The sequence below is a fragment of the Mustelus asterias genome, chromosome 4 (assembly GCF_964213995.1).
Source record: "Mustelus asterias chromosome 4, sMusAst1.hap1.1, whole genome shotgun sequence".
NCBI lineage: Eukaryota > Metazoa > Chordata > Chondrichthyes > Carcharhiniformes > Triakidae > Mustelus > Mustelus asterias.
This window is the reverse complement of record NC_135804.1, coordinates 59,145,295-59,433,652: the sequence shown is the minus strand read 5'-3', so window position 1 is coordinate 59,433,652 and position 288,358 is coordinate 59,145,295. Positions and strand designations below refer to the sequence as shown.

At 43.1% G+C, this 288,358-nt stretch overlaps 3 protein-coding genes across 4 annotated transcripts; all 3 read right to left on the bottom strand.

Moving 5' to 3' along the window:
• Positions 1 to 33,755: 33,755 nt before the first annotated feature.
• On the bottom strand, positions 33,756 to 40,582 carry LOC144492299 (tapasin-related protein-like). Its single transcript, XM_078210287.1, has 6 exons — positions 40,125 to 40,582; positions 39,708 to 40,025; positions 37,653 to 37,964; positions 36,191 to 36,301; positions 35,652 to 35,695; positions 33,756 to 34,383 (listed from the first exon to the last, which is right to left on the bottom strand). Exons 1-6 carry the CDS (start codon positions 40,177 to 40,179, stop codon positions 34,321 to 34,323), a joined length of 903 nt encoding a protein of 300 aa, XP_078066413.1. The 5' UTR covers positions 40,180 to 40,582; the 3' UTR covers positions 33,756 to 34,320.
• Positions 40,583 to 48,237: 7,655 nt separating this feature from the next.
• Positions 48,238 to 225,641, bottom strand: LOC144492741 (tyrosine-protein phosphatase non-receptor type substrate 1-like). Of its 2 annotated transcripts, XM_078211120.1 has the most exons (8): positions 225,381 to 225,641; positions 224,867 to 225,187; positions 224,250 to 224,561; positions 222,734 to 222,844; positions 221,566 to 221,609; positions 220,374 to 220,475; positions 219,672 to 219,773; positions 218,908 to 219,474 (listed from the first exon to the last, which is right to left on the bottom strand). In XM_078211120.1, the coding sequence occupies exons 1-8, from the start codon at positions 225,439 to 225,441 to the stop codon at positions 219,445 to 219,447; spliced, it is 1,083 nt and encodes a 360-aa protein (XP_078067246.1). In that variant the 5' UTR covers positions 225,442 to 225,641; the 3' UTR covers positions 218,908 to 219,444. The 2 variants fall into 2 exon arrangements, 1 of the variants encoding a protein (XP_078067246.1); XR_013497631.1 differs by lacking the exons at positions 218,908 to 219,474; positions 219,672 to 219,773; positions 220,374 to 220,475; positions 221,566 to 221,609 and adding an exon at positions 48,238 to 48,322 and having other exon boundaries at positions 222,477 to 222,844.
• LOC144492742 (tyrosine-protein phosphatase non-receptor type substrate 1-like) lies at positions 63,737 to 68,664 on the bottom strand. Its single transcript, XM_078211121.1, has 5 exons — positions 68,426 to 68,664; positions 67,912 to 68,232; positions 66,995 to 67,306; positions 65,577 to 65,687; positions 63,737 to 64,849 (listed from the first exon to the last, which is right to left on the bottom strand). Exons 1-5 carry the CDS (start codon positions 68,484 to 68,486, stop codon positions 64,830 to 64,832), a joined length of 825 nt encoding a protein of 274 aa, XP_078067247.1. The 5' UTR covers positions 68,487 to 68,664; the 3' UTR covers positions 63,737 to 64,829.
• Positions 225,642 to 288,358: the final 62,717 nt, after the last annotated feature.

Below are 288,358 nucleotides of genomic sequence, written 5' to 3'. Positions count from 1 at the left end.
GTATTTTAGCCGTGGCGTTGCATTTGTTAAATCGGATTGCATGATCCTGTTATATCTCACTGTTGCCTTGACGTTGCTTGTCTCTCGATCTGTTTCGCAGATGCTCTTTCAATTTTCCTTCTCTTGTTTCTTTTTTGCATATATCATCTCTTAACTTCTCACCCTCACACATGAGGACACACTTTCAGAATTCTCCACGCTCCGCGTTATTCACCGTGTCTGCTTCTCTATCTTTCATTTCTTTCATTATTTCCTTTCAGATATGGGGTGGGCGATGCATGATGGTGCGATAAGGATTGCCGCTGACTACTGATTCGGGTGGCAGATAAGTTATTGAAAATTCATATTTATATATTCTGTACGACTGTTGTTTCAAGTCCCTGTGTGTCTCTTTACTTTTTTGTCCTTCTGAGAGCTGTCTGACATTTGAATGTCTTTTTTGAACGGTCAACATAACACAGACGACATGCCTGGAGGCCTTATGTTTGCTTCAAAATGCAACGGCTTTTAAAACTTTGTCGAAGCGGAAGATAAATGAAGAGATTCTCAATCTGTTCAACGTGATTGCGGAACCATACAAAGCAGACAGCTACATTTTCAACTAATGAGGACAATATTGTTTCTCTTCTCCGTCTCTCACTTACAAGTGCATATCTGAGTAAAACTTCCTCACGGAACCAAGAAATGGCCGCCCTGTAGAATAAGGTAAAGATGACGGCGAGAAGCAAGGTCACAGTGTTCACCACAGAGGACTGACCTGTGGTTGGGGATTACAACTGATCATCATTATTTGTTTATGCCGGTTTCTAGCCGGAATTTATTTCACTTGGTTGCAAGTAAAATTTAATCTCGATCACATGGTTCTACCGTCGAGAAATTGAGCGTTTTGTCAGGCGGGTTGGGGAACATGAATGTGACCTTCTAAAACTTGATGGGGAGCACCAATGATGCTGAAATGAATAAATTATGTTAGGCAACGTTGGAGAAATACTTTTATCGATTGTTATGCTGAAGGCCTTGGATTACTTAACATACATTTAATTTTGTAACAAACCAGAATGAACTCATGCAATTTAATGACAGCAACCCTTATCCAGTTGGGAATTGTCTGACACTGTTTTGTATTCTTGAAACATACGAATACGTTGCAGACAGGTTAACCGAGAGCAAATGAATGTTAGATGCCAGAGCTTGCTTTCTCTGGTTGGACAGTTTACAGACACGCTCCACGTTCCCTACTGGCGCTCGGCTCTTGAATTAAGATTCATCCTTACCGTATTGAGATGATACCATAATATTCATATATTTTATGTTTCTGTAGCGTGTTTAAAGTTGTGTCTTTTCTCAAAGCTATCGGTATGTCTGAAGGGAACAGAACAGATGCTGAAAAGCATCAATTTAACCCTCCAGCATTTACTTAGTATGAAGCTAATTGCTTTAAGTTTCTAACTAGAGAGGACCCGAGGGCTTTTGATTAAAGTAAATGAAGGTTAGATGTAAAGCTCATATGGTCATGGGATACTAGAATGTGGAGGAGCTAGTTTGGGGTGAGCAGAGAAAAACATATTTCTTTGTTCAGTGGCTGGAGAGGGCTGTTTAAATATACAAGCTGCTCTCTCTGAAAAGTCTTTGGATCCTTCATGACTGTTACCACAATTTCAAGCAGGTGTGCCTGAGTTTGCTAACTGCAATTAAACTGGGGGTCAAGTCTATGGGATGACTGCTGATAACTTGGAATTGAAATAGTGATGAGTTAGAAATTAAGACTTGTTTCTTTTCATGTTAAACGAGTGTTCAATAATTGCAGGTTCAGTGCTGCATTTTGTTGGAGTTATCCTTAAACTGGGGTGCGAATTCAGCCTGTTTTGATTTCTTTTAAATCCCAAATTTGTTACTGGAATTGCTCTGCAGGCGAGACATCCTTTCCTCGCATTTACGTTCAAATAGAAAAACTGCTGGAGCCTAGTCTTGCTTCACAATATACCTTGATCTTCGGGTCCAATCGTGATTATATACGCCAATCATTTTCAGAAGCAGGAATGTTTTCAACATTCACGTTATCGAAATTTCAAAAGTCCTCCTGCGCTTTGGTTGAATAATTTGTCATTATTAACAGATAAATACTTTCGCTAAAATCAAGTTCAGGTAATAAAAGGCGTACTTTTATTTCACTTTCGCAATCTCTCATAGTCATTTTGACGCATGGCTTCAAGGGAAGCGTTTCAAACTATTTGTTGCAAACCATGTGCATCCTCAGCAGCTCACTGGTCTCAGCAGCGCCACCTATCAATAGCGGTGCGTCCTCCAAGACAGGTAAGTCGGATTGGAGATACTGTCCAGGTTCTGCCGAGGCCAACTGGTGACCTCCCAATGTAGCAGTGGAGACTCCGGGTGGGGAGAAAGATCCGCTGACGTGTGAAGTCGCGCGTAATTGGCCATTTTCATGCCCCAAGTGCGCCCCGCGCAAATCAGTCCATCTGGCACCTTCCCCTGCGCTGGCAAAATGAACAGGCGGCAGGAAAAAGAACGAAACGTCTGTGAAACATTCCCGCGCCACTTTACCTGCCTTCACACGCCCTGAAATTTCCCAAACTGATGCGAAACCTCATCCAGAGTTTCGGCCAGTCAACCCATCATTTCTGGAATATAACGAAAGGGATTAGGGTGCAATCGAAAATCGACTCCAGCTCTTTGCTGGCAGTGACACAATCACAGAATTTTGAACTTGATAAAAATACTATGAACAGGTATAAGCTAGTGGAAACCAAGATCATTCCTACCTGTGCATACACACGAGAAATAACGTTAGAGAAAAAGCATCTTCAAATAATTGGCCACTTACCGAAAATAAATATGCGGGCGATTGCAACGAAGGCACGGGTTCACAATTTAGCTGATGAATTCTGGTGAAGTGAGATATCGAAAGCTTGTTTTTCAGTCCACCCCTGGTCGGGGAGCTGAGGCGGGTGGCCAATAGAGTGAGCAATACCGGTCGGCATCTTGGGTCGCCAGCTCTCTTCCGCAGGTAATATTTACACGAATGCTTTGGGTGGGCCGAGGGGTAACGGAGTGCGGCAGGGCTATGATCTTTTAACCATCCGGTTGGAAACGCGGTAATGGTAATAGACTGTGGCAGGAAGGAACACGTCCTTTCATCCAAATGGAAAGACGTCTACCCTAATCAAGCAGAGGCAGCATGGTTTCATAGAACGGAAACCGTGTCTGACTATTTTTTCAAAGTTTTTCGAGTAAGTCTCAACCAGAGTGGATAGAGGGGAACCAGTAGATGTGTTGAATTTGGACTTCCAGAAGGCGTTGGACAAGGTACCTCACAAAAGGTTAAGTCATAAGATCAGAGTTCATGGTGTTCAATGTATTGGGTTGGATAGATAATTGGCTGATGGGCAGGAAACACGAGTGGGGATAAGGGGTTCTTTTTCAGGTCGGTGACCTGTAACCAATGTGGTTCCACAGAGATTAGTGCTGGAATCGCAACTGTTCATAATATATTATGACTTGAAGGAAGGAAGCGAATCTATTATCGCCATATTTGCATTCAAAGAACAAAGAAAAAAGAACAATACAGCACAGCAACAGGCCCTTCGGCCCTCCAAGCCCGCGCCGCTCCCTGGTCCAAACTAGACCATTCTTTTGAATCCCTCCATTCCCACTCCGTTCATATGGCTATCTAGATAAGTCTTAAACGTTCCCAGTGTGTCCGCCTCCACCATCTTGCCTGGCAGCGCATTCCAGGCCCCCACCACTCTCTGTGTAAAAGACATCCCTCTAATATCTGAGTTACACTTCGCCCCTCTCAACTGGAGCCTGTGACCCCTCGTGAACGTCACCACCGACATGGGGAAAAGCTTCCCACCGTTCACCCTATCTATGCCCTTCATAATTTTACACACCTCTATTAAGTCTCCCCTCATCCTCCGTCTTTCCAGGGAGAACAAGCCCAGTTTACCCAATCTCTCCTCATAACTAAGCCCCTCCATACCAGGCAACATCCTGGTAAACCTCCTCTGTACTCTCTCCAAAGCCTCCACGTCCTTCTGGTAGCGTGGCGACCAGAACTGGACGCAGCATTCCAAATGCGGCCGAACCAACGTTCTAAACATCTGCAACATCAGACCCCAACTTTTATACTCTATGGCCCGTCCTATAAAGGCAAGCATGCCATATGCCTTCTTCACCACCTTCTCCACCTGTGACGTCACCTTCAAGGATCTGTGGACTTGCACACCCAGGTCCCTCTGCGTATCTACACCCTTTATGGTTCTGCCATTTATCGTATAGCTCCTCCCTACATTATTTGTACCAAAATGCATCACTTCGCATTCATCAGGATTGAACTCCATCTGCCATTTCTTTGCCCAAATTTCCAGCCTATCTATATCCTTCTGTAGCTTCTGACAATGCTCCTCACTATCTGCAAGTCCTGCCAATTTTGTGTCGTCCGCAAACTTACTGATCACCCCAGTTCGACACAACAATAGGTGGAAAAGCAGGTTGTGAGAGGGATGCAAAAAGTTATGAAGAGATATTAATAGGATAAGTAAGTGGCGACAAAAAGTGGGAAAAAGGAGGATAATGAGGGAGAAAGTGAAGTTCAATTTGGAGGGGAGAATTAAAGAACTGAATATGATTTAAGTGGAGAAAAACCGGCGAAACCTGCAACACAAAGAGACTTGTAGATGCTTGTGCACAAAACACAGGAAGCGAGCACACAGGGATTGGAGTATAAGAATCGGAGAGGCTTTTTGCAACTGTACAAGGTACTGACGAGACCACACCTGGAGTACTACGAGCGGTTTTGCCCCCCTTATTTAAGCAAAATTTTAATCCATTGGAGGCAATTCAGCGATGGTTCACTAAGACGATCCCCGGTACAGAAGGATTGTCTTATGAGGAAAGTTTAAACAGATTGGGACTCCACTCATTGGAATTTCGACGAATGAGAGATGATCTCATTGAAACATAAAGGTTTCTGAAGGGGCTTGACAGGGTAAATGCTGAGAGGATATTTCCCCTCATGTGAGAGTCTAGGATCAGAGAACATAGTCTCAGAATAAAGGGGAGCCAATTTAAGAATGAGATGAGAGTGAATGCCTTCTCTCAGAGGGGTAAGACTCTTTGGAACTCCTTGCAATAGATAGTTGTGGGACCAGAATACTTGTGTATAATTAAAGCTAAGATTGATTTTTTTCCCACAGTAAGAAAATCTACGATTCTGGGGAAAGGGCAGGAAAGTGGACGTGAGAATGTCGGATCAATCATGATCCTTTTGAATGGCGGAACAGGTTCGATGGACCGAATGGCCTATTCTTGTTCCGATTTCGTTCGGTTGTCATAATCAGGAACTCAGGAGATACCTTTCAGGGCACTGTGCAGAACTTTTGTGCAACAGATGTTATTGTGTCAACCAACTGACGGCAGCGGCGCGAAAATTATGCACAGACTTTGATATTAACCAATGTTTCGCTGGAATTGCAGAACTAGAACTGAAAGTGCAATGTATATCAGCTGCTGGAACCGAAATTGGAAATTCGGACAGTTGTTCGTGGAGAAGTGGGGTGATTTCCCCATTTGCTCAAAAGCGAATCAATGAACAACTAATCAAGCATGATGGATGGCGATTGAGTTTAGAGAGTAAGACTGACCAGGCACATCTAGGACTATAATTTGGGGACTGGAAACGTAAGGATTGTGAACTGGGTAACGTATTAACGAATGACCAGCTCCCAGAATCCTCGCAATTTTAGCCAATGTATAGGAATGCTAAGTTCTTTTCTTGCAGCTTTAAAAAGGTAAACTCACTTTCTGCTGTGATAGCTGATTATTTATTAGCTAACCGGTTGAAACTAGTTGAAACTCTAGCACAAGTTCAGTTGACTATAACTACAGGCCTCTTTAGTATATCTCAGGAAAATTGAGTGCATCTGAGGGAATTTAGTGCAGACCTGAAGCTTGGTAAGGAGTAGAGTTCAAATTGGCATCGAGTACATAAAATCAGTATGATGAATACATGGCTCAAAGACTACCGTGGGAGAAATAGGTTTCAGTTTGTGGGCACTGGCACCAGTGCTGGGGAAATTGGGGACTACACCGTTGAGGTGGTATACACCTGAAATGCGTTGAGACCAATGTTCTTGGAAGCAGCATAACTAGAGAAGGAGAGAAGGGTTTGTGCTAAATAGTTCGGACATGTGACAAGTATGGTGTTTTATATCAACGACTGGAGACAATGTAAGCAAGGAACACAGCAATATGGGAAATAAGAGTCGGGCAATGGCAGGAAGGAACAGAGAGAATAACCCGAAGAAAATACCAAGAATCAAGACCAAAAGTTGCAAATGGAACAAAAAGACAAAACTAAAGGTTATGTATCTGAATGCGCAAAACATTTGTGACAAATCAAACAAACTCATAGCGAACAGTAAAGCAAATAAATATGAACTGAAAGCCATTGCGGCATATGTGGCTGCAGGATGACAAAGTGGGGTGGGCCGGGGGGGGCGGGGGAGGGGCGGGGGCGGGGGTGGTGGTGGTCCTGAACATTGAGGGGTATAAGACACTCAAGGAGAATAGAAATCTCGCTAAACATGAAAGGGTAGCACTCTTTATCGAGGATGGCATTTGGTGCAATAATTTAAGATGACCGCGGTTTTGGAGATCAGGGTGTAGATCGCTTTGAGTGGAGATGAGGAACAGTATGGAAAAAGTTACGAGTGAGAGCGATTTTTAGGCTCCTTAAAAGTAACCACACTGTAGGACAAAATATACACAAATAGATATTGGGTGCTTGTGATAAAGCGCCATCAATAATCCACCATGACTTCAATCAACATATAAACTGGGAAATCGATTTATCACAGTAACCTTTATGTTGAGTTCGTGGAATGCTTTCGAGATAGTTTCTCAGAGCAGCACACGCTGGAACCAACGAGCTAAGAAGATACTATTAGACTTGGTATTGTGTAATGTGAGACGATTAAATAGTGGCCTCAGGTTCACACCGTTGTAGCATCGACAATAGTGTGAGTGAGTTTTATATCCAGCATGAAAGGGAGAAGAGTCGGTCTAAGACTCGTATTTTAAACATAAATGAGGGCAATCATGTGGGTATGAAAGCTGGGCTAGCTCGCGTGAACTGAGATATTAGGGTAGGGGGGTAGATCAATAGAGAACTGGTGGCAGACATTTAAAATATTTCAGAATACTCACAATGTGTATATTCTTACTATAACAAAAAATTCTAAACGGAGGATACGCCATCCATGGTTAACCAAAGAAGTTAGGAAAAGCATTAAACTTAAGGAAAAAAACATATAAGTGCACAAAGATGAGTGACAGGTCAGATTATTAGTCAGAATATAAAGAAAAGCAGATAATGACCAATGACTAACGGGAAACTTAAATTGGAGTATGAGAGGAAATAGCTAGAAATGTAAAATGAATGGCAAGGGTTTGTACAAGGATGTAAACAGGAAACTAGTTTGTAAATTGAGTGTTGGCCCTCAAGAGAGTGACAGTGGGAATTTGATAGTAGGCAAAGGATTAGCAAATAAATTAAGTATTCTTTTGTTTCTTTCTTCACGATGGAGGGCTAAGCAAACATTCCAGTTATAGATGTAAATCAGGGGAGAGTGAGCAACTTGATGAAATTCCAATCAATGGAGAAGCAGAACTGAGGCAGTTGATTGAGCTGCAGACTCATCAGTCTCCTTATCTCTTCTCCTGTTGGACTTCATTCTAGGATCTTAAAATAGGTCGCTAATGTAGTAGATGCGTTGGTGCTAGTTTTCCCAAATTACATGGATTGTGGGAAGGTTCCATCAGACCGGAAAACAGTAAACATAACCCCATTATTAATACAGGGCAAGAGGCAGAATGCAAGAAACTATAGGCCAGTTATTTTGACGTCTGTCGTGGGGAAGATCTTAGAGTTGTTCATTAAAGAGGTTATAACGTGGCAGTTAGAGAAACTCAAGTTAATCAAGAAGAATCAGCACGGTGTTGTGAAAGGGAAATCACGTGTAATTAATTTATTAGAGTTCTTTGAATGCATAATATGCTGTGGATAAAAAAAGGAGCCTGTAGACGTATTGCATTTGAATTTGCAGAAGACGTCTGATTCGGTCCAAAATCAAAGGTTAACGTGGACGATAAAAGCTATTGCGGATGGCATTTTAGCCTGCTCAGTTGATTTAGCTGGTTGGCAGAAAACAGAGAGTTTGCATAATGTGTCTTTCTCGGATTGGCGGGAAGTGATGAGTGGATTCGCCAAGGGATCTGTGCTTTTCACGATCTCGATCAATGACTTAGATTAAGGGAGTGAAGACATGGTAGCTAACTTTACAGGAGACACAGGGATTGTTAGGGAAGGTTGTTTTGAAGAAGGTATAAGGAGTTTGCGGAAGGATATGGATAAGTTGAGTCGGTACGCAAACTCTGGCTGATGGAGTATAATGTGGGAAAACGTGAACTTGTTACCTTTGGGAGGAAGAATAAAAACAAAGAGTTATTTAAACAGAGAACGACTGCATGATTCTAATATGCATAGGAATCTATGTATTCTCCTGCATGAGTCACAAAACGTTTGCATGCTGCTGCAGTACGTAATCCAGAAAGCTAATAGAGTACTTTTCATTATTACGAGAGGAACTAAATGTAAAACTAAGGATGTTATGCGTTAGTTATATAGGGCATTGTTGTGAATGCATTCCGAATGTTTTGTACAGTTCTGGTCTCGTTATTCGAGGATAGATGTAAATGGTTTAGAAGGGTTCAGAGGAGCTTTACTCGCTGATACCTAGAATGAGCAGGTTGTATTATGAGTATAGGTTGGACGCCCGGAAGTGGTTCCACTCGAGTTTAGAAGAGTGGCCGATGACTTGATTGAAGTATGTAAGATCGCGAATGGTCTTGGTATGGTGGAAGGATAAGTGAGTTCAGAAATTGGGGCATTGTTTTGAAATATGTGCTCACCCTAATCGGACAGATATAAAGAGATAATATTTTATCCTCAGAGGGTTTAGCGACTTTTGACCTCTACCTCAGAAGGCCAGTCAATATTTTTAAAGCAGTGATAGAGTTATGTTTGACAACGGAATCAAAGGTTATCGGCTGTAGAAGATTATGTAGGTTTCGAAAGGCAGACGAATCAGCAATTATCTTATTGAAAGGCAGAGCAGCCCCGAGGGGCCAAATGACCTGCTCTTTTTCGTACGCCCTGTGCTTATGCGCTTCTATAGACCCGACCTTTACGGAGGACGAGCAAGTCAACTGAGCGAAATTAGACGTATATAACGGGGCTGGGGAAGAATGTAGTTCCCAAGGCCCATGACGGAAGGTTTACAGGCGGACGGTGAGGCGGCATGCGGGGGTAGCGGTGGGAACGGGGGTGGTGTCGTGAAAAAAATAAAATTTTCCGGCGCACAAACCGAAAAAGAAACTAGTTTTTTAAAGGCCGCCTGCCACTTTTCCCGATGGCGGGTTCTAATGGTTGCCGGGAGGCGAATTGAGTGCAATTAGAAGCTATAAGCGGGCGGAGGATTTTCCACTGGCAATGATGCAAGTCTGGAGTTCGAGGGCCGGTAGTAAACAATTGAAAATTGTGCAATGTCAGCCGTGCCTCGGCTAACTGAATTAGGACGCACTGTGCAAATGGAATCAATCTTTCCTCCAAATCAAGCCGTCTGATTCGTGTCTCCAATCCGGGAGTGAGAAGACATAGTGATACGGATTGCCTCGAAGAAATTCGCAAGATGTAAAGCCGCCAATCTTTGATCAATTGCACCTAAGAGCCACAGAAATGAATAGTGAGTGCTTTATTTGCAAAGCGTTCTTTCTGTCAGGTGATGTGTCACCTATTGGCAGGTGTAGACTGCCTACCTGTGAAGCACATCAGCTTTTTTCTATTTTTTCATGGAATGTGGTTGTTGCTCACAAGGCCAGCAGACTGCCTACCTGTGAAGCACATCAGCTTTTTTCTATTTTTTCATGGAATGTGGTTGTTGCTCACAAGGCCAGCATTTGTTGTCCATTGTTAATTCTCCTTGAAAATGTGGCGATGAGCCACCTTCTTCAACCGCTGCAATCCTGCTAAGGAGGCTATACTCACAGTGGTGTTGGGAATAGAGTTCCAGTTTTTGACGAAGTGATAGTAAAGAAACGGCAATATTTTTACAAGTCAGGCTGGTATGTGGATTATTGGCTCGGAGGAGGACTTGTTGTTTGAATGCGTCTGTTGCCCTTGTCGTTTCAGGTGGAACGAGTCGCGTGTTTGACAAGTCCTTCACTCACTCGCAGTTTCACTTCCCTGCTGCCAACCTCAGAGCAACATAGGAGCAAAGTATCAAGTTACGAGGCATTCCCTCTTCAGAGTGTCTCATACATGGGGCTTCCCACAAGAACATGCTCCAGCTGCAGCTGGACGATCAAGTATAGGAGCACCAGCTGTCTTCTGCGCAAACCGAGGTCATGGCCAACGAGATGCAAGTGGAAATAGCCTAGATCCCCTACAAAATGTCTAAAGGCAATGGACTAGCTATCCCGACATGTGCTTAGACGGTTGCCTCATTACAATCAGGCACTGAGGTCAAGAGGTTGCTGGCAGCTTAATCCTCATGGTGCAAAGTTGCCTGCACATTGAAACATTACACCATGCATTGCCCAATTTCCGACATTTGGATGCAGGCCCCTCTGCCCTCCGAAAACTACGTGTCTTTCTCTGACTCTTGCCAAGTTATTTTATATTTTCTCCTACAAGGAACGGAAGCAATGAGGTGGAAGCTTTTGACACAGTTTGTGCTCAGAAAGGTGGAGCGCGAAATTATATGTATGTATGTTTGAATCACCATCGTGATTTTTAACGTATGCATGTATTGAATTGCTAAACACGGATGTGGTATGGATGACACGTAACAGAAAATATTTGAATTTTAATTTCAGAATTTACCTAAACTCGCAACGCCACTTTTGTTTCCTGAAAACTAACAGGGGTGCAATTAAGATGGATAGTAAAGAAAAATCAGTGGATAATTGTTGGTTGGTCATTCTAACGTATCAGATAAGTTCAGAACGCAAGCAGTCATAAGTTGTACACCATGGTCAAAATCACTCATATTATAATGGTACACTTTGATTAGGGCTCGTTGGGGCTCCACGAAAGTGCCTTCCGTCTTCTCATGGTTGAAAGCTGCCTGCACATTGAAGCATAAGACCATTCATTGCCAAATCCCGCCAGTTGGAGGCCGACCCCTCTGCCTTCCCAAAACTAAGTGCCTCTGACTCTTGCCGAGTTGTCAGATATCCTCTCGTGCATATCTGTCAGAAGGCATTTGAGTGAGTGAGGATGAATGTGTTTGTTGGCTGCTCGAAAGGGTCTCTGAGGTGTCGTAAGTGAGATGAATGAATGGACCTGCAAGAAGCGCTGTGCTGAAATCGCCTCTGGAGGAGAATACCGGGCAAGTCAGAATGTCGGACTTGACAATAGTGGGAAGAATGCAACTCCCGATGCCATCTTTAGGTCTTAAATCCTGTTGATCCACGGTTTACGGCAAAAGATCGCACAACTGCTGGCCTCTTCCTCAAATACCTTGTTCTATATTTGCCTTCTGAAAGCAGCTGCCATCACCCCCTGCTCATATGCGATTTCTCCGCTCCACAATTGCAAATTTCCCTCAGCTGCACTTGCAAGCACAGTACAACACCTGAAAGCAAACCTTTCCATGTCCGCTCACTATTGTTTTGAGTGCTGCATGCTAAAGAATAAATGAGAACTGATGAGATTCGCTGAAATCACTAGGAAATCAAAAATGCGTTCCTTTACCCAAACCGTGAAAAAGTGTGAAACATGCCATCACGGGTAATGGTTGAAAAAATGGTAAAATGTGAATGTAAGTGGAAGCTAGACAAGCATATGTGAAAGCAGAGAATAGAGGGTCACGATGATCCATTTATGTGAGGAGAAGACGGAAGATGCTTTCGTGGAACCCCAACGGGCCCTAATCAAAGTCAACTGTTATAATATGAGTGATTTTGACGATGGTGTACAACTTATGACTGCTTGTGTTCTGAACTTCTCTGAAAAAATAGAATGACCAACCAACCAACAGTTATCCGCTTATTTTTCTTTACTATCCATCTTAGCTTTCAAGAAACAAAACTGACGTCGCGAATTTACGTAAATTCTGTAACTAACACTCAAATATTTTCTGTTACGGAGTGGGAATGGAGGGATACCAAAAAATGGTCTAGTTTGGACCAGGGAGCGGCGCGGGCATAGAGGGCCGAAGGGCCTGTTCCTGTGCTGTATTGTTCTTTGTTCTTTGTTCTTTGTATCATGCATAACACATGCCTTTTTTTTAGCAATTCAATACGTGCAGAAGTTACAAAACACGACAGTGATTCGAATTTTAAAAGCCTATATTCTAAACCTGCAGTTACAGGAACACAGATGTCATTGCGAAGCATCTGACTGCAAATTACCGCAAACTATTATTAACAGCGGCAAACGTTCAGTTATTGTAGAGAATGATCAATTGAATCAGTTGCTCAGAATGTCAGCGCGCCTGGTTCTTCTCTGCCTGAGTCTGCAAGGGAACACTTATACTTGTACATTCCCATCCATTGTCCCAAGTACTTTAGTTTATAAAATGCTTCCGAAGCAACATCCACAATTATTTAGTAACTCGTAATTTCGTATTGGAAAATATTTCCTTTCTCTTTTACTTTCACGTGTGGCATCTAATATGGCTAGCTTGGAATTGATTATATTTTCTGACAGATGCGGACCAAATTTCGTTCAGAGTGACTCAAATGCCCAAAGAACAGATTGCAGCCAGAGGAGAAAACATCAGCTTCGCCTGCGAGTTCCCCAGATCCCGGACTATTCGAGAATCACAGTGCATTGGTGGAAACATGGGGAGGTTGAATACCTTAGAGAAGGCGGCAATGGCAGAAAACGATTTAGCCTGAAGAACAATTGGTTCAGTATCTTCCAGTTGCTGGACGCAAATTTCTACGACTCTGGAGTTTATCACTGCACTGTGATGTGTCAAGGAGGTGTACAGGGAAATGGAACCCGATCACAGCTAATTGTTTATGGTAAGTGTGAAAAACAGGAGAGTGGAATAATCGTAAATATACCGAACATAAACTGAGCTATTTCATAATTTTTTATTGCACGTCTTTGTCCTTAATAGCATGACTATTATTACGCTTCACGACCAATTGTTATAACCGTGTTCTTTTAATCGAACTGTTACTTAGACATTCAATGTCACAGGCAGAATATTGCAACATGTATCAATACTATGCAGGTAGGCGCCGGCTCCAAAGACATTCATACATCTGATGGCTGATAGCCAATGTTCGGAATGAATTCCAAGCATCAGACTGATTTTAATTATTTATTTGATGAGCCCCTCCCAGCATATACAAGGTTCTTGGCCTATTTTTGAAACGCAGATCGTTCCGCCTCCCAAAACTCCAATAACAAAAATTACAGAGGAATTGTGCTTCTGAAATCCCTGTGGTTTACCTGAACACAATATAGTTCACCAGTTGCTTGCTTTTGGTTATGAAATCAGTTGGGAACAGAAACTGTCAGAGAAAGGAACTAATGAAAAGTGGAATTTTTTCAAGGAACAAATACTGGATGTCCTTGATAGGTATGTTCCTGTCAGGCAGGGAGGAAATGGCCGAGTGAGGGAACCATGGTTCACAAAAGAGGTGGAATGTCTTGTGAAAAGGAAGAGGGAAGCTTATGTCGGGATGAGGAAACAAGGTTCAGATGGCTCGATTGAGGGTTACAAGTTAGCAAGGAATGAGCTGAAAAAGGGGCTTAGGAGAGCTAGGAGGGGACATGAGAAGTCCTTGGCGGGTCGGATCAAGGAAAACCCCAAGGCTTTTTACTCTTATGTGAGGAATAAAAGAATGACCAGGGTGAGGTTAGGGCCGGTCAAGGACAGTAGTGGGAACTTGTGTATGGAGTCAGTAGAGATAGGCGAGGTGATGAATGAATACTTTTCTTCAGTGTTCACCAAGGAGAGGGGCCATGTTTTTGAGGAAGAGAAGGTGTTACAGGCTAATAGGCTGGAGGAAATAGATGTTCGGAGGGAGGATGTCTTGGCAGTTTTGAATAAACTGAAGGTCGATAAGTCCCCTGGGCCTGATGAAATGTATCCTAGGATTCTTTGGGAGGCAAGGGATGAGATTGCAGAGCCTTTGGCGTTGATCTTTGGGTCCTCGCTGTCCACGGGGATGGTGCCAGAGGACTGGAGAATGGCGAATGTTGTTCCTCTGTTTAAGAAAGGGAATAGAAATGACCCTGGTAATTATAGACCGGTTAGTCTTACTTCGGTGGTTGGTAAATTGATGGAAAGGGTCCTTAGGGATGGGATTTACGACCATTTAGAAAGATGCGGATTAATCCGAGATAGTCAGCACGGATTCGTGAAGGGCAAGTCGTGCCTCACAAATTTGATAGAATTTTTTGAGGAGGTAACTAAGTGTGTTGATGAAGGTAGGGCAGTTGATGTCATATACATGGATTTTAGTAAGGCGTTTGATAAGGTCCCCCATGGTCGGCTTATGATGAAAGTGAGGAGGTGTGGGATAGAGGGAAAGTTGGCCGATTGGATAGGCAACTGGCTGTCTGACCGAAGACAGAGGGTGGTGGTCGATGGAAAATTTTCGGATTGGAGGCAGGTTGCTAGCGGTGTGCCGCAGGGATCAGTGCTTGGTCCTCTGCTCTTTGTGATTTTTATTAATGACTTAGAGGAGGGGGCTGAAGGGTGGATCAGTAAATTTGCTGATGACACCAAGATTGGTGGAGTAGTGGATGAGGTGGAGGGCTGTTGCAGACTGCAAAGAGACATAGATAGGATGCAAAGCTGGGCTGAAAATGGCAAATGGAGTTTAACCCTGATAAATGTGAGGTGATTCATTTTGGTAGGACAAATTTAAATGTGGATTACAGGGTCAAAGGTAGGGTTCTGAAGACTGTGGAGGAACAGAGAGATCTTGGGGTCCATATCCACAGATCTCTAAAGGTTGCCACTCAAGTGAATAGAGCTGTGAAGAAGGCCTGTAGTGTGTTAGCTTTTATTAACAGGGGGTTGGAGTTTAAGAGCCGTGGGGTTATGCTGCAACTGTACAGGACCTTGGTGAGACCACATTTGGAATATTGTGTGCAGTTCTGGTCACCTCACTATAGGAAGGATGTGGAAGCGCTGGAAGGAGTGCAGAGGAGATTTACCAGGATGCTGCCTGGTTTGGAGGGTAGGTCATATGAGGAAAGGTTGAGGGAGCTAGGGCTATTCTCTCTGGAGCGGAGGAGGCTGAGGGGAGACTTAATAGAGGTGTATAAAATGATGAAGGGGATAGATAGATAGAGTGAACGTTCAAAGACTATTTCCTCGGGTGGATGGAGCTATTACAAGGGGGCATAACTATAGGGTTCGTGGTGGGAGATACAGGACGGATATCAGAGGTAGGTTCTTTACGCAGAGAGTGGTTGGGGTGTGGAATGGACTGCCTGCAGTGATAGTGGAGTCAGACACTTTAGAAACATTTAAGCGGTTATTGGATAGGCACATGGAGCACACCAGGATGATAGGGAGTGGGATAGCTTGATCTTGGTTTCAGATAAAGCTCGGCACAACATCGTGGGCCGAAGGGCCTGTTCTGTGCTGTACTGTTCTATGTTCTATGTTCTATGTTCTAAATCACTTCCAGATTGACAAAGTCCTTAGTTATAACAGCAGATTATTTGTCACTGTCACTGTTATAAATATGGAGGAAGGTAGTGGGCCAAATTGCCCCCAAATATTTTTGATTTGATTTGATTTATTATTGTCACATGTGTTAACATACAGTGAAAAGTATTGTTTCTTGCGCGCTATACAGATGAAACATACCGTTCATAGAGAAGGAAACGAGAGAGTGCAGAATGTAGCGTTATAGTCATAGCTAGGGTGTAGAGGAAGATCAACTTAATGCAAGGTAAGTCCATTCAAAAGTCTGACAGCAGCAGGGAAGAAGCTGTTCTTGAATCCGCTGGTACGTACCTCCGACGTTTGTATCCTTTTCCCGAAGGAAGAAGGTGGAAGCGAAAATGTCCGGGATGCGTGGGGCCCTTAATTATGCTGGCTGCTTTGCCGAGGCAGTGGGAAGTGTAGACAGAGTCAATGGATGGGAGGCTGGTTTGCGTGATGGATTGGGCTGCATTCATGACTTTTCCTTGCAGTCTTGGGCAGATCAGGAACCATACCCAAGCTGTGATACAACCAGAAAGAATGTTTTCTATAGTGCATCTGTAAAAGTTGGTGAGAGTCGTAGCTGACATGCCAAATTTGCTTAGTTTTCTGAGAAAGTAGAGGCGTTGGTGGGCTTTCCTAACTATAGTATCGGCATGGGGTGACCAGGACAGGTTGTTGGTGATCTGGACACCTAAAAACTTGAAACTCTTGATTCTTTCTACTTCATCCCCATTGATGTTGACAGAGGCATGTTCTCCTTTACGCTTCCTGAAGTCGATGACAATCTCCTTCGTTTTGTTGACATTGAGGGAGAGATTATTGTTGCTGCACCAGTTTACCAGATTCTTTATCTCATTCCTGTACTCTGCCTCGTCATTTGTCCAAATTACAAACATGAAACATTGAATACCAGAACGTTGCAAATTGTCTGCTGAATAACTCAGAGTCCTGGACTTGCTAACTCCCGTAGAAATTAATTGATGCCTTTGTTTATGAGATATCTGGTGAGATATGTGCTGAGGATCTGCGAAAATTTTAAAACAAACAGGAGATTGCTCTTTCCAATTGTGCTACTATCATCAAATGAATAAAGCGAAAGCCTAATGTCTCGCAACGTTGCGCGGTGACCGTAATTGGTTGATTTTCTATTTCGCAGTGCCCCCAACCCCACTGAAGATTCTTTCCAAACTTTGTGAATGGAATCCCGCTCTGTCTTTGACTCTTTTGTGCAAAACGGCTGCATTTTATCCGGACAATTTCACCCTAATTTGGTATAAAATGGCATAGAGATTGCATTAGGCATACGCAACAATAAAATGCAAAATCCCGAGGGACTCTACAAAGTCTCAAGCTCTTTGGCTGTGGTACAACCTGTTCCACGCGACGCCAATTACACCTGTTCGGTATCTCACGCCTCTCTCCAAGCTCCTACTGTTGTCACCCACGCTATTTCTAAATATAACCAAGTTACCAGGTCGACAGATCGAAAAGAGGAAAGAATTGCTGTTAATTTGGTGAAGTGACGTAATCTAATCTTTGTAACTGTTAATACTGAAGAATTAATGCACGACACTGCCTGGGAAATATTAAAGAAAGCATTACATTCACTGTTTTAAGCATTAAATAATGCATGTGAACACCATGCATTTTAAAATCAAGCTATATCACATGCCAAGCAAATGATCTCAGTCCACCCGTATTTATTTTCCATTTATTTCATTTGACATATAACGATTATAATCTGGAGAATTTAATTTCTATTCCAGAATTTTGCATGCTTGTTTGTGTTTTTTTAAAGTTTGCTCACTGTAGCTTCCAACCTTAACCTCCCCAGAACCTCAACCTTTCCTTCATTCCACAACCCCCAACTCCTCCTCCCCATGGCTCACCATCCATCATCCTCATCACCACTTCATTTCTATAACATATTTCTGAAATTAAAGCCATAGCTAACTGCTGCCCTTCATTCACCTACAGCGGGATGAATTTGGCTCTGTATCATGAATCTCATTTAAGATCGGCAGGTAGCCTCGTTACAGTAAAGGTTGCTCAATGAATCAAAATGTTAACAATTCTTTCGCCAACAGAAAAAAAAGACCACTCGCCCGTTCATCTCCTATACGTTTCAGTGACCCTTAGTTTAGTAAAACACAGAACCGATCGTTGAAATTGTTTATTGGCCCAATTATTGCAATTCAAGATGTTGCGCTGACACTAAAGAAACGCTTGCGAAAATGCGATATAATTCCTCAATGGATATGGTGTTGAATAAGGAAGGTCAAAAACAAGAACACGGTTAATGATTATTGACCTTTGATCCCTTTCGCATTCCAATGCTTCTGAAACAGTGTCCGAGGATCCTTCAAATCCTTTTCGTTGTTCAATCCAAAATGTTCGATCTATTTATGGAAGTTACTTCAAATATTACACCAAAGAGTTACAATTTGAACGTTCTTATTGCTGCTGTAGAATAGCGAGTTCTTGAAATTGCCCCTGCAGTTCAAACAATAAACTATCTTCGGGCCTATTTTAGCTAGCTATCCGTCATAACCAATGTTCTTATTAATCTCACAGTGAGTGCCGTTAACTCGCTTTAGCTCTGGGTTCCTGGGTGTGCTTAGGTTGGACTTGGATTTTTGTTTGTGCAAATGGTCGTCAGTGCGATGCGATTTCAACTGCAAAATAATTAAGGCAAAATTTTAATTTGAAGCAAAGTCTCAGACTGTATGATAGCCTCCGCGAAACAGGGGCCAGGGAGAAATCCATTGGGACTTAAATGTGAAAACAATGACATTCCTGTTTTCAGAAGGGGCGAATGCTTCAAATGCATTTTATAAAGCACAAATTCTCACAGACTCAGAATAGACATTGAGATCATTTACTAGGTGTTGCAACGAAAATTTTCCTTTTATGGAATGATAAATGACATGTCCCCTGACACATAGTCATGTGATCAATCATTGTCCTGTGGAGGCGCAACTACCTTGACTGGAAGAGTTTGAAGTTCCGACCACAATAATCATTCCACACACCAGCAACAGGATTCGGCCATACGGCCACTCGAGCCTGTTTCCCATACAAATATATCATAGCTGGTCTCCCACCACAACTGAAATCTCCTGCCCTATTCCTTATTGCTGACTCACATCATGTTCAGAACTTCTGTTCGCGACAGTGGCTGAGATTTCAAACGTTATTTGCACAACGAGAAGCCGAGGAGCACTTTCGGCTTTGTTGTGACTCTTAAAATGGCTTCGCCATCACTGGAGCTTGTAAATATTCCATTATTTCAACGTCACATTTCTTTGCTTTCCAGAAAAAGTGTGTAACTGGACGAATCCGCCGTGAAGAACCGATATATTTATTCACTTATAGAGGCATACGGATGCAATGTCAAGAAAGATTAATATATTGGATAGGTTATAATCATGTCAAAGCAATTTACGTTCAATTACTAAAACTGTGATCGATCACAATGTGGCCTTGAAGTGCAAGTTAACAATATACGTTCCATTCGGCGAATCAATGCTAGTTTTAAAAAGATGATTTAACAGGGAGTAAAACCGCGTGTTTCGTTGAAAATACGCCTAGTTAGGAATTGATGGCTTCATTTCTTCAGTGGACTTAAGAAACATACATTATAAAAAATGCGAACACTTGCTTTAACATTTTTGTGGAATGCAAGTTGACTGCTTTAACTATTAATTATAGTAGCAATATGGAACATTAGACTCAGGAGCTGGAGTAGATCATTCAGCCCTGCGATCTCTTCCGCCATCCAACAAGATCCTGGTTGATCCGATTTTGTTCTCAACTCCACTTTCCTGTATGTTCATACCCCGATAATCTTTAATTCCCCTGTCTATCAAGAATATGTCAACTTGAATTAATTCAATGACCCAGCATGCACTTCACTCTGGGGAACAGCATTGTCTATACTAACGACTCTGTGAAAGAAAAAGATTCCTCTCATCCCATTTTAAAAGGGAGGCTTATCCTTGTTAAACTGTCTCGCCGAGCACTGGACTCTCCACAGATGGGAGCAACCTCCACGCATCAGCCCTGTCAATTCCCCTCAGCATATTTTTCCATAAGATATGTCCCTCGTCCCAGGAATGAATCTTCTGAACCTTATCTGAACAGTTTCTAACGCAATTATGTATATATATTTCAAATATCAGAACCAAAACTATACACAGTATTCCGGATCTGCTCTCAACAAGGCCGTGTACAGCTGCAGTACAACTTCCCTCTTTTAGAAAAAAGGGCAAAGAACAAAGAAAATTACAGCATAGGAACAGGCCCTTCGACCCTCCAAACATGCACCGATCATAACGCTCGACTTAAGTAAAACCTCCTACACTTTCAGAGACCATATCCGTCCATTTCCATCATATTCATGTATTTGTCCAGACGCCCCTTAAAAGTCACTACCGTATCTGCTTCCACTATCTCCCCGGGCAGCGAGTTCCAGGCACCCACCACCCTCTGTAATAAAACCTGCCTCGTACATCTCCTTTAAGCCTTGCCGTCGCACTTTGAACTTATGCCCCCCCAGTAATTGACTCTTCCACCTGGGAAAAAGATTCTGACTATGCACGCTGTCCATGCCTCTCATAATCTTGTAGACTTCTATCAGGTCGCCCCCTCAACTTCCGTCGTTCCACTGAGAACAAACCAAGTTTTTCCAACCTCTCCTCATAGCTAATGCCCTCCATACCAGGCAACATCTTAGTAATTTTTTTCTGTACCCTCTCCAAAGCCTCCACATCCTTCTGGTAGTGTGGCGACCAGAACTGAACACTATATTTCAAGTACGGCCGAACTAAGGTTCTATAAAGCTGCAACATCATAGAAGAAGAAATCATAGAAACCCTACAGTACAGAGAGAGGCCATTCGGCCCATCGAGTCTGCACCGACCACAATCCCACCCAGGCCCTACCCCCATATCCCTACATATTTTACCCACTAATCCCTCTAATCTACGCATCCCAGGACACTAAGGGCAATTTTAGCATGGCCAATCAACCTAACCCGCACATCTTTGGACTGTGGGAGGAAACCGGAGCACCCGGAGGAAACCCACGCAGACACGAGGAGAATGTGCAAACTCCACACAGACAGTGACCCAAGCCGGGAATCGAACCCAGGTCCCTGGCGCTGTGAAGCAGCAGTGCTAACCACTGTGCTACCGTGACTTCCAATTGTTAAAGTCAGTATCCCAGCCGATGAAGGCAAGCATGCCGTATGCCTTCTTGACTACCTTCTCCTTCTCTCTTTCAGTGACCTATGTCCCTGTACACCCAGATCCCTCTGCCTATCAATGCTCTTAAGGGTTCTGCCATTTACTGTATATTTCCCATCTGTATTAGACCTTCCAAAATGCATTACATCACATTTGTCCGGATCAAATTCCATCTGCCATCTCTCTGCCCAAGTCTACAACCGATCTATATCCTGCTGTATCCTCTGATGATCCTCATTACTATCCGCAAAACCACCAACCTTTGTGTCGTCCTCAAATTTACTAATCAAACCAGTTATATTTTCCTCCAAATCATTTATATATATTACAAACGACAAAGGTCCCAGCACTGATGCCCGAGGAACGCCACTTGTCACAGCCCTCCATTCAGAATCGCACACTTCCACTGGTACCCTCTGTCTTCTATGACCAAGCTAATTTTGTATTGCCAGTTTACCTCTGATCCCGTGCGACTTCGTCATCTGTACCAGTCTGCCATGAGGAACCTTGTCAGAGTCCTTACTGAAGTCCATGTAGACAACATCCACTGCCCTAACGTCATCAATCATTTTCGTCACTTCCTCGAAAAACTCAATCAAGTTAGTGAGACACGACCTCCCCTTTACAAAACCATGTTGCCTCTCGTTAATATGTCCACTTATTTCCAAGTTGGAATAAATCCTTTCTCGAAGAATCCTCTCCAATAATTTCCCTACCACTGATGTAAGTCTCACCGGCCTGTAATTACCTGGATTAGTCCTGCTACCCTCCTTAAGCAAAGGAACAACATTGGCTGTTCTCCAATCCTCTGGGACCTCTGCTGTAGGCAGTGAGGACACAAAGATTTCTCTCAATGCCCCAGCAATTTCCTCCCTTGCCTCTCTCAGTTTTCTGGGGTATATCCCAACATACCCTGGGGACCTCTCTACCTTAATGTTTCTCAAGAACCTCAATACCTCAACATGACTCAAACTATCTACACATCCTTTCCCAGACTCATCATTACCAAGTCCTACTCTTTGGTGAGTAATGATGCAAAATACTCATTTAATCCATTGCCCATTTCCTCTGGCTCCACGCATAGATTCCCTCCACTGTCCACTCCCTGGCTACACTCTTGCTCTTTATATATGTATAAAAAGCCTTGGGATTTTCCTTAATCCTGCTGGCCAATGCTTTTTCGTGACCCCTTTTAGCCCTCCTTACTGCTTGCTTAGGTTTCTTTCTATTTTCCTTGTATTCCACGCTTGTTTCGTGTGTTACCCAGCCTCCTAGCCTTGACAAATTCTTCCTTTTTCTCTTTGACTAGGCTCACAATATTTCTCGTTATCCAAGGTTTCCAAAACTTGCCAAACCTATCCTTCATCCTTACAAGAACGTGCCGGTCCTGAATCCCTATCAACTTACACTTGAAAGCCTCCCACATGCCAGATGTTGATTTGCCCTCAAACATGTGCCCCCAATCTACATTATTCATTTCCTGCCTAATATTGCTGTAAGTAGCCTTACCCCAATTTAGCACCTTATCTTTCTGCACCAGTACCTTAAAGCTTACTGAATTGTGGTCACTGTTCCCGAACTGCTCTCCTACTGTTACCTCGACCACCTAGCCGAGCTCATTCCCCAATACCAGATGCAGTATGGCCCCTTCCCTGGTTGGATTATCTACATGCGGTTTCAAGAAGCTCTCTGGATGTTCCTTACAAACTCTACCCTATCCATGCCTCTAGCACTAAGTGAGTCCCAGTCAATGTAGGGGAAGATAAAATCTCCCACCTTAACAACCCTGCTACTTTTGCACCTTGCCAAAATCTGCCTCCATACCTGTTCTCTTATCTCCCGCTGGCAGTTGGACGGCCTAAAGTACACCCCCAACATTGCGACTACACCCTTCCTATTCCTGAGCTCTATCCACATTGCTTCGCTGTATGAGCCCTCCGAGGTGTTCTCCCGCAGCTGCGATATTCTCCTAAACCAATAGTGCAACTCCCCCACCCCTTTTACATCCCCCTCTATCCCGCTTGAAACATCTGTATCCTGGAATGTTAAGCTGCCAATCCTGTCCTTCCCTTAACCAAGTTAAGGTGACATCGCCTCACTATAACCATCAACATTCAATTTTCGTTCCTAATCATTTAGCGGCACACCAGCTTTTTAAGAATCATGTGTAGAACACTCGGGCCCTCTGTGCTACAGAGCTTTGCAGTCTTTCTCCATGTAAATAGCATTCTGCGAGTATATAGTGACCAGGGTGCTAATATTCGCCTTTACGCATATCAAAACAAATTACACTTGTGAAATTGTTTTGCAGCTCAGGTCAATCTGCCTATTCTATACTCAGTGGTGTGGAACCTGCAGAAGAAAATAAACTGGCCACAGAATCAAACATTTTAGTTCCGGCCTATGCAGAGAGCAACAGAGGGGATCGTGCATTGTGCTGCATTAGATTTGAGTAGAACCAGAAAAATTCCGAGACATAACCATAAAGACAAGAAAACCGTCTACACTCCAGTATGAATGAGTAATAGATGAGAAAAACTATAGATCACGAACTTAACGTTGACGATCATGAGAGAACGAAGGGCATATATTTCTGGTAACTTTGGATATATGTTTTTTCAACGCCATTTTAAGTTAACATTATTTCTAAATGGTTATATTACAGACACAACGCACGACAGAACGACACGAGCAGACATACGCGACTCTGGCATTTGCCAACTCAGAAAAAAGGGAAAATGCAGTAAGATGAAATGAGCACGGAGTATGTCCAGTTGCAGAGCGAAAGAAAAGCAACAACCGAGACACTCTGTACAGAAGTAAGAATCAAGTAGCGATTAACATTTCTCTGCTATATCATTCCAGATGTGTATGAACGGTGTGATATCATCCTTCCAAGATGTAAGATAATTCCAATAATAGTTCTGAGAATGTTGCCTTCCACTGTTAATTACTCTTCGATTTGCTGATGAATGTTGTTTTTACTACCTTGCAGAAAATGGTAGCTACTCTGTCATAGCTTATGGTTATATCTGTTTTATTTAATTGATGAGACGTCTCTTCTCTTTCCATTGCAATGATACGCTAAGCACGTTGCTATTCCTAACAGCATCCATGACTGCTGGAAAAACATGGGCACAGTAAGAAGTCTCACAATATCAGAAAAAACGTGGACCCGATCTCTTACAAAACAACAAATCGTACCCATTTTGCGATTGATACTATAAAACCTGGATATTGTTTTATGTCTGGCGTTGCTGCATTATGACTTCCAGTCTCGATACGCTCCTGATGTGAAACGGGTGGAGCTCAACTTTATAAATCCGTCCACCAAATACAAAAGTAGCTGGTAGTTGTACTTCGTCACTCAAACCTGCATCTACACACGTGGCCGTGTAAAATCATACAAACGTACATGACGAAAGGAAGGCCTGGGGTCCATACAGTTGATATTTCGAAAGAGTGTAGCAATTCATCTCAACTTCGAGCTTTTCCCCAACGCTCTGCCGTTTTTCGCCTTTTCAAATATATATCCAATTCCGTTTTGAAGATCCCAACTATTTGCTTCGAAGAGCTACTAAACCCCATACATCCATATCGACAACATTACCTTTATCTATCCTCTCCGTTCTTTCTTCAAATAATCCTACAAGGAAATAAAACATCATCTGTATTTTCTGAATCACGGTATGCTTGACTAAGTTAGCCCAGTTTTCTGCCATTCCACATCGAATGACAAAGATCTGCAAAATGCTGGTGAATGTACAACAAATTACATGTCTATGTTTCAGATCACTTCATAGAATCATAGAAATCATCATCATAGAAAACCTACAGTGCAGAAGGAGGCCATTCGGCCCATCGAGTCTGCACCGACCACAATCCCACCCAGGCCCTACCCCCACATATTTACCCACTAATCCCTCTAACCTATGCATCCCACGACTCTAAGGGGCAATTTTTAAACTGGCCACTCAACCTAACCCGCACATCTTTGGACTGTAGGAGGAAACCGGAGCACCCGGAGGAAACCCACGCAGACACGAGGAGAATGTGCAAAAATTCCGAATGTGCAAACTTCGAACGGAGTTTCGCGACTAAAAATCATTTGTTGCTTCAAATTTGAGACCGAGCCTCGTCGGTTATTTTGAAAATTAATGAATCGAAACAGGAGTACAGTGGTACAGGAATCGAAAGGTGAATATTTGGCTATCGGTCATTCTGAAAATCCGTCGGATTTAGCATGGAGTTTTTAACATTTTGATTTTAGAATCATAGAATCCCTACAGTACAGAAGGAGGCCATTCGACCCTTCGAGTCTGCAGTGGCAACAATCCCACCCAGGCCTTATCCTCGTAACCCCGTGTATTTAACCTCCAAATCCCCCTGACACTAAGGGGCAATTTAGCATGGCCAATGCACCTAACCAGCACATCTTCGACTACACTAATGTGTTGCTAACGACTAACGAGGGCGAATTGCTTTTTCGAATGAAGTAACGGATGTGGTTGAGCTACTCTGCTCAAGGCAGCAACACATCTAGTCTTCAATTTAATTCTGTTGATCGCAAAATGTAGTAAGCCTACCAGGCCTTGAAACGCAGCATTAAGTTTCCACGGAAAGTTTCGTTGTAATTATAACATCATTTCATGATCACATTCAACAGATATTCTATTTCAGGTCTGTGAGTTGTTACCTACCCCACTATCGGTACAGGTGAGAATGTGTAAGTGTTTCGCTTTAATCAGGTTAGCCCACCTATAGTCATTGAATTTTCATTCATTGAATTGGGACTTTTTTTCTCATTCATCCACAAAAAAAGCTTCCGCACATTTAAGTTGATTAAATTGATTGCTCCCGATCCCTTATTCATCGTTCTATTCCCTCATTGACTCCAATCTGTGGGCGAAACAGCGAGTGGGATGACAAATGGGCGACGAACCAAGCGGGGACGTGCCAGCGAGCGAAGCGACATGCTGAACGAAACTGCAAGTAAGGTGATGAGTGGGAAAGCGAGAGAAGCAGCAAGTGAGGGCGGCGAGTTGGGCAACGAGCGAGGCAAGAAGGGGGCTTGTGTGTGGCCTGAGCGATTGGATGGCGAGGGATCAGCAGGCGCATAATGGTGATGCCAACGACAGTGTGCGTCCGCCGACAAGCGGACTGTGTGCCATTTCCATTCTAGGTGCATAATAATGTTGTCAGCTTGTACTCATCTTTGTAAATGAAGTGAGTCAAAAAGAATGCACGACGTAGAGCGAAAACTTAATGCAGTAAACTACAGTCACCATTTTGTAGCCACCCAGTGAACTCAAAATCAAACGCTGTTAATCAACCCGACAGCCCATTGAAAAAGGCAATACAGAGATCATTAAAGCAGCAGACAATCCTACCCTGTTTGTCTTTTAAGGCAGGAAGTAGACGTTTTATGCATTTGGCAGCAAGTAGACGCTATATGCATAGCTTGAAATACAGATTGTCAGAGGCCTGTAGACTGGCAATTGATTCATTTGTACAACGCATGTCCCACCTATTCGCGTGTGGTGAAGGACACGTGTTTTCTCGTTCGGTAGGCCAATGAGCAAATTTCGGAAATCTTTGCCACAACTTTAAATATGCATTTTAATAATACTGAGATAGAGGAAGAAGCCATTTTCTTAAGCAATTAATAAAGATGAGCATTAAATTACAATAGGATGAGAGTGTGTTTCTGGCTCAGTCCAAGGCTCCGGTTGTTTACTCACTCATCCTCATCCGCTGTGAGATTGGATGTGAGTACACTAGAATTTGTGGTTGAGAATATGTGTGAGCCCTAATACTGGGACTTATTGGCACATTCGGACCCCGCACCCACCACTACCCCAGCCCATCCCTCCCCCCTGCCTTCCCCGTCAACTTCGTCTACCCCCCAAGAGAACATTTTCGCACCTCCCGACATCATCTCTCAGCTCGCACAACGGTCTCACACAAGCTGACACAAACTCTCTTCCACCGTCTTACATTCTCTCATAAAATCATAGAATCCCTAGTGCAGAAGGAGGCCATTCGGCCCATCGTGCCTACACCGACAACAATGCACCGCAGCCCTATCCTTAACCCCACATATTTGCTCTTCTGATCCCCCTGACACCAAAGGGCAATTTAGCATGGCCAATCAACCTAATCCGCACATATTTGGAGTGTGGGAGGAAACCGGAGCATCCGGAGGAAACCCACGCAGACACAGGGATAACGTGCAAACTCCACCCAGTCACCCAAGGCTGGAATTGAACCCGGGTCCCTGGCACTGTTAGGCAGCAGTGCTAACCACCGTGCCGCCTCATCTCACCCCCATTATGCTCACACAGTCCTCCCCGTACTCCCACGCCCACCTCTCGTAATCGCGCACACACTCTCACATTCTGATGGTAGGACAAATTTTGATAGGACAAATTTGAATGCAGATTGCAGCGTCAAAGGTACGGTTCTGAGGAATGTGGAGGAACAGAGAGATCTTGGGGTTCATATCCATAGATCTCTGAAGGTTGCCACTCAAGTGGATAGAGCCGTGAAGAAGGCCTATAGTGTGTTAGCGTTTATTAACAGGGGTTTTGAGTTTAAGAGCCGTGGGATTATGCTGCAAATGTACAGGACCTTGGTGAGACCACATTTGGAATATTGTGTGCAGTTCTGGTCACCTCACTATAGGAAGGATGTGGAAGCGCTGGAAAGAGTGCAAAGGAGATTTACTAGGATGCTGCCTGGTTTGGAGGATAGGTCTTATGAGGAAAGATTGAGGGAGCTAGGGCTTTTCTCTTTAGAGCGGAGGACGTTGAGAGACTATTTCCTCGGGTTGATGTAGCTGTTACTAGGGGGCATGACTTAATATAGGTTTGTAAGATGATGAGGGGGATAGACAGAGTGGACGTTCAGAGACTATTTCCTCGGGTTGATGTAGCTGTTACTAGGGGGCATGACTATAAGGTTCGTGGTGGAAGATATAGGAGGGATGTAAGAGGTAGGTTCTTTACTCAGAGAGTGGTTGGGGTGTGGAATGGACTGCCTGCTGTGATAGTGGAGTCGGACACTTTAGGAACTTTCAAGCGGTTATTGGATAGGCACATGGAGCACACTAGAATGACAGGGAGTGGGATAGCTTGATCTTGGTTTCGGAAAAGGTTCGGCACAACATCGTGGGCCGAAGGGCCTGTACTGTGCTGTACTGTTCTATGTTCTATCTTCTATTCCCCACTTTCCGCTAAAGCGATATCCAACCCCTCTCTGAAAATCACCAAGCTGCCCTTACACTCTCTACCCCTTATGCTCTCTACCCTGTACCACCGGTGGCACACATTGTCTCTCCCCCAAAAACCCTCCTCCCCACTCTTACCTCTGTCCCTCTCAAACTCTCTCTCACACACACACATATTCTTCTGTCACTTGCTTACTGAGGCATCAGTGGCTCCCACTCTTGATGCCTTATGGTCGGCGACCCAGGCCCATCAACGGACCTCCTAGAGCTACTCCCTGGTACCGTTGCACCCTGGGCCCGCGCCCCGGCGCTTTCACTGCCTGGGCCTTCCTCGCTGTCCTTGGCACCACGGTGCTCGGCTCCCCGGTACGTTTCGTTGGTTCCTTGGCCTTTCATTTTCGGGGTCCCACTTCTTTTCTGAGCAGTTCTCGGTTCCCTGGCACCGTTCTTTGGGTCCGTGGTCCTTGTTTGCCTCATTGTGCTCCTTTGATCTCTGGACCGTCACTCTCCGGGCCCTACTTCTTGACTCTTTGGTGTCCACCCTTTGGTTCCCCAGATCGCAGCTCCCCTGCCCTGGGCCTTCTGCCCCCGAACTCGCCGCCGTTGGCGTTTGCTGCTACTCCACTTGCACATTGGTTCTCTCCCATATTTGCTAATGAGAGGTTCGTGAGCAGCAAACATGAAAAAGCAACGGAGGAGAATTCCATGTAGATTCTCCCATGCTTCCATTCAAACTTACCTATTTGACAGTTATTTTGAAAACCCGCTACTGGGGTGTATAAAGGGGCTTCGAGCACCGCGTTTGGCTGTCGCACGTTGGACAAGTGTGACTTATGCAAATCTACAGGGTCTGCCACTTTTGCAAATGAAGGTTTAAGTAACTCCGTTTCACAATCATCTAGCAAAACGCACTGATTAAAATATGAGCAAGTCCTTTCACTATGTTCTGTAGATTACCTTCTCGGTTGAATATTGTGCCGTTAAGTATGAAGAACTGATGATGGCCAACTGCCATCACATCAGAGAAAAATATCTATTTCGAAAGATCTCTGTAACTCGCCTGTGACTCAATGGACAAATGGTCGCCGTGTTAGGGACAAGGTCAGAAAGTCCAAGGTACATTATAAAGTTAGCCTGGACCGCAGTCTTTTTTGATTTTGGCATTAGGGGGAGTATAAGTTGTTTCGCTCCATGTATGATTTGATTAACGCAATAGGAAACTTTTATTAAATCAAAGTTTAGTTTACAATGCAGTTAAAATAGAACAAAAAGAATTAACAACGTTTACCAATTGAATTACTTAAATATAATAAGATATAATTCTTAACAGCTAGCTATCTCTATAGTTCAAAAGTAAGCAATATCCCCACAAACATACATCCTGCTTCAGAAGTGAGCACAAAAACAGATCGGCTGACGTGGGTGCCTGTTTCCAGCATTTTAATGCCCCTGGACCGGTACAGAAATAAACATGTCTTCTGTCTCCCAAATGGCAGCCTCCAAATAAATAATCTTACATCCTAGCAGATCCCAGCCTCCAAATCCAGAAAGAGACAGCGACACATTGAGAGCTGCCTCTCCCGAAAAGTCCAAAGCAGCAACTGAGCTGATTTCTCTGTGTAAGAGTTGTGCCTCCCAATCACGTTAATGTTCCTGTCAATCAACCTAATCAAGCCCAACTCTGAAAAGCTCCAGAACGAACAGCAATAACAGAATTGCATTTGTCCAGAGTAAAACGAAATCTTTAGCAACTAAGAACAATTATGCTGCTGCAGTAACAACCGGGGCTGCTGGCTACAGACAAATTAGAACTGACTTTGAATTTGGTAAACATCTGGAATTAGAAACCAGATGGCAATTCACTAATGTCCTTTAGGGAGGGAAACCTGCCTTCCTTACCTGGACTGGCCTACACATTACTTCAGATCTACAACCACAGTAGTATGGTTGACTCTTAAATGCTACTAAACAAGGGAAATTAGGGATTAAAATAAAGCCTGCATAGGAAATAAGAAACAAATACATTTCTTAAAGGCACAGTATCGTCATATCCAGAAGTGCAGTAGACCGAGCCATGTAGATGACTCATTACCAGTTCATCATTTTTATTAATTTGCAGGAAGTGGGTTTCCCATGGACGTGTCTATCCATAATTTCCCTTGTTTAGTAGCATTTAAGCGTCAACCATATTACTGTGGTTGTAGATCTGAAGTAATGTGTAGGCCAGTCCAGGTAAGGAAGGCAGGTTTCCCTCCCTAAAGGACATTAGTGAATCAGATGGGGTGCATCTGATTTTTAATTCCAGATGTTTACCAAATTCAAATTGCACCATATCCTGGGGCCCCCAGAGCATTGCCCTAGGTCTCTGGATTACTACTCAGCTGACAATGCTAATATGCCGCTGCCTTCCCTTAGGTTTACACTTCCAGCAATGATGTGAATCCAAACTGATTGTTGAGTGTTAAGTGATTTCATTCTTTTAATTTTTTTTCTCTCCACTGTTCCCTCCTTCTCTCTAGCTCCATTCCACGATCACAGCTTTATTGGGCTGCTGCTGTTTGGTCTGAAGATTGATTCAAACTGACAGCTCTATTGTGAATGGGATATCTTTTTGGTTCCAGCAGATTAACAGTGCTTACTTCTAATGTTCAAAACAGAGTAAGAATACACCATCAGTTAAATTCACATGCAGCTTCAGGGAGGTTTCTTATTGTTAAGCCTCTTGAAGTTCCAATTTGTTTAACTACTGGGAGAGTTTTGCCCAACACAGAATGTCCGCCACACATAGCTGTCTCCGACCTTGCGGTTACTCCCGAAAACAGAAGGGCATATCTTATTGGTTAAGTATAACATAGTCAGTTAAATATTCAATCGTGTACGGATTGATTGTGGATGATCCTTTAATGATTTTGTAGTTAAGGACAATTATTACAGCACAATAGATGTTTGCAATTCCAAAAACATCATATATGTTTTTTAATTTGTTCATGAGTTGTGGATGTCCATAGGATATAGAAGCAGAATTAGGCCATTCGGCCGAATTCTGTTCCTTCATTCAATCATGACTGACAAGTTTATCAACCCCATTCTCTGGCCTTTTACCCGTAACCTTCGAACCCATCACCAATCAAGAACATATCCATCTCTGTCTTAAATATACCCAATGACCTGGACTTCACAAGCTTCTGTTGCAATGAATGCCATGCATTACGACCCGCTGGCTCAAGAAATCGCTCCTCATCTCAGTTCTAAAGAGTCGTTCCTTTATTCTGAGGCCATGCCCTTGGATCCTAGTCTCGCCTACCAATGGAAACATCTTCCCCACATCCACCATATACAGGTCTTTCAGTATTCTGTAAGTTTAAATGAGATCTCCACTCATCCTCCTCAAATCCATCGAGTACAGATCGAAAATCCTCAAACACTCCTCATCCATCAAGCTTTTCATTCCTGGGATCATTCGTGAACCTTCTCTGGACACTCTCCAAGCCAGCACACCTTTCCTTGGATACAGGGCCTAAAATTGCTCACAATGTTCCAAATGTGGTCTGATCAGAGTCTTACAAAGCCTCAGCAATACATTCCTGCTTTTGTATTCGAATCCTCTCGTAATGAATGCTAGCATTGCATTTGCCTTCCTAACTATCAACTCAACCTGCAAGTTAAACTTGATCTAATCGTGAACTGGGACTCGAACGACCCTTTCCACTTCCAATTTCTGAATTCTCTCCCATTTAGAAAATAGTCTACACCTCTATTCTTCCAACCAAAGTACATAACATCACATTTCCCACGTTCTATTCCATCTGCCATTTCTTTGCCCACTCTCCTAACCTATCCAAGTCCTTCTGCAGCTTCCCTGTCTCCTCAATACTACCAGCCCCTCCACCTATCTTTGTATCATCTGCAAACTTAGCCACAATGTCCTCAGTTCCTTCATCTAGATCATTGATGTGGAAAGTGAAAAGTTGTGATCCCAACACTGAACTGTATTGAACTATTCTAGTCACCGGCTGTCATCCTGAAAAGGACCCTTTAACCCCACTCTCTGCCTTTGGCTAGTCAACCAATTTTCTCTCCATAATGGTACATTTCTCTAACACCATGGACTCTTATCGTACTCAGCAGCTTCCTGTGTGACAAGTTATCAAAGGCCTTCTGGAAATCCAAGTAGATAACATCAACTGTCTCTCCTTCGTCTAACCTGCTCGTTACCTGCTCAAGGAATTCAAACAGATCTGTCAGGCATGATCTTCACTTGATGATACCATGATGATTTCGCCCCATATTACATTGCATTTCCAAATATTCTGAAATCTTATCCAAATATTGGACTCTGAAATCTTGCCAGCGATTGAGGTCAGGCTAATAGGCCTGTAATTTCCCATTTTCTGCCTCCCTTCTTCAACATTAGCGATTACCCTGTCCGCTGGGGTCCTTTCTGACTGAAGTGATTCCCGAAAAATCACCACTAATACCTCCTCTTCAGCTATCTCCTTCTGAACTCTTGTGTGTAGTCTATTTGGTCCAGGTGATTCATCGACCTTCAGACCTTTCAGCTTCGCGAGCACATTCTCCTTAGTAATGGCCACCATACTCAACTCTGCCCTCTGGCTCTCTTGAATTTTTGTAACGTAATTGGTGTCTTCCGCCGTGAAGACTGATGCAAAGTGCCTGTTCAGATCCTTCAGCATTTATTTGTTCCCCATTACTACTTCTCCGGCTTCATTTTCCAATGGCCCATTGTCCACTATTGCCCCTCTCTTCACCTTTATATATCTAAAAAAATACCTCTTGCAATCTTCTTTTAAATCACTGGTAGCTTATCCCCATATTTTATCTGCTACTCCTTTTTTACTTTTTTAGTTGTCCTCTGTTTGCGAAGGCTTTCAAATCCGCTGGCTCCCTACTAATCTTCGCCATATTGTATGTTTTAATGCCCCTGACTTCCGTCGTTAGTCATGGTTGCCTCGTCCTCCTCTTAGCATGCTTCTTTTTCCTGGGGATTAAAGTTCATTCGTGAAACAGGTGGGCTTTTACAGGAATCGTTTCATGGTCATCATTCGACTTTTAATTGCAGATGATTATTGAATTCAAATTTCACCATCTACCTTGGTGGGATTTGAACCTAGATACCCGAAGCATTACCCTGGATCTCTGGGTTACCAATGCAGCAGCAATGCTGATCTTTTGCAGTCAATTGTAATCGTTGGTGTAGCTCGCAAGTTTCACATTAATAACAAGCATTTCCTGAGCCACTATCGTGTTTGGACATAGATGTGTTATCGCAGTGAGTTTTCTAGTCAGCACCAAAGCAATGGTTCTGGTCTCTGACCTCAAAGAATGCTGCCCAAAAAGATGCAGCGATCTCTGTTGCATAACATCCCTCTTCGTCGATGGTAGTTTACATCCAAGGTCAAGTCAGGGAAATACCTTTTGCTGTATCATTGGCAATGCAAACAAACAAGTAAGCAGCCCACCACACTGAATTATTCACACACAACAAACCAGGAAGATTAATTTTTCTTTTTCATTTGCAGACAACAAAATTAACGGTCATGATTGGGCTCAGATACAAGGTAAAACTTTAAAATATTTTTAAATGTATGGCATTTTTAACTTGTTGGTGAAATTTTATATTCCACAAAAATATAAGATTCAGATTTCAGGATGAGCTCGGGTGTTTAGCAGTAAGAATAAAGTAAAACGCTTATTAGCGAGGCATAACCTTTTCCAAGGAATTTTATAAGTAGGGTAACAACCGAGAAGGGGACGTTCCCATCACGTTATGATTCCATGCAAATTGCAGTCTTTGATTACCTTACAAGCCACGTTAAGCTGAAGCGGACATTCACTGACAGTAAATTATTGACATCCGCTTTGTTCTGCTCTAGTGAGAACTCTGCCGTAATTGCAAGCGTAACGTAAAAGGCGTAAAGAAATAAAGTAAAAGGCGAGTATTCGCATTAATTGAAATTTGGTTGTGTGTGGACATTCGGCACTTATATTTCTTGTCGTACATTCCACGTGGCTGCGCATTCTACGCTCTTTTCCTTGCCTCTAGGACTTCCTTTTTCTAAGAACCAATTAGTTCGACTTCTGCGTAAGTCAGCGGGTTATCAAATGCGTCTTGCGAGGTCTATAAAGAGATGTTTTGTAAAGTGAGGTGTTAACTTCATTGATCCACAGAATACATAATAAAACGGAGTGATTTCATAGTAATATTTGAGTCGTCTTTAGGTTAGCGAATTTACATGTTAGGTCACCAAATTAGGCAAATTCTTTCAACTGATGTCTTGTCCCCTAAAATATGTTTTTTACCCCAACTTCACTGTGGCTGCTGATTTCGTTTCAAAATGGTTGCAACGTTGTGAAGGATAGACTATAGGAATGTTCATTGCATTCACTATTTCACAAGTCAATTGTTTGATGTAGCACTGGAAACTGAGAATCTTGCATACCTGTTCTTGTACCTGTCCTTGGAGCGGGTTTTCTATTTAGTCCCATACACCTGTATTTTCCCCCCACACCAAATTATTTATTTTGTTTTTGAAATAGGTATCACTTTCTCTTGTAATTTTTTGTATGAATTATGCTTCCAGCAGTTCCGGTATGGAATTGCATGCTCTAGCACTCTGACTGAGAAAGATTCTCCTACCTCTCTGTTCTTCTGGTGATAATGTTCGATTACATCCTCTCATAACCCACTCATTGTCAGTGGAAATAAATTTCCCCATTTATTGGCGCAAGAGCTTCAAAATTTCAATTTTTCAATCAGATATTCATGATTTTAGATTAAAAATACCTCGTGTGTCAAGTTGATCCTCAAAACTAAAACCTTCGCCGAAATTAGCAATCTAGAGACTTAATTATTAATGAGATCCAATGAACCTCAACCTAATTCCAAGCCATGAGTAATATTTTCAGCCAGCGATTATGTGAAAAATGATAAAAAATTTACTGAGCGTCTTTCACGACCACAGCTCGTCCAAATGAACAACCGATGAGTCCCTTCGAAGGATTGCCATTGTTGCAACAGAGGACATATTGCAAGCTCCATCCAGCAGAAGTATTTTCAGGTGAACTTCGATACAAAAGCTCGAATTTAACAGCCAGAAACAGGCTGAAACTCTGAAATGCTAATGCTGCATCCGCCTCCAAGACCTCGACTAAACTAACTTTGAGTGCCCCAAGTGCGGATCATAAACGTAAAACTTCTGTTTGGCACTAACTAGACTAACATGAAACATAAAAGCAGAAATTAGCAAATGCTGCAATTCTTTTTATTTCCAGTAGAGCCAGCAAAATCTTAGAGGACAACAGTCCCAAATTTCAGATGTTCTCAGCTCAATATAAAATGTGCACATTGCATTTAAGACATCGGTCAGAAGAGTGTTTTTAACTTACAGATTTGTCACGGCTGTTTGCTTCATCTGTTCTCTGTCTGCGTGCTAAAGCGCAAAATCCAAAACGTCATTGTCAATGATGCATAATATGATTCAGCAAATAAACTGATAATTTCCGTGAGGATAAGACAAGAAAGCATCATTAAACTCCGCTACCTGTGTCTGCGCGAGGGATGCTGGATGGCAAATGCTAATGCAAAGCTATTCACTACATTTTTAAAAAAGAAATCTCTGCCTAAATGATGGGGAAACAATATTGGATAAATTATTCTCGGAGTGTGTCAGAGAGGACATTTTTGAATTGGGATGTGTTGGGAGGTTGCGTTCTGAAAACACAATCTATATTTAAACGCATACCAATCTGAAATAAATACTCGAATCAATATCGCAGACAAATTTAAAAACCCAACAACCAACTGAAAGCTTCCAGTGCCAGTGGAAAATTGAGTTCATAGTGGATCAATCGTCTTTTGCTGCTTACTGGCTGCTGCCTGTTATTTCTGATTTATATTTTAATTACGTTCTAATACGATATCCTACCTTTATAGTTGCCCAGCATTCTCATGATGATCAGCAGCAGCAAAACCATCATTGTGAAGCCTGCGCACCCAAAAATCTGTAAATAAGATGAGGACGAGGTACTGTCGCGACCTGAAAGATAGACAAAACTTCCAAACTTGGAGCTGTGGATGTGTCATCTGCAGTTACAACCGCAAAGAGATCCCGATATTGAAGAATTTTATTTGATTTGATTTGATTTATTATTGTCACATGTATTAGCATACAGTGAAAAGTATTATTTCGTGCACGCTATCCAGACAAAGCATACCGTTCATAGAGAAGGAAACGAGAGAATGCCGAATGTAGTGTTACAGTCATAGCCAGGATGTAGAGAAAGATCAACTTAATGCAAACTAGGTCCATTCAAAAGTCTGACGGCAGCAGGGAAGAAGCTGCTCTTGAGTCGGATGGTACGTGACCTCAGATATTTTTATCTTTTTCCCAATGGAAAAAGCTGGAAGAGAGAATGTCCGGGGTGCGAGGGGTCTTTAATTATGCTGGCTGCTTTGCCGAAAATTGCCGAATTGTTCATACTGGGGAATCAGAATATTTTTTGGTGAAAATTCATTTCCCGCTATTTGAAACTAAACGATGCATGTTAGGATGGGGAAGTGACACATCGCACCATTTAACCTGTAGAAAACTAAAAGAACAAACAAAGAACAAACAAAGAACAAAGGTTATCAGGAGAGGTGCAAAAACTGCAATGACTAGTTGTCGTCCAATTTGCGCTGTCGCTCAAGACGAATTTCAGGGGGCGACGATTTTCCGGCTGTGCTCGCCCCGAAAACGGAAAATCGCGGCCGAGGTTAACGGACCTTCCCATGGTCCGCCCCTCGCCGGCTACGATTCCCATGGTGGGCGGAATGGGAAAATTATTTTTAACTATCGCCTCACCGATACTTAGTCCCGGTATTTTTTTCACACTCGGTTACTATCGCTGCAATAAAATATTAATATTTTTGTTTTACTAAATTCGGTAATTCAAGTATTAATTCCCCTTGGCATTATGTGGAGTTGTATCATGACTTCTCGATGTTAAGGATTTCTCTCCAGGTAAGAGTAGGCATGTTATTTTTCTCCACAAAATGTAAGTGTAAAACTTTACCCACGGTGCCAACACACCATTTAAATTCCAAATCATTTGGCTGGTATTTGGCCCAACCGAAACCGCTTTTTCACTCCCGACCATAGATGGAAGTTTCCTGCATTTAAAAAGTTGTTGCTACTCCGAGGAGCTGGTCGGTCTCAAAATGGAAAAGTAAAGGCCGTGGAAACAAAGAATACATTTCACTACTTTAAATATTGACCTTATCTTACAAATGTATTTTGCATTTTATTGCCACCGCCGTCACTACGGTGAAATATACAGTTCGCTCACTTTCAATAACGTTCGAATTTTTTGCCTTGTCATTTTTTTCTATAAAAACTAATATCATACCTGGTTTACAATTGGGAACTATGTAACTTGCCATAGCCGGAATCTGGAGAGCGGCATCAGAAACTAGGCAGACATAAACAGTCCCTCCCTGGACAGGCTGTGCCTCTTCGAAATAGCTGGAAGCTTCATACATTCCAGTTCTGCTGAGTTGTTTGGTGGTGTGAATTCCATTCTCAATGCTTCCGTTATTTTTGTACCAAATGATAGTTAGACCCGCCGGGTAAAATGAAGCCATCTCGCACACGAGCGTCAAAGAACCGGGTACATTGCTTGCAGATGCGCTGGGAACAATCGTCACGGGAGTTGGGAGAGCTGGCGAAAGATCGAGAAATAAAGTTATAAAATATAGTATATTCTGTAGAGTAGCATTCACTTTTATTCAATTTGAGCTAAAACAGCTTAAAGAGCTATCAATCTGTTTATTACTGTTGGAATTAAAATATCGCTCTATAATTATTGTAGATTATTGCATCATAGAGTGTAAAGAATGCCAGTCGGCTTATTGTGCCTGCGGTGGCTCTTTGCAAGAAATATGCAATTAATTTCACGCCTCGGCTCTTACCCCAACGCAGCAAATGTTCCACTTAAAGTACATATCAAATCTCCTTTTAAATTTCTATTGAATTCGCTTCTAACCAGCTTTCAGGTAGTGCATTCCAGATCTTATGAACTCGGTGCAATTGCACTGTGTAGTTCTCGAATCTGACTTTCCTGTTTGCCTGGTTAGGAAGAAGAGCGCAAAAGCACGGATGAAGCGTTGGGGTTGCTCTTGTAGTGAATGGGAAATGCCTTTGTGAAAAGTTTATTTGCTCTCAATTAGCAACCGAATGAAACTTCCAGAAGGCCCTCAGACTATGTCGCTACTTACAATGAGCGGAGGAATTGTGATCCCACCCCATACACATCACCCATCCTCTTCTGGACTACACTCCGATTGCTAAACGGGGACGACATAGTTCTATTGTGGGTTCGTAATAAAACAACAAAATTTCAATCTTGGATTGAACAAAAGGCGACACGTTCATTTCACTGTTTAATTCAGCGTGCAAGGTGTATCTGAAGTTTAAGAACTGCGACGGATAGACTTTGCACAACTCAGGTATAGATTTATCAATTTCTGTACCGGTGGCATATTCGTTTTTGACGGGATTTGGGAAGATTCAGGTTATTGCGTTAGTCAGTCAGGAAGTGATCAAAGCTACCGAATAAAGAACTGAATGATAGCCAAGCATTTGAGAACTTGATTCTTCAGACTTGGAGCACATGGTGAATTCCATAGGTCAATGGCGGCACCCTTAAGTCTGAGAAAGTTCTGAGTTCCACGCTGTATTCCCCTCATCTGAGAATATAATCAGTGCAAACTCTTTAGTATATTACGGAGGGAGTGTTGCACTTCAAAAAGTGCAGTGCTTCGGAGGAGATAAACTCTACGTAGCCCCAGCACTAGTCAGAGAAATACATTGACATCGTCCCCTCTCTTGGCTAGTAAGTATTCCCCGAAACACTGTCAGTAATTATTTGATAGTTTCTCCTTTCTGTTTATGGAATATTGTGTGCAGATCTGCTGCTAGGGTCGTACATTAAAACAGAAATACGCTTGTAAAACTCTTGGAAACACCACGTGCTCTATATAGACATTCGCTATAAAGCAGGAAGAGTATGATTTGTGTTCTGGTTGTCATTGGACTCAATAAGAACACTTGTATCATGATGTTTATTTTTTGATAATAAGCACTATTTTAAACTATTCGAAATATTATTTGTACCGAAATTAATTCAAGTTGTTTCACAATCTGCATCCGCACTTGAATGACCTGAAAACGGTTCCTGTGCAGGTTTGAACGCATGAAAGAGCAGAAATAATGATTACCGAAGCAACTAAGAAGGTGAAAAGAGCATCTTTATTTCATGCCTAGAATCTTTCTATTGGAGCAATTAATTTCCAATGTAACTATTTAAGAATCGACCAAGCGAACGCTGAAGGGATGCTAATCTTCATTATTTATTTGAATAAACTTGAGACTATGCAGCCTAGCGTCTTAACACTTCTCTTACCACTGACGACGAGCGTTGATCCACTTCCATTTGTGAACCAGTTTCCCTGAAGTGTCACTCCGCAGTAATAGACTCCAGAGTCCTGAATACTGATATTCAGGAGTTTAAAGGAAGCTCTTCCATTCCCAGTGGCAAACCATTTCCTGCTATCTGATCCTGGCCGCATCAAATCCTTTTCGCCAAGTTTCCACCAATGAATGTTCACATCTAAATCGTCTTGAGAAGTAGGAAACGTGCAGTCAAATGCAATATTAGTCCCGATTATCGAATAGATATTTTCAGGGACCTGGGTCACTTCAATCAGAGGATTGGCAGCAACTATGAAAAAAAAATGAACATTCGTTTTACTTATTAAAAAAAAGACAGAGCGAGAGCGAGACACAGACGTAAAGACAAGGAGTGAACGATAGTAAATACCAGTCAAGATAATCCAGATGACCTGTGCACTCTGAAGCACAGTCCTCGATGCCATTTTAGCGATAGATACTGGACGTATGAAGATAACACGAAAGTCTCGATCTGAGCAGAAATAACGCAACGTAAATCCTGATGGGCAGTGAGGTGAAGACGTATGAGACGATACTCTTATGATTCTGGTGCCATCGGCCGAGTTTAAAGAGTAAGCAGAAGGCGTATGCTTCAGGTAGATGATTTAACCCGTGTCACATCAAAACTCAAGGCAACTTCAAACTTCTTTCGTAAGGTATATTTCAAGTTCCATAATACATCGTACTTGATTAAATACTTTTGCGGAATCGTTTGAGCTTTCCAATGCAACTTGGTGTGTTTTATGGGCGTCTGTAATTGTGAAAGTAAGGGTCACAAAAGACCACGTTCAATGCCACATGCACCATGTGTTGCAACTTCCTTTATATTCAGAAACTGCAATTCACGGGCAAGTTCAGTATCGGGGTTACAACGCGTCAGATGGAAAACAAGAATAATCAAGAGGCGGTTACTATTGATAGTAATTCGACTGACACAAAAACAACAATCATCCCATTATCAGAGGAAGCAAAGTACGAGCACGGTTTGGAAGACTTCAGGAGGAACGGGTCTTGAATTCAACAGTCTGCAGAAATTAGCTAAAGTTTCCTGGTTAATATATTCACAACACAACAACGGGAAAAGGGGCAAATAGTTGGAGCCATGCGATATAGAAAATTCATGATGTTCGGGGGGTGGCGGGGGGTGGGGCAAAGGGACAGGCAATAGGATTAAAAATAATTGTTCAGGGGAGACCTAATGATGTGGGAAATTTCGAACCAGTTAATAAGGTTTTTAATAAGACACTGACAGGACTACCAGTAAAGAGTTAAATGATTTTGGAGCATATTAATAAGTTAATGATGGAATGGTTTGCACATATATGAAATCAGCAAGAAAGTTAAAGAAGTAATTATGATTTTACAACATATATACTGGTATTTTAATGTATTTTAAGTATTGTCTAAATCATCGTTCTCTTCAGGCGAAAGCAGGTTACCGCAAGGGATGATAGTAAAGACGAATAGTTTAGAGTCAAAGGCCTGGGAACCCGTAGTTAGTAAAGTTCATATCAGGAAAGTTTCTTATGCGGGAACACATATTGCAACATGAGTAGGTTTAATCATTGTCTAGCCTTAAGATGGGTCGTGCCGGGACACGGGATCACATGTCAATCCAATTTCTCAATGATCCGGTGGGAACGTCCACTTTGACCTCTGAAGTAAGCGTTTAGGATAACCAGACAACAAGGAAGTGACTTTAGTCAAGATGAGAGTTAAGATTAAATTCGGATTAAATTGACGAATGAGATATCTTCACGCTGGGTGGTAAAATGCAATTGGCTGAGGTGAATTTTTTGGATTATTATTGATGAATGTATATTAAATGTAATTGATTTAAAACTAATATAAGGCGGGAATGATTGATAAGAAAAACTGTAATTTATCAGTTTTTGACTGTATACATTAGATTCACCAGAGAGGTTCTATCTCAGAGCTACTTAACCCTTTTGATGATCTCCTTGCAGCTGCTTGTTTTTGTTTTGAATAAATGTTATGTCTTTGTACAGAGATATCTGCGTCATGAGTTTTGTATTGTCTATAGTTAAGGCAGTACCTTTCATCTCGATTTATCCCACACCACATAACAACTCGGCTGTTGCTATGCCTATCTGTGTCCGAGAGGTTGCAATCTGTCAGCATCTGTGGGCATGTTCAACTCATAATATCATTGGACTTAACAGGCACCTCAGAGCTGCGGATGCATAAATAACGTTTCGGCGCGCAATGTTATAACACGGTTAATTATAGTGATAGTTGTCGTCAATGTAAATCGTTGCCACCAATGTATTTCCAGAAACCATTACATAAGAACTTAGGTTCGCATTGTTACAACATGAACACTGAATAATCATGTGTTGTTTAATAACAGACATGTCTATACGATTCTAGGAAAGATTACGACTTAGGAGTTCATTATCATTGTGTCATGAAGTATCATGTTGTCAAAACTGATTCCCTCTCTCGAATTCAGCAAGTAATTTAACACATGCAGTTCTCATATGTCTCACAGTCGCACATTATGAATTTTAGGATATTTATTTTAAATGAAGCGACATACACGGAAGTGAAATTTCAGATTGATTGATTAAATGTAGTGCAGTTGGCTGGGCTGCACGAGCCGATGTGAAACGCGCACTGTGATGGAAATTCAGAGCAGCATCCGGCTAGACACGCAAGCTACTTTCGACGTTTTGTAAGGGCGATGTTATTGGCCAGCACGTTACAGCAGTACGATCCCCGCCACTGAACAGGATGAGAGTAGCAACGTCAAGGGAATGCAATCACCTCCAATCTCTTCTGTAAATATCACACCATATTGACCTGGAGGCACATTACACTGCAACATCTTTAAGTCAATATCCTAGATTTTACAAGCCAACAGGTAACATTTGTAGAAAAACAAGCAATCACCAGCCTGTATAACCTTGCAATGCCACCTGGATGCCAAAAGCCAAAACATGAAAAGCATTAAGCCACACAAGACTGGTCCATGATGGAAGAGACTTGAGGTACCGAAGTGAGGACAACACTCTGAAATAATTGAAGAGATAATTGAATGTTGTAATAGGGGAATCGTTGGTGTTTAGCTGGTAGATATAGATGCACCAAGTGATGTTCCAGCTAAAGCTACATGTTCAAAAGGTTTAGATTTATCTGCGCATTAGCTTCATCCCTGCTGCATAACTCAAGCCATTCATAACAACTGGAGATGACATGTACTGTATTTTGACCAACTTTGTGCTAAAAAGCATTTGGGTTTCAGTTCCAGCTCTTACGGTTATGTCAGGTAGGCCGGATAGAACAGCGTTTATATTGCGTCCTTCTGGCTTGGAAACAATCAGGTCAAAGAGTGAACTGGGTTTGGCGTCAATGCCTTGCTGGGCAAAAAGCGCTTCCAACAAACCAACATTTCAACTGTTGAAGAAGCTTGACAAGGAGAAGTTCCGACTTCTTAGGCATCCTCATTGTGTACAGTAACATTGACAATGCCCATACTTCGCATCAACTATATGTCAAAACCAAGTAACGCGAGAGTGCATCGACACACTTTTGTTAGTATTCTGGATTAGCACTTTTAAATTGTGATACAAACAAATGCTCTATCAACGTGAATCTGTCTGTAGACCAAACAATGGAAATTGCGCGGTTGGAGACCCAACAGTACATCACAGACTGCGATAAAAAGAGGGTGAAAGGAGCAAAAGAAAGATGGGTAGATAGAATAATTGGGGAAAAGAATCTAAAATCTAACAATCGCTTTAGATCGAGACCTCGCCTTGCAATGTTAACACATGCTTGTCCAATGACTTATTTCATTTTAGGGGCAACACTAACAGCCATTGAAGGTGGGAGCTTTAGCAATTTTGCTGTCCCCAGTCCATTGGTGCATAACGAGGTTACAAGATCTATTACAAAACCAACTGATCTTCTCCATGCACGAATTTCAAACTAAGCTCACACCATCTGAGATTAACTGTAGAACTCCAGTACATAAACATATGTCAACGGACATTAGGAACCCCACGTGCTGCAATGTTCAGCACCGGATTTCGGGGACTCCTTCTTCGCCGAGCCACCAGCGAGCAGTCAGAGATGTTGAGCGATCTGTGTTTCCTCTGAGGATAATTCGAGATAACAGATCGCTATATCAAATGGAGTTCTTGAATTTTAGATAAAAACCTCAAATGCAAAATAGTTAATAGGCCAAAGAGAAAGAAAGTGCTCAAATAATTATCAGGGCGTGTTTGTATCAAAAGAGTGTGTTCCTGGATCCTTCAGGAATAAGGCTTAAATGGCTTTTCTTTGAAAATCCGAAACTGCTGTAGATGTGCTTGACTGTAGATGAATGAACAGGTGCCTATCTAACTGTCTGTGGTTGAAAGCTAAATACACATGCAGCTTCGTTCTGCCTTCATAGACTGGAGGGAAACAATTTTGTGCGGCAAGCAGCATCGCTCGATCTCGATTGCAAATGCCATCGGCTTACGGCTAAAGTGGATGTAGTCCATGCGTCAACTGTTTACAAAATACACACTCTGTAAATGTCATGCTACCTATCTTTTAATTTAGGCCACTTCTATCAGCTCGGATGACGCTGTCAGTGAGATGCGTGGCTATTTATATTGTGCCCTGCTTCTTATATCTAGAAATTATGTATTGGGAGTAACTGAGAGTCCAACTTCTCACTCTCAAACTCGTAACTATAGTATAAAATGCATGAAACGACATATCCACGGCATCATGCATACAGGGATAGTAATTGGTGAGAAGGATAAACGAGTTTGATGGGTAAAGATAGAAGCAGCTAAGGAGTGGATTTCACCCCTTCTGAGACTCCCAAGACGGTTTCTCATTGTTATGTTCACCTTTTTAATAATGTATTCACTTTAATATTGCTGATTGGATGTTTTTTCAATGGGTATGCACGCAGACTGTGAATTGGGCTTACGTGTCTGTGCGTCCGAGCGTAGGTAGTCACGCGTGTATTTTGGGCATTAATCGAGCTTTTGTTTGTGAGATCCAAATTTTCCACTCCCTTGAGTGTAATAAAATGCAGTGTATTCGTAAAGTCAAAGCACAATCTTCCAAACTGCCCATAGTGCTTTCAGTAAAAAGCAAAGAATGGTCATAATGCAGATGAAACCGAACAGCAAGATGTCCCATAAGAAATCATTTATAAAATAACTAATTGGTCGATAGTGATTAGCAGCTCTTCTCTTCAAATTGTTTCAATCAAAAAGTGATTAAGTTAAAATTGCATTCACTTTTGACGTTTTAGAAATGTGTCCACAATTTAAAAGCTGGATGCCATGTGATCAGTTCTGACAGCATTGCAGACCACTCCATTCCATGGCGTGCTAAATCTTCAGTGTAGCTAAATAAACGGCCAGAGGTCGTACTTGGGCCAATGCACACATTGCATAATTCCTGTCTCTGGTAGTCCCTGAAACCTTGGAACACGCTACCTGCGGAGCACAGACCGTGGTAGGAACCTGCGTTTGGCGGCCTTTAACGCGAGGAGGCTGTTGCGCAGCAGCTGCAACACAATTCTGGCTGACAAGGAAGCCCTCCCGTTCTTACCGTCTGCTATTGGCAGGAATTTCAGGTTGATAATATCCTGCTTAGCCACGTTATGAAGGCACTTTCCTTGGCCAACAAGTCCCGGTGTGGAGTTCAAAGCGGGAATTTCTGGTGCAGATGTCGATGCGCCGCAATAGGGGCGTGATATTGGAAGTTGAAAATACAAAGAACAAAGCAAATTACAGCACAGTAACAGGCCCTTCGGCCCTCCGCGCCTGTACCGACCATGCTAACCGACGGAACTAAAACCCCCAATCCTTCCGGGGACCATATACCTCTATACCTATGCTATTCATGTATTTGTCCAGACGCTCCTTATAAGTCACGATCGTATCTGCTTCCAGTACTTCCCGCGGCATGGAGTTCCAGGCACCCACAACGTCTGTGTAAAAAAACAAGATAGGAGCAATTTCGCCACCTTAACGTGGCGCAGTTATAGATTCAGATTGATAATGAGATAAGGAAAGTTTACAATGGTAAATATCAAACATAGTATCCGTGTCAGATAAATATTTTCTGTTTCTGCAATTATACAGAAAAGTGAGGCGCAATAACCGTCGCTCCGCAACACCGGGTACATTTTTACATTTTTAGAGTGTTGCAATTAACAGCTAAATTTAAAACTCGCATTGCTGCAGCGGAAGTGAGCTATCGAGCCAAGTCGAGCTGTAGAAACCAGCCCGCCAGTGTTAATGTTTCGCAATGTTTGTCGATATAGCAACAGCACAAGGCAGAACGCTTAGCTGATCGCTTCCATGCGTTAACTTTTTCACTGCTGGCGCGAATGTGTCTTGTTTCATCATTTAGTTATCGAAAGGCTGCTGAAGCATGTGCTGTTGTTGCACGACAAAGCCTAATGCGATAATAATTTGAAACACAATCGTATTAACACAGTTGTAGAACATTTCCTTACATGCAGTGGACACTTTAATAACTTGAGAAAATTTGACAGACCTTTACAGAAACACAAATTCATCAAAACCCGATGAGCACCCATTTTTCAACAAGCAGATATGCTTGGTTTCTCTTACGTAATTCTTTGAGAAATAACAAAGGTGAAAAAACAAAGGACATTTGTGGACATGACTTACAGGGGCTTTCGGAAAAGATAAGGAATCAGTAAAGAGGGCACCACATGGAAGTAAGTTGAATCTGGTTACAAGTATCATAAAAACCCTACAGTGCACAAGGAGGCCATTCGGCCCATCGAGTCTGCACCGACCACAATCCCACCCAGGCCCTACCCTCACATATTTACCCGCTAATCCCACTAACCTACGCATCTCAGGACTCTAAGGGACAATTTCTAACCTAGCCAATCAACCTAATCCGCACATCTTTGGACTGTGGGAGGAAACCGGAGCACCCCGGAGGAAACCCACGCAGACACGGGGAGAACGTGCAAACTCCACACAGACAGTGACCCGAGCCGGGAATCGAACCTGGGACCCTGGAGCTGTGAAGCAGCAGTGCTAACCACGGTGCTACCGTGCCGCCCACGGTAAGGTAGAAAAGAAAGCACATTATAAAAGCAAGCTTCTAGAATTAAAATACTTTATGACTCGTGTTGCACAGCCTAATTTGGTGCTGTTCCACTTTATGAGGCATGTGAGTCATTGATTCATCAGAATTCAGGGATTAGCATTCAGTTTTGAAGCTATTATGTAATAGGTAGGAGAGTGTGGCGAATGTGAAACCCTGCAGCGGAATACTGATAGTCATTGTAGTTTGGACGGTTAAGTCCATGTAGAAAATTTAAAAAATGTAAATGTAGAAAGTAAAAAAAGTTTGAAGATGTTCATAATTAGGGGAGAAACTGAAGAATCTTAAATAGTTAGATTCGAAGTCGGGCAGAGGAGCACATGCCTTGCTGTGTGACGGCATGACTGTTGAAAGGTGCTACCATACAAAGAGACTCTTTTGGCTGCACCAGAAATTCCCGCTTTGAACTCCACACCGGGACTTGTTGGCCAAGGGAAGTGCCTTCATAACGTGGCTAAGCAGGACCGCGACGAAGTAACAACATTTATATAAAAAATAACCCACCCGCTCGTCACCAATGTTCACTATTGTTGCACTTTCCTGTTTACCTGGAAAATAAGCAAATGAATTTCTTTCAATGGTTACGATCTGTAACGATCACTTTCCATAGTTGTGCCTTCAAAAGTATTTTTAGAGGCTAGATAATGTTTAACACACACTTGGATAAAAACGCACGCACACAATTACGCAAACACAGACACTCACAGAAACACGCGCAGAAACACACACGGACGCAGGCCACAGCGGAGATGAGAAAAAAAAAGCTCTCTGGATTCTAGTGATATTACTAATGATGAAACTGAAAACGACCAAGTATTTGGTTGGCCGAGCACATAAAATGTCCATTTCATACAAATTAACAATGGTTTAATGTTGGATGTTAAACTACATGGACAAGGCAGTGCGTCATACAAGGGAACAATCGAACTGTGGGGTGTTCTAGTCCACCGCACAACGGAATACAATTTTGATCATTAATGATAAAACCCAAACGTTCGTTCAAAGAGATACGGAGTGATTATTCATTATCGGGGTAATGCATCAGGTAGAAACTCGGAATAAATTTGTTCCTTTAGCCTGTAAAGCGGCGGCTCGACCATGTTGTTTATGGAACTATGTGAGAATATTAACCATGTCGAAAAAGTCAAACTGCTATCTTGCTTCATTCATTCTCAAGACGTCGGTGCCGCAGACGAGCATACTTGTTGTCCACCTCCGGCTGTCGTTAGCCAGATATGACTAAGTGGCTTGCGTGGCCACTTCAGAGGCTATTTAAGAATTGACCATACTTCTGTCGGACTGGAGTCACACATAGTTCAGACCGCGTTGAATCTGTTTCCGTCTCTAAAGGACATTAATCAGTTACTTGATATTTTGTGCCAGTCCTCAGATTTGTCATATTTTGCCAATGCCAGATTTTCACATTTTAAGTGAATTATAAATCTTCTCCATCTGGACACTGACAGGATTTACCATCTGCCAGAATGCGGGCATTACCAAATGTAATGTACAAATAATCAGATTCATTAAATCCTAATTTTGAGACAACGACTACGTTATAAAATCAGTCCCATTTGCCGCTCACGATTTCGGTTTTTCTTGCATCCAATAAGTGACAATTGCGCAATCCTTATGCTCACAACGCCGCCGAGCACAATCTCTCCGTTCCCCTGAAGATTTGCATAAAGGGGTACCTACCTGTATTCTTCAGACAGACTCTCGTCCCAATTATGACCATGAATATCAGAAAAGCCAATCCACCCACCGTACATCCAGAAATCCAAATGTAATGATATTTACCATCAGGCTCTGCAAAATTAAAATGATGCTGAGAATTTATTTCGGACGCTACCTAAAAAGAAACCTCGAATTAATATTCTCTCAGTACAGAAGCTGTCAGACCTGCTAAGATTTCCCAGTATTTTCTGTTTTTGTTTCAGATTCCAGCATTCGCAGTAATTTGCTTTTACCTCGAATTAATTTGTTGGTTAAACTAGTGCTCATGTTTTCTGCAACTGGGTGATATGTTTCGGAGGAGAGCATTACTTCAAAGTATTCGCAATTTACCATATTAGATTGATGTCAAAATAATTCATTCTCACAAAGGATAGCACAACACCAGAATTACCTGCGAGGGAGAGTACCAATTTGGGGCGCGATGAAAATTCCCTTCGAGAACATTTCGATGGATCAATAGGCTTGTTCTTGCATTTGACTTATATTTTTCTTTTACACTATTATTTAATAAAATATTAGTAATTCAATGAAACGAAACGTGCCACTGCTATGAGAAATATGGACTTTATTCAGTCCCTTAATGTGCAAATTCAATGTTGTGGAGTATGTTAACTGAAGTAAGAAGCAGTAGGAAGGGAAAGCAATGCATGGTTATTTGCTAATAACAGAACATGTTAATTAATTAACCTATGAATCGCAATAAGTTATACTGCAGATCTGGGCTGCAAGCAAAATGAAATACTTCAAAAGGGCGTTTTTGCTCCTAACCGCTGGGTCATGAAGAGGCATTGCGACCTGCCCACAAGACTAACTTTGGACCCATTCACAGTGGGGCAAACCAAACAAACTGCCACTCCTGGTTCTGCAGCCGGTGTGAGGAAAACTGGTCCTGGAAAATATAAAATCAGTATGAGAAGTGGCCAAATGCGAATGTTTAATAATAAGCATTATAAGTAAAATAAATAGATGGAACGTTTCGGCCGCTTGCAACTTTGTCTTTTGAAAAAATTGGAACCTGCCGAGCTTCAAAAGGCAGGAGGACAACAATGATACTACTTCGCTTTGACAACAAGTTTGGGCCAATAAAACTTCACACAGAACCATTCAATCTTCTCTTTCATTTTATATTTACCGATATTTTATTTTAAAATTATCTTCATGATAATTGAGGTCAATAATTTCCAAGAAAGACCCTTTTCTGATTTAAAAAAAACTACTAATTTCACTTATTGGCCTATTGGCCTCATACCTGGGCAGGAGTTGGTAACAATGTGAGTGGCAATGGCCGAAGGCCGGAGGGAGATCTGAGTTACCAAACAGATGTAAACAGTTTCGTTCTGCACAGATTGCGGCTCCTCTAAAGAGCTGGAAACTTCATACAGTCGTTCACTGTTCTGCTGCTTGATCGGATTAACCACCGTTGTGATGTTGACACCATCATTATACCAAAGGAGAGTCAAATCACTCGGGTAAAACCCAGGCGTCTGACACACACGAGTCAGGAACGTAGATGAATTGCTTGCAGGATGCTTAGGGAAAGCTTTAACGGAGTTGGTGCAGCTGCGAACAAAATATGGAGAAAATCAGGTTAGTGGAGAGACGTTCAGAGTAAGGAATGACAGAAGAATTATATCCCCATTCGCTTCCCTTTATGTTGGTAAAAATAGGTCAGTCAGCAGCGTCCCCAAGTGAAAAACAATCTGTCCGACACCGGTAATAAAAGCAAGGTTATATAGATTTATGGAAGCTCATACAGGCGAAGAGTGAAAAGGTTAGAATGAGATGATTTCAGTGGAACATACATGATTGTAAATGTACCTGGCAGGGTAGACTCGGCGAGGTTGCTTCCTCCGGCTGGGGAATCTAGAATACGGTGGACCAACCTCAAGATGAGAAATCTGATGTAAAAATTACATTTTGTAATGAATCAAGTAACATTTTACTCAAAAAGGTAACAGATCTGAGACTGTAACTTTGCGTCTCTCTTCGTAGACATGCCCTGAATGGCTGTGTATTTCCAGCAGTTTTGAATAACACAGCAAATAAGATGTCACATTCCGCTGCCTAATTAGCAGCTGAGCACAGAGCTTTACAGCATCAAAGGCAGCACAATGAAACAGTGATAAAATCGAGTGCTTGATGTTCTTGGTCATTCCAGTCATTTACCGCAGACAGTTAAGCTGGATCCTGTTCCATTTCCACTATTTTCCCCCTGGCGGAACACTGCGCAGTCATAGATTCCTGAGTCCTGGAGAGTCGCGTTTCGCAGCTCAAATAAATCACCTCCTTTAGTTTTGAAATCGAATCGTTTTCTGTCATCGGTTCCATTTGTCATATATTTATTCTCACCCTGTTTCCAGTAACGCACCTCGACATCCACATTGTCATGAGAAAGGGGAATTCTGCAATAGAAAGTGATGTTTGTCCCTCTCAATATAGTTATCTGTTTAGGACTTTGAGACGCGTTGATCGAAGCTCCCGGAGCACTTGTTAGAAAATATATTGAAGGTTTGTATTAAGTAACAGTATTCAGTGTGAAAGGAGAGACTTTGGAATATGTTTCTGTCTGGAAGACAGAGACCGGAGATTTTGACGGACGGACGAACGACTTTTAATTCAATTGACGTGGGAACAATAAAATATTTGCTTGTTTAATGAGACAGTTTGGGTAGAGAATATCCCAATACTCGCTGAAATGACCTTCGGGAGAGACAGGAACGTGAACAGAAGGATCACATTCGACAACATTCCGTGATAAAGGTTCAGTTGATGTCTGACTGCAGTGACCGTGTGTTTATCACTGTGTGAATTGTCTGCTGAATATTTGATCTGAAAACCATCGCAATGACGTTTGACACCCTGTACCTGTTTGTTCAAAAATACGTTTCGTCTGTGACCGCACCTGCAGCACGATCAACTAAAAATAAGGGTTTAAAAAACGGAGTTTCAAGAAGGAACATTTACAACATCAGCTTGTTTTTATATCCACCCGCCAGCACCCCGCCCCCCCCCCCTTCTCCCCGCCGCCCCCTTGACGCAATAACATAGAATCATACAGCGCAGAAGATGCCGTTCGGCCCATCGAGTCTGCACCAACACATATGAAACACCTGACCTCTCTCCTAATCCCATTTATCAGCACTTGGCCCATAGCCTTGAACGTCATGACGTTCCAAGTGCTCATCCAGGTACTTTTTAAAGGTTGTGAGGCAACTCACCTCTACCCTGCTACCAGACAGCGCAGTCTAAACCGTCCCTACACTCCGGATAAAAAGGTTTCTCCTCACATCCCCCATAAACCTCCTGTCCCTCCCCTTGAATTTGTGCTCCCTCATGATTAACCCTTCAACTGAGGGGAAGAGCTGCTCCTTATCCATTCTGTCTATGCCCCTCTTAAACTCATACAACTCGATCAGGTGCACCCCCTTCCCCCTCCCCCGCCCAGTCTCCTCTGGTCCAACCTCTCTTCATAACTTAAATGTTCCATCCCAGGCAGCAGACTGGTGAATCTCCTCTGCACCCTCTCCAGATAAATCACAGCCTTCCAAGAATGTGGCGACCAGAACTGCACACAGTAGTCCAGCTGTGGCCTCACTAAAATTCTATACAACTCCAACATCACTTCCTTGCTTTTGTGATGTATGCCTCGATTGATAAATGCAAGTGTCTGATATGACTTTTTCAACACTCTATGAACATGTGCTTCCAGTTTCCGAGATCTCTGGACAAACACCCCATGGTCCTTTTGTTTTACAGAACTTCCTAGTGTCGTGCCATTCATTGAGTACTTCTTGTCCAATTATTCTTTCCAAAGTGTATCACCTCACACTTTTCAGGGTTAAATTCCATCTGCTACATATCTGCTCATTGAGTATCCCATCTACATCTCCCTATAGCACAAGACACTCTACCTCACTGTCAAGCATCAGGCCAATGTCTGTGTTATGCACAAACTTATTAATCTTACCCCCCACATAGTCATCTATGTTGTTTATATAAATGGTGAATAGTAGGGGACCTGTGATACGCCACTGGACACTGGCTTCCAGTCATTAAAGCAGCCTTCTGTCACCACACTCGGCCTCTTAAATTGAGCCAATTTTGAATTCATTTTATCAATGTACCCTGTATTCCATTTAATTTCTTTATAAGTCTCCCATGTGGGACTTTGTCAAACGCTTTGCTTAAATAAAAATAAACTACATCAACTGCACTCTAGAACTTAATCACCTCCTCAAAAAAGTCAATCAGCTTTGGTAGGCATGACCTCCCTCTGACAAAGCCATGCTGACTATCTGTAATCAAGCCTTGCCTCTCTAAAGGAGAGATAGATGCTCTCCTTCAGAATTTTCTCCAGCAGTTTCCCTATGACTGACCTATGACCCACTGGTCTGTGCTTACGTGGCCTACCTCTACAACCCTTTGAACCACATTCATTCTTCTCCAGTTCTCTGGCACTTCCTCCGTGGCCAGAGAGGAACTCAAAATTGGGGCAGAACCTCGGAAGCCTCCTCTCCTGCCTGCCACGGATGCCTGGGGCACAATTCATCTGGACCTGGCGATTTGTCCCCATTCAAGCCTGCCAATTCCTCCAGTACCTTGTTTTTCCCTATGTCAATTTGCTCAAGAACCTCACAGCCTCTCCCTCTGTGCTCCATATCTTCATCCCAATTCTCTTGGTGAAAACAGATGTGAAGTATCGGTTGAACACTCTGCCAATATCCTCTTGCTCCACGCATACATTGGCCCCTTGCTCCAGAATGGACCCTACTCTTCGCCTGGTTAACCTCTTCCCATTGATATATTTAGAGAATATGTAGGGATTTTCCCTACTTTTACAAGCCACAGCTCTCACATATCCCTTTTTAACTTTTCTAATTGCTTACTTACAGTCTGCCCTGCACGTTCTGTACTTCACTAATGCCTCTGCTGATTTGGTCGCCTTGTATCTGCTAAAAGCTTTTATTTTCCTTAGCATCTTGTCCTGAATATATCTGGTCATCGATGGTTCTTTGGGTTGCTATTCTTTCTTAACACCCTAGAATGAACGTGTTCGGCTTGTACCACCTCCCCCTCCCATTTCTTTATTGAACGCCCCATTGCACTTCTGTAGATTTCCCTAATAGTAGCTGTTCCTTTTCTACCTTGGCAAGATTCTGCCTCATTTCATTAAACTCTGCTCTCTCCCCCAAACCAAAAACATTTTTTGCAAGTTGTATGATTCTTTGTCCATATCAAGAGTAAATTGTACCATGTTATGGTCACTATCACTGAAATGATCCCGCCCCGCCCCCGCCCCCCGCCCCCCCCCCCCCCCCAACCCTCACCACCCCCACCATCCCCCACCCATCCACCACCTCAAACACCTGTTCGGCTTCATTCTCCAGAATTGGGCCCAGCAAAGCTCCTTCCCTTGTTGGACGCTCTACGTATTGGCCTCAGGTTCTCCTCTACACATTTCAAGAAATCCACTCCAGTCAAACTCTTTACGCTATGTTTATCCCAGTTAATGTTGGGAAAGTTGATATCACCTACTATAATTACCTTTTTGTTATTATTTTTACTCACCTTTGCATATTGAGCTCATTTTAGCCCCTCAATTTCCAACTGACTATCTGGGTGTTCATAAAAAACAGCTAGAAATATGACTTTATTTTTTATTCCTAAGTTCTACCCACAAACCTTTATTCAATGCTCCCTCGAAGATATCGGGCTCGATTTTACCATCGCATTGCATCTAGTTTCAGGCGCAAAAACTTGGTAAAGTCAGGCGTTAGGCAGGTAGCACGATCCGCACCTGCCTCCGCACCAGTTTCCCCTTAACCAAGGCTCGAAAATGGCCGCAATCAGTACCGTGCCCAAAACGGGCCCGACTGACATTGAAACGCATTTGCATGCATTTAAATTGACTTAATGGGCAGCACGCCAAACTCGACTGGCACTTCTCCCTTTACCACCTCGTTCGCGCATCCAGAATCGGCGCGAAACAGACATGCTCCATGAAAGTCTAATTCGGGCGCTACATTTAGTGAGGAAGTAGGTGCCGAGCGTCCCACGGCTCTCTGCTTGAGAGGTGGGGGGGGGGGGGGGGGGGGCGGAGGGGGGCGTGGGGTTTAGGTGCATTAATGCCCACCCACAGGCTTAGGCAGCGAGAATCGGACTCGCTGATATTTTTGCAGGCAGCGTGCGTATGGAGGCGTCTCAAAAGTCGGATCTGAAACACTCCCAGTTTCAAGCCCAGCACCTAGAATCAAAATGGTAAAATAGGGTCCACTTTGTTTTTGAGCTGGCACGCATACGCATCGTTAGATATACAGTCAAACTCTACACTACGTCAATATAATTAGATGGTCAGCTGTCAATGCAACTGTATCCGTATCAAACTCTTATTAGCTTGAAATAACATGGGTTATTTATACCCTCTGATTGCAACTGGGCAATAATTATCAAATTGATCCAAAGCAATATAATTAAACTGGTTTGTTTGTTGATCGCCTGATCTCTATGGGCCACATAAAGAACCAACGGGTCCTCCTACAGTGTACTAAAATTATTCTATTTTCGTGAATCACCCAAAATGCAATGTTGACTGACCTCTGGCATTTTTGTCGACTGCAAACCGTCTCCATAAACTTTTATCTCCTCTCATACACCATCCCCTACAACAAATACGAGGATTGCATGACCTTTTCAGTTACTAAACTTGAAAACATCTGCTCAGCTGTCTCCTTCGCATTCATTTCCCCATTTCTGCAAATGTCCTCTAAGGAATGCACACCCAGCCCTAAAATCACATTATTCTCCACTTTCCTTCCAGCCCCTCCACTTGCTGCCTTAGAGTTCATCATGAAACCAACCTCCTACAGTCTTGACTCTATTCTGACTAAACTGATGATAACACAATCCTCTATTCCTGCTATCTGTTTTAGCTGATAGTGTTGCCCGTTCTCCCTCTATGTAGGATAACTCACTCCTGCAAAGAGGCTGACATAATCCGTCTCCTCAAACGATCAATCCTTTCCCCCTTCATTCTTGCAAACCACTATCCAATTTCCAACATATTTGCCTCTCCAAGGTCCGTGGACGTGTTTGCCCCTTCAAATTCCTGTCCATCTTTCCACGAAATCCATGTTTCAGCCCCTCACATATCCCTCACTTCGCACAGTTAAGTCAGCATGGATTTACAAAGGGAAAATTGGAATGCTTCGAGGCTGGAGCTCGTAGAGTTGACCGAGGAGAACCAGTGGATGTGGCTTATTTAGAGTTTCAGTAGGCTTTCGGCATTGTGTCATAAAGCAGATTACCTGGATCCACTACATTTTGCCGACCGCCGCAGATGGTCCAAAGCAGACGCCATTTCCCTGGCCCTGCACTCAACCCTGGAACACCTAGATAAGAAGGACACTTATGTCAGACACCTATTTATTGACTACAGCTCAGCCTTCAACACCATTATTCCCACGAAACTCATCTCCAAACTCTGTGGCCTGGGCCTCGGCATCACCCTCTGCGACTGGATCCTGAACTTTCTAACTCACAGACCACAATCAGTAAGGATAGGCAACAACATTTCCTCCACGCTCATCTTCAACACCGGTGCCCCACAAGGCTGTGTTCTCAGCCCCTACTATACTCCTTATACAGCTATGACTGTGTGGCCAAATTCCATTGCATTCGATTTTCAAGTTTGCTGACGACACCACCGTAGTGGGTCGGATCTCAAACCATGACCAGACAGAGTACAGAAATGAGATAGAGAATCTGGTGAACTGGTGCAGCAACAATAATCTCTCCCTCACTGTCAACAAAATGAAAGAGATTGGCATCGACTTCAGGAAGTGTAAAGGAGAACATGCCCCTGTCTACATCAACGGAGACGAAGTAGAAAGAGTTGAGAGCTTCAAGATTTTAGGTGTCCAGATCACCACCAACCTGTCCTGATCCCCCATGCCGACACTACAGTTAAGAAAGCCCACCAACGCCTCTACTTTCTCAGAAGATTAAGGAAATTTGGCATGTTAGCTACAACTCTCACCACCTTTTACAGATGCACCATAGAAAGCATTCTTTCTGGTTGTATCACAGCTTGGTATGGCTCCTGCTCTGCCCAAGACCGCAAGGAACTACAAAAGATCATGAATGTAACCCAATCCATCACGCAAACCAGCCTCCCATCCATTGACTCTGTCTACACTTCCTGCTGCCTCGGCAAAGCAGCCACCACGATTAAGGACCCCACGCACACCAGACATTCTCTCTTCCAGATTCTTTCTTCCGGAAAAAGATATAAAACTCTGAGGTCATGTACCAACCGACTCAAGAACGGCTTCTTCCCTGCTGCTGTCAAACTTTTGAATGGACTTACCTTGCATTAAGTTGATCTTTCTCTCGCTATAACTGTAACACTACATTCTGCACGCTCTCATTTCCTTCTCTATGAACGGTATGTTTTTGTCTGTATAGCGTGCAAGAAACAATACTTTTCACTGTGTGTTAGTACATGTGACAATAATAAATCAAATCAAATCAAATCAATCAAATCAAATGTAAAGTTAAAGCCCATGGGTATTGCAGGTAACATCCTGAGATGGATAGAAAGCTCGTTAGCATACATGAAGCAAAACATTGACATTAGTGGGTCTTGTTCTGATTGTCAGGTAGTGTCCAGTGGGACACCGCAAGGATCTCTGCTAGGCTCCAACTGTTCCTATCATTTATTATTGATTTGAAAGTGTGAACTAAATGTATTATCTCCATAGTTGAAGGTGATACAAAGTTGGGTGGGAGGTTGAGCTGCGAGGACGACGCAGAGATGCTTCAGCGTGATTTGGACAGGTTGAGTGCGTGGGTATATATATGGCAGATGCAGTGCAATGTGGATAAATGTGAAGCTTATCAACTTTAGTCGCAATAATAGGAAGACAGATTATTACTTGAATAGTTGTAAATTGAGAGATTTGGATGCTTAACGAGATCTTGGTATCCTCGGTGCAGGTATAGCAGGCAGTAAAGAAGTCAAATGGCATGTTGGCCTTCATAGCGAGGAGATTTGAGTATAAGAATAGACATTTATTGGTACAATTGTATAGCGCGTGGTGTGGCCACATCTGGAGTATTATGTGCAGTTTCGGTGTCCTTATCTAAGGAACGATGTCCTTGCTATAGAGGGAGCACAGTAAATGTTTACCAGGCTGATCACTAGGATGACAGATCTGTCATGTGAGGAAGGATTAAGTAGGTTATGAGTGTGTTCATTGGAGTTTAGAAGAGTGAGAGAGCATCTCATTGAAACCTTCAAGATTCCAACATGGTTAGACAGGGTAGATTCAGAAAGAATGTTCGTGGTCGTGGGTTAGTCCAGAACTAGAGGTCATAGTTTGAGGGTAAGGGGTAAACCATTTATAACTGAGGTGAGGAGAACTATCTTCACCCAGAGAGTGGTGAATGTGTGGAATTCACTACCACAGGAAGTAGTTGAGACCAAAACGTTGTGTCATTCACAGAATCACAGAGTAACAGAATCACAGAATACTACAGTGCAGAAGCGGCCATTTGGCCCATCGAGTCTGCACCGACGCATGAAATGCAGTGGCCTGCCCACCTAATCCAACTTGCCAGCATTTGGCCCATAGCCTTGAATGTTATGGCCTGCCAAGTACACATCCAGGTACTTGTTAAAGGATGTGAGGCATCCCGCCTTCACCACCATTCCAGGCAATACTTTCCAGACAGTCACCACCCTCTGAGTAAAAAGGTTCTTTCTCAAACCCCCCTAAATCTCCCACCCCTCACTTTTAACTTGTGTCCCCTCGAAGCTGACTCTTCAACTAAGGGGAACAGCTGCTCCCTATCCACCCTGTCCATGCCCCTCATAATCATGAACACCTCAATCAGGTCGCTCCTTAGTCTTCTCTGCTCCAACGAAAACCACCCAAGCTTATCCAACCACTCTTCATAACGTAAATGTTCCATCCCAGGTAGCATCCTGGTAAATCGCATCTGCACCCCCTCCAGTACATTCACGTCCTTCCTATAATGTAGCCACCAGAACTGCACACAGTACTCCAGCTGTGGCCTCACCAAAGTTCTATACGACTCCATCATGACCTCTCTACTTTGTAATCTATACCCCAACTGATAAAGGCGTGTGTCATATACCTTTTTCACCACCCTATTAACCTGTCTTTCCGCCTTCAGAGATCTATGGACAAACACGCCAAGCTCCCTTTGTTCTTCAAAAATTCCTAGTGTCAGACCTTTCATCGCATACTTCCTTGTCAAATTACTCCTTCCAAAGTGCATCACCTCACCCTTTTCAGGGTTAAATTCCATCTGCCACTTATCCGCCTATTTGACCATCTCATAGATATCTTACTGTCACCCAAGACACTCTGTTAACTACCCGGCCAATATTTGCGTCATAGGCAAACTTACTGATCCTACCTCCCATATAGTCATCTATGTCATTTATATAAATTACGAACAATAGAGCCCCAGCACGGATCCCTATGTTACGCCACTGGCCACTGGCCTCCAATCACTAAAGCAGCCACCTGTCACCACTCTCTATCTCCTACCGCTAAGCCAATTATGAATCCACCTTGTCAAATCGCACTGTATCCCATGTGCATTAGTCTTCTTAATAAGTCTCCCATGTGGGACTTTGCCAAAGGCTTTGCTGAAATCCATGCAAACTACATCAACCGTACTACTCTCATCCACACACTTGGTTACATGCTCAAAAAATTCAAGCAAATGTGTTAAGCATGGCCTCCCTCTGTCATAGCCATGCTGATTATCCCCGATCAAACCTTGCCTCTCCAAATGGAGGTAGATTCTCTCCTTCAGAATCTTCCCCAGTAGTTTCCCAACCACAGACGTAAGACTTACTGGTCCATCATTCCCTGGCTTGTCTCTACAAACTTTCTTAAATAGTGGGACCACATTAGCTGTTCTCCAGTCCTCTGGCACCTCCCCGGTAAGAGTTTTAACAACATCAGGTTAAAGTCCAACAGGTTTATTTGGTAGCAAATGCCATTAGCTTTCGAAAGCTAATGGCATTTGCTACCAAATAAATCTGTTGGACTTTAACCTGGTGTTCTTACAACTCTTACTGTGTTTACCCCAGTCCAACGCCGGCATCTCCACAGCATGACCTCCCCGGTAGCCAGGGAGGAATTAGAAATTTGGGTCAGAGCCCCTGCGATTTCCTCCCTTGCCTCCCACAACAACGTGAGACACAATTCAGCCGGACCTGGAGTTTTATACACTTTTCAGCCCACGATACATCCAATACCTTGTCCTTCCCTGTGATAATTTTCTCTTGCGCCTCTGTCTTTCTCTCCGAGTTCCATCACTACCTCCTCATTTTCATGGGTGAAGATAGATGTGAAGTACTCATTTAACACCCTACCAATGTCCTCTGCTTTCATCCACAGATTCCCCCCTTGGTCCCTAATGGGCCCTACTCTTTCCCTGGTTATCCTCTTCCCATTGATATACTTATAGAATATCTTAGGATTTTCCCTTCTTTTACCAGCCAGAGCTTTCTCATATCCCCTTTTTGCTCTTGTTATTGATCTTTTAAGGTCCAGCCTGCACTTTCTGTACTCCACTAATGCCTCCGCAGGCTTATTCCCCTTATACTTATTAAAAGCCTCTATTTTCCTTCTCATTGTATTCTGAATGTCTCTGGTCATCCGTGGTTCTCTGGGTTTGTTACACCTTCCTGTTACCCCAGAGGGAACATATTGGGCCTGCAACCTCTCCATTCCATCTTTGGATACTCCCACTGCTCTTCTGTAGATTTCCCTACTAGTAACTCGTTCCTATCTACCTTGGCCAGATCCTTCCTAATTTTGTTAAAATCTACTCTCCCCCAATAGAAAACCTAATCTGCAACATGTCAATGTCTTTGTCCATAACAACTTTGAATTGGACCATGTTGTGGTCATAATCACCAAAATGCTCTCCCGCCAGCACATCAACCACTTGTCTGGCTTCATTCCCCCGAATTAAGTCCAACATAGCTCCTTCCCGTTGAATCCTTTACATATTGACCTAAGAAGTTTTCCTGAATATATTTTAAGAACTCTACTCCACCTAAGCCCTTAACATGATAGCTATCCCAATTAATGTTGGGAAAGTTGAAATCACCTGATATAATTACTCTCTTATCATTTTTATACCCCTCTGCGAATTGCACATATATTTGCTGTTCAATTTCCCGCTGACTATCTGGGGGTCTATAATAAACACCGAGCAACGGATGTAATTTCAGGAATAAATTAGATATAGCCCTTGGGGCTAAAGAGATCAAGGAATATAGGGGAATGTTGGGATCAGGATATTGAATTTGATGATCATCATGAATGGCAAAGCAGGCTCAAGGGTCGAAAGCCTGCTCCTGCTTCTAGTTTCTAGTTATGTTTCTGCTGTCTCGCAGCGCCAGGGGCCTGTTTCATTTCCGGACCTGGGTGACTGTATGTATGGAGTTTGTACGTTCCCCCGTGTCTGTGTGGGATTCTTCTGGGCGCACCACTTTCCTCCCACAAGTTTAAAAAGTAAAGTTTATTTATTAGTCACAGTCGGCTTACATTGACGCTGCAATGAAATTACTGTGAAAATCCTGGGGTCGCCACACTTTGACGCCTGTTCGAAGAATTAAGCATTGGCCATGCCTAACCAGCACATCTTTCCGATTGTGGAAGGAAACCAGAGCACCCAGAGGAAACCCACGGGGAGAACGTACAAACTGTGACACCAAGCCTGGAATCGAACCCTGATCCCTGGCGCTGTGCGACAGCAGTGTTAACCACTGTGCCAATTTGTCGCCCAGTCCAGTGATGAGCTGATTAGATGGATTGGCCCGAATGTATTGCTCCTCATTGTCTCAAGATGTGTGCGTTAGGTGGATTGGCTGTGATAAATGCGTGGGGTCATGGGGATAGGGCAGGGGTTGGGGGGGGGGGGGTGGTGGGGTGGCGGTGACCTTGGAAAAATGCTGAGTCTGTACAGAGTCGATGGGCCGAATCGCCTTCTGCACTGTAGAAATTCTATGATCCTATCAGCGTATTTCTATGATGCGCGGCTTATCCTGCATATTTGTAAATAAAGCTGAATACAACTTTTATTTGCAACACGTAGAACCATTTTCACCAGGATGCAGGTTTACTTGACAGCAGTATAGGATATTGCGTATGTACAACTAGTGGCTACAAGTTGATACATATGCTGTTTTGGTTTCTGGCTTAGTCGACAGGCATGACAAAAAGCCCTGCTGGTTGAAGCTTCTCTGCATCTCAGCTGCGTAGGCCATCGCCTTACAGTTAGATAGGCTGCACTCTCTATGCTGCGTTGCTCCTATTGTTTGAAAATTATGCGTTCTGTCCATGTCATTTTATCCATATGCATTAAAGCAGTCAATGGAGTCTCTAAAATTTAGTTCACCTCGGTTAGTTTGGATGACGCCATCTATACAGCCGATGTGCTGATATTTAGGTCTAATAATGATGGACTGGATAAACAGAACCCAGTCCATTCCCTGGCAAGTTTACATCTGCGGTCTGAAATGCATAGCTCGCTTTGACGGCAAAATCATGAAGTAAACAGCTTCTGATAGTGATCAGTGGGAAATTCAGCGAGTACGCGATGAATTAAGACAGAATGAAAGAATGAATGTTGCCATATTTTTGTTTTCCAAAACGGCTATCGATTATCTTTGATATGTTCGTCTTTCTCATAGGGTACGTATTTTAATTCTCTGGGACAAATATCTTTTCACTGGGCGTGCATACTGTCATCGCATTTGCCGTCTGTGTATTTTTTCACTCCACTCTGCGGGCACGTTCTCATGCGTCTCTGTTGAGCAGTATTCGCTTCTCTTTGCGAGCACGAACTTTTCCATTGTCACGACCGCAGCAAATTTTAGAGCGTTCTTAAAAGAAAAGGGCAATCTTCCAAACCATACAAGACACCTGAGTGTGAAACAGGGAATTATGGATACATTGACAGCCGCTTTGAATCGTTATTTATACATGTTAAACTGTTGCTTAAAGGGATTCTTGAGCATGAATATATTCAGGGAACTTCCCCGAATGTGACATCACAATTACCTTCGAACATATGCAAGGGTGACGCTGCGGATGAAGCTGAACAACAACACATCCCATCAGGTATTTTTCCACACAATACAGTGCTTGGGCAACATTAGTTGGCATTCGCAAAATTTGTTGTAATCGAAAGGCGATTGAATAAAATTTGCACAATTCCAACATTTTTTTGTCATTTGAGAAAAGGCGGAACGCTGGCACAGTGGTTGACACAATGCCCGGAGACCAGGTTCGATTCTGACCTTGGGTGACTGTCTGTGGGATGCCCTGTCAGAGAGTCGAAGCAGACTTGATGGGCCGTTTGCCCACCTTCTGCACTATAGGGATTCTATATATTGATTGCAGACTTCAAAATTCATCTGATTTTAGCTTTGGGTGTCTCTTTCTCGGCCAGCATTTACTGCCCATCGCTAGCAACTCCTGAGAAGGTGACAGTGAGCTGTCATAGGAAACCACTGCAGCCCCAGCATGCCCACAGAGCTGTTATGGAGGTAGTTCCAGGATGTTGACCCAGCGACGATGAATAAACGGCGATGTGTTTCCAAATCAGGATGATGAGTGACATGAAAAAGAACTTTCAGGCGGTTGCGCTCCCAGTTACCTGCAGTCCTACTTAACTATAATTTGATCATCATTACATTTCAGTGCGTTACACAAAGGCAAGTGTCACGAGTTTAGCAGATGTGTGCTAACAGATATGTATCGAGAAATAAACACACAACCTAAAAATGTGTTTAAGAACATACTCCTACATGTAGCATAATATTAGAAATTAAAAGATTAGGAAAATGCATGGGTCTTAAAGCGAGCCGGCTGAAGCTTCCATTTGTTCGTGAGTTAGAAAAGTTTACAATGGTAAACATGGTGTAGAATGTCCGATTAATCCGAACATTGTCTGTTTCTGCAAGTAAGCAGAATCGCTAGCATTATATTGAGAGGTAACACGAGGTACATTTTAATGTTGTAATCATTAACGTCTAAATTTAAAAAAGCATTACCGGAGCGAGATGAGCGAATGAGCATTTTCTTTATTTAGTTTTATAAACCCGCCCATGCGGTACATATTTCGCAACAATTGTTAATATAGCAAAAACACAAGCGGCGCGTCGCTACAACGTGTTAATCTTCTCAATACTCTCACAAGTGTGTTATGCTTCATCACCTAAAAATTGCATCAACCACGGTCAATATACACATTGGTGTGTCAATGTTAAGTCCGGAAATTCGGGCGCCTATTGTAACTGACATTTCGTTCTGTCGATTTTCACTACACTACAGTGTTACAGATAGAGCACAATTCGAGGCAGTTTCAACATCTGAGACATGCAATGCCAACTCGCAAAAGCAACGCTCCGATAATTGTATGTAATTAGAACAGAGCTGTGTGTTGATGAAACTACCAAATGTAATTTTCAGTATTTCTTTAACCACCTGCACCTCCATCTCAAGAAGTACCAAATGCTTATCAAAACAATATTTTAATGGACATGAAAGAGAGATAGAGACCTTTTATGAAATAAGTCGTAGTAAACAATTTCCATTTCCACAACATTTATATAAATCTAAATACTCTTCTTGGATAAATTATAAGAATTTACCAGCTCACGGTCCAGTATTGTTACTGATTTGAGCTAATCACTCAAATGACAAATCTTTTACTGATCAAATGTTGTATATATATATTTTAACTGAATTTAAACTCTCACAATCCCATTCCAAGTTTTACCCCATTTGCTCGGCATTACGACTCCACATCTTTGAACGATTGCTGCAGTAATATAAGCACGACATTTCCCTACAAATATAGTATGACATGTGTAACTGTGAGTGCCAGTACAAAGATCATTGGTAAAACAAAATAAAAATTATCATTTTACAATAATACCTGGAGATCGTTTTCTTTCCACAGAGAAATATATGTGGAATAAATTTTTAGGTAGACCAGTGTGTGAAGTGTCTTCAGATGCCATAACAAAGAATTGCATTCTACATTGAAGTGAACAATCCACATTTCGAGGCGGATCAAGTAGGATTACTATCAGCAGTGATTTTGAGGTATTAAATTTTCCGGGCTTTGTTGGAAATCCGAATCGATGAATTCATCAACATTCGCGTACAGCGACTGGAAAGAACGTTGACAGCATTTTACTTAAAAACGTCATTGGTGTTGTCCAAACCATATGATTCTTTACAATTTGTGGCAATTCTTTCACTATAACATTCTCAATTCAGCTGGAGTTTGAGCAAAAGATTTCTTTTTTTTTGCTTCAATTATTATTAATTCAATTAAATATTAATTGAATAGCTATCGTGTGGAGCTGCTCAGGAAATTCACAAGAATTGTTCTAAGAAAACAAGATATGAGCATAGATTGTTTAAATTGGGTCTGTTTTCCTTGGAAAATAGATGGCTGAGAGGAAAGTTTATACCCCCCACGTCCTGGGGGGTTATGGACAGGGCAATCAGTGAGAAACTCTTCTCCCTCAGATGTACATCAAGAACTACAGAGCACAGTTTCAAAATAATAGACAAAGTAATAGAAATTACGTGAGGATTTTGTACACCCAAAGGGTGGTTGGAATCTGGAACGAATTTCCTTAAAGGATGGTGGAGGCAGGTTCGATCGATGTATTCGAAGGGGAATTAGATTGATATCTCAAAAGAAATAACGTGCAAAATTACGGAGAAAACGGAGGGAGTGGGGTTTGGTAGAATGCACTTTCAGCGAATCAATGAAATCTGGGTGGGCCGAAAGGCCTCCTTCTGCATTCCAAAGACACGTGGGATTCCGTGAGGGCGCCCTTACCATCGCCCTGAAGATTTATCTCAAAATGAAAATTGTGGGTTACCTTTATTCTTCGAAATCAATTTCGCCCCAGTGATGATTATAAGCATCAGAAACACCAATCCACCCATGACACACCTAGAAATCCAGAGGTAATGATATCCACCATCAGAATCTGCAAGAAAAAAATGGTTGGTTCTGTGTTTTAATTTGTTTCTGCATTACCTATCCTTGGCTCCCACCATAATCGATTGGGTAAACTACTGCTCATATTTACAGCAGCTTTGTACGGCAGCCCTAGGAGAAGGACGTTTAAAAATAACCTCAAGTCATTTTTCTAGATCTGATGTGGAAAAACTACAAACGAGCAGCCATCCGGGATCATCTTTGTCTCCCAATAATTTTACATATAGTATTCCTATTAAAGACTTAACTCCAGAACTCCAGGGGCCATGACATTTACCACCATAAGCTGCAAGTAAAAGTAACTTACTTTCACAAAGGATGGCACAAGGCCATAAGTATCTGCCAGGGAGATTACCAGTTTCGGATGTTCTAAACATTGGCGTGAGAGGGTTAACATTCCGTTTGACAGAAGGACGTTTTCTGCAACTTCAATTTTCTTTGCCTCTTTCACTCTTATTTGATTAATTCGCGGCAAATTAGTGAGACTTGGACTTGCCAAGGCTGAAAGGAGTAGTTTTTGTTTCAATTCAACAAAATAAATGCTCAATTGTCTGCAGTTTATTAACTGCAGACGGTCACTACATCGGAAAGGAGATCGCTGTCAAAGTAATGCTTACCTTTCACCCTCAAATTAAATTTCGGTTATTTATTAATTAAACGGAAATAGCGATCATTAATCAGACGAGTTTCAGTTACATTTAATGGAAGCAAATCACAGTTAAAGTCGAAATGCATTTTATGAAATGCCTCCCCGTTCCAAAACGCTGCATAAAGAAAAATAAAAACAGAAACTGCTGTAGGTCTGGCAGCATCTGTGGAGAGAAACAGAGTTAACGTTACGGGTCGAAATTAGCTTTCGACAGAAACAAGCCCAATAGGAGTTATCTAAACGGCTGGCTTCTGACACTTTCACATGAGGCCAATAAAACAAACTGACGCTTCATTTTCTGTAAAATCGTGTGAGGAAAACTGATACTGGGAAAATAAAATAAGAGGTAACTCAATGTCTAATAATAGGTACATAGTGTAAAATAATTGGATGGGAGAGAAAACCCACTTGTCCTTTTTTCATTTTCAAACAATTAAGAACCTGCTGTGATACACCATTCAGTCGGAAGTCAGTACAATTACTTAGGTTTGACAAGATGTTTGTTTCAATATATCTTGACTGAAAACATAAGATTTCCTTAGGTTGGATATTTCGGGATATTATTTTAAAATTGCCAGTGCCAATAAACTCCAAGAAATGCCCCTTACTGAATTTGGAGATTGTTTCTTGGCCTGTTGGCCACATACCTGAGCAGGAGTTGGTAACAGTGTGAATGGCAATGGCAGGAGTCCGGAGGGAGATGTGAGTTACCAAACAGATGTAAACAGCTTCGTTCCGCACAAAGTGCGGCTCTTCAAAAGAGCTGGAAACTTCATACAGTCCTTCTGCGTTCTGCCGTTTGATCGGATTTCCCACCGTTGTGATGTTGACGCCATTTTTATACCAAAGGAGGGTCAAATCACCCGGGTAAAATCCAGCCGTCTGACACACAAGAGTCAGGAACGTAGTTGAATTCCTTGCGGGATGCTTAGCGAAAATCTTTAACGGAGTTGGTGTAGCTGCGAACAGAACATGGGGAAAGTCAGGTTGGTGGAGAAATGTTCAGAGTAAGGAATGAGAGACGAATTATATCCTCATTCGCTTCCCTTTATGTTAGTAAGAATAGATCAGTCAACAGCGTCCGCAAGAGAAAAACAATCTGTCCGACACCGGTAATAAAAGCAAGGTTATATAGATTTATGGAAGCTCATACAGGCGAAGAATGAAAAAGTTAGAATGAAGTGATGTCATTGGAACATTCAAGATTGTAAATGTGCTTGACAGGATAGATTCGGCGAGGTTGTTTCCTCTGGCTGGGGAATCGAGACTACGTGGGCCAGCCTCGGACTAAGAAATCTGATCTAAAAATTATATTTTGAGGTGAATCAGGTAACACTTTACTCAAAAAGTTGATGGACCTGAGACTTTAACTTTGCCTCTCTCTTCGCAGACATGCCCTGAATTGCTGAGTATTTCCAGCAGTTTGGAATAACACAGCAAATAAAATGTCACATTCCGCTGCGTAATTGGCAGTTGTGCACAGAGCTTTACAATATCAAAGGCAGCACAATAAAACAATGGCAAAACAGCGTGCTTGATATTCCCGGCCATTTCAGTCACTTACCGCAGACAATTAAATTTGATCCTGTTCCATTTCCACTATTTTTTCCCTGACGGATCACTGCGCAGTGATAGATTCCTGAGTCCTGGAGAGTCGCGTTTCGCAGCTCAAATAAACCACCTCCTTTAATTTTGAAATCGAATCGTTTTCTGTCATCGGTTCCTTTTGTCATATATTTATTCTCACCCTGTTTCCACCAAAGCACCTCGACATCCACATTGTCATGAGAAAGGGGGATTATGCAGTAGAAGGTGATGTTTGTCCCCCTCAATATAGTTACCTGTTTAGGACTTTGAGACACTCTGATCGAAGTTCCTGGAGCACCTGTTAGAAAGTATATTTAAAGTTTGTATTAATTAACTGTATTCAATGCGAAAGGAGAGATCTTAGAACATGTTTCTGCATGGAAATGCAGAAGAGGTTTTGAAGGACGAACTGCCTTTAATTCTATCGACTTGGGAACAATGAAATATTTATTTCTTTAATAAGACAGTTGGGGTAGATAATATCCCAATACCTGTTGAAATGATCTTCAGGAGAGACAGGGACGTTAACAGAAGAATCAGATTGGACAACATTCTGTGATAAAGGTTCAGTTGATGTCTGACTGCAGTGACCGTGTGTTTATCACTGTGTGAATTGTCTGCTGAACATTTGATCTGAAAACCATCGCAATGACGTTTGACATCCTGTTTTACGCTTGTTCAAAAATACGTTTCGTTTGTGACCGTCCGGCAGCTTTTGGAATCACCTGCAGCACGATCAACTAAAAATGAGGGTTAAAAAAAACTGAGTTTCAAAAAGGATGATTTACAACATCAGCTTGCGTTTTTACCCACCCCCTTGACGCGATAACATCGAATCATACAGCGTAGAAGATGCCCTTCGGTCCATCGAGTCTGCAACAACACGTGCGAAATACCTGACTTCCCATCTAATCCCATTTATCAGCACTTGACCCGTAGCCTTGAATGTCATGGCGTTCCAAGTGCTCATCCAGGCCATTTTATGAGGCAACCCGCCTCTGCCACGCTACCAGGCAGTGCATTCCAAACCGTCACCGCACTCTGGGTAAAAGGATTTTCCTCACGTCCCCCATAAACCTCCTGTCCCTCGCCTTGAATTTGTGCTCCCTCATAACTAACCCTTCAACTAAGGGGAAGAGCTGCTCCTTATCCACTCTGACTATGCCCCTCATAATCGTACACACCTCGATCAGGTGCACCCCTCTCCCCCGTCCAGTCTTCTCTGCTCCAACAAAAACAATCCACGTCTATCCAACCTTTCTTCATAACTTAAAAGTTCCATCCCAGGTAGCACCCTGGTGAATCTCCTTTGCACCCACTCCAAAGCAACTACAGCCTTCCAAGAATGTGGCGACCAGAATTCATAGAGTCATAGTCATAGAGTCATAGAGGTTTACAGCATGGAAACAGGCCCTTCGGCCCAACTTGTCCATGCTGCCCTTTTTTTTTGAAACCCCTAAGCTAATCCCAATTGCCCGCATTTGGCCCACATCCCTCTATACCCATCGTACCCATGTAACTATCTAAATGCTTTTTAAAGGATAAAATTGTACCTGCCTCCACTACTACCTCTGGCAGCTTATTCCAGACACTCACCACCCTATGTGTGAAAACTTTGCCCCTCTGGACACTTTTGTATCTCTCCCCTCTCACCTTAAACCTAGGCCCTCTAGTTTTAGACTCCCCTACCTTTGGGAAGGTATATTGACTATCTACCTTGTCTATGCCCCTCATTATTTTATAGACCTCTATAAGGTCACCCCTCAGCCTCCTACGCTCCAGAGAAAAAAGTCCCAGTCTATTCAGCCTCTCCTTATAACTCAATCCATCAAGTCCCGATAGAACATAGAACATAGAACATAGAACATTACAGCGCAGAACAGGCCCTTCGGCCCACGATGTTGCACCGACCAGTTAAAAAAAAAAAAAACTGTGACCCTCCAACCTAAACCAATTTCTTTTCGTCCATGAACCTATCTACGGATCTCTTAAACGCCCCAAAAAATAGAAAATGATAGCATCCTAGTAAATCTTTTCTGCACTCTTTCTAGTTTAATAATATCCTTTCTATGACCAGAATTGCACACAGTATTCCAAGTGTGGCCTTACCGATGTCTTGTATAACTTCAACAAGACGTCCCAACTCCTGTATTCAATGTTCTGACCGATGAAACCAAGCATGCTGAATGCCTTCTTCACCACACAGCACTCTTGCTATGGCCTCACTAAAGTTATATACAACTCCAACATGACTTCCCTGCTTTTGTAAGCTCCGCCTCGATTGATAAATGCAAGTGTCCCAATTACTTTTTCAGCAATGTACCGACATGTGCTTGCGGTTTCAGAGATCTCTGGACAAAGACCCCATGGTCCCTTAGTTTCACAGAACTCCCTAGTGTTATGCCATTCATTGAGTACTTCTTGTCCAATTATTCCTTCCAAAGTGTATCACCTCACATTTTTCAGGGTTAAATTCAATTTGCTACATATCTACCCATGTGATTATCCCATCTCTGTCTCCTTGCAGCCCAAGACACTCTACCTCACTGTTAAGTATCCGGCCATTTTTTGTGCCATCCACAAACTTATTAATCCTACCTCCCACAGTTACCTATGCTGCTGATATAAATGATGAATAATAGGGGACCCAGCACAGTTCACCACTGGACTCTGGCTTCCAGTCACTAACGCAGCCATCATCAAGTGTCATCATGCTCTGTCTCCTACAATTGAGCCAATTTTGAATCCATTTTATCAATGTATCCTGTATTCCATTTAATTTCTTTATAAGTCTCCCATGTGGGACCTGGAAAAAGGCTTTGCTGAAATACATATAAACTACATTTGAGGAGGTGAACTTAGTCAGCTCCTCAAAAAATTCGATCAACTTTGGTAGGCATGACCTCCCTCTGACAAAGCCATGCTGACTATCCTTAATCGAACTTGCTTCGCTAAATGAGAGATGGATGCTCTCATTCAGAATTTTCTCCAATAATTTCCCTATGATTGACCTGTGACTCACTGGTCTGTACTTACGTGGCTTTCCTCTACAATCCTTCTTAAATAGCAGAACCACATTCAAGGTTCTCCAGTTCTCTGGCACCTCCTCTGTGATGTGGAGATGCCGGCGTTGGACTGGGGTAAACACAGTAAGAGTTTTAACAATACCAGGTTAAAGTCCAACAGGATTATTTGATACCAAATAAACCTATTGGACTTTAACCTCGTGTTGTTAAAACTCTGACTGTGTTTACCTCCTCTGTGGCCAGAGAGAAATTAAAAATTGGGTCAGAACCCTGCAGTCTCCTCTCTTGCCTGCCACAGAAGCCTGGGACACAATTCACCTGGACCTGGCGATTTGTCCACATTTAAGCTTGCCAATACTTCCAGTACCTTATCCTTCCCCATGTCAATTTGCTCAAGAACCTCACACTCCCTCCTTCTGAGCTCCATACCTTCATCCTCATTCTCTTGGTGAAGGCAGATGTGAAGCATTCGTTGAACACTGTCTCACTCCACCTACAGACTGTCCCCTTTCTCCCTAATGGACCCTACTCTTTCCCTGGTTAACCTCTTCCCATTGATATATTTATAGAATACGTTGGGATTTTCCCTACTTTTACAAGCCAGAGCTCTCTTATGTCCCCTTTTAGCATTTCAAATTGCTTTCTTACAGTCTGCCCTGCATGTTCTGTACTTCACTAATGACTCTGCTGATTTGGTCTCCTTGTAACTGCTAAAAGCTTTTCTTTTCCTTTGCATCTTGCCTTGAATATATCTGGTCATCCATGGTTCTCTGGGATTGTTACTCTTTCCCATCACCCTACTTGGAACATGCTGGGCTATTTCCTATTTGAACAACCCCATTGTTCTTCTGCAGATTTCCCCAATTGTAGCTGTTCGCAGATTGCCTTCGCAAGATCCTGCCTCATTTCTTAAACTCCGCTCTGCCCAATCCAAAACCTTTTTGGGAAGTTGTATATTCCTTTGTCCATAACAAGCTTAAATCATACCATGATCTGGTCGCTACCACTACGCACACTACCAGCTCAACCACTTGTTCGGCTTCATTCTCCAGAATTAGGCCCAGCACAGCTCCTTCCCTTGTCGGACGCTTTACATATTGGCCTAAAGTTCTCCTCCACGCATTTCAAAAAATCTACTCCAGTCAAATCCTTAACATTATGTTCATCCAGTTAATGTTGGGAAAGTTGAAATCACCTATTATAATTATCCTACTGTTATTATTTTCACACGCCTTTGCAAATTGTACACATATTAGCCCCTCAAATTCCAACTGACTCTCTGGGGTTTATAATAAACACCTAGCAATGTGGCCTTATTTTCTATTCCTAAGTTCTACCCACAAAGCTTCATTCAATGCCCCTTCGAAGATAGCAACTCTCCTTACTGCAGTAACTGACTCCTTAACTAATAATTCAATGCTTGCTCCTCTCTTTCCCAGTCCTCTGTCTTGCCTGAAGTTTCTATATCCCGGGATGTTGAATTGCCAATACTGACCCTCTCCCAACCGTATCTTTGCGATGGTTATTATTACAATTCCACATGTCAATCCTCGTCCTTAATTCATTTGCTTTACCCGCAATACTCCTGGTATTAACGTAGAGGCCATCCAGCCTTGCCTTACTCCCTTGAAACTTGGTAAAGCTGTTCTCCCTCTGACTTGATTGTCTTATTGTATTATGCGGTGACCCTATTCCGCTCATAGTCTGTGTCCCCTGCTCCTGCCAAATTAGTTAAAACTCCTCCCAACAGCACAAGCAAAATGTCCCGCAAGGACATGAGTCCTGCCCTGGTTCAGCTGTAGACCATCCCGCTTGTACACATCTCACATTTCCCTGAACTCGTCCCAGTAATCCAGAAATCTAAAACCTTCTTTCCTGCACTAAATCTTAAGCCACGCATTCATCTGCGGTATTCTCCTATTTCTGTGTTCGCTACCACGTGACACTGGGAATAACCCAGAGATCACTCAACAAGAGATCGTGCCTTTTATTCCACTGCCTAGCCCCTAATGCTTGATGCAAGACCTCATCCTTCTTTCGAACTTTTGAACGATGTCATTGGCACGAACATGCACCATGACTTCTGTCTTATCACACTCCCTTTCAGGATGCCTTGCAGCAGTTCAGTGGCCTCCCAGACCCGAGCACCAAGGAGGCAACACGCCATCCTGGAGTCATGTTGACGGCCACAGTAGCGCCTATCTGTTACTCTGACTATAGAATCCCCTATTACTAATGCCCTGCTTCTCCCCACCCCACCCCCAGGCTGCATGTGGTGCCAGAAGCTTGGGTCGGTACACACTCCCTGGAGGAACGAGCGCCCTCATTAGCCTCCAAAATGGAGTACCGATTTGCGAGCGAGACCCCAGAAGACTCCTGAACTACCCGTTTGTTGCTCTTGGTCTGCCCGTGGATCAGCCGTTCCCCTGCTGCCTTCAGCTGTAGTGTGAACATATCTCTAAACGTGCTATCCACAATGCTCTCAGACTCGTGGATGATGCACAGAGTCCCCAGCCGCTGTTCCAGCTCGGACGCTCGGGCTTCCAGGAGCTGCACCTGGACACACCTTCTGCACACACGTTGGTCCCCGGCACTGGTAATTTGCCCGGCCTTCCACATGGAGCAAGAAGACCAGACCACGGCTTCGAGCTCTGCGGTCATCATCACTAAATCCTTTTAAGTTTCAAAACGTTAGAAGTCTTAAAAAAGGAAATAAATCAAATAACTCCATACCCTTTGCTTTAATTTGTTTGTACCACGAATTTTTACTTTCCACAATTTCTGTTTCCCCACCCAGCCTTCACTTCCGAAGTCAGAAAGGAATAAGAGAGAAAGACTCACCGCCCATGTTCACTCCTCCTGCCTTGGCCTGCAACTGCCCTCACTGACGTGTGTACAGTAAAGAGAAACAAGGCAGCAATACTCCCTCCTGCACTTTCCTGAACTCCCACACTCACCTTAACTTGCAAGCGCACAGAGCAAAATGGCACTCCGTGCTAGGGCATCGGGAATTTAGTTTTTATAGTCTCTGCCTCCCCGTTCGCAAAAGAACAGTCTAAACTGGTTTAATATCTGCCCTAAATTAATCATCTGGCTAGTCCACTAAGGGTCCTTGTTTCTACCTTTTTTAGATCTAAAGTACTTTCAAATCCAGCAATATGCAGTCGAGGAAAAATACCAAACATTTGTGTTAGCATTGCGAACAAAATTTAAGGTTAATTCTCTTCAAATTCTTCTAATCTCCCACTCTCACCTTAACTCCCAAGCACTCAGAGCAAAATGGCACTCCGTTTTCTCGGGCACTTCATTGAACCGTTATGAAATGAATTGACACCAAAGTAATAAGGAGATATCATGGGCGATAAAACGTCATCAAAGAAGTACCTAAAAGGAGGAAAAAGAAGTGGAGGCAGAAGGGTTCAGAGGGGAATTAGAGATTTTTGCCAGATGAACGCACGCTGCCAATGGTTAAGCAGTGAAAATTGGGGATGTTGGAGAGGCCAGAATTAGAGGAGTTCGGAGACCTCCGCCTGTTCTGTGGCTGGAGAGGATTACAGAAGGAGGAAGGGGACAGGTCATGAAAAGCAGCTTGAGGATTTGAAAAATGCAATTGCTTAGTTGGGAGCAAATGTAGATTAGCGAGCAGAGAGTTAATGGATGAGGAAACTTGATGAGAGGGAGAAAATGGGCGACAGACTGTTAGATAACCTGGGGTTTACATAGGGTACAGCGCGGGAGGCTGGCTAGTCAACTGTAGAGGGCAATGTTGCAAAGGCGATCGTGGATAATTCTGGGTTGATGCGAATATATGGTCAGAATATTCTTCGGAGTCAAACATAACACTTAAGTTCCAAGAAATCTTATTAACAACAGGCACTTGCCAAGGAAACGAGTGGAGTCGATGTTCCGGAAATGAATTTTGAGATTATAAGATTGAGTATAAAATGTAATTTGCTTCCCATTATCTAAATCACGTGAGCACATTTTTCTTCACCTAACCACTTTCACTGAATCTTGAAGACATCCGAATTACCTATCTGTTCAAATTTGTGTTCCCCCGCTTGAGTTTCGTGGCATTTCTTCCCTTCGGAGTCTTGGTGAAATATCCCATCCCTGTTTCCAATTACTTCCTAATGTCTGTTTAGAAGAACTTCAACATTCGTAAAATATTCCTTTGATCTCGAAAATGCGCGCGCGCCAAAGCCCATGTCACGTTCCTCGACCATATGATTGGACATGGACAGATGGCCCCACGGAATATGAGAAGGAAAGTTAGTTATTGGGAACTGTCAACTGGAAGAGAAATGTGCATCAGTGGTTTCTAGAGAAAATCCGTGCGAAATTTTAGCAGTCAGGTTATGCCACTGACTGAACTGTGAAGAAGCGCAAGAAATTTCAGTGGACCTCTGAATGTCAGGAGGCAATTGACAATCCGAAAACTGTGGTAGCCAACTGTGAGCGGCACGATGGCATAGTGGTGAGCACTGCTGCCTCACCGCGCCAGAGACCCTGGTTCAATTCCGGCCTCGGGTAACTGTCTGTATGGAGTTTGCACATCCTCCCCGTGTGTTTCCTTCCCGTGCTCCGGTTTGCTCCCACACTCCAAAAATGTGCGCGTTAGGTGGATTGGCCATGCTAAATTGACTCTAGTGTCAGGGAGACTAGCGGGGTAAATGTGTGGGGTTACGGGGAAAGAGCCTGAGTGGGATTGTGGTCCGTGAAGACTCGATAGGCCGAATGGCCTCCTTCTGCAGTGTAGGGATTCTATTCCATTCTACTCTTAATCATCTCGCCGAATTATGCAATTCAAAGTGGTCATTGATGCACGTAATGTGGGTATTGGTGCTGTACTGTTACAAGAAGACCATGAAATGATGAAGAGACCTGTTGGTTATTTTTCCAAACAGCGAAATGTTCATCAAAACAGATATTCGATCATGGAGAAGGAGGCCTTGAATTTTGCATTGGCATTGCAACATTTTAATATTTATGTTGCCAGCAGTTCATCAAACATAATTATTTATACTGACCATAATATATTGAAGCTTCTGGAGAAGTTTAAAGATGGAAGTGCAAGACTGTTTAGGTGGAGCTTATTGTTACAGACATTTAATTTGAACATTACAGGTATGACAGGAAGAGAGAATGTGATTGCAGATGTTTTATCACGTCTATGATTTGCTAAAAGGATAGAATATTCCGTGTTGGAAAAGAAAGACTGAACTGGACTATAATACTGTTTAAATTTGCATGCTTATATGTCATAAGATGTATACCTGATAGAGTACGAATAGTGTGAAAATAATAAAGGCTTTAGAAAAATGAAGCCATCTTTTCATATTCTTGTTTTTTTATTTAAGGGTAAGGTCTCATGATACTAGGTAGTAGCTCCAGATATAAATAATGTTCAATTTTTGTGTTTCTATATAATGTTTGAAATTTCAGTTCTATTCTACAGACAGTCGGTGTGCCTGGTAAACATTTAGCTTCAGGTTGGCAATAACAAGTTAATTACGCATTTCAGCTAGGAATTAGTTACTTTGATAGAGCTAATGGACTTTTGTTTGCACAAAACATGGACAGCATGGTGGCACAGTCACTAGCACTGCTGCCTCACAGTGCCAGGGACCTGGGTTCAATTCTGGCCTCGGGTTGCAGCCTGCTTGGGTTCCCTCCAGGTGCTCCAATTTCCTCCCACAGTCCAAAGATGTGCAGATTTGATTAGTTGGCCATGCTAAATTCCCACTTAGTGTCAGGGAGGCTATCAGATTAAATGCACGGGGTAACAGGGTTAGGGTTTGGGTGGGATTGCTGCCGGTGCAGGGTCGCAAAGCCGAATGGCCCCATCCTGCACTGTAGGGATTCTATTCTTTGAAAATATTTCTTAGGAAGTTGATTGACAGGGTCAAATGAAAGTGTGGTTCAAGTTCAGAACTGCGTCTGTGGCAGCAAGAAAGAAGCTTTTGCAATTGTTAATTGGATGGCTGCTAAAGTCAGAGGCATGTGCAGGCCATTCTTGAGAACTCTCTCCACAAAGTCTCATTAAAATCTTCAAGACTGTTAACACAGTATCCCTGGATTTGTTAATAATATTGATTAAAAGTGGTGTTGATCAATCCATGAATGGGGCTTTTTTGAAACGGGAACATTGATAAGCTAGAAAGAAAAGTTGCTTCCTTTGATTTTTAAATATTGCTCGACTGTTAATGGTTAAGTTCCTTCATTTATTAGAGTTATATTTAAATTGCGTTCTTAAATAATGTTTATTTTACGATAAAAGACCCATACTTTGTCAGTGGAATCATTCATGGAGAGAAATATCCTCTCCTCACATCTATGCTAAATATATAAGTCGTCGGGGTCTACTCTGCCTTCTTAAGGACTTGAGATTCTGCTCCAGTACCCTGAGAGGGCAGTGTTACTTTTCCCTAGGGTGTTAGAACTCAGCGTGCTCTGTAGCTAATCGTTGTAAAGCGACCAAATTAATTGTCTTCAGCTTTTTGTTCCATGAGAAGTCGCCTGTGCTCCCCAGCAATACTTACAACTATAGGTGAATTAAAATAATGGCTTGACTTATCAGAGAATCAGAGAATGTTTTCTGCACAGAAACAAATCCTGTCCGTGTCGACTCCGCACAAGCCTAAATAATCTAGTTTCATTTTCCCCATACCATATTTTTATATTTTCAGATAATTATCCAATTTTCTTTTGAATGTTTCGATTGAATCTGCCCCCAACACACTCCAGTACATTATAACCGTTTCCTGTTTTTGAAAAAAATCGCATGTTGCAGTTGCTTATTTTGCCTGCTGCAGTAAATCGGTCGTCAATCAGCAGAATCGAGATCCTTCTGTCACTATCTATTCTGTCCAGACTGCTCAAGAAATTGAAAACTGCTGTCAAATCATCTATTTATCTTCTCTCCTTCAAGGAGAACATTTCCGGCTTCTCCAATCTTAATTGAAGTTCCTCGTCCTTGGAAACATTCCCTTCTCTGCGTCATGTTTAATGTTTTCATATCCTTCCTTAAGGACGGTGCCCAGAACTTTGCACAATATTCCAGTTGAGACCGAACTAGTGTTTCATTCGGATTTACAGTACAGATATATTATTGCCTCCTTACCTAGATACCTATTTATAAAACCCAATATCCTGTACGCTTTATTAACCACTTCCTGAATTACATTCAAGGATTTGTGCACATGTACGCCCTCCACATCTGCTCCTATGCCTTTATTTCATAATGCATCTCCTCGTAGCAGAGTGCAAGGCTTCACACTTTTCTACATTAAATTCCAAATGCTATTTACCTTCCCATTTATTCAGGCCTGCCGAAGTCCTCTGGAAGTGTAAAACTACCCTCCTCATTTCAAAATAATTCAAAGTTCTGCGCCATTCCCAATTTTATAATTGCGCCCTATGCACCCAGGTTTATGACATATGAGATATATTAGGCAGTGCAGGGGTCCCCCATCAACTGTAGGGAACTCCTTTATAAACTTTCCTCCCGTACGATGAACAACCACCCAATGCAACTTTTCCTGTCGTTTCGTTAATTTCATATCCACTGTGCCACTCTCGCTTTTATTCCATCACCTTGATTTGCGCAGCACGTCAAGTTCCTTTTGAATGTCTTATGTACACCACAACAACAGTATCGCCCTTATCTTAGCTCACTGTTACCAGGAACAAAAACTCTCGCCAGTTAGTTTAAAACCCTTTGAATTTCAGAAGTCGACCTGACTTTTAATGCATTTTGCTTAGTGACTGTTAACATTGTCCCATTTATTTACATCACGCCAGGCCTCTGTCCACCAGCAGTAAACTACTTATTTCATAAAGAAACGTAATTAACCAAGCCTAGTCAGCACAAATTTATACAAAGTCTTACAAAATTCTCTGTAAAATAACAGAAGGAGTAGATCAATGAAATGCAGTAGATGCAGTTTATGTGTACTTTCCATTGCCAATGACGGTATGGATACATTGCAGTAAGAACAATATGCCCGACGGATACGAAGATGGGTGAAAGAGACAAAGTAAAATGTAAGCATAAATAGAAGCTTCTCGGAATGACAAGATGTGTCGAAACATGTATTACAGATGCCGTACTTGACTGCTTTTGTTTACTACAAAGATCAATGACCTTCTTCAGGAAATTGAGGCAGCGTCTTCATAATCTGCAGTTGAAACATCATGGAGAGTTTCTGAAGCAATTCTGGCACAGATCATGAAATGCTGCAGACGGCATTGGCTGTTCCAAGGGCAGAGAGCTGCTTGATACAGCATTCGGAGAACGAGGAAATACTGCGTTTGGCCGTGTAAAATAAGAGCATTAAATGCATTTTAAATAGTAGGAATAGTAATAGTGCCGAAGGGCAGAGTGACCTGAGTGAATGGTGGCAACGTCAACTTATCACGTGATAAAAGTGAAAAGGAATGGCCTTGATTTAGTATTTGGAGGCATCGCGAAAAATGACACGGAAGTAATATTCAGCAGATGTAAGAACTTACATAAAATTGTGGAAGATGGCAAGAACAAATTAAAAGGGGCCATCCAAATGGCAAAACATGGAATGTAATTATGTGGGAACCGTGCACCCCCCTACCCCGCCCCCATTCCCACCACCGACGCTCTAGGGATTGATCAGTGACTTGATAAGTTTTCAAGCCTCTGAGGCGTCATGAAAAACGAATAGTAGCGGAATATTTCCACTGCTGAGGAGAACGTTGTAAGAGTTTTAACAACACCAGGTTAAAGTCCAACAGGTTTATTTGGGAGCAAATGCCATTAGCTTTCGAAGCGCTGCTCCTTCGTCAGATGGAGTGGAAATCTGCTCTCAAACAAGGCACAGAGACACAAAATCAAGTTACAGAATACTGATTAGAATCTGATCATTCTAATCAGTATTCTGTAACTTGATTTTGTGTCTCTGTGCCCTGTTTGAGAGCAGATTTCCACTCCATCTGACGAAGGAGCAGCTCTCCGAAAGCTGATGGCATTTGCTACCAAATAAACCTGTTGGATTTTAACCTGGTGTTGTTAAAACTCTTACTGTGTTTACCCCAGTCCAACGCCGGCATCTCCACATCATGAGGAGAACGTTAACATAATCTGGAAATATAAAGATGGATGCGAAACAAAATATTCTTTCCGGGAAGCTGGTTCGGGAATAATAGATGCTCTTTGCCACAAAATGTAGAATCACAGCCAAGAATCCTTTTCGAAATGAATTATTTGATTGGAAACTGAATGGTTCATGCAGAGCCATTGTAGAGTACAGACTATAAGAACAGCCCAGCCTGAATCTCTTACTGTAAAATTATAGGATCCTAATGTGTGTTAACGCAAACAGTTGTCAAACAAACAGTGAGAACAACACCCATTCACTTTGCGTTGTATTAGCTCTAAAATCAGAGTTACACTTGTGTCATTAGAAACGATGGGCTGCGTTTCTTCCAATAACTAACTGCGCAATGTTTCAACTCTGCAATTTAAGTGAGATACTTCCTAAATAATTCATCGTTCAACCACGATAATTACGAGCTTTCTGTCATCTGATGATATAGCCACACTAAAATAGGACTTAATCTCCAATACGAAAAAGGTTTTCAACTCTGCACGATTATTGTTCACACCTATACTCAGCACTATACACCGACTCAACTTGATTTGATTGAATTGGAAAAGTATAAAAAAAAATTAGTATTGCTGGACGTAGAAGCTCTTAAAATTGCTTTCGTTCTGAAGACAACCCCCAATAAGCACAATTAAGGTATTTCGTTTGCCAGTGACCTGTAATTTTCTGGACGTATCATATCGAATGGAAATGGATAGTCACAGGGAACTTAGAGAAATGCACCTCCTGTGTTATCAGATGCAAACTGTGTTCTGAGGCTTCTGTGGGCCAGCAAATATATTGCAGAGTCCATTTCAAAAGAATCATCTACTCTAGACGTCAAAATACGACACACGCAGATCAAAAACCAGGTTTTGCAATTTTACGCACGAAAATTAATAATGCTTGATTGAAATAAGCAAGATCTAATAACATATATTTTATTGACCTTATACATGATGATAACTCAACAGTCAGCGTATTCATCCATTCAGTGCCACCGATTCGTCAAACTACACAAGGCAATCAAGGCAATCATAAGAACATAAGAAATAGGAGCAGGAAAAGGCCATCTAGCCCCTCGAGCCTGCCCCGCCATTCAATAAGATCATGGCTGATCTGACGTGGATCAGTACCACTTACCCGCCTGATCCCCATAACCCTTAATTCCCTTACCGATCAGGAATCCATCCATCCGCGCTTTAAACATATTCAGCGAGGTAGCCTCCACCACCTCAGTGGGCAGAGAATTCCAGAGATTCACCACCCTCTGGGAGAAGAAGTTCCTCCTCAACTCTGTCTTAAACCGACCCCCCTTTATTTTGAGGCTGTGTCCTCTAGTTTTAACTTCCTTACTAAGTGGAAAGAATCTCTCCGCCTCCACCCTATCCAGCCCCCGCATTATCTTATAAGTCTCCATAAGATCCCCCCTCATCCTTCTAAACTCCAACGAGTACAAACCCAATCTCCTCAGCCTCTCCTCATAATCCAAACCCCTCATCTCCGGTATCAACCTGGTGAACCTTCTCTGCACTCCCTCCAATGCCAATACATCAAATAACTATTATAGGCAATTCAAGTAAATTTCCACAAATCGTTAAGCAAAAGCAAATAAATTTCCACAAACCGTTAAGCAAAAGCAAACACTTACATTTTATATTCAGTTACATAATAATGTCATAAGTTACTCTTTTCTCACGTGTTACATTTAATCTTCTTCATTTGTTTTCTTTTGGAGTTTGACAGTTCTAACCCGCGAAGGCCCCTGTGTTCTGAGGCTTCTGTGGGCCAGCAAATATATTGCAGACTCCATTTCAAAAGAAACATCAACTCTAGACGTCAAAATACGAAACACGCAGGTCAAAAACCAGGTTTTGCAATTTTACGCACGAAAAATAATAATGCTTGATTGAAATAAGTAAGCTCTGATAACATATATTTTATTGACTTTATCCATGATGATAACTTGTTTAGTCTGAAAATTAATGTTTGGAAAGATTATTAATTGGTGTTCTTTCCAGTTTTATTGGCTTCTACACAAAGCATTCATGAGGAAGAAAAAAATGCACAGAACCGGAGCTGCAATACACGACAGGAAACAGCCAACCTTGTATTTATTATTCGTTATCACGGGAATATTATCGTAACACATCGGCCTGTGATAATCGCTGTCGGTCTGATCTCAGCACCGCCTGAGACTGCACGGGCCTCTCCGATTCAATTATAAGTTTTGGAGTGTACATGGTTCTACTTAAAGGTGCTGCAACATGTTGGCGATTTCAACCTGTGTTTCTTACATGGACCGGAAAAATATTTTAATATGCCTATTTCACTTCCCTGCATCATTTTACATACTACTGGTGAAACATTAAGCAGAATGGCTAGAGATAAAGCACAGAAGCCATGCTGAATAATTTCAAATAACTGCAAATCTGAATACCGGTTATTGCAAGTCGTAATTATAATTAAAATTTATAATTAGAATTTAAATTTAAAAATATCAAAGCGCTCGCCACACCAAGTTACTGAAATCCTTAAAGTTCCTGCTCCGCTTGAATACAGATTCGCTAACTTTTTTTTCCAAATATAGGTAAAGCTACAAAAATGATTACCTCTTTAGATTTCAACAAAACCATCAGTTTTGCTTTCTGCTCCGTATCTATTTAGAAGAGTAAACACTGGATGGCGGGGACAAATTGGTCTTCTGCGATCTCGCGAAAGGGACAAGAGCGAACCATCAACGCCACGCCTGATTTTGTTTTCGCAAAAACAGTTTCATTCCCGAGCTCCCGGTGTTAAGTATTTCTTGCGAGGCAAATACTTCCAACAATAAATAAATTGCTCATTATGCAATCCTTATTTTCTCATTTCAAACCTTTCCGGAGATGCGCAAATGAACGTGCAGGTTCTTGGCAGCGCTGCTGTCCTCCTTACGCTTTTGCCACGTGAATGACTGAAATTTAGTCATGAGGAGGTTTTTTAAAGTACTCACTTAGTTCGATTGTCAATTGTTGCAAACTCCTTACTCGAGAAGGTACCAAAATAGAACATGTTTTTCCAATTCAGATTTCGCGACTGTCCGAAATGCCAACTCCTGTGCAGGGCAGCAATGACCTGCAACCATTTCAGGTCTGAACGATACAAGGCTCCACACAAACTAACTGCAGTCTCACTACAGACTAGTTGGAAACTGTGCGAAACGATATATTTCATTCAGCAGTTGCTGCAAAGCGAAAAATGTCAGTGACAGATATACAGTTAATCAGATCCATTTGTGGTATGGTTTTACAATAATTACCGTGTTTTGACGTGAAGAATTTGTCACTGTTTGGGGAAATCAGTGGTTTGCTCTGAACAGAATATTCCGACTTCAATAAAATCCTCTCTCCATGTAGTACTAACTCTCACTCTCTCGACGCTCGGTATCTGACGTTTTGTATTAAAATCAAACGCTTACCGTTCTTAATCGGTATTTGGCAGTGCGCCCTAGTGATGATCAGGAGTAGCGGCGAGTGTTTTGCAAACAGGCTGACGAACAGTTCATTGGTTAATCTAATAGTGTTCCCAGGAACTATAATACAGAACGAGAAAAAAATTATTTCTTTCCATAAATTAGATCAGCAAACTGCTATCTCTGGCTGGAAGTCTAGTACTTTGGATCAAAGTCACAAGATAAGGGTTTGGTCATCTCAGGCTGCGGTTAGGAGAGAATTCTTCATCCAAGAGTTTCAAATCTTAGGAATTCAGTACCTCAGAAGGCTGTGAATGCTGAGTCAGTGAGTATATACAAAGTTGCAATCGTTAGGGGATCGGACTGGAAAGTAGAGTTGATGTAGAAAGTCAGTAATTATCTTATCGAATGGCCACGCATATTCGACGGGCCCTATGATGAACTCCGATTTCGATTTCGTATGTTCTAGTATACGTTATACATACAATAGTGGCAATTATCAACAATAAGGCTTAACTGAGAACATGTGTGCAGCTGATGTTATAACATAACATTAGGTTGAAGTATATTACTCAATTAAATCTAATATTTTCATTTCTATTTCCCATGAAATGTCGTGAACTATTACCATGAGTATCTTTATGTGCAAACTGTCCATTATATCCCTTTACGAATTCAATAATTATTTAATCCCTTTTTGGATTCCTGTCGTCGTACCTTGGCTAGATTTAGAACGAGTGTAGATGACAACCGCCGGAGTCTTGAGGGAGACATGAGATACCAAACACGTATAATTGGCGTCGCTCGGGACAGGCTGCGTTTCAACCAAAGAGCTGGAAACTTCATATAGTCCCTCTCTGTTTTGCACTTTACTGGCGTGTATTCCAAATGTAGTTTCGAGTCCATTTTTATACCAAGTGAGGGTGAAATTTTCCGGATACAACTCTGCCGTTTCACAGACTAGAGTCAAAGGCGCAGATAAATACCCTTCAGATGCCCTGGAGACAAGATTCAGTGGGTTTGGGGCCGCTGCGGAACACAGAATGAACAAAGGCGAGTAATGTGCTCGATTTGGATAAATTAAGTTTGATTCTGATATACATTCGTTTCATTTTCTTATAATAGTACAATTCAAAAACGCGGCCTCCTGACTTTTTAAATTTCTACCTATTGTATACGAACCTCATCCAAATCTCAGGATTTCAGGAATATTAAGTCGCCAGGACAGGGATAGAGGCAGAAAAAGAATCTGAAGTTAACAAGAATGGTGTACTTATTGGGAGATGAATTTTAACATAAATGATGTTCAGGATGGTGCGTGTCTCAAATGAGCAAGATCAATGTACTGATTGAATGATGCGTTTTATTATAAATGATTTTCATTCAGTTATATGTTTGGAAACTGCTGTGAGTTTCCACGGTCATTCAGCTGGCGCATACATTGCCTTCATAGTTGTTGTCAAATTCAATAATATTGATTCATTTCGCAGTACTCTGCGCGTGGCATTGCATGTCTAAATAACAATTCTATAGAGAGAGGACTATTGCTTGTGTTACTAATCATGTTAACACTGACAAAAATGGATCGGTGAAACAGTCAAAAGATGCTGTGTACATTTGACAAGTATATTTGACATTTACCATGCACAATTAGATGTGATCCGGTTCCATTTCCTCGACCTACTCCCTGACAGATCACCGTACAGTGATAGATTCCAGAGTCTTGCACTGTCACATTTAGTAAGCGAAAGAAACCGCTCACTTTACTTTTCATACCAAACCTTTTTCTCTTGTCTGGGCTTGAATGCAGGAATTCATTCTCACCATGTTTCCACCATAACACCCGTATCCAGGCTTGGGATTGAAAAATGGGGAATATGCAGTAGAAGGTGATGTTTTCTCCTCTGGATACAGTCGTTTCTTCTGGTGCTTGAGACACACTGAACGAAGTGTGGTCCGCAGCTGTCAGAAATTAAGACAACACACGTCAATTGAATTGGATACAACATAAAAGTGAAAGGCTCAAAACATAATCTAGACAGAGGAAATAAGGTTCGCTAAATTGACATAGAAATACTTCGGAGCTAATTATCAATTAAAGCAACTGGGGAAATGAATAAATTGCTACCTGTGTGATTAATCCCTTGGAGGATCAGGCACAGAAAAAACATTTTCATCATTCTTAGCAACGGATACAACTGTTGACTCTGCAGTAGCTACGAGCTTGCAACTGTGAAGAATAGTTTGTGGTTTACTTTCTGTGTTACGTCGCAATGATGCTTGACGTTCTATGACTCCGGATTCAGAAATCAACCTTGATTTGTTCACTGGGATCTTCTAATTTGTATACTTTTGCGATTGTTAGAATTCCACGTGTTACGGATAACAAAGTTAAGAAAAGCATTTGGTTTTCGTGGACAGGATTGATAATTGCACAGTATTGTTTCCTGTAACTGCAGTCTAAGCATATTGGATAACAGCGGGAAAGCCAAAGAGAGAAGTTAATTGATTGACCTTCGTAAAGGTTAAAGAGATTGTGAACAAGAAAAAAAGAGATTGCGCGTAATAGTCCCATGCAAAGATATTCTAGTTCGTGGCAAGTAAACGAAACAATTACGACGCAGCAGTCATAGTCATTGAGTTAACAGCACTGAAAGACGTCATCCCGCCCATCGAGCTCGCACCGGCCATCAAACGTCTATCTATTCGCATCCCATATTCCAACAAGTGGTCCGTAGCTTTGAATGGTATGGCGTTTCTGATGTTCATCTAAATGCTGTTTTTTATGTTGCGAAGGTTCTCATCTCTCCCACTCTTTCAGGTAGCGAGTTCCAGATTCCCACCAACCTTAGGGTGAAAGTGTTTTTCCTCAAATCCCCTCTAAATCGCCTGCGGCTTACCTTATTTATATGTGTCCTGGTTATTGACCCCTCTACTGTATTTGCCCTGGCCGAACGTCCGCTAGACCTCTGGCACCAGCCTAAGCTCACTTTCAAACTATTGGATCGCAGCCACGTGAGTTAAGTTGAATCTATTTCCATGTACTGCTTTAACTGAGATAAGCTCTTTTGTAATTATCGCCCTTATGGGCAGTGCCAATTACTTTAAATCTATGCCCCTGACATATGAACCTTTCTGTTAAGGTTAGATATTAACGTTAATAGATCCTTCACATGCATGCGATTCATAATTTTATATACCTTAAATTTACCTCAGCCTTATCTGTTACAAATAAAACAACACCAGTCTGGATTATCTCATAGCTAAAATTCTCACTTCCTGACAACATTCCTGTAAATCTGCTCTGTATCCTCTTTACTACGAACGATAGCTTGGCGTGCCTGTTAGTCAGAGTTGTGGCGTTGGCCTAGCTAGTGTTTAGTACATTTCCAACTTGACCTCCATGTTCTTATATTCGCTCCCTGGCTTAATAAAGGAAAATGTCCCATATGCACTTCAACCACTTCATCCACGTGACCTGCTGCTTTTACGGATCTGTGAATGTACCTCTGTTCTTCTACACTTCTTAATGCCCTACCATTTGTTGTGTATTGGGTTGTTTCCTACTCCCCAAATTACCTCACATATTTTCAGGCTGAATTCCATCTGCCACCTTTCTGCCCAGCTGACCAATTCATAGGTATCTTCCTGAGTGCTGCAGCTCCCATCTTTACTATCAACACACGAGTAATTTTATGTCATCTGAAAACTTCTTAATTATGCCAAATAAATTTAACTCTCGAGTTTTGGTATATACCCATGAGAAGCAAGGGACCTAGACCTAAACTCTATAGAATCCGTCTGGAAACGTACAAAAGACATCCTTTGACAAATGTTCTTTGCTGGAGGCTACATTGCTACTCATCTAATTTTGGATCCAATTTGCCACTTGACCGTGGCTCTTCAGGGACTCTGATTTTACTGACTCGTTTGCAGTGTTGAATCTTGCCAAAGGTCCGGCTAAATCCACATAGACTATATTGAACGTGCCACCCTCACTAGCGCTCCTTGTCACCTCCTCAAATAAAACAATCAGTTTAGGCGGACACAAACTTCCCTTAGTATGTCCATGGGGTTCTCACTGAATTGTACATGCATTTCTTTACTGACTATTTATTTGATTATCAGATATTTTTTTCCAATAAGTTGACCCAGGCAAGGTTAGGCTGTCTTGTCTGTAATCACGGGGTCAATCCTTTCCCTGTCTTTATACAAGTTAAAGTTTAATGCTTCAAGTTTATTTCTTAATGTCACAAGTAGGCTTATATTAACATGGCAATGAAGTTATTCTGAAAATCCTCCAGTCGCCATACTCCGGCGTCTGTTCCGGTACACTGAGGGACAATCTAGCATGGCCAATGCCCCTAACCAGCACGTCTGTGCACCTACCAGCACGTCTGTGCTGAACTGTGGGAGGAAACCGGAGCACCCGGAGGAAACCGACACAGATACGGGGAGAACGTGCAAGCACAGCACAGACAAGTGACCCAAGCCGGGAATCGAATCCGGGTCCCTGGCGCTGTGAGGCAGCAATGCTAACAACTGTAAGAGATAATTTTAGTTGTCCGTCGTCCTTTGGCACCAGGCCTGTAGCCAGATAGGTGAGAAAGATGGTAAGCAGAACTCGCATTATTTCCTGCCTTGTTTGTCTTAGTACTTAGGATAGATTTCTTCCAGAACTGGTTATCTATCCACTTTCAAAGATGCTATGCTCTCTCTCGCAATGCTTCTTGCATCCAACATCTCACACTCCCCCTCCTTTACTAAAACGTCGATATAAGGCCTATATTTTGACAACACATATATGCAGTATTAATTGAGAATCATGTTCAGGTCTTCCGCCATAACACAGTACATCACTTTTTAGGAGTCTTTGTCAATCTGTCACATTACGTAGCAATTCTCTTCCGCTCTTTACGCATTCATAAAGCACATTCCGGTTTTCCTTCATAATACTTGTCAGTATTTTCCACGCCCGCTCATTATTTCTTTAGTTCCCTTTTAAATGTCACACAGGCATTTTCCACACTCCTCCAAACCTTCTGCAATGCAGACCTTTCGTATGTGACATGGCCTATTTTGCCTTATCCTACACTGACATCTGGGGGGCACTTTGACATCTGGAAGGCGGGATGGTGCCGGCCAATCCATACCTGGAAGTCCCATTCTTTTTCTTTATGGAAATATAGTCATTTTGAAAGTTTCGGAACTCCCCGTGAATGGCTCCTGTTGCTCAGACACAAATATTCCTTCAAGAAACTGTTTGCGGTTCAACTTTTCCAAATATGATCTCGGTTTAATTTTTGGGCCTTTCACAAACGTTAAGTTTTCACTCTTGGTCTATCCTGGACCTTTCCCATAACAATCAAAGTCTAACTGATTTCTGATTATCATTGCCAAACTATTCCCCCACTGAGGCGCCTTTCGCCTGCCCAGATTCATTTCCTAAAACTAAGTCATTTGGAGTTTGCATATTACTGTCTTAAAACAAATTTCTCCTAAATGCAGTCTTAGAATTATGTACCCTCTATATATTTTATGTTGATATTATCCCGGTTAATAGAGGGTAACTATTACTATTATTGCCCTGTTGTTCCTGTTGAAAATATCTTGTCTAAATAAATGCCGAACAATTTTCCGCTGACTGCTCAGGAAGCCTACATTGCAATCCTAGAGGTTTTATTGTGCTATTTTCTCCATCTATTTAAGCACATGATTTAATTTCGAGATCCTCCGAGGTTTGAAGATATGCTTCTCACATAAAGGTTAATTGAGACATTGGATAGTGAAGTACAAGTGGTTATTGAGGTGGGGACTATAATGTAATTGATAAGACAATTGAATATGTGTTTTTTAATTTATTGCTTGGGTGTTGTCAAGGCTGCAAGTTCACCATTTAGTGCCTATTCTGAGTAGGACTTGAAAAGATGGTGTCGAGCTTAATTCTGCGATCCAAGTGATCTCGGAATGCTGCTAGATCGAGTTTCGGGATTGTTCTATCAGCGGTGAAAATAAACCAGGGGAAGAAGAGCGAACACATCCAGAGAGGTCCTACTATAAAAGCAAAATACTGCGGATGCTGGAATCTGAAACAAAATAGAAAATGCTGGAAAATCTCAGCAGGTCTGACAGCATCTGTGGAGAGAGCTGTCAGGCCCGCTGAGGTTTTCCAGTATTTTCTATTTTTGCATCAGAGAGCTCCCGTTGACCAGATAGACAGGTGAAATTGATTTAATGGCCTCCACCAGTCCTGCAACTGCAAAAGATATATTAAATGTCTGAGGCGCTGTTTGGCTTTATAAAGACTGCAATTAAGGCTACTAGTTTTCTTATTTAATCAATATTTCAGCGACGATAGATCAACGTCATTGTCTAGGTTGCCACTTGAACATTCAGGATGAGGTCCTGAGTCCTGCAAAAGTCTGTAGCCAGGAGAAATTAGCACTTGGGACGTGGAAGGAATTGGTTAAGAAAATAAATTAAGTTGTTAGCTTTGAAGCGGAGGTTTGTAGCCATTTATATTGGCAACGGTGTGCTTTTCGAACTGGCCGCAGTGCACATAGATAGAGAGCGATGCCTGCCAAGACCCGGATTACGATCTGAGGGCAGCTTTTTTTTTCAGTCGTTTTCACAGCCATTGGTGAGCTTCACCCGCAGATGGCCTAGTTGGTAGGTAAACTTATGTTGGATTGGAGAAATTTAAGGAAATCAAATCGGCAGCATTCCACTCATATCTTCCTCAACACGCCTCATTAGTCGAAACAAAACACAATTGCCTTTAATTTCGAAATGAACAGCTAGATTCCGTGCCCTGTAGGCACGAAAGTATTCTTTATTAGAGAGAATATATTTCATAATTTGGCCCAACTTTGAACGTAGAACATAGCACAAGAATAGGCCCTGTGACCAACCATGTTGTGCCGAACATGACACCAATTAAACTAATCCCTTCTGCATGCCCTTGGTCCATATCCCTCAATTCTTTGCATCTTGATGTGCTTCTCTAAAAGCCCCTCAAACGCCCCTATCGTATCTGCCTTCCGACCACCCCTGGCAGCGCATTCCAGGTACTTACAAGTCTCTGTGTAAAAAACTTGGCCCTCACATCTCCTTTGAACATTCTCCTTCTCGCCTTAAGTGCATGCCGCCTAGTATTAGACATTACAACTTTGGGAAAAAGATTCTGACTGTTAGCCTATCTATGCCTCTCTACTTTTCTCGACTTATATTAGGTTTCCCCTCAGCCTTCACCACTCCAGAGAAAACAATCCTACGTTGCCTTGCCTCTCCTTATAGTTCATACCCTTTAATTCAGGCAACTTCCTGGCAAATTTCTTTTGCACCCTCTCCAGGCCTCCATATCCTTCTTGTTATGTGGCAACCACAATTGAACGCAATACTCTAAGAACGGTCTAAGCAAAGTTTTATAAAGCTGCTACATTAAATCCTGACTCTTGTAACCGATGCTCCAACCAATAAAGGAAAACATATCATACGCCTTTCTTATCACCCTTTCTACTGGACTGGCCGCTTTCAGAGAGCTATGGACTTGAACTCCAAGATCCCTCTGTACATCAATACTGCTCAGGCTCTTGTCATTAACTATATACTTCACCTTAACATTTGATCTCCCAAAGTGCAGCACCTCACACTTGACCAAATGAAACTCCATCTGCCATTTTTCCCCCCCATACCGGCAACTGATCTATCTCCCGCTGTATCTTTTGACAACATTCCACACTATCCACTACTCCACCCATTTTTGTGTAATCTGCAAATTTACTAACCCACCCATCTACGTTTTCACCCAAGTCATTTGTATATATCACAAATAGCAGAGGTCCCAGTATGGATCACTGTGCAACACCATTAGCCATGGACCTCCAGACAGTAAAACACCCTCCCACCACTACCACTCTAGTGGCGGCACGGTGGAACAGTGGTTAGCACTGCTGCCTCACAGCGCCAGAGACCCAGTTTGATTCCCAGCTTGGGTCACTGTCAGTGCGGAGTGTGCACGTTCTCCACATGCCTGTGTGGGTTTCCTCCAGGTGCTCCGGTTTCCTCCCACAGTCCAAAGGACGTGCTGGTTAGGTCGATCGGCCATCTAAATTCTCCCTCAATGTACTCAAACAGGCACCAGAATATGACGACTAGGTAACTTCATTGCAGTGTTAATGTAAGCCGACTTGTGACACGAATAAATAAACTTCAAACTTCTGACTTCGATGGGGAAGCCAATTCTGTATCCAAGTGGGCAGGTCACCCCGGATCCCATTCATCTTAATCTTCAGGGTGAGCCTACCATGAGGGACCTTACCAAAAGCTTTATGGGCACCTACGTCACCTCCTTGAAAACATCAATCAAGTTAGTGAGACATGACCTGCCCCGCACAAGACCATGCTGAATTTTCCTAACTTTCCCAAATGCACATTAATCCAATCTCTAAGAATTTTCTCCAATAGCTTCCCAAACACTGATGTGAGACTCACCAGTCAATAATTTCCTGAATTAACCCTTTTTCCTTTCTTGAACAGAGGGACAAAATTAGCTACTCACCAGTCCTCCGGGACCTCTCCAGTGGTTACTGAGTACGTAAAGATCTTTGTCAGGGCCCTAGCAATTTCCTCTCTTGCCTTTCTCAAATAACCTGATGTAGATCCCATCGGATCCTGGAGACTTATCTATCTTAATGCTCTTCAAGTGGCCCAACACCACTTCGTTCTTGATCTCAAAATGCCCAAGCATATTAACATGCCCCACATTTATCCCACTATCCTCCATGTCCTTCTCCATGGTGAATACCGAAGCAAAGTTAGGGTCTCGCCCACATCCTCTGCCTCCAGGCACAAATTTGCTCCTTTATCCTTGAGTGGTCCTACCCTCTCCCTAGTTATCCTCTTGTTTTGAATGTATGTATAAAATGCCTTGGGATTCTCTTTAACCCTACTTGCCAAAGTCATTTCATAACCTCCTCCTTGCTCTCCTGCTTGAATTCTTTCCTGTTTTCTTTATAATCCTGACGGACCCTAGCCGATTTCAGCTTCCTAAACCTTACATCTGCTTCCTTTTTTCCTTTTGACTAAATTCAAAACCTCCCTCATTATCAAGTGATCCCTTAACTTACCATGCTTCTCCTTCCTCCTTACTGGAACATGCCGTTTCTGAACTCTGATCAGTCGGTCTTTAAACAACTCCCCATGTCAAAGGTCGGTTTGCCCGATATCAGCTGCTCCCAATTAACTCTTTCTAGTTCCTACCTAATTCTGTCGCAATCTGCCCTCCCCCATTTAGTTCCTTCCCACAAGGTCCTGATTTATCCTTATTCATAGCTATCTAAAAATCTAAGGAGTTGTGATATCTGTTTTCAAAATATTCTCCCACTGAAAGATTAGTCACCTAACCAGGCTCATTTGTCAATACAAGATCTAGGATGGCCCCTGCTCTCGGTGGACTATTCACATATTGTTTCAATAAACTCTCTTGTATGCACCTCAATAAGTCTGCCCCGTGTAAGCCTCTTGCTCTAAGAGAGTCCCAGTCAATATTTGGGAAGTTAAAGTCACCCACTATGGCGCCCCTGTTACTGCATCTTTCCATAATCTGCCAACATATTTGTTCCTCAATGACCCGGTGGCTGTTGGGGGCCTATAGTATAATCCCATCAAAGTAATTGCACCTTTCTTATTTTTGAGCTCTACCCATATTGCTTCAGTAGACGAATTCTCCAGTATGTCCTCCCTGAGTCCAGACGTGGGCATCTCGGAGACATGGATAGAGCAGGGACAGGAATGGTTGCTGCAGGTTCCAGGGTTTAGATGTTTCAGTAAGTGCAGGGAAGGTGTAAAAGAGGGGGAGGTGTGGCATTGTTAGTCAAGGACAGTATTACGGTGGCAGAAAGGACATTTGATGAGGACTCGTCTACTGAGGTAGTTTGGGCTGAGGTTAGAAACAGGAAAGGAGAGGTCACCCTGTTGGGAGTTTTCTATCGACCTCCGAAAAGTTCCAGCGATGTAGAGGAAAAGATTGCAAAGATGATTCTGGATAGAAGCGAAAGTAACAGGGTAGTTGTACTGGGGGACTTTAACTTTGCAAATATTGACTGGAAAAGCTGTAGTTCGAGTACTTTTGAGGGGTCGGTTTTTGTCCAATGTGTGCAGAAAGGCTTCCTGTCGCAGTACGTAGATAGACCAACAAGAGGCGAGGCCACATTGGATTTGGTACTGGGTAATGAACCACGCCAGGTGCTAGATTTGGAGGTAAGTGAGCACTTTGGTGACAGTGACCACAATTCGATTACGTTTACCTTCGCAATGGAAAAGGATAGGTATATACCAAAGGGCAAGAGTTATAGTTGGGGGGAAAGGAAATTATGATGCGATGAGGCGAGATTTAGCTGGCATAGGTTGGGGAAGGAAACTGCAGGGGATGGGCACAATTGTAATGTGGAACTTGTTCAAGGAACAGCTACTACGCGTCCTTGATAAATATGTACCTGTCAGGCAGGGAGGAAGCAGACGTGTGAGGGAACCGTGGTTTACTAAGGAGGTTGAATCTCTTGTGAAGAGGAAGAAGGAGACTTATGTTAAGATGAGACGTGAAGGCTCAGTTAGGGCACTTGAGAGTTAAAAGTTAGCCAGGAAGGACCTAAAGAAAGAGTTAAGAAGAGCCAGGAGAGGACATGAGAAGTCTTTGGCAGGTAGGATCAAGGAAAACCCTAAAGCTTTCTATAGGTATGTCAGGAGTAAAAGAATGACGAGGGTAAGATTAAGGCCAGTCAAGGACAGTAGTGGGAAGTTGTGCGTGGAGTCTGAAGAGATAGGAGAGGCACTAAATGAATATTTTTCATCGGTATTCACACTGGAGAGGGACAGTGTTCTCGAGGGGAGTACTGAGATGCAGGCTGTTGGACTGGATGGGATTGATGTTCATAAGGAGGAGGTGTTAGCAATTCTGGAAAGGATAAAAATAGATAAGTCTCCTGGGCTGGATGGGATTTATCCTGGGATTCTCTGGGAGGCTAGAGAGCAGATTGCAGAGCCTTTGGCTTTGATCTTTGTGTCGTCATTGTCTACAGGAACAGTGCCAGAAGACTGAAGGATAGCAAATGTTGTCCCCTTGTTCAAGAAGGGCAGTAGGGACAACTCTGGTAATTATAGACTGGGGAGCCTTACTTCTGTTGTGGGCAAAGTATTGGAAAGGATTATAAGAGATAGGATTTATAATCACCTAGAAAGGCATAAGTTGATTAGGGATAGTCAGCACGGTTTTGTGAAGGGTAGGTCGTGCCTCACAAACCTTATTGAGTTCTTTGAGAAGGTGACCAAAGAGGTGGATGAGGGTAAAGCGGTTCATGTGGTGTATATGGATTTCAGCAATGCGTTTGATAAGGTTCCCCATGGTAAGCTTTTGCAGAAAATATGGACGCATGGGATTGAGGGTGATTTAGTGGTTTGGATCAGGAATTGGCTAGCTGTAAGAAAACAGAGGGTCGTGGTTGATGGGAAATATTCATCCTGGAGTTCAGTTACTAGTGGTGTACCGCTAGGATCTGTTTTGGGGCCAGTGCTGTTTGTCATTTTTATTAATGACCTGGATGAGGGCGTGGAAGGATGGATTAGTAAATTTGCGGATGACATTAAAGTCGGTGGAGTTGTAGACAGTGCAGAGGGAAGTGGCAGGTTACAGAGGGACAGAGATAAGCTGCAGAGCTCGGCTGAGAGGTGGCAAATGGAGTTTAGTGTGGAGAAGTGTGAGGTGATTCACTTTGGAAGGAGTAACAGGAATACAGAGTACTGGGCTAATGGTAAGATACTTGGTAGTGTGGATGAACAGAGGGATCTGGGTGTCCATGTGCATAGATCCCTGAAAGTTGGCACCCAGGTTGATAGGGTTGTTAAGAAAGTGTACGGTGTGTTCGCTGTTATTGGTAGAGGGATTGAGTTTCGGAGCCAGGAGGTCATGCGGCAACTGTACAAAACTCTGATGCGGCCGCAGTTGGAGTATTGCGTACAGTTCTGGCCGCCGCATTATAGGAAAGATGTGGAAGTGTTGGAAAGGGTGCAGAGGAGATTTACCAGGATGTTGCCTGGTATGGTGGGAAAATCGTATGAGGAAAGGCTGAGGGGATTGAGGTTGTTTTCATTAGAGAGAAGACGGTTAAGAGGTGACTTAATAGAGGCATACAAGATGATCAGAGGATTAGATAGGGTGGATAGATAGAGCCTTTTTCCTCGGATGGTGATGGCTAGCATGAGGGGACATAGCTTTAAATTGAGGGGTGAGAGATATAGGACAGATGTCAGAGGTAGGTTCATTACTCAGAGAATAGTAAGGGCATGGAATGCTCTGCCTGCAGCAGTAGTGGACTCGTCAACATTAAGAGCATTCAAATGGTTATTGGATAAACATATTGATGATATTGGAATAGTGTAGATTAGAGGGGCTTTAGATTGGTTCCACTGGTCGGTGCAACATCGAGGGCCGAAGGGCCTGTACTGCGCTGTAATGTTCTATGTTCTACGTTCTATTCTCCTTGATTAATAATGCAACTCTTCTACATACGTTAACTCCCTCTCTATCTCGTCTGAAACATCGAAACCCGGAACATTGAGCAATCAGTCTCATACCTCTCTCAAACAAGTCACTGTCTGGCCACAACATCATAGTCCCATGTACTGGTCCAGGTTCTAAGCTCATCTGCCTTACTCATAACGCACCTTGCGTTGAAATAAGCGCACTTCAGCCCATCATCTTCATTAACCTATCCCTGCCTGTCCTTCCTTTCAGACTTACTAGTCCTAACATCCACCATCTCCTCAATTCTTCCACTTGCTGTCCTCCTGCTCTGGTTCCCAGCCGCCTGCCACTCTAGTATAAATTCACCCGAATAGCGCTTGCGAATCTCCCTGCAAGGATGCTGGTTCACCTCCTGTTTAGCTGCAACCTGTCCCTGTACAGGTCAGCCATGCCCCAGAAGAAATCCCAAATCATCCCAGAACGTGAAACTCTTCCCTCGGCACGAGCTCCATAGCCACGCATTCAGCTGCCCTATTTTATTATTCCTTGCCTCACCAGCACATAGCACTGGTCGTAATCCAGAGGTTACTACCCTCGAGGTCTTGCTTTCCAGCCTCTTTCCTAATTCCCTATACTCTCTTTGCAGCACCTCATCCATCTTTCTACCAATGTCGTTGGTACAAATGTGCACAACGACCGCTGGCTGTTTATCCTCCCCCTTAAGAATTTCTTGCAACCACTCAGAAACGTCCTTGACCCTGGCACCAGGGAGGCAACACACCATCCTGGAGTTTTGAACGCGGCCACAGAAAAGCTTGTTTGTATCTTAACCAGCGAATCTCCTAGAACTATCACTCGCTTGGACTTTGCCCGACCCTGCTCTACAGCAAAGCCAGTTGTGGTGCCATAGGCCTGGCTGCTGCTCTTTTGCTTCACTGAACGGTTATCACCCCCACTCCCCCTCCCAAAAGTACCCAAAACGTTGTACCTGTTAGCGAGGGGACTATGATGTGGAGATGCCGGCGTTGGAATGGGGTAAACATAGTAAGAAGTTTAACAACACCAGGTTAAAGTCCAACAGGTTTATTTGGTAGCAAATGCCACTAGCTTTCGGAACAGGCTGTCCCTTCGTCAGATGAGTTTTTTTTAAGACAATCGACAATGGTTTCATGGTCATCATTAAACATTTTAACATGTAGCAGGATGACCGGAAAGTGATGTTTATGAAGGATTAATGTCGAGACGTCAATGGGAGCAATATTAAAATATTGGGGTGTGGAGTTGGCAGAGCGATGTAAAGGGAATAACTGCTGTGAGAACGGGTTGTTTGAAAGGTTGGAGCCACGGACCGAAATGTTAATATTGCTTGACAGGCGATGGGGAGTGAAGAATGATATTTTACTGCAACGCTGGACAGTAAATATGTGGTAAATGCTGATGAATGCCTATCTTAACGTAGTGATTTTTTTCCAAGATTTTGTGGCAAGCATCTGTCAGGAAAGAAATTCTAATTTGATAAATTATTTCATCTAAAACGTGGAGACAAAAGAGATAAAGTTGCTAAATAGGGACAAATTAACTAAATTGCATTATATTTTTGTTTAATGCCTGCAGTATACCCAGGCAATTGGGTTCATGAGTACAAGATACCTGGGCAAATTCTCTCCGGGAGAAATGCGAAACTCATCTGAATTTTGGGCTACTGTGTAAGGCGATTGGCCGCCAAACGGAGCATGCGTTTGGTAAACTAAAGGTGGTTGGAGATGCTGTGATACAAATTGGAATGACACTGGACAATTGGCTGTAGCTGCAGGGAATAGCTGCAGCAGATTGGCATTTTTGGAGGCTACAGCACGAAAGCAGAAGAAAGTCACCTATGGATCCGATTTGCATTGTTATTGGGCCACCATGCCATGGCACACTATAGGGTTTCCTATTATCTGCCAATTGTATTATATTGTCACGGCGAATATAGTGGATGGGCATTCCATTTTCTCATTTTTTGTCCAAAAGCCGTAACGACAGCCTCATGTGTTCAATCTCAAGGAGCAATGCATTCAGTGACAAAACTGTGCCTTTAAGAATTTATTTTTGCCATGTTTCTTGCGCAGGATTTGGAGAGGAGTCAATTCTAATTACCAGTGTTGCTTTGACTATGACAGCCAGCCCACCTGTTAATTCTCTGGAAGTATAAATAATTCTAATTGCTGGAATGTTTGTTTTAATCTGGGCTAATGCAGGTGTGTTCATTTTTTGTGCTTTCCCTGGGGGTTTTCAGAGTCGTGTTTGATTAAGTTGATTGATAGGAAAGTCATGTGACTGGGTGGTCACAGAGCGACACAAACTCAGTTGCTGCTTGGAGGATCTTTAGAGAGAAGAAGGAGCTCTCTACCTCTCTCTTTCTCTCTCTTGGGTTTGAGACTGGAATCTGCCAGAAAATAAGTCTCTATCTCTGACGTTCTGCTGTTTGAGGACAGATTTTTTCGAGGGCTGCTGCATGGCATTCAGAAGGCAGGTATCTTTCTGTATCTCTGTCCAAAGGGGTTTAAAGGCCAGAAACCTAGCATATACGCGATCCTATATGTACTTTTGTGATAACTGATTCTGAAGAAGGATGTATGTCTGTGGGGATATTGGCTAAATTAGAACTATAGGGATAGCTAGCTGTTAAGAATTATACTTAATCATGTTTCAGTACTTCAACTGATAAAAGTTATGCGAATTCATTTTGTTATATTTCAACTGTGTTGTTAAATAAAGTTTATTTTACTAAAAGCTTCCTAGTGGGTTGATAGAATCACACCTAGAGTGAAACACCTTATGCTTCCACGAATGTCACAATCAAAAACATTTGAGTTCAAAGTAACTCCATAACATACCTTTGAGTTTCTGATTTTGTCCCTAACAATTCCTTTAGAAGTTCAACAGCATATAGAGACATAAATATAATGTTTGACGCCGGAAGTATATCATTTGACGTAAGGAAGAAATATACAAAGACAGAAAAGTGTTTTATGTCTAGTTTTTTCAGCTGTTTAAGCAGGGATATTGGGACATTGGAGCAAGTTAAGAGAATGTGCACAAGGTTGAATCCTGGGATAGAACTGGTGTCTTATGAGGAAAGGTTGAACAGATTGTGCCTACATTAGTTGCAGTTCAGAAGAATGAGAGCTGAACTTATTGAAACGTATAAAATTCTGAAAGGGTTTCAAAGGGTAGATGTGGAAACTAAATGTTTCTCCTCACAGATAAATCCAGAACTAAGGAGTATAGCTTCCGAATCAGGGAGGAATTATCTAAGATGAGATGAAGTGTAATTTATTTTCTCAGGGGTCTTTGGAATTCTCTACACCATAGAGCTGATCAGGGAGAGTCCGCATGGATTTTTCAAGCTAATTCATGCCAGTCAAAATAGATTTTTTGATGAAGTGTCTGCAGTAGTGAGCAGGAAATTCATATGGATGTTATTGATGTGGACAGTCAGAAGGATTGATAACGTTTTCGTATAGGAGCCTCCATGGAAGTTTTAAGCGGAGGGAATTAAAGGCAAATTATTCATCTGGAGAGGAAATTGGCTGCCTGACAAGAGACAGAGTACCACTCAGGGGCAGGTACCCTGCTTAGCAGGATGTGATGACTAGTGTCCTACGAGGATCTGTGAAGTGGCCTCAGCAATTCACCTATTCACTCAGTTTGTAAACAGCTTAGATGGTGGAATAAACAACCACATAACCAGGTTCTGTGACGACAAAATGATAGTCAGTTTAATGCAGAGCAGGTGGAAGCAAAAACGTGCAAAGGGATATTAATAGATTAAATGAATGAGCAAACGTGGTTTTGAATAGATGTCAATGTAGGCAAATTTGAGGTAGCCTATTTTATAGCTAAATGGGATAGAATAGAATATTTTCTAAATGGCCAAAGGCTCGATGCAATGGAGCTTCAAAGGGACTTGGGTATCTAAGAACAGAGCTCATTAAAATCTCATGAATCAATACAAAAAACGTTCAAAAGGCTAATGGAAAGCTAGAGATTTATTTAGGGGGCTGAAATACAAAAGGGCTGAAGAACTGCTTCAGAAATGCAAAGGAAAGCACATCTGCTGTATTGTGGGCAGTTTGAGCATTACTCCTGAAACAGGATATATTGCACTTGGATAGGTAGTGCAGTTTACCAGAATAAATAACAAATTTTACCTAGGCTGTGGATATTAAACTACAAAAAGAGATTTCAAAAGATTTGTGGATGACACGAAGATTGGTAGAGTTTCTGATAGTGCTGAGAATTGTCAAAGAATATAAAAGGATATAGATAGATTGGAGAATTGGGCACAGAAACGGCAGATGGAGTTTAATCCAGACAAATGCGAGGTGATGGATTTTGGAGGATCAAACTTAAGTGTGAATTACTCAGTAAATGGCAGAAACCTTAGAGTCATTAACATGCAGGGGGATCTGGGCGTGCAGGTCCACAGTTCCCTGAAAGTGGCAGCACAGGTGCTCAAGGTGATTCAGAAAGCATGTGGCATGTTTGTCTTCATCGGCCGGGGCATTGAGTACAAGAATGGGAAGTTATGTTGCAGCTATATAAAACCTTGGTGAGGCCGCATTTGGAGTATTTCGTGCAGTTCTGGTCACCAGACTACCTGAATGATGTGGAAGCTTTGAAGAGAGTGGAAAGAAGGTTCACCAGGATGTTACCGGGTCTCGAGGATGTTGGCGATGAGGAAAGGTTGAATAAACGAGGATTGTTTTCACTGGAAAGATGGAAGCTGAGGGGAGACCCGATAGAAGTTCGCAAAATTATGAGAGGCATAGACAGGGTGGCTAGTCTGAGGTTTTTTCCAAGAGTGGAAATGTCAATTAAAAGGGGCACAGATTCAAGGTGAGAGGGGGAAAGTTTAAGGGAGATGTGCAGGTGAAATTTGTCACGCAGAGAGTGGTGAATGCCTGAAACGGGCTGTCAGAAGAGGTGGTGGAGGCAGGCACATTAATAACATTTAAGAGACATCTGGATGCGTACATGAATAGGGAGGGAATAGTGAGATACGCACCGAGTAAGGGCAGAATGTTTTATTTTAGTTTAGTCGAGGCATCATGATCAGCACAGGCTTGGAGGGCATAAGGGCCTGTTCCCGTGCTGTATTTCATTTTGTTCTTTGTACTTTGTTCTATATGATTGTAACACCCAAAATTTGGATGGATATGGGTGATTTGATTGATGTTTTCAAGATTTTAGGCAGAACAGAGAGGCAAGTTGCAGCGTGTACGTGCTGTTTGGGGACACGGGCATGAGGGAACATTGTCTAAAATTAGAGCCAGACTTTATAGGAGTGAAATTCTACCACGAAAGTTGGTAGAAGTTTGTAACTCCCTCTCGCAAATAGCAGTTCTTGCTCGAGTAATTCAACAGGTCAGCCAGCATATGTGGAGAGAAAGAGTTAACGTTTAATTCCAATGCCATCTCGACTGGAAATATTAATTATGTTTCTCTCCACAGGTTTTCTCTGGCTTGCTGAATATTTTCTGCGCATTTTATTTTGATTTCAGCTGTCCAGTATCCGTTTTTGCTTTTGTGACCTAGGTCAATTGTTAATTTTAAACCTGAGACTGAGAGATATTTGCTATCAAAAATGTGTCGAGATATTGGCAAAAGTGGGTAACTGAAGATAGTTGACAATTGCCTGGCAAAATCCGAGAGAAGATAACTGGCCTGCACTTATTCCTGTGTTCATACATGCCGAGATTACACATCTCTCTGGGCGCAATGAGATGCACTGCAAGAATTCAACAAGGCTCCTTAAACAGTGACTTCCAAACACAGGATCACTACCAGCTAAAACACAGGGGCAGCAGATAGATGGAAACAACATCAACCTGAAGGTTCCCCGCAAGCCATTCACCAATGTGACTTGGAAACATATCGCTTTTCGTTCACTGCCACTGGGTCAAAATCCTGGACCTCCTCCCTCCGCAACACCTCCCCTTCCTCCCCATCCCCGCCCCACCCCTACCCCAGCCCCCGCCGCCTCTTGCAAAATGGATTGTAGCTGTTCAAGAAGGTTGCTCACCACCACCTTCTCGAGGACAATTACTGATTGACAATAATTGTTGGCCCAGCCAGCGAAGCCTTCATCCCTTTGATTAATAATATAAGAGTAAGCGGGCACGCATTGGGTAGCTGCAGAATAATACAGGAAAATGCACGGCTGTCCATATTTTTTGGAAGAATAAAAAAGCAGAATATTATTTACATAGAAAGAGACTGCAAAATGTTGCAGTACAGATGCATCTGCCCGTTCTTATACATGAATCACAATAACTTACAATGCAAGAGCAGCAAGTAATGAGAAAAACAATGCATTGTGTTATTGCAAGACAGATGGCGGGGACAAGTGGGAATTTTTCTCTCCAACAGTAGGGGGCATTGGTGCGACCGGACCGAGAATATTTGTGTGCAGCTTGTGTCATCTTCACCAAGATCGGTGGTGAGGATGAGTGGAGTTTTACTTTCATTGGAGCAGTTTAGAGAATGTTTACCAAACTTAATTCTGGAATGAGGGGACCAGATAATGAGGAAAGATTGAGCAGCTTGAGCTATACACAGTGGATTTCATAAGAATTATGTGTAATCTGATAGAAAAATAGACGATTCGGCGGGGATAGTGTTTGACAGGGTGGTTCTTGACAGGATGGATGCGAAGGGAATGTTTTTTTCTCTCGTGGGAAAATCTAGAGCAAGGTGGTACGGTGTAAAAATTAGGGTTTCCCACATTTAAGACAGGTGAGGAAGATTTGTTTCCTTCACTGGTCGATTAAACTTTGGGATTCCTTTTCCCAGCAAGCTGTGGAGGCCGGATCATTAAACATATTCAAAGCTAAATTAGGCAGAATTTTGGTCTACAAGAGAGTCAGGAGAATGTGTGCGAGGGGACTTGTTATGAAAGTGGCGTTTTAACCATGGTCAGATCAACCGTGACCTAATCAGGCGGTGGAGCAGACCCGATGACTTCATTGGTGGCCTTCTGTTTGTCCCGGACATCAGCCTCAAAAGCAGTCGCTGCTAGCGCACAGCGATGGGTTACCTCTGGCCTAAATGGACCCCAGTCCACAAGCCAAGCTTCCTGTGTCAGAATGAGTCTATGTTGTGGTTGACCCCCACACCACCAAATGCCACCCACCCTCACGTCCCCCAGCTGTAACCATCACCTTCCTGTTTCACATCTGTAGTCTCCACAAAGGGCGGAGATAGGGTGGAGGGGGCCTGGGAATGATGCTCCTTCGGAAAGTCGGTGCAGAATCGATGAACCGAAAGGCCTCTTTCTGCACTGTAGAGATTCTATGAACTGTTCTTGTGTAGTTGTCTTTGTTCGCTGTTGGTCCGTAAAGGTCCTTATACTCCTCAGAGGTTTTCCTTCCCGAGGTGGACAAATCCATGAACTCGAAATCCTTCCTTGCTCTCAACAAATGTCCATAATATGTCAAGGACTACCACAATTGTCTATGTGTCATTCGTTTTGGAGAGGGTGGGTTTTCTCTCCTTCTCAGGCACGATTAGACTTAGTAGCAAAGCTGAGTTGTGAATTGACTTGAGTTTTTATATAACGTTCAACTGCCTCTTATCTCAAGGCTCCAATGTCTTATCTCCTACAGATAAGAATTCCTATGCAGACATTCCAGACCTGTGCTTTTGTATACACAAGTAATTCCCACTGCAAAAGATAGTCTCAATATCTCAGTTTCTTGCTGAATGTAAAGTCATGCTAGTTCCTAATAATCAAGTTAGATTTTAAGAATTAGTATTCTTATTATTAACATAACATTAGCTCTCGTATTCTCGTTAATAATATAATCTCACAACTTGAAAATAATAATGGGAACTTATTAAATTTAATAGAAGTAATAGGGAAAGACGCCGGAGAATTCCCTGCTCTTTTAAGAAGTAGTGTCAAGGGGTCATTTGTGTTCACCTCAGAGGTCAGATTGAGTCTTGGTTTGATAGCTCTAACCGCTTTGGCAACAGACTGCCAGAGCTGATGACTCCGACATTCATCGATTTGCTCTTTGTGGAATAACCGACATTTTTCTGGAACAAGTAGCACATCGCTCGCAAACTCACAAACTGCCAGACACAAAGTTTGAAACTCTGTGGTTATTCTCAAAAAGGATTGTAATGACAAGATTTCAAACCCTTGAAGAGAACACTTATAATTAATGGGTTTTGTCAGAGATTTCAAACACCCACAGCTCATGCAAGTCGCTCAACATTTTTGTCCGACATGCACACTGTTTCATTCAAGGTTAAAATGAACTTGTGAAATATAAAGTCTAATAGATAATATTTTAGTCCAAGTTCAACATATTCTATATCTCACGCCCCCCGTCCCCCCATCACTCAAAAGTAACCGCCATTCCCCCACCGACGATCATTGTCTCCAAGGGAAAACAAAGTGACATTTGAATTTTCAGCAGACAAGTCAGGTAGTTCCTGCAACTTTTGAATTCTGTGCTAGATTCCTTCAATGGACGTGAAGAAATTATGGACGTGAAGAATATGTTCACATTAACCATTTAAGGTGTAAAGCACAAATATCTAAAAATGTTCATACCCCAAGTTTAATCGCCAAAATATGGGAGCTGTCTACTTTTACTAGCACCACTGATCAGCTTCGACTTTGCATGTGATTCATGTTGAATAGTTTAATGAGTGATGGAGTTTGAATCGTTAGATGCTACGAATGCCTGTTATACGGTCCTCTCAATTTAACTCATTTAATCAGACTAGAACAGTACTTTACGTTTTGGATTACAGCTGAATACTAGCTACAGCAGCAGTTTTCTTTAGTAGTGTTGTGTGCATCAGGTTGCAACATTGGCATTTCATTTCATCAGATCACTTGGGAAGGTAATGGTTTTTCAATTTCACGAATCATCACATTGCATCAACAGCAACGATTAAACTCTGAATCCAATCTTGGTGCTCAGAGTTCAATGGAAATCCGTGAGAGAGAATATCCTTCAACTGCATAAAGTAGAAACTAGCCAAAATCATTTCCACTATTAAAGTAAATCAGGCAGCAGATTAATACAAAAATTATCTGTGCTGTTTTGAAATTACAACTCAGAAATTATCCTACACAACTCCAATACTCAAACTTGCCAACTTCAAATTGAAAGTTACGTATTCCATTCTATTTCAGAAAGGAAATAATCCATAATGATTGAAATCTGACAACACTTGGGCAGCCACAACATAGGCACTTGCTTAATGCACAGGCTGATGCAGAAACAAAGATTCATCCTCTCACTAACAATTCTGTAATTTCTTCTAATAGTCAATAGTGGAAACGATCAGGTTCTGCCCTTTGCCTATCTTGTGATTTTGACCCAGTGAAGGAATGGCGATATTTCTCCAAGTCAGGATGGTGTGTGGCACGAATGGGAACATCCAGGTCATTGTGTTCCCATGGCATCTGTTTCGTTTGCCATTCGAGGTGATAGAGGTCGTGGGTTTGGTGTTGTTGGAGGATTGTAAATTCCGAAAGAGAATTCTCTATCAAAGTTTAGTCAACAAAATTATATAAGAAATAAGAGAACTGGTAATATGCAGCAGGTCAAGTGGCGACAGTGGAGAGAGAATCAGTCTGTTTCAAGTAGATGGCCTTTCATCAAAATCAGAAAAAAATGAGTGCCGCAGTTTTTAAGGACGTGCGGAGACCAGAGAGGAAATAAAACAACAGGACTGCGACTGGGTGAACAACAGAAATGATTAATTGGCAAAGGTGATAGTGCAAGAAAAAAGTGGTTACAATGGGGCAAGTGGAAAAACAGAACATGAGTCCAGAGGAACTGTAAATGGCAACAGCAGAACTGCTGCCAACACAATGAAATGGAAGCAGTTGCCCTGATCTGAAATTGTTGAACTCAATCTTGAGGCCAGAAAGTTGTCAAGAAATCAAAAGATTCCTCGAACCTCTGTCGAACATCAAGTCGAGCAAGTGTTGAGATCTTTCAGGTGGAGTTTCAGGAGTTAGGAAATAGATTACAAAACAGAACCACTCGAGTAATAATTTCGAGATTGCTCTCAGTGCTACATGCAAGTGAGGCCACAAACATGAAACTAGTGCAGGTGTGAGGACACAAATAGAAAAATAGTGCAGATGAATATGTGACTGGAGAAATGATGCAGGAGGAGGGGTTTGCAGTTTATTAGGGCATTTGGGCCAGTTTTGGGGAAAAGACACCTGTACAAGTTGGATGGCTTGCACCCAAGCAAAGCAGAGAGGTTAGCTTTTACTGGGTTGGTGTTTAAATTAAATTGGCAAGGGGCTGGTCCATAAAGCAGCAAGAGGGACCATAAATAAGGTCAGAAATTAAACATCCTAAATGGGAGCAAGGCTGATTTTGAGGGTATCAGGCAGGAACTTTCACAAGTTAATTGGGGGAGACTGTGGGAAGGCAAAAGGACATCTGATAAGTGGGAAGCTTTCAAAAGAGTGTTAACCAGGATTCAGGGTAAGCACTTTCCTCTTAGAGTGAAGGGCAAGGATGGTAGAGGTAGGGAACCCTGGATGACTCAGGATATTGAGGCCCTGGTCAAGAAGAAGAAGGAGGCACATGACATGCATAGACTGCTGGGATCAAGTGAATCCATTGAAGAGTATAGGAAGTGTAGGAGTAGAGTTAAGAGAGAGATCAGGAGGGCAAAAAGGGGACACGAGATTGTTATGGCAGATAAGGCAAAGGAGAATCCAAAGAGCATCTACAAATACATAAAGGCCAAAAGAGTAACTGGAGAGGGTGTAGGGCCTCTTAAGAACCAACAAGGTCAACTATGTGCAGATGCACAAGAGATGGGTGAGATCCTAAATGAATATTTCTCCTCAGTATTTACTGTTGAGGAGAGCAACGATGTTAGGGAACCTTGGGAAATAAATAGTGATATATTGAGGAGTGTACACATAACAGAGAAGGAGATGCTGGAAGTCTTAAAACGCATCAAGGTAGATAAATCCCCGGGACCTGATGAAGTGTATCCCAGGACATTGTGGGAGGCTAGCGAGGAAATTGCGGGCCCCTGAGCAGAGATATTTGAATCATCGATGGTCACAGGTGAGGTGCCTGAAGATTGGAGGGTGGCAAATGTTGTGCCTTTGTTTAAAAAGGGCTGCATGGAAAAGCCTGGGAACTACCGGCCAGTTACCCTCACATCTGTGGTGGGGAAGTTGTTGGAAGGTATTTTGAGAGACACGATCTACGGGCATTTAGGCATTTCCAGGCAAGGACTGATTAGGAACAGTCAGCATGGCTTTGTGAGTGGAAAATCATGTCTCACAAATTTGATTGAGCTTTTTGAACGGGTAACCAAGAAGGCAGATGAGGGCAGTGCAGTTAATGTTGTCTACACGGATTTTAGCAAGGCCTTTGACAAGGTACCGCATGGTAGGTTGCTGCATAAGGTTAAATCTCAGGGGATACTGGGTGAGGTAGCTAAATGGATACAAAATTGGCTTGATGACAGAAGCCAGAGGGTGGTTGAAGAGGGTTGTTTTTCAAACTGGAGACCTGTGACCATCAGTGTTCCTCAGGGATTACTGCTGGGTTCACAGTCATTTCTTATTTGTATTAAAAATTTGGATGAGAATATAGGAGGCATGGTTAGTAAGTTTTCAGATGACACCAAGATTGGTGGCATAGTGGACAGTGAAGAAGGATATCTCGGACTGTAACTGGATCTTAATCAATTGGGCCAGTGGGATGATGAACGGCAGATGAAGTTTAATTTAGATAAATGCGAGGTGATGCATTTTGGTAGATTGAACCAGGGCAGGGCTTACTCAGTTAATGGAAGGCCATTGGGGAGAGTTACAGAACAAAGAGAGCTCGGGGTACAGGTTCATCGCTCCTTGCAAGTGGAGTCACAAGTGGACAGAGTGGTGAAGAAGGTATTCAGCATGCTTGGTTTCATTGGTCAGAACATTGAATACAGGAGTTGGGACCGTCTTGTTGAAGCTGTACAAGACATTTGTAAGGCCACACTTGGAATAGTGTCACCCTTTTATAGAAAGGATATTATTAAACTAAAAAAAGTGCAGAAAAAATTTATTAGGATGCCACTGGGACCTGATGGTTTGAGTTATAAGGAGAAGCTGGATAGACTGGGATTTTTTTCTCTGGAGTGTAGAAGACTGAGGGGGTGAACTTATAGAGGTCTATAAACTAATGAGGGGCATAGATTAGCTAGTCAATATATTTTCCCAAAGGTAGGGGAGTCTAAAACTAGAGGGCATTGGTTTAAGATGAGAGGGGAGAGATATAAAAGGGTCCAGAGGGGCAATTTTTTCACACAGACGGTGGTGAGTGTCTGGAACAAGCTGCCAGATATAGCAGTATAGGCGGGTACAATTTTGTCTTTTAAAAAGCGTTTAGACAGTTACATGGGTAAGATGAGCAAAGAGGGATATGGGCCAAATGCGGGCAATTGGGATTAGCTTAAGGGTTTAAAAAAAAGGGTGGCATGGACAAGTTGGGCCGGAAGACCTGTTTCCATGCTATAAACCTCTATGCCTCTATGATAAGTTAGAGATCCCAAAATTTGCAAGGACCAGATTGAGTAAAACAGGAAATTTGAAATGTACATCAATATCAGTCGTGCAACTATTGCAGTTGGTGAACTGCAGGCATGGATTGCGACATATTGTTATGAAGTGATTAGGTATATTCCTTGGAAGTGGAAAGCTGGATCTTCTAAAGATAATGAGCTCTGGATGATGTGAAGGAAATAACAGTGAAAATGAAATGGAACAAAGAGGATTATAACCTTTGTCAGGAACTCAGGGGCTGTGACTGCCAGGTGGGAGCGGGAGAGGAAAAATCAAAATATGACATTGCAGGAAAGCTGTGAATTGATTGGCTGGTGTGTATAGTAGCTTTATTTCCTATCCTGCAAAGATGAGAAGCTGATCAAAGTAGCTGAAAATTCAACAATTTCATTTTTTAATAATAAGATTTAAGCAATACATTTCAGCAAACCTCCCTATATTTAAGTGGCTTCGGGAAGAGAGCAGCTTAAGGAAGTGACCTTGGGAATAGTAGATCCATTGGTGGTTACTTTCAAAAATTCTTTGGACTTTGGACTCGTTGCTCTGATTGGAGGGTAGCTAATGTACGCCCGCTAGTCAAAAAGGGAGGTAACGAGAAAACATGGAACTTTAGACCAGTGAGCCTAACATCGGTAGTGGGCAAGTTGCTCAAGTCTGTTATCAAGGATTTCATAACTCAGCATTTAGAAGTCAGTGGTATAATCAGACAAGTCAGCATGGATTTACAAAAGGGAAATCATGCTTGACGAATCTTTTGGCATTTCTTGAGGATGTAATTAGTAGAGTTTACCGAGGAGAACCAGTGGATGTGGTTTATTTAGGTTTTCAGAAGCTTTCGACAAGGTCTTACATAACAGACTACTATGTAAAGTTGAAGCGCATGGAATTGCAAGTCATGTCTTGAGGTGGATAGAAAGCTGGTTAGCAGATAGGAGACAAAGAGCTGGCATGAATGGGTCTTTTTCTGATTATCAGTCATTGACTAGCCGGGTTCTGCAGGGATCTGTGCTAGGACACCAACTATTCACATTATATATTCATGATGTGAAAGAGAGAACTGAATGCACCATTTCCAAATTTGCAGATGATACAAAGTTGGCTGGTGGGGGTGAGCTGTGAGGAAGATGCAGACATGCTTCAGCTTGATTTGGACAGGCTGCGTGTGCGGGCATCGCATGGCAGATGCATTATAATATGAATAAATGTGAGGTTATCCACTTTGGTAGCAATAATAGGAAGATAGATTATTATTTGAATGGATGTAAATTGAGAAAGGTGGATACGCAACGAGACCTTGGAGTCCTCATGCATCAGTCACTGAAAATAAGTGTGCAGGCACATCAGGCAGTAAAGAAGACAAATTGTATGTTGGCCTTCATAGAAAGAGGATTTGAGTGTAGGGATAGGGTCATTTTGCAGCAATTGTATAGTGCATTGGTGAGACCACACCTGGAGTATTGTGTGCAGTTTTGGTGTCCTTATCTGAGGAAGGATGTCCTTGCTATAGAGGGAGTGCAGCGAAGCTTTACCAGGCTGTTTCCTGGGGTGGTAGGTCTGTCATATGAGGAGAGATTAAGTTGTTTAGGATTATATTCACTGGGGTTTAGAAAAGTGGGAGGGGATCTCATAGAAACTTATATAATTCTAACAGGGTTAGAGAGGGCAGAATAAGAAAGAATCCTCAAAATGGTGGGGGAGTCCAGAACTAGGGGTCATAGTTTGAGGATAAGGGGTAAACCTTTTAGAACTTAGATGAGGAGAAATGTCCTCACCCAGAGGGGTGAATATATGGAATTCGCTACCAGAATGTAGTCGAGGCCAAAACATTGTCTGATTTCGAGAAGAAATTAGATATAGCTCTTGGGATCAAGGGATATGGGGGGGAAGAGGGCATCACGTTATTGAAAATGAATGATGGAACAGGGTCGAAGGGCCTACACCTGCTTCTGCTTTCTATGTTTCTAATGAGTACCTTTTCGATCGGCTTTATTATTTAATAGAAAAGGGAATTGTAGGGCAGCTCTGACATCTGCTCTGCACACCTTGCTCCATGTCGGAATACATAATCAGAAGTCTCACAACACCAGGTTAAAGTCCAACAGGTTGCTTACCCCAGTCCAACGCCAGCATCATGGCTTGTGCTACCAAATAAACCTGTTGGACTTTAACCTGGTGTTGTGAGACTTCTTACTGTGCTTACCCCAGTCCAACGCCGGGATCTCCACACCATGTCGGTACGCCAGGACATTTCCTAGATCCTGGATATGCAGGAAGTATCATCACATGCACCAGTTCGAAATCTGGGGTTCAGAACTTGAGCAGCAATTGGTGGCGCCGCAGCACATTTTGAGAAGTTCAGAGCTTCATCAAAAGCAGGGTGATGGGGAATGGGTGATCAATAAATAGTCATGCTGAAACAGGCAGGTAGTGCAGGACTCAGGAACGCATCTCGCTCTCCAATGGATATTCAGTTCCCAATCCTGATGAAAATGACGGTTAATCTACAGAGTGTAGCCAGAGCACAGTCTGTGGCATCCCAAGTGACTCAGCCATAAATATGGATGCAAAAGAGGCTGGAAGAGCAAAGGTGATAGGAGATTCAATAGTTATGGTTATGGAAATGTGTTTCTGTGGCCAAATATGTGAACCCAGGACGGTGTGCTGCCACCCTGGTGCCAGGGTAAAGAATATCACTTGAGCGGCAGCATAACACCACGAGAGGGAAGGTGAACAGTCAGCAGACGTGGTCCATTTTACTATGAATGACATAAGCAGAAATAGAGATATGGTCCTGTTGACACAATTTAGGGAACTAGATTGGAAATATGCAAGCTGGACGTGAAAAGTAGTAATCTCCAGATCACTCCCAGTATGACAGCTAAGTAAATATCCAAATAAGAGGAGAAAACAGATGAATGCCTGGCTGCAAAGATGGTGCATGAGGAAGGTCTGTACATTCCTGGGGCACGTCACCACTTCTTATCATAGAATAGAATCTCTACAGTACAGAAAGAGGCCATTCGGCCCATCGAGTCTGCACCGACCACAATCCCACCCAGGCCCTACCCCCATATCCCTACATATTTTACCCACTAATCCCTCTGACCTACGCATCTCAGGACACGAAGAAACAATTTATAGCATGGCCAATCAACCTAACCCGCACATCTTTGGACTGTGGGAGGAAACCGGAGCACCCGGAGGAAACCCATGCAGACACGAGGAGAAAGTGCAAACTCCACACAGACAGTGACCCAAGCCGGGAATCCAACCCAGGTCCCTGGAGCTGTGAAGCAGCAGTGCTAACCACTGTGCTACCATGCCGCCTCGAGGAGAGATAGGACCTGTACAGTCCATGCGTAGGAACCAGCAGGAAATACTAGAGAGAAATACCAAAGTGGGCAGAATGTTTAGAGAGAAAAATCATACTATAGTGGGAAATAATAAGCTGTCAAATGAGTTTCGCATAAGGGGGTAAGTGAAAAGTCTAAATTAGGTTTACAGTGCATGTACATGAAAGAACGAACTGTGTTAAATAAGATTGATGAGTTGTAGTCATCTGTAGCCACAGAAGGTTTAGGACTGGGATTTAAATGTTGCTGGTTACAAGGTGTCCTGGAAAGGCAGGGAAGGGAAGAGAGAAGGCGGGGTGGCCGTATTGCTTAGTACTGATGAATTGATGATATTGCAGTGCTGTAGAGAGAGGATGTTCCAGAGGGGTCAAGGACAATCTCTCTTGCTAGTGTTCGGGAACAAAATAGGTGCAATTCCATTGTTTATAAGCCATCAACTAGTATAGACATGGAGTACCAAATCTGCTAGGAAATTGCAGAGGAGTACAAGAATTATACAGTAAGTATAAAGGGTGATTTATCTGAATATTGATGCGGAGATGCCGGCGTTGGACTAGGGTGGGCACAGTAAGAAGTCTCACAACACCAGGTTAAAGTCCAACAGGTTTATTTGGAATCACAAGTTTCGGAGCACTGCTCCTTCATCAGGTGAATCTGAATATTGATTGGATAGTAGCAGTGTAAAGGACAGCAGGGCGCACAAATTCCTGGAGTAATTCAGGAGAACGTTCTACAGTATGAAGAGGCATTATAATAATTCTGTGAAACCAGTGCAAATGTTTGCTGCTTTGTTATCATTTAGTTGGTTTGTCTATATGACTATTACTGATCACCACCCTGGATGGGCAGGGGCTGCACGATCAGGCAGTACCGTTGAAAGTACATTCACTAACAGCACCTCATCAAGATGAGAATAAATTAAATTCTGTAATTTTTTTTTAGTACACTGGCTGGTACCTCATGAGACCACAGGCAAAAACCCTAAAGATCTCTGCTCTTGCCAGCAGATGCCCAATATGCAGAATACTGTCCACACCAAACTTTTCAATGTGCAATTCAGCAATGCACATGATCACAGGTGTTCTTTTACCGACTCATCTCCCCGGGATCTCTGTCCTGAGCAAAATTGCTCTCCCCATGCCACCTACATCAGGAATGTGCCGAAACAGGCAAGCGACTGCAGAAGGTCCACTCCAACCCAGCCTGCCCTTGTTTAAGGACATCTTCAACTCCAGAGAGGTACATGTTTGTTTGAATTACATATGTATGTTCAGTGTGCATACATGCTGCCATCCAGTCATTGAATTGCTGTTGATTGCAATGTTACTTGCGATACTGTTGGGAATAATATATCAGCACGGATACTAGATTGGCAAGCTAACAGGAAACAAAAGTTCAAGATAAATGAGTCATTGTTAGGTTGGCAAACTGTATATAGTGAAGCGCCACAGAGATCAATGCTGGGCCCTCAACTATTTACAATCTATATTAGTAATTGCATTGTAGCCAAATTTGCTGATGATAGAAATATAGATAAGAAGACAAATTGCAAGGAAGGCACAACATTTGTGGAGGAATATCAGTAAGTTAAGGCTATGGGCCCTGACAATATTTCGACAATAGTACTGAAGAGTTATACTCCAGATCCAGCCGACTCCCTAGGCAAGTTACAAAACTGGCATCTACCCAGCAACGTGGAACATTGTCCAGGTATGTCCTACACACAAAAAGCAGGACAAATCCAATCTGGCAAATTACTGCCCAATCAATCTACTCTCGACCATCAGTAAAGTGATAGGAGGAGTCATCAACAGTGCTATTAAAAAAGTGCACCTGCATATCAATAAACTGCTCACTGAAGCTTTGTTTTGGTCCCGCCAAGGTCACTCAGTTCCTGACCTCATTTTCAGCCTTGGTTCAAACAGCAACAAAAGAGCTGAACTCCAGGGGTGAGGTCACATCAACGCAGCATTTTACCGAGTGTAGCATCAAGGAGCCCAATCAAAAGTGGAGTCATGTGAATCAGGAGCAAAAACTCTCCGCTGGTTGAATTGATGTCAAGCACAAATGAAGATGGTTATGGTTGCTAAAGGTCAAGTCATGTCAGCTCCAATAAATCACTGCAGGAGTTCCTCAAGGCTGCATTGAGGTCAGGAACTGAGTGACCTTGGCGGGACCGAAAGAAAGCTTCAGTGAGCAGTTTATTGATATGCAGGTGCACTTTTTTAATAGCGCTGTTGATGACTCCTCCTATCACTTTACTGATGGTCGAGAGTAGATTGATGTTAGGCCCAACCATCTTCAGCTGCTTTATCAATGACCTTCCTGCTAACATGAGTTCAGAACTGGGGATGTTCACTGATGATTGCACAAAGTTTAGCACCATTTGTAACTTGCCAGATAGTGAAGCAGTCCATGCCCAAACACAGCAAGACTAGACAATATCCAGGCATGGGCTGACATGTGACAATAATATTCATGCCACACTAGTGCCAGGCAATTACCATCTCCAACAAGAGAGAACCTAATCATCACCCTGTGTCATTCAATATCATTACCATCGCTGATTTCCACACTATCAACATCCTGGGAGTTACCATTAAGCAGAAACTTAACTGGACTAGCCATGAAAATACTATGGCTACAAGAGCAGATAAGAGGCTAGGAATCCCGTGGCGAGTAACTGAACTCCTGACTCCGCAATGTCTGCCCAACTATTGACAAGGCACAAGTCGGGAGCGTGATGAATGCACTTCTCTTGCCTGGATGAATGCATCTCCAACAACATTCAGGAAACACGACAACATCCAGCAAGAAGCAACCTGCTTGACTGGCGGCCCATTCACAAACATTCACTCCCTCCACCACAGACGAACAATAGTAACAGTGTATCATCTATAAGATGCACCGCAGGAATTCATCAAGGTTCTTTAAAGAGCAGCTTCCAACCACTGGACCACTACCATCTAGAAGGACGGGGCAGTAGAGATATGGGCCGAACATCAATCTGGAAGTTCCTCTGCAAGCCACTCACCAATGTGACTTGGATATATGTCGCTGTTCGTTCACTGCGGTTGTGTCAAAGTCCTATTACTACCCCTCACCCCGCCACCATCACCTCTGCCGCCGAATTACACTCTGAGTGCACCTACAGCATATCGACTACAGTAGTTCACTACTACCTTCGCGAGGACAATTAGCGATGGGCAATAAACGCTGGCCTAGCCAGCGAAGCCTTCATCCTTTGAATTAATAATGGAAGAGTAAATGGGCAAACATTTGATGTTGGAGAATAATACGGGAAAATATGAGGTTATCCACAATATTTGGAAGAATAGAAAAGCAGAATTTTATTTACGTGGCAAAAGACTGAATAATGCTGCAGTACAGATGGATCTCAGTGTCCTTATACATGAATCACAATAAGTTGCAGTGTGAGTACAGCAAATAATTAGAAAGGTTGATGCATTTTTTTAAATTGCAAGACAGATTACATTTACAGGTGGGAAATTTTTTCTCCAACGGTATGGGGCATTGGTGAGACCGGACCCAGAGTATTGTGTACAGCTTGTGTCATCTTCACTGATGTCCGGGTGGGGCTGGATGGAGTTCAACTTTAATTGGAGCAGTCCAGAGAATGTTTACCAGACTGATTTCTGGAATGAAGGGGGCAGATAATGAGGAAAGGTTGAGCAGGTTGGGCCGAGACACAGTGGATTTCGTAAGAATTATATGTAATCTGATGAAAAGAAATGTGCGATTCAGCAGGGGAGGGTGCTTGACAGGATGGTTCTTGACAGAATGGATGCTGAGACGAATGTTTTTCTCTCATCAGAAAATCTAGAGCAAGAGGATCCAGTGTAAAAAGACAAGGTTTCTCCCATTTAAGACAGGCGAGAAAGATTTTTTTCCCTCACGTGGTGATTCATCTTTGGGATTCCTTTTCCCAGCATGCAGTAGGGGCCGGATCATTAAACATATTCACAGCTGAGTTAGGCAGAATTCTAATCTACAAGACAGTCAGGAGTATGTGGGTGAAGATAGTGGAGTTAAGACCATACTTATGAACCGTGATCTAATTGAATGGTCCGATGGGCCTGTTCCTTTTTCTTATGGTCTTATGATGATTTATCCGATTGGCTTATTTTGCTCAAGCCTTCGTCCTTGGTGTCAAAGTGAGAGGCTCAAGAGAGAAATGAGATTATTAATCCCTGCACTAGGGAGAATAGCCATCAACTAAACTTGGCGCATTATCCATTTGTTGGGATAAGGACTCCACACTGAACCCCAGAGTAAGAAAATTCTTATCGAGGAAAAACGTTATTGGTAAAAACTGCAATCACTGATTTAGAATGAAAATTAACAAGGTTTACTGAACAAAGATTGATACTTAACATTCAACTAGTGGAGCCGTGGCATGATCCATGAGTTCAACATGTGTCAGTCTATCCTTCTCTGGCTCCTGGGACTTTTGGGTCATCTTCATTCCTTGAACCTGATCCCTTGACTCACGACATCCTTCAATATTTAACTTGGTCAACTGAACTTTAATATGAATTCCTTTTTCAACATTAACACTTCGACTCTAGTTTTCCAGTCTACCTTAATACCTAAAGCATCTAATCCATTTTAATTGCTGGAGCTGCATGTTGTACAGTTCCTGCTGCCGAGCCGCTCTCTCTCCCAAGCTGCCGAAAACAACTTCCTAACAAAAACGGGTTTTCCCAAAATATCTAAGACTGCATTTTACAGATCCCTGCCACTAGATTATTATGATGTGGAGATGCCGGCATTGGACTGGGGTAAACACAGTCAGAGTTTTAACAACACCAGGTCAAAGTCCAACAGGTTTATTTGGTAGCAAATGCCATTACCTTTCGGATCGCTGCTCCTTCATCAGATGGAGTGGATATCTGCTCTCAAATAGGGCATACAGAGACACAAAATCAAGTTACAGAATACTGATTAGATTGCGAATCTCGACAACCAGCAGGTCTTAAAGATACAGACAATGTGAGTGGAGGGAGCATTAAGCACAGGTTAAAGAGATGTGTATTGTCTCCAGACAGGACAGCCAGTGAGATTCTGCAAGCCCAGGAGGCATGCTGTGGGGGTTACTGATTAGAACATAGAACATAGAACAGGACAGCACAGATCAGACCCTTCGGCCCACGATGTTGTGCCGAGCTTTATCTGAAACCAAGATCAAGCTATCCCACTCCCTATCATCCTGGTGTGCTCCATGTGCCTATCCAATAACCGCTTAAATGTTCCTAAAGTGTCTGACTCCACTATCACTGCAGGCAGTCCATTCCACACCCCAACCACTCTCTGCGTAAAGAGCCTACCTCTGATATCCTTCCTATATCTCCCACCTCGAACCCTATAGTTATGCCCCCTTGTAATAGCTCCATCCACCCGAGGAAATAGTCTTTGAGTGTGACATAAACCCAAGATCCCGGTTTAGGCCATCCTCATGTGTGCGGAACTTGGCTCTCAGTTTCTGCTCAGCGACTCTGCTCTGTCGTGTGTCGTGAAGGCCGCCTTGGAGAACGCTTACCCGAAGATCAGTAGAAAACCGTACCACCGCAGGGAAGTCTGTTGTCAACTTGTCGGACTACACACTTCAACCAGATGGAATCGAAGTTCTCAGCCGAGGGCTCAATTTTTGCCCCACCACCAAAATAGACCCCATTTGTCTCGCAGCAGACACAGAGGAATTCATCAGGCAAATTAGGCTACGGGAGTTCTTCCACAAACCCCAAGAGGCCAACAGCGAACACAATGAGACAGCCAATGAACCCGAACAGCCGACAGAGAGATCCGCAGTGCAACCGAAGAGGAAAGAGTCGAATTGGACTCCTCCGGAAGGCTGCTGCCCTCGACTTGACATGTATGCCCAAGCCGTCAGGAGGTGCATCAACACCAAATTCATTAGCCGCACTCACAAGACAGCCCCGAACGTCACCCAAGCACAACGCAATGCCATCCACGCTCTCAAGACCAACCGCAACATTGTCATCAAAGCAGCAGACAAAGGAGCAGACATTGTCATACTGAACAGAACAGATTACTGCAAAGAAGTGTACCAACAATTAAACAACGAGGAACACTACAGACAGTTACCCACAGATCCGACCAAAGAACACACCTGTCAACTCAGCACTCTGATCAAGACCTTTGATCCGGACCTTCAGAGCACCCTCTGTGCTCTCATCCCACGTCCTCCCCGTGTTGGAGATCTCTACTGCCTCCCAAAGATACAAAAGGCAAATACACCCGGCTGTCCCATCATATCGGGCAACCTGTGCGAGAACCTCTCCGGCTATGTCGAGGGCATCCTGAAACCCATTGTACAAAGAACCCCCACCTTTTGTCGCGACACTACGGACTTCCTACACAAACTGAACACACATGGAGCAGTTGAACCAGGAGCACTCCTCGTCACAATGGATGTCTCAGCACTCTACACCAGCAACCACCACGATGATGGCATTGCCGCAACGGCCTCAGTACTCAACGCCGACAACTGCCAGTTTCCAGATGCAATTTTACAACTCATGCACTTCATCCTGGAACACAATGTCTTCACCTTCAACAACCAGTTCTTCATCCAGACACATGGAACAGCCATGGGGACCACATTCGCACTTCAATAAGCCAACATCTTCATGCACAGGTTCGAACAAGACTTCTTCACTGCACAGGACCTTCAACCGATGCTATACACTAGATACATCGATGACATTTTCTTCCTTTGGACTCATGGTGAACAATCACTGAAACAACTATATGATGACATCAACAACTTCCATCCCACCATCAGACTCACCATGGACTACTCTCCGGAATTGGTTGCATTCTTGGACACATGCATCTCCATTAAGGACGGTCACCTCAGCACCTCACTGTACCGCAAGCCCACGGATAACCTCACAATGCACCACTTCTCCAGCTTCCACCCTAAACACATTAAAGAAGCCATCCCCTTTGGACAAGCTCTCTGTATACATAGGATCTGCTCGGATGAGGAGGATCACAACAGACACCTCCAGATGCTGAAAGATGCCCTCATAGGAACAGGATATGGCGCTCGACGCATCGATCGACAGTTCCGACGCGCCACAGTGAAAAACCGCAACAACCGCCTCAGAAGACAAACACAGGACACGGTGGACAGAGTACCCTTCGTTGTCCAGTACTTCCCCAGAGCGGAGAAGCTACGGCATCTCCTCTGGAGCCTTCAACATGTCATTAATGAAGACGAACGTCTCGCCAAGGCCATCCCCACACCCTCACTTCTTGCCTTCAAACAACCGCACAACCTCAACAGACCATTGTCCGTAGCAAATTACCCAACCTTCAGGAGAACAGTGACCACACCACACAACCCTGCCACAGCAATCTCTGCAAGGCGTGCCGGATCATCGACACGGATGCCATCATTTCACGTGAGAACACCATCTGCCAGGTACACCGTACCTACTGTTGCAACTCGGCCAACGTTGTCTGCCTGATACGCTGCAGGAAAGGATGTCCCGAGGCATGGTTCATTGGGGAAACCATGCAGATGCTATGACAACGGATGAATGAACACCACTCGACAATCACCAGGCAAGACTGTTCTCTTCCTGTGGGGGAGCACTTCAGCGGTCACGGGCATTCAGCCTCTGATCTTCGGGTAAGCGTTCTCCAAGGCGGCCTTAACGACACACGACAGTGCAGAGTTGCTGAGCAGAAACGGATAGCCAAGTTCCGCACACATGAGGATGGCCTAAACAGGGATATTGGGTTTATGTCTCATATCAGTAACCCCCACAGCATGTCTCCTGGACTTGCAGAATCTCACTGACTGTCCTGTCTGGAGACAGTACACATCTCTTTAACCTGTGCTTAATGCTCCCTCCACTCACATTGTCTGTACCTTTAAGACCTGGTTGGCTGTAGAGATTCGCATTCTAATCCGTATTCTGTAACTTGATTTTGTGTCTCTGTATGCCCTGTTTCAGAGCAGATATCCACTCCATCTGACGAAGGAGCAGCGCTCCGAAAGCTAATGGCATTTGCTACCAAATAAACCTGTTGGACATTAACCTGGTGTTGTTAAAACTCTTACTAGGTTCTTTTGGCAGCCCTATAACTGTGACAAAGAACAAAGAACAAAGAACAGTACAGCACAGGAAACAGGCCCTTCGGCCCTCCAAGCCTGTGCCGCTCCTTGGTCCAACTAGACCAATCGTTTGTATCCCTCCATTCCCAGGCTGCTCATGTGACTATCCAGGTAAGTCTTAAACGATGTCAGCGTGCCTGCCTCCACCACCCTACTTGGCAGCACATTCCAGGCCCCCACCACCCTCTGTGTAAAAAACGTCCCTCTGATGTCTGAGTTATACTTCGCCCCTCTCAGCTTGAGCCCGTGACCCCTCGTGATCGTCACCTCCGACCTGGGAAAAAGCTTCCCACTGTTCACCCTATCTATACCCTTCATAATCTTGTATACCTCTATTAGATCTCCCCTCATTCTCCGTCTTTCCAAGGAGAACAACCCCAGTCTACCCAATCTCTCCTCATAGCTAAGACCCTCCATACCAGGCAACATCCTGGTAAACCTTCTCTGCACTCTCTCCAATGCCTCCACGTCCTTCTGGTAGTGCGGCGACCAGAACTGGACGCAGTACTCCAAATGTGGCCTAACCAGCGTTCTATACAGCTGCATCATCAGACTCCAGCTTTTATACTCTATACCCCGTCCTATAAAGGCAAGCATACCATATGCCTTCTTCACCACCTTCTCCACCTGTGTTGCCACCTTCAAGGATTTGTGGACTTGCACACCTAGGTCCCTCTGTGTTTCTATACTCCTGATGACTCTGCCATTTATTGTATAACTCCTCCCTACATTATTTCTTCCAAAATGCATCACTTCGCATTTATCCGGATTAAATTCCATCTGCCACCTCTCCGCCCAATTTTCCAGCCTATCTATATCCTGCTGTATTGCCCGACAATGCTCTTCGCTATCCGCAATTCCAGCCATCTTCGTGTCATCCGCAAACTTGCTGATTACACCAGTTACACCTTCTTCCAAATCATTTATATATATCACAAATAGCAGAGGTCCCAGTACAGAGCCCTGCGGAACACCACTGGTCACAGACCTCCAGCCGGAAAAAGACCCTTCGACCACTACCCTCTGTCTCCTATGGCCAAGCCAGTTCTCCACCCATCGAGCCACTTCTCCTTGTATCCCATGAGCCTTAACCTTCTTAACCAACCTGCCATGTGGGACTTTGTCAAATGCCTTACTGAAATCCATATAGACGACATCCACGGCCCTTCCTTCATCAACCGTTTTTGTCACTTCCTCAAAAAACTCCACCAAATTTGTAAGGCACGACCTCCCTCTTACAAAACCATGCTGTCTGTCACTAATGAGATTGTTCCGTTCTAAATGCACATACATCCTGTCTCTAAGAATCCTCTCCAACAACTTCCCTACCACGGACGTCAAGCTCACCGGCCTATAATTTCCTGGGTTATCCCTGCTACCCTTCTTAAACAACGGGACCACATTCGCTATCCTCCAATCCTCAGGGACCTCACCCGTGTCCAAAGAAGCGACAAAAATTTCCATCAGAGGCCCAGCAATTTCACCTCTCGTCTCCCAGCAGTTACTTCAGTAACTGCTGGGTTGAGATGGCAATACATCAACCTATGCCACTTATACATCAATTGCAATGTCCTGTACAGTTGCTAATTCCCTGGTAAGTACCGGGCTTCTAACTTTGATTCCCCTGACAAATGCACTCTCCGCCTCAACAAGTGTTATCCCTTAGCATGTGTGAAGTGATACGCTCTTCACTTTATGCCATTTTACAGGTCGTACTGCAACATATAGCCTAAGTATTTGCACTTGTACCAACACAATTAACAACTCATAATCAAACATTTGCAGCTCTTGACAATGTTCCTCGCTTTCCACCTTCTTTGAACCAACCAGCTTGACAGCCCTTGCATCCTTTCGAACCATTAACTATAACGAGTATCAACCGGAGGTCAAGCTGGTACTCTGACCACCTTCCTGGCCATTACTTCAGATTTTTTTAGTTCTTAAAGCTACATGCTCACTTTTAGAGTTCTTACCAACATATCCAAAATTCACGAATTATTCCAGTAATACATACAAATTAAGCCGGTTCATCATTAAATTCATGCACTGTACAATTTGATAAATTATGTCTTATTAAGTACACAAATGCGTCAACATGGTAGAATCCATCACACATCTCGAGCAAGCAACAGGAATGAGGTTTTACATATTAAATTAAATCTGATAACGGTAACATTACTGGCAGCTAAACAGTGATTATGACACAAGTGTAAACTAGTATTAAGTAAATTTATATCGGAAGATTTATCTTTACGTAGTAACAGTCAACATAAGGAAGAACTTCCAGATAGATAAGCAAAATCCCTGAACTAATTTCAGAAACATTTGGATCTTCTGTTCGAAGGGTAGCATCATCCAGGATGCAGGGCCCACATTTTTTTTCTGACCACTATCTACCATGTGTTCATTACTTCTGCTACAAAGAATGTCAAAGTTCTCTAAGAATTAAATCTGGCTCCAGTTCTACCTCTAATCAGCATTGGGATTGTTGTCTGAATAATGGTCACTTGAACCAATGTTCCTGGTAACACCTTTTTTTCGTGTATCTTTTGGTACTTTATTCCCAATCAAAAATCAAATTCAAAATAGATCCAAGCTGACAAGACAAGCCATACCTCCCATCTTGGGCTCCATCAAACAAGATCCAAGCTGACAGGATGTGGCACTACACCTCCCGGGCTTGATCTGACCTTCATCTTAGCCAAAAAGCCCAAGTGGCTTTTTTAAAATTACTTCAGGTAAAGCCTCAGCATAATCTCATTGGCCAAGACCAGATGCAAGACCAGATTTACACTTGATCTCCAGTTAACGTTTTTTTTATTTCCAATCACAAGTCCAAATTGGCCCAGAGTCCCTACAAGAGAGGCATTACAGATCCAAGCTGACAAGACAGGGCACATTCTTCCTGTCCCGGGCTTGATCTACATGATCCAAGCAGATAGGATGAGGCATCTTGGGCTTGATCTGAGCTTCATTTTAGCTAAAAGGCCTAGATGACGTTTTTAAAAATTGCAAGTGAAGTCTCAGTATCACCTCATTGACTTCTATCGAGGGTCGGATCAAACTTCTACACTTAATCTTAACTAAAAGGCCGAGAAGATCTCAGTTAACAATTACCACATTCACTTTATAAAGCAAGAGGAATGAGCTAGAAAGCAGGCTGCTATTAGACCAGGTTGACATTATGATTAAATTTAATTGAAACTTCTTTTTTGCATTACAAAGTAAATGCATGCTCTTTATTTAATAGCGTTTTATTTTTAACATCAATTCACTTTCTCGAACTGCTATGCAACAATCTGAAAGCCTTCTCGCTGGTTACAATATAAACCACAACACTACCGTATCTATTGTGGTTACTTGTTCAGAAAGCAGCAGGTTCGTATTCGATGGTTCACAAGCTCTCGCTCTGAGCATATTTCCTTTTGTAAAGCGCATGCTTGCCACGCCACAGACCTGTGAACCAAATGAACCTGTTTGTATATCGAGAGAATGTTAATTATATTGGGTATATTTTGAATGACTTAGTATAAACACCTGCACTAGTACAATTGAAGCTTCTTAAGCGAAAATAACTTTAGTATTTGGTTAAATTGAACAGACCGTAAAATCGCCCTTATTCCCCGCAATGCAGCCATTTGCGAAAGATTCGCCCCGTCACTGTAATAAATTCAGTGAGATAAATTTAACACCCTATTGCGTAAATTTGCTATTCGTTTAACAAGATGCAACCAAAATATAATAACCACTGGTCTAATACTAGTGAAAGATAACCTTTCTTTAAGCAAAAAATTATAATTTTTATGTATATATATAATCAGCGCAGTAATATGCTTTGTTAAAGCATGTCGTGTTTTTCTATCGTATATTCGCTATGGTTCACAGGCACGTATGCAATTTGGAAAGCAGTCGAAATCTGATTCCCAGGGCCAAAACTTAAATTAAGATCCGAGACATCTGTCAGTATCGAACATTCGAAGCGAGTCCAATGAGTAAATACCGGAAGGTTTGTCAGGTTTATGGACAGTACAACTATATTTTTTTTCAAGTCGTTTCACAGGTTTTGGTACACGTGTAGAAATCTGATTTGTCAACAATTAATCAATTCTAAAATCGCATTTAGATTTTCAGCCACGAACTAGTCCTCTTCATTGCAGCATCTCTATTCCAGCTAAGGCAACTGCAATGCAGAAGGCAGAAGGGGGACAACATCACAAGACGAGACATAGACAGTCACGAAGGTGAACTTGTAATGAGGCTTAATCTAAATGAAATAGTACTTAAATGTGTATCCATGGTGACAATTGTCTTGTTCCGTGTATATGATCATTGTTTAATGTATCTTTAATCAATGCCTCGTCGGGTACAAAGTTAAAGTCCTGGGATGTCCCGCTAAACCGCAGGCAACAGAAAGAGGTTCATTCATCATGGGTTACCCATTACGTGGAGTATTTTTTTTAAATGTAGCAATCGTTAGAATTCCTCCGCTTGTTGTTTATTTTAGTTTTCTGATTCATAACAGCGCCCTATCTGTACAATGAATATTTTTTTAATTCCGGATATACAACAGTCATTGAAGTAAAATTAAAATACTGCGGATGCTGGACATCTGAAATAAAAAGAGAAAGTGCTGAGAGATTCAGCAAGTACGGCAGCATCTGGTGAGAGGAACGGACGTTCCAGTCGAATATGACCCTCTCATTGAGGGAAGATAAGAATCAACCATACTACTATGGGTTTCGATTCACGAGTATGCTTTTAGCTTCCCCAAAGGACATTGGTGAACCAAATGTGTTTACAACAATCGGTGATATACGTCATAGACTCCATTACTGAAACTGACGTTATATTCTAGATTTATTAATTTAATAAATTCAATAAAAGCCCAGGTAGAATTTGAACCCATGATTCGCTGGGCCTTCAGGTTTACTCGCCCAGTGACAATATCACAATACCACTGACTCTCCCTAAAATATTAATAGTGTGTCGGGCCAAGTTTTGCACATGCAACGAGATTGAGGGCGCAATTTTTAGAGGCCAGTCTGCGGGATTAACACAGTACTGGATGCACACAAGGAAGGCTGCAGAAGGTAATGTGTAGAGGGGTGGCTGAAGTGTGTGGCCGGTGATGGATCCCGAGAGATGCTTTTGCAAGGTGGTGTGGGAAGAAAAGAGGGGCCTATTCCTAAAGGGAGGAAGAAGCAAATCAGCCAGCTTCCCAAACAAGGTCTGACTGGAAGTGGCTGATGAAGCAAGCAGCTCCATGATCATAGCACAAATAGACGTGCTAGAAGCACGTCAATGTCATAGGGAAGGTTGGCAAGGTAAGTGGCATTCATGAAGACAAGGTGGCAGACCTGCTTGTATAATATGGTCACCATGACATGTCCAGGATTTGAACAGCCCATGCACGGGGACTCGAGAAAAGATTTGTGCAGCAAGACAGACAGACGGCACAGTCAAATCAGAGCACCATCACCAATTATTGGTTTTCTGAAAATGAAGGTGAGAATGGGTGACGATAAGAAGCAGCAAATTTCCAAGATGGGCAGCAAAAAAGCCCTGAAAAAACTGCTAAAAAGGGCAGCAAGAAGAGGAGGAGGTCCAGGAAGGAATGTTACTCCGTCTACATCTACAAAGTAATGAAGCAGGTTTACCATGACACCGGCATCTCTTCCAAAGCATCATGAACTCGTTCATCAATGACATCTTCAAGCGCATCGCGGGCGAGGCTTCCCGCCTCACCAAAATGTATCAATCGCAGCAGCATCAGCTCCCGGGAGATCCAGACCGCCATGCACCTATTACTGCCTGGGGTGCCTGGCCAAACACACTGCGTGGGATTGGAAAAAGGCAGTGACCAAGTACACCAGCTCCAAGCGAAACTGTACAATCCACTGAAAAAATGACCAAATATTGGCACTCAATGCAACGCCAAGCTGGGAGAAACACATGCAGTATGCCTCACAATGCTGCAATGATGGACATTGTGCCGCAACCTTATGAGCTGTGTAGGGGAAACTGAGCTGATCACTATGTGTTGCTGCAGAAAAGACCTCATAATACAAGGGGGTAAAGGCGAAGGGACAGTGTAGCTCCTATCTTCGCAAACATAACGCAAATAAGGTGTAGGGGTCTCCTGAATGGCACAGACTATCAGGCTGTCACAAAGGGAAAAACAGATTTGGGACCCCAGATGACTGAGGGCTACAATGATTGTGCACATAATCCTTCGCATTTGTCTTTCCAGCAGGGCACAATGACCATGTGAAGTTTGGGAGCATATACAAGCAGGAAGGAGGGGAAGTAGAAGATTGTAGTTAACAGCAATCTTGTCTCTCTCGCGGGGCCAGTGGTAGAGGATAATGGCAGAAGGCATCAATAGCAGGTGATGGAGGCTGTGATAAGTGCAACCTGTCCCCATTGAACAACAGAGGCAGAACCAGCCAATGTTTAGCTCCACGCAAATGCTGAGCCTCAGTGGTCTTCAGTGAAGCGAGCTCTTATAGGACAGGAGCAGGGTAATGGGTCGACATCTCTCAGAGTTCCCAAAAGTAGTTCACTCTCATGTACACATCATGGGTATGGCCATCCATGCCATCTCCCTGGCTATGGGCGCATGGTGTTCTCCATTGAAACAGTGGTGACCTTTCTGGAGAACCACGTTCAGCAGGTTACTAAGTGGATGTAAGAGGTGCACATTGGTGTCAACATTGAGCAGTGTTGAATGCTGGGCTGGCATGATGAGTCAGAGACGCCTGACCTGCTTCAAGATAGTAGTCTGCACTTGGTAAACAGCGAAGTGCAGGTGAGCCATGGAAAGGTCAAGCAATGGATAGCTGAAAGCACCAGGGAGGCTCTGCCCAAGGCACTTTCAGCTTTAATGGCAACACCTCAACCCTGGTCATGATGTTAACGTTGATTCACACACCAATAACAAAGGCTGTCCCTGCACAGATGTAGATGACCCAACCTATGTCATGCTCCTTATGTGCTGCGTGACTGATAGGTCATCCATCATCAGCAACTAATGCTCTAGTGCGAAGCCAGAAGCCTGCCACTACATCAGCTCCAACCACAATGAACTACAATGTGAAAAAAGTCAGAGCAGACTGTTAAATACAGCTAGTCACGTAACAGATCTCATAGGGTTTTTCATCTGTGGCAAGGTATGTTTTCTTTCTTCACTTAAACCTCTACTTTATGTCTACTTCAGCAACTCCTGCGATTCTTACTCCTTCGGGATGTAATGACTAGGTGTAGTGACATGGAGCTGCAGTCCATGGAAAAGACTGATAGTGTATCATGGCAGCCAATCAGGGTATCCACAAGGAGTTGACTGGTTCTGGTCCGTTGGTAGCATGGGGAGTGTCAGCTGAATCTAGACAGGATAAGCAAATCACAAATGTTTGTTGCATTCATGTTAATGCACACCACTCCCAGACCCTGATCAGAGCTCCAAAAGTACAATTCAGCGCTAGTTCAAATCCGTTTTACCATGCCAGGATGTGCAGACCAAAGCACACTAGCACGATAACATACAAAGCATAGAAAATAGGAGCACAAACATGTAATTTGGCCTATCGTGAAAGCGCCACAATTTAATAAGATCATAGTTGATCTGATAGTCGCATTACCTCCAAACCAATGCCTGGCACACCTATGACACTTGACTCCCTTGTAGGGGACGAGAAAAGAGACACTTAATTGGCCATATTGGTGCAGGCAGGGTGGGGTATCAATCAGAGCCATATAAACACCCAGAACACATTTTCAGAAACACAAGTGTTTCCTCAATTGTTGACTTTGGAGTTAGAGAGCTGAAATTGTGTTGCCCATCTAAAATCTATGATAAACACTTTTTCTTCGGAATCACAAAATCATACAAAATCATTGGTGCAGCCATCGAGTCTGCACTAACAATCACCTTAATGTTTATCTCTTATTCCATCACGGGAGCTCTTGTTTGCCCTTTCTTTTCAGTTCGTGGGAATATACATTGACTGTGCCCAAACTCTATTTTCTTCGATCAGTTATAATTTTGCTTGCCAACCTTTGATTCCAATTTATCAGCACCAAATCCATTCTTACCTTATCGAAGTTGGCTTTCATTACTCTTACTCTTCAGAGATTCTGCATTAATATCACGCAGAACATTTTCGGATTTAATGTTTATTTAAACAGGAATATTTAATATAATGCATTGTGCTTATCTGACTTACCTCTCGTCTGCACCAGATGCAATTTATGTGTTTAGAACCTAATTATCCACCCGTTGCTTGCCAGTAAATTTATAAATTTGATAGAAGCATAAATTAGCATTAACTATTATTTGTAATTCTGATTTTTGAAAAGGCTGAGCCCATGTACATTTCCAGGAAGGTGAAATGTGGATACAAGCTAAACTTTGTGTCATCTCAAATTTTCCAATATATGCATGTAATTTATATGTAACTTGCCTGCTTCTGATTGATTCTGATCTGAATGAGTCAACGAACCTGTGAACGAAATAAGATTTAGCAAAGCCATTATCTTCTTAGCAACATGAGACAAAATGTATTTGCAGCTTAGTGACAGGAAATGGAACCTACTAAGTTTATTATCTTTGGTGGCCAGCAGTGTTGCTCTGTCAAATTACAACTTCTAACTGATACGAGAGCTTTCAGATTCCTGAGAAACTGAAGGCACACATTGAAGATTAAAAGCGATTACAAAAGAATGGTGAAAATGGTCCTTATATGAAAAAAATGTAATTGTCTTCGAATCAGTTCAGAGGCATTTCCCCTGGACTCTTGCCTGGGATGTGGGGGTTTTCTTATAAAGGAAGGTTAAACACGTTGGGCCGATACCCTTTGGGGCTTTGAAGAATGAGAGCTGATCTTATTAAAACATGAAAGATCCAATGGGCACTTGACAGGGGAGATATCAGGATGACATTTCCACTTGTGGGAGCGATTAGAACGAGGGGGGAATAATTAAGAATGAGACAGAGATTAGGAGATTTTTTTCTCTCTCAGAGGGTCGTCAGTATGTGGAATTCTCTTCTCCGGGAAGCAGCGGTGGCTTGGTCATTGGATTTATTCAAGACAGATTTAGACAGACTGGAAAGTGGAATTGAGGCAATAACCAGATTAATCGTGATCTTATCAAATGATGGATTAGGCTTGAAGGACTGAATGGCCCACTCCTGTTCCTTAGCCCTATGCTCCTATGATGGTTGTACACCGTTCCCTGATCAGGCAAAGTGGGAATACTCCCGAATAACTGATTGCCCGCTTTGTTCATGAATGTCTATATTCTGGTTGAATATTGGAAAATATTAGTTAAAAAGCAAAAAGTATATAAATGAAGATTGAAATGTTCCTAATATGCCAAGCTATGATCCAGCAAGTAACTTTAGATCTAAGTATACATACAGGGCTTTAGTTTAGCAACTGTTGCCATTTAACTATAATTAGGATAGTGTGAATTTACAGAACTTTTAAAAATGCTTGAATATACCGTAGGGATAATAGAGTCATAGAGGTTCACAGCATGGAAACAGGCCCTTCGGCCCAACTTGTCCGTGCCACCCTTTTTTTTAAAACCCTGAAGCTAGTCCCAATTGCCCGCATTTGGGCCATAATCCCTCTATACCTATCTTATCCATGTAACTGTCTAAATGCTTTTTAAAAGACAAAATTGTACCTGCCGCTACTACTACCTCTGACAGCCTGTTCCAGAAACTCACCATCCTCTGTGAAAAAATTGCTCCTCTGGACACTCTTGTATCTCTCCCCTCTCACCTTAATATCCTTTATTACAACACAGTGACTACACATCAAAATGTATTTCAAAGGCTGTAAGTGCTGTGGCATGTACCAGGTTCATAAAAGGCATGATATCAATCAGTTTCTCTTCCACATTTTTATCACACTGGACAGTTCATGTGTTAATCATTAAAGACCCACAGACTCAGCCACATACTATGTTATAAAGATCATTCCAAAAATAAATTAGTCAAACACCAAATTTTAGTTTCTTTTAGTTCATACACATACATAAAGGTAATTTATACAGACAGGCTTCAGAAAGCACAATCTCGAGGAAAGATCTGCCATACTGGTTGTCTGACACAGCTATCATTTGTCAAAGAAATGCACATGAAAGCACCTGCTCAAGGATCAAGTTTAACCCAAATAATAATTCCACAGTAAATAACGTTCAAGATTTGGTTAAAAATTCATATATTGGTGGAAAACTGATTAGGATTAGTAAAAATGTGTAACTGTTTTAAACTGATAAATGCTGGAACGAGAAAGGACTTCCATGGCTGAAGGTTTTAATTATATGGTAACAGACTCAACCAAGCTGTAAGAAGAGCAATACCAAAACTGATTTAAGAGGGGTTTACCTGAGCAAGACAACTAAGTTAATTGTCAACAAGTAAATAAATGATGCTTATGCATGGGTGGGGAAAGAGTGGTTGTCCTGCAGTCTAAACATATGGATAAATGAAAGAAATATTTCTAGGTGGCCATGCTCCAGCTCAAAGACAGAGACACTCCAACATAGTTAAGTAGAAAGGATTTCTGAAATGTACATTACAGGGATGAAGCATGCCAGGTATTGTAAGTGACCAATCAAGACAAAAGGGACAGCAAGAGTGGGTACAGGGCTACTCTGCAAGTCTAGAATTACTCAACATGAATACAATATTGGATAATTGTGATGCAGACATTGTCAGTGAAATAAGGAAATAAGACCAAATGACCATAAGACAGGAGCAGAATTAGGCCACTCGGCCCATCGAGTCTGCTTTGCCACCATCAAGTCTGCTCGGCAGGATTGATTTCTTTGATTACTTTGATTTCTTTGATTGATTTCTTTGATTACTTTGCTCGGCAGGATTGATTTCCCTTTCCGTTTCCTATATTTTAATGTGCCATTGACAATTATTCATGATAAATAAAAATGCAATTCCTCTTTTATACTATTTAATTGGATTCATTTTGTTAAAGCTGTGAATCTTACCTGCACAATTATATGTCACAAAATCATCGGCGAGGATAAGGAGCAACGTTAAGATTGCCAGTGAACCCACGACAATACGAATGATTTCATAATTGCAGGTGACACTTGTTGTCCCTACAAGATATGAGAAAGTAAAGCAAAACTCAAATATTACATGAACTTCATTCAATTGACCTGAATTTAACTGTAATCAATGTGACCCCATCCAAATTAATTGATTTTTTACATAGAATGTAGGAACTTCTCAGTGACAAAGGACAAGGATCATTCTAACCAGCTATCTGCTATCGTGCAGATGCATAATATAATGACACTGAAGTCATTGATTAAATATGGTAATGAAACCCGATCAATCAGTCCTCAAATGCCTTGACATGAGTCGCAAGTCACCTGCTCCTCTCAATCACTCTACACTTATTACATATGTCTTAAATTACCCATGTACTGTATCCCCTAATGTTATTTTCTGAAATAAACCCAATTTGCACATGCATGAATCGATACTAATAATATCAACTGAGAGACACTTATCTATATTTCTTCTTAGAAGCATAGCATCCAATTTAACTACCCTTTCTCAATGCTTATCACACCAGTGTAGCCGTTTTGGTTCTTCATAGCAGTGGCACTTCGTTTAAACTAAATTAATAAAAGCGTCTGATAAAAATTTAACAAAGCATTATGACAGCAGTGTCTGACTCATTTGAATAATCACAGAGCTAGATTTCAAAGCCCACATATTTTGTAGTGAAAATCTAAAGGTAAGTGATCTTTCCTTCATTTGAGAACGTCGTAAATGGATGCAAAAGTCATATGACATATTATACTTTAGTTAACTAACTCACGGTCTGTTCAAACGTAACTGATAGGCTTGCTAAATATACTAGCAGGTCTCCCCTGCTGCGATTACTGATTGAGATAAGTCATAGCCCCACCCCTGAAAAAATCTGGAATGGCATGGGTCCATTTAGGACTGCTTGAGTGAATGCAGTACCGCCAGGCGTAACTGTTACCTTAGTAATATTACCTTAATAATATTGAGTATTAATTTCAATGGACTGGAAGTTGCCAAATATCATAGATGGCACAGTGGTTAGCATTGCTACCTCTCAGCCCGAGGGACCCGTTCGATTCCAGCCTTGGGTGACTGTTTTTGTGGAGTTTGCAGTTCCTCCCATGCTAAATTGGCTCTTAGTATCCAAATATGTGTAGGTTAGATGGATTAATTGCGGAGATGGAGCGTGGTGTTGGACCAGGGTCAGACGTTCTTTCATAGAGTAGGTGCAGACTCGATGGACCGAATGGCCTCCTACTAATCCCTCTGACACTAAGGGTCAAATTAACTTGGCCAATCCACCTAACCTGCACATCTTTGGACTGTAGGAGGAAACCGGAGCACCCGGTGAAAACTTTAATTTTCTTTAAGGTACCAGGCAATGTGAGCTCTGACGAAGGGTCATCCAGGCTCGTAACTTTAGTTCTGTTCTCTCTCCACAGATACTGTCAGACCTGCTGGGGTTTTTCAGCATTTTCTGTTTTTGCTTCAGATTCCAGCATCTGCAGTAATTTGCTTTTATCTTAGTATGAAATGAGCTACTGGTGATTGCCGTTTCAATTCGTGTCTGTACAAACAAGGAAGCAATGATGACTGTCTGTCGCCCTCTCGCTATTGATCTACGTCTTTCACTCAATGCCACTCAAATGTTTTGGAGAATATTTAAGTTTTTGTCAAAAGTACACCTGAGATGCTTACAGGCTCCATGTTTACTTCAAATTCAGCTCTATTTTGAAAGTGAAATTACAAAGAAGCATAGAAACTAGAAGCAGGAGTAGGCCATTCGGTCATTCAAGCCTGCTCCACCATTCATTTTGATCATGGCTGATCACCGAATTCAATGTCCTGATTCCCGTCTTCCTCCCGTATCCCTTGACCACATTGGACACTAGAGCTATATCTTGGACTGGGTGGTGTGCAATGAGAAAGGATTAGTTGGCAATCTAGTTCTGAGAGAACCCTCGGGGACAAGTGACCATAATATGGTAGAATTATTTGTCAAGGCAGATAGTGATATAGTTGATTCTGAGACCAGGGTCCTGAATCTCAATAAAGGTAACGATGATGGTATCAGGCATGAATTGACCATGATGGACCAGGAAACATTACCGAAAGGAAAAACAGTTTATAGGCAATGGTACGCATTTAAAGAATAAATAGGTGAATTCCAGAAGCTGTTTATTCCTGTTTGGCACAAGAGTGGTAAGGGAATTGTGGCCAAACCATGGCTGACAAGGGAAATTAGAGACAGTATCAGATTCAAGGAAGAAGCATACAAATTGGCAAAAAAAGAAGCAATTGGCCTGAGGATTGGGAGCAGTTTAAAATTCAGCAAAGGAGGACCAAGGGATTGATTAAGAAGGGAAAATGGAGTATGAAAGTAAACTAGCAGGGAACATGAAAACTGACTGTAAAAATTCCTATTGGTTTGTAAAGAGATAAAGATTGACAAAAATGAATATAGGCCCTTTACAGTCAGAAATGGCAGAATTCATAAAGGGATGGCCGATGAATTGAATTCATACTTTTCTTCAGTCTTCACAAAGGAAGACATGAATAATGTGCCAGAAATCCTGAGAGAAACAAGTTTTAGTGAGGAGCTGAAGGAAATCAGCATTCGTAGAGAAATTGGGGAAATTGATGGGATTGAAGGTGGGTAAATCTTCAGGGCTTGATGATTTCATCCCAGAGTACTTCAGGAAGTGGCACTGGAAATAGTAGATACTTTGGTGGTTATTTTCCAAATTTCTTTGGACTCGGGATTGGTTCCTACACATTGGAGGGTAGCTCCTATTCAAAGAAGGGATGTAGAGAGAAAACTAGGGACTATTGACCAGTGAGCCTAACGTCGGTACTGGGGAATTTGCTGGAGTTCATTATCAAGGATTTCATAACTCAGTATTTGGAAGGCAATGGTATAATCAGACAAAGACCAGCTGCTTGTGTGCCTGAACAAAACATTAAACAATCTATTTTTTCTAAATCCTACCTATTCACAAGTAAGGTTAAGATAATTAAGAGAAAGTAAGAAATTAATTTCAGAGCCCCAGTATAGTTCAGATGCTGTGCAAAACTGCAACAAAAGAGAAAGAAATAACCTGTGAGCATCTGTCTATTTTGCTGAAGTATAAATCATTTTCTTCTGAATGTGGTTCCTTGTGTGTCTGTAGGTGCTGTTTTGTGTAATGGCTTGTGAATGCCCTGTATTCTGGTCTTGAATGTTGTTCTAAGTTTTTTTCCTTGTGTGTTTAAAGCATGCATCTCATATTTCTACGGGTGCATGGAATTATGAAAGTCTGAATGTGATTACTGTGTGTGCCTGGTGAGTTTGCAATGTTCTGCCTGCAAGAATCTATAGCTGCAAAAGAATGCTGTGAATTAACTGTTTGAAATTTACAGCTATGAGAATCTGTGTTGCTTTTGTTTTATGTGGATGATCATGGGTTTGGTTTATTGTTGGCTTTGGGAAATAAAAATAAGAAGATCATAGATAAAACAAGTAAGGAAAGTTGGGACACACTCTGAACCCCAGATAAGCATAAGGAATGGTGGGATAAACAAAGTAAAGGAAAATAGGAGATACAAATATTGATTCTGTGTAAATGTTACCTTGATATGTGTCAGTCAAGTATATTAGAGGTAGGGCTGCTGACGCAAGAAAATCGACAATTACCAAGGGAACAAGAGACACTTTGAACCAGAATTGCCCACAAGAGTATAAGGGAAAGAAGCAATCTTTGCAAAAAGTGAGCTAACTCTTTCTGATAGCAGCTTGAACTTAAATAATGAAGTAAGCCAGTCCACCTCGGGCATTATGAACCAATGTGCTTTTTCAAAAATTGGCAGAGTTAAAGAAGGCAGACTCCAGCCACCGTTCAGACTCTTTTAAAATTGTAAAGGAAGTCAGGCACATGTTACCTTTGGGGGGGGGGGGGGGGGGGGGGGGGGAGGTGGGGGGGGGGGGGGGTTAAGGGAAAGAAGGCAAATAGTCAAAACATGTTAATACCTGGAATCAAATAGGGATGTTTGATTTCTGTTTTAAAGAAATTATGAGAATATCAAATTGGACTGTAAAATATCTCCAGACAAACTGAATACGATGAGATGGTAACTAATGCAGATGTCAAATGTTATGATGAAATAGGAAATAAAATTACAAAAGAAGGACAATACAAATCTTTACGAGAACTGAATTTAATAATCTGGCCATCACCTGACACATTGGAAATGTACAGGAGGAAATAAACTAAGAGTTAGAGACCCCTTTGACATGAAATGGTCAATATGGCCTAAACTCCAAAAAAAAACTGTTTTAGAAAATCCAGACAATAGAGAAACTAACTTTAAGAGAAACATAAGTTGATTGTGGCCAGAGAGAAAGTTATGAAAGGGAATTATTAATTTAAATAATTCGAATGAGAACACAAATGCTTAATAACAATTAACGACAAGATGGATTCTGGTAAAGGAAAATGGAAAAAGATATGTTGACGCCTTTCCCACACGGGACTGCTCAGCCAATATTGTGGCTCGAATAACGCTGGAGGAAGTAATTTCCTGGTGGGGCATACCATTGCAGAAAGATTCAGATCAGGGCACACGTTTCACTGAGCAATTGCTCAAGGATTTTGTAAACGGTTAGGTATAAAACAAAATTTGGAAGGCACCTACCATCCACAAGGTTCAGGTCTGGTCGAATGAATCAATCAAACATTAAAGAAAGCACTAGCTAAAGTAATTCAGGTTACAAGGCGACATTGGGCAGATTTATTACTCAGTATCTTAATGGGATGAAGAGCAATACCCAGCAGGATGACAGAACTAATCCCTTTTGAATTAATGACGGGAGAGCTATGAGAGTGCCAGTGGATGTAGTAATAGATGGAGAAGCGATAAGACCAATGGCAGAGAGAGTGAGGCGGTTTGCAAGGGAACTGTGCAAACAGCTGCATGTGTTAAGGCAGGAGGTGAGAGATCAGCAGATTATACGCGACATAGAGGGGGATGTCATGACGGAACAAGCTAAGGTACCCAGAATTGTGGAAAAGGTGATTTGTACCCAAATGGATAGGTCCAAAAGAGAAAATGCTGGAAAATTCTCAGCAGGTCTGGTAGCATCTGTAAGGAGAGAAAAGAGCTGACGTTTCGAGTCCAGATGATCCTTTGTCAAATCTTTTTCAAAATGGATAGGTCCAGATGAGCTTGTTATGACCAGTGATACATGCACTTGTGTGGATAGCAAAGATGGGGGGCATGGAAGCACAAATTGATTCTGTTTTACAGAATTAAGATTCACCAGCCGGTAACTACTGGGGCGGTTTTCTGCTTAATTTACAGAACGCTAATTGCCTTGAGGCACTGATGGTCCTGACCAAAGGAGCGATGAGCAGTACCACAACTCGAACGCCACTCAAAGGGATCTGGAAAACCTCAAACAACGTGAACGCAACACATCATACGGAACCGAACGCTGAATGTGACAGTAGGAGAGGAAGTGACTTTAAACTGCAGTCAAGGTCTGCTACAGTTGGGACGAGGAAGCGTCGGGGATCTGACAGACGCGACCGGGTGATAGGGAATGTTTGGGATGTCCCGTTCATTTATACAAATATCCAAGTCAAACCTTTTGCTTCAAACACGCGGTTTGGGACGATAAGTTTGAAGTTGTTTGTGAAAAGGAGAGATTTTTTACACAATACGCTTAACAGTTTATGCTCAGATGGATATGGGAAATGCACCTGAAAGAAAAATTAATTACTACAACTCCACCCCCTTCAACAACACCATAAACAATCCCAGCTGAAGCAATTAAAGTATCACTCCTCATGCCAACTGCCCCACCGTGTCCAAGCATGAGTTACAGAAACAGCAAACGGTCCTGTATTATTCGATTACAATAAAGTATTGTCAGATAATATTTACCATGAGCTGGTACCTGTAGACCTAAACATTTTCGGTATAACCCTGACCCAGTCGTATTCCCCTCATACTCGGGACTGTATACGACCTTGCTGGCCAATTGATGATTGAAGCAAATCAGTTTAAAGGAGGGGTGCTGCCAATCCCAGCAAAGAAGATCCAGTCAAAACGTGGTTTAATAAATGATACAGGGACTGCCTTTAATTCAGGGACGTCCATTTCCTCCATATTCTTTGATCCTCTTAGTTTCAAGTGCTATTTTTACTGCTTCTTGAAAACATTCTGAACAGAATTTTATGACCTCATCACGCCCATAAAATCGGGCATGATGCGACTCGCGGGAACGTTGCCCGTTTCCGCCCCCATTCCCATTTTAAGAAAATAAATCGGTATGATCAGGACCCCGCCCAAAACGGGTGAAAAGTCAATTTGCATTTTTTGCATTCATCACAATGCAATTAATGAGCTTCACTCCCAATCGTCCAAGCTCACCTGCCTTAACAACCTTGTTAGCTGTGGCTGAAATTGGACAGGAAAACACCTCAGCTGTAAAAGTCGGTTTCAGGTGCTGGAACAATGAGGTGAGAGAGGAGGTAAGTCTCTGCTTTCAAACGACTCCACGCTGCTCGGGGTGGTTTGTGGTGGCCGTGTTTTGGGTCAGGGGGCCTGTGGGTGGGAGCTCACGGGTGCAGGAGAGGCTGCTATTGCTCACGGGGGTAGGGGGACTGTGTTGCCATTCTGGGGGGCTGTAGGAAGGAATGTGTTGCTGGGGAGTTGTGGGGGCAGTCTATAGCCCCCTACACCTTTGGGATCCCCATGATCATAGTGAATCCTGCAGCCCAGGCTTCCTGCTGGGCCTGGTCCAGGTCAGATTTAATATAGGAGCCAGCCTGGTCACACAGGACATCTGTGACCTCCTTCACAAACTTGTGGATGGATGATTGGGAAATGCTACAAAGGTCTCCGCTGGTGGTCTGGAAGGACCTGGTGGCATAAGAGTTTAAGGTGGCCATCACTTTGATAGCCACTGAGAGTGGGTGACCAGCTTGTGCCCTGAGGTGCAAGGTCATAGAATCCCCACAGTTCAGAAGGAGGCCATTCAGTTCATCATATCTGCACTGACTATAATCCCACCCAGGCCCTATTCCTGTAACCCCACATATTTATCCTGCTAATCCCCTGAGACTAGGGTTAATTTAGCTTTGCCAATCAACCTAACACACACACCTTTGAAATTTTGGAGGAAACCCATGCAGACACGGGGAAGATCGTGCAAACGCCACACACACTAACTCAAGGCTGGAACTGAACCCTGGGTCCCTGGGACTGTGAGGCAGCAGTGCTAACCACTGTGTCACAGTGTTGCCCAAGTCTTGCAACAAATGGCATAGGTGTCGCAGCAAGGGGACCTTTTGGAGGAGGAGGATGTAGAGCCCAACCAATCAGGCATCATTGGAGAGGAGGCCACCCAGCAGGAGGAGGAGGAAGGGGATGATGGTGAGCAACCCTATCCAGGTGCTGGAGGGCTGGTGGCAGCAAGGGTCAGGCATGCGAGGGAGATCCTGATCAGCACGTACGTTGGTCACTAGGAGCTTCTGTTGATGCATGTGGGTTTCTTTCCCCCACCCCACTCCTCCCACTGGCCCAGTGCTAGACCATAAGACACAGCAGCAGAATTAAGCCACTTGGCCCATCCAGTCTGCTCTGCCAATCGTGGCTGATATCTTTCCCATCCCCATTCTCCAGCCTTTTCCCCATAACCCTTGACCCCATTATTAATCAAGAACCTATTTATCTCTGTCTTAAAGACATTCAGTGACCTGGCTTCCACAGCTTTCTTGGCAAAGAGTTCCACAGATTCACCACTCTCTGGCTGAAGAAAGTCCTCCTCATCTCTGTCTTAAAGGATCATCCTTCAGCAAGAGGCTGTGCCTTCTAGTCCTAGTTTTTCCTACTCGTGGAAACATCCTCTCCACATCCACTCTATCCAGGCCTCGCAGTATCCTGGAGTTTCAATAAGATCCCCACTCATCCTTCTAAACTCCAACGAAACAGACCCAGAGCCGTCAACTGTTCCTCGTACAACAAGCTTTTCATTATCATTCTTGTGAACCTCCTCTGGACCCTTTCCAAGGCCAGCACATCCTTCCTTAGATATGAGGTCCAAAACTGCTCACAATACTCCAAATGGGGTCTGACCAGAGCCTTATACAGCCTCAGAAGTACATCCTTGCCCTTATACTCTAGCCCTCTTGACATGAATGCTACCATTGCATTTGCCTTCCTAACTGCCGACTGAACCTGCATGTTAACCTTAAGAGAATCTTGAACAAGGAATCCCAAGTCCCTTTGTGTTTCTGATTTCCTAAGCATTTTGCCATTTAGAAAATAGTCTATGCCTCCGTCCCTTCTTCCAAAGTGCATAACCCCACACTTTTCCACATTGTATTCCATCTGCTACTTCTTTGCCCAATCTCCTAACCTGTCCAAGTCCCTCTGCAGCCCCCCTGCTTCCTCAATACTACTTGTCCCTCTACGTATCTTTGTATCATCTGCAAACTTAGCAACAATGCCTTCAGTTCCTTCCTCCAAATTGTTAATGAATATTGTGAAAAGTGGCGGTCCCAGCACTGACCCCTGAGGCACACCACTAGTCACGGGCTGCCATCCTGAAAAAGACATCTTTATCTCCACTCTCTGCCTTCTGCCAGTCAACCAATCCTGTATCCATGCCAGGATCTTACCCTTAACACCATGGGCACTTAATTTATTTAACAGTCTTCTATGCAGCACCTTATCAAAGGCCTTCTGGAAATCTAAATAAATCACGTCCACACTATCCTACAATCTCCTGCAACATTGTAACACCAGAGTGGTGAGCATGGGTACGCTGTGTTAGCAAGTTTCTGTGGCAGGCAGGATGTTGATGACGACTTGCTATGTGCCAGTGTGATGACGCCCTGGTGCAAAGTAGTCTAACTCCTACCTGAGCTCTGCATGCAGGCACCTGGACCCACATCTCGGTGGTGGGTAAGAGAGCACTGGGGTGGGTGGGGTTGGAGCAGTGGGGTAGCGAATCTTTCCAGGGTTCTGGGGATGCCATAGCAGATGCTGTCAATTGCTGCAAATGCCTGCCATCCCCTGGAGCCAGTGAATTATTTGAGCATCTTGATTTTCAGAGCAGCAGTGCACTGAGGGGCTTTCCCCACTGACATCAACGTGCAGGGTCCCTCTGGTGACCGTCGGGGTAAGTACATCTCAGTTAATCTAATCAGAGACAAATTAGTCACAGGTGTGGGGTGAAATAACATTTATTGGTGCCAATAAAAGCGCTTTCAAAATAAGTGGTAGTATAAAAACATGGGACTTTAAAGTGTCTAATATTCAACTAATGTTGCCCTTCACCTGTTCCATCTTGGTGCCGCTACAACTTCTTAATCTTGCATCACGTACCACTACGTCTCGGTATCTCTCCTCAGTGATGGGGATCTCAACACATCAGTACAAAAGAGGCTGAATTTGCAACCATCTTCAGCCAGAAGCGCAGAATATATGATACATTTCAGCCTTCTCATGATGTCCCAACCTTTACAGATGCCAGTCTTCAGCCAATTTGATTCAACCCACTTGTTATCAACAAACGGTTGAAGGCACTGGAAAGAACAAAGGCTATTGATGCTGGCAACATTCCAGAATCGTGCTGAAAATATGTGCTGCAGAACGAGCTGTTCCAATATGGATACAATGTGGTCAGCCAGAAACCCGGGTTCAATTCCCGGCTTGGGTCACTGTTTGTTCGGAGTCTGCATGTTCTCCTCGCGTCTGCATGAGTTTTCTCCCACAGTCCCAAAGATGTGCTGGTTAAGTGGATTCGCCATGCTAAATTCTCCCTCAGGCACTGGAGTGTGGAGACTAGGGGATTTTCACAGTAACTTCATTGCAGTGTTAATGTAAGCCTACTGTGACACTAATAAATAAACTTAAAACTATACTGGCATCAACCCGAATGTGGAAAATTTCCCAGGCATGTCCTGCCAACAGAAAGGAGAATAAATCCAAATTGGTCAATTATTTACCCATCAGTCTACCCTCAATCTTCAGTAAAGTGATGGAAAAGATGTGGTCATCAGTGCCATTAGGTGGCGCTTACACAACAATAGCCTGTTCCCTGAGGATGAGTTTTGGTTCTGCCAGGGCCGTTTGTCTCCTGATCTAATTGCAGCTTTGGTCCAATTATCAACAAAATTATTGAATTCAAAAGGTGAGGTGCAAGTGACTGTCCTTAACATCAAATCAGCATTTGACAGTGTGTGTCGAATCTGTGATGCCAAGCAAAGCTTAAGTCAATGGAAGGAGGGATGGGGAGGGGGTTCCCTAATAGTTGGAGGTGTACCTATCACAAAGGAAGATAGTTGTGGTTGCTGGAGGCCAATCATCTGAATCCCCAGACATAATTGTTGGAGACCCTCGTGGTAGTGTCTCAGGGTCATGCATCTTCAGCTGCTTCGTCAATAACCACCCCCCTCCATCAAAAGGTCAGAAATTAAGATGTTTGCTGATTGCAAAATGTTCAATACCTTTTGCCTCTCCTGCAGATTGGAAGCAGTCTACCTCCAATATGTAGCAAGACCAGATTCAGACTTGGGCTGATAAGTGGCAAATAACATCAATGCCACAAGTGCCAGGTAATTATCATCGCCAACAAGCGAGAATTGAAGCATCTCCTCCTGACTTTCAAAAGCATTTTCATTGTTAGTCTCTCGCCATCAACATCCTGGAGGTTACCATTGATCAGAAACTTAATTGGACCAGCATTTTAATTCTCTGCTTACAAGAGGCCAGAGGCTGGAAATTCTGCAGCAAATTATTTATCTCTTGACACTCCAAAGTCTGTCCACTATACACAAGGTACAAGTTAGGAGAGTGATGCAATACACTCCACTTGCCTGGATTTTTGCAATCTCTCCTCGTACATCAGTCTTGCCATCCCCAGAATCACTCGAGAGCAGGAACATAAGAACATAAGAACATAAGAAATAGGAGCAGGAGTAGGCCATCTAGCCCCTCGAGCCTGCCCCGCCATTCAATAAGATCATGGCTGATCTGACGTGGATCAGTACCACTTACCCGCCTGATCCCCATAACCCTTAATTCCCTTACCGCTCAGGAATCCATCCATCCGCGCTTTAAACATATTCAGCGAAGTAGCCTCCACCACCTCAGTGGGCAGAGAATTCCAGAGATTCACCACCCTCTGGGAGAAGAAGTTCCTCCTCAACTCTGTCTTAAACCGACCCCCCTTTATTTTGAGGCTGTGTCCTCTAGTTTTAACTTCCTTACTAAGTGGAAAGAATCTCTCCGCCTCCACCCTATCCAGCCCCCGCATTATCTTATAAGTATCCATAAGATCCCCCCTCATCCTTCTAAACTCCAACGAGTACAAACCCAATCTCCTCAGCCTCTCCTCATAATCCAAACCCCTCATCTCCGGTATCAACCTGGTGAACCTTCTCTGCACTCCCTCCAATGCCAATATATCCTTCCTCATGTAAGGGGACCAATACTGCACACAGTATTCCAGCTGCGGCCTCACCAATGCCCTGTACAGGTGCATCAAGACATCCCTGCTTTTATATTCTATCCCCCTCGCAATATAGGCCAACATCCCATTTGCCTTCTTGATCACCTGTTGTACCTGCAGACTGGGCTTTTGCGTCTCATGCACAAGGACCCCCAGGTCCCTTTGCACGGTAGCATGTTTTAATTTGTTTCCATTGAGATAGTAATCCCATTTGTTATTATTTCCTCCAAAGTGTATAACCTCGCATTTATCAACGTTATACTCCATTTGCCATATCCTCGCCCACTCACTCAGCCTGTCCAAATCTCTCTGCAGATCTTCTCCGTCCTCCACACGATTCACTTTTCCACTTATCTTTGTGTCGTCTGCAAACTTCGTTACCCTACACTCCGTCCCCTCCTCCAGATCATCTATATAAATGGTAAACAGTTGCGGCCCGAGTACCGATCCCTGCGGCACGCCACTAGTTACCTTCCTCCAACCGGAAAAATACCCATTTATTCCGACTCTTTGCTTCCTGTCGGATAGCCAGTCCCCAATCCACTTTAACACCCTACCCCCAACTCCGTGTGCCCTAATCTTCTTCAGCAGCCTTTTATGGGGCACCTTATCAAACGCCTTTTGGAAATCCAAAAACACCGCATCCACCGGTTCTCCTCCATCAACCGCCCTCGTCACATCTTCATAAAAATCCAACATGTTCGTCAAGCACGACTTTCCCCTCATGAACCCATGCTGCGTCTGATTGATCGAACCATTTCTATCCAGATGCCCTGCTATCTCCTCTTTAATAATGGATTCCAGCATTTTCCCTACTACAGACGTTAAGCTGACCGGCCTATAGTTACCCACCTTTTGTCTCCTTCCTTTTTTAAACAGCGGCGTAACATTAGCCGTTTTCCAATCAACCGGCACTACCCCAGAATGCAACGAGTTTTGATAAATAATCACTAACGCATCCACTATTACCTCTGACATTTCTTTCAATACCCTGGGATGCATTCCATCCGGACCCGGGGACTTGTCCACCTTCAGTCCCATTAGTCTACCCAGCACTGCCTCTCTGGTAACATTAATCGTATTAAGTATTTCTCCTGCTGCCAACCCTCTATCGTTAATATTTGGCAAACTATTTGTGTCCTCCACCGTGAAGACCGACACAAAAAACGTATTTAAAGACTCAGCCATATCCTCATTTCCCACTATTAACTCCCCCCTCTCGTCCTCCAAGGGTCCAACATTCACTCTAGCCACTCTATTCCTTTTTATATATTTATAAAAACTTTTACTATCATTTTTTATATTAATTGCTAGCCTAGCTTCATAGTCTATCCTTCCTTTCTTTATCGCTTTCTTAGTCTCTCTTTGTTGTTTCTTAAATTTTTCCCAATCACTTGTTTCTCCACTATTTTTGGCCACTCTGTACGCAGCTGTTTTTATTTTAATACTCTCCTTTATTTCCTTCGTTATCCACGGCTGGTTCTCCCTTTTCTTACAATCCTTGTTTTTTGCTGGAATATATTTTTGCTGAGAACTGAAAAGGATCTCCTTAAAAATCCTCCACTGTTCCTCAGCTATCCTACCTGCCAGCCTGCTCTCCCAGTCTACCTTAGCCAATTCATCCCTCATCCTATCATATTTCCCTCTGTTCAAACAGAGGACACTGGTTTGAGACCAAACTTTCTCCTCTTCCATCTGAATCAGAAATTCGACCATATTGTGGTCACTAGACCCAAGAGGGTCCTTCACAATAAGATCCTTAATTCTACCTACCTCGTTACACAATACCAGATCCAAAATAGCTCGTTCCCTCGTCGGTTCCGTAACATGCTGTTCAAGGAAACTATCCCGACAGCATTCTAAGAACTCTTCCTCCATTCCACCCTTACCGACTTGAGTCTGCCAGTCAATGTGCATGTTGAAGTCCCCCATGATAATTGCCGTTCCGTTTTTACACGCATCCCTTATCTGCTTGTTTACAGCCCTCCCTACCTCAACATTATTATTTGGGGGCCTATATACCACACCTACTAGTGTCTTTCTCCCTCTACTATTCCTCATCTCTACCCATAATGATTCCACGTTTTGTTCCTCAGAGCCTATGTCATCCCTCAGTACTACCCTGATATTATCTCTTATTAATAGCGCGACCCCACCACCTTTTCCTTCCTGTCTATTCTTCCTAAACGCCTGATACCCCTGGATATTCATCTCCCAGTCCTGGTCACCTTTCAGCCACGTTTCTGTAATGGCCACTAGATCGCACCCACTTGTGCTGATTTGCACCATCAACTCATTCACCTTGTTCCGAATGCTTCGTGCATTCAGGCAAAGTGTCCTTATTCCAGCTTTTATCTGGACCCGCTTTGATGAGTCGCGAACACCGTCTCCCTCTACTCCCTTATCTAAATTACCGCCTTCATTCACTTGCACCCTCTCCTCTACCATTAATTTTGTAATTCCCCTTACCCCTGCATCCTCCCCCCCATCAATTAGTTCCTTGATCCTAGTCAACTCTTCTAGCTCCCCTCCCCCCAACCTATCTAGTTTAAATTCTCCCCAGTAGCCTTAGCCAACCTACCGGCCAGGATATTGGTCCCCGTGTGATTCAAGTTCCACCCGTTTTTTGTATACAGATCACCCCTGCCCCTAAAGAGGTGCCAATGGTCCAGGAAACTGAATCCCTGCCCACTGCACCAGTCCCTCAGCCACACATTCATCCTCCACCTCACTCCATTCCTGCCCTCACCTTCCCGTGGCACAGGCAGTAATCCTGAGATTACTACCTTTGCTTTCCTCTTTCTCAGCTGTCTCCCTAAGTCCCTGTACTCCCTTTTCATGACCCCTTCTCCCTTCCTACCCACATCAGCGGTACCAATATGTACCGCTACCTCAGGCTCCTCTCCCTCCCACCTCAGGATTTCCGGGACGCGACTAGCGACATCCTGGATCCCGGCCCCAGGGAGGCAGACCACCATGCGAGAATCCCGCCTACCTCCGCAGAAACGCCTGTCTGTCCCCTTCACCATCGAGTCCCCGATTAATACCGCCTTCCTCCTCTTTTCCTTAGCCCTCTGAGTTACAGGGCTGGACTCCACTGCGGAGACACGGCCACTGCTGCTTCCCCCAGGCGGGCTGTCCCCCCCAGCAGTACTCAAGCAGGAGTACTTGTTGTGCAGGGGCAAATCCACCGGGGTGCTCTCAACCACCCTAGCCTTACCCTTCCTGGCCGTCACCCACTTGGCCTCTTCCCGTGGCCCTGGTGTGACCACCTGATGATAGCGCTTGTCTATCACCTCCTCATTCTCCCTCATCAGCCTAAGATCCTCGAGTTGTAGTTCCAGCTCCCTAACACAGTCTCTCAGGAACCGCAGCTCGACACACCCCTCACAGATGTGGATGTCCGGGAGGCCAGATGCCTCCAGGACCTCCCACATCCTACACTGGGAACAACACATTGGTTTCACACTCATACTGGACACTTTATGTCAAGTAAGACAGTGAAAAGTTAATAAGAGTGTAAGGAAACAAAAACTCACCCCTGCTCGTCCAAGCCCTGTGAGCCAAAGCCCTGACAGCTCACTCAACTTCCCACTCACTCTGCTGCCCGCTACGATGCTGCCCGCTGTATACTTTGGTGCACTTTTAAACCCTCCAAAAACTTCCCCTGGCCACTCCTGGCCTGACTTCCGGTTTTGAAAAAAACCTCCGATTTTAAACCCAAAATTAACTGAAAAAATAATTAATTAATTACAGTCAGCAAACCCACTCTCTTACCCTCAGCCTGCTCCTGGGAACAATCCTTCCTTAGAAAAGGAAAACGGCACACAGTACTCTAGGTGTGGCCTCACCAAGACCCTGTATAATTGCAACAATACATCCCTGCTCCTGTACTCGGGACCTCTCGCAATGAAGGGCAACATACCATTTGCTGCCTTTACCATCTGCTGCACCTGAATGCTTACATTCAGTGACTCGGGAACAAGGACACCCAGGTCCCGCTGCACACTCCCCTCTCTGAATTTACAGCCATTCAGGTAGTAATTTGCCGCCTTGTATTTGCTTCCAAAGTGAATAGCCTCACATTTATCCAAATTATACTGCATCTGCCATTGATTTGCCCACTCACCCAATCTGTCCAGATAATTCTGAAGGATCTCTGCATCCTCATCACAGTTCACCATCCCACCCAATTTGATATCATCTGCAAACTTTGAGATGTTACATTTTGTTACCTCATCCAAATCATTAATATGTTTTGTGAATAGCTGTGGCCCCAGCACCGATCCATGTGGCACCACTAGTTACTACCTGCCAATTTGAAAAGCACCCATTAATTCCTACTCTTTGTTTCCTCTCTACCAACCAGTTTTCTATCCATCCCAATACACTTCCCTCAATCCCATGCACTTTAATCTTGTATGATAATCTCTTATGCGGGACTTTGTCAAATGCTTTCTGAATGTCCACATATATTGCATCGACTGGCTCCCCCTTGTCAACTCTTTGCATCTTCAAAGAATTCCAGCAGATTTGTCAAGCATGATTTCCCCTTCATAAATCCATGCTGACTCTGTCTGATCCTGTCACTGTTTTCTAAATGTTCAGTACCAATGTTAAGCTGACTGGTCCCGATTCCAACCTGTAGGAACTGTTCCAGAGTCTATAGAATCCTGAAAGATGACCACCAATGCATCCAATATTTCTAGAGCCACTTCCTTACATACCCTAGCCACTTATGTACTCTGATTCTTTGATTCTGGAGACTCCTGTTTGGAAGGGCAAACACATTTGATCTTTTTCTGTCCTGTCATGTAGGTTGTCCCCTAAACAGACATGTCCCACCTCCCAGGGGACAGCCTTCCAGCCCTGAGGATTAGGAGGAAATTTCAATGGGTGAACTCTCACATTGGTGCCCCAGCACTTTTCACCAGTGCAAAATTTGTCACCTTGGTGTGTATGTTATTAAAGACAAGATCAGAAAGTCCAAGGTATTTCATGAAGTTTGCCTGGACCCTAACGTTTACATTTGATTTTTGCATTAGGGTGAGCATAAGGTGTTTCACTCCAGGTATGATTCAAGTGACCCACTAGGAAGTTTTTATCATAACAAACTTTTTAAAGAACACAGTTAAAACATAGCAAAAAGAATTAGCATAACTTTGCCAATTAAAATACTTAAACATTACAACATATAATTCTTAACAGCTAGCTTGCTCTGTTGTTCGAATTTAGCAGTATCCCTCAGAGACATTAATCCCTTTTTTAGAACCAGTTAGCACAGAAACAAAAGATGCTAATATAGGTACTACATTTCCAACCTTTTGACGCTTCCGAAGTGTGATCTAGACAGACACATGTCTTCTAATTCTCATGCAGCAACCTCCAGAGAAAGTCCCACAATGAATCAGTAGAATCTCAAAGGGAAAGGCTTATTTCTTGGTAGATTCCACTTTAAAAAGTGCAAAAGATACAGAGAAAGCAACCTCTCTGTAAAGTGCCCCAAAGCAGACAGCCTTGAGTTCTCTGTGAAAGACTAGCTGTAGCCAGTCATATGATCTTACCTGTCAATCAATCTAATCAAGCCCCAATCTGCAATATCCCAGGGGAAAAGACAAAACAACAGAGCTCTGCATGAGTTCAGATTAAAACAAACATTGCAGCCATTAAGATCAATTATACAGTTTTGGAAACAATACACCACTGCTGGATCCAGACAAACTGCTCCAATAAAATGGATGGGTCTAGTAAACACATTCTGCACAGAAATATGGACTTGAGGAAGAGTTCTTAGAATGCTGTCGGGATAGTTTCCTCGAACAGTATGTTACAAAACCTACGAGGGAGTGAGCTATCTTGGATCTGGTCCTGTGTAATGAGACAGGTAAAATTAATGATCATCTTGTGAGGGATCCTCTTGGAATGAGTGATCACAATATCGTTGAATTTCTAATACAAATGGAGGGAGAGAAAGTAGGGTCCCAAACCAGTGTCCTCTGCTTGAACAGAGGGGAGTACAATAGGATAAGGGCAGAATTGGCTAATGTAGACTGGGAGCGCAGACTAGTTGGTAGAACAGCTGAGCAACAGTGGCAGATTTTTAAAGAGATTTTTCTCAATACTCAGCAAAAATATATTCCTGTGATAAAAAAGGAATGTAAGAAAATGGATAACCAGCCGTGGATAACTAAGGAAATAAAGGAGAGTATTAAATTAAAAACTGATGCGGACAGAGTGGCCAAAACGAGTGGGGAATTAGAAAATTGGGAAAGCTTTAAAAAACAACAAAGAACTACTCAGAAAGCAATTAAAGAAAGGAAAGAAAGATTATGAAACTAAACTAGCACAAAATATCAAAACATATACTGAAAGTTATTACAAATATATAAAAAGGGAAAGAATAGCTAAAGTAAATGTTGGACCCATAGAAGACGAGAAGGGGGATTTAATAATGGGAAACGAGGAAATGGCCGAGGCCTTAAACAAGTTTTTTGTATCGGTCTTCACGGTAGAGGACACAAATAGCTAACCGAAAATTGATGGTCGTGGGACTGTAGGGGGTGAGGTCCTTAAAACGATTATTATTACTAAAGAGGTAGTGCTTGGTCGGCTAATGGGACTAAAGGTAGACAAGTCCCCGGGCCCGGATGGAATGCATCCCAGGGTACTGAAAGAAATGGCAGAAGTAATAGCGGATGCGTTGGTTGTAATTTATCTAAATTCGCTGGACTCTGGGGAAGTGCCGGCTGATTGGAAAACAGTTAATGTGACGTCACTGTTTAAAAAAGGAGGTAGATGAAAGGCGGGTAACTATAGGCCAGTTAGCTTAACGTCCGTAGTTGGGAAATTGCTGGAATCCATCATTAAAGAAGAAATAGCAGGACACCTGGAGAAAAAATGGTTTGATCAAGCAGACACAGCATGGATTCATGAAGGGAAAGTCGTGTTTGACGAATTTACTGGATTTTTATGAAGATGTAACGAGTGCGGTTGACAGAGGGGAACCGGTGGATGTGGTGTTTTTGGATTTCCAGAAGGCGTTCCATAAAGTGCCTCACAAAAGGTTGCTGCAGAAGATTAGGGTACACGGAGTTGGGGGTAAAGTGTTAGCGTGGATTGAGGATTGGCTATCTAACAGGAAGCAGAGAGTTGGAATAAATGGGTGCTTTTCTGGTTGGCAGTTGGTGACTAGTGGCGTGCCGCAGGGATCGGTGCTGGGGCCTCAACTGTTTACCATATACATAGACGATCTGGAGGAGGGGACCGAGTGTAGGGTAACAAAGTTTGCGGATGAGACAAAGATGAGTGGGAAAGCAAATTGCGTGGAGGATGCGCAAAGTCTGCAGAGAGATTTGGGTAAGCCAAGTGAGTGGGCGAGGATCTGGCAGATGGAGTATAATGTTGACAAGTGTGAGGTTATCCACTTTGGAAGGAATAATAGTACATTGGACGATTATTTAAATGGTGAAAAATTACAACATGCTACTGTGCAGTGGGACCTGGTGGTCCTTGTGCATGAATCGCAAAAACTCAGTTTGCAGGTGCAGCAGGTGATGAAGAAGGCAAATGGAAAGTTGGCCTTTATCGCGAAGGGGATGGAATATAAAAGCAGGGAGGTCTTGCTGAAATTCTAACAGGTACTGGTGAGGCCGCAACTGGAGTACTGTGCAATTTTGGTCTCCTTATTTGCGGAAGGATATATTGGCCTTGGAGGGAGTACAGAGAAGGTTCACCAGGTTGATACCGGAGATGAGGGGGTTAGCTTATGAAGAGAGATTGAGTAGATTGGGCCTGTACTCGTTGGAGTTTAGAAGGCTGAGGTGAGATCATATAGAGACATATAAGATAATGAAGGGGCTCAACAGGGTAGAGGCAGAGAGATTCTTTCCACTTAGAAAGGAAACAAGAACTAAAGGACACAGCCTCAAAATAAGGGGGAGTCAGTTTAGAACAGAGTTGAGGAGGAACTTCTTCTCTGAGGGTAGTGAATCTCTGGAATTCTCTGCCCATTGAAGCAGTGGAGGGTACCTCGTTAAATATGTTTAAGTCACAGGTAGATAGATTTCTGATCAGTAAGGGAATTAAGGGTTATGGGGAGTGGGCGGGTAAGTGGAACTAAACTACTATCAGATCAGCCATGATCTTATTGAATGGCGGGGCAGGCTCAAGGGGCTAGATGGCCTACTCCTTGTTCTTATGTTCTTATGTTCTAATGTTCTGTATAAAATACATTTCTTAAAGGCACAATATCATAAAGTATTTTCTTTTAGTTCTGCATTCACAGCCTGATGTGATCACCACACACATGCCAGAGGCTGTGACACATGAAGCCACTGACACTTGCGGGGAATGTGGGAGGCCAGGCCAATGCTGTGTCCTAGGCTGTGGATGTAACTTTGTTGGCATCAGTAAGGCGGAAGATTCTGGGTAAACGGCATGAAGTGTGTGGAGATCTGGCGAAGATTCCGGATGATATGCAATTTGACATTGTTGAAGCCCATCAAGACCTTCAGTGCTTTCATTTTCCCCTCATCTGCACATGTGGCTTCCTCCGTTGAAAAATTGGTTACGCTCACTGAGAGGCAGACCTACATGCTATCACTTTGTCGATAAACATAAACATAATGCAGCGACAGCAAGTCAAGAGGTATATTGAGATGCTTGGGAAGCTCCAACACACTCACATCTATCTCAAGTCAGCTGGAATGTATAAGTGTGTCTTAAGATGAAGGAGAAGCAACTGTCTTCCACATCAGAGGGCTCCTGTTAGGATTCTGTGAAAGTGAACAGTCATTCATCCACCCCTCTGCTATTGATATCAGGGTCTCGAGCTGCCATGAAAATAGAGGAGGGTTTTGCACCTGTGCAGGAGCATTTCAGTGTGCTGGGGCCATCCAGTACTCAGCTAGACAGAAAATGGCTGCTAAGGTCATCACAAACTAAGTGGCAGCAAAGTCAGCAGCCTGCTGTGACTGAAGCTGACAAGGAAGGGAGTACGTTACATGGGACTCATAGCAGAAATTAAACAATCTGCTTCATGGGTGAGTACAATAGAATTTACTACAGTGCAGAAGGAGGCCATTCGGCCCATCAAGCCTGCACCTACAACAATCCCACCCAAGCCCTATTCCTGCAACCCCACAGATTTAGCTTGCTAATCCTGACACTAAGGGACAATTTACCATGGCCAGTCCACCAAACTGCACATCTTTTGGAGTGTGGGAGAAAACTGGAGCACCCAGAGGAAAACCACACTGATATGGGGAGAACTTGCAAACTCCACACTGACAGTCACCTGAGGCTGAAATTGAACCCGGGTCCCTGGCACTGAGAGGCAGCACTGCTAACAACTCTGCCACACTTAAGGAGTTATTGCACATGTCTGTTTATGTTTGTACTCGAGATGTGCTGTGGCATATCAATATTGATATCAACTACTAACAGCCTTCCACAAGTGCAGGATGTCCTAGCTTTCCCTAAGGCCTGTTTGGGGTGGACTATAGCACCATGTGGTTATCATACTGACCATGTGGAAACACAAGGTGACACTGGACGCAAATGCCTGAGATTTTAACGGAGGTAAATGGCAACACTGGAGGGTGAGGCTGGAACTTTATTTCTCTGGAAGGATAATGTGAGAAGGGTGATCTGAAAAGTGTATCTCTAAGCACCTCCAAAGCCCCTGAACTGCCTAATTCATTGCATCTTCCTTGCAGCCCCTCATGTCTTTCTGGATTCTGGTCATCATCTTTGGTTAAGGATGCCTCACCCTCCACAGCTCACTAGACAGGGCCTTCCCCTTCTGCAACACCAAGTTGCGTAAAGTGTGGCAGACCGCACACATCTGTGAGATCCTTGCTGGACATATTGAAGGGCTTCACAAACTGATTCCAGGCACCTGAATTTCATTTTCAAGAGATCTCTAGTCTTTCTGATGAGTCAGGAAATTCTTGTGAACCTGGAAGCAACTGAATAGCAGGATCCTGAGCAGCACACAACTGCAATGCTGTTGGGGCTCAGGTTGTCTATCATTACTATAGAAAGATCTGTGACTCGCAGGAGAGGTGCAGTCTTCGGCAACATTATAGCTCCAGAATTGAGAAGTTGCTCATCCACTGACTGTGCATCCCTGCTACAGCATAAGGTCTCTGCACTGGAGCCTGTGACTTGTAAGTTCATATTCCTATTAACTACTTCCCTCTATGTTGATCCTGCTGCTCACTGGATGACCTGGCTCCTGGATGGACATTCCCCAGGGAAGATGGACACTCTTGGGTTTCAAGGGCTACTCTTCCACATACATCCTCCAACCACCCAATTCCATCCTCTCCCTGCCCCCATTTAATCCACCAAATACCAGCAGCCAGTTTAATATATTTTTGTATGGATGATGAGCATCACAAAATGCAAATCAACTGCTGTAAATATGATAGATCTGGTTTCACTGCCTATAGCAACCACATCACTCAGTATTGTGAAGGCCTTTTGTTTCCTGGAATAACAAAAATAGCAAAAGCCTCAGTCCCTAAATGAAACACTTCTCAAACTGTTTTCCAGTTGCATATTGTTCCTCTTTCATAGTGAGAGGAAAATGGATACTGTCTCAAAAATGAAATATAATTCTAAAATATTCAGACCCACAGCAAGAACAGGGGTCTGAAATAATTAATGATTGACATATTTTAATTAATAAATTGTTGGAAAACACAATTTTTGGTTTGAATTTGGTTAGAAGAATTTTGCAAAGCTCATGGCATTCCTGCAAGTGTAGCAAAGTTAAATCAGGAGCACAGAAAGAAAGAAAAGAACATAAAGAAAAAATTTTTTTTAAAAAAGAAAACAAAAGAATGAATAAAAATGGTCTGGCAGCATTGAAGTTGCGTTCTGATGAAAGATTATCAACCTTGACTCTCTTTCCCTCTCCACAGCTGCTGTCAGGCCTGCTGCGTATTTCCATAATTTCCTGTTATTTCAGATTTCCAGCATCTGCTAACTTTTATTTTTCTCTATAAGTTAGGTTTTGAGGAAGTTTAAAATATGATAGTTTTACAGAAGGTGGTCTAGAAGATAGGAATAAAAGAAGTAAATCTCTGATACCAGATGAAAAGTGCTGGGGAAAGAGAACACATGAGTCAGGGTCTGGGGCAATGATAGGGTCTTGCAGATGCAGGGTGAAGTGAACCTATTACCACAAAGCCGAAAGAGAAAATGCTGGAAAATCTCAGCAGGTCTGGCAGTATCTGCAAGTAGAGAAAAGCGCTAATGTTTCAAGTCCAGGTGACCCTTTGTCAAAGCTGAAAGCCATCAAAAGTGGGAGATATTCCTACCCTGTAGGATGACGGAATGAAAGATGAGTCATAGCCACAGAAACCAGGGGAAAGGCTGCTAATGGCAGCCCATAGAGGGAATAGAAGGTGCGAATGGCCAAACGGCAGAGAAGCTGAAATCCGAGGTTAAGCTGTGACAGATGGAAATATGGGGGGAAACAAGGGGCCTTTCCCCTTGCTTCTGTGGCTATGACTCATCTTTCATTCCCTCACCCTACAGTATAAATACCTCCCATATTTATACTGTATATAAATATACCTTTTAGCTTTGACAAAGGGTCATCTGGACTTGAAACGTCTGCTCTTTTCTCTCATTACAGATGCTGCCAGACCTGCTGAGACTTTCCAGCATTTTCTCTTTTGGTTTCAGATTCCAGCATCCGCAGTAATTTGCTTTTATCTATTACCCTAAAGGTTTCACCTCCATCTAAAAAGCTCAAGTCAGGCTTGGAATGATGCAAATTGTACTCACTTGGTGGTATGAAAATTTTAAAATATTCTGCAAGCTTGACATTACCCTGGACAAAGCATTTCATCTGATCATTGCCCTGCATTATTCATTTCCTGCACCATAAAAGTATTGGGGTTGTAATAAGTATGAACTATAGGATACACTACAGCAAATTTCAAAGTACATTAGTACTGCACCTCTGCACCACCCGGAAAGACAAAACCCAGGGAGATGGTGGTGTTGTGGTATTATCACTGGATTTCCAGAGACCAGGCACTGTCTAAGCCTGGCTGCATACAGATAGGAACTGCTTCATTATCTGAGGAGTTGTGAATGGAACTCAACACTGCAATCAGTGACCATGCCCACTTCTGAGCATATGATGAAGGGAAGGTGAAGCGACTCAAAATAGCTGGGCAAAAGAAACTGCCTTGAGGAATTCCTGCAACAACAGCTTGAGAATGGCATCCTAGGAAATGTTGGTGGAGATGTAGCCTCGTCTGGTGGTGTTGATATTGTACACGGTTTGTGCTCTTGGTCAAACAGCATGCCAGTGTTGTACATCATCTTATTTCACTTACAGCAGTGGTGGGGAGAGGGAGAATATAATAGAAACATAGAAAACATAGAAAACCTACAGCACAAAACAGGCCCTTGGGCCCCACAAGTTGTGCCAAACATATCCCTACCTTTTAGGCCTACCTATAACCCTCCATCCTATTAAGTCCCACGTACTCATCCAGGAGTCTCTTAAAAGACCCTATTGAGTTTGCTCCACCACCACTGACGGCAGCTGATTCCACTCACCCACCACCCTCTGTGTGAAAAACTTCCCCCTAACATTTCCCCTGTACCTACCCCCCAGCACCTTAAACCTGTGTCCTCTCGTAGCAGCCATTTCCACCCTGGGAAAAAGCCTCAGAGTCCACCCGATCTATGCCTCTCAACATCTTATATACCTCTATTAGGTCCCCTCTCATCCTACGTCTCTCCAAGGAGAAAAGACCAAGCTCCCTCAGCCTATCCTCATAAGGCATGCCACTCCATCCAGGCAACATCCTTGTAAATCTCCTCTGCACCCTTTCAATCTTTTCCACATCCTTCCTGTAATGAGGTGACCAAGGGTACAAAGTTTTTGGTTGTCAGCCAGATAACATGACTTTGATTTCCTAATTTTGAATTGGAGGAACGTCTGATTAATGCACAACTTGATGTCACATGGATCATCTTTTTTAATATGTATACATTTCATTCTTGGGACATGAGCATTGTTTGTAAGATCAACATTTATTCCCCATATCTAAGTGCCCTTGAGAAGATGGTGGTGAGCTGTATTCCTGAACCACTACAGTCCATGTGATGTAGGCACACCAACGATGCTGTTAGGGAGGGAATTCTATCATTTTAAAACAATGACAATGAAGGAATGGTGATATGGTTCCACGTCAGCATGGTAAGTGATATGGAGGGGATTTTGCAGGCGATGGTGTTCCCATGTGTCAGCTACCCTTCTCCTTCTAGGTGGGAAAGGTTTGGGAGATGCTGTTGCAGGAGCCTGGATAGGTTGCTGCAATGGTACATGCTACAAATTGCTGCCACTGTGCACCAGTAGTGGAGTGAAAGAATGAATAAGCACCAATCATGAGGGTTGCTTTATCCTGAATGGTATCAAGTTTCTTGAATGGTGTTAGAGCAGCACTCACCCAAGCAAGTGCAGAGTATTCCATCACACTCATGATCCTTGGAAGTGAGAGGGTGACTTGGACAGTTAAAAAGCATGTTGCACAATTTCTTATGGAGAAAGATGAAAGTAGGGATATCTGAGGAACACATGGTCCAGTCAGCAATGGAGATAAGTGGGTTCCTCGTGGGCAGGCCTGGCAGTGAATAGCAAAACCACTCATGAATTTGTGTATGGAAAGTCAATAATGGAGGGATGTGTACTCCAACATATTTCCCTACAATTGCATCATTACTGTATTTCATGTTAGTGATGTCCATCATTCCCACCGCATGAGGACATGCACACATCACAGCCCTGAAGGGCAGCTGGATCATTTGAAAGTTTTTTAACATAGAACCGGAGGTCATTAAGGCCCCTGGAGAGTCTAGGAGCAAGGGGTTGCTCGTTGGGCAGTGCCAGGCACCAAGTTCCAAAATTTTGAATCAGTATCGATAAAGGAAGGGTGATATTTCTCAAGGTGATGTGTGATTTGCAAAGGAAATTAGAGGTGATATTTTTCCCACGCATCTGTGTTCCCTGCCCTTTTAAGTCGAATCCGTCTTGGCAATTTGTTGTAATGAAATGTAATTGCTTCTCGCTGGTACATACTGCAACCATATCAATCAGCTGGCTGCTTGGTCCTGTATAACCTTCCTATGTATTGTTGGTGATACAATTGACCACGCACTCCATTCAGAGCATTCCACCATGTGCCAATTGGTATTGTTTACGCTGGAAAATATTTTGGGAAGACGAGTAACCCCTTGCTGATTTCCTAACCTCTGACATGTTGTTGTAGCGATTGCATTTGTATGAGAGGTTTAATTAAATTAAATTTCTATGCAATACGAATTACCATCCCATATAATCTCGCGAATTTAATGGTGGGGGCTTAATGATGGAAGTCCCAGTAAATTTCAAAACGAATGGGTTGTCCTTTTTCATATGAGAGATTGTCATTGCCTGGCATCTGTGCGGTAGAAGTATATAGATGTTTTCGAGACCTTGCTGCATACGGCCATCGACTTGCATTATATAAGGAATTGCGAAGAGAAATTAGTATTTAACAAGCATTAGCGAACATCATTATTTCTAACTTTATAATGAGGTGAAGGTCATTGATGAACAGATAAAATGTTCAAGATGGCTGGTCATCGAGCCTGACGAATTCCCACAGCATTGGCCCCCTGCCTGCAATTGAAATCATTGATATGAATACAGCCAGTGAAGAACTAATCTAAAATCATTAACTCAAATTTAACTAATGCTCCTTTCTGCGCTGTGAGTTCAAAGACGGCAAGCTTTTGCATTGATGAGGGCGCTGAAGGATGACGAGAGTCCACATGGTATCTACTACAGCCTCCAAAATGGTACCGTTATCATGACCCGGAGGTTAATGAAGACATTTGATCACTTACCCACCACAACTGGAAGATCAATGTTGCAGCAAACAAGTACTCAAAATTTGATATAAAAACCAGAACACAATGCTTTCCGTTGTTAAATATTTACACAAAATAAGCACCAATGAAAATGTATTTAGTCGAAAAGTGAAGATTTTCTGATCATGAGATCGGCGGCAAGGCAAAGGTAATAAATGATGGCAGGAAGGAACCCACATTTGCATCCACATGAAAAGGAAGCTTGAAGACACCAACAGCAATGTTGTGTGTTACTTTTACGTTCATCAAATAAACAAGTTCAGGGATCAATTAAAAGGCAACCCATTAGAAGGGTATTGCACCAACGTAAACAGGTATCAAAGAAAAGGTAATGTGATTAAAGGGATCGGTATAACAAATCAGTCCCCCGTGCCCATTGAGTGCAGAAGGCCTCAGTGCTGCCAGTGGGTACGTCGTGCTCCCTTCTCAGGAACACCTGACAGCGAAAATAGCCACGGTAGAGGAGCAGACAGTCGGGACAGACGACCCCACCGACCGCACGCTGCCTGGGTTTGATAATCGACAGCTTGGTTAGATCCAGGTGCTGGCCCTTCTCTCTCACCGCCCCAACGAAACGGACCCAAATGGAAAGAATATCAAAATCAAAAAAACAGTACAACTGACTAAAGATACTGCGCAAAAATGAAATGAAAAATGAGCAAGTAGTATCAAATGGAACAACAGAAGGCAGTGCATTAACAATTGTGTTCAAAACTGTGAGAGCAAAGAGTATTGCCCATGATGTGGAAACCTCGGGCGGCACGGTGGCACAGTGGTTAGCATTGCTGCCTCACAGCGCCAGGGACACAGGTTCCCGTCTTAAGGTCACTGTCTGTGTGAAGTTTGCACATTCTCCCCGTGTCTGCGTGGGTTTCCGCCGGGTGCTCCGGTTTTCTCCCACAGTCCAAAGATGTGCAGGTTAGGTGAATTGTACATGCCAAATTCTCCCTCGCTGTAACCGAACAGGCGCCGGAATGTGGCGACTAGGGGATTTTCACAGTAACTTCATTGCAGTGTGAATGTAAGCCTACTTGTGACTAATAAATAAACTTTTTGCTTTAAAGCAGGGCGTGCATGATGTCTGCTGTTTGGAACAAATTCGAACTGCGGATACGTTCATGTTTTCTTTATTCATTCATGGGATGTGAGGTTCACTGGCTGGACCAGCATTTATTGCCCATCGGAGGCCATTTAAGTGTCAACCATATTTGTAAAGGTCTGCAGTCACACGTGGACAAGACCAGGGATGGACCACAGATTTCTTGGCTGAAAGACATGAGTGAAGCAGATCGGTGTTTGCGACAATGAATTGTAGATTCCTGGTCATCACTGATTTTTCAATTCCAGATCTTATTGAATTCAAATCTCGCAATCTACTCCGGTGGGATTTAAATCCGGGTCCCCAGAGTATTACTCTGAGTCTGCGGATTACTAGACCAGTGAAAATACTATTCCGGCACCGCCTCCCGGCTGTGGTGGGGAAGGATTTGGAGAGGGGTATGGGGGATCGAGGGGGGTCTGTCGTCCATAACAAAGGCATCAAGCATGATCGCCGATGATAGATTCCAAAGAAAAGTCAATATATCTTAACCAATGGCAACGATGTGTACATATTAGGGACTAGAACCGTATCGTCTGTGCGCCGCATAAACAATGTTAACGGCTTAGTACCTCCCAGAAGAGATCGGAACTTGTTTCGCCAATGTGTCTGCATTTATTCGGAACTGACAGTAGCGCAGGCGCACGATGACACCTTTTGGGATAGTCGAGAAGTGACTACACCTTCGATTAAACCTGCGACAATCATGTAAAAAGCGAACACGAAATTCCCGTGAAAGAAAGCAATACTGAGAAAAAATAACAGGGCAATCCAAGGATTGCGGAGATATCGGAAAAAGGCTTCTGTGTAAAGCAGGCCTCCTGCAAGTGAGGGCCAACCGCCTTATAAGCGCCAGATTTTTTAATATTCTTTCATGGGATCGAGTCCTCACTTCGTTTCTGGCTCTTCCGTTCTCCGTGGTTGACTATTCCACACGGTTGCAACCGTGAGTCTCTGAAGCAACATCTGTTTAAATTTATTTTTTAACGACATTCCATTCTCTGGAAGCCTATTATACAGCCTTTCCCAAAACCAATCTCAGCTCTTATCAGTTATTCCACACAGGGATCACAAAGTAAAGCAGCGATTGCAATATTTCGGCTGATGACGTAGCACTTGATGGTGTCTTCTCATCTGCCATCAACCAGGTGTTACGTCCATCAATCACACTCCATCTTCTGATGCTTTAAAGGCCAATACATGTGATATAACCTTAGTCCATGGATAAATATTCACATTAATTCCCCAATCTCTCAAATCCTCCCACCATGTGGTGGTTTTGATATCATTAATTGTGTTACTAATATACTCATTCTGCTGCCCCACGCATACCTTCCCTCCATTGTCATTGAGTGGGCTAACTCTACGCTTTATAAATGAATGATTTCCTCCCAGGAGCAGCCTGGGGAGGTTTAAAAAGGGCTAATTTAAAAAGGAGGTTTTTTTTTTCAAAACAGGAAGTAGGCCCACGAGCAGCCTGGGGAAGGTTTAAAAAGGGCTAATTTCAAAAGGAGGGTTTTTTTCAAAACAGGAAGTAGGCCCAGGAGCAGCCTGGGGAAGGTTTAAAAAGGGCTCATTTAAAAAGGTTTTTTTTTTCAAAACAGGAAGTAGGCCCAGGAGCAGCCTGGGGAGGTTTTTTGGAGGGTTTAAAAGCAGGCCGCACTTTTGAGCGGGCAGCAACAGGAGCGGGCAGTGGAATGAGCAGGGAGCAGAGTGTGAGCTGTAAGGGCTTTGGCTCACAGGGCTTCGGCGAAGGCGAGGAAGGTTGTTTGTTTTTCTTCTGTTACACCCCCTTTTTTGTTTTATCTCCCAAAAACTAAAAAGGACATGGCTGGTATGAGTGGGAGGCCAGTATACTGCATTCGGTGTGGGATGTGGGAGTTCCTGGAGACAACTTGCCTCCTGGAAGTCCATATCTGTGCCAGATGCGTGGAACTGCAACTCCTGAAGGATCGTGTAAGGGAGCTGGAGCTGAGGCTCGAGGAACTCAGTTTAGTTAGGGAAAATGAGAGATTAATAGATAAAAGTTATAGTCAGGTAGTGACACCAGGGTCTCGGAAGGAAGACACGTGGGTCACAGTTAGGAGGGGTAATAGTCAGAAGGGTGATGTGCCAGAAAGTACCCCAGTGGCAGTCTCCCATTAAAGAAAGGGATGGGCAAAAGATGGGAGAAGGGAAGGGAGTGAGCAGTCTGTGGAGGGATCCCCTGTGGTTGTCCCCCTCCAAAATAGGTATATTGTTTTGGATTCTGTGGAGGGGGATGACCCTCCAGGGGTAAGCCACGAGGACCAGATCGCCTCCACGGAGACAGGCTCAGGGGTCCGGAACAGAAAGAAGGGGTTTAGGAGAGTGATAGTTGTGGGGGACGCAACGGTTAGAGGCACGGACAGGCGGTTCTGTGGGAGTGAACGAGAATCCAGAATGGTAGTCTGCCTCCCTGGTGCCGGGGTACTGGATGTCTCCGAGAGGGTAGGAAGCATATTTAAAAAGGAAGGTAGTCAAACGGATGTGATTATACACATTGGTGAAAATGATGTAGGTAGGAAGAGCAGGGGGGTCATACGAGAGAAATTCAGGGAGTTGGGTGCTAGGCTAAAAAGTAAGGCCTCCAGGGTCGCAATCTCTGGACTGCTCCCGGTGTCTAGTGCAAGTGAGGCTCGGAACAGGGAGATTCTACAGTTGAACGCGTGGCTAAAGGACTGGTGCAAGAGGGAGGGTTTTAAATTCATAGATAACTGGGAAATCTTCAAGTCAGGATGGCAACTGTACAGAAAGGATGGGTTACACCTTAACTGGAAGGGAGCAAATATCCTGGCTGGGAGTTTTGCTAGAGTGTTTCGGCAGGATTTAAACTAGTGTGGCGGGGGGGTGGGGAACAAAACAATAGGTCAATAAATACTGAGTCTGGGGTTGAGCTGGGGGCCAGGGCAAGGCTAGCTAAGAAGAGGAGCACTCTGGAGGAGGATGACCTGAGTGGGCCTGGAGGTCTGGAGTGCATCTGCTCCAATGCGAGGAGCGTAACGGGTAAAACAGACGAACTTAGGGCCTCAATGCTTATGCGGAATTTGGATGTGGTTGCGGTGATGGAAACTTGGTTAAAAGAAGGACAGGACTGGCAGCTGAATATTCCGGGGTATAAGTGTTTTAGGCGAGACAGAGGAGGGGCATAAAAAGGTGGGGGAGTAGCGATATTAGTTAAGGAGCGTATTACCGCGGTGCAGAGGGTAGACAATTTAGAGGGGTCATGTACTGAGTCGCTGTGGGTGGAATTCAGAAACAGGAAGGGTGCAGTCACCATGCTGGGGGTGTACTACAGACCACCCAACAGCCCACGGGAAGTGGAGGAAAGGATATGTCAGGAGATTCTGGATAGGTGCAGAAAAAATAGGGTTGTTGTAGTGGGGGACTTTAATTTCCCTGGCACAGACTGGAAAGTGCTTAGAGCTGGGGGTCCGGACGGGGAGGAATTTGTAAAATGCGTACTGGAAGGTTCTTTGGAACAGTATGTAGATAGCCCGACTAGAGAGGGGTCTATACTGGACCTAGTTCTGGGAAATGAGCCCGGTCAGGTCGTCCATGTTTCGGTCGGGGAACATGTGGCAAATAGTGACCACAACTCTGTTAACTTTAGGATAGTAATGGACAAGGATGAGTGCTGTCCTACGGGCAGGGTGCTAAATTGGGGGAAGGCTAACTAAAGCCAGATTAGGCAGGAATTGGTGGATGTTGATTGGGAGAGGATGTTCGAGGGTTAGTCCACGTCTGGCATGTGGGAGTCTTTTAAGGAACTATTGATAAGGCTGCAGGATAGGCATGTGCCTGTAAAAAGGAAAGATAGGAAAGGTAGGATTCGAGAGCCGTGGATAACCAGGGAAATTGAGGATCTGATTAAAATGAAAAGGGAGGCGTACGTTAAGTCCAGGCAACGGAAAAGAGATGGAGCTCTGGAGGAATACAGAGAGAGTAGGAAAGAACTCAAACGGGGAGTTAGAAGGGCAAAAAGAGGTCACGAGATGTTCTTGGCAGCCAGGATTAAGGAGAATCCTAAGGCATTCTATTCATACGTTAGGAACAAAAGAGTTGTCAGGGAGAAAATCGGACCTCTCAGCGACAAAGGAGGGGAATTATGCTTAGAACCCAAGGGAATAGGGGAGATCCTAAATGCATACTTTGCATCGGTATTCACGAAGGAGAGGGGCGTGTTAACCGGGAGTGTCAGAGGGAGCTGTTGACCCGTTAGAGAAAATCTCCATTACAAGAGAGGAAGTGTTAGGTTTTTTAGGGAACATTAAAACTGAAAAAGCCCCAGGGCCTGATGGCATCTATCCTCGGCTGCTCAGGGAGACGAGAGATGAAATTGCTGGGCCTCTGATGGAAATCTTTGTCGCTTCTTTGGACACAGGTGAGGTCCCTGAGGATTGGAGGATAGCAAATGTGGTCCCGTTGTTTAAGAAGGGTAGCAGGGATAACCAAGGAAATTATAGGCCGGTGAGTTTGACGTCCGTGGTAGGGAAGTTGTTGGAGAGGATTGTTAGAGACAGGATGTATATGCATTTAGAAAGGAACAATCTCATTAGTGACAGACAGCATGGTTTTGTAAGAGGGAGGTCGTGCCTTACAAATTTGGTGGAGTTTTTTGAGGAAGTGACCAAAACGGTTGATGAAGGAAGGGCCGTGGATGTCGTCTATGTGGATTTCAGTAAGGCATTTGACAAAGTCCCACATGGCATGTTGGTTAAGAAGGTTAAGGCTCATGGGATACAAGGAGAAGTGGCTAGATGGGTGGAGAACTGGCTTGGCCATAGGAGACAGAGGGTAGTGGTCGAAGGGTCTTTTTCCGGCTGGAGGTCTGTGACCAGTGGTGTTCCGCAGGGCTCTGTACTGGGACCTCTGCTATTTGTGATATATATAAATGATTTGGAAGAAGGTGTAACTGGTGAAATCAGCAAGTTTGCGGATGACACGAAGTTGGCTGGACTTGCGGATAGCGAAGAGCATTGTTGGGCAATACAGCAGGATATAGATAGGCTGGAAAATTGGGCGGAGAGGTGGCAGATGGAGTTTAATCCAGATAAATGCGAAGTGATGCATTTTGGAAGAAATAATGTAGGGAGGAGTTATACAATAAATGGCAGAGTCATCAGGAGTATAGAAACACAGAGGGACCTGTGCAAGTCCACAAATCTTTGAAGGTGGCAACACAGGTGGAGAAGGTGGTGAAGAAGGCATATGGTATGCTTGCCTTTATAGGACGGGGTATAGATTATAAAAGCTGGAGTCTGATGATGCAGCTGTATAGAACGCTGGTTCGGCCACATTTGGAGTACTGCGTCCAGTTCTGGTCGCCGCACTACCAGAAGGACGTGGAGGCGTTGGAGAGAGTGCAGAGAAGGTTTACCAGGATGTTGCCTGGTATGGAGGGTCTTAGCTATGAGGAGAGATTGGGTAAACTGGGCTTGTTCTTTCTGGAAAGACGGAGAATGAGGGGAGAACTAGTAGAGGTGTACAAGATTATGAAGGGGATAGATAGGGTGAACGGTGGGAAGCTTTTTCCCAGATCAGAAGTGACGTTCACGAGGGGTCACAGGCTCCAGTTGAGAGGGGCAAAGTGTAACTCAGATATTAGAGGGATGTCTTTTACACAGAGGGTGGTGGGGGCCTGGAATGCACTGCCAAGTAGGGTGGTGGAGGCAGGCACGCTGACATCGTTTAAGACTTACCTGGATAGTCACACGAGCAGCCTGGGAATGGAGGGATACAAACGATTGGTCTAGTTGGACCAAGGAGCGGCACAGGCTTGGAGGGCCGAAGAGCCTGTTTCCTGTGCTGTACTGTTCTTTGTTCTTTGTTCCTCAGTTGTTCTCCAGCTCAGATCAATCCATCCGAGTTTGGTCAGCAATGTATATGCTGCTGAACACTATGAACCACTAACATAAACAAGCCTTTTCTTTCTGACCCATGCATGTAGCAACGTTTGAGAACGTACATGTTGTTGCATTAGATCTCAGCAGAACCAGAAAGGCTCCAGGACATAAATGTAATGATCAGGGGTCATCTACGCTCAGGTGGGACTGAGTAACCAATTAAAAACTAACATAGAACACCAGTGTAACATAAACCATCATGCGAGAATAACGTTTATACTTTTCTGGAAATGTTTTATTCTTATTTATTAATGGCATGTTGGCTTAGCTGGCTGGCCGGCATTTATTCTCCATCCCTAATGTCTCTTGAACTGAGCGGCTTGCCAGACCATTTCAGAGTATATCTGAGAATCAACCCATTGTTGTCGATCTGGAGTTACATGTAGCCCAGAGCAGGTAAGGCTGGCAAATGCCCTTCCACATTAGTGAACCTGATGGGGTTTGGTGATAATCGAGATTTGTTTCATGATCGTCGTTAGACATTTCATTCCAGATTTTATGGGATTCAAGTTTTACCATTTGCCAGGTGAGATTTGAACCAGGTTGCCCAGAGCATTGAGGATTTAAGAAGATAAGGATTGTTATGTGACGTTTTGATGGCTGTTTGATAGAAGCCTACAGGGTCCCCCAAATTGCCTATCAACAATATTTTAGATATCTATTACTGACTCAACAAGGAGCAGCGCGAGGCGTGCTCATATACGCGTCGCTTCCAATTGCTGTACCGAACTATCAGGATAAATGAACGCAAGAAAAAAAATATCTTTTACAAATCAATAATTCGTGCTCCTTTTTGGCGATTCACAATGTAAAAGCTGCGTTTTTATTTATGTCTCCTGTTACAGCCACATGACGTATAGCCAAAGTGCACACGTAATGCGAAAAGAGTGCAGCTTTATTCAATGAATTTGTCCATCGAAGTACTGAAAGAAAGTTACAGATATGTTTATGTCACACATATCTGCATCGATCCACCTGGCCCAGCAAAAGCGTTGCAACTTGCAACACGAAGAAAGCCATGCACCCTATTGCGACAGTGCCAACATTTTGAAAGATATTTAGGCTTACTTTTGCACTCTTTCCCAAAGTCATGAAATTTTTTCCTTCTCAGCAATATATCCAATTCAACTTTGAAAGATCGCATCGATTCCTCTCCCAAGATTCTATATCCTACGGTGTGAACATTCAAACAAGAAATAAGCTCCATAGGCGGAATTTTACGAGAAGCATTTGAAGTGCCATAGAAATATAGACGATTGGAGCAGGAGGAGGCCATTTGGCCTTTCGACCCTACTCCGCCATTCATTACGATCATCCAACTCAATTGCCTAATCCTGATTTTTCCCCATAACCTTGGATCCCAATCGCCCCAAGTGCTATATCCAACCGCCACTTGAATACATTCAATGGTTTGGCATCAACTACTGCCTGTGGCAATGAATTGCACAGGCTCACCACTCTTTGGGTGCAGAAATGTATCCTCACCTCCATCCTCAATGGCCTACCCTGAATCCTGACTGTGACCCCTGGTTATAGACTCCCCCACCATTGGGAATATCCTTCCTGCACCTACCCTGTCTAATCCTGTTGGAATTTTATAAGTCTCTATGAGATTCCAACCCCCCCCCCTCCCCCGTCCCCCCTCCCACCTCATTCGTTTGAAGTCCAGAGAAACCAATCCTAACCTAGTCAATCTCTCGTCATACATCAATCCGCCATCCCCAGAATCAGCCTGGCAAACCTTCGTTGCATTCCTTCCACAGCAAGAGCTTCCTTCCTCAGAAAAGGAGACCAAAACTGCACACAATACTCTAGGTGTGGCCTCACCAAGGCCCTGTATAGTTGCAACAACACATTCCCTGAAGCTGTACTCGAGAACTCTCGCAATGAAGGCCAAAATGCCATTTGCCATCTTTACTACTTGCTGCACCTGATGCTTACCTTCAGTGACTAGTGCACAAGGACACCCAGGTCCCCACTGCACACTCCCCTCTCTCAATGTACAGCCATTCAGGTAGTAATCTGCCTTCTTGTTTTTGCTTCCAAAGTTAATAACCTCACACTTATCCAAATTATACTGCATCTGCCATTGATTAGCCCACTCAACCAACCTGTCCAGGTCATTCTGAAGGATCTCTGCATCCTCGCCACAATTCACCCTCTCACCCAACTTGGTATCATCTGCAAACGTTGAGATGTTACATTTTGTTCCCTCGTCCAAATCATTAATATATATTGTGAATAGCTATGGTCCCAGCATCGATTCCTGTCGTTACATAACCCCACTAGTTACTGCCTGCCAGTTTGAAAAGCATCCATTAATTCTTACACTTTGTTTCGTTTCTGCCAACTAATTTTCTGTCCATCTCAACACACTTCCCAAATCCCAACCGCTTTAACTTTGCATGATAATCTCTTGTGCTGGACTTTGTCAAACACTTTCTGAAAGTCCAAATATACCACATTGACTGGCTCCCCCTTGTCAAGTTACATGTTTAAAGAACTCCAACAGATTTGTCAAGCATGATTTCCCCTTCATAAATCCATGCTGACTCTGTCTGATCCTGCCACTGCTTTCTAAATGCTCTGATATAAAGTCCTTGATAATGGATCGAGAATTTTCCCCACTACCGATGTTAATCTTACTGGTCTATAATTCCCTGTTTTCTCTCTACCTCCCTTTTTGAATATTGGAGTGACATTCACTACCCTCCAATCTGCTGGGATTGTTCAAGAGTCTATAGAATCCTGGAAGATGACCACCAATGCATCCACTATTTCTAAAACCACTTCCTTAAGTGCTCTGGGATGTAATTTATCAGGCCCTGGGATTTATCCGCCTTCAATCCCATCATCTTTACCAGCACCGTTTCTCTACTAATGTTGACCTCCCTCAGTTCTTCCCTCTCACTAAATCTTGCATTCTCCAACATTTCTGGCATTTGATGTCCACCTTGCTTGAAAATGGGACAGTTCCAGATTCGTTTCTTGGGCGAGATTTTACTCCCAATCCGATGGAGTTAGATAATGAAAAAATGGGCCAGAACGCTTCCAGCCACGAGATGTAATGGGCAGGACTGAACCCGCCAGCCAGCCTGCAGCTCAATTCGGAGCCACAAACTGCTCATGTGCAAAGAAATGTCCAAAACACAGACAGACCAACCGGGATCAGATAAGGCCGGCTCCCAGCCGCACCCCTCCCCCCCCCCGCCCCACCACTCCGCCGGCCCCTCCCCCCATGGACATCAGGGAGCCCCTCCCCCCCCCAATATTGGCAACTCCTCACTCACCGCCCACTCCACAACCCCTGCCGGCCACTTTGCACATGGCCCCCTCATCAACTCCTGCCCCCGATTGCTCAGTGAGATGAATCTCTCGCTTCCCTGCCCCCAACATCACAGAGGTACAGTGACCTCCACCATCACCAACCCCCACCCCCCTCCCCCTCCCAATCAGCACACCTGCAAGTGCTGACTTGGTTGCCCCTCTGTGACAAAGGGCAAACTGCATTGAACTCGCTAGAATACTCTAATGGGCGCATGACTCGCCCGAAGACAGCTGATCTGTCTTAACAAGGTAGAGCTCCATTAAAGACCCCAGGGTGGACAAACAGGCAGTCAGCAGGACGATGGCCTGAAGGAAGACAGCCCTCTGTTTGTCTGATGGAGATCTTGCCACGTTACTGGAGGTGGTGGAAGCTCGAAAGGAGATCCTACCCCCCACCCAATCCCACCCACCCCCACCTCCCACCCCCCCCCCCCCACCCCCCAGAAGAATGCTATCCCAAGGGAAGGGATGGCAATGCAGCCTGAGAGGCGGTGGCAGCATGTGTCAGTGCGAGGGCACTGGGAAGGAGGACTGAAAAACAGCGCCAGAAGAAACTGAACGACATAATCTGGGCAGCAAGGGTGAATGTTAAACCTGTCCTAGTATCTTTCCTCTCAGTGATCCCCAGATCCCCGGCACCCCCAGCCCGGTGCATGCTTCCAGCCCCTAAACCGCCAGCACCTCCCTCCAACCCCACCCTCCCCAAATGTCTCACAAACTTTGCCCCCTGAGGGCGACCCCCTGACACCCTGCAGGATCCTGCCATCGGAATTTACACGGCCCCACAGGAGAAGAACAACCAAAACCAGCGTGAGAGGGCGAAGACAGGGGGTGGGGTGCCCGAAGGTCAGGTCCTCACCCCATTTGAGGAGGCAGGAGAGGAGAGGACCCACAATAAATACAACAGCCAGGTTGGGCTGGAGCGTAGAAGTGAGCACCTGCTAATCCTCCACTCGTTGGAGATATCTGAACTAAGTTGCATGCAGCCAGATTCGTGTCCCTCCCTTGCACTTAACCTCATGTGCTGTGTTGCACGAAGGGACCAGATGCACCAGGTCCAGACGCACTGCTGCTCCCACCCATCCTTCTCAAGACAGCTCAGACGATTCCTCAGCAGAAACAATGATGGGACCACCAAGCCAGCACCAGCTTCGTGTCAGCTTCCACCTTGCAGCTCACCACCCCAGAGAGTCTGTAGGATGAGTCAAGCGAGTGGTCACTCTCTCGAGTACACCATACGTCTGCTGATGTCCATTGGGTGAAGGAGGTCCGAAATCTCTGGCACGCGGACCTGCCAGGAGCAAGACACAGCTGGCCCCAGGCTATATGCTTGGCCTCTGCAATCGCTTCTCGCTCAATTGCTGAAGATGCAGCAACAGAGTCAGGGAATGCAGGAGGAGCTGACAGCAAGACTGGATGGAATCTGAGGCTGTTGGGAGGAGTACCAAAGCTTTTAGGTGGACCAGCTATTGCCAGTCCTGCGTGGTTCCCAGGCCATCACAGCAAGGGTGGCATCTGCGGTGGAAAACCGGGACCAGGAAATCATCACCATGAGTGGCAGGGTCCAAGCCATGGCTGAGTCACAGCAGGCCACTATGGAGTAGAGGGCCATGGTTGAGTCGCAGTGGGCCATGGCTGAGTTACAACAGGCCACGGCTGAGTCACAGCAGGCCATGGCTGACTCACAGCAGGCTACAGCTGAGGGCCTCAACAGGCTTACTGAGATTCTGCAGCATATAGCTGAGAGGCTCAAGAGCTTGCAGGTGACCCAGTGGAACAGCGCTGAGATACAGTGCGCTATGAGGCAGCCCTTGAGAATGTGGCCCATTCATGATGAGGGGTTGCAGTGCGTAGTCCAATCTCAGATGCTCTTGTTGCTGCCACTGGCAAGTGGCCCCAGACTCAGAATGCCATCGCTGAGGGCAAGCCCACTATGGCAAGAATTCAGGACTGGCCGGGTCATTTGACAACGGAGCTCACTGCAGAAGCACTGCCATTCAATGGAGTGAACCAGGGCCCACAGGAACCCCAAGGTAGGAGGAAGGGCTACATGCCGTGGCGGGGCCTTCCACCCACGAGACTGCAGCAGTGGCGAACACATTCTGACTCCTCCTGGTAACAGTGCATCTCAAGGGCAGTGGGATGAACAGGATGGCCTGGATGTGTGCATGACACCTCGAAGCTGGTTGGTGCCCTCAAGGTCCAGGCCCTTCAGAGGGCATCACAGGCCAGGGTCATGGCAAGCAGTCGGCCACCTCCACCTCTGATGTACATCATGTAGAGACACGGAGATGCAGTGGCAGGCCACTTAAAGCTAAGAAGTTGTAGCGGCACAAACGTGGCATGGGTGGAGGAGCGCATGATTTCGATATAATAATTAGCCATTGTTAAGTTTCACTTGCACTTGTTATATATGAGTACTTAGTTTGATGGCACTTTTGTTGGCACCAATATATGATATTGCACCCCGCAGCTGTGAGGAATCTGTTTCTGATTAGCATCCAACAGTGATGTACTTACCCGACCTTCACCGGAGGCACCCACAAGTCGATGTCCATGGGGGAAGGCCCTCAGTGCACTGCAAGTGTGAAAATCAAGGTGCTCAAATCATTCACTGGCTATAGTGGGTGGCATGCAATGGCAGCGACTTAAAACATCTACCATGGCATCCACAGAACCAGGGAGACATTTTCCCCACACCACCCAACCACTGAGATTGTAGGGGTGCAAACGTGGGGGGATTGGAACCCGCGTGCGGCAACAGTGGCCCCTAGTTCCCAAAAGGCGTATTGATCAGGGCCTCCGTAGCCACCCTCGCATGCCTGACCCTTGCTGCCACCAGCCCTCGAGAGCCTGGGTGGTGTTGACCGTCGTCCTCCTCCTCCTCTACATCCTCCTAGGCGGCCTCCTCTCCTGCGTCGCCCGGCAGGTCCCGCCTCCACCACCTCCTCATTCGGAATGTCTCCCCAGTGCTGTGCCAGATTCTGCAGGGCACAGTTACCACTAAAAGGCGCAACAATGTCGGGGGGTATACTGGAGGGCCCCACTAGAAGGGTAAATTCACCTGAACCTGAAGCATTTTGAGGAGCCCAATGTACAAATCCATGATTGACTGGCTGCAACGTGGGCCCCATTACATCGGGTTACCGCCTCAGTCTCAGGCCTCTGCACAGGCGTCATCAGCCACGACCGCAGCGGTGGCCCCATGGCCCCCACAAGCCATCCCTGAACCCTAGGCTCCTCCTCTGGGACATCTGAGTTCCTCAGTATAAAGCTGTCATGCACGGTGCCATGGCATTTTGGAGAATACATGGCAAGTAATTTTTTAAGCAGCTATCAAGCCACCTCGCTCCAATGTATCGAGACATTGAACAAAGGCAAGAGATGTATTTTCAGTTGCAACATCGAGTGAAATTAAGACAGTTTTGAAACGCGGAGATGTTTTCATTCTCTTTAAAAATGCATTGTCTATGGTTTTACAGAAGATGGTTGGCAAGCAATTCGCAAACTTAAAAAGTAAAAGCAGTCATGCCAAGCAATGCGTACATCGCAAGTATCTTGAAAACGTAGCTATCGTCGATTTTCAATCGGAACATTTCTTGGCAGTTTCCGTGCAGCCAGATGTGTCGATGATCAGTACTGTGCTGCTGTATTAATATGAAGGAAATAACTGCGGTAAATCAATTATTTCTGGGTTTTATTTTTACAGTTATTGCAGAATCAAAAGAAAAATATACATAACATGGATAACCATTTCGAGGAATCAAATATTTTGTAGTTGAAGCAGCAGCTGATTTCACTGCGATGCATCTGTGAAGCTGGGAGCTCGATGCAGAAGATTGTTGTGGAGGTGCTCAACTAAAGCTGAAGAGTAGGCAGAAAGAGTGACTGCGGACAGTGAAGAACGGCAAAATAGATTCCCATGAATATCTCTCGATCTCTAATGGGTATTCAGTTCTCAATGTTGATAAGAATCATGGTTACACGACAAAATGTAACCAGGCGCAAGTCCATAACACTGGGGATGGTCCATACCTACAGGGTAGGAGCAGTAATATTCAGAAAGGAAGGGTCAGGGAAAGAGGCATGCAGTTCTCCGGCCTCAAACGCGATACTGAGTTGATATTCTGCGCCTCCCCACCCCCCCCCCCGCCACCACCACCCCCCCGCCCCCCCCCCCCCCCCCCCCGCCGCCTCCTCCTCCATCTCCGACCATTGCTTCCAGAATCAACTCCTCCAGGGTCCAAGATGTCACTGAGCAGCTACGTGATATGTATTGGGAGAGCAATTGGTCAGAGCTCGTAGCCCATTATACACCAATGAGGGATTGAGCCCACTCTGAAATCTGAAGCCAATTACCATAACCCACCACAGCACCTTTGGAAAACACTCAAGCCACACACAGACCTTCCCTATTTCTGCTCTTATTAGCATGTCACACCGGCAGGAAACCAGAATTATAACATTTGAGGTTTTACTTTTCCGCCGTACATCCTGAAAATCGAACCGTAAGCACTCAATAGCGTTCCTCTATTTCGCCGGTAGCAATATATACAATAACTTCAGGCACTCCCTTCGTGGATTGTCCTGCACACACTCTACGATGTCCTTTACCGCAACACCTGAGAGAGAATACACCCCACATATTTCAGATTGATGGGTAGAGAAATCCCTTCCTGTCCCGTGAATATGGCGTCTGCCATAACAGCTGCATTTCTATTCATTAATATCCCTCTTGATCAATTCCTTGGCCATTGTTGTCTTGATTTATGCTGCGCTGCTGCAAGGCGTTATCATTTCCAGCAATCCCAAACGTAAGTACCTATTGGAGAGCACCACACAACCAAAGACTCAAGACCTCCTGCTATCTGTGCTGAACCTACATGTTGGAAAGTCCCATACAGGACAAAAAGAACCTATTCCCCGCTGATGACCGACAGGTATGTGAAATATCCTAAATTTCCTACATTGCGCAGGAACTGCAAGCAACAGTCTCAGATGATGATTCTTGATCTCGAAAACATTTCATTCCCTTATTAGCTATCGACTCAATGCCTTGTTTATATTAATCTTTTCCACTTGTTCGCTGTTTATGCCCTCATTAGTTCACTGCTTTACTTAACCCATCTGATTTTCAATTTTTCCCAGCTCCTAATTTGAAAGGAAGTGTAGCTCAGAAAAAAATCCTCACCAACCTATCAGATACTTACTTTCCTGCGACGTCACACTTTTATTTTTAACGCGTCGATCTTGCTGTTGTTCTGCTCTTCTTAACATCGAGGTACTGCTGTCGTCACTCTTTTATCCTTCTCTTATTCTTGTTTTCTCTCATCATCTGGGCTGCTGCAGCCACTCTTCCTCCCTCTTGTCTCCACTCTGCTCTTCCTGTCGGCGCTGCTACCGTCATAAGAACATAAGAACATAAGAAATAGGAGCAGGAGTAGGCCATCTAGCCCCTCGAGCCTGCCCCGCCATTCAATAAGATCATTGCTGATCTGACGTGGATCAGTACCACTTACCCGCCTGATCCCCATAACCCTTAATTCCCTTACCGATCAGGAATCCATCCATTCGCGGTTTAAACATATTCAGCGAGGTAGCCTCCACCACCTCAGTGGGCAGAGAATTCCAGAGATTCACCACCCTCTGGGAGAAGAAGTTCCTCCTCAACTCTGTCTCAAACCGACCCCCCTTTATTTTGAGGCTGTGTCCTCTAGTTTTAACTTCCTTACTAAGTGGAAAGAATCTCTCCGCCTCCACCCTATCCAGCCCCCGCATTATCTTATAAGTCTCCATAAGATCCCCCCTCATCCTTCTAAACTCCAACGAGTACAAACCCAATCTCCTCAGCCTCTCCTCATAATCCAAACCCCTCATCTCCGGTATCACGGTAGCACGGTAGCACAGTGGTTAGCACTGCTGCTTCACAGCTCCAGGGTCCCGGGTTCGATTCCCGGCTCGGGTCACTGTCTGTGTGGAGTTTGCACATTCTCCTCGTGTCTGCGTGGGTTTCCTCCGGGTGCTCCGGTTTCCTCCCACAGTCCAAAGATGTGCGGGTTAGGTTAATTGGCCAGGTTAAAAATTGCCCCTTAGAGTCCTGTGATGCGTAGGTTAGTGGGATTAGCGGGTAAATATGTGGGGGTAGGGCCTGGGTGGGATTGTGGTCGGTGCAGACTCGATGGGCCGAATGGCCTCCTTCTGCACTGTAGGGTTTCTATGATTTCTATGATCAACCTGGTGAACCTTCTCTGCACTCCCTCCAATGCCAATATATCCTTCCTCATATAAGGGGACCAATACTGCACACAGTATTCCAGCTGCAGCCTCACCAATGCCCTGTACAGGTGCATCAAGACACCCCTGCTTTTATATTCTATCCCCCTCGTGATATAGGCCAACATCCCATTTGCCTTCTTGATCACCTGTTGTACCTGCAGACTGGGCTTTTGCGTCTCATGCACAAGGACCCCCAGGTCCCTTTGCACGGTAGCATGTTTTAATTTGTTTCCATTGAGATAGTAATCCCATTTGTTATTATTTCCTCCAAAGTGTATAACCTCGCATTTATCAACGTTATACTCCATTTGCCATATCCTCGCCCACTCACTCAGCCTGTCCAAATCTCTCTGCAGATCTTCTCCGTCCTCCACACGATTCACTTTTCCACTTATCTTTGTGTCGTCTGCAAACTTCGTTACCCTACACTCCGTCCCCTCCTCCAGATCATCTATATAAATGGTAAATAGTTGTGGCCCGAGTACCGATCCCTGCGGCACGCCACTAGTTACCTTCCTCCAACCGGAAAAATACCCATTTATTCCGACTCTTTGCTTCCTGTCGGATAGCCAGTCCCCAATCCACTTTAACACACTACCCCCAACTCCGTGTGCCCTAATCTTCTTCAGCAGCCTTTTATGGGGCACCTTATCAAACGCCTTTTGGAAATCCAAAAACACCGCATCCACCGGTTCTCCTCCATCAACCGCCCTAGTCACATCTTCATAAAAATCCAACATGTTCGTCAAGCACGACTTTCCCCTCATGAATCCATGCTGCGTCTGATTGATCGAACCATTTCTATCCAGATGCCCTGCTATCTCCTCTTTAATAATGGATTCCAGCATTTTCCCTACTACAGACGTTAAGCTGACCGGCCTATAGTTACCCGCCTTTTGTCTCCTTCCTTTTTTAAACAGCGGCGTAACATTAGCCGTTTTCCAATCAACCGGCACTACCCCAGAATGCTTCTAACCTCCCGCTTGGATTGTTCTACTCTCGCTCTCGGTGCTGCGGTTTCGCTATTATTCACGCTGAGCGCTCAAGCACATTATATCCCATCGTACTTTAATTGTCTGACAATTTCACCTGAGATACTGTCGGTCTTAATTCTCATCGGAAACAAAGCTTTAAAATTTCGAAGCATTATCCAAAGATGTGGTCAGTAAGTCAGCAAATCTAAAATGTAGCCTTCGTTTCTTCCCCCACAGAGGGTTAGTAGAGAGCTTAGTATTTCCAATATCTTCTATTTAAATTTTAGGCTCTCAGCATTTACAATATCTTGCTTTCATTATAAATTTTTCAGTGTGTATCGTGTCCATAGGCAGAGGATTTATACTTTAACTAAACGAGTTGATGCATCTAATGACATATTAACATTATTGGTAGCAACGGTTGGCACTTTTATAATCGCGCATCCAGCTTCAAATCGATGCTAATTTTCTAACATTCTCATATGAGTTGCAAGGTCAAATGAAGCCATTCTACCACTGAACACTCCATTAAATGAAAACAATATAACCATGTGTCAGATCACTCTTCAGTCAACAAACCCATAGCCAACTCAAACATAATTACGTAATATATACTTATTGCCCGCTCCTCCCCCAAACATGCTGGAATTACCACGGGTTATGGTGTAACAGTTTTACGTGTGTTCAATGCCATTTTCTGGAGAAGGTGGAAGTTAGCCGGTCTAAGCGTTACTTTTGCAATAGCATCTATTTATTTCAGGGTCCAGGTAGTATTACATTGTTACGAAAGCTGTATTTTAGCCGTGGCGTTGTATTTGTTAAATCGGATTGTATGATCCTGTTATATCTCACTGTTGCCTTGATGTTACCTTTCTCTCGATCTGTTTCGCAGATGCCCTTTCTATTTTGTTTCTCTTGTTTCTTTTTTGCATATATCATCTCTTAATTTCTCACCCTCACGCATGAGGACACACTTTCAGAATTCTCCACGCTCCATGTTATTCGCCTTGTCCGTTTCTCTCTTTCCTTTCTTTCGTTAATTCCTTCAGGTGTGGGGTGGGTGACGGATGATGGTGCGATAAGAACTGCCGCTGACTACTGCTTCTGGTGGCAAATAGGTTATTGAAAATATATATTTATATATTCTGTACAACTGTCGCTTCAAGTCCCTGTGTGTACCTTTACTTTATTGTGCTTCTGAGAGTTGTCTGATATTTGAGTGCTTTTTTTTCTGAACGGTCAAAATAACAAGACGACGTGCCTGGAAGTTTTATATTTGCTTCACAATGCAACGGCTTTTAAAACTTTGTCGAAGCGTAAGATAAATGACGAGATTCTCAATCTGTTCAACGTGATTGCCGAAGCATACAAAGCAGACAGCTACATTTTCAACTAATGAGCACATTGTTGTTTCTCTTCTCCGTCTCTCACTTACAAGTGCATATCTGAGCAAAACCTCCTCACGGAACCAAGAAATGGCCGCCCTGTAGAATAAGGTAAAGATGACGGCAAGAAGAAAGGTCACAGTGTTCACCACAGAGGACTGACCTGTGGTTGGGGATTACAACTTATCATCATTATTTGTTTAAGCAAATAAAAAATAATCTCGGTCACATGGTTCTACCGTCGAGAAATTGAGCGTTTTGTCAGGCGGGCTGGGGAACATGAATGTGACCTTCTAAAACTTGATGGGGCGCACCAATGATCCTGAACTGAATAAATTACGATAGGGAACGTTGGAGAAATACTTTTATCGATTGTTATGCTGAAGGCCTTGGATTACTTAAATACATTTAATTTTGTAACAAACCAGAATGAACTCATGCAATTTAATGACAGCAATCCTTATCCAGTTGGGAATTGTCTGACACTTTTGTATTCTTGAAACATATGAATACGTTGCAGACAGGTTAACCGAGGGCAAATGAATGTTAGATGCCAGAGCTTGCTTTCTCTAGTTGGATAGTTTACAGACACACTCCACGTTCCCCACTGGTGCTCGGCTTTTGAATTAGCATTCATCCTTACCGTATTGTGATGATACCATGATATTCATATATTTTATCTTTCTGTAGCGTGTTTAAAGTTCAGTGTTTTTCTCAAAGCTGTCGGTATGTCTGAAGGGAATACAACAGATGCTGAAAAGCAGGAACTTAACCCTTCAGCATTTACTTCGTATGAAGATAATTGATTTAAGTTTATAACTAGAGAGGACCCGAGGGCTTTTGATTAAAGTAAATGAAGGTTGGATGTAAAGCTCATATGGTCATCGGATGCTAGAATTTGGAGGAGCTAGTTTGGGGTTAGCAGATAAAAACATATTTCTTTGTTCAGTGGCTGGAGAGGGCTGTTTAAATATAGCCTACAAGCTGCTCTCTCTAAAAGTCTTTGGGTCCTTCATGACTGTTACCACAATTTCAATCAGATGTGCCTGAGTTTGTTAACTGCAATTAAACTGGGGGTCATGTCCATGGGCTGATTGCTGATAACTTGGAATTGGAATAGTGATAAGTTCGAAATTAAGACTTGTTTCGTTTCATGTTAAAAGAGTGTTCAGCAGATGCAGGTTAAAAGCTGCATTTTGTTGGAGTTATATTTAAACTGTGGTGCAAATATCTGCTTCAAGATGACGACCATCATCCCGGTACCTAAGAAAAACCAAGCAGCGTGCTGTAATGACTATCGGCCGTTGGCTCTGACATCTATCATTATAAGTGATTTGAAAGGCTAGCCATGGCATGAATCAATTCCAGCCTCCTGGACTGCCTGGATCCACTATAGTTTGCCTACTGCTGCAACAGGTCCACAACAGACGCCATCTCCCTGGCCCTGCACTCAATTCTGGAACACCTGGAGAACAGAAACATCTCTGTCAGACTCCTATTTATTGACTACAGCTCAGTCTTCAATGCCATTATTCCCACGAAACTCATCTCCAAACTCCCTGGCCTGGGCTTTGGCACCTCCCTCTGTGACTGGATCCTGAACTTCTTAACTCACAGACCACAATCAGTAGCGATAGGCAACAACACCTCCTCTACAATCATCCCCAACACCGGTGCCCCACAACGTTGTGTTCTCAGTCCCCTACTATATTCGTTATACACCTATGTGTGTGTGGCCAAATTCCCCTCCAGCTCAGTTTTCAAGTTTGCTGACGACAACACCATAGTGAGTTGGATCTCAAACAATGATGAGACAGAGTACAAGAATGAGATAGAAGATCTGATGAACTGGCGCGACAACAATAATCTCTCCGTCAATGTCAACAAAATGAAGAAGATTGTCATCGACTTCAGGAAGCGTAAAGGAGAACATGTCCCTGTCTACATCAATGGAGGCGAAGTAGAAAGGGTCGAGATCTTCAAGCTTTTAGGTGTCCAATCACCAACAACCTGCCCTGATTCCCCCATGCCGACACTACAGTTAAGAAAGCCCACCAACGCCTCTACTTTCTCTGAAGACTAAGGAAATTTTGCATGTCTGCTCCGAGTCTCACCTACTTTTACAGATGCACCACAGAAAGCATTATTTCTTGTTGCATCACAGCTTGGTAAGGCTGCTGCTCTGCCCAAGACCGCAAGGAACGACAGAAGGTCGTGAATGTAGCCCAATCCATCACGCAAACCAGCCTGCCATCCATTGACTCGGTCTTCGCTTCCCGCTGCCTCGGCAAAGCAGCCAGCATGATTAAGGACCCCACGCACCTCGGACATTCTCTCTTCCACCTTCTTCCGTCGGATAAAAGATACAAAAGTCTGAGGTTACTTACCAACCGACTCAAGAACAGCTTCTTCCCTGCCTCTGTCAGACTTTTGAATGGATTTACCTTACATTAAGTTGACCTTTCTCTACACCCTAGCTACGACTGTAACACTACATTCTGCACTCTCTCGTTTCCTTCTCTATGAACGGTATGCTTGGACTGTATAGCGCTCAAGAAACAACACTTTTCACTGCAAGCTAATACATGTGACAATAATAAATCAAATCAAATCCTTTCCTCACATTCATTTTAAAATAGAAAAATTGTTGGCGTCTAGTCTGGCTTCACAATATACCTTGATGTTCGAGTCCAATTGTGATTATATACGGCAATCATTTTCAGAAACAGAAATTTTCTCAACATTCACGATACCGAAATTTCAAAAGTCCTCCTGCGCTTTGGTTGAATAATTTGTAATTATTAACAGCTAAATCAAGTTCATTTTATAAAAGGCGTACTTTTATTTCACTTTCGCAATCCCTCATAATAATTTGACGCATAGCTTCAAGAGAAGCATTTCCAACTATATGCTGCAAAGCATGTGCAGCCCCAGCAGCTCACTGGCCTCAGCAACGCCACTTATCGATGGTCGTGCGTCCTCCAAGACAGGTAAGTCGGATTGGAGATACTGTCGCGGTGTTGCCCAGGCCAGGTAGCGCCTTGAAGCCCGCAAAATGGTTATCAACTTTTAACTGGTGGTCTCCCAATGCGGTAGTGGAGCCTCCGGGTGGGGGGAAAGATCGTTGACGCATGGGGTCGGACGGAATTGGCCATTTTCATGCCTCAAGTGCACCCCCGCGCAGTCAGTCCATCTGGCACCTTTCCCGGCGCTGGCAAAATGAACATGCGGCCGGAAAAAGAACGAAACGTCTGTGAAACATTCCCGTGTCACTTTACCTGCCTTCACACGCCCTACACCTTCCCAAACTGATGCGAAAACATAACCAAAGCTTTGGCCAGTCACCTATCATTTCTGGGATATAACGAAAGGGATTAGGGTGCAATCAAAAGTCGACTCCGGCTCTTTGCTGGCAGTGACACAATCACAGACTTCTGAACTTGATAAAAATACTATGAACAGATATGAGCTAGTGGAAACCAAGATCATTCCGACCTGTGCATACACACGAGAAATAACGTTAGAGAAAAAGTGCATTAAAATAATTGGTCACTTACCGAAATAAATATGCGAGCGATTGCAATGAAAGCACGGGTTCACAGTTTAGCTGATGAGTTCGGGTGAAGTGAGATATCAAAAACTTGCTTTTCAGTCCACTCCTGGTCGGGGAGCTGAGGCGGGTGGCCAATACAATAAGCACTGCCGGTCGGCGTCCAGCTGGTTCGCCAGCTCTTTCCCGCAGATCATATTTGCACGTATCGTTGGGTGGGCGCAGGGGTAGCGGGGTGCGGCAGAGTCAAACTTTTAACCATCAGGTTGGAAACGCTGTAATGATACTCGATTGCCGCTGGAAGGAACACGTCTTTTCATCTAAATGGAAAGAGGTCTACCATAATCAAGCAGAGTCAGCATGGCTTCATGAAACGGAAATCTTGTCTGATTAATTTATCAGAGTTTTTTGAGTAAGTCTCAACCAGAGTGGATAGAGGGGGACCAGAAGATGTGTTGAATTTGCATTTCCGGAAAGCGTTAGACAAGGTACCTTACAAAAGGTTAAGTCATAAGACAAGAGTTCATGGTGTTCAAAGTCGTACATTGGCTTGGATAGATAATTGGTTGATGGGCAGGAAACAGCGAGTGGGAGGTAAGGTGTTCTTTTTCAGGTCGGTGACCTGTAACCAACAGAGATCAGTGCTGGGATCGCACCTGGTTACAATATATATTGATGACTTGAAGGAAGGAAGCGAATCTGCTATCGCCATATTTGCAGACGACATAACAGTAGGTGGAAAAGAGAGGGATGCTAAAAGTTTACAAAGAGATATTAATAGGATGTGTAAGTGGCTACAAAAGCGGGAAAATGAAATATAATATGGAAGAAAGTTAATTTGTTCAATCTGACGGGAGAACTAAAGAACTGAATATTATTTAAATGGAGAAAATCAGGCGAAACCTGCAACGCTTGTGGGTGCTTGTGCACAAAACACAGAAAGCTAGCACACAGGTGCATTAGCTAATCCGGGAGGCTCATAGAATGTTGGACCTTATTTCAAAGGGGTTGGAGTATAAGAATAGGAGAGGCTTGCTGCATCTGTACAATCTACTGATGGGACCACATCTGGAGTACTGCGAGAAGTTTTGCCCCCCTTATTTAAGCAAATATTTTAATTCATTGGAAGCAATTCAGCAATGGTTCGCTGGGATGATCCCCGGTATAGAAAGATTGTTTTATGAGGAACGTTTAAGCAGAATAGGACTCCACTCATTGGAATGTCGACGAATCAGAGGTGATCTTATTGAAACATGTAGGCTTCTTAAGGGACTTGACAGGTAAATGCTGAGAGGATATTTCCCCTCATGTGAGAGACTAGGGCCAGAGAGCATATTCTCAGAATAAAGGGGAGCTGATTTAAGACTAAGATGAAGAGGGATGCCTTCTCTCAGAGGGTTGTGACTCTTTGGAACTTCTTGCCACAGATAGTCGTGGGGACAGAGTATTTGTGTATAATTAAGATTCCGATAGATGTTTTTTTTATCAGTAAGACAATCAAGTGTTCAGGGGAAAGGGCAGGAAAGTGGACGTGAGGAATGTCGGGTCAATCATGATCCCATTGAATGGTGGCACATGTTCGATGGACTGAATGGCCTATTCCTGTTCCTATTTCTTATGGTTGTTATAATCAGGAACTCAGTGGACACCTTTCAGGGCATTGTGCAGCACCTTTGTGCAACAGATATTATTGTGTCAAACAACTGACGGCAGCGGCGCGACAATTATGCACAGACTTTCATACTTACAAATGCTTCGCTTGGATCGCAGAACTACACCTGACAGTACAATGTATATCTGCTGCTGGAACCGATAGTTGTTTGTGGGGGAGTAGGGTGACTTTTCCATTTGCTCAAAAGCCAATCAATGAACCACTAATCAAGAATGATGGATGGCGTTGGAGTTTAGAGAGGCTGACCTGGCACAGCTGGACCACATTTTGGGGACAGGAAACGTAAGTGTACTGGGTAACGCATTAGCGACCGACTTGCTCCCAGAATCCTTGCAATTTTAGCAAATGTGTAGGAATGCTAAGTTATTTTTTTGCTGCTTAGACAAGGTAAACTCACTTTCTGCTGTGAGAGCTGACTGTTTATTAGCTAACTTCTTGAAACTACTTGAAACTCTAGCACCAGCTCAGTTATCTATAAATACAGGCCTCTTTAATATATCTCAGGCAAATTGAATGCACCAGAGGGAATTTAGCACATACCTGAAGCTTGGTGAGGAGTAGCGTTCAAATTGGCATCGGGTACATAAAATAAGTGTGATGAATACATGGCTCAAAGACTACCATGGGAGAAATGGGTTTCAGTTTGTGGGTCCTGACAACAGTGCTGGGGAAATTGGGGGCTACACCATTGAGGTGGTATACAACTGAAATGTGCTGAGACCAATGTTCTTGGAAACTGCGCAACTAGAGAAGTAGAGAAGGGTTTGAACTAAATAGTTCGGACACGTGACAAGTATGGTGTTTTATATTAACGGCTAGAGACAAAGTAAGCGAGGAAAACAGCAATATTGGAAATCAGAATCGGGCAATGGCAGGAAGGGACAGAGAGAAGAACCCTAAGAAAATACCAAGAATCAAGACCAAATGTTGCAAATGGAACAAAAAGACAAAACTAAAGGTTATGTATCTGAATGTGCAAAACATTTGTAACAAATCAAACAAATTTATAGCAAACAGTGAAGTAAATAAATATGAACTGAAAGCCATTGCGTATGTGTGGCTGCAGGATGACAAGGGGGGAGTGGTCTTGAACATTGAGTGGCATAAGACACCCAACAAGAAATGAAATCTAGCTAAAGATGAAAGGGCAGCACTGTTTATCAAGGATGGCACTTGGTGCAATAATTTGAGATCACCGTGGTTCAGGTGATCAGAGTGTAGATCGCTTTGAGTTGAGATGAGTAATAGTATGGAAAAAGTTACTAGTGAGAGTGGTCTTTCTGGATGTAATCCAGAAAGCGAATGGAGTACTTTTCTTTATTACAAGAGGAATTGAATGTAAAAGTAAGGATGCTATGCGTTAGCTATATAGGGCATTGTTGAGACTGCATTTCGAATACTGTGTGCAATTTTGGTCTCCTTATTTGAGTACAGATGTACATGCTTTGAAAGGGTTCAGAGAAGCTTTACCAGCTATACCCAGAATGAGCGTGTTGTATTATGAGCAGTCAGAAGTCTCACAACACCAGATTAAAGTCCAACAGGTTTATTTGGTAGCACGAGCTTTCAGAGTGGTGCCCCTTCATCAGATGAGTAAGGATTGGGTTCGCAAATAGGGTATAAATAGACACAGACTCAGTTTACAAGGTAATGGTTGGAATGCGAGTCTTAACAGATAATCAAGTCTTTATAGGTGCAGACAATGCGAGTGGAGAGAGGGTTAAGTACAGGCTAAAGAGGTGTGTATTGTCTCAAGCCAGTACAGTTAGCGAGATTTTGCAAGCCCAGGCAAGTCATGGGGTTACACATAGTGTGACATGAACCCAAAATCCCGGTTGAGGCCGTCCTCATGTGTGCGGAACTTGGCAAACAGTTTCTGCTTGGCGATTCTGCATTGTCATGCGTCTTGAAGGCCGCTTTGGAGAATGCTTACCCGAAGATCAGAGGCTGAATGTCCTTGACTACTGAAGTGTTGCCCAATAGGAAGGGAATATTCCTGCCTGGTGATTGTCGAGCGGTGTCCATTCATCCATTGTCGCAATGTCTGCATTGTCTCACCAATGTACGATGCCTCGGGACATCCTTTCCTGCAGTGTGTCAAGTAGACAACATTGGCCAAGTCGCAAAAGTATGTACCGTGTACCTGGTGGATATTGTTCTCATGTGAGATGATGGCATCTGTGTCGATGGTCCGGCACGTGTGCAGAGGTTGTTGTGGCAGGGTTGTGTAGTGTTGTGGTCACTGTTCTCCTGAAGTAGCTGGGTAGCTTGCTGTGGACAATGGTTGTTTGAAGTTGCGCGGTTGTTTGAGGGCAAATAGTGGGGACGCGGGGATGGTCTTGGTGAGATGTTCGTCTTCATCAATGACATGTTGAAGGGTCCGGAAAAGATGTCATAGCTTATCAGCTCCAGGGAAGTACTGGACGATGAAGGGTATTCTGTCGGCCATGTCCCGCTTTTGTCTTCTGGGGAGGTCGGTGCGGTTTATCGCTGTGGTGCATCGGAACAGTCAATCGATGAGTTGAGCACCATATTCAGTTCTTACAAGAGCGTCTTTCAGCGTCTGTAGTTGTCTGTTGCAATCCTCATCTGAGCAGATCCTGTGTAGACGGTGAATTTGTCCGTAGGGGATGGCTTCTTTACTCTGTTTAGGGTGGAAACGGGAGAAGTAGAGCATCGTGAGGTTATCCGTAGGCTTGAGGTATAGTGAAGTGCTGAGGTGCCAATCCTTGATGGATCTGCACGTGTCCAAGAATGAAACTGATTCTGGAGAGTAGTCCATGGTGAGTCTGATGGTGGGATGGAACTTGTTGATGTCAACACATAGTCGTCTCAGTGATTGTTTGACGTGAGTCCAAAGGAGGAAGATGTCATCGATGTATCTAGTGTATAGCATCAGTTGGAGGTCCTATGCAGTGAAGAGGTCTTGTTCGAACCTATGCATGAAGATGTTGGCATATTGAGGTGCGAATTGTGGTCCCCATGGCTGTTCCGTGCGTCTGGATGAAGAACTGGTTGTTAAAGATGAAGATGTTGTGGTCCAGTATGAAGCAGATGAGTTGTAGAATTGCATCTGGAGATTGGCAGTTGTCCACGTTGAGTGCTGAGGCAGTTGCAGTAATGCCATCATCGTGGGGGAAGCTGGTGTAGAGCGCCAAAACATCCATTGCGACGAGCAGTGTTTCTCATTCAACTGTTCCATGGGTGCTGAGTTAAACCCAGGTACATCGATGACATTTTCTTCCTTTGGACTCACCGCCAACGATCAGTGAAACAACTATAGGTTGACATCAACAAGCTCCATCCCACCATCAGACTCACCATGGAATACTCTTCAGAATCGGTTGCATTCTTGGACACATGCATCTCCATCAAGGACAGTCACCTCAGCACTTCACTGTATCTCAAGCCCACGGATAACCTCACGATGCTCCACTTCTCCAGCTTCCACCCTAAACACGTTAACGGAGCCATCTCCTACGGACAAGCCCTCCGTATACTTAGGATCTGCTCAGATGAGGAGGATTACAACAGACAGCTACAGACGCTGAAATATGCCCTCCTAAGAACAGGATATGGCGCCGGACTCATCGATCAACAGCTCCGACGCGCCACACTGAAAAACCGCACCGACCTCCTCAGAAGACAAACGCGGGACACGGCGCACAGAGAGCCCTTCGTCGTCCAGGACGTCCCCGAAGCGGAGAAGCTATGATATTTTCTCCGGAGCTTTCAACATGGTATCAATGAAGACGAACATCTCGCCAAGGCCATCCTCACATCCCCACTACTTGCCTTTCAACAACCGCGCAATCCCAAACAGGCCATTGTCCACAGCAAATAACCCAGCCTTCAGGAGAATAGTGACCACGACACCACACAACCCTGTTGCTCTCAAGGCCAGCAATTGTTGTCCATTATTAATTGACCTTGGAAAGGTGGCGGTGATCTACCTTTTTGAACCGCTGCAGTCCTGATAAAGAAGCTGCACTCACAGTGGTGTTGCGAAGAGAGTTCCAATTTTTGACGAAATGACAGTGAAGGAGCGGTGATATTGTTCCAAGTCAGCATGGTATGTGGATTATTGTCTCGGAGTAGGACTTGTTGTTTTCATGCGTCTGTTGCCCTTGTCGTTTCAGGTGGACCGAGTCGCGTGTTTGCCAAGCCCTTTACTCACCCGCAATTTCACTTTGCTGCTGCCAACCTCAGAGCAACATGGGAGCAACAAATAAAGCTACGAAGCATTCCCTCTTCAGAGTGTCTCACACATGGGGCTTCCCACAATAACATGCTCCAGCTGCAGCTGGACGGTAAAGTATAGCAGCACCAGCACTTTTATGCAAACAGAGGTCATGGCCAACGAGATGTAAGTGGTAAGAGCCTAGATCACCTATAGAATTTCTAAAGACAATGGACTAGCTATCCCGACATGTGCTAGAAGGTTGTCTCATGATAATCAGGCTCTGAGGGCAAGAGGTTGCTGGCAGCTTAATCTTCATGGTGCAACGCTGATTGCACGTTGAAGCAATAGACCATGCATCGCCCAATTCCTGACAATTGGATGCCGACCCCTCTTCCCTCCGAAAACTATGTGCCTCTCTCTGACTCTTGCCAAGTTGTTTGATATCTTCTCTGCATGGAACGGAAGCAATAAGGTGGAAGCCTTTGATACAACTTGTGCCCAGAGGTGGAGAGCGAAATTAACGTATGTATGTATGTTTGAATCACCATTGTGATTTGTAACTTCTGCATGTATTGAATTGCTAGAAGAGCATGTGTTACGGATGACACGTCAGAGAAAATATTTGAATGTTAATTTCAGAATTAATCTAAACTCGCAACGTCCGTTTTATTTCCTGAAAACTAACTAACTGAAAACTAAGATGGATAGCAAAGAACAATCAGTGGGTAATTGTTGGTTGGTTGATCATTCTAATATATTAGAGAAGTTCAGAACACAAGCAGTCGTAAGTTGTACACATGGTCAAAATCACACATATTATAACGGTACACTTTGATTAGGGCTCGTTGGGTCTCCACGAAAGCGCCTTCCGTCCTTTCATGGTGCAAAACTGCCTGCACATTGAAGCATGAGACCATTCATTACCAAATCCCGACAATTGGATGCCGACCCCTCTGCCCTCCCAAAACTAAGTGCCTCTGACTCTTGCCAAGTTGCCTGATATCGTCTCGTGCATATCTGCCAGAAGGCATTCGAGTGAGGATGAATGTGTTTGCTGGCTGCTCGAAAGGGACTCTGAGGTGCCGTAAGTGAGATGAATGAATGGACCTGCAAGGAGCGCTTGATTACCTCTGGAGGAGAATACTGGGCAAGTCAGAATGTCGGACTTGACAATAGTGGGTATAATGCGACTTCCTATGCCCTCTTGAGGCCATAACTCCGGTTTACAGCAAAAGGTCGCACACCTGCTGGCCACTTCCTCAAATACGTTGTTCTATATCTGCCTTGTGGAAGCAGTTGTCATCATCCCCCTGTTCATATGCGATTTCGCCTCTCCACAACTCCACATTTCCCATAGCTGCACTTGCACGCACAGTACAACACCCGAAAGAAAACCTTTCCAAGTCCGCCCACTGTTGCTTTGAGTGCTGCATGCTAAACAATAAACGAGAACTGATGAGATTCGCTAAAATCAATAGGGAATTAAAAATACTTTCCTTTATCCAAACCGTGAAAGAAGTGTGAAATATGCCATCACGGGGAATAGTTGTAAAAATGGTAAAATGCGAATTTAAGAGGAAACTGGACAAGCATACGAGGAAGCGGGGAATAGAGGGTCACGATGATCCATTTATTTGAGGACAAGACGGGGAGTGCTTTCGTGGAACCCCAACGGGCCCTAATTAAAGTCAACCGTTACAATGTGAGCGATTTTGACCATGGTGTACAACTTATGACTGCTTGTTTTCTGAACTTCCCCGAAACAATAGAATGACCAACCAACCAACAATTATCCACGATTTTACTTTACTATCCACCTTGGTTAGACCCCTGTTAGTTTTCAAGAAACAAAACTGACGTTGCGAGTTTAAGTAAGTTCTGTAATTAACACTCAAATATTTTCTGTTACGTGTCATCCATAACGCATGCTTTTCTCAGCAATTCAATACGTGCAGAAGTTACAAAACACGATGGTGATTCAAATTAAAGAAGCTTACATTCTAAACCCGCAGTTACAGGAACACAGACGTCATTGCGAAGTATCTGACCGCGAACTATTATTAAAAGCAGCAAACGTTCAGCAATGGTAGAGGGTGATCAATTGAATCAATTGCTCAGAATGTCTGCGTGCCTGGTTCTTCTCTGCCTGAGTCTGCAAGGGAACATTTATACAGGTACATTCTGATCCGTTATTCCAAGTACTTTAGTTTATAAAATGCTTCCGAAGCAACATCCACAATTATTTACTAACTCGTAATTTCGTATTGGAGATTATTTCTTTTATCTTTCACTTTCACGTGTGGTGTCTAATACAGCTCGCTTGGAATTGATTATATTTTCTGACAGATGCGGACCAAATTTCGTTCAAAGTGACTCAAATGCCCAAAGAACAGATTGTATCCACAGGAGGAAACATCACCTTCGCCTGCAAGTTCCCCAGATGCCCAGACGAATCTAGAATCACAGTGCATTGGTGGAAACATGGGGAGACTGAATACCTTCGAGAAGGCGCCAATGGCAGAAAACGATTTAGCCTGAAGAACAATTGGCTCAGTACCTTCCAGTTGCTGGACGCAAATTTCCAGGACTCTGGAGTTTATCACTGCACGGTGATGTGTCAAGGAGTTGTACAGGGAAATGGAACTGGATCACAGCTAATTGTTCATGGTAAGTGTGAAAAACAGGAGAGTGGAATAATCGTAAATATATAGAACATGAACTGAGCAATTTCATAATTTCCTATTACACGTACTTGCCCTTAATAACATGACTATTACTACATTTCACGACTAGTTGTTTTATCCGTGTTCTTTGAACAGAAGTGCTACTTAGACATTCAATGTCACAGGCAGACTATTGCAACACGTATGAATACTATGCAGGTAAACTTCGGCTCCAAAGGCATTCATACATCTGATGCTTGATAGTGAATTTTCGGAATGAATTCGAAGCATCAGACTGATTGAAATTATTTATTTAATGAGTCTCTCCCAACACATAAAGTCCCTTGGCCTATTTTTGAAACGCAGGCCATTTCGCCTCACAAAACTCCAATAACAAAACTTACAGAGGAATTGTGTTTCTGAAACCCCGGTGGTTTACCTGAACATAATGTAATTCACCAGTTGTCTTGCTTTGGGTTATGAAAGCAGTTCCAGATTGACAAAGTCCTTAGTTATAAGAGGAGATTATTTGTCTCTGTCTCTGTTATAAATATGGAGGAAGGCAGTACGCCAAATGCCCTCAAGTATTTTTTCAAATTATAAATGTGAAATATTGAATACCAAAACGTTGCAAATTGTCTGCTGAGCAAGTCAGAGTCTTAGCCTTGCTAACTCCCGTAAAAATTAATTGATCCCTGGGTCTATAAGATACCTGCTGAGATATGTGCTGATGATCTGCGAAATATTGAAAGAAACGGGAGATTGCACTTTCCAATTGTGCTACTAACATCAAGTGAAAAAAGCGTAAAGCCTAATATCTCCCATTGTTGCCGGGTGACCCTAAATGGTTGATTTTCTATTTCGCAGTGCCCCCAACCCCACTGACGATTGTCTCCAAATTTTGTGGACGGAATCCCGCTGCGTCTTTGACTCTTTTGTGTAAAACGGCTGCATTTTATCCGGACAACTTCACCATAATTTGGTATAAAAATGGAATAGAGATTGCATTAGGCATACGCAACAATAAAATGCAAAATCCTGAGGGACTCTACAAAGTCTCAAGCTCTTTGACTGTGGTAGAACCTGTTCCAAGCGACACCAATTATTCGGTATCTCACGCCTCTCTCCAGACTCCTGTCGTTGTCACGCATACTGTTTCTAAATGTAACGAAGTTACCAGGTCGACAGATCAAAAAGAGGAAAGAGGTACTGTTAAATAGGTGAAGTAATGTAATCTACTCTTTGTGCCTGTTAATACTGATGAAGTTAATACACAACACTGTCATGGGAAATATTAAAGAAATCATTATATTCATCAATTTAAGCACTAAATAATTCATGTGAACACCATGCATTTTAAAATCAAGTTACATCACATGGCAAGCAAATGATCTCAGTCCATCCGTATTTATTTCACATTTATTTCATTTGACATATTATGATTATAATATGGAGAATTTAATTTCTATTCCAGGATTTTGTGCGCTTGTTTGTGTCTTTTTTACGTTTGCTTATACTCGAACTTCACCCAATGTAGTTTCCAACCTTAACCTCCCCAGCAACTCAACCTTTCCTTCACTCCACAATCCCAACTCCTCCTCCCCAACGCTCACCATCCATTCATACATCATCCTCATCACCACTTCATTTCTATAGCAGATTTTTGAAATTAAACCCATAGCCAACTGCTGCCTTTCATCCACCCACAGCGGGATGAATTCGCCTCTTTCTCATGAATCTCATTTAAGATAGGCAGGCAGCCTGGCTGCAGTAAAGGCTGCTCGGTAAACAATAATGTTAACAATTCTTTCGCCGACAGAAAAAAGTGCACTCGCCCGTTCATGCCTTATACGTTTCAATGACCTTCATAGTTTACTAAAACATAGAACAGATCGTTGACATTGTGTATTGACCCCATTATTGCAATTCAGAATGTTGCGCTGATACTAAAGACATGCTTGTGAAAATGCCACATAATTCCTCAATGGATATGATGTTGAATAAGGAAGGTCAAAAACAAGAACGCGGTTAGTGATCATTGACCTTTGATCACTTTCGCATTTCAATGCTCCCGAAACAGTGTCCTGGGATCCTTAAAGACCGTTTCGCTGATTAATCCAAAATGTTCAATCTATTTATGGAAGTTATTTCAAATATTACATCAAAGAGCTGCATTTTGAACGTTCTTATTGCTGTTGTTGGATAGCGAACACCTGATATTGCCCCTGTAGTTCAAACAATAAACTATCTTCGGGCCTATTTTACCCAGCATCCGTCATAACCAATGTTCTTATTAATCTTGCAGTTAGTACCGTCAACTCGCTTTACCTCTGGGTTCTTGGGTTTGCTATGGTTGGACTTGGATTTTGTGCGCTGATGGTCGTCATTCGGATGCGATTTCGACTGCAAAATAATGAAGGTAAGATCTTAATCTTGAAGCAAAACCTCAGACTGTATGACAGCCTCCCCGAAACACGGCCAGGGAGAAATCCATTGGGACTTAAATTTGAAAACAATGACATTCCTGTTTTCAGAAGGGGAGAATGTTTCAAATGCATTTTATAAAGCACAAATTCTCACAGACTCAGAATAGACATTGAGATCATTTACTCGGTGTTGCAACGGAAATTTTCCCTTTGTTGAACGATAAATGACACGTCCCCTGACACATAATCATGTGCTCAATCATCCTCCTGTGGAGGCGCAACAACCTTGACTAGAAGAATTTGAAATTCCGAACACAGTAATTATTCTACACACGAGTAACAGGATTCAGCCACACGGCCATTCGAGCCCACTCCCCATACAAATATATCATAGCTGGTCTTCCACGACAACTGAAAACTCCGGCCCCATCCCCTTACTGCTGATTCCCATAGTGTCCAAAACTTCTGATCGCGACAGTGGCTGAGATTTCAAACGTTATTCGCACAACAAGGAACCGAGGAGCACTTTCGCCTTTGTTCTGATTCTAAAAATGGCTTCGCCGTCACTGAAGCTGTGTAAATATTCCATTATTTCAACATCATATTTCCTTGCTTTACAGGAAGAGAAGAGTGTGTAACTGATCGAATCCGCCGTGAAGAACCGGTATACTTATCCACTTATAGAGGCATACCGATGAAATGTCAAGAAACATTGATATATTAGATAGGTTATAATCATGTCAAAGCAGTTTACGTCCAATTACTAAAACTATATGTCCGATCACAATGTGGCCTTGAGGTGCAGCTTAGCAATGTATGTTCCATTCGGCGCATCATTGCTACTTTTTAAAAAGTGATCTAACAGAGAGTAAAACCGCGTATTTCGTTGAAAATGCGCCTAATTCGGAACTGATGGTTTCATTTCTTCATTGGACTTAAGAAACATAAATTATTAAAAAATACGAATAATTGCTTTAACATTTCTGTGGAATGCAAGTTGACTACTTTAACTATTAATTATAGTAGGAATATAGGAACATTAGACTCAGGAGCTGGAGTAGGTCATTCAGCCCTGCGACATCTTCCGCCATTCAACAAGGTCATGGTTGGTCCGATTTTGTTCTCAGTTCCATTTCCCTGTATGTTCATACCCCGATACTTTTTTTCTCTCTGCGGGCGGCACGGTGGCACAGTGGTTAGCACAGTTGCCTTACAGCGCCAGGGACCCAGGTTCAATTCAAGCCTCGGGTCACTGTCTGAGTGGAGTTTGCACGTTCTCCCCGTGTCCGCGTGTGTTTCCTCTGGGTACTCCGGTTTCCTCCCACAGTCCAAAGATGTGCGGGTTCGGCTGATTGGCCACGCTCAATTGACCCGAGTGTCAGGGGTAATTAGCAAGGTAAATGTGTGGGGTTACGGGAATAGAGCCTGTGTGGGATTGTGGTCGGCACAGACCCGATGGGCCGAATGGCCTCCTCCGGTACTGTAGGGATACAATGATTATATGATTCTATGGTAATCTTTGATTCACTTGTCTATCAAAAATATGTCAACTTGAATTAATTCCATGACCCAGCATGCACTCTGGGGAAGGGCATTGTCTATATTAACGACTCTGAAAGAAAAATATTCCCCTCATCCCATCTTAAAAGTGAGACTTATCCTTGTTAAACTGTGTCGCCGAGTACTGGACTCTCCACAGATTGGAGTATCTGCCCTGTCAATTCCCTCAGCATATTTCTTCATAAGATACGTCCCTCGTCCCAGGAATGAGTCGCCTAAACCTTACCTGAACTGTTCAGGTAAGGTTTAGGCGATAATAAATGTGAGGTGATTCATTTTGGTAGGACAAATTTAAATGTGGATTACAGGGTCAAAGGTAGGGTTCTGAAGACTGTGGAGGAACAGAGAGATCTTGGGGTCCATATCCACAGATCTCTAAAGGTTGCCACTCAAGTGGATAGAGCTGTGAAGAAGGCCTGTAGTGTGTTAGCTTTTATTAACAGGGGGTTGGAGTTTAAGAGCCGTGGGGTTATGCTGCAACTGTACAGGACCTTGGTGAGACCACATTTGGAATATTGTGTGCAGTTCTGGTCACCTCACTATAGGAAGGATGTGGAAGCGCTGGAAGGAGTGCAGAGGAGATTTACCAGGATGCTGCCTGGTTTGGAGGGTAGGTCATATGAGGAAAGGTTGAGGGAGCTAGGGCTATTCTCTCTGGAGCGGAGGAGGCTGAGGGGAGACTTGATAGAGGTGTATAAAATGATGAAGGGGATAGATAGAGTGAACGTTCAAAGACTATTTCCTCGGGTGGATGGAGCTATTACAAGGGGGCATAACTATAGGGTTCGTGGTGGGAGATACAGGACGGATATCAGAGGTAGGTTCTTTACGCAGAGAGTGGTTGGGGTGTGGAATGGACTGCCTGCAGTGATAGTGGAGTCAGACACTTTAGAAACATTTAAGCGGTTATTGGATAGGCACATGGAGCACACCAGGATGATAGGGAGTGGGATAGCTTGATCTTGGTTTCAGATAAAGCTCGGCACAACATCGTGGGCCGAAGGGCCTGTTCTGTGCTGTACTGTTCTATGCTCTATGTACTGTTCTATGTTCTATGTTCCTAACACAATTATGTATATATATTTCAAATATGAGACCAAAGTTATACACAACATTCCGGATGTGGGTTCACCCAGACCGCGTACAGCTGCAGTAAAATTTCCCTACTTTAATATTACATCGCCTCACTATAACCACCAATATTCAATTTTCATTCCTAATCATTTACGGTACCTGCATACCAGCTTTTTGTGCGTCATGTGCAGGACACTCAGACCGTCTGAACCACAAAGGTTTGCAACCTTTCTCCATTTAAATAGCATTCTTCGAGGATATAGTGACCAGGGTGTTAATATTCGCTTTACGCAGATCAAAACGAATGATCTTTGTCTAATTGTTTTGCAGCTCAGGTCAATCTGCCTTTTCTATAGTGAGTGTGTGGAACCGGCAGAAGAAAATAAACTGGCCACATAATAAAACATTTTTTTCTGGCCTATGCAGACAGCAAAAGAGGAGGTCGTGCATTATGCTGCACTAGATTGGAGCAGAACCAGTAACGTTTCAAGGCATAACCATACAGACAAGAAAACCGACTACACTCAGGTATGAATGAGTAATAGATAAGAAAAACTATAGATCACGAATTTAACATTGACGATCATGAGAGAACGAAGGGCATATATTTCTGGTGACTTTGGATGTGTGTTGTTTTCAAAGCCATTTTGCGACCTTCCGATAATAGTCTGTACAGGCGCACTTCGGACCTGCAAAATTGCTAAGTTAACATTAGTTCTAAATGGTTATATTACAGACACAACGCACGACAGAAGGACACGAGCAGACAAAGGCGACTCTTGCATTTGCTTGCGCAGAGAAAAAAGGGGAAATGCAGCAAAATGAAATGAGCACAGACTATGCCCAGCTGCAGAGAGAAAAAAGTGAAGTAATCGAGAAACTCTATACAGGAGCAAGAATCAAGTAGCAATTAAGATTCCTCTGCTATATCTTTCCAGACGCGTATATACGGTATGATATCATCTTCAGAGATTTAAGATAATTCCAATAATAGTTCTGAGAATGTTGGCTTCCGCTCTTAATTACAGTTCGATTTGCTGATCAATATTAACTACCTTGCAGAAAAAGGTAGCCATTCTACCATCCCTTATGGTTATATCTGTTCTATTTAATGGATGGGACGTTTTATTTAATTGATGAGACGTCTCAACTCTTTCCATTGCAATGATAACGCTAATCACGTTGCTATACCCAATTAACAACATCTATGAATGCTGGAAAAACGTGGGCACGATCTCCTACAAAACATGAATTCGTACCTATTTTGGCGATTGATAGTGTGAAACCTAGATTTTGTTTTATGTCTGGCGTTGCTGCATTATGACTTCTAGTCTCGGTACGCTCCTGATGTGAAACGGGCGGAGCTCAATTTTATAAATCCGTCTATCAAAGTACAAAGTAGCTTCCAGTTGTACTTGTCACTCAAACCCGCATCTATCCATGTGGCCGTGTAAACTCATACAAACTTACAAAACGAAAGAAAGGCATCTGGTCCATATAGTTGATATTTTGAAAGAGTTTAGCAATTAATCTCAAATTGGAGCTTTTCCCCAAACCACTGTCACTTTCGCCTTTTCAAGTACATATCCAATTCCGTTTCAAAGATCCCAACGATTTGTTTCGAAGAGTTATTATCCTATGGTGCGACTTTTTAAAGTAAACTCCATACATCCATATCTACAACAATACCTTTATCTATCCTCACCCTTCTTTCTTCAAATAATCCGACCAGGAGATAAAACATCATCTGCCTTTGCTGAATCACGGCATGCTTGGCTAAGTTAGTCCAGTTTTCAACCATTCTACTTCGAATGATAAAGATTTGCAAAATGCTAGCAAATGCACAACAATTTACATGCCTATGTTTCAGATCAGTTCAATCGGATTTTCGCGTCTAATTACCATTTGTTGCTTCAAATTTGAGACTGAGTCTTGTAGCTTATTTTGAAAATTAATCAATCGAAACAGGAGTGCAGTGGCACAAGAATTGAAAGGTGAATATTTTGGCCATCTGATCATTCTGGAAAAAAGACAGATTTAGCATTGTGATTTTAACACTGAGTTTTAGCGGCACTAGTGTGTTGCTAACTACTAACAAGGGCGAATTACTTTTCCAAATTAAGTAACGGATGTGGTTGAGCTACTCTACTCAAGGCACCAACACATTCAATTTAATTTTGTAGATCACAAAATGCCTACCAAGCCTACCAAGTCTTGTACAGAAGCATTAAGTTTCCACTGCAGTTTCGGTGTAATTATAGCATCACTTCATGTTCATATTCAAAAGAGATTCTATTTCTGGTCTGTGTGGTGTTGCCTCCCCCGCTATCGTTGCAGGTGAGAATGCGTAAGTGTTTCGCTTTAATCAGTTTAGCCCACCTACATTCACTGAGTTTTCATTTGTTGAATTAGGACTTTTTTTCTTATTCATCCATACAAAAACTTCAGCACATTTATATTGGTTAAATTGGTTGCTCCCGACCCCCTATTCATCGCTCTACTCCCTCACTGATTCCAAGCTGTGAGAGAAGCAGCGAGTGGGAAGTAAAATGGGTGACGTGCCAAGCGGGGAGGTGCCGGCGAGCGAAGCGGCAAGGCGATGCTGAGCGAAACTGCAAGGAGGGTGATGAGTGGGGAGATGAGAGAAGCAGCAAGCGAGGACGGTGAGTTGGGCAACGAGCGAATCGACAACGGGCCTGGTGTGTAGCCAGAGTGATTGGATGGCGAGGAATCAGCTGGCGCACAACGGTGAGGTCAGCGACACTGTGCGTCCGCCTCCAAGCGGAGTGTGCGCTGTTTCCATTATAGGTGCATAAGGATGGTATCAGCGGTACGACTCCCTGTTTATACTCATCTTTGTAAATGAAATCAGTCTGAAAGAATGTACGACGTAGAGCGAAAACTTAACGCAGAAAAGCGCACGGACCCGTTTGTAGCCACCCAGTGAATTCAAAGTCAAACGCTTGTCAATCAACATGACAGCCCATTGGAAAAGGCAATTCAAAAATGATTAAAGCAGCAGACAATCCTGCCCTATCTGTGTTTTAGGACTTTATGTATTTTCATCAAGTAGACATGAAATGTATAGTTTGAAATACAGATTGTCAGGTATCTGCAGACTTGCATATTGATTCATTTGTACCACGCATGTCACACCTTCCCGCGTGTGGTGAGGGACACGTTTTCTCATTCGATAGGCCAATGTGCAAATTTCGGAAATCTTTGGCACAACGTTCAATGTGCATTTTAATAATACTGAGGTAGAGGAAGAAACAATTTTCTTGATTAATTAATAAAGATGAATATGAGAGTACAATAGGATGAGAGTGTGTTTCTGGCCCAGTCGAAGGCTCCGGGTGTTCACTTACTCATCATCATCCACTGTGAGAGTGGATGTAAATACACAGTAGCATTTGTGGCTGAGGGCATGTGCGAGCCCTTATATTGGGAGGGACCCAGATTTATGAACACATTCCAACCCCTCATCCACTCCCACCTCCACCCCAGCCCACCCCTCCCTCCGCCTTCCCCGCCGACTTGCTCTCCCCGCAAAGAACACTTTCTCACCTCCCAACATTATCCCTCACCACCGACAACACTCTCAAACCAGCTGACACAAACTCACTTCCACCATCTTCCATTCTCTCAACCCCTACCGCCCCCCCCCCGACACACACACATCATGCTCACACAGTCCTCCCCGTACACCCTCACCTGCCTCTCGTAATCGCGTATCCGCTCTCACACACCCCACTTCCCTCTAAGATACTCTCCAACACTTCCCTCTCAAAATCCCCAAGCTGCCCTCACACTCTCTATCCTTCAGACTCTCTACCCTGCACCGCTGTGCACACGCAATCTCTCCCCCCCAATGCCCCCCCCCCCCCCCCCCCCCACTGCTCCCTCGCAAACTTTCTCTCTCTCTCACACACAAAATCTCCTGTCACTCACTTACTGAGGCATCAGCGGGCCCCGCTCCTGACGCCTTATGCCTGCGGCGTTGTACTTAGGCTCCTCAACGGACTTCCGAGAGCTGCTCCCTGGCAGCTGTGCTATCCGGCTCTTCCTGCTACCGTTGACCCCTGGGTCCCGCGCCCTGGCACTTCCGCTTCCTGTGCCTTGCTCGTGGTCCTTGGCTCCCGGATGCTCGGCTCCCCGGTCCTTTTCGTTGGCTCCCTGGCCCTTCACTCCCCGGGCCCCATGTCCTTTCTGAGCAGTCCTCGGCTTCCCGGCCCTGCTCTTTGGGTCCGTGGTCATCGGCTGCCGCGTTGTGCTCCTTGCATCTCTGGACATTCACTCTCTGGGCCCCATTTCTAGTCTCTCGTTTCCACCCCTTGGTTCCCCAAATCTCAGCTCCCCTGCCCTTGTTCCCCTGCCCCCGAACTCCCCGCCGCTGGAGTTTGCTGCCACCCCACTCGCACATTGTTTCTCTCCCATATTTGCTGATGGGCAGCAAACATGAAAAAGCAACGGAGGAGAATTCCACATAGATTCTTCCCAGCTTCCATTCAAACCTACCTGTTTGACGGGTTGTTTGAAAACCCGCTCCTGGGGAGTATAGAGGGGTTTCGAGTGCCGCGTACGCCTGTCGCACGTTGGACAAGTGTGATCTAAACTCATAAAAATCTGCTGGGGCTGCCACTTTTGTAAATGAACGTTGAAGGAACTTCCTTTCACAATCATCTAGCAATACACACTGATGAAAATATGAACAAGTGCTTTCAGTATGTTCTCTAGACCACCTTCTCGGTTGAATATTTTGCCGTAAAGTGTGAAGAACTGATTATGGTCAATTGCCATAGAACTACCTCGCTCTAAAAATCCCAAGCAGCAAATGAGCTTATTTCGCTCTGTAAGAGTTGTGCCTCCCAATCACATGGTTTTTCCTGTCAATCAACCTCATCAAGCCCTACTCTGAAAAGCCCGAGAACTAACAGCAATAACAGAACTGCTTTAGTCCAAAGTAAAACAAACACTTTAGCAACTAACATCAATTATGCTGCTGCAGTAACAACAGGGGCTGCTGGTTACAGACAAAACAGCACCGATAAGTAGATGCTAAACCAAATCTTGCACAAGAAGTAAAACACAAATATATTTTTTAAAGGCACAGTATCGTCACAACTGGAACTGCAGTACTGAGTCATGTAGATGAATCATTACCAGTTCATCTTTTTTTATTTACAGGAAGTGGGTGTCCCATGGACATGCCCATCCCTAATTGCACTTGTTCAGCATTTAAGAGTCAATCATATTATTATGGTTTTAGGTCTGGACTAACATATAGGCCCTCCAGAAAGGGCATTAGTGAACTAGCTGGGCTTCATCATCATCTGGCTTTTAAATCCAGATGTGTACCGAATTTAAATTGCAGCATATTGCGGGGTCCCCAGAGCATTACCCTAGATCTCTGAATTATTACTCAGCTGACAATGCTAATATGCCACCGCCTTCCCTTCAGTTTGCAGTTCCAGCAATGGTGTCACTCCAAACTCATTGCTGCATGTTAAGTGATTTCATTGTTTTATTTTTTTTCTCTCTCTACTGTTCCCACCTTCACTCTGGCTCGATTCCACGATCACAGCTTTACTGGACTTCTGGTGTTTGGTCTGAAGATGGATTCAGGCTGACAGCTCTATTGCTAATGGAATATGTTTATGGTTCTAGCAAATTAAAAGTGCATACCTCTAATGTTCAAAACAGAGTAAGAATATGCCATCACTTCAATTGACACGCAGCTTCAGTGAGGTTTCTCATTGTTAAGCCTCTTGAGCTTCCAATTTGTTTAACGATTGGGAGAGTTTTGCCCAACATAGAATGCCCGCCGCACATAGCTGCCTCCAATGTGACTGTTAATCCCCAAACCAGAAGTATGGATTTTATTGGTTAAGCATAACATAGTTAGTAAAACATTCAATCGTGTACGAATTGGTTGTGGATAATCCTTTAATGGTTTTGAAGTTAAGGACAAGTGTTACAGCATGGTAGAACTTTACAATCCTGAAAACATCAGATATGGGTTGTTTTTATTTACTCATGGGTTGTGGGTGTCTTATCAGGCCAGACCAGGAAAGAAGAGATATTTCCTTCCCTAAAGACCATAAGACAATAGGATATAGGAGCAGAATTAGGCAACCGAGTTTATCAACTCCATTCTCCTGCCTTTTCCTCGTAATCTTTGATTCCATTACCAATCGAGAACCTATCAATCTCTGTCTTAAACATACTCAATGATCTGGCCTTCAGAGGCTTCTGTTGCAAGGAATTCAATAGATTCACTACCCTCTCGCTGAAGAAATTCCTCCTAATCTCTGATCAAAAGGTTGTCCCTTTATTCTGAGGCTGCGCCCTTGGATCCCAGTCTCTCCTACTAATGGAAACATCTTCCTCACATCCACTATATCCAGGTCTTTCAGTATTCTGTAATTTTCAATTAGCTCCCCCCCCTATCCTTCTAAATTCAATCGAGAACAGATCCGGAGTCCTCAAACTCTCCTCATACGTCAAGCTTTTCATTCCAAGGATGATTCTCGTGAAGCTCTTCTGGACACTCTCCAAGGCCAGCACAACCTGGGGCCCAAGATTGCTCACAATGCTCCAAATACCGTCTGATCAGAGTATTTTTAAGTCTCAGCAGTACATCCCTGCTCTTGTATTCGAGTCCTCTCTAAATGAATGCTAACATTGCATTTGCCTTCCTAACTACCCGTTCAGCCTACAAGTTAAACTTGATCGAATCCTGAATTAGAGCTCCCAAGTCCCTTTGCGCTTCTGATTTCTGAATTCTTTCCCAATTTAGAAAATAGTCCACGCCTCTATTCTTCCAACCAAAGTGCATAACACCACATTTTCCCACGTCCTTTTCCATCTGCCATTTCTTTGCCCACTCCCCTAATCTATCCAAGTCGTTCTGCAGCCTCCCCGACTTCTCAATATTACCAGTCATCCCAACTATCTTTGTATCATCTGCAAACTTACCGACAATGTCCCCAATTCCTTCATCTAGTTCATTGATGTGGAAAGTGAAAAGTTGTAGTTCCAACACTGAACCCTGCAGAACTAAATTAGCCACCATCTGCCATCCTGAAAATGACCCTTTAACTCTACTCCATGCTTTCGGCTAGTCAGCCAATCTTCTATTCCATGGTAGTACATTGCTATAACACCATGGGCTCTTATCGTACTCAGCAGCCTCCAGTGTGGCACGTTGTGTCAAAGGCCTTCTGGAAATCCAAGTCGATAACATCAACTGGCTCTCCTTCATCTAACCAGTTTGCTACCTCCTCAAAGAACTCTAACAGATTTATGAGGCATGACCTCCACTTGACGATATCTTGCTTACTTCACCCTATTTTACCATGCACTTCCAAGTATGCCGAAATCTCATTCTAAATACTGGACTCTAAAATCTTACTAACGACCGAGGTCAGGCTAACAGGCCCGCTTTTGCCTACTTCCATTCTTAAACAGGGGTGTTACATTTGCGATTTTCCAGTCAGCTGGAATCCTCCCTGACTCCAGTGATTCCTGAAAAATTACTACGAATGCCTCCACTATCTCTTCTGCTACCTTCTTCAGAACTTTGGGGTGCAGTCTATCTGGCCCAGGTGATCAATCGACCTTCAGACAGTTTTCCGAGCACATTCTCCTTAGTAATGGCTACAGTACTCAACTCTGCCCCCTGACTCCCTTGAATTTTTATAATGTTACTGGTGTCTTCCACCGTGAAGACTGATGCAAAGCACCTGTTCAGATTCTCCAGCATTTCTACTTTTCCGACTTCATTTTCCAATAGACCATTGTCCACTCTTGCCCCTCTCTTACCCATTACATATTTTAAAAACTGTTACAATCTTCTTTTATATCACTGGCTAGCTTACCCTCATATTTTATCTGCTCCCCCTTTTTTTCTTTTTTAGTTGTCCTCTGTTGGTCTTTAAAAACTCCCCAATCCGTTGGGTTCCCACTTAAACTTCGCCACATTGTATGCTTTCTATTTTGCTTTAATGCCCCTGACGTCCGTCGTTAGCGACGATTGCCTCCTCCCCTTGGGATGCTTCTTCTTCCTGGGGATAAAAGTCCATTCGTGAACCAGATGGGCTTTTACAACAATCGTTTCATTGTCGTCATTTGACTTTTAATTCCAGATATTTATTGAATTCGAAATTCATCATCTACCATGGTGCGATTTAAACCTAGATCCCCAGATCATTACCCTGGATCTCTAGGTTACCAGTCCAGTTATGCAGATCTTTTACAGACAATATTAATTGTTGGTGTAGCTCGCAAGTTTCACTGCCACATTAATCACAAGCATTTCCTCAGCTGCTATCATGTATGGACAAAGATGTGCTATCACAGGGAGTTTTCTAGTCAACACCAAAGCAATGCTCCTGGTCTCTGACCTTAAAGAATTTCTGCTCAAAAAGCGATCTCTGTTGCATAGCATTCCTCTTTGTCGATCGAGTTTACATCCAATGTCAAGTCAACGAACTAGCTTCGGCTGTATCATCGGTAATGCAAACAAACGAGTAAGTCACTAATCAGATTGAATTATTCACACACAGCAAACCAGAACGATTCATTTTTCATTTTCATTTGCAGACAGCAAAATTCGCGGTCATGTTTGGGTTCAGGTACAAGCTAAAACTTTAAAATACTTTTAAAATTGATGGCATTTTTAACATGATGGTGAAATTTCAAATTCCACAAATATATGATTAGGTTTCCAGGTTGAGCTAGGATGTTTAGCAATAAGTATAAAGTAGAACGCTTAAAAAAACTACACGTTCCTCATTAATAAACGAGGAGTAATCTTTTCCAAGGAATTTTATAAGTAGGCTAACAACCGAAAAGGGCACGTTCCCATCACGTTATGATTCTATAGAAATTAAAGTATTTGGTGACCTTTACAGCCTAAGTTAAACTGAAGCAGAGATTCACCGACAGTAAATTATTTGCTTCCGTTTTGTTCTGCAAATGTGCGAATCTGTCGTAATTGCAAGCGTAAAATTCCGCCAGCTATAAAACTTTAGCTGTAACTTTGGGCTCAACTTAATCTGGGTGATAAGAGATTGTATTGATGAAAAGAGAAGTCATCCAATGTCATGAAGGTAGATCCGGTCGACGTAAAGAAGTAAAAGGCGAATATTGGCATTAATTGAAACTTTGTTCTGTGTGGACATTCGGCACTTATCTCTCTTGTCGTACGTTCCTAATGCCTGCGTATTCCGTGCCCTTTTCCTTGCCTCTCGGACTTCCATTTTTCTCAGAACTAATTAGTTCGACTTCTGCGTAAGTCAGCGGATTGTCAAATGCGTCTTGCAAGGTCTATAAAAGAGATGTTTTATAAAGTTAGGCCTTAACCTCAATTATCCACAGAATGCATAATAAAACGGAGTGATTTCATCATAATAATTGAGTCGTCCTTGGCTTAACGAATTTACATATTGGGTCACGAAACTACATTAGGCAAATTCTGGGGGGCGGCACGGTGGCACAGTGGTTAGCATTACTGCCTCACAGCGCCAGGGACCCGCGTTCGATTCCCGGCTTGGGTCACTGTCTGTGCGGAGTTCGCATGTTCTCCCCGCGTCTGAGTGGGTTTCCTCCGGGTCCTCCGCTTTCCTTCCACAGTCTAAAGATATGCAGGTTAGGTGGATTGGCCACGCTAAATTGCTCCTTAGTGTCAGGGGGAATTAGGAGGGAAAATACGTAGGGTTGCTCGGATAGGGCCTGGATGGGACTGTTGTAGTGCAGGCTCGATGGGCCGCATGACCCTCTTTTGCACTAGAGATTCTATGATTCGTTCAACTGATATCTTGCCCCCTCAAATATGTTTGTCCCCCAAATTCACAGTGGCTGCTAATTTAGCTTAACAATGATTGCAAAGTTGTGAAGGATACGCTACAGGAATGTTCATTGCATTCAGTATTTCACAAGTCACGTGTTTGATATAGCACTGAAAACTGAGAATATTGTAAAGTCGTCCTTGTAGCTGTCCTTAGGGCGGGTTTTCTATTTAGACCCATACACTTGTATTTTCTCCCCATACCAAGTTATGTATTTTGTTTTTGAAATTGGTATCACCTCTTCTTGTAAATTCTTGTATGGATTATGCTTCGTGCTGTTCTGATGTGGAATTCCATTCTCTGACAGCTCTCTGACTGAGAAAGATTCTCCGACCTCTCTGTTCTTCTGCTGATAATGTTAGATTATATCCTCTCGTAACCTATTCATTGTCAGTGGAAATATTTCCCCATTGACTGGCGCAAGATGCTTCAAAATTCCAATTCTTCAATCAGATCTGCATGATTTTACATTAAAAGGTCCCTAGTGTGTCCAGTTGACCCTCAAAGCTAAAACCTCCGCGAAAATTATCAATCTAGCGATTTAAGTATTAGTAAGATCCAATGAACCTCAACCTAACTCCAAGCGATGAGTAATATTTTCAAGCAGTAATTATATGCAAAATGATAATATTTTTTACTAAGTGTCTTTCACCACCACAGCTCGTCAAAATGAAGAACCGATGAATCCCTTCGAAGGATTGCCATTGCTGCAATAGAGGAAATATTGCAAATTCCATCCACGTGACGTAGTTTCGGGTGAACGTCGATACAAAAGCTCGAATTTGATAGCCAGAGACACGCTGAAACTCCGAAATGCTAATGCTACATCCGCCTCCAGGACGTTGACTAAACTAACTTTGAGTGCCCAAAGTGTGGAGTACAAATGTAAAACTGGCATTCTGTTTGACACTAACTAGATTGGCATGAAGCATAAAAAACGGAAATTAGCAAACGCTGCAATTTTTTACTTCCAGTAGAGCCAGCTAAAGCTTAGTGGGTAACAGTATCAAATGTCAGAAGCTCTCAGCTCAACACAAAATTTGCACATTGTATTTAAAACATCAGTCGAATGAGTATTATTAACTTACAGATTTGCCATTTCTGTTTGCTTCGTCTTTTCTCTGTCTGCTTACTAAAACACAAAATTCAAAACGTCATTGTCAATGATACATAAAAATATCAGTTTACAGTGAGGATAAGACAAGAAAGCATCTTTAAACTCCGCAAACTGTATTTACGCCGTGGGATACTGGATGGCAAATACTAATTCAAAACTCTTCACTGTAGTTAAAAAAATGGAATATCTGCCTAAGTGATGGGGAAAACAATTTTGGATATATTATTCCTGTAGTGTGTTTACCCTCATGGATGCAGGGATGACGTTTTCGGATTGGGGTGTGTTGGGAGGTTGCGTTCTGAAACCACAATCTATCGTTAAACTCATACCAATCTAAAATAAATATTATAATCAATATCACAGACCAATTTCAAAGTCAACAACCAACTGAATTCTTCCAGCGCCAACAGAAAATTGGGTTCAAACGTGGATCATTCATCTTTTGCTGCTCATTGGCTGCTTCCTGTCATTTCTGATTTACAATTTTATTACGTTCTAATGCGATATCCTACCTTTATCGTTGCCGAATATGAACAACTTTCTAATGCAGATCACCAGCAGCAAAAACATCAATGCGAAGCCTGCGCACCCAAAGATTCGTAAATAAGATGAGGACGAGGTCCTGTCACGACCTGAAAGATTGACATAACTTTGAAACTTGAAGATATGGAGGGTGTCATCTGCAGTCACAACTGCAAAGAGCTCCCGATATTGAAGAATTGTTCGATCAGGTTAGTATGAGGAATCAGCGTGTTTTTTGGTGAAAATTCATTTCCCGCTATTTAAAACTAAGCGATGCATTTTAGGATGGGGAAGTGACACATCGCTTAATTTAACCTGTGGAAAGTTAAATGGCAATCAGAGGAAATGTAAAAACCGCTACTGACTCGCTATCGCCCAATTTGCGCTGTTGCTGAACATAAGAACATAAGAAATAGGAGCAGGAGTAGGCCATCTAGCCCCTCGAGCCTGCCCCGCCATTCAATAAGATCATGGCTGATCTGATAGTGGTTTAGTTCCACTTACCCGCCCACTCCCCATAACCCTTAATTCCCTTATTGGTCAGAAATCTATCTACCTGTGACTTGAACATATTTAACGAGGTTGCCTCCACTGCTTCAATGGGCAGAGAATTCCAAAGAATCACTACCCTCTGAGAGAAGAAGTTCCTCCTCAACTCTGTTCTAAACTGACTCCCCCTTATTTTGAGGCTGTGTCCTCTAGTTCTTGTTTGCTTTCTAGGTGGAAAGAATCTCTCTCTACCTCTACCCTGTCTAGCCCCTTCATTATCTTATATGTCTCTATAGGATCTCCCCTCAATCTTTTAAACTCCAACAAGTACAGGCCCAATCTACTCAATCTCTCCTCATAAGCTAACCCCCTCATCTCCGTTATCAACCTGGTGAACTTTCTCTGTACTCCCTCCAAGGCCAATATATCCTTCCACAAATTGCACACAGTACTCTAGTTGTGGCCTCACCAGTACCTTGTACAATTGCAGCAAGACCTCCCTGCTTTTATACTCCTTCATGATAAAGGCCAACATTCCATTTGCCTTCTTCATCACCTGCTGCACCTGCAAACTGAGTTTTTGCGATTCATGCACAAGGACCCCCAGGTCCCTCTGCACAGTAGCATGTTGTAATTTTTCACCATTTAAATAATAGTCCATTGTACTATTATTCCTTCCAAAGTGGATAACCTCACACTTGTCAACATTATACTCCATCTGCCAGATCCTCACCCACTCACTTAGCCTATCCAAATCTCTCTGCAGACTTTCCGCATCCTCCACGCAATTCGCTTTCCCATTCATCTTTGTGTCATCCGCAAACTTTGTTACCCTACACTCGGTCCCCTCATCCAGATTGTCTATGTATATGGTAAACAGTTGAGGCCCCAGCACCGATCCCTGCGGCATGCCACTAGTCACCAACTGCCAACCAGAAAAGCACCCATTTATTCCAACTCTCTGCTTCCTGTTAGATAGCCAATCCTCAATCCACGCTCATACTTTACCCCCAACTCCATGTACCTTAAACTTCTGCAGCAACCTTTTGTGAGGCACCTTATGGAACGCCTTCTGGAAATCTAAAAACACCACATCCACCGGTTCCCCTCTGTCAACTGTACTCGTTACATCTTCATAAAAATCCAGTAAATTCGTCAAACACGACTTTCCCTTCATGAATCCATGCTGCGTCTGCTTGATCGAACCATTTTTGTCCAGGTGTCCTGCTATTTCTTCTTTAATGATGGATTCCAGCAATTTCCCAACTACGGACGTTAAGCTAACCGGTCTGTAGTTACCCGCCTTTTGTCTACCTCCTTTTTTAAACAGTGGCGTCACATTAGCTGTTTTCCAATCAGGCGGCACTGCCCCAGAGTCCAGCGAATTTTTATAAATTACAACCAACGCATCTGCTATTACTTCTGCCATTTCTTTCAGTACCCTGGGATGGATTCCATAGAAGACGAAGTATTGAGGGCCAGATGTTCCGTCCGCGCTCGTCCCGCAACCGGAAAATCCCGTACGAGGTCAAAGGACCTTTCCATGGTCCGCCCCTCGCCCGCTACGATTCCCGTGACGGGCGGAAGTGGAAAATTATTTTAATTCTCACCTCACCGATACTTCGTCCCGTTATTCTTTCACACTCGGTTACTATTGATGCAGTAAAATATTAAAATTTTTGTTTTACTAGGTTAGTTAATTCAAGTATTAATTCCCCTTGGTATTATGTGGAGTTGTATCATGACTTCTCGATGTTAAGGTTTACTTTGCTAATGTGTCTAGACATTTTTATTTCTCCACAAAATGCGAGTGTAAACTTTTACCCACTGTCCCAACACATAATTTTAAATTCCAAACCACGTGGCTAGCATTATTTCAAGAAAGTTAAAGAAATGCAATAATTATTTAATAACCGGCAGAAAGAATTGTACTTTGTACACGTTTTCCATTCCATTGCAAATCGCGAACACAAAAATGTTCAGATATACATTTGCCACAGAGATGTCAAGGGTTCATTCCCATTTGCCACTTCATTTTGAAGAACTCCAACACACGTCTCAGACCTGCGCCGGACTAAAGAAATCCACTTGTGGTTACAATGGGAAGGCACTAAATCAGTGATTATCTGAGTTGAAATGGGAAATTGGCAGATTATGAACGCAGTTTGAATGAATTTACAATATTGATGAATGAAATTGAACAGGGGAAGGAAATGAATTTTGTGAAAACAATGTTTTCTGGGTTTCAGTATTTACTGAGCTGTCGAGATGCAATTGCGTTGCGCGAATATTCAAATTTGGTTGTATAATAAGTTGGAAGTAAAATCTGGCGGTATATATAACGCGGTCCAACCGAGACCGCCTTTTCACTCCCGACCAAAGGTGGAAGTTTCCTCTATTTAAGAAGTTGTCACTATTCCGAGGAGCTGGTCGGCCTGAAAATGGAAAAGTAAAGGCAGTGGAAACAAAGAATACATTTCAATACTTGAAATAATGACCTGATTTTACAAATATATTTTGCATTTTGTTGCCACCGTTGTCACTGCCGTGAAATTTACAACCCGTTCACTTTCAATAACGTTAGATTTCATTGCACTGTCATTTTTTCCAAGAAAACTGATATCATACCTGGTTTACAATTGGGAACTATGTAACTTGCCATGGCCGGAATCTGGAGAGCGGCATGAGAAACTAGGCAGGCATAAACAGTCCCTCCCTGGACCGGCTGTGCCTCTTCAAAGTAGCTGGAAGCTTCATACATTCCAGTTTTGCTGAGTTGTTTGGTGGTGTGAATTCCATTTTCAATGCTTCCATTATTTTTGTACCAAGTGATAGTTAGACCCGCCGGGTAAAATGAAGCCATTTCGCACACGAGCGTCAAAGAATCGGGTACGTTGCTTGCAGATGCGCGGGGAAGAATCTTCACGGGAGTTGGAAGAGCTGGCGAAAGATCGAGAAATGAAGTTATATATACCGTATATTCTGCAGAATGGCATTCACTTTTATTCGATTTGAGCTAAAACAGCTCAAACAGCTATCAATCTGTTTATTACTGGCGGAATTAAAACATCGCTTTATAATTATTGTAGATTATTGCATCATAGAGTATGAAGAATGTCAGTCGGCTTATTGTACCTGCGGTGGCTCTATGCAAGAAATAAGCAACTAATTTCACGCCTCGGCTCTTACCGCAGCGCAGCAAATATTCCACTTCAAGTGCATATCAAATTTCCTTTTAAATTTCTACTGAATCTGCTTCTAACAAGCTTTTCAGGCAGTGCATTCCAGATCTTTTGAACTCGGCGCAATTGTATCGTTCTCTATGTAAATCCTCGAAATTAGACTTTCCTGTTTGCCTGAACAGGTAGAAGAACTCGGAAGCACGGATGAAGCATTTGGCGTTGCTCCTGTACTGAATGGGAAATGCCTTTGTGAAGAGTTTATTTGCTCTCAATTAGCAACCTGATGAAACTTCCAGAAGGCCCTCAGACTATATCGCTACTTACAATGAACGGAGGAATTGTGATCCCACGCCCACAACCCATCCTGTTGCTGACTATAATCCGATAGCTAAACGGGGGTGATATAGTTCTATCGTGGGTTCGTAAGGAATGAACAAAATCCCAACCGGGGATTGAACAAAAGGCGAGACGTTCATTTCACTGCTTACTTCAACGTGCGACATGTATCTGAAGATTAATTACTGCGACGAATAGAGTTTGCACAACTCAGGAATAGATTCATCAAATTCTATATCGGCGACATATTCGTTTTTGAAGGGACTTGAGAAGATTCAGATTATTGTGTTAATCAGTCAGGAAGTGACCAAAGCGGCCGAATAAAGAACTGAAATGATAGCCAAACATCTGAGACCCTGATCCTTCAGATCTGGAGCACATGGTGAATTCCGTAGGTCAATGGCAGGATCCTTAACTCCGATTAGGTCGTGAGTTCCACGCTGTACTCCCCGCATTTGAGAACTTAATCAGTGCAAGCTCTCTGCTTTGGAGGAGATAAACTCTACGTAGCCTCCAGCACTACTCAGAGAAATACATTGACATTGTCCCCTTGGCTAGTAATTAGTACCCGAAACACTGTTAGTAATTATTTAGCAATTTCTCTTTTCCGTTTATGGAATATTATTGTGTGCAGATCTGCTGCCAGGTTCGTACATTAAAACAGTGATACACTTATAAAGCCCTATGCAGACATTCGTTTTAACGCAGGAAGAGTATAATTTGTGTTCTGATTGTAATTGGACTCAATAATAAGACTTGTAACATGATTTTTTTTAATAATAAGTACTATTTTAAAATATGCAAAACATTATTTATACCGAAATTACTTCAAGTTGTTTCACAATCTGCATCCGCACTTGAATGACCTGAAAACGTTTCCTGTGCAGGTTTGAACACATGAAAGAGCAGAAATAATTATTACTGAAGCAAGTAAGAAGGTGAAAAGACGATCTTCATTTCATGCCTAGAATCGTTCTATTGGAGCAATTAATTTCCAATGTATCTATTTAAGAATCGACCAAGCGAACGCTGAAGGGATGCTAATCTTTATTATTTGAATAACGTTGAGACTATGCAACCTCGCGTCTTAACACTTCTCTTACCACTGACGACGAGCGTTGTTCCACTTCCATTTGTGACCCAGTTTCCCTGAAGTGTCACTCCGCAGTAATAGACTCCAGAGTCCTGAATACTGATATTCAAGAGTTGAAAGGAGGCTCTTCCATTCCCAGTGGCAAACCATTTCCTGCTATCTGATCCTGGCCGCATCAAATCCTTTTCGCCGAGTTTCCACCAATGAATGTTCACATCTAAGTCGTCTTGAGAAGTAGGAAACGTGCAGTCGAATGCAATAGTAGTCCCGATTATCGAATGGATATTTTCAGGGGCCTGGGTCACTTCAATCAGAGGATTGGCAGCAACTATGAAAGAAAATGAACATTCGTTTTAGTTATAAAAAAAACAGACAGAGCGAGAGCGAGACACACACGTAAAGACAAGGAATGGGCGATAGTAAATACCATTCAAGATAATCCAGATGACCTGTGTGCTCTGAAGCACAACCCTCGATGCCATTTTAGCGATAGGTACTGGACATGTGAAGATAACACGAAAGTCTCGATCTGAGGAGAAATAGCGCCACGCATAACCTGATGAACAGTGTGAAGTGGTGACGTATGAGACGATACTCTACTGATTCTGGTGCCATCGGCCGAGTTTAAAGAGTAAGCTGAAGGCGTATGCTTCAGGTAGATTATTTAACCCTTATCACATCAACTCAAGGCAACTTCAAACTTCTTTTGTAAGGTATCTTCAAAGTTGCATAATATGTTGTACTTGATTAAATACTTTTGTGGAATCGTTTGAGCTTTCCAATGCAACTTGGTATATTTTATGGGCGTCTGTAATTGTGAAAGGAGGGTCACAATGTTCCACGTTCAATGCCACATGCACCATGCGTTGCAATTTCCTTTATATTAAGAAACTGCAATTCACGGGCAAGTTCGGTGTTGGGATGACAAAGCGTCAGATGGAAAACAAGATAAATCAGGAGGCGGTTATTACTGATACTAATTCAACTGATAGAAAAACAACAATCCTCCCAACATCAGAGGAAGCAAAGTACGAGCAGGGTTAGGAAGACTTCAGGAGGAGCAGGTCTTGAATTCAACAGTCTGCAGAAATTAGGTAGAGCTTCCAGGAAAATATATTCACAACACAACAAAGGAAAAAGAGGGAAACAGTTGGGGCCATGCGATGTAGAATATTCATGTTATGGGGGGGGGGGGGGCAAAGGGACAGGTAATAAGATTAAAAACAATTGTTGGGGGAGACATAATGATGTGGGAAATTTCTAACCAGTTGATAAGGTTTTTAAACAGAATACATTAAGACACTGACAGGACTACCAGTAAAGGGTTGAGTGATTTTTAGAACATGTTAATAAGCTAATGAGAGAATAGTTTACACATATGTGAAATCAGTAAGTGAGTTAAAGAAGTAATTATGATTTTAAAACATGTATATTGATATTTTAATGTATTTTAAGTGTTGTATAAAACAGTGTTCACTTCAGGCGAAAGCAGGTTACTGCAAGGGATGATAGTAAAGGCGAATAGTTCAGAGTCAAAGGCCTGGGAACGCGTAGTTAGCAAAGTTCATATCAGGAAAGTTTCTTATGCGGGAACACATATTGCAACATCAATGAATAGAAATAGTCATTGTCTAGGCTTAGGATGGGGACGTGCCCAGACACGGGCTCACATGTCTATCCAGTTTGGCAATGATTCAGTGGGAACGTCGACTATGACCTCTGTAGTAGCGTCTAGGGTAACCAGGCAAAAAGGAAGTGACTTTAGCCAAGATAGGAGTTAGCGTCCGAATTACATGGATGCATGCCATATCATTATGCTGAATGGTAAAATGCAATTAGCTGAGGTGAATGTTAGGGATTGTTATTGATGTGTGTATGATAAATGTAATTGATTTCAAGTTAATATAAGGCGGGAATTATTGATAAGAGAATCTATAATTGACCTGTTTTTGATTGTATACGTTAGATTCACCAGAGAGATTGTATCTCAGAGCTAAATAACCCTTTTTTGTGATCTCCTTGCAGCTGCTTGTTTTTGTTTTGAAGAAATGTTATGTCTCTATACAGAGATTTCTGTGTCATGAGTTTTGTATTGTTTATAGTTAAGACAGTACCGGTCATCTCGATTTACCTCACAACACCGAACAACCGGGCTGTTGCTATGTCCACCTGTGTCTGAGAGGCTGCAATCTCTCAACATAAGAACATAAGAACATAAGAAATAGGAGCAGGAGTAGGCCACCTGACCCTTCGAGCCTGCCCCGCCATTCAACAAGATCATGGCTGATCTGAAGCGAATCAGTTCCACTTACCCGCCTGCTCCCCATAACCCCTAATTCCCTTATCGATCAGAAAACTATCTACCCGTGATTTAAACATATTCAACGAGGTAGCCTCCACCACTTCAATGGGCAGAGAATTCCAGAGATTCACTACCCTCTGAGAGAAGAAGTTCCCCCTCAACTCTGTTCTGAACCGCCCCCCCCCCTTATTTTGAGGCTGTGCCCTCTAGTTCTGGTTTCCCTTCTAAGTGGAAAGAATCTCTCCACCTCTACCCTATCCAGTCCCTTCATTATCTTACATGTCTCTATAAGATCACCCCTCATCCTTCTAAACTCCAACGAGTACAGACCCAATCTGTTTAATCTCTCCTCATAAGCCACACCCCTCATCTCCGGTATCAACCTGGTGAACCTTCTCTGCACTCCCTCCAAGGCCAATATATCCTTTCGCAAATAAGGGGACCAAAACTGCACACAGTACTCCAGTTGCGGCCTCACCAGTGCCTTGTACAGTCGCAGCAAGACCTCCCTGCTTTTATATTCTATCCCCCTCGCGATAAAGGCCAACATTCCATTCGCCTTCTTGATCACCATCTGTGGGCATGTTCAACTCATAATATCATTGGACTTAACAGGTACTTCAGAGCTGCGGATGCATAAATAATGTTCCGGGGTGCAAAATTATAACACGATTAATTATAGTAATATTTGTCACCAATGTAAATCGTTGCCACCAATGTATTTCCTGAAACCATTCCATAAGAACTTCAATTAGCATTGTTACACCATGAACATTGAATAATCATCGGTTGTTTAATAATACCCATGTCTGTATGATTCTGGGAAAGATTGCGGCTTAGGAGTTCATTATCATTGTGTCATGCAGTATCACGTTGTGAAAACTGACTTCCTCACTCGAATTCACCGTATTATTAATAAAGTAATTAACACATGCAGTGCTCATATGTCTCACAGTCGCACATTATGAAGTTTTGGATATTTATTTTAAATGAGCGGATATAGACGGAAGTGAAATTTCAGGCTGATTGATTAAATGTAGTGCAGTTGACTGGTTGCACCAGCCGATGTGAAACAGGCACTGTGATGGAAATTCAAAGCAGCATCCGGCTGCAGACGCAAGCTACTTTAGAAGTTTTCTAAGGGCGATGTTATTGGACACCACAGCAGTACGATCCCCGCCACTGAGCAGAATGAGAGCAGCAACGTCAAGAGAATGCAATCACCTCCAATCTCTTCTGTAAATATCACGTCATATTGACCTGGAGGCACATTGCACTACAACAACCTTAAGTCAATAGCCTAGATTTTCCTAGCTAACAGGTAGCACTTGTAGAAAAAAATAATCACCAGCCTCTATAACCTTGCAATGCCATATAGATGCCAAAGGCAAAAGAATGAAAAGCATTAAGCCACACAGGTCTGGTCCATGATGGAAGAGGACTTGAAATGCCAAAGTGAAGGCAGCACTCTGAAATAATTGAAGGGATAATGAAATGTTGTAATAGGGGAATCGTTGGTTTCTAGCTGGTAGATATAGATGCGCCAAGTGATCCTCTAAATAAAGCTTTATGTTCAAAAGGCTTAGATTTATCTGCGCCTTAGCTTCATCCCAGCTGCATAGCTTAAGCCATTCATAACAACTGGAGAAAACATGTACTGTATTTTGACCAACTTTGTGCAAGAAAGTATTTGGGCTTCAGTTCCACATCTTAAGGTTATGTCAGGTAGGCCGGACAGAACTTCGTTTATATCGCGTCCTTCTCGCTTGGAAACAATCAGGTTAAAGAGTGAACTGGGTTTGGTGGCAATACCTTGTTGGGCAAAAAGCGCTTCCAACAAACAAACATTTCGAGTGTTCAAGAAACTTGACAAGGAAAAGTTCCGCCTTCTTAGACATCCTCATTGTGTGCAGTAACATTAATATTGCCCATACTTCACATCAACTGTTCGTCAAAACCAAATAATGCGGGAGTGCATCAATACCATTTTGTTATTATTCTGGATTTGAATTTTTTAATTTGCTATAAACAAAAGCTCTATCAACGTGAATCCGTCTGTAGACCAAACAATGGAAATTGCGCGGTTGGAGACCCAACAGCAGATCAGAGACTGCGACTAAAGAGGGAGAAAGGAGAAAAAGAAAGATGGATAGAAAGAATAAAAGGAGAAAATAATCTAAAATCTAACGATCGCTTCATATCGAGACCTCGCCTTGCAGTGTTAACATATGCTTGTCCAATGATTTTATTTTAGGTGCAACACTAACAGTCATTTAAGGTGGGAGTTTTAGCTATTTTGCTCTCCCCAGTCCATTGGCGCATAATCAGGCTACAAGATCTACCACAACACCAACTGATCTTCCCCGTGCACGAATTCCAAATTAAGCTCACAACATCTGAGATGAACTGTAGAATTCCAGTGCATAAACATTATGTCAACGGACATTAGGAACCCCATGTGCAGTATGGTTCAGCACTGCTTCCGGAGACTCGTTGTTCACCAAGTCACTAGCGAGCATTCAGAGATGTTTGAACGATCCGTCTTCCTTCTGAGGACAATTCGAGATAACTGATCGCAAAATCAAGCAGAGTTCTTGTATTTTAGATTTTAAAAACTCAAATGTCAAAATACTTAATAGGCCAAAGAGAAAGAAATTGCTCAAATGATCATCAGGGCGTGTTTGTGCCAAAAGAGTGTGTCTCCTGGATACTTCAGGAATAAGGTTTAAACTGACTTCTCTTTGAAAATCCGACAACCGCTGCGATGTGCTTGACGGTAGATGAATGAACATGTGCATCTCCTCCTATCTAACTGTCTGTGATTTCAAGCTAAATACACATGCAGCTTCGTTCTGCCTTCGTCGACTGGAGGGAAATAATTTTGTGCGGCAAGAAGCATCGCTGTATCTCGACTGCAAATGCCATCGACTTATGGCTAAACCGGATGAGGTCCTTGCTGCCACTGTTTACAACGTTCACACTCTGTAAATGTCATGCTACCTATCTTACATTTAGGTCACTTCTATCAGCTCTTATGACGCTGTCAGTGAGATACGTGGCTATTTATATGATGCCCTGCTTCTTGTAAGTAGAAATCATGTATTGGGTGTATCTGAGAACCAACCTTCTCACTCTCAAACTCGTAACTATGGTATAAAATGCATGAAGCGACATATCCACGGCATCGTGCATATAGGGATAGTGATTGGTGAAAAGGTAAAACGAGTTTGATGGGTTAAGATACAAGCACGGTAGCACATGGGCGGCACGGTAGCACAGTGGTTAGCACTGCTGCTTCACAGCTCCAGGGTCCTGGGTTCGATTCCCGGCTTGGGTCACTCTCTGTGTGGAGTTTGCACATTCTCCTCGTGTCTGCGTGGGTTTCCTCCGGGTGCTCCGGTTTCTTCCCACAGTCCAAAGATGTGCAGGTTAGGTTGATTGGCCATGCTAAAAATTGCCCTTAGTGTCCTGGGATGTGAAGGTTAGAGGGATTAGTGGGTAAATATGTAGGGATATGGGGGTAGGGCCTGGGTGGGATTGTGGTCGGTGCAGACTCGATGGGCCGAATGGCCTCTTTCTGTACTGTAGGGATTCTATGATTAAGCAGCTAAGGAATGGATTTTGCCCCTCGTGAGTCTCCCAAGACGGTGCCGTTTTTCATTGTTAAGTTGACCCTTTCAATAATGTATGCACTTTGATATTGCAGATTAGATATTTTTCAAATAGATCTCCACAAAGACTGTGAATTGGGCTTACGTGTCTGTGCGTCCGCGCGTAAGTAGTCACGCATGTATTTTGGGCATTAATCGAGCTTCTGTTGGTGAGATCTAAATTTTCCACTCCCTTGAGTGTAAACAAATGCAGCGTGTTCGGAAAGTCTAAGCGCAATTTTTCAAGCCCATACTGCGTTCAGTAAAAAGCAAAGAATGGCCATAATACAGATGAAACAGAACAGCAAGATGTCCTCTAAGAAATTATAAACTACAACGTTTGGACTACAGTAATTAGCAACGCTTCTCTTCAAATTTTGTCAATCAAAAGATGATTAAATAAAAATTTCATCACTTTAACCAAATCCTTTTGACGTTTTGGGAATGTGTCCACAACTTAAAAGCTGGATGCCATGTGATCAGTTCTTACAGCATTGCAGACCATTCCATTCCACCAGGGCAGACTTTGCATGCTAAATCATCTGTGAAGATAAGTAAACGGCCAGAAGTCGTACTTAGGCCAATGCACTCATTGCATAATTACTGTCTTTGGTAGGCCCTCAAAGCCTGGAACGCGCAACTCTCGGAGCACAGGCCGTGTTAGGAACCTGCGTTTGGCCGTCTTTAACGTGAGGGGGCTGTTGCGCAGCAGCTGCAACACAATTCTAGCTGACAAGGAAACCCTCCCGTTCTTACCTTCTGCCATAGGCAGGATGTTCAGGTTAACAATCACCCTGCTGACCCACGTTATCAGCGCATTTTGCTTGGCCAACAAGTCCGGTGTGGGGCTCAAAGCGGGATTTTCAGGCGCACGGGTCGATGCGCCACAATACTCATAGAATAGAAACACTACAGCACAGAAAGAGGCCATTCGGCCCATCGAGTCTGCACCGACCACAATCCCACCCAGGCCCTACCCCCATATCCATCCACTAATCCCTTTAACCTACGCATCTCAAGACACTAAGGGGCAATTTTAGCATGGCCAATCAACCTAACCCGCACATCTTTGGACTGTGGGAGGAAACCGGAGCACCCGGAGGAAACCCACGCAGACACGAGGAGAATGTGCAAACTGCACACAGACAGTGACCCAAGCCGGGAATCGAACCCAGGACCCTGGAGCTGTGAAGCAGCAGTGCTAACCACTGTGCTACCGTGCCGCCCATTACTTAAACCTACTGATGTAACATTGGAAGTTGAAAATGATAGGAACAATTTCGCCGCCTTAACGTGTCGCAATTATAGATTCAAATTGATAATGAGTTAGGAAAGTTTACAATGGTAAATATCAAATATAGTATCCGTGTCATGTAAATATTTTCTGTTTCTGCAATTACACTGGAAAGTGAGGTGCAATAACCGTCGCTTCGCAACACCGGGTACATGCTTATATTTTTAGAGTGTTGCAATTAACAGCTAAATTTAAAGCTTGCACTGCTGCAGCGGAAATGAGCTATTGAGCCATGTCTCGCTTTAAGAAATCAACACGCCTGTCTTAATGTTTCGCAATGTTTGTCGATATAGTAACAGCACAAGGCGGAACATTTAGCTGATCGCTTCCACGCGTTAACTTTTTCACTGCTCGCGCGAATGTTTCATCATTTAGTTATCGAAAGGTTGCTGAAGCATGTGCTGTTATTGCACGACAAAGCCTAATGCGATGATAATTTGAAACACAATCGTATTAAAACAGTTCTTGAACATTTACTTACAAGTAATGGACACTTTATCACTTGAGAAAATTTGCCAGACCTTTATAGAAACACAAATTCAGCAAGACCCGATGAGCACCCATTTTTTTACAAGCAGACTGTGCTTGGTTTCTCTTAGGTAATTCTTTGAGAAATAACAAAGGTAAAAAAAAAAGGAAATTTGTGGATGTGACTTACAGGGGTTTTCGGAAGGCGTTTGATAAGAAATCATGAAAGAGGGCACCACGTAGAAGTAAGTTGAATCTAGTCACAAGTACTGCCAGATGGAAAACAAAGCACAATTATAAAAGCAAGCTTCTAGAATTTAAATATTTAATGACCGGTGTTGCACAGCATGATTTGGTGCTGTTCTACTTTATGAGACATGTAAGTCATCGGTTCATCAGAATTCAGGGGTTAGCATCCAATTTTGAAGCTATTATATAATGCGTAGGAGAGTATGGCGAATGTGAAATCCTGCAGCGGAATACTGATCGTCATTGTAGGTTGGGCGGTTAAGCCCATGTAGAAAATAAAAAATGTAAATGTAGAGAGTAAAAAATGTTTGAAGGTGTCCATAATTGGGGGAGAAACCGAAGAGCCTTAAATAGTTAGATTCGAAGTCGGGCAGAGGAGCACGTACCTTGCTGTGTGGCTGCATAAGTATTTAAAAATGCTACCATACAAATAGAACCCTTCGAGGCTTAAATAAAAAACTGATGAGATAATGTTGCACTTGACGTTATTAGACTGCAGTTGTTCTTTGAGACATGAACGTCTTTTTGAAGGAAATATACAAAAACTTATGTAAGTAGGTTTAAGAAATCCATTGTTGAATATTATAATAAGATAGTTACAGTATGACAACTGGTATACCTTATAATTGCAAAAGTGAATAACAGCTAAATATCCAATAATACAGAATTTACTTTAAAAGTGTTTTTCCTTACATGTATTTATATTGCTGACTAATAATCTCCAAATAATTAAAGAATCAAATAATTTTTTATATACTACGATGTTACACATCAGTGATTGTAAATACTGATATACATGCGCATATAAATTATTTATACTTTCGCTGCTGAGCCAGTAAACCTTGGAGCCCCTGCTCTTTTCCAACCCACCAGCTTTCATTTTTAGTGAAATTAATATAGATGCGGCACAGATATACAACAATAACTGACTTCTGTGCCCAAGCTCGTGACTCCATTTGGTTGCTGCTTCTCTCTATATCTCCTTTGTTGCTCCCTTTGGGTTTTCGTCTGTGGTTCGGTATATTGTTCGCTTCTTTAGTTACTTCTAATAATCTCCCTGTCTCAAATTCAAACAATTCTAGAGCCGTATGTGTTATCTTGTCCGGGCTGTTCCTTGTTTTATCTGAAAAAAAATGTTTAAAGGGATAATTGATTTGTCATTTTTACCAATTTGCAGTTGAAGTCAGGGTTATCAGGAAAATGTACAAACGCCCTTCGATGCGACACAAAGTCACAGCAACGTCAAGTACTCCGCTATTACATTACTGTTAGCTCTTCGCAGGTGTTCGATACTGTCCCTTCTCTACTTCTCAGACGCACCTGAGCGTACGTTGTCACCTCCTCTTTAGCTTTACGTCTTGGAGTTTTAGTGGACTTATTCAAATCCACTGCAGCATATGTCACAACCTTGTGCTGAGCTGTCTGCGTGTGACAGAACGGAAACATTTCGTTATCTGGTAAGTTAATTGGTGTCACCAGAATTAAAATTTCTGATTAAACACTGAACATCAATGAGACATGCCCTACGCATTAAATGCAGAACTGACCGTGACTATCTTTAAAGATGTGTCGGTAAATAAAGTGTCAATTGGAACTTGCATTTCATCCTATAAAAGCAAATTACTGCGGATGCTGGAATCTGAAACCGAAAGAGAAAATGTTGCAAAATCTCAGCAGGTCTGGCAGCAACTGTAAGGAGAGAAAAGAGCTGACGTTTCGAGTCCAGAGCTTTGACAAAGGGTCGTCAGGACTCGAAGCGTCAACTCTTTTCTCTCCTTACAGATGCTGCCAGACCTGCTAAGATTTTCCAGCATTTTCTCTTTTGGTTACATTTCATCCTGCCGATTTTCGCTTATTGATGCGTTCAGACAAGATACAATTTCAGCACTTTAAACGGCGAAAATGTACAAACGCCCTTCGATGCGACACAAAGTCACAGCAACGTCAAGTACTCCGCTATTACATTACTGTTAGCTCTTCGCAGGTGTTCGATACTGTCCCTTCTCTACTTCTCATACGCACCTGAGCGTACGTTGTCACCTCCTCTTTAGCTTTACGTCTTGGAGTTTTAGTGGACTTATTCAAATCCACTGCAGCATATGTCACAACCTTGTGCTGAGCTGTCTGCGTGTGACAGAACGAAAACATTTCGTTATCTGGTAAGTTAATTGGTGTCACCAGAATTAAAATTTCTGATTAAACACTGAACATAAATGGGACATGGCCTACGTATTAAATGCAGAACTGACCGTGACTATATTTAAAGATGTGTCGGTAAATACAGTGTCAATTGGAACTTGCATTTCATCCTATAAAAGCAAATTACTGCGGATGCTGGAATCTGAAACCGAAAGAGAAAATGCTGGAAAATCTCAGCAGGTCTGGCAGCATCTGTAAGGATAGAAAAGAGCTGACGTTTCGAGTCCAGAGCTTTGACAAAGGGTCGTCTGGACCCGAAGCGTCAACTCTTTTCTCTCCTTAAAGATGCTGCCAGACCTGCTAAGATTTTCCAGCATTTTCTCTTTTGGTTACATTTCATCCTGCCGATTTTCGCTGATTGATGCGTTCAGACAAGATACAATTTCAGCATTTTAAACGGCAATCTCAGCTCCCAAAAACAACCTTTAGATGGTCCGACATATGACGATTACAGCGCTGTATGTTAATGAAACTATCAACTTCATAGAATCCATACAGTGCAGAAGAATGTGCACCGACTCTCTGACCGAGTATCTGACTCCGTTTCTCCCCCGCCCTATCCCTTAACCCACACATTTGTCATGGCTAATCCATCTAATTTACATACCTTTTGACAATAAGGGGCAATTTAGCAAAGTCAATCCACCTAAACGGCACGTTTTTGGACACTAAAGGGCAATGTAGCATGACCAATCTACCTAATCCGCATATTTTTGGACTCTGGGAGGAAACTAAGCCGGCACGGAGAGAACGTGCAAACTCCATGTAGGCAATCGCCCAAGGCTGGGGTTGAACCCGGTTCCTGGAGCTGTGAGGCAGCAGTGCTAACTACTGTGCTGCCCTCATTTGCCCCTTCATTTTTCCTCTTTCAACAACCTTCAGCAGCATCCTAGCAAGCATCGAATGATTTTCAAAACACGATGTTAATAAAGCATCAATTAGAGATAAATGCCGATAGTTAAATAGACCGTGACGAAGTATCTTCATTACAACATTTATATAAAAGTCAACCCACCAGCTCGTCATCAGTGTTCACTATTGTCACACTTTCTTGTTTATCTGGAAAATAAGCAGATGCTTTCAATGCTTACGATCTCTCGTCACTTTCCATATTTGTGCCTTCAAAAGTATTTTTAGAGGCTAGGTAAAGTTTAACACACACTTGGAGAAACACGCATGCACACAATTACACAAACAGAGACACTCACAGAAACACGCACAGAAACACACACGGACGCAGGCTACAGCGGGGATGGAAAGAAAAATCCCTGGATTCTATTAATATTACTAAAGGTGAAACTGAGAGCGACCAAGTATTTAGTTGGCAGGGCACATAAAATGTCCATTTAATGCAGATTAACAATGCTTTAATATTGGATGTGAAACCACATGGACAAGACAGTGTGTCATACGAGGGAACGATCGAGCTGTGGGGTGTTCTAGACCATGGCAAAACGGAATACAATTTTGATAATTAATAATAAAACCCAAACGTTTGTTCAAAGAGATACGGAGTGATTATTCATTATCGGGGTCGGAATAAATTTGATCCTTTAGCCTGCAAAGCGGCGGCTCGACCATGTTGTTTATGGAAAGATGTGAGAATATTAAGGGTGTAGAAAATGTCAAGCTGCTATCTTGCTTCATTCATTCTCAAGACGTAGGTGCCGCGGACAGGCATCTTTGTTGTCCCCCCTCTGGCTGTCATTAGCTAGATACAACTAAATGGCTTGCGTGACCACTTCAGAAGTTATTAAAAAATTGAGCATACTTCTGTCGGACTGGAGTCACATATAGGTCAGGCCGCGTTGAATCTGTCTCCGTCTCTAAAGGACATTAATCAGTGACTTGATATTTTTTGCCAGTCTTCAGATTAATCGTATTCTGCTGATGCCAGATTTTCACATTTTTAAGTGAATTATAAACCTTCTCCATCTGATTTACCATCTGCCAGAATGTGGACGTTACCAATGTAATATACAAATAATCAGATTAATTAAATTCTAATTTTGTGACAATTACTACGTTATAAAATCACCCCCAGTTGACGCTCACGATTTCGGTTTTTCTTGCATCCAATAAGTGACAATTGCGTAATCCTTATGCTTACAGTGCCGCCGAGCACGATCTCTCCGTTCGCCTGAAGATTTGCATTAAAATCGAATGCGTAAAGTGGCACCTACCTGTATTCTTCAGACAGACTCTCGTCCCAATTATGACCATGAATATCAGAAAAGCCAATCCACCCACCGTACATCCAGAAATCCAAATGTACTGATACTTGCCATCAGACTCTGCAAAATTGAAATCATGCTGAGTTCTAATTCATTTCGGTCGCTACCTAAAAAAAATCCTCGAATTAATATTGTCTCATCACAGCTGCTTTCAGGCCCGCTGAGATTTCCCAGCATTTGCCGTTTTTCTTTCAGATTCCAGCATTCGCAGTAATTTGCTTTTACCTAATTTGTTGGTTAAACTAGTGCTCATGTTTTCTGCAACTGGGTAATATGATCAGAGCAGAGCATCGGGGCGGCACAGTAGCACTGCAGCTTTACAGCGCCAGTGACCCGAGTTCGATTCCAGGCTTGGGTCACTGTCTGTGTGAAGTTTGCACTTTCTTCCCATGTCTGCGTGGGTTTCCTCTGGGTGCTCCAGTTTCCTCCCACAGTCTGAAAGACGTGCTGGTTAGGTGCATTGACCCGAACAGGCGCCGGACTGTGGCGACGAGGGGAATTTCATAGTAACTTAATTGCAGTGTTAATGTAAGCCTTACTTGTGACTAATAAATAAACTTTAAAACATTACTTCAAATTATTCGGAATTTACCATACTGAATTGATGTCCAACTAATTTATTCTCACAACACCAGAATAACCTGCGAGGGAGAGTACCAGTTTGGGGCGCTCAAAACATTCCATTCGAGTACATTTCGATGGATCAATAGACTTGTTCTTGCACTTGACTTGTCGTTTTCTCTTATTTAATAAAATATTCGTAATTCAATGAAACGAAACTCGCCACTGCTAAGAGAAATATGGACATTATTCAGTCCCTTAATATGCAAATTGAATCTTGTGTAGCATGTCAACTGAAGTAAGAAGCAGTACGGAGGGAGGTTATTTGTTAATAACAGAACTTGCTAATTAATAAACAGATGAATCGCAATCAGTTATACTGCAGACCTGGGCTGCAAGCGAAATGAAATATTACAAAACAGCGTTTTTACTCCTAACCGCTAGATCATGGAGAGGCATTGCTGCCTGCTCACAGTACTAACTTCTGACCCATTCACAGTTGGGCAAACCAAACAAACTGTCACTTCTGGTTCTGCAGCTCGTGTGAGGAAAACTGGTAATAGAAAATATAAAATCAGGATGAGAAATGGCCAAGTGCGAGTGTTTAATAATAAGCATGATATGTAAAATAAATGGACAGAAGATGTAGCCCGCCTGCAACTTTTTCTTTTTAAAAATTTGGAACCTGCCGAGCTTCAATAGGCAGGAGAACAACAATGATATTACTTCGTTTTGACAAAAGGGTTGGGCCAATAACATTTTACATAGAATTATTCAATTTTCTCTTTAATTTTAAATTTACCGGTATTTTATTTTAAAACTATCTTCATGATTAGTGATGTCAATACCTTTCTCTGATTTTTAAAAACTGCTAACTTCACTTCTTGGCCTGTTGGCCACATACCTGAGCAGGAGTTGGTAACAGTGTGAATGGCAATGGCGGGAGTCCGGAGGGAGATGTGAGTTACCAAACAGATGTAAACTGCTTCGTTCCGCACAAAGTGCGGCTCTTCAAAAGAGCTGGAAACTTCATACAGTCCTTCTGCGTTCTGGTGTTTGATCGGATTTCCCACCGTTGTGATGTTGACGCCATTTTTATACCAAAGGAGGGTCAAATCACCCGGGTAAAATCCAGCCGTCTGACACACAAGAGTCAGGAACGTAGTTGAATTGCTTGCGGGATGCTTAGCGAAAATCTTTAACGGAGTTGGTGTAGCTGCGAACAGAACATGGGGAAAGTCAGGTTGGTGGAGAAATGTTCAGAGTAAGGAATAAGAGACGGATTATATCCTCATTACTCAAAAAGTTGATAGACCTGAGACTTTAACTTTGCCTCTCTCTTCGCAGACATGCCCTGAATTGCTGAGTATTTCCAGCAGTTTGGAATAACACAGCAAATAAAATGTCACACTCCGCTGCGTAATTAGCAGTTGTGCACAGAGCTTTACAATATCAAAGGCAGCACAATAAAATAATGGCAAAACAGCGTGCTTGATGTTCCCGGCCATTTCAGTCACTTACCGCAGACGATTAAATTTGATCCTGTTCCATTTCCACTATTTTTTCCCTGACGGATCACTGCGCAGTGATAGATTCCTGAGTCCTGGAGAGTCGCGTTTCGCAGCTCAAATGAACCACCTCCTTTAATTTTGAAATCGAATCGTTTTCTGTCATCGGTTCCTATTGTCATATATTTATTCTCACCCTGTTTCCACCAAAGCACCTCGACATCCACATTGTCATGAGAAAGGGGGATTATGCAGTAGAAGGTGATGTTTGTCCCCCTCAATATAGTTAACTGTTTAGGACTTTGAGACACTCTGATCGAAGTTCCTGGAGCACCTGTTAGAAAGTATATTTAAAGTTTGTATTAATTAACTGTATTCAATGCGAAAGGAGAGAGCTTAGAACATGTTTCTGCATGGAAATGCAGAAGAGGTTTTGAAGGACGAACTGCCTTTAATTCTATCGACTTGGGAACAATGAAATATTTATTTCTTTAATAAGACAGTTGGGGTAGATAATATCCCAATACCTGTTGAAATGATCTTCAGGAGAGACAGGGACGTTAACAGAAGGATCAGATTGGACAACATTCTGTGATAAAGGTTCAGTTGATGTCTGACAGGAGTGACCGTGTGTTTATCACTGTGTGAATTGTCTGCTGAATATTTGATCTGAAAACCATCGCAATGACGTTTGACATCCTGTTTTACGCTTGTTCAAAAATACGTTTCGTTTGTGACCGTCCGGCAGCTTTTGGAATCACCTGCAGCACGATCAACTAAAAATGAGGGTTAAAAAAAACTGAGTTTCAAAAAGGATGATTTACAACATCAGCTTGCTTTTTTACCCACCCCCTTGACGCGATAACATCGAATCATACAGCGCAGAAGATGCCCTTCGGTCCATCGAGTCTGCAACAACACGTGTGAAATACCTGACTTCCCATCTAATCCCATTTATCAGCACTTGACCCGTAGCCTTGAATGTCATGGCGTTCCAAGTGCTCATCCAGGCGCATTTTATGAGGTAACCCGCCTCTGCCACGCTACCAGGCAGTGCATTCCAAACCGTCACCGCACTCTGGGTGAAAGGATTTTCCTCACGTCCCCCATAAACCTCCTGTCCCTCACCTTGAATTTATGCTCCCTCATAACTAACCCTTCAACTAAGGGGAAGAGCTGCTCCTTATCCACTCTGACTATGCCCCTCATAATCGTACACACCTCGATCAGGTGCACCCCTCTCCCCCGTCCAGTCTTCTCTGCTCCAACAAAAACAATCCACGTCTATCCAACCTTTCTTCATAACTTAAATGTTCCATCCCAGGTAGCACCCTGGTGAATCTCCTTTGCACCCACTCCAAAGCAACTACAGCCTTCCAAGAATGTGGCGACCAGAATTCATAGAGTCATAGTCATAGAGTCATAGAGGTTTACAGCATGGAAACAGGCCCTTCGGCCCAACTTGTCCATGCTGCCCTTTTTTTTTAAACCCCTAAGCTAATTCCAATTGCCCGCATTTGGCCCACATCCCTCTATACCCATCGTACCCATGTAACTACCTAAATGCTTTTTAAAGGATAAAATTGTACCCGCCTCCACTACTACCTCTGGCAGCTTATTCCAGACACTCACCACCCTCTGTGTGAAAAAATTGCCCCTCTGGACACTTTTGTATCTCTCCCCTCTCACCTTAAACCTATGCCCTCTAGTTTTAGACTCCCCTACCTTTGGGAAGGTATATTGACTATCTACCTTATCTATGCCCCTCATTATTTTATAGACTTCTATAAGGTCACCCCTCAGCCTCCTACGCTCCAGAGAAAAAAGTCCCAGTCTATTCAGCCTCTCCTTATAACTCAATCCATCAAGTCCCGATAGCATCCTAGTAAATCTTTTCTGTACTCTTTCTAGTTTAATAATATCCTTTCAATGACCAGAATTGCACACAGTATTCCAAGTGTGGCCTTACCGATGTCTTGTATAACGTCAACAAGACGTCCCAACTCCTGTATTCAATGTTCTGACCGATGAAACCAAGCATGCTGAATGCCTTCTTCACCACACAGCACTCTTGCTATGGCCTCACTAAAGTTATATACAACTCCAACATGACTTCCCTGCTTTTGTAAGCTCCGCCTCGATTGATAAATGCAAGTGTCCCAATTACTTTTTCAACAATGTACTGACATGTGCTTGCGGTTTCAGAGATCTCTGGACAAAGACCCAATGGTCCCTTAGTTTCACAGAACTCCCTAGTGTCATGCCATTCATTGAGTGCTTCTTGTCCAATTATTCCTTCCAAAGTGTATCACCTCACATTTTTCAGGGTTAAATTCAATCTGCTACATATCTACCCATGTGATTATCCCATCTCTATCTCCTTGCAGCCCAAGACACTCTACCTCACTGTTAAGTATCCGGCCATTTTTTGTGCCATCCACAAACTTATTAATCCTACCTCCCACAGTTACCTATGCTGTTTATATAAATGATGAATAATAGGGGACCCAGCACAGTTCACCACTGGACTCTGGCTCCCAGTCACTAACGCAGCCATCATCAAGTGTCATCACGCTCTGTCTCCCTCAATTGAGCCAATTTTGAATCCATTTTATCAATGTATCCTGTATTCCATTTAATTTCTTTATAAGTCTCCCATGTGGGACCTTGAAAAAGGCTTTGCTGAAATACATATAAACTACATTTGAGGAGGTGAACTTAGTCAGCTCCTCAAAAAATTCGATCAACTTTGGTAGGCATGACCTCCCTCTGACAAAGCCATGCTGGCTATCCTTAATCGAACTTGCTTCGCTAAATGAGAGGTGGATGCTCTCATTCAGAATTTTCTCCAATAATTTCCCTATGATTGACCTGTGACTCACTGGTCTGTACTTACGTGGCTTTCCTCTACAATCCTTCTTAAATAGCGGAACCACATTCAAGGTTCTCCAGTTCTCTGGCACCTCCTCTGTGATGTGGAGATGCCGGCGTTGGACTGGGGTAAACACAGTAAGAGTTTTAACAACACCAGTTAAAGTCCAACAGGATTATTTGATACCAAATAAACCTGTTGGACTTTAACCTCGTGTTGTTAAAACTCTGACTGTGTTTACCTCCTCTGTGGCCAGAGAGAAATTAAAAATTGGGTCAGAACCCTGCAGTCTCCTCTCTTGCCTGCCACAGAAGCCTGGGACACAATTCACCTGGACCTGGCGATTTGTCCACATTTAAGCTTGCCAATACTTCCAGTACCTTATCCTTCCCTATGTCAATTTGCTCAAGAACCTCACAGTCCCTCCTTCTGAGCTCCATACCTTCATCCTCATTCTCTTGGTGAAGGCAGATGTGAAGCATTCGTTGAATACTGTCTCACTCCACCTACAGACTGGCCCCTTGCTCCCTAATGGACCCTACTCTTTCCCTGGTTAACCTCTTCCCATTGATATATTTATAGAATACGTTGGGTTTTTCCCTACTTTTACAAGCCAGAGCTCTCTTATGTCCCCTTTTAGCATTTCAAATTGCTTTCTTACAGTCTGCCCTGCATGTTCTGTATTTCACTAATGACTCTGCTGATTTGGTCTCCTTGTAACTGCTAAAAGCTTTTCTTTTCCTTTGCATCTTGCCTTGAATATATCTGGTCATCCATGGTTCTCTGGGATTGTTACTCTTTCCCATCACCCTACTTGGAACATGCTGGGCTTGTACCCCCTCTATTTCCTATTTGAACACCCCCATTGTTCTTCTGTAGATTTCCCCAATTGTAGCTGTTCGTAGATTGCCTTAGCAAGATCCTGTCTCATTTCTTAAACTCCGCTCTGCCCAATCCAAAACCTTTTTGGGAAGTTGTATATTTCTTTGTCCATAACAAGCTTAAATCATACCATGATCTGGTCGCTACCACTAAAATGATCCCACACTACCAGCTCAACCACTTGTTCGGCTTCATTCTCCAGAATTAGGCCCAGCACAGCTCCTTCCCTTGTCGGACGCTCTACATATTGGCCTAAAGTTCTCCTCCACGCATTTCAAAATATCTACTCCAGTCAAATCCTTAACATTATGTTTATCCAGTTAATGTTGGGAAAGTTGAAATCACCTATTATAATTATCCTACTGTTATTATTTTCACAGGCCTTTGCATATTGTACACATATTAGCCCCTCAAATTCCAACTGACTCTTTGGGGTTTATAATAAACACCTAGCAATGTGGCTTTATTTTTTATTCCTAAGTTCTACCCACAAAGCTTCATTCAATGCCCCTTCGAAGATAGCAACTCTCCTTACTGCAGCAACTGACTCCTTAACTAATAATTCAATGCTTGCTCCTCTCTTTCCCACTCCTCTGTCTTGCCTGAAGTTTCTATATCCCGGGATGTTGAATTGCCAGTACTGACCCTCTCCCAACCGTATCTTTGCGATGGTTATTATTACAATTCCACATGTCAATCCTCGTCCTTAATTCATTTGCTTTACCTGCAACACTCCTGGTATTAACGTAGAGGCCATCCAGCCTTGCCTTACTCCCTTGAAACTTGGTAAAGCTGTTCTCCCTCTGACTTGATTGTCTTATTGTATTATGCGGTGACCCTATTCCGCTCATAGTCTGTGTCCCCTGCTCCTGCCAAATTAGTTAAAACTCCTCCCAACAGCACAAGCAAAATGTCCCGCAAGGACATGAGTCCTGCCCTGGTTCAGCTGTAGACCATCCCGCTTGTACACATCTCACATTTCCCTGAACTCGTCCCAGTAATCCAGAAATCTAAAACCTTCTTTCCTGCACTAAATCTTAAGCCACGCATTCACCTGCGGTATTCTCCTATTTCTGTGTTCGCTACCACGTGACACTGGGAATAACCCAGAGATCACTCAACAAGAGATCGTGCCTTTTATTCCACTGCCTAGCCTCTAATGCTTGATGCAAGACCTCATCCTTCTTTCGAACTTTTGAACGATGTCATTAGCACGAACATGCACCATGACTTCTGTCTTATCACACTCACTTTCAGGATGCCTTGCAGCAGTTCAGTGGCCTCCCAGACCCTAGCACCAAGGAGGCAACACGCCATCCTGGAGTCATGTTGACGGCCACAGTAGCGCCTATCTGTTACTCTGACTATAGAATCCCCTATTACTAATGCCCTGCTTCTCCCCACCCCACCCCCAGGACAGACAGGCTGCATGTGGTGCCAGAAGCTTGGGTCCGTACGCACTCCCTGGAGGAACCAGCGCCCTCATTAGCCTCCAAAATGGAGTACCGATTTGCGAGCGAGACCCCAGAAGACTCCTGAACTACCCGTTTGTTGCTCTTGGACTGCCCGTGGGTCAGCCGTTCCCCTGCTGCCTTCAGCTGTAGTGTGAACATATCTCTAAACGTGCTATCCACAGTGCTCTCAGACTCGTGGATGATGCACAGAGTCCCCAGCCGCTGTTCCAGCTCGGACGCTCGGGCTTCCAGGAGCTGCACCTGGACACACCTTCTGCACACACGTTGGTCCCCGGCACGGGTAATTTGCCCGGCCTTCCACATGGAGCAAGAAGACCAGACCACGGCTTCGAGCTCTGCGGTCATCATCACTAAATCCTTTTAAGTTTCAAAACGTTAGAAGTCTTAAAAAAGGAAATAAATCAAATAACTCCATACCCTTTGCTTTAATTTTTGTACCACGAATTTTTACTTTCCACAATTTCTGTTTCCCTACCCAGCCTTCACTTCCGAAGTCAGAAAGGAATAAGAGAGAAAGACTCACCGCCCATGTTCACTCCTCCTACCTTGGCCTGCAACTGCCCTCACTGACGTGTGTACAGTAAAGAGAAACAAGGCAACAATACTCCCTCCTGCACTTTCCTGAACTCCCACACTCACCTTAACTTGCAAGCACACAGAGCAAAATGGCACTCCGTGCGAGGGCATCGGGTATTTAGTTTTTATAGTCTCTGCCTTCCCGTTCGCAAAAGAACAGTCTAAACTGGTTTAATATCTGCCCTAAATTAATCATCTGGCTAGTCCACTAAGGGTCCTTGTTTCTACCTTTTTTAGATCTAAAGTACTTTCTAATCCAGCAATATGCAGTCGAGGAAAAATATCAAACATTTGTGTTAGCATTGCGAACAAGATTTAAGGTTAATTCTCTTCAAATTCTTCTAATCTCCCACTCTCACCTTAACTCCCAAGCACTCAGAGCAAAATGGCACTCCGTTTTCTAGGGCACTTCATTGAACCGTTATGAAATGAATTGACACCAAAGTAATAAGGAGATCCACTGGAGCAAGCTGAGAGGGGTGATTGAAAGCAGCAGTGCTGGTGAGAGATTAATTGAATTGTTTATTTATTTAATTAGTCAGCTAGTGTGTGTATTTTTTTGGCCTTTACTTTAACAGCAGTTTTTCAAGTTTAAAGTGAAAACTAGAAGTGGGCAGCAAAGGAGTCTGGGAAGGGTTTTTATTTTAACTTTAAAAGTCAGTTACCCGGGAGGTTCCCCCTCATTGATCCACTGGAGCAAGCTGAGAGGGGTGATTGAAAGCAGCAGTGCTGGTGAGAGATTAATTGAATTGTTTATTTATTTAATTAGTCAGCTAGTGTGTGTATTTTTTTGGCCTTCACTTTAACAGCAGTTTTTCAAGTTTAAAGTGAAAACTAGAAGTGGGCAGCAAAGGAGTCTGGGAAGGGTTTTTATTTTAACTTTAAAAGTCAGTTACCTGGGAGGTTCCCCCTCATTGATCCACTGGAGCAAGCTGAGAGGGGTGATTGAAAGCAGCAGTGCTGGTGAGAGATTAATTGAATTGTTTATTTATTTAATTAGTCAGCTAGTGTGTGTATTTTTTTGGCCTTTACTTTAACAGCAGTTTTTCAAGTTTAAAGTGAAAACTAGAAGTGGGCAGCAAAGGAGTCTGGGAAGGGTTTTTTAAGCGCGTGAAGTATAAAAGATAGGCTGCAGTATACATCGGGAAGCGTCGGGAGCGGGCAGTGGAGTGTGTGGGAAGCAGAGTGTGAGCTATAAGACTTTGGCTCACAGGGCTTAGGCTGAAAGGGCGAGCAGGGGTGAGTTGAATTCATTTTTGCACTTTCTACCTGGTACTGGCAAGGTATCTAGAGGGGATGGGTGTGCAGGCAGTGCAATGTTCCTCTTGCACTATGTTTGAGGTGAGGGACGACGACAGTGTCCCTACTGATTACACCTGTGGGAAGTGCACCCATCTGCAGCTCCTCCAAAACCGTGTTAGGGAACTGGAGCTGGAGTTGGATGAACTTAGGATCATCAGGGACGCAGAGATGGCCATAGACACAAGCTTTAGGAATACAGTTACTCCGAGGATTGAAAACAGATGGGTGACGGTGAGAGGGGCTGGGAGGAAGCAGTCCGTGCAGGGATCCCCGGTGGTCGTTCCCCTTAGCAACAAGTATTCCGCTTTGGATACGGTTGAGGGGGATGACATACCAGTGGGGAGCCGCAGTGAGAGGATCTCCAGCACTGTGTCCGTCTCTGTGGCTCGGGAGGGAAAGGGGGAGAGCGGGAGGGCGATAGTTATTGGGGACTCGTTAGTTAGAGGGATAGATAGGAGGTTCTGTGGCAGCAAAAGAGACTCACGGATGGTATGTTGCCTACCGGATGCCAAGGTCCGTGATGTCTCAGACCGTGTTTTCCAGATTCTGAAGGGGGAGGGGAAACAGTCACAAGTCGTGGTGCACATTGGTACCAATGACATAGGTAAGAGAAGGGACGGGGATTTAAAGCAGGAATTTCTGGAGCTGGGCTGGAAGCTGAGAGCCAAGACGAAACATGTGGTCATCTCTGGTACGTTGCCGGTACCACGTGATAGCGAGTTGAGGAACAGGGAGAGAGTGCAGTTAAATATGTGGTTGCAGGGATGGTGTAGGAGGGAGGGTTTCAGATACGTGGATAATTGGAACACGTTCTGGGGAAGGTGGGACCTGTACAAACAGGATGGGGTGCACCTGAACCAGAGGGGCACCAATATCCTCGGAGGGAAATTTGTTACGGCTCTTCAGGGGGGTTTAAACTAATTTGTCAGGGGAGTGGGAAAGGGAGTTGTAGTCCAGAAGTCAGTGAGGGTGGTGAGGTATTGGGGGAGGTATCAGGGTCAAGGGTGGGTACTGGTAGACAGGAAGGTGGGTTGAAGTGTGTCTACTTCAATGCAAGGAGCATCCGGAACAAGGTAGATGAACTTGGGGCGTGGATTGGTACTTGGGACTACGATGTTGTGGCCATTACGGAGACATGGGTAGAACAAGGACAGGAATGGTTGTTGGACGTTCCGGGGTATAGATGTTTCACTAAGTGTAGGGAAGCTGGTAAAAGAGGTGGAGGAGTGGCATTGTTAATCAAGGATAGTTTAACGGCTGCGGAAAGGCACTTCGTGGGGGATCTGCACACTGAGGTAATATGGGCTGAAGTTAGAAATAGGAAAGGAGCAGTCACGTTGCTAGGAGTTTACTATAGGCCCCCAAATAGTAATAGAGATGTGGAGGAAGAAATTGCTAAGCAGATTATGGATATGTGTGGGGGTCACAGGGTAATTGTCATGGGGGACTTTAACTTTCCAAATATTGATTGGAACCTTTGTAGGTCAAATAGTTTGGATGGGGCAGTTTTTGTGCAGTGTGTGCGGGAGGGTTTCCTGACACAATATGTGGATGGGCCGACTAGAGGTGAGGCCACATTGGATTTGGTACGGGGAAATGAACCAGGCCAAGTGTTAGATTTGGTTGTGGGAGAGCAATTTGGAGATAGTGACCACAATTCGGTGTCTTTTGTTATTGCAATGGAGAGGGATAGGGCCGTACGGCAGGGCAAGGTTTACAATTGGGGGAGGGGTAATTATGATGCGATTAGGCAAGAATTAGGGGGCATAAGTTGGGAACAGAAACTGTCAGAGAAAGGAACTAATGAAAAGTGGAACTTTTTCAAGGAACAAATACTGGATGTCCTTGATAGGTATGTTCCTGTCAGGCAGGGAGGAAATGGCCGAGTGAGGGAACCATGGTTCACAAAAGAGGTGGAATGTCTTGTGAAAAGGAAGAGGGAAGTTTATGTAGGGATGAGGAAACAAGGTTCAGATGGCTCGATTGAGGGTTACAAGTTAGTAAGGAATGAGCTGAAAAAGGGGCTTAGGAGAGCTAGGAGGGGACATGAGAAGTCCTTGGCGGGTCGGATCAAGGAAAACCCCAAGGCTTTTTACTCTTATGTGAGGAATAAAAGAATGACCAGGGTGAGGTTAGGGCCGGTCAAGGACAGTAGTGGGAACTTGTGTATGGAGTCAGTAGAGATAGGCGAGGTGATGAATGAATACTTTTCTTCAGTGTTCACCAAGGAGAGGGGCCATGTTTTTGAGGAAGAGACGGTGTTACAGGCTAATAGGCTGGAGGAAATAGATGTTCGGAGGGAGGATGTCTTGGCAGTTTTGAATAAACTGAAGGTCGATAAGTCCCCTGGGCCTGATGAAATGTATCCTAGGATTCTGTGGGAGGCAAGGGATGAGATTGCAGAGCCTTTGGCGTTGATCTTTGGGTCCTCGCTGTCCACGGGGATGGTGCCAGAGGACTGGAGAATGGCGAATGTTGTTCCTCTGTTTAAGAAAGGGAATAGAAATGACCCTGGTAATTATAGACCGGTTAGTCTTACTTCGGTGGTTGGTAAATTGATGGAAAGGGTCCTTAGGGATGGGATTTACGACCATTTAGAAAGATGCGGATTAATTCGAGATAGTCAGCACGGATTCGTGAAGGGCAAATCGTGCCTCACAAATTTGATAGAATTTTTTGAGGAGGTAACTAAGTGTGTTGATGAAGGTAGGGCAGTTGATGTCATATACATGGATTTTAGTAAGGTGTTTGATAAGGTCCCCCATGGTCGGCTTATGATGAAAGTGAGGAGGTGTGGGATAGAGGGAAAGTTGGCCGATTGGATAGGTAACTGGCTGTCTGACCGAAGACAGAGGGTGGTGGCCGATGGAAAATTTTCGGATTGGAGGCAGGTTGCTAGCGGTGTGCCGCAGGGATCAGTGCTTGGTCCTCTGCTCTTTGTGATTTTTATTAATGACTTAGAGGAGGGGGCTGAAGGGTGGATCAGTAAATTTGCTGATGACACCAAGATTGGTGGAGTAGTGGATGAGGTGGAGGGCTGTTGTAGGCTGCAAAGAGACATAGATAGGATGCAAAGCTGGGCTGAAAAATGGCAAATGGAGTTTAACCCTGATAAATGTGAGGTGATTCATTTTGGTAGGACAAATTTAAATGTGGATTACAGGGTCAAAGGTAGGGTTTTGAAGACTGTGGAGGAACAGAGAGATCTTGGGGTCCATATCCACAGATCTCTAAAGGTTGCCACTCAAGTGGATAGAGCTGTGAAGAAGGCCTATAGTGTGTTAGCTTTTATTAACAGGGGGTTGGAGTTTAAGAGCCGTGGGGTTATGCTGCAACTGTACAGGACCTTGGTGAGACCACATTTGGAATATTGTGTGCAGTTCTGGTCACCTCACTATAAGAAGGATGTGGAAGCGCTGGAAAGAGTGCAGAGGAGATTTACCAGGATGCTGCCTGGTTTGGAGGGTAGGTCATATGAGGAAAGGTTGAGGGAGCTAGGGCTGTTCTCTCTGGAGCGGAGGAGGCTGAGGGGAGACTTAATAGAGGTGTATAAAATGATGAAGGGGATAGATAGAGTGAACGTTCAAAGACTATTTCCTCGGGTGGATGGAGCTATTACAAGGGGGCATAACTATAGGGTTCGTGGTGGGAGATACAGGACGGATATCAGAGGTAGGTTCTTTACGCAGAGAGTGGTTGGGGTGTGGAATGGACTGCCTGCAGTGATAGTGGAGTCAGACACTTTAGAAACATTTAAGCGGTTATTGGATAGGCACATGGAGCACACCAGGATGATAGGGAGTGGGATAGCTTGATCTTGGTTTCAGATAAAGCTCGGCACAACATCGTGGGCCGAAGGGCCTGTTCTGTGCTGTACTGTTCTATGTTCTATGTTCTATATCATGGGCGATAAAACTTCATCAAAGAAGTATCTAAAAGGAGGAAAAAGAAGTGGAGGCAGAAGGGTTCAGAGGGGAATTAGAGATTTTTGCCAGATGAACGCACGCTGCCAATGGTTAAGCAGTGAAAATTGGGGATGTTGGAGAGGCCAGAATTAGAGGAGTTCGGAGACCTCCGCCTGTTCTGTGGCTGGAGAGGATTACAGAAGGAGGAAGGGGACAGGTCATGAAAAGCAGCTTGAGGATTTGAAAAATGCAATTGCTTAGTTGGGAGCAAATGTAGATTAGCGAGCAGAGAGTAAATGGATGAGGGAACTTGATGAGAGGGAAAAAATGGGCGACAGACTGTTGATAACCTGGGGTTTACATAGGGTAGTCATGATGTGGAGATGCCGGCGTTGGACTGGGGTAAGCACAGTAAGAAATCTCACAACACCAGGTTAAAGTCCAACAGGTTTATTTGGTAGCAAATACCAATTTGCTACCAAATAAACCTGTTGGATTTTAACCTGGTGTTGTGAGACTTCTTACTGTGTTTACATAGGGTACAGCGCGGGAGGCTGGCTAGTCAACTCTAGAGGGCAATGTTGCAAAGGCGATCGTGGATAATTCTGGGTTGATGCGAATATATGGTCAGAATATTCTTCGGAGTCAAACATAACACTTAAGTTCCAAGAAATCTGATGAACAACAGGCACTTGCCAAGGAAACGAGTGGAGTCGATGTTCCGGAAATGAATTTTGAGATTATAAGATTGAGTATAAGATGTAATTTGCTTCGCATTATCTAAATAACGTGAGCACATTTTTCTTCACCTAACCACTTTCACTGAATCTTGAAGACATCCGAATTACCTATCTGTTCAAATTTGTGTCCCCCCGCTTGAGTTTCGTGGCATTTCTTCCCTTCGGAGTCTTGGTGAAATATCCCATCCCTGTTTCCAATTACTTCCTAATGTCTGTTTAGAAGAACTTCAACATTCGTAAAATATTCCTTTGATCTCGAAAATGCGCGCGCGCCAAAGCCCATGTCACGTTCTTCGACCATATGATTGGACATGGACAGATGGCCCCACGGAATATGAGAAGGAAAGTAAGTTATTGGGAACTGTCAACTGGAAGAGAAATGTGCATCAGTGGTTTCTAGAGAAAATCCGTGCGAAATTTTAGCAGTCAGGTTATGGCACTGACTGAACTGTGAAGAAGCACAAGAAATTTCAGTGGACCTCTGAATGTCAGGAGGCAATTGATAATCCGAAAACTGTGGTAGCCAACTGTGGGCGGCACGGTGGCATAGTGGTAAGCACTGCTGCCTCACCACGCCAGAGACCCTGGTTCAATTCCGGCCTCGGGTAACTGTCTGTATGGAGTTTGCACATTCTCCCCGTGTGTTTCCTTGGCGTGCTCCGGTTTCCTCCCACACTCCAAAAATGTGCGCGTTAGGTGGATTGGCCATGTTAAATTGACTCTAGTGTCAGGGAGACTAGCGGGGTAAATGTGTGGGGTTACGGGGAAAGAGCCTGAGTGGGATTGTGGTCCGTGAAGACTCGATAGGCCGAATGGCCTCCTTCTGCAGTGTAGGGATTCTATTCCATTCTACTCTTAATCATCTCGCCGAATTATGCAATTCAAAGTGGTCATTGATGCACGTGATGTGGGTATTGGTGCTGTACTGTTACAAGAAGACCATGAAATGATGAAGAGACCTATTGGTTATTTTTCCAAACAGCGAAATGTTCATCAAAACAGATATTCGATCATGGAGAAGGAGGCCTTGAATTTTGCATTGGCATTGCAACATTTTAATATTTATGTTGCCAGCAGTTCATCAAACATAATTATTTACACTGACCATAATATATTGAAGCTTCTGGAGAAGTTTAAAGATGAAAGTGCAAGACTGTTTAGGTGGAGCTTATTGTTACAGACATTTAATTTGAACATTACAGGTATGACAGGAAGAGAGAATGTGATTGCAGATGTGTTATCACGTCTATGATTTGCTAAAAGGATAGAATATTCCGTGTTGGAAAAGAGAGACTGAACTGGACTATAATACTGTTTAAATTTCCATGCTTATATGCCATAAGATGTATATCTTATTGAGTACGAATAGTGTGAAAATAATAAAGGCTTTAGAAAAATGAAGCCATCTTTTCATATTCTTGTTTTTCTATTTAAGGGTAAGGTCTCATGATACTAGGTAGTAGCTAATGATATAAATAATGTTCAATTTTTGTGTTTCTATATAATGTTTGAAATTTCAGTTCTATTCTACAGACAGTCGGTGTGCCTGGTAAACATTTAGCTTCAGGTTGGCAATAACAAGTTAATTACGCATTTCAGCTAGGAATTAGTTACTTTGATAGAGCTAATGGACTTTTGTTTGCACAAAACATGGACAGCATGGTGGCACAATCACTAGCACTGCTGCCTCACAGTGCCAGGGACCTGGGTTCAATTCTGGCCTCGGGTTGCAGTCTGCTTGGGTCCACTCCAGGTGCTCCAATTTCCTCCCACAGTCCAAAGATGTGCAGATTAGATTAGTTGGCCATGCTAAATTCCTACTTAGTGTCAGGGAGGCTATCAGATTAAATGCACGGGGTAACAGGGTTAGGGTTTGGGTGGGATTGTTGCCGGTACAGGGTCGCTGAGCCGAATAGCCCCATCCTGCACTGTAGGGATTCTACTCTTTGAAAATATTTCTTAGGAAGTTGATTGACAGGGTCAAATTAAAGTGTGGTTCAAGTTCAGAACTGCGTCTATGGCAGCAAGAAAGAAGCTTTTGCAATTGTTAATTGGATGGCTGCTAAAGTCAGAGGCATGTGCAGGCCATTCTTGAGAACTCTCTCCACAAAGTCTCATTAAAATCTTCAAGACTGTTAACACAATTTATAGCCAGTATCCCTGGGTTTGTTAATAATATTGATTAAAAGTGGTGTTGATCAATCCATGAATGGAGCTTTTTTGAAACGGGAACATTGATAAGCTAGAAAGAAAAGTTGCTTCCTTTGATTTTTAAATATTGCTCGACTGTTAATGGTTAAGTTCCTTCATTTATTAGAGTTATATTTAAATTGCGTTCTTAAATAAAGTTTATTTTACGATAAAAGACCCATACTTTGTCAGTGGAATCATTCATGGAGAGAAATATCCTCTCCTCACATGTATGCTAAATATATAAGTCGTCGGGGTCTACTCTGCCTTCTTAAGGACTTGAGATTCTGCTCCAGTACCCTGAGAGGACAGTGCTACTTTTTCCTAGGTGTTAGAACTCAGCGTGATCTGTAGCTAATCATTGTAAAGCGACCAAATTAATTGTCTTCAGCTTTTTGTTCCATGAGAAGTCGCCTGTGCGTCCCAGCAATACTTACAACTATAGGTGAATTAAAATAATGGCTTGACTTATCAGAGAATCAGAGAATGGTTTCTGCACAGAAACAAATCCTGTCCGTGTCGACTCCGCACAAGACTAAATAATCTAGTTTCATTTTCCCCATACCATATTTTTATATTTTCAGATAATTATCCAATTTTCGTTTGAATGTTTCGATTGAATCTGCCCCCAACACACTCTCCAGCACATTATAACCGTTTCCTGTTTTCGAAAAAAATCGCATGTTGCAGTTGCTTATTTTGCCTGCTGCAGTAAATCGGTCGTCAATCAGCAGAATCGAGATCCTTCTGTCACGGGAAATATTGTCTCACTATCTATTCTGTCCAGACTGCTCAAGAAATTGAACACTGCTGTCAAATCATCTATTTATCTTCTCACCTTCAAGGAGAACAGTTCCGGCTTCTCCAATCTTAATTGAAGTTCCTCGTCCTTGGAAACATTCCCTTCTCTACGTCATGTTTAATGTTTTCATATCCTTCCTTAAGGACGGTGCCCAGAACTTTGCACAATATTCCAGTTGAGACCGAACTAGTGTTTCATTCGGATTTACAGTACAGATTTATTATTGCCTCCTTACCTAGATACCTATTTATAAAACCCAATATCCTGTACGCTTTATTAACCACTTCCTGAATTACATTCAAGGATTTGTGCACATGTACGCCTTCCACATCTGCTCCTATGCCTTTATTTCATAATGCATCTCCTCGTAGCAGAGTGCAAGGCTTCACACTTTTCTGCATTAAATTCCAAATGCTATTTACCTTCCCATTTATTCAGGCCTGTCGAAGTCCTCTGGAAGTGTAACACTACCCTCCTCATTTCAAAATAATTCAAAGTTCTGCGCCATTCCCAATTTTATAATTGCGCCCTATGCACCCAGGTTTATGACATATGAGATATATTAGGCAGTGCAGGGGTCCCCCATCAATTGTAGGGAACTCCTTTATAAACCTTCCTCCTGTACGATAAACAACCACCCAATGCAACTTTTCCTGTCGTTTCGTTAATTTCGTATCCACTGTGCCACTCTCGCTTTTATTCCATTACCTTGACACGTCAAGTTCCTTTTGAATGTCTTATGTACACCACAACAACAGTATTGCCCTTATCTTAGCTCACTGTTACCAGGAAAAAAAACTCTAGCAAGTTAGTTTAAAACCCTTTGAATTTCAGAAGTCGACCTGACTTTTAATGCATTTTGCTTAGTGACTGTTAACATTGTCCCATTTATTTACATCACGCCAGGCCTCTGTCCACCAGCAGTAAACTACTTATTTCATAAAGAAACGTAATTAACCAAGCCTAGTCAGCACAAATTTATACAAAGCCTTACAAAATTCTCTGTAAAATAACAGAAGGAGTAGATCAATGAAATGCAGTAGATGCAGCTTATGTGTATTTTCCATTACCAATGACGGTATGGATACATTGCAGCAAGAACAATATGCCCAACGGATACGAAGATGGTTGAAAGAGACAAAGTAAAATGTAAGGATAAATAAGGCTTCTCGGAATGACAAGATGTGTCGAAACATGTATTACAGATGCCGTACTTGACTGCTTTTGTTTACTACAAAGATCAATGACCTTCTTCAGGAAATTGAGGCAGCGTCTTCATAATCTGCAGTTGAAACATCATGGAGAGTTTCTGAAGCAATTCTGGAACAGATGATGAAATGCTGCAGACGGCATTGGCTGTTCCAAGGGCAGAGAGCTGCTTGATACAGCATTCAGAGAACGAGGAAATACTGCGTTTGGCCGTGTAAAATAAGAGCATTAAATGCATTTTAAATAGTAGGAATAGTAATAGTGCCAAAGGGCAGAGTGACCTGAATGAATGGTGGCAACGTCAACTTATCACGTAATAAAAGTGAAAAGGAATGGCCTTGATTTAGTATTTGGAGGCATCGCGAAAAATGACACGGAAGTAATATTCAGCAGATGTAAGAACTTGCATAAAATTGTGGAAGATGGCAAGAACAAATTAAAAGGGGCCATCCAAATGGCAAAACATGGAATGTAATTATGTGGGAACAGTGCACCCCCCTACCCCGCCCCCATTCCCATCACCGACGCTCTAGGGATTGATCAGTGACTTGATAAGTTTTCAAGCCTCTGAGGCGTCATGAAAAGCGAATAGTAGCGGAATATTTCCACTGCTGAGGAGAATGTTGTAAGAGTTTTAACAACACCAGGTTAAAGTCCAACAGGTTTATTTGGTAGCAAATGTCATTAGCTTTCGGAGCGCTGCTCCTTCGTCAGATGGAGTGGAAATCTGCTCTCAAACAGGGCACAGAGACACAAAATCAAGTTACAGAATACTGATTAGAATCTAATCATTCTAATCAGTATTCTGTAACTTGATTTTGTGTCTCTGTGTCCTGTTTGAGAGCAGATTTCCACTCCATCTGACGAAGGAGCAGCGCTCCGAAAGCTAATGGCATTTGCTACCACATAAACCTGTTGGATTTTAACCTGGTGTTGTTAAAACTCTTATTGTGTTTACCCCAGTCCAACGCCGGCATCTCCACATCATGAGGAGAACGTTAACATAATCTGGAAATATAAAGATGGATGCGAAACAAAATATTCTTTCCGGGAAGTTGGTTCGGGAATAATAGATGCTCTTTGCCACAAAATGTAGAATCACAGCCAAGAATCCTTTTCGAAATGAATTATTTGATTGGAAACTGAATGGTTCATGCAGAGCCATTGTAGAGTACAGACTATAAGAACAGCCCAGCCTGAATCTCTTACTGTAAAATTCTAGGATCCTAATGTGTGTTAACGCAAACAGTTGTCAAAGAAACAGTGAGAACAACACCCAATCACTTTGCGTTGTATTAGCTCTAAAATCAGAGTTACACTTGTGTCATTAGAAACGATGGGCTGCGTTTCTTCCAATAACTAACTGCGCAATGTTCCAACTCTGCAATTTAAGTGAGATACTTCCTAAATAATTCATCGTTCAACCACGATAATTACGAGCTTTCTGTCATCTGATGATATAGCCACACTAAAATAGGACTTAATCTCCAATACGAAAAAGGTTTTCAACTCTGCACGATTATTGTTCACACCTATACTCAGCACTATACACCGACTCAACTTGATTCGATTGAATTGGAAAAGTATTTTTAAAATTAGTATTGCTGGACGTAGAAGCTCTTAAAATTGCTTTCGTTCTGAAGACAACCCCCAATAAGCACAATTAAGGTATTTCGTTTGCCAGTGACCTGTAATTTTCTGGACGTATCATATCGAATGGAAATGGATAGTCACAGGGAACTTAGAGAAATGCACCTCCTGTTTTATCAGATGCAAACTGTGTTCTGAGGCTTCTGTGGGCCAGCAAATATATTGCAGAGTCCATTTCAAAAGAATCATCAACTCTAGACGTCAAAATACGACACACGCAGATCAAAAACCAGGTTTTGCAATTTTACGCACGAAAATTAATAATGCTTGATTGAAATAAGCAAGATCTAATAACATATATTTTATTGACCTTATACATGATGATAACTCAACAGTCAGTGTATTCATCCATTCAGTGCCACCGATTCGTCAAACTACACAAGGCAATCAAGGCAATCAAATAACTATTATAGGCAATTCAAGTAAATTTCCACAAATCGTTAAGCAAAAGCAAATAAATTTCCACAAATCGTTAAGCAAAAGCAAACACTTACATTTTATATTCAGTTACATAATAATGTCATAAGCTACTCTTTTCTCACTTGTTACATTTAATCTTCTTCATTTGTTTTCTTTTGGAGTTTGACAGTTCTAACCCGCGAAGGCTCCTGTGTTCTGAGGCTTCTGTGGGCCAGCAAATATATTGCAGACTCCATTTCAAAAGAAACATCAACTCTAGACGTCAAAATACGAAACACGCAGGTCAAAAACCAGGTTTTGCAATTTTACGCACGAAAAATAATAATGCTTGATTGAAATAAGCAAGCTCTAATAACATATTTTATTGACCTTATCCATGATGATAACTTGTTTGGTCTGAAAATTAATGTTTGGAAAGATTATTAATTGGTGTTCTTTCCAGTTTTATTGGCTTCTACACAAATCATTCATGAGGAAGAAAAAAATGCACAGAACCGGAGCTGCAATACACGACAGGAAACAACCAACCTTGTATTTATTATTCGTTATCACGGGAATATTATGGTAACACATAGTCCTGTGATAATCGCTGTCGGTCTGATCTCAGCACCGCCTGAGGGTGCACGGGCCTCTCCGATTCAATTATAAGTTTTGGAGTGTACATGGTTCTACTTAAATGTGCTGCAACATATTGGCGATTTCAACCTGTGTTTCTTACATGGACCGGAAAAATATTTAAATATGCCTATTTCACTTCCCTGCATCATTTTACATACTACTGGTGAAACATTAAGCAGAATGGCTAGAGATAAAGCACAGAAGCCATGCTGAATAATTTCAAATAACTGCAAATCTGAATACCGGTTATTGCAAGTCGTAATTATAATTAAAATTTATAATTAGAATTTAAATTAAAAAATGTCAAAGCGCTCGCCACACCAAGTTACTGAAATCCTTAAAGTTCCTGCTCTGCTTGAATACAGATTCGCTAACTTTTTTTTCCAAATATAGGTAAAGCTACAAAAATGATTACCTCTTTAGATTTCAACAAAACCATCAGTTTTGCTTTCTGCTCCGTATCTATTTAGAACAGTAAACACTGGATGGCGGGGACAAATTGGTCTTCTGCGATCTCGCGAAAGGGACAAGAGCGAACCATCAACGCCACGCCTGATTTTGTTTTCGCAAAAACAGTTTCATTCCCGAGCTCCTGGTGTTAAGTATTTCTTGCGAGACAAATACTTCCAACAATAAATAAATTGCTCATTATGCAATCCTTATTTTCTCATTTCAAACCTTTCCGGAGATGCGCAAATGAACGTGCAGGTTCTTGGCAGCGCTGCTGTCCTCCTTACGCTTTTGCCACGTGAATGACTGAAATTTAGTCATGAGGAGGTTTTTTAAAGTACTCACTTAGTTCGATTGTCAATTGTTGCAAACTCCTTACTCGAGAAGGTACCAAAATAGAACATGTTTTTCCAATTCAGATTTCGCGACTGTCCGAAATGCCAACTCCTGTGCAGGGCAGCAATGACCTGCAACCATTTCAGGTCTGAACGATACAAGGCTCCACACAAACTAACTGCAGTCTCACTACAGACTAGTTGGAAACTGTGCGAAACGACATATTTAATTCAGCAGTTGCTGCAAAGTGAAAAATGTCAGTGACAGATATACAGTTAATCAGATCCATTTGTGGTATGGTTTTACAATAATTACCGTGTTTTGACGTGAAGAATTGGTCACTATAGAACATAGAACAGTACAGCACAGAACAGGCCTTTCGGCCCACGATGCTGTGCCGAGCTGTTTGGGGCAATCAGTGGTTTGCTCTGAATAGAAAATTCCGACTTCAATAAAATCCTCTCTCCATGTAGTACTGACTCTCACTCTCTCGACGCTCGGTATCTGACGTTTTGTATTAAAATCAAACGCTTACCATTCTTAATCGGTATTTGGCAGTGCGCCCTAGTGATGATCAGGAGTAGTACAAGCGCCAATACACCCACCACGTATCTGAAACACGAGTAGTAAAGGGACATACCGACATAATCTGCAAAATTAATAAGAGCATAAATATATGTTACACAGTGGCGAGTGTTTTGCAAAGAGGCTGACGAACAGTTCATTGGTTAATCTAATAGTGTTCCCAGGAACTATAATACAGAACGGGAAAAAATGTATTTCTTTCCATAAATTAGATCAGCAAACTGCTATCTCTGGCTGGAACTCTAGTACTTTGGATCAAAGTCACAAGATAAGGGTTTGGTCATCTCAGGCTGCGGTTAGGAGAGAATTCTTCATTCAAGAGTTTCAAATCTTAGGAATTCAGTACCTCAGAAGGCTGTGAATGCTGAGTCACTGAGTATATACAAAGTTGCAATCGTTAGGGGATCGGACTGGAAAGTAGAGTTGATGTAGAAAGTCAGTAATTATCTTATCGAATGGCCACGCAGATTCGACGGGCCCTATGATGAACTCCGATTTCGATTTCGTATGTTCTAGTATACGTTATACATACAATAGTGGCAATTATCAACAATAAGGCTTAACTGAGAACATGTGTGCAGCTGATGTTATAACATAACATTAGGTTGAAGTATATTACTCAATTAAATCTAATATTTTCATTTATATTTCCCATGAAATGTCGTGAACTATCGCCATGAGTATCTTTATGTGCAAACTGTCCATTATATCCCTTTACGAATTCAATAATTATTTAATCCCTTTTTGGATTCCTGTCGTCGTACCTTGGCTAGATTTAGAACGAGTGTAGATGACAACCGCCGGAGTCTTGAGGGAGACATGAGATACCAAACACGTATAATTGGCGTCGCTCGGGACAGGCTGCGTTTCAACCAAAGAGCTGGAAACTTCATATAGTCCCTCTCTGTTTTGCACTTTACTGGTGTGTATTCCAAATGTAGTTTCGAGTCCATTTTTATACCAAGTGAGCGTGAAATTTTCCGGATAAAACTCTGCCGTTTCACAGACTAGAGTCAAAGGCGCAGATAAATTCCCTTCAGATGCCCTGGAGACAAGATTCAATGGGGTTGGGGCCGCTGCGGAACACAGAATGAACAAAGTCGAGTAATGTGCTCGATTTGGATAAATTAAGTTTGATTCTGATATACATTCGTTTCATTTTCTTATAATAGTACAATTCAAAAACGCGGCCTCCTGACTTTTTAAATTTCTACCTATTGTATACGAACCTCATCCAAATCTCAGGATTTCAGGAATATTAAGTCGCCAGGACAGGGATAGAGGCAGAAAAAGAATCTGAAGTTAACAAGAATGGTGTACTTATTGGGAGATCAATTTTAACATAAATGATGTTCAGGGTGGTGCGTGTCTCAAATGAGCAAGATCAATGTACTGATTGAATGATGCGTTTTATTATAAATGATTTTCATTCAGTTATATGTTTGGAAACTGCTGTGAGTTTTCACGGTCATTCAGTTGGCGCATAGGTTGCCTTCATAGTTGTTGTCAAATTCAATAATATTGATTCATTTCGCAGTACTCTGCGCGTGGCATTGCATGTCTAAATAACAATTATATAGAGAGAGCACTATTGCTTGTGTTACTAATCATGTTAACACTGACAAAAATGGATCGGTGAAACAGTCAAAAGATGCTGTGTATATTTGACAAGTATATTTGACATTTACCATGCACAATTAGATGTGATCCGGTTCCATTTCCTCGACCTACTCCCTGACGGATCACCGTACAGTGATAGATTCCAGAGTCTTGCACTGTCACATTTAGTAAGCGAAAGAAACCGTTCACTTTACTTTCCATACCAAACCTTTTTCTCTTGTCTGGGCTTGAATGCAGGAATTCATTCTCACCATGTTTCCACCATAACACCCGTATCCAGGCTTGGGATTGAAAAATGGGGAATATGCAGTAGAAGGTGATGTTTCCCCCTTTGGATACAGTCGTTTCTTCTGGTGCTTGAGACACACTGAACGAAGTGTGGTCCGCAGCTGTCAGAAATTAAGACAAACACACGTCAATTGAATTGGATACAACATAAAAGTGAAAGGCTCACAACATAATCTAGACAGAGGAAATAAGGTTCGCTAAATTGACATAGAAATACTTCAGAGCTAATTATCAATTTAAGCAACTGGGGAAATGAATAAATTGCTACCTGTGTGATTAATCCCTTGGAGGATCAGGCACAGAAAAAACATTTTCGTCATTCTTAGCAGCGGATACAACTGTTGATTCTGCAGTCGCTACGAGCTTGTAACTGTGAAGAATAGTTTGTGGTTTACTTTCTGTGTTACGTCGCAATGATGCTTGACGTTCTATGACTGCGGATTCAGAAATCAACCTTGGTTTGTTCACTGGGATCTTCTAATTTGTATACTTATGCGGTTGTTAGAATTCCACGTGTTACGGATAACAAAGTTAAGAAAAGCATTTGGTTTTCGTGGTCAGAATTGACAATTGCACAGTATTGTTTCCTGTAACTGCAGTCTAAGCATATTGGATAACAGCGGGAAAGCCAAAGAGAGAAGTTAATAGGTTGACCTTCGTAAAGGTTAAAGAGGTTGAGAACAAGAAAAAAGAGATTGCGCGTAATAGTCCCATGCAAAGATATTCTAGTTCGTGGCAAGTAAACATGAAACATTTACGACGCAGCAGTCATAGTCATCGAGTTAACAGCACTGAAAGACGTCATCCCGCCCATCGTGCCCGTACCGCCATCAAGCGTCAATCTATTCGCATCCCATATTCCAACAAGTGGTCCGTAGCTTTGAATGGTATGGCGTTCCTGATGTTCATCTAAATGCTGTTTTTTATGTTGTGAATGTTCTCACCTCTACCACTCTTTCAGGCAGCGAGTTCCAGATTCCCACCAACCTTAGGGTGAAAGAGTTTTTCCTCAAATCCCCTCTAAATCGCCTGCAGCTTACCTTATTTATATGTGTCCTGGTTATTGACCCCTCTACTGTATTTGCCCTGGCCGAACGTCCGCTAGACCTCTGGCACCAGCCTAAGCTCACTTTCGAACTCTTGGATCGTAGCCACGTGAGTTAAGTTGAATCTATATCCATGTACTGCTTTAACTGAGATAAGCTCTTTTGTAATTATCGCCCTTTTAGGCAGTGCCAATTACTTTAAATCTATGCCCCTGACATATTAACCTTTCTGTTAAGGTTAGATATTAACGTTAATAGATCCTTCACATGCATTCGATTCATAATTTTATATACCTTAAATTTACCTCAGCCTTATCTGTTACAAATAAACCAACACCAGTCTCTTTTTTCTCATAGCTAAAATTCTCAATTCCTGACAACATTCCTGTAAATCTGCTCTGTCTCCTCTTTACTACGAACGCACGCTTGGCGTGCCTGTTACTCAGAGTTGTGGCTTTGGCCTAGCTAGTGTTTAGTACATTTCCAACTTGACCTCCATGTTCTTATATTCGCTGCCTGGCTTAATAAAGGAAAATGTCCCATATGCACTTCAACCACTTCATCCACGTGACCTGCTGCTTTTACGGATCTGTGAATGTACCTCTGTTTTTCTACACTTCTTAATGTCCTACCATTTGTTGTGTATTGGGTTGTTTCCTACTCCCCAAATTACCTCACATATTTTCAGGCTGAATTCCAACTGCCACCTTTCTTCCCATCTGACCAATTCTTAGATACCTTCCTGAGTGCTGCAGCTCCCATCTTTACTATCAACACACGAGTAATTTTATGTCATCTGAAAACTTCTGAATCATGCCAAATAAATTTAACTCTCGAGTTTTGGTATATACCCATGAGAAGCAAGGGACCTAGACCTAAAGTCTGTAGAATCCGTCTGGAAACGTACAAAATACATCCTTTGACAAATGTTCTTTGCTGTAGGCTACATTGCTACTCATCCAATTTTGGATCCAATTTGCCACTTGACCTTGGCTCTTTAGGGACTCTGATTTTACTGACTAGTTTGCAATGTTGAATCTTGCTAAAGGTCCTGCTAAATCCACATAGACTATATTGAACGTGCCACGCTCACTTGCTCTCCTTGCCACCTCCTCAAATAAATCAATCAGTTTAGGCGGATACAAACTTCCCTTAGTGTGTCCATGGGGTTCTCACTGATTTGTACATGCATTTTTTTACTGACGATTTATATAATTATCAGATATTGTTTTCCAATAAGTTGACCCAGGCAAAGTTAGGCTGTCTTGTCGCTAATCACGGGGGCTATCCTTTCCCTGTCTTTATACAAGTTAAAGTTTAATGCTTAACGTTTATTTCTTAATGTCACAAGTAGGCTTATATTAACATGGCAATGAAGTTATTATGAAAATCCTCCAGTCGCCATACTCCGGCGTCTGTTCCGGTAAAGAGCCAAGGTCAAGTGGCAAATTGGATCCAAAATTGGATGAGTAGCAATGTAGCCTACAGCAAAGAACATTTGTCAAAGGATGTATTTTGTACGATTCCAGACGGATTCTACAGAGTTTAGGTCTAGGTCCCTTGCTTCACATGGGTATATACCAAAACTCGAGAGTTAAATTTATTTGGCATGATTAAGAAGTTTTCAGATGACATAAAATTACTCGTGTGTTGATAGTAATGATGGGAGCTGCAGCACTCAGGAAGATATCTATGAATTGGTCAGATGGGAAGAAAGGTGGCAGTTGGAATTCAGCCTGAAATGGCCAATGCCGCTAACCAGCACGTCTGTGCACCTAACCAGCACGTCTGTGCTGAACTGTGGGAGGAAACCGGAGCACCCGGAGGAAACCGACACAGATACGGGGAGAACGTGCAAACACAGCACAGACAAGTGACCCAAGCCGGGAATCGAACCCGGGTCCCTGGCGCTGTGAGGCAGCAATGCTAACAACTGTAAGAGACAATTTTAGTTGTCCGTAGTCCTTTGGCACCAGGCCTGTAGCCAGATAGGTGAGAAAGATGGTAAGCAGAGCTCGCATTATTTCCTGCCTTGTTTGTCTTAGTACTTAGGATAGATTTCTTCCAGAGCTGGTTATCTAACCACTTTCAAAGATGCTATGCTCTCCCTCGCAATGCTTATAGCATCCAACATCTCACACTCCCCCTCCTTTACTAAAACGTTGATATAAGGCCTATATTTTGACAACACATATATGCAGTATTAATTGAGAATCATGTTCAGGTCTTCCGCCATAACACAGTACATCACTTTTTAGGAGTCTTTGTCAGTCTGTCACATTACGTAGCAATTCTCTTCCGCTCTTTACGCATTCATAAAGCATATTCCGGTTTTCCTTAACAACACTTGTCAGTATTTTTCACGCCCGCTCATTATTTCTTTAGTTCCCTTTTAAATGTTACACAGGTATTTTCCACACTCCTCCAAACCTTCTGCAATGCAGACCTTTCGTATGTGACATGGCCTATTTTGCCTTATCCTACACTGACATTTGGGGGGCTCTTTGACATCTGGAAGGCGGGATGGTGCCGGCCAATCCATACCTGGGAGTCCCATTCTTTTTCTTTATGGAAATGTAGTCATTTTGAAAGTTTCGGAACTCCCCGTGAATGGCTCCTGTTGCTGAGACACAAATTTTCCTTCAAGAAACTGTTTGCGGTCCAACTTTTCCAAATATGATCTCGGTTTAATTTTTGGACCTTTCACAAACGTTAAGTTTTCACTCTTGGTCTATTCTGGACTTTTCCCCTAACAATCAAAGTCTAACTGATTTATGATTCTCACTGCCAAACTATTCCCCCACTGAGGCGCCTTTCGCCTGCCCAGATTCATTTCCTAAAACTAAGTCATTTGGAGTTTGCATATTACTGTCTTAAAACAAATTTCTCCTAAATGCAGTCTAAGAATTATGTACCCTCTATATATTTTATGTTGATATTATCCCGGTTAATAGAGGGTAACTATTACTATTATTGCCCTGTTGTTCCTGTTGAAAATACCTTGTCTAAATAAACGCCGAACAATTTCCCGCTGACTGCTCAGGAAGCCTACATTGCAATCCTAGAAGTTTTATTGTGCTATTTTCTACATCTATTTAAGCCACATGATTTAATTTCGTGATCCTCCTAGGGTTTGAAGATATACTTCTCACATAAAGGTTAATTGAGACATTGGATAGTGAAGTACAAGTGGTTATTGAGGTGGGGACTATAATGTAATTGATAAGACAATTGAATATGTGTTTTTTTAATTTATTGCTTGGGTGTTGTCAAGGCTGCAACTTCATCATTTAGTGCCTATTCTGAGTAGGACTTGAAAAGATGATGTCGAGCTTAATTCTGCGATCCATGTGATCTCGCAATGCTGCTAGATCGAGTTTCGGGATTGTTTTATCAGCGGTGAAAATAAACCAGGGGAAGAAGAGCGAACACATCCAGAGAGCTCCTACTATAAAAGCAAAATACTGCGGATGCTGGAATCTGAAACAAAACAGAAAATGCTGGAAAATCTCAGCAGGTCTGACAGCATCTGTGGAGAGAGCTGTCAGGCCCGCTGAGGTTTTCCAGTATTTTCTGTTTTTGCATCAGAGAGCTCCCGTTGACCAGATAGACGGGTGAAATTGATTTAATGGCCTCCACCAGTCCTGCAACTGCAAAAGATATATTAAATGTCTGAGGCGCTGTTTGGCTTTATAAAGACTGCAATTAAGGCTACTAGTGATTTCTTCTTTAATCAATATTTCAGCGACGATAGATCAACGTCATTGTCTAGGTTGCCACTTGAACATTCAGGATGAGGTCCTGAGTCCTGCAAAAGTCTGTAGCCAGGAAAACTTAGCACTCGGGAAGTGGAAGGAATTGGTTAAGAAAATAAATTAAGTTGTTAGCTTTGAAGCGGAGGTTTGTAGCCATTTATATTGGCAACGGTGTGCTTTTCGAACTGGCCGCAGTGCACATAGATAGAGAGCAATGCCTGCCAAGGCCCGGATTACGATCTGAGGGCAGCTTTTTTTTTCAGTCGTTTTCTCAGCCATTGGTGAGCTTCACCCGCAGATGGCCTAGTTGGTAGGTAAACTTATGTTGGATTGGAGAAATTTAAGGAAATCAAATCGGCAGCATTCCACTCATGTCTTCCTCAGCACACCTCATTAGTCGAAACAAAACACAATTGCCTTTAATTTCGAAATAAACAGCTAGATTCCGTGCCCTGTAGGCACGAAAGTATTCTTTATTAGAGAGAATATATTTCATAATTTGGCTCAACTTTGAACATAGAACATAGCACAAGAATAGGCCCTGAGACCAACCATGTTGTGCCGAACATGACACCAATTAAACTAATCCCTTCTGCATGCCCTTGGTCCATATCCCTCAATTCGTGCATCTTGATGTGCTTCTCTAAAAGCCCCTCAAACGCCCCTATCGTATCTGCCTCCACAACCACCCCTGGCAGCGCATTCCAGGTACTTACCAGTCTCTGTGTAAAAAACTTGGCCCTCACATCTCCTTTGAACATTCTCCTTCTCGCCTTAAGTGCATGCCCCCTAGTATTAGACATTTCAACTTTGGGAAAAAGATTCTGACTGTTAGCCTATCTATGCCTCTCTACTTTTCTCGACTTATATTAGGTTTCCCCTCAGCCTTCACCACTCCAGAGAAAACAATCGTACATTGCCTTGCCTCTCCTTATAGCTCATACCCTTTAATTCAGGCAACTTCCTGGCAAATTTCTTTTGCACCCTCTCCAAGCCTCCATATCCTTCTTGTAATGTGGCAACCAGAATTGAACGCAATACTCTAAGAACGGCCTAAGCAAAGTTTTATAAAGCTGCTCCATTAAATCCTGACTCTTGTACCCGATGCTCCAACCAATAAAGGAAAACATATCATACGCCTTTCTTATCACCCTTTCTACTGGTCTGGCCACTTTCAGGGAGCTATGGACTTGAACCCCAAGATCCCTCTGCACATCAATACTGCTCAGGCTCTTGTCATTAACTATATACTTAACCTTAACATTTGACCTCCCAAAGTGCAGCACCTCACACTTGACCAAATGAAACTCCATCTGCCATTTTTCCGCCCATATCGGCAACTGATCTATCTCCCGCTGTATCTTTTGACAACATTCCACACTATCCACTACTCCACCCATTTTTGTGTAATCTGCAAATTTACTAACCCACCCATCTACGTTTTCATCCAAGTCATTTGTATATGTCACAAATAGCAGAGGTCCCAGTATTGATCACTGTGCAACACCATTAGCCATGGACCTCCAGACAGTAAAACACCCTCCCACCACTACCACTCCTGTGGGTGGCACGGTGGAACAGTGGTTAGCACTGCTGCCTCACAGCGCCAGAGACCCAGTTTGATTCCCAGCTTGGGTCACTGTCTGTGCGGAGTGTGCACATTCTCCACATGCCTGTGTGGGTTTCCTCCAGGTGCTCCGGTTTCCTCCCACAGTCCAAAGGACGTGCTGGTTAGGTCTATCGGCCATCTAAATTCTCCCTCAATGTACTCAAACAGGCGCCAGAATATGACGACTAGGTAACTTCATTGCAGTGTTAATGTAAGCCTACTTGTGACACTAATAAATCAACTTCAAACTTCTGACTTCTATGGGGAAGCCAATTCTGTATCCAAGTGGCCAAGGCACCCTGGATCCCATTCATCTTAATCTTCAGGGTGAGCCTACCATGAGGGACCTTACCAAAAGCTTTATGGGCACCTACGTCACCTCCTTGAAAAAATCAATCAAGTTAGTGAGACATGATCTGCCCCGCACAAGACCATGCTGAATTTTCCTAACTTTCCCAAATGCACATTAATCCAATCTCTAAGAATTTTCTCCAATAGCTTCCCAAACACTGATGTGAGACTCACCCATCAATAATTTCCTGAATTAACCCTTTTTCCTTTCTTGAACAGAGGGACAAAATTAGCTACTCACCAGTCCTCCAGGACCTCTCCAGTGGTTACTGAGTACGTAAAGATCTTTGTCAGGGCCCTAGCAATTTCCTCTCTTGCCTTTCTCAATAACCTGATGTTGATCCCATCGGATCCTGGAGACTTATCTACCTTAATGCTCTTCAAGTGGCCCAACACCACTTCGTTCTTGATCTCAAAATGCCCAAGCATATTAACATGCCCCACATTTATCCCACTATCCTCCATGTCCTTCTCCATGGTGAATACCGAAGCAAAGTTAGGGTCTCGCCCACATCCTCTGCCTCCAAGCACAAATTTGCTCCTTTACCCTTGAGTGGTCCTACCCTCTCCCTAGTTATCCTCTTGTTTTGAATGTATGTATAAAATGCCTTGGGATTCTCTTTAACCCTACTTGCCAAAGTCATTTCATAACCTCCTCCTTGCTCTCCTGCTTGAATTCTTTCCTGTTTTCTTTATAATCCTGACGGGCCCTGGCCGATTTCAGCTTCCTAAACCTTACATCTGCTTCCTTTTTTCCTTTTGACTAAATTCAAAACCTCCCTCATTATCAAGTGATCCCTTAACTTACCATGCTTCTCCTTCCTCCTTACTGGAACATGCCGTTTCTGAACTCTGATCAGTCGGTCTTTAAACAACTCCCCATGCCAAAGGTCGGTTTGCCCGATATCAGCTGCTCCCAATTAACTCTTTCTAGGTCCTACCTAATTCTGTCGCAATCTGCCCTCCCCCAATTTAGTACCTTCCCCCAAGGTCCTGATTTATCCTTATTCATAGCTATCTAAAAATCTAAGGAGTTGTGATATCTGTTTTCAAAATATTCTCCCACTGAAAGATTAGTCACCTAACCAGGCTCATTTGTCAATACAAGATCTAGGATGGCCCCTGCTCTCGTTGGACTATTCACATATTGTTTCAATAAACTCTCTTGTATGCACCTAACAAATTCTGCCCTGTGTAAGCCTCTTGCTCTAAGAGAGTCCCAGTCAATATTTGGGAAGTTAAAGTCACCCACTATGGCGCCCCTGTTACTGCATCTTTCCATAATCTGCCAACATATTTGGTCCTCAATGACCCGGTGGCTGTTGGGGGCCTATAGTATAATCCCATCAAAGTAATTGCACCTTTCTTATTTTTGAGCTCTACCCATATTGCTTCAGTAGACGAATCCTCCAGTATGTCCTCTCTGAGTCCAGACGTGGCCATCTCGGAGACATGGATAGAGCAGGGACAGGAATGGTTGTTGCAGGTTCCAGGGTTTAGATGTTTCAGTAAGTGCAAGGAAGGTGTAAAAGAGGGGGAGGTGTGGCATTGTTAGTCATGGACAGTATTACGGTGGCAGAAAGGACATTTGATGAGGACTCGTCTACTGAGGTAGTTTGGGCTGAGGTTAGAAACAGGAAAGGAGAGGTCACCCTGTTGGGAGTTTTCTATCGACCTCCGAAAAGTTCCAGAGATGTGGAGGAAAAGATTGCAAAGATGATTCTGGATAGGAGCGAAAGTAACAGGGTAGTTGTACTGGGGGACTTAACTTTACAAATATTGACTGGAAAAGCTGTAGTTCGAGTACATTAGAGGGGTCGGTTTTTGTCCAATGTGTGCAGAAAGGCTTCCTGACGCAGTACGTAGATAGACCAACAAGAGGCGAGGCCACATTGGATTTGGTACTGGGTAATGAACCACGCCAGGTGTTAGATTTGGAGGTAAGTGAGCACTTTGGTGACAGTGACCACAATTCGATTACGTTTACCTTAGCAATGGAAAAGGATAGGTATATACCAAAGGGCAAGAGTTATAGTTGGGGGAAAGGAAATTATGATGCGATGAGGCGAGATTTAGCTGGCATAGGTTGGGGAAGGAAACTGCAGGGGATGGGCACAATTGTAATGTGGAACTTGTTCAAGGAACAGCTACTACGCATCCTTGATAAATATGTACCTGTCAGGCAGGGAGGAAGCAGACGTGTGAGGGAACCGTGGTTTACTAAGGAGGTTGAATCTCTTGTGAAGAGGAAGAAGGAGACTTATGTTAAGATGAGACGTGAAGGCTCAGTTAGGGCACTTGAGAGTTAAAAGTTAGCCAGGAAGGACCTAAAGAAAGAGTTCAGAAGAGCCAGGAGGGGACATGAGAAGTCTTTGGCAGGTAGGATCAAGGAAAACCCTAAAGCTTTCTATAGGTATGTCAAGAGTAAAAGAATGACGAGGGTAAGATTAGGGCCAGTCAAGGACAGTAGTGGGAAGTTGTGCGTGGAGTCTGAAGAGATAGGAGAGGCACTAAATGAATATTTTTCGTCGGTATTCACACTGGAGAGGGACAGTGTTCTCGAGGGGAGTACTGAGATGCAGGCTGTTGGACTGGATGGGATTGATGTTCATAAGGAGGAGGTGTTAGCAATTCTGGAAAGGATTAAAATAGATAAGTCTCCTGGGCTGGATGGGACTTATCCTAGGATTCTCTGGGAGGCTAGAGAGCAGATTGCAGAGCCTTTGGCTTTGATCTTTGTGTCGTCATTGTCTACAGGAACAGTGCCAGAAGACTGGAGGACAGCAAATGTTGTCCCCTTGTTCAAGAAGGGGAGTAGGGACAACTCTGGTAATTATAGACTGGGGAGCCTTACTTCTGTTGTGGGCAAAGTATTGGAAAGGATTATAAGAGATAGGATTTATAATCACCGAGAAAGGAATAATTTGATTAGGGATAGTCAGCACGGTTTTGTGAAGGGTAGGTCGTGCCTCACAAACCTTATTAACTTCTTTGAGAAGGTGACCAAAGAGGTGGATGAGGGTAAAGCGGTTGATGTGGTGTATATGGATTTCAGCAAAGCGTTTGATAAGGGTCCCCATGGTAAGCTTTTGCTGAAAATATGGACGCATGGGATTGAGGGTGATTTAGTGGTTTGGATCAGCAATTGGCTAGCTGTAAGAAAACAGAGGGTCGTGGTTGATGGGAAATATTCATCCTGGAGTTCAGTTACTAGTGGTGTACCGCAAGGATCTGTTTTGGGGCCACTGCTGTTTGTCATTTTTATTAATGACCTGGATGAGGGTGTGGAAGGATGGATTAGTAAATTTGCGGATGACACTAAAGTCGGTGGAGTTGTAGACAGTGCAGAGGGAAGTGGCAGGTTACAGAGGGACATAGATAAGTTGCAGAGCTGGGCTGAGAGGTGGCAAATGGCGTTTAGTGCGGAAAAGTGTGAAGTGATTCACTTTGGAAGGAGTACTGGGCTAATGGTAAGATACTTGGTAGTGTAGATGAACAGAGGGATCTGGGTGTCCATGTGCATAGATCCCTGAAAGTTGGCACCCAGGTTGATAGGGTTGTTAAGAAGGCGTACGGTGTGTGAGCTTTTATTGGTAGAGGGATTGAGTTTCGGAGCCAGGAGGTCATGCTGCAACTGTACAAAACTCTGGTGCGGCCGCAGTTGGAGTATTGCGTACAGTTCTGGTCGCTGCATTATAGGAAAGATGTGGAAGTGTTGGAAAGGGTGCAGAGGAGATTTACCAGGATGTTGCCTGGTATGGTGGGAAAATCGTATGAGGAAAGGCTGAGGGGCTTGAGGTTGTTTTCGTTAGAGAGAAGAGGGTTAAGAGGTGACTTAATAGAGGCATACAAGATGATCAGAGGATTAGATAGGGTGGATAGTGAGAGCCTTTTTCCTCGGATGGTGATGGCTAGCATGAGGGGACATAGCTTTAAATTGAGGGGTGAGAGATATAGGACAGATGTCAGAGGTAGGTTCACTACTCAGAGAATAGTAAGGGCATGGAATGCCCTGCCTGCAGCAGTAGTGGACTCGTCAACATTAAGAGCATTCAAATGGTTATTGGATAAACATATGGATGATATTGGAATAGTGTAGATTAGAGGGGCTTTAGATTGGTTCCACTGGTCGGTGCAACATCGAGGGCCGAAGGGCCTGTACTGCGCTGTAATGTTCTATGTTCTATGTTCTATTCTCCATGATTAATAATGCAACTCTTCCACATATGTTAACTCCCTCTCTATCTCGTCTAAAACATCGAAACCCGGAACATTGAGCAATCAGCCTCATACCTTAGAAACATAGAAACCCTACAGTGCAGAAGGAGGCCATTCGGCCCATCGAGTCTGCACCGACCACAATCCCACCCAGGCCCTCCCCCCACATATTTTACCCACTAATCCCTCTAACCTACGCATCCCAGGACTCTAAGGGACAATTTTTAACCTGGCCAATCAACCTAACCCGCACATCTTTGGACTGTGGGAGGAAACCGGAGCACCCGGAAGAAACCCACGCAGACACGAGGAGAATGTGCAAACTCCACAGGCAGTTCCCGAGCCGGGAATCGAACCCGGGATCCTGGAGCTGTGAAGCAGCAGTGCTAACCACTGTGCTACCGTGCCGCCTCTCTCAAACAAGTCTCTGTCTGGCCGCAACATCATAGTCCCATGTATTGATCCAGGCTCTAAGCTCGTCTGCCTTACTCATAACGCACCTTGCGTTGAAAGAAGCACACTTCAGCCCATCATCTTTATTAACCTATCCCTGCCTGTCCTTCCTTTCAGACTTACTGGTCCTAACATCCACCATCTCTTCAATCCTTCCACTTGCTGTCCTCCTGCTCTGGTTCCCAGCCGCCTGCCACTCTTGTATAAATTCACCCGAATAGCGCTAGCGAACCTCCCGGCAAGGATGCTGGTTCACCTCCTGTTTAGCTGCAACCTGTCCCTGTACAGGTCAGCCGTGCCCCAGAAGAAATCCCAAATCATCCCAGAGCGTGAAACTCTTCCCTAGGCACGAGCTCCTTAGCCACGCATTCAGCTGCCCTATTTTATTATTCCTTGCCTCACCAGCACATAGCACTGGTCGTAATCCAGAGGTTACTACCCTCGAAGTCTTGCTTTCCAGCCTCTTTCCTAATTCCCTATACTCTCTTTGCAGCACCTCATCCATCTTTCTACCAATGTCGTTGGTACAAATGTGCACAACGACCGCTGGCTGTTTATCCTCCCCCTTAAAAATTTCATGCAACCACTCAGAAACGTCCTTGACCCTGGCACCAGGGAGGCAACACACCATCCTGGAGTTTTGACCGCGGCCACAGAAACACTTGTCTGTATCTTAACTAGCGAGTCTCCTAGAACTATCACTCGCTTGGACTTTGCCCGACCCTGCTCTACAGCAAAGCCAGTTGTGGTGCCATAGGCCTGGCTGCTGCTCTTTTGCTTCACTGAACTGTTATCACCCCCACTCCCCCTCCCAAAAGTACCCAAAACGTTGTACCTGTTAGCGAGGGGACTATGATGTGGAGATGCCGGCGTTGGAATGGGGTACACATAGTAAGAAGTTTAACAACACGAGGTTAAAGTCCACCAGGTTTATTTGGTAGCAAATGCCACTAGCTTTCGGAACAGGCTGTCCCTTCATCAGAGTTTTTTTAAGACAATCGACAATGGTTTCATGGTCATCATTAAACATTTTAATATGTAGCAAGATGTCCGGAAAGTGATGTTTATGAAGGATTAATGTCGAGACGTCAATGGGAGCAATATTAAAATATTGGGGTGTGGAGTTGGCAGAGCTATGTAAAGGGAATAACTGCTGTGAGAACGGGGTGTTTGAAAGGTTGGGGCCACGGACCGAAATGTTAATAGTGCTTGACAGGCGATGGGGAGTGAAGAATGATATTTTACTGCAACGCTGGACAGTAAATATGTGGTAAATGCTGATGACTGCCTCTCTTAACGTAGTGATTTTTTTCCAAGATTTTGTGGCAAGCATGTCAGGAAAGAAATTCTAATTTGATAAATTATTTCATCTAAAACGTGGAGACAAAAGAGATAAAGTTGCTAAATAGGAACAAATTAACTAAATTGCATTATATTTTTGTTTAATGCCTGCAGTATACCCAGGCAATTGGGTTCATGAGTACAAGATACCTGGGCAAATTCTCTCCGGGAGAAATGCGAAACTCATCTAAATTTTGGGCTACTGTGTAAGGCGATTGGCCGCCAAACGGAGCATGCATTTGATAAACTAAAGGTGGTTGGAGATGCTGTGATACAAATTGGAATGACACTGGACAATTGGCTGTAGCTGCAGGGAATAGCTGCAGCAGACTGGCATTTTTGGAGGCTATAGCACGAAAGCAGAAGAAAGTCACCTATGGATCCGATTTGCATTGTTATTGGGCCACCATGCCATGGCACACTATAGGGTTTCCTATTATCTGCCAATTGTATTATATTGTCACGGCGAATATAGCGGATGGGCATTCCATTTTCTCATTTTTTGTCCAAAAGCCGTAACGACAGACTCATGTGTTCAATCTCAAGGAGCAATGCATTCAGTGACAAAACTGTGCATTTAAGAATTTATTTTTGCCATGTTTCTTGCGCAGGATTTGGAGAGGAGTCAATTCTAATTACCAGTGTTGCTTTGACTATGACCGCCAGCCCACCTGTTAATTCTCTGGAAGTATAAATAATTCTAATTGCTGGAATGTTTGTTTTAATCTGGGCTAATGCAGGTGTGTTCATTTTTTGTGTTTTCCCTGGGGTTTTTCAGAGTCGTGTTTGATTAAGTTGATTGACAGGAAAGTCATGTGACTGGGTGGTCACAGAGCGACACAAACTCAGTTGCTGCTTGGGGGATCTTTAGAGAGAAGAAGTAGCTCTGTGCCTCTCTCTTTCTCTCTCTTGGGTTTGAGACTGGAATCTGCCAGAAAATAAGTCTCTATCTCTGAAGTTCTGCTGTTTGAGGACAGATTTTTTCGAGGGCTGCTGCATGGCATTCAGAAGGCAGGTGTCTTTCTGTATCTCTGCCAAAGGGGTTTAAAGGCCAGAAATCTAGCATAAACGCGATCCTATATGTACTTTTGTGATAACTGATTCTGAAGAAGGATGTATGTCTGTGGGGATATTGGCTAAATTAGAACTATAGGGATAGCTAGCTGTTAAGAATTATACTTAATCATGTTTAAGTATTTCAACTGATAAACGTTATGCTAATTCATTTTGTTATATTTCAACTGTGTTCTTAAATAAAGTTTATTTTAATAAAAGCTTCCTAGTGGGTTGATAGAATCACACCTAGAGTGAAACACCTTATGCTTCCACGAATGTCACAATCAAAAACATTTGAGGTCAAAGTAACTCCATAACATACCTTTGAGTTTCTGATTTTGTCCCTAACAATTCCTTTAGAAGTTTAACAGCATACAGAGACATAAATATAATGTTTGACGCCGGAAGTATATCATTTGACGTAAGGAAGAAATATACAAAGACAGAAAAGTGTTTTATGTCTAGTTTTTTCAGCTGTTTAAGCAGGGATATTGGAACATTGGAGCAAGTTCAGAGAATGTGAACAAGGTTGAATCCTGGGATAGAACTGGTGTCTTATGAGGAAAGGTTGAACAGATTGTGCCTACATTAGTTGCAGTTCAGAAGAATGAGAACTGAACTTATTGAAACGTATAAAATTCTGAAAGGGTTTCAAAGGGTAGATGTGGAAACTAAATGCTTCTCCTCACAGATAAATCCAGAACTAAGGAGTATAGCTTCCGAATCAGGGAGGAATTATCTAAGATGAGATGAAGTGTAATTTATTTTCTCAGGGGTCTTTGGAATTCTCTACACCGTAGAGCTGATCAGGGAGAGTCCGAATGGATTTTTCAAGCTAATTCATGCCAGTCAAAATAGATTTTTTGATGAAGTGTCTGCAGTAGTGGGCAGGAAATTCATATGGATGTTATTGATGTGGACAGTCAGAAGGATTGATAACGTTTTCGTATAGGAGCCTCCATGGAAGTTTTAAGCGGAGGGAATTAAAGGCAAATTATTCATCTGGATAGGAAATTGGCTGCCTGACAAGAGACAGAGTACCACTCAGGGGCAGGTACCCTGCTTAGCAGGATGTGACGACTAGTGTCCTACGAGGATCTGTGATGTGGCCTCAGCAATTCACCTATTCACTCAGTTTGTAAACAGCTTAGATGGTGGAATAAACCACCACATAACCAGGTTCTCTGACGACAAAATGATAGTCAGTTTAATGCAGAGCAGGTGGAAGCAAAAACGTGCAAAGGGATATTAATAGATTAAATGAATGAGCAACGTGGTTTTGAATAGATGTCAATGTAGGCAAATTTGAGGTAGCCTATTTTATAGCTAAATGGGATAGAATAGAATATTTTCTAAATGGCCAAAGGCTCGGTGCAATGGAGTTTCAAAGGGACTTGGGTATCTAAGAACAGAGCTCATTAAAATCTCATGAACCAATACAAAAAACGTTCAAAAGGCTAATGGAAAGCTAGAGATTTATTTAGAGGACTGAAATACAAAAGGGCTGAAGAACTGCTTCAGAAATGCAAAGGAAAGCACATCTGCTGTATTGTGGGCCGTTTGAGCATTACTCCTTAAACAGGATATATTGCACTTGGATAGGTAGTGCAGTTTACCAGAATAAATAACAAATTTTACCTAGGCTGTGGATGTTAAACTACAAAAAGAGATTTCAAAAGATTTGTGGATGACACGAAGATTGGTAGAGTTTGTGATAGTGCTGAGAATTGTCAAAGAATATAAAAGGATATCGATAGATTGGAGAATTGGGCACAGAAATGGCAGATGGAGTTTAATCCAGACAAATGCGAGGTGATGGATTTTGGAGGATCAAACTTAAGTGTGAATTACTCAGTAAATGGCAGAAACCTTAGAGTCATTAACATGCAGGAGGATCTGAGTGTGCAGGTCCACAGTTCCCTGAAAGTGGCAGCACAGGTGCTCAAGGTGATTAAGAATGCATGTGGCATGTTTGTCTTCATCGGCCGGGGCATTGAGTACAGGAATGGGAAGTAATGTTGCAGCTATATAAAACCTTGGTTAGGTCGCATTTGGAGTATTACGTGCAGTTCTGGTCACCAGACCACCAGAAGGATGTGGAAGCTTTGAAGAGAGTGGAAAGAAGGTTCACCAAGATGTTGCCTGGTCTCGATGATGTTGGCGATGAGGAAAGGTTGAATAAACGAGGATTGTTTTCACTGGAAAGATGGAAGCTGAGGGGAGACCCGATAGAGGTTCGCAAAATTATGAGAGGCATAGACAGGGTGGCTAGTCTGAGGTTTTTTCCAAGAGTGGAAATGTCAATTAAAAGGGGCACAGATTCAAGGTGAGAGGGGGAAAGTTTAAGGAAGGTGTGCAGGTGAAATTTGTCACGCAGAGAGTGGTGAATGCCTGAAACGGGCTGTCAGAAGAGGTGGTGGAGGCAGGCACATTAATAACATTTAAGAGACATCTGGATGCGTACATGAATAGGGAGGGAATAGTGAGATACGCACCGAGTAAGGGCAGAATGTTTTATTTTAGTTTAGTTGAGGCATCATGATCAGCACGGGCTTGGAGGGCATAAGGGCCTGTTCCCGTGCTGTATTTCATTTTGTTCTTTGTACTTTGTTCTATATGATTGTAGCCCCCAAAATTTGGATGGATATGGGTGATTTGATTGATGTTTTCAAGATTCTAAGCCGAACAGAGAGGTAAGTTGCAGCATGTACGTGCTGTTTGGGGACACGGGCATGAGGGAACATTGTCTAAAATTAGAGCCAGACTTTATAGGAGTGAAATTCTACCACGAAAGTTGGTAGAAGTTTGTAACTCCCTCTCGCAAATAGCAGTTTTTGCTCGAGTACTTCAGCAGGCCAGCCAGCATATGTGGAGAGAAAGAGTTAACGTTTGATTCCAATGCCATCTCGACTGGAAATATTAATTATGTTTCTCTCCACAGGTTTTCTATGACTTGCTGAATATTTTCTGTGCATTTTATTTTGATTTCAGCTGTCCAGTATCCGTTTTTGCTTTTGTAACCTAGGTCAATTGTTAATTTTAAACCTGAGACTGAGAGATATTTGCTATCAAAAATGTGACGAGATATTGGCAAAAGCTGGTAAATGAAGATAGTTGCCAATTGCCTGGCAAAATCCCGAGAGAAGATAACTGGCCTGCACTTATTCCTGTGTTCATACATGCCTAGATTACACATCTCTCTGGGCGCAATGAGATGCACTGCAAGAATTCAACAAGGCTCCTTAAACAGTGCCTTCCAAACACAGGATCACTACCAGCTAAAACACAGGGGCAGCAGATAGATGGAAACAACATCAACCTGAAGGTTCCCCGGAAGCCATTCACCAATGTGACTTGGAAACATATCGCTTTTCGTTCACTGCCACTGGGTCAAAATCCTGGACCTCCTCCCTCCGCAACACCTCCCCTTCCTCCCCACCCCCCGCCCCACCCCTGCCCCAGCCCCCGCCGCCTCCTGCAAAATGGACTGTAGCTGTTCAAGAAGGTTGCTCACCACCACCTTCTCGAGGACAATTAGTGATTGACAATAATTGTTGGCCTAGCCAGCGAAGCCTTCATCCCTTTGATTAATGATATAAGAATAAGCGGGCACCCATTGGGTAGCTGCAGAATAATACAGGAAAATAGACGGCTGTCCATATTTTTTGGAAGAATAAAAAAGCAGAATATCATTTACATAGAAAGAGACGGCAAAATGTTGCAGTACAGATGCGTCTGACCGTTCTTGTACATGAATCACAATAACTTACAATGCAAGAGCAGCAAGTAATGAGAAAAACAATGCATTGTGTTATTGCAAGACAGATGGCGGGGACAAGTGAGAATTTTTCTCTCCAACAGTAGAGGGCATTGGTGCGACCGGACCGAGAATATTTGTGTGCAGCTTGTGTCATCTTCACCAAGATCGGTGGTGAGGATGAGTGGAGTTTTACTTTCATTGGAGCAGTTTAGAGAATGTTTACCAAACTTATTTCTGGAATGAAGGGGCCAGATAATGAGGAAAGATTGAGCAGCTTGAGCTATACACCGTGGATTTCATAAGAATTATGTGTGATCTGATTTAAAAAATAGACGATTCGGCGGGGATAGTGTTTGACAGGGTGGTTATTGACAGGATGGATGCGAAGAGAATGTTTTTTCTCTCGTGGGAAAATCTAGAGCAATGTGGTACGGTGTAAAAATTAGGGTTTCCCACATTTAAGACAGGTGAGGAAGATTTGTTTCCTTCACTGGTCGATTAAACTTTGGGATTCCTTTTCCCAGCAAGCTATGGAGGCCGGATCATTAAACATATTCAAAGCTAAATTAGGCAGAATTCTGGTCTACAAGAGTCAGGAGAATGTGTGCGAGGGGACTTGTTATGAAAGTGGAGTTATAACCATGGTCAGATCAACCGTGACATAATCAGACGGTGGAGCAGACCCGATGACTTCATTGGTGGCCTTCTGTTTGTCCCGGACATCAGCCTCAAAAGCAGTCGCTGCTAGCGCACAGCGATGGGTTACCTCTGGTCTAAATGGACCCCAGTTCTCAAGCCAAGCTTCCTGTGTCAGAATGAGTCTATGTTGTGGTTGACCCCCACACCACCAACTGCCACCCACCCTCACGTCCCCCAGCTGTAACCATCACCTTCCTGTTTCACATCTGTAGTCTCCACAAAGGGCGGAGATAGGGTGGAGGGGGCCTGGGAATGATGCTCCTTCGGAAAGTCGGTGCAGACTCGATGAACCGAAAAGCCTCTTTCTGCACTGTAGGGGTTCTATGAACTGTTCTTGTGTAGTTGTCTTTGTTCGGTGTGGGTCCGTAAAGGTCCTTATACTCCTCAGAGGTTTTCCTTCCCGAGGTGGACAAATCCATGAACTCGAAATCCTTCCTTGCTCTCAACAAATGTCCATAATATGTCAAGTACTACCACAATTGTCTATGTGTCATTCGTTTTGGAGAGGGTGGGTTTTCTCTCCTTCTCAGGCACGATCAGACTTAGTAGCAAAGCTGAGTTGTGAATTGACTTGAGTTTTTACATAACGTTCAACTGCCTCTTATCTCAAGGCTCCAATGTCTTATCTCCTACAGATAAGACTTCCTATGCAGACATTCCAGACCTGTGCTTTTGTATACACAAGTAATTCCCACTGCAAAAGATAGTCTCAATATCTCAGTTTCTTGCTGACATAATTTTCCCATGGTCCCACTACTTTGGCATCTTTTCTAGACTGGGCCCTATTTCTATGTTTTACCACTCTGCTATTCTAAAAAGAAGGTAAAGTCATGTTAGTTCCTAAGAATAAAGTTAGATTTTAAGAATTAGTATTCTTATTATTAACATAACATTAGCTCTAGTATTCTCGTTAATAATATAATCTTACAATTTGAAAATAATAATAGGAATTTATTAAATTTAATAGAAGTAATGGGGAAAATGAGAGACAATCCTCCAACAACAGCAAACCCACGACCTCTATCACCTCGAATGGCAATGGAAACAGATGCCATGGGAACACGATGACCTGGATGTTCCCATTCGTGCCATACACCATCCTGACTTGGAGAAATATCGCCATTCCTTCACTGGGTCAAAATCACAAGATAGGCAAAGGGCAGAACCTGATCGTTTCCACTATTGACTATTAGAAGAAATTACAGAATTGTTAGTGAGAGGATGAATCTTTGTTTCTGCATCAGCCTGTGCATTAAGCAAGTGCCTATGTTGTGGCTGCCCAAGTGTTGTCAGATTTCAATCATTATGGATTATTTCCTTTCTGAAATAGAATGGAATACGTAACTTTCAATTTGAAGTTGGCAAGTTTGAGTATTGGAGTTGTGTAGGATAATTTCTGAGTTGCAATTTCGAAACAGCACAGATAATTTTTGTATTAATCTGCTGCCTGCTTTACTTTAATAGTGGAAATGATTTGGCTAGTTTCTACTTTATGCAGTTGAAGGATATTCTCTCTCATGGATTTCCATTGAACTCTGAGCACCAAGATTGGATTCAGAGTTTAATCTTTGCTGTTGATGCAATGTGATGATTCGTGAAATTGAAAAACCATTACCTTCTCAAGTGATCTGATGAAATGAAATGCCAATGTTGCAACCTGATGCACACAACACTACTAAAAAAAACTGCTGCTGTAGCTAGTATTCAGCTGTAATCCAAAACGTAAAGTACTGTTCTAGTCTGATTAAATGAGTTAAATTGAGAGGACCGTATAACAGGCATTTGTAGCATCTAACGATTCAAACTCCATCACTCATTAAACTATTCAACATGAATCACATGCAAAGTCGAAGCTGATCAGTGGTGCTAGTAAAAGTAGACAGCTCCAAAATTTGGGGATTAAACTTGGGGTATGAACATTTTTAGATATTTGTGCTTTACACCTTAAATGGTTAATGTGAACATATTCTTCACGTCCATAATTTCTTCACGTCCATTGAAGGAATCTAGCACAGAATTCAAAAGTTGCAGGAACTACCTGACTTGCCTGCTGAAAATTCAAATGTCACTTTGTTTTCCCTTGGAGACAATGATCGTCGGTGGGGGAATGGCGGTTACTTTTGAGTGATGGGGGGACGGGGGGCGTGAGATATAGAATGTGTTGAACTTGGACTAAAATATTATCTATTAGACTTTATATTTCACAAGTTCATTTTAACCTTGAATGAAACAGTGTGCATGTCGGACAAAAATGTTGAGCGACTTGCATGAGCTGTGGGTGTTTGAAATCTCTGACAAAACCCATTAATTATAAGTGTTCTCTTCAAGGGTTTGAAATCTTGTCATTACAATCCTTTTTGAGAATAACCACAGAGTTTCAAACTTTGTGTCTGGCAGTTTGTGAGTTTGCGAGCGATGTGCTACTTGTTCCAGAAAAATGTCGGTTATTCCACAAAGAGCATATCGATGAATGTCGGAGTCATCAGCTCTGGCAGTCTGTTGCCAAAGCGGTTCGAGATAAAAACCCAGGAGATGGATAGGGTTTCTGGAGTCTGTTGCCTCTCATCCATACAAAACTGGTAAATATACAGATGCTATGTTTGATAATCTGTCGCATGAATTTATTTCTTGTGCTGTTTTGGGACTGTTTACACCAATCAATAGCCAAGTGATAATTTCTCTCAGCAATTAATATTCTCCACAAACTGAAATCTGAGTCCTTTCCATCAGTGTGCGCTAGTTTTGCTCTGTATTAATGGTCCCATTAGACAGTTGGAAATGCTACACACAGATTATGCTAAAACAATTAATTATTGTTTGTTACACGGTCAGGCAGAGGAGTAGGTTGATTCTGTACTAAACCTCAATTACAGACTAACATTCTTCAACATGTCGAGTCTTTTGAATTAAGGCAAATTGCTACCACATTGAATGCAAGCATTCTTGTCATACCACTTAGAAAATTGTCTCCAGCTCCAGCCTTTCAGTTTTACGTGAAATACGTCCGTTTAGCGCCCATTAGAATCGAGAAAGAAGAACAGCAGGCAGACCCTATTTATTTCAAAGTTTGAAAACAGCTGAATCTTTCTGATATAACAATCTCAAAAAAAAGATTTCCTTTATATAGCATATTTCATAACTTCAGACATTCCAAAGCACTTTGCAACCAATGAAGTACTTCTGAAGTATCGAATTGCTGTTGTAATGTAGGAAACAAAGCAGCCAATTCGCAAAGTTCCACGAACAGTAATATGATAATAACCAGAGAATCTGGTGTTGTGGCATGGATTGAGGGATAAACGTTGGTCAAGACACCGGAGAATTCCCTGCTCTTTTAAGAAGTAGTGTCACGGGGTCATTTGTGTTCACCTCAGAGGTCAGATTGAGTCTTGGTTTGATAGCTCTAACGTTGCCGGACTCCCTCAGTACTCAATGGAGTTTCAATAAGTGCTTAAATTTCTTCAGAGGAAACTCAAAAGCTTCTGACTCAAGACAATATTCTGAGCCAGAGTGGGTCCCCTGAGTGGGTCTGACATGGATCTTAATGGATTCTCAAAGTCACCAATCTGCTCAGATTCGGATAAACAATTTAACTGAATGGCATGACATTTTGGCAGATATCAAAATAGCAACTGGTAGTTGCATTGAAAGGTGCCATTGTCACTTAAACTGCTGAATCTAGTTTCAACAGATCTAAGAACAAAAATCAAAGAACAGTACAGTACAGGAACAGGCCCTTCGGCCCACCAAGTCTGCGCCGACACATGACACATTTCTCAAGTAAAGACGTTTTGCCTCGACGCGGTCCATTTCCCTTCATTCCCTGTCTATTCATGATCAAGGCAAACTAATAGACCCTTTCGAATTTGAGAACAGTCATTAGTTAAGCTTTGTTGCAAAAATTACAGGCTTTTTAAAAATGCATTATGTGAGCAAAATAACACTGTGATTTACGGCACTGAGCATTTAATAACGAATGTACAAGCAAGACGTGAAATGTTTGTATAAGGATGATTTATTACAGTGGGAATGCTATCCAGGCTAAAGACCTGTCCCTGACTGGTTTTTAAATGCTGTCATTTCAATTTCTTATTATTCTGTTTTTGCAGAATGAGTCATCCGTTCAATACAGACTTGCCCTCTTCACCAAATGGTAAGCATGTTGCTTATTTGCGGTGCTGAACTGGTATTTTATGACGCAGAAAAGTTGATACCTCTTGAAGGCTTTGGTGGATTCTGACACCATTCTGCATAACATCTGTTCATAATCTTCTGATCCCAGAATGAATAATTATGTTTACATTGAAACTAGTTTCTGTACTAGTGGCTATGGAATTTACTTTTTTAAGCGATATTGATTACAGTAATCTCCACGAGTAACAGTGTCATTTAAATTTGTTACTACGTGCAAGCTGCTTGCTGCTAAACGCAATTATGTCTCTATAGTCTACCTCAGCTTATAAACCACATGGAAGTTAATTCTGGGCAAGTTCAGCATTGGTAGGTAACGTGGAAAGAAAGTATGCTGTGTGACAATTGTATTAGTTGCTTTTTGATAAGAATGGTTCCAAGTGCACACGGGTTCCCAATGCCGTAACTCTGATTTGTTTATTTTGTTTTCTGATTTCATTAATCGGGCTTGTTGAGGTTTTATAAGGTATTTGATTTTTATGTGCGATTAACATTGACTGCAGTGCCAAACTTCGATTTTCACATGCACCACTCTCTGCTGAAACCCACCTGATAAGACAGAACAAGCATGCGACATTTGGGCTTTCAGCGTAGGCAGGGTAGTTCCATGTACCGTCCATAGAAACAACTTTTTCTTGTGCTTGCCAGTTTTTAGGGAAGCTAGTAGTATCATAGACAAAAATCGTTCACTTTTCTTCTGATTACTTCTCTAATTTTTCTTGTTAAGGTGATGGTTTTTTATGAAGTGTTTTCTGCATTTCTTGGAAGCTGTTGGTGTCCTTACTTGAAGCTGACTTGCCTACATGTGTTCATATCAGCAGCTGAGTTGAAAACATGTCGAAAAGTCCATAGTAAATTCTGTCCTTGTCTGATAAAATATTGTTGTCACCAATGTCTACCGTAAATTCTGTCCTTGCCTGATATGCTATTACCCAGCATCTCTGAGCCTGCAATGTAAATTCCTAAAGAGAATTCTCTATCAAAGTTTAGTTAGCAAAATTATATAAGAAATAAGAGAAAACACTGGTAATATGCAGCAGGTCAAGTGGCGACTGTGGAGAGAGAATCAGTCTGTTTCAAGTAGATGGCCTTTCATCAAAATCAGAAAAAAATGAGTGCTGCAGTTTATAAGGAAGTGCGGAGACCGGAGAGGAAATAAAACAACAGGACTGCGACTGGGTGAACAACAGAAATGATTAATTGGCAAAGGTGATGGTGCAAGAAAAAAGTGGTTACAATGGGGCAAGTGGAAAAACAGAACATGAGTCCAGAGGAACTGTAAATGGCAACAGCAGAACTGCTGCCAACACAATGAAATGGAAGCAGTTGCCATGATCTGAAATTGTTGAACTCAATCTTGAGCCAGAAAGTTGTCAAGAAATCAAAAGATTCCTCGAACCTCTGTCGAACATCAAGTAGAGAAAGTGTTGAGATCCTTCAGGTGGAGTTTCAGGAGTTAGGAAATAGATTACAAAACAGAACCACTAGAGTAATAATTTCGAGGTTACTCTCAGTGCTACATGCAAGTGAGGCCACAAACATGAAACTAGTGCAGATGTGAGGACACAAATAGAAAAATAGCGCAGATGAATATGTGACTGGAGAAATGATGCAGGAGGAGGGGTTTGCAGTTTATTAGGGCATTTGGGCCAGTTTTGGGGAAAAGACACCTGTACAAGTTGGATGGCTTGCACCCAAGCAAAGCAGAGAGGTTAGCTTTTACTGGGTTGGTGTTTAAATTAAATTGGCAAGGGGCTGGTCCATAAAACAGCAAGAGGGACCATAAATAAGGTCAGAAATTAAACATCCTAAATTGGGGCAAGGTTGATTCTGAGGGTATCAGGCAGGAACTTTCTAAAGTTAATTGGGGGAGACTGTGGGAAGGCAAAAGGACGTCTGGTAAGTAGGAAGCTTGCAAAAGAGTGTTAACCAGGATTCAGGGTAAGCACTTTCCTCTTAGAGTGAAGGGCAAGGATGGTAGAGGTAGGGAACCCTGGATGACTCAGGATATTGAGGCCCTGGTCAAGAAGAAGAAGGAGGCACATGACATGCATAGACTGCAGGGATCAAGTGAATCCATTGAAGAGTATAGGAGGTGTAGGAGTAGAGTTAAGAGAGAGATCAGGAGGGCAAAAAGGGGACACGAGATTGTTTTGGCAGATAAGAATCCAAAGAGCTTCTACAAATACATAAAGACCAAAAGAGTAACTGGAGAGAGTGTAGGGCCTCTTAAGAACCAACAAGATCAACTATGTGCAGATTCACAAGAGATGGGTAAGATCCTAAATGAATATTTGTCATCAGTATTTACTGTTGAGGAGAGCAACGATGTTAGGGAACTTGGGGAAATAAAGAGTGATATATTGAGGAGTGTACATATCACAGAGAAGGAGGTGCTGGAAGTCTTAAAATGCATCAAGGTAGATAAATCCCCGGGACCCAATGAAGTGTATCCCAGGACATTGTGGGAGGCTAGCGAGGAAATTGCGGGCCCCCGAGCAGAGATATTTGAATCATCGATGGTCACAGGTGAGGTGCCTGAAGATTGGAGGGTGGCAAATGTTGTGCCTTTGTTTAAAAAGGGCTGCATGGAAAAGCCTGGGAACTACCAGCCAGTTAGCCTCACATCTGTGGTGGGGAAGTTGTTGGAAGGTATTTTGAGAGACAGGATCTACAGGCATTCAGGCATTTACAGGCAAGGACTGATTTGGAATAGTCAGCATGGATTTGTGAGTGGAAAATCATGTCTCACAAATTTGATTGAGTTTTTTGAACGGGTAACCAAGAAGGTAGATGAGGGCAGTGCAGTTAATGTTGTCTACACAGATTTTAGCAAGGCCTTTAACAAGGTACCGCATGGTAGGTTGTTGCATAAGGTTAAATCTCAGGGGATACCGGGTGAGGTAGCTAAATGGATACAAAATTGGCTTGATGACAGAAGAGTAAGAAGTCTCACAACACCAGGTTAAAGTCCAACAGGTTTATTTGGTAGCAAATACCATAAGCTTTCGGAGCACAGCTCCTTCGTCAGATGGGGTGCATATCTGTTCCCCAACAGTGCACAGACACAGAAATCAAGTTACAGAATACTAATTAGAATGCAAATCTCTACAGCCAGCCAGGTCTTAAAGGTACAGATAATGTGGGTGGAGGGAGCATTCAACATAGGTTAAAGAGATGTGTATTGTCTCCAGACAGAACAGCTAGTGAGATTCTACAAGCCCAGGATGCCATCATCTCACGTGAGAACACCATCAACCAGGTACACGGTACCTACTCTTGCAACTCGGCCAACGTTGTCTACCTGATACGCTGCAGGAAAGGATGTCCCGAGGCATGGTACATTGGGGAAACCATGCAGACGCTACGACAACGGATGAATGAACACCGCTCGACAATCACCAGGCAAAACTGTTCTCTTCCTGTGGGGGAGCACTTCAGCAGTCACGGGCATTCAGCCTTGGATCTTCAGGTAAGCGTTCTCCAAGGTGGCCTTCATGACACACGACAGCGCAGAGTCGCTGAGCAGAAACTGATAGCCAAGTTCCGCACACATGAGGACGGCCTAAACCGGGATGTTGGATTTATGTCACATTATCAGTAACCCCCACAGCTTGCCTCCTGGGCTTGTAGAATCTCACTAGCTGTTCTGTCTGGAGACAATACACATCTCTTTAACCTGTATTGAATGCTCCCTCCACCCACATTATCTGTACCTTTAAGACCTGGCTGGCTGTAGAGATTTGCATTCTAATTAGTATTCTGTAACTGATTTCTGTGTCTGTGCACTGTTGGAGAACAGATATCCACCCCATCTGACGAAGGAGCTGTGCTCCGAAAGCTTATGGTATTTGCTACCAAATAAACCTGTTGGACTTTAACCTGGTGTTGTGAGACTTCTTACTGTGCTTACCCCAGTCCAACGCCGGCATCTCCACATCTTGATGACAGAAGCTAGAGGGTGGTTGTAGAGGGTTGTTTTTCAAACTGGAGACCTGTGACCATCAGTGTTCCTCAGGGATTACTGCTGGGTTCACAGTTATTTCTTATTTGTATTAAAAATTTGGATGAGAATATAGGAGGCATGGTTAGTAAGTTTTCAAATGACACCAGGATTGGTGGCATAGTGGACAGTGAAGAAGGATATCTCAGACTGTAACTGGATCTTGATCAATTGGGCCAGTGGGATGATGAATGGCAGATGGAGTTTAATTTAGATCAATGCGAGGTGATGCATTTTGGTAGATTGAACCAGGGCAGGGCTTACTCAGTTAATGGAAGGCCACTGGGGAGAGTTACAGAACAAAGAGATCTAGGTACAGGTTCATCGCTCCTTGAAAGTGGAGTCACAGGTGGACAGAGTGGTGAAGAAGGCATTCAGCATGCTTGGTTTCATTGGTCAGAACCTTCAATACAGGAGTTGGGACCGTCTTGTTGAAGCTGTACAAGACATTTGTAAAGCCATACTTGGAATAGTGTCACCCTTATACAGAAAGGATATTATTAAACTAAAAAAGGTGCATAAAAAGTTTATTAGGATGCCACTGGGACTTGATGGTTTGAGTTATAAGGAGAGGCTGGATAGACTGGGATTTCTTTCTCTGGAGTGTAGAAGACTGAGGGGGTGAACTTATAGAGGTCTATAAAATAATGAGGGGCATAGATCAGCTAGTCAATATATTTTCCCAAAGGTAGGGAGTCTAAAACTAGAGGGCATTGGTTTAAGATGAGAGGGGAGAGATATAAAAGGGCCCAGAGGGGCAATTTTTTCACACAGACGGTGGTGAGTGTCTGGAACAAGCTGCCAGAGATAGCAGTATAGGCGGGTACAATTTTGTCTTTTAAAAAGTGTTTAGACAGTTACGTGGGTAAGATGAGTATAGAGGAATATGGGCCAAATGCGGGCAATTGGGATGCGCTTAAGGGATTTAAAAAAAGGGTGGCATGGACAAGTTGGGCAGGAAGACCTGTTTCCATGCTATAAACCTCTATGCCTCTATGATAAGTTAGAGATCCCAAAATTTGCAAGGACCAGATTGAGTAAAACAAGAAATTTGAAATGTACATCAATATCAGTTGTGCAACTGTTGCAGTTGGTGAACTGCAGGCATGGATTGCTACGTATTGTTATGAAGTGATTAGGCATATTCCTTGGAAGTGGAAAGCTGGACCTTCTGAAGATAATGAGCTCTGGATAATGTGAAGGAAATAACAGTGAAAATGAAATGGAACAAAGAGGATTATAACCTTTGTCAGGAACTCAGGGGCTGTGACTGCCAGGTGGGAGCGGGAGAGGAAAAATCAAAATATGACATTGCAGGAAGGCTGTGAATTGATTGGCTGGTGTGTATAGTAGCTTTATTTCCTATCCTGCAAAGATGAGAAGCTGATCTAAGTAGCTGAAAATTCAATAATTTCATTTTTTAATAATAAGATTTAAGCAATACATTTCAGCAAACCTCCCTATATTTAAGTGGCTTCAGCAGAAGGGAAGAGAGCAGCTTAAGGAAGTGACCTTGGGAATAGTAGATCCATTGGTGGTTACTTTCAAAAATTCTTTGGACTTTGGACTAGTTGCTCTGATTGGAGGGTAGCTACTGTAAGCCCGCTAGTCAAAAAGGGAGGTAAAGAGAAAACAGGGAACTATAGACCAGTGAGCCTAACATCAGTAGTGGCCAAGTTGCTCAAGTCTGTTATCAAGGATTTCATAACTCAGCATTTAGAAGTCAGTGGTATAATCAGACAAGTCAGCATGGATTTACAAAACAGAAATCATGCTTGACGAATCTTTTGGCATTTCTTGAGGATGTAACCAGTCGAGTTTACCGAGGAGAACCAGTGGATGTGGTTTATTTAGATTTTCAGAAGCTTTCGACAAGGTCTTACATAACAGACTACTATGTAAAGTTGAAGCGCATGGAATTGCAAGTCATGTCTTGAGGTGGATAGAAAGCTGGTTAGCAGATAAGAGACAAAGAGGTGGCATGAATGGGTCTTTTTCTGATTATCAGTCATTGACTAGTCGGGTTCTGCAGGGATCTGTGCTAGGACACCAACTATTCACATTATATATTCATGATGTGAAAGAGAGAACTGAATGTATCATTTCCAAATTTGCAGATGATACAAAGTTGGCTGGGGGGGTGAGCTGTGAGGAAGATGCAGACATGCTTCAGCTTGATTTGGACAGGCTGTGTGTGTGGGCATCGCATGGCAGATGCATTATAATATGGATAAATGTGAGGTTATCCACTTTGGTAGCAATAATAGGAAGATAGATTATTATTTGAATGGGTGTAAATTGAGAAAGGTGGATACGCAACGAGACCTTGGAGTCCTCGTGCATCAGTCACTGAAAATAAGTGTGCAGGCACATCAGGCAGTAAAGAAGACAAATTGTATGTTGGCCTTCATAGCGAGAGGATTTGAGTGTAGGGATAGGGTCATTTTGCAGCAATTGTATAGTGCATTGGTGAGGCCACACCTGGAGTATTGTGTGCAGTTTTGGTGTCCTTATCTGAGGAAGGATGTCCTTGCTATAGAGGGAGTGCAGTGAAGGTTTACCAGGCTGTTTCCTGGGGTGGTAGGTCTGTCATATGAGGAGAGATTAAGTTGTTTAGGATTATATTCACTGGGGTTTAGAAAAGTGGGAGGGGATCTCATAGAAACTTATATAATTCTAACACGGTTCGAGCGGGCAGAATAAGAAAGAATCCTCACAATGGTGGGGGAGTCCAGAACTAGGGGTCATAGTTTGAGGATAAGGGGTAAATCTTTTAGAACTTAGATGAGGAGAAATTTCTTCACCCAGAGGGGTGAATATATGGAATTCGCTACCACAGAATGTAGTCGAGGCCAAAACTGATTTTGAGAAGAAATTAGATGTAGCTCTTGGGATCAAGGGATATGGGGGGGAAGAGGGGATCAGGTTATTGAAAATGAATGATGGAACAGGCTCGAAGGGCATACTCCTGCTTCTGCTTTCTATGTTTCTAATGAGTATCTTTTCGATCGGCTTTATTATTTAATAGAAAAAGGAATTGTAGGACAGCTCTGACATCTGCTCTGCACACCTTGCTCCATGTCGGTATACATAATAAGAAGTCTCACAACACCAGGTTAAAGTCCAACAGGTTTATTTGGTAGCACAAGCCAGTTGCTTACCCCAGTCCAACGCCGGCATCATGGCTTGTGCTACCAAATAAACCTGTTGGACTTTAACCTGGTGTTGTGAGACTTCTTACTGTGCTTACCCCAGTCCAACGCCGGTATCTCCGCACCATGTCAGTACGCCAGGACATTTCCTAGATCCTGGACATGCAGGAAGTATCACCACATGCACCAGTTCGAAATCTGGGGTTCAGAACTTGAGCAGCAATTGGTGTCGCCGCAGCGCATTTTACGATGTTCAGAGCTTCATCAAAAGCAGGGTGATGGGGAATGGGTGATCAATAAATAGTCATGATGAAACAGGCAGGTAGTGCAGGACTCAGGAACGCATCTCGCTCTCCAATGCGTATTCAGTTCCCAATCCTGATGAAAATGCCGGTTGATCTACAGAGTGTAGCCAGAGCACAGTCTGTGGCATCCCAAGTGACTCAGCCATAAATATGGACGCAAAAGAAGCTGGAAGAGCAAAGGTGATAGGAGATTCAATAGTTATGGTTATGAAAATGTGTTTCTGTGGCCAAATATGTGAACCCAGGACGGTGTGCTGTTACCCTGGTGCCAGGGTAAAGAATATCACTTGAGCGGCAGCATAACACCACGAGAGGGAAGGTGAACAGTCAGCAGACATGGTCCATTTTACCATGAATGACATAAGCAGAAATAGAGATATGGTCCTGCTGACACAATTTAGGGAACTAGATTGGAAAAATGCAAGCTGGACATGAAAAGTAGTCATCTCCAGATCACTCCCAGTATGACAGCTAAGTAAATATCCAAATAAGAGGAGAAAACAGATGAATGCCTGGCTGCAAAGATGATGCATGAGGGAGGTCTTTAGATTCCTGGGGCACATCACCACTTCTAGGAGAGATAGGACCTGGACAGTCCATGCATAGGAACCAGCAGGCAATACTTAAGAGAAATACCAAAGTGCGCAGAATATTGAGAGAGAAAAATCATACTATAGTGGGAAATAATAAGCTGTCAAATGAGTTTCGCATAAGGTGGTAAGTGAAAAGTCTAAATTAGGTTTACAGTGCATGTACATGAAAGAACGAACTGTGTTAAATAAGATTGATGAGTTGTAGTCATCTGTAGCCACAGAAGGTTTAGGACTGGGATTTAAATGTTGCTGGTTACAAGGTGTCCTGGAAAGCTAGGGAAGGGAAGAGAGAAGGCGGGGTGGCCGTATTGATTAGTATTGATGAATTGATGATATTGCAGTGCTGTAGAGAGGATGTTCCAGAGGGGTCAAGGACAATCTCTCTTGCGAGAGTTCGGGAACAAAATAGGTGCAATTACATTGTTTATAAGCCATCAACTAGTATAGACATGGAGTACCAAATCTGCAAGGAAATTGCAGAGGAGTACAAGAATTATACAGTAAGTATAAAGGGTGATTTATCTGAATATTGATGCGGAGATGCTGGTGTTGGACTAGAGTGGGCACAGTAAGAAGTCTCACAACACCAGGTTAAAGTCCAACAGGTTTATTTGGAATCACAAGTTTCGGAGCACTGCTCCTTCATCAGGTGAATCTGAATATTGGTTGGATAGTAGCAGTGTAAAGGACAGCAGGGCGCACAAATTCCAGGAGTAATTCAGGAGAACTTTCTACAGTATGAAGAGGCACATAACAATTCTGTGAAGCCAGTGCAAATGTTTGCTGCTTTGTTATCATTTAGATGGTTTGTCTATATGACTATTACTGATCACCACCCTGGATGGGCAGGGGCTGCACGATCAGGCAGTACCGTTGAAAGTACATTCACTAACAGCACCTCATCAAGATGAGAATAAATTAAATTCTGTAATTTCTTTTTAGTACACTGGCTGGTACCTCATGAGACCACAGGCAAAAACCCTAAAGATTTCTGCTCTTGCCAGCAGATGCTCAATGTGCAGAATACTGTCCACACCAAACTTTTCAATGTGCAATTCAGCAATGCACATGATCACAGGTGTTCTTTTACCGACTCATCTCCCCGGGATCTCTGTCCTGAGCAAAATTGCTCTCCCCATGCCACCTACATCAGGAATGTGCCGAAACAGGCAAGCTACTGCAGAAGGTCCACTCCAACCCAGCCTGCCCTTGTTTAAGGACATCTTCAACTCCAGAGAGGTACATGTTTGTTTGAATTACATATGTATGTTCAGTGTGCATACATGCTGCCATCCAGTCATTGAATTGCTGTTGATTGCAATGTTACTTGCGATACTGTTGGGAATAATATATTAGCACGGATACCGGATTGGCAAGCTAACAGAAAACAAAAGTTCAAGATAAATGAGTCATTGTTAGGTTGGCAAACTGTATATAGTGAAGCGCCACAGGGATTAATGCTGGGCCCTCAACTATTTACAATCTATATTAGTAATTGCATTGTAGCCAAATTTGCTGATGATAGAAATATAGATAAGAAGACAAATTGCAAGGAAGGCACAACATTTGTGGAGGAATATCAGTAAGTTAAGGCTATGGGCCCTGACAATATTTCGACAATAGTACTGAAGAGCTATACTCCAGATCCAGCCGACTCCCTAGGCAAGTTACAAAACTGGCATCTACCCAGCAACATGGAACATTGTCCAGGTATGTCCTGCACACAAAAAGCAGGACAAATACAATCTGGCAAATTACTGACCAATCAATCTACTCTCGATCATCAGTAAAGTGGTAGGAGGAGTCATCAACAGTGCTATTAAAAAAGTGCAGCTGGATATCAATAAACTGCTCACTGAAGCTTTGTTTCAGTTCCTGACCTCATTGCAGCCTTGGTTCAAACAGCAACAAAAGAGCTGAACTCCAGGGGTGAGGTCACATCAACGCAGCATTTTACCGAGTGTAGCATCAAGGAGCCCAATCAAAAGTGGAGTCATGTGAATCAGGAGCAAAAACTCTCCGCTGGTTGAATTGATGTCAAGCAGAAATGAAGATGGTTATGGTTGCTAAAGGTCAAGTCATGTCAGCTCCAATAAATCACTGCAGGAGTTCCTCAGAGTACAATGTTAGGCCCAACCATCTTCAGCTGCTTTATCAATGACCTTCCTGTTAACATGAGTTCAGAACTGGGGATGTTCACTGATGATTGCACAAAGTTTAGCACCATTTGTAACTTACCAGATAGTGAAGCAGTCCATGCCCAAACACAGCAAGACGAGACAATATCCAGGCATGGGCTGACATGTGACAATAATATTCATGCCACACTGGTTCCAAGCAATTACCATCTCCAACAAGAGAGAACCTAATCATCACCCTGTTTCATTCAATATCATTACCATCGCTGATTTCCACACTATCAACATCCTGGGAGTTACCATTAAGCAGAAACTTAACTGGACTAGCCATGAAAATACTATGGCTACAAGAGCAGATAAGAGGCTAGGAATCCCGTGGCGAGTAACTGAACTCCTGACTCCGCAATGTCTGCCCAACTATTGACAAGGCACAAGTCGGGAGCGTGACGAATGCACTTCTCTTGCCTGGATGAATGCATCTCCAACAACATTCAGGAAACTCGACAACATCCAGCAAGAAGCAACCTGCTTGACTGGCGGCCCATTCACAAGCATTCACTCCCTCCACCACAGACGAACAGTAGTAACAGTGTATCATCTATAAGATGCACCGCAGGAATTCATCAAGGTTCTTTAAAGAGCAGCTTCCAACCACTGGACCACTACCATCTAGGAGGACGGGGCAGCAGATATATGGGCCGAACATCAATCTGGAAGTTCCTCTGCAAGCCACTCACCAATGTGACTTGGATATATGTCGCTGTTTGTTCACTGCGGTTGTGTCAAAGTCCTATTACTACCCTCCACCCTGCCACCATCATCTCTGCCGCCGAATTACACTCTGAGTGCACCTACAGCATATCGACTGCAGTAGTTCAAGAAGGCAGTTCACCACTACCTTCGCGAGGACAATTAGCGATGGGCAATAAACGCTGGCCTAGCCAGCGAAGCCTTCATCCTTTGAATTAATAATGGAAGAGTAAGTGGGCAAACATTTGATGTTGGAGAATAATACGGGAAAATATGAGGTTGTCCACAATATTTGGAAGAATAGAAAAGCAGAATTTTATTTACGTGGCAAAAGACTGCATAATGCTGCAGTACAGATGGATCTCAGTGTCCTTATACATGAATCACAATAAGTTGCAGTGTGAGTACAGCAAATAATTAGAAAGGTTGATGCATTTTTTTAAATTGCAAGACAGATTACATTTACAGGTGGGAATTTTTTTCTCCAACTGTATGGGACATTGGTGAGACTGGACCCAGAGTATTGTGTACAGCTTGTGTCATCTTCACTGATGTCCGGGTGGGGCTGGATGGAGTTCAACGTTAATTGGAGCAGTTCAGAGAATGTTTACCAGACTGATTTCTGGAATGAAGGGGGCAGATAATGAGGAAAGATTGAGCAGGTTGGGCCGAGACACAGTGGATTTCGTAAGAATTATATGTAATCTGATGAAAAGAAATGTGCGATTCAGCAGGGGAGGGTGATTGACAGGATGGTTCTTGACAGAATGGATGCTGAGACGAATGTTTTTCTCTCATCAGAAAATCTAGAGCAAGAGGATCCAGTGTAAAAAGACAAGGTTTCTCCCATTTAAGACAGGCGAGAAAGATTTTTTTCCCTCACGTGGTGATTCATCTTTGGGATTCCTTTTCCCAGCATGCAGTAGGGGCCAGATCATTAAACATATTCACAGCTGAGTTAGGCAGAATTCTAATCTACAAGACAGTCAGGAGTATGTGGGTGATGATAGTGGAGTTAAGGCCATACTTATGAACCGTGATCTAATTGAATGCTCCGATGGGCCTATTCCTTTTTCTTATGGTCTTATGATGATTTATCCGATTGGCTTATTTAACTCAAGCCTTCGTCCTTGGTGTCAAAGTGAGAGGCTCAAGAGAGAAATGAGATTATTAATCCCTGCACGAGGGAGAATAGCCATCAACTCAACTTGGCGCATTATCCATTTGTTGGGATAGGGACTCCACACTGAACCCCAGAGTAAGAAAATTCTTATCGAGGAAAAACGTTATTGGTAAAAACTGCAATCACTGATTTAGAATGAAAATTAACAAGGTTTACTGAACAAAGATTGATACTTAACATTCAACTAGTGGAGCCGTGGCATGATACATGAGTTCAACATGTGTCAGTCTATCCTTCTCTGGCTCCTGGGACTTTTGGGTCATCTTCATTCCTTGAACCTGATCCCTTGACTCATGACATCCTTCAATATTTAACTTGGTCAACTGAACTTTAATATAAATTCCTTTTTCAACATTAACACTTCGACTCTAGTTTTCCAGTCTACCTTAATACCTAAAGCATCTAATCCATTTTAATTGCTGGAGCTGCATGTTGTACAGTTCCTGCTGCCGAGCCGCTCTCTCTCCCAAGCTGCTGAAAACAACTTCCCAACAAAAATGGGTTTTCCCAAAATATCTAAGACTGTATTTTACAGATCCCTGCTACTAGATTATTATGATGTGGAGATGCCGGCATTGGACTGGGGTAAACACAGTAAGAGTTTTAACAACACCAGGTCAAAGTCCAACAGGTTTATTTGGTAGCAAATGTCATTACCTTTCGGAGCGCTGCTCCTTCATCAGATGGAGTGGATATCTGCTCTCAAACAGGGCATACAGAGACACAAAATCAAGTTACAGAATACTGATTAGAATGCGAATCTCTACAACCAGCCAGGTCTTAAAGATACAGACAATGTGAGTGGAGGGAGCATTAAGCACAGGTTAAAGAGATGTGTATTGTCTCCAGACAGGACAGCCAGTGAGATTCTGCAAGCCCAGGAGGCAAGCTGTGGGGGTTACTGATTAGAACATAGAACAGTACAGCACAGAACAGGCCCTTCGGCCCACGATGTTGTGCCGAGCTTTATCTGAAACCAAGATCAAGCTATCCCACTCCCTATCATCCTGGTGTGCTCCATGTGCCTATCCAATAACCGCTTAAATGTTCCTAAAGTGTCTGACTCCACTATCACTGCAGGCAGTCCATTCCACACCCCAACCACTCTCTGCATAAAGAACCTACCTCTGATATCCTTCCTATATCTCCCACCATGAACCCTATAGTTATGCCCCCTTGTAATAGCTCCATCCACCCGAGGAAATAGTCTTTGAGTGTGACATAAACCCAAGATCCCGGTTTAGGCTGTCCTCATGTGTGCGGAACTTGGCTATCAGTTTCTGCTCAGCGACTCTGCTTTGTCGTCTGTCGTTAAAGCCGCCTTGGAGAACGCTTACCCGAAGATCAGTAGAAAACCGTACCACCGCAGGGAAGTCTATTGTCAACTTGTCGGACTGCACACGTCAACCAGATGGAATCGAAGTTCTCAGCCGAGGGCTCAATTTTTGCCCCACCACCAAAATAGACCCCATTAGTCTCGCAGCAGACACAGAGGAATTCATCAGGCAAATGAGGCTACGGGAGTTCTTCCACAAACCCCAAGAGGCCAACAACGAACACAATGAGACAGCCAATGAACCGGAACAGCCGACAGAGAGATCCGCAGTGCAACCGAAGAGGAAAGAGTCAAATTGGACTCCTCCAGAAGGCTGCTGCCCTCGACTTGACATGTATGCCCAAGCCATCAGGAGGTGCATCAACACCAAATTCATTAGCCGCACTCACAAGACAGCCCCGAACGTCACCCAAGCACAACGCAATGCCATCCACGCTCTCAAGACCAACCGCAACATTGTCATCAAAGCAGCAGACAAAGGAGGGGCCATCGCCATACTGAACAGAACAGATTACTGCAAAGAAGTGTACCAACAACTGAACAACGAGGAACACTACAGACAGTTACCCACAGATCCGACCAAAGAACACACCTGTCAACTCAACACTCTGATCAAGACCTTTGATCCAGACCTTCAGAGCACCCTCCGTCTCTCATCCCACGTACTCCCCGTGTTGGAGATCTCTACTGCCTCCCGAAGATACACAAGGCAAATACACCCGGCTGTCCCATCGTATCGGGCAATGGGACCCTGTGCGAGAACCTCTCCGGCTATGTCGAGGGCATCCTGAAACCCATTGTACAAAGAACCCCCACCTTTGGTCGCGACACTACAGACTTCCTACACAAACTGAACACACATGGAGCAGTTGAACCAGGAGCACTCCTCGTCACAATGGATGTCTACACCAGCAACCCCCACGATGATGGCATTGCTGCAACAGCCTCAGTACTCAACGCCGACAACTGCCAGTTTCCAGATGCAATTTTACAACTCATCCACTTCATCCTGGAACACAATGTCTTCACCTTCAACAACCAGTTCTTCATCCAGACACATGGAACAGCCATGGGGAGCAAATTCGCACCTCAATATGCCAACATCTTCATGCACAGGTTCGAACAAGACTTCTTCACTGCACAGGACCTTCAACCGATGCTATACACTAGATACATCGATGACATTTTCTTCCTTTGGACTCATGGTGAACAAGCACTGAAACAACTATATGATGACATCAACAACTTCCATCCCACCATCAGACTCACCATGGGCTACTCTCCAGAATCAGTTGCATTCTTGGACACATGCATCTCCATTAAGGACGGTCACCTCAGCACCTCACTGTGCCGCAAGCCCACGGATAACCTCACGATGCGCCACTTCTCCAGCTTCCACCCTAAACACATTAAACAAGCCATCCCCTGTGGACAAGCCCTCTGTATACATAGGATCTGCTCGGATGAGGAGGATCACAACAGACACCTCCAGATGCTGAAATATGCCCTCATAGGAACAGGATATGGCGCTCGACGCATCGATCGACAGTTCCGACGCGCCACAGTGAAAAACTGCAACAACCTCCTCAGAAGACAAACACAGGACACGGTGGACAGAGTACCCTTCGTTGTCCAGTACTTCCCCAGAGCGCAAAAGCTACAGCATCTCCTCTGGAGCCTTCAACATGTCATTAATGAAGACGAACATCTCGCCAAGGCCATCCCCACACCCCCACTTCTTGCCTTCAAACAACCGCACAACCTCAAACAAACCATTGTCCGTAGCAAACTACCCAACCTTCAGGAGAACAGTGACCACAACACCACACAACCCTGCCACAGCAATCTCTGCAAGACATGCCGGATCATCAACACGGATGCCATCATCTCACATGAGAACACCATCTGCCAGGTACACGGTACCTATTCTTGCAACTCGGCCAATGTTGTCTACCTGATACGCTGCAGGAAAGGATGTCCCGAGGCATGGTACATTGGGGAAACCATGCAGATGCTATGACAATGGATGAATGAACACCACTCGACAATCACCAGGCAAGGCTGTTCTCTTCCTGTGGGGGAGCACTTCAGCGGTCACGGGCATTCAGCCTCTGATCTTCGGGTAAGCGTTCTCCAAGGCGGCCTTCATGACACATGACAGCGCAGAGTTGCTGAGCAGAAACTGATAGCCAAGTTCCGCACACATGAGGACAGCCTAAACAGGGATGTTGGATTTATGTCACACTATCAGTAACCCCTAAGTATTTGCACTTGGACCAACACAATTAACAACTCATGATCAAACATTTGCAGCTCTTGACAATGTTCCTAGCTTTCCACCTTCGTTGAACCAACCAGCTTGACAGCCCTTGCATCCTTTTGAACCATTAACTTTAACGAGTATCAACCGGAGGTCAAGCTGGTACTCTGACCACCTTCCTGGCCATTACTTCAGATTTTTTTAGTTCTTAAAGCTACATGCTCACTTTTAGAGTTCTTACCAACATATCCAAAATTCACGAATTATTCCAATAATACATACAAATTAAGCCAGTTCATCATTAAATTCATGCACTGTACAATTTGATAAATTATGCCTTATTAATTACACAAATGTGCCAACATGGTAGAATCCATCACACATCTCGAGCAAGCAACAGGAATGAGGTTTTACATATTAAATTAAATCTGATAACAGTAACATTACTGGCAGCTAAACAGTGATAAACTAGTATTAAGTAAATTTATATCGGAAGATTTATCTTTACGTAGTAACAGTCATCATAAGGAAGAACTTCCAGATAGATAAGCAAAATCCCTGAACTAATTTCAGAAACATTTGGATCCTCCATTCGGAGGGTAGCATCATCCAGGATGCAGGGCCCACATTTTTTTTCTGACCACTATCTACCATGTGTTCATTACTTCTGCTACAAAGAATGTCAAAGTTCTCTAAGAATTAATTCTGGCTCCAGTTCTACCTCTAATCAGCATTGGGATTGTTGTCTGAAGAATGGTCACTTGAACCAATGTTCCTGGTAACACCTTTTTTTCGTGTATCTTTTGGTACTTTATTCCCAATCAAAAATCAAATTCAAAATAGATCCAAGCTGACAAGACAAGCCATACCTCCCATCTTGGGCTCCATCAAACAAGATCCAAGCTGACAGGATGTGGCACTACACCTCCCGGGCTTGATCTGACCTTCATCTTAGCCAAAAAGCCCAAGTGGCTTTTTAAAAATTACTTCAGGTAAAGCCTCAGCATAATCTCATTGGCCAAGACCAGATGCAAGACCAGATTTACACTTGATCTCCAGTTAACGTTTTTTTAAATTTCCAATCAAAAGTCCAAATTGGCCCAGAGTCCCTACAAGAGAGGCATTACAGATCCAAGCTGACAAGACAGGACCCATTCTTCCCGTCCCGGGCTTGATCTACATGATCCAAGCCGATAGGTTGAGGCATGGGCTTGATCTGAGCTTCATTTTAGCTAAAAGGCCTAGATGACGTTTTTAAAAATTGCAAGTGAAGTCTCAGTATCACCTCATTGACTTCTATCGAGGGTCGGATCAAACTTCTACACTTAATCTTAACTAAAAGGTCGAGAAGATCTCAGTTAACAATTACCTCATTCACTTTATAAAACAAGAGGAATGAGCGAGAAAGCAGGCTGCTATTAGACCAGGTTTACACTATGATTAAATTTAATTGAAACTTGTTTTTTGCATTACAAAGTAAATGCATGCTCTTTATTTAATAGCGTTTTATTTTTAACATCAATTCACTTTCTCGAACTGCTATGCAACAATCTGAAAGCCTTCTCGCTGGTTACAATATAAACCACAACGCTACCGTATCTATTGTGGTTACTTGTTCAGAAAGCAGCAGGTTCGTATTCAATGGTTCACATGCTCTCGCTCTGAGCATATTTCCTTTTGTAAAGCGCATGCTTGCCACGCCACAGACCTGTGAACCAAATGAACCTGTTTGTATATAGAGAGAATGTTAATTATATAGGGTATATTTTGAATGACTTAGTAAAAACACCTGCACTAGTACAATTGAAGCTTCTTAAGCGAAAATAACTTTAGTATTTGATTAAATTGAACAGACCGTAAAATCGCCCTTATTCCCCGCAATGCAGCCATTTGCGAAAGATTCGCCCCGTCACTGTAATAAATTCTGTGAGATAAATTTAACACCTTATTGCGTAAATTTGCTATTCGTTTTACAAGATGCAACCAAAATATAATAACCACTGGTCTAATACTCGTGAAAGATAACCTTTCTTTAAGCAAAAAATTATAATTTTTATGTATATATAATCAGCGCAGTAATATGCTTTGTTAAAGCATGTCATGTTTTTCTATCGTATATTCGCTATGGTTCACAGGCACGTATGCAATTTGGAAAGCAGTCGAAGTCTAATTCCCAGGGCCAAAACTTAAATTAAGATCCGAGACATCTGTCAGTATCGATCATTCGCAGCTAGTCCAATGAGTAAATACCGGAAGGTTTGTCAGGTTTATGGACAGTACAACTATATTTTTTTTCAAGTCGTTTCACAGGTTTTGGTACACGTGTCGAAATCTGGTTTGTCAACAATTAATCAATTCTAAAATCGCATTTAGATTTTCAGCCACGAACTAGTCCTCTTCATTGCAGCATCTCTATTCCAGCTAAGGCAACTGCAATGCAGAAGGCAGAAGGGGGACAACATCACAAGACGAGACATAGACAGTCACGAAGGTGAACTTGTAATGAGGCTTCATCGAAATGAAATAGTACTTAAATGCGTATCCATGGTGACAATTGTCTTGTTCCGTGCATACGATCATTGTTTAATTTATCTTTAATCAATGCCCCGTCGGGTACAAAGTTAAAGTCCTGGGATGTCCCGCTAAACCACAGGCAACAGAAAGAGGTTCATTCTTCATGGGTTGCCCATTACGTGGAGTATTTTTTTTTAATGTAGTAATCGTTAGAATTCCTCCGCTCGTTGTTTATTTTAGTTTTCTGATCCATAACAGCACCCTATCTGTACAATGAATATTTTTTAAATTCCGGATATACAACAGTCATTGAAATAAAAATAAAATACTGCGGATGCTGGACATCTGAAATAAAAAGAGAAAGTGCTGAGAGATTCAGCAAGTACGGCAGCATCTGTTGAGAGGAACGGACGTTCCAGTCGAATATGACCCTCTCATTGAGGGGAGATAAGAATCAACCATACTACTATGGGTTTCGATTCACGAGTATGCTTTTAGCTTCCCCAAAGGACATTGGTGAACCAAATGTGTTTACAACAATCGGTGATATACGTCATAGACTCCATTACTGAAACTGACGTTATATTCTAGATTTATTAATTTAATAAATTCAATAAAAGCCCAGGTAGAATTTGAACCCATGATTCGCTGGGCCTTCAGGTTTACTCGCCCAGTGACAATATCACAATACCACTGACTCTCCCTAAAATATTAATAGTGTGTCGGGCGAAGTTTTGCACATGCAACGAGATTGAGGGCGCAATTTTTGGAGGCCAGTCTGCGGGATTAACACAGTACTGGGTGCACACAAGGAAGGCTGCAGAAGGTAATGTGTAGAGGGGTGGCTGAAGTGTGTGGCCGGTGATGGATCC

Bases quoted from the DNA above. Each gene is read 5' to 3' on its own strand.
- LOC144492299 (XM_078210287.1), bottom strand. From the start codon at position 40,179: ATGGCATCGAGGACTGTGCTTCAGAGTGCACAGGTCATCTGGATTATC. The intron at 37,965-39,707 runs GTAAGAGAAGTG...ATCTTTCGCCAG, and splicing joins ATCAACGCTCGTCGTCAGTG to CTCTCCCAACTCCCGTGACG. The intron at 36,302-37,652 runs GTATGATATTAG...TCTATCTTTCAG, and splicing joins AGTTCCCAATTGTAAACCAG to GTCGCGACAGTACCTCGTCC.
- LOC144492741 (XM_078211120.1), bottom strand. From the start codon at position 225,441: ATGTTGTCCAATCTGATCCTTCTGTTAACGTCCCTGTCTCTCCTGAAG. The intron at 220,476-221,565 runs GTGGGTTGACTT...TGTCACACGCAG, and splicing joins TGAACACTGATGACGAGCTG to ACAGCTCAGCACAAGGTTGT. The intron at 219,774-220,373 runs GTGCGTATGAGA...TGTCACACGCAG, and splicing joins AGGTGACAACGTACGCTCAG to ACAGCTCAGCACAAGGTTGT.
- LOC144492742 (XM_078211121.1), bottom strand. From the start codon at position 68,486: ATGTTGTCCAATCTGATTCTTCTGTTAACGTCCCTGTCTCTCCTGAAG. The intron at 65,688-66,994 runs GTATGTGGCCAA...TTTTTCTTGCAG, and splicing joins TGTTACCAACTCCTGCTCAG to ATTCTGATGGTGGATATCAT. The intron at 64,850-65,576 runs GTAACCCACAAT...CGTTCTTTCCAG, and splicing joins ATTGATTTCGAAGAATAAAG to TCGCTGTACGCGAATGTTGA.